The sequence below is a fragment of the Corvus moneduloides genome, chromosome 19, assembly GCF_009650955.1.
Source record: "Corvus moneduloides isolate bCorMon1 chromosome 19, bCorMon1.pri, whole genome shotgun sequence".
In the NCBI taxonomy this organism is placed as follows: Eukaryota; Metazoa; Chordata; class Aves; order Passeriformes; family Corvidae; genus Corvus; species Corvus moneduloides.
The window spans coordinates 7,057,716-7,279,818 of record NC_045494.1 but is presented as its reverse complement, the minus strand read 5'-3'; the positions used below and the strand labels follow the sequence as shown (position 1 = coordinate 7,279,818).

Here is a 222,103-nt window from a genome sequence, read left to right as displayed (position 1 = left end):
AGCTCTGCATTGTTTTCCCTGCAGATGCAGATAAGAATGTAACATTTTAGGAGTGTTCTCCATACTCCTTTGAGACAGTTTACTTTGACAGTGTCTGGATACACACAGTGCAGGATTCTACAGGTGTGATTTCAGCTCTTTTAAATACAATTTTAATGAGGATAATCAAGGCCACCAAATTCCTGGATTTCCTGAGCTTGTCACTCAGAATCAGATAACAAAAACCCCCACAACACCTGATGCTGAAAGTGGTTTTGGTGACTTAGAAGGAAGCAAAACGGCAGCTCTGGGGAATTGATGGTGTAATTTAGAGACAGTACAAGGAAGGAAAAGGAGATAAATGTCCTACTTCAATTGCAGTAACACAAAATCATGAGTTGTGCTTAGTGCTGCACAGGCATCTCATTAGTTCCTCTTTAGACTGTTCTACCCTAATAAAATCTACTTAATTAGTTGAAGGTTTTAAATAAAAGGTCAGAGTAAAGATACGTCTTGAACAGAGGTCTAGATTCTGGGTTATTTTGCCTCTGACATGAATTCCCTGCGGATCTTAAACAAGCCCCTAATAAACCCTGTTTTCACTCACAAGTATACTGTGTATAGAATTTCTGTCAGTGAAATGTGCACTTACAGGGGAGGCAGGCTGGAACTTTAACCTGTTGGTGCCTTTATTTCCTCCTTGGTAAACCTGATCTAACTGCTCACCTCAGGGACCTCGTGCTTGCAGAGTGTTGAGAATAAATGAGAAACATCAAAATGCATTGTTACAGGGGTGGTTGGAGGAGCAGAAACACTCCTGAATTGGCCAGTGTTTCTACAGATTCAGAAACAGGACAGGTATCCAAAGAGCACTTTTCCCATGTATTTTAGGAGTGGATGACAAAGGGAAACTTGAGGAAAATGCTGTGAAGCACTCAAGAGGCACTAAGCTGCTGTGATTTTTGGACCGGAGAACTTTGCTGTAAAGACCTGTTCCACAGGACAGTGCTCAAATCATCATCCTCTCTATTTTTTAATATTACAGAATTGTCAGTGAATGGTAAAGCTAGCTAATGTTAGCTCTGGGTGTTTATAGTAATGTAATATTTTGGTATGGCAAAAACCACAAATCAGTAGTCAATTTTGCCTGCAAATTAAGATCACTTCCCATACTTGCTTCTAAATAGCTATCAAAACTATTCCTGGAGTGCCTTTTTTCTCCACATCCTTGTATTTCTTGGAATTGTGTAAAGGCCTCCTGTATCATTTTGGAAAGTGAGCTTACAGAAATGAAACAATGCAAACCCATGTGGGTAGTCTGAAAAAGCTTCATTTCATGCTCTCCATGTCTCAGCGCAGGGATCTGCTGGCTCCTCCTGGGGCCACAACATATGGGCAGAGTCAGGGCTCAGTTTGCCGTGAGCTTCCGCCTGGAACAGCTCGTGGAGCCCAGCAGATCCACGGGAACTATCTGACCTCCCTGCATGTGCTTTTCAGTCGGTCCTCACCAGGGTGGCTGCTGCGGGTAGAGCAGACATGAGAATTTCAGTAGGACCACTTTAAAGCAGGTATTGTATGCAAAAAAACCCCAAACCTTTCTTTGCCTTTTTTTTTTTTAGTTAAGCTCTCTGACAAAGTGTTGAAGTTGCATTTTAATCAGTATTTGACAAGTAGAGTTTCTGAACAGTAGTGCAAAATAATTTAAATATAACTAAATCAGTGAGAAAATTTTGTATTGTTTAGAACAGGCAGTTGCTGTTTGTCTGATTCCCCCACCCCTTTGCATATTTCATGACAGATGCTAAGAAATGACTGTATTTATAATGTGTGTAATGGAAAAAGGAATTGAAAGGGGAAGATTGATACAAAAGCTGCCTGAGTCTTAAAAATTAAAAGGAGTAGTTGAGTTGACCACCACCTTTACCAAAGCTGAAGGGAAGGTATTTCATTTCAGCTGAATTACATTACTTCCCAGCTCCTCTGTATTGCTTAATAAATAAAGGACTTGCATGTAATTCAATGTCTAATTATAAAAAATAAAAGAGAGAGATTCTGCCTTTTTGTAATAAGCAGCATCTGCTTTGTTTTTCTCCAAACTGAGAGGTAATTGAACTGACAATTCCAGGCTGTCCTGAAAATGACAAATGACTGGATTGGGAGTAGGAAGAAAGCAGAAGTCCTTTTGTACTAAAGAAAGGGAGATGGCACACTATAGTTGGATCTGGTTCCCTTTTACAGATCTCTGGTTCCCTTTTACAGATCTCTTTCAGAGCTTAAGCAGCTCTGGGTGACCCTGGCCAACTGATTTTATTGTTTAATTTCTTAATGTCAGTGACAGCTATTGCAGGTCCCAGGTAGAACAGCCTTTCCTACATAGTCAGTTTTGTTAATCTTGTCATTTCTTCTTTGTGACCATAGAAACACAGGCAGTATGGAAAAGAATCTGCTTTTATTACATTCAGCTTGAGTGGAAGACTCATGGGTAGTTTTGGTTTGGACCTTTTTTCTTCTAGTTTTGAGGCTAAGTTAAGTTTTCTTGTCTCCTAGTTTATAAAAGTCAGAACAGCCCCTGTTTGTCTCACATGGTGATTAAGCTGCTTCACAAGTGCTCTTGGGATCTGTAATGAATAAAATTGTGAAGCTGTTCTGGCAGATCAGCTGTTCTGTCTGGGTCACAAGCACCAACACTTATTGATTGCACTTGGGCAGATTTAGAGAGACAGACAGTTGTGACAACAGTTCAGGCTGTGTGTGAGAAGTCAGAGCAGAGCATTAGGAAGGATTCAGCTGGCTCAGAAATTAAAAACTACCAATTCTGTTCCTAATGCTGCTGAACGCTGGCATTAGTTTATTGTATGGCTCTGGGCAAGCCCTCTATGCCTCTGTTCCCCTGTTTGCAGAATATGGATATTTACATGTTTATATGTGTACACATCTATTATCTGTTATCATACATCTTTTCTATCCCTTCGATATTGTTGCCTTTAGCACTAACCCGAAGCTGCAAATCAAAATGAGACCAACTCACCAATATACAGCAAAGTAGTTACCCAATTCATTCATTATCCTGCTCTCTAAAGAATAGGCACAGAAAACACATTTGGACAGGGTTTTTGCCTTAGCTTTGCTGTCTGATTCCCTAATTAGTCGGGTCACACAATGTTCCAAATATGGGCATGTGGGGAAATCCTATAGACCAGAAACCTAAAGCTTGAATTAAGGTTTTGGAGAAATTCTAGTAGTAGCAGTTAAGACTTGTAGAATCCCTCCTTGGTGTCCATTTTAATATGTGCTGACAAAGGAAGTGAATTTGTTGCCAGTTCTGTCTGTACATGGTTCCAGTTTTGTGTCTGTGGCCTGACTTTAGACTAGAACCTCAATGTTAGGTTTTCTCAAGGTATTCAGCATCTTCCTAGAGCAGGTCATATTTGTTGCTCTTCAGGTGCATCAGGCATGTTTCAAGCAACTTTGTTCCAAAGACAGACCCAAATATGTAGTAAATGGAATAGTTTTGGATTTTATGGCTAATGTCCCTGGTTTGATTATCCCATTGAGGCCAACATGGATTGATGTGAGAAGAAAAAGGCACGAAGGTAATATTAATGCAATAAATCTCAACAGCCCCATTCCCAGCATTCCCCATTCCCTCCGTGTTGTGCCTACATTCCTGTCATTCCCCCTGTGCCACACCCGCTGTATCCCTGCACATCTCAGACAGAGGTGCATTTCCAGGCAGTCCCTCCATAGCTGTCAGAACAGTCTTGTGGCAGTAAATTTTCAGCTTGGAAGAAAATTGATCAGGGTCTGTCTACATCTATTCCACATTCCCTGTGGCAGAATGTCTGATTTTTCCATGGGAGCAAGCTTTGTGTCCTGCTTCATACATCAGGCTGCTTAGATACAACTTATACACAATACATATAGTGTTACCCTATACAAACTGCAGCAGTACAATGCAGAATCACAGCCTGACATTTTGAGCATCTTCAGATGTGCTGAGCCAGTCAGGGGTTTGCTTTAAAAAAAAAAAAAAAACCACTACAATTCTTTGAAAGCAGGAAATGCGTCAGAGGAAGAAAGGTGCATATTATAAATGTATTTCATTACAATTATTGTGCCAGATGCCTTTAAAAAAAAACATTGCAACAAACACAAAGTTCCTTAAATTGTCAGTAGTGTATTATAGTTCATGATGATGACAGATCCTCATGTCTGAGGAGAACAGACTTAGGAACATGGCATTAATACGAGTATTCCAAGCAGCAATTTTAAACCTTGAGCGGCTGCTTGACCCATTTTGATAAATATTCCTCTGATCTATTGATAGCAAAACTCATACATTTATTTCCCCAGACTGCTCTGAGAAGTTTAAAAAGGTATCAAAAAGAAATGTCAGACACAAGAATTTTTCTTACCATCTTAAAATACTCAGAGCTAATCTTGGATTATATTTTATCACCATGAACTGTCATAGAAAATTCAAGCTATTCCTAGACTGCAAAAAAAAAAAAAAAATTGAAATGGAACCTTTAGCAAAACAATGTCTCTGTTGCCTTTTTCACCCTTGCTCACAGCTATGTCAGGATTTTGGCTTTTGCTGTAGCAAAGCTGCATAGTATTGCACAATAAATTGTGTGTTTCTATAAAGTATTAACTTGTTTGCAAGCTGGGGAACATTCTACATGGATTGGTTTGCAAGCAAGTACATCTCAGCAACTCCTCAGTCAGGAGTATCTCTCTGTAATGCTCTAATCTCTGCTATTTCTGAAATTTGTTGCTTGTTTGATTTTCTAGGACTGCCCTTTTACAGTCAGGCAGCTGCAGCCCCATAAAGAAGCTGTCATTCAACTGGCAGCTGTTGGCCATAGCTGGCTTTTCAACTCCAGCTAAAAGTAGCTCATATAACTTCTTTGAGATGTTATTTAACTTACAGAAACTTACTAAGAACTTCTGAATCCCCATCTTGAGGGCATACATGAAACCAGAGATTCTGTAGGACTGTTCTAGGAACAAGTACTGGGGACTTGAGGGATCTTGGAATCTAGCTCCAATTTCATCAATCTTTGTGTCACTCTAAATGAATCACTTCTGCATCCGCAGAAAGAATGTCTGAAACATTTGTAACATCTCAACTCCTGAAGCTCCTTTTCTCCACCCTGTCCAACTTTTTTAATGAAGTATGGGGAGAACTCACACCTTCCCCCAGTACCCAAATCTGGGAGTAAGTTAGAACCCCTTAAAGACAATGCTGTTAGGATGAGAAAATGATCCTGCCAAGGGCTTAAAGCACAAATTTCATCCAATCTTTATCAAGCTGCTTAAGCATTTATAATGACAATGTTAGCAGGCAATGTTTGCAGAACATGATTTGTAAGCCAGATTGTCTGAGACTGTGGTAAATATTCTGATGGTACTCCAGTCTTGGTATGGATGTAACCAGAACCCCCCTGCAGAGTCCAGCTGGGGAGAGCAACCAGTGTCATGGTTTATTATTAAAAAAAGGGTTTAATTGGAGGCTGAAAATGTGCATCTCTGTCATAAAACAAAATATCAGTTACCTGTGCCTAAATTGTAGACTTTGGTCTCCACAATAATCCTAAATTTACATGAGCCCAGCTGTGAGCTCTGCAGCTGATGTCTGCATGCTGTGGTTGTGCTGTGCTTCGACTGCCCACTTCCAGTCTTGGCATCTTTTTGCAGACAGGGAGTGGGGAGGGATAAACCCTGTAGTAGCTCATCCCTTCAGGGGGTAGGAATTAAGTCCTAGAAATCTTCTTGTTCAGAAACCACCTTTCCTCCCTAAAGCCAGAGGAAAGCTTTTTTATTTCCTTTATCGAAGGATTGAAGCCCGATGTTTACCTGAGCAACTGCTTTACCATATAATTAAGAGTATTTTCAAGCTAAAAGAATGTCAGGAGGGTCATCCATGCAAACCCGACATTAGTTGCCTGTGCAATCTGAATTTTGGCCTCTGTGGATGCTGTAATTGCCATGTATGATCAAACTGTTTGTTCCCATACCACAGGTGCCTTAATCACTGCTCAGGAGGGATGCCAGTTGTCAAGTAATGGCTCACCAGGTGTTCTTTGCTTTGAGCCTGGTGAGCAGCTCTGCACCCCTTGGTGTCCGCTCAAACACTGCTGGGACAAGCTGGGATGTATCTCTGGTAGTTAGAGAGCTTCTAAATCAATTCCTCCTTGATGGCTCCGTGGTGTGGTAGATGGCCCTGCCTTACACACAAGTGGAGACACTGACAAATTAGGCAAGTTATTTTGCAAAAAGCTGGTGTGGTTTCTCCTCCAGAAACCGGTAATCAGGGCCTCCTCCTTGGGGTGTTAATAGAGCCTCGATTGCAGAATCACAGAATCAATTTGGTTGGAAAAGACCTCTGAGACCAGCGAGGCCAACCTGTGATCCAACACCATGATGTCAACCAGACCATGGCACTGCGTGCCACATTCAGTCTTTCCTTAAACACCTGCAGGGACAGCGCCTCCACCACCTCCTGGGCAGCCCGTTGCAGTGGTTAATGACCATTTCAGCGGAAAAATTCTTCCTGATGTACAGCCAGAACCTCCCCTGGCGCAGCTTCATTGGTCCTCTTGTCCTATCCCTAGTTGCCTGGAAGACCCCAACCCCCGCCTGGCTACACCCTCCTTTCAGGTATGCCGCCCGGCCCGTGCTGCTGCGCTGCTCGGATGCTGCCGCTCCCCTTCCGCTCCCCGCTCGCTCCTACACGAGCCCCGCGGCTCCCGGTGGGCTCCCGGTGGGCTCCCGGTGGGCTCCCGGTGGGCTCCCGGGGCTGGGGCAGGGCAGGTCGATCGGGCACTGCGCATGCGCGGGGCGTGCCCGCGCTCCGGACGGGGAGGGGAGCGCGCAGGCGCCGCTCCCGCGGAGGGCGCTGACAGGGCGGCTCTCGCGAGAGTTGCGGCGGCACCGGCGGCGCGGCGGGCGGGGGGCCGGGCCGGGGCCGGAGCGGCGGCTGAGGCGGCGCTGGAGCGGCGGCCGGGCCGGGCCGCGCGGGGCCGGGCAGGCGGCGGGAGCGCCCAGCGCTGCGCGGTGAGTCCGGGCGTGTGGAGGGCCGCCGACCACCGTCAGCCCCCGCCCACCGCGGGCCGTGCCGGGGCGGGGACGGGGGGGGCCTCACACGCTGAGTCCCCGGTGCCGCGGCCTGGGCCCCGTGGTGCTCCGCTCTCCCCGGTGCGTTCCGGAGGACTCGCCTCGGTGCTGGCCCCGTATCCCACCGGCCCCAGGCCTGCCCGGGGCGCGGGGGGTGGAGGGGATGCGGGCTCTGGCGGTGGGGGGGGGGGGTGGTTGAAATAAGCTCTGGCTGTAGAGGCGTCATCTGCTCGGTGAGATTGCCGGCTCACGTACAGCCCTCCGTGCTGGGGAGCACCGGGCGGGGGTCGCTTTCCCCTCTGCTCCATGGCTAGGGAGTGCTGGCTAGTAGTGGTTCTTGGGGTTTATCTTTTGTGTTCCTTAAAAAGAGTTCCATAACTTCAGGTCGCTTCCAGAGGTTAAAAGGCTGCGAGTACCCTGTAGGCAGGATAACATCCCTACCGCACTGTCTCCAAACACCTTTGGGGTCGTGCTTCAAACGTGAGTTTCAATGATGGAGAAGGACGGTTTTCTCTTGTCCTTTTCCTTCTCTTCTGAACTTCCTGCTTGAGATCCAGTGCTGGTTTTGTGGGATAAGGTTTGACTTGCCAACGTAGTTTCAAATAATCTGTAGAAGACAAGGATGCAGCCTTGTTAACTCCCACAACATCTGACTCAGACACCTCTTTTATAACCTACAGTGCAAACTATTCTGTAGCACAGTTAATAACTGCAAGAGCAATTCACAGATACAGTGCTTAGGGAAGTTAATTCTTTGTTTCAAAAATTATTAAATACCTGGGGCCAAGGGACAAAATCTGAAGGACCACAGATGGTTAATCAATTTTTCAAACACGGTGTTGTTTGTAAACCGTTTCTGTGCAAACTTTGGATATTGAGAATTTGTGCCAAAAAAGACATTTCAGTTGCTATCATCTGTTACGTTGATTGTCATGCAGTGTTTTGAGTATTTCATAATACCGGCCAAGCTTGTAACATTTAAAGCAGTTTTAGACGGTTTAAGAAAAAAAAAAAGAACTGCCAGTAAATAAATTCTGGCAGAGGTGAAGTTTTCTGTTACCTGATAAAATGTTTTGATCTGATAAGTATTATCTGTGCTTTGTGCTGTAGCTTAGTTTTGTAAGTGATATCTTGAGTCTGGCGCTGAAGGAAGTTGAATCATTTTAAGCTGGTAGATCATGGGGATCATTTGTGATCCTGAATGTTCTGGGGTTTATATGTTGATAATTTAATTTCAATTTTACTTTGTTCCTTTATTATGTTATACTTCCTTATATGGCTAATTTGAATTAGTGTTCTGCCTCTATAATTTTTACTTTCTGTTCTTTTGTCTAGAGCCTGACACTCCATTTCTGCATGTCTTCCAGATGATGTATGCACACATTTTTCTTTCCACCACCGTCAGTAATGTTTTGTCCTAAAACAGCTGATGAAGTTTAGGATCCGATTCTTTCCAAAATCTCCCAATGAATCTATCTTCTATCTTGCCTCTCTTTGGCTTTTCTAAACTGTCTGTTGTTGTATTCCTGCCTGTATCACTTTCCAGAAGAGTAGTAAAACAGTGAAAAGAGAACAATGAGAAAGCTCTCTATTGTTTAAAAACGGTGCTGTTTCTAAGAGTAATGTAAAAAGCCCACCTTTGCCCGTGTGCTTTTTGAAATATCTGTTGAAGTGAACATGAGAATTGTTTCCTGTTGGCCACAACAGGGAGGTTTGTATTTATAATTACTTTTATTCCCTCCTGAACTGCAGCACTCCTGCTAATGAGCATTTACTGTTGGCTGCATCTGCTGCCTTTTCTTCCTCTCCCCCCTCCCAGTACTTTTAAGAGCAAAGGAAGTCTTACCCCAAGTCACAGTAAGGTGAGAGACATTGATATTTTGAGAAACCTTAGTCATTTCTCTAGCAAGGTAAGTTTTGTAACGTGTAATCATTGTATTCATATATTGACTGTTACTCGTTTATACCTCTCTTACTCCATTTGCAGTCTGTGGACTGGGTTCGCTACAGTAACGTGTCCTGTTGCACTGCTCTCTGCCTGAAGCAGATACAGCTATGCTTTTTTCCCTCCCCTGCACGCAGTTGATTTGTTAATATTTTAATAACTACATGGCTGAATGTCTGTAAGAACTTATTAAATAAGACTGTGAATAGCAAATGCTTCTTTAAGACACTGGAAGGAAATTATGCCTTGACTTCACCTTTCCTAACATTTGCTGCGTGAGTATCTTGGTTTAGTATTTTCAAAGCTTTTCTCTGTTTCAGGTGTAACTTTAGTGCCTAAACTTCAACTACAGTTTTGCCTAAAGTCAGGAAGGTTAAAGTTTTGTTCTACAGTGCAGCTGCTGTTAACATTGTTACCTGGAAACATCACTCCTTTGTATGTTGACAATATATCTGATGGTGGTAGTAATACTAATGCATGTTTAAAGAGTATTGCGTGATGAATCTCTTTCATCTTGAATTCTGCTGGAAAATTTCCCGACATTGTGCTGTTACTAAGCTCAGGGAAATACCAGTATAGTTCTTGGAAATGCTGCATCGGTTTCTCTAAGAAAGTTGTGTATTAACATCTTCAGTTAAAAAAATAAATTCATAGCTGGTAATGCAGTACTGGGTAGCAATACTTCTGTGCCCCCAAAAAAGGAACATTCACCAGTTGAAGTAGTTTCTTTCTTTAAATGTGTCTCAAGCCTTTAGTGTATTTAAGTTGTGCAACTTGGTGTTATATTCTTAGGTTTGGAACTTCAGGTTTTCAAGCTGTTGTGCGCCCATATAATCACATCTTCACATGTGGTGTGGTGTTAGAAATACCCAAAGACTGCTGCCAGTAAGAAGGACGGGAAATAGATGATGTTTACCATGAAAGATACGGGACAGGTAGACAACAAGCGTTGAGCAGTTTGCATTTTTCATTGCGTCGTACACTGTCAGTCATGTTACCCTTTAATGGTGCTATAATAGCAGAAAATTATCAGTACCATCAGTTGACAAACCCCAAGAGGCCAGGTTGGAAAGGTGAGGAGATAGTGAACACAACACAATAGAAGCAGCAAAGAGAAAATACTTCTGGTGAAGGGAAGCTATTGTTGTTGTTTGGATGAGTGTGCTGGTATGATGTGGAAGACTCACATCAGAAGGAAGCTTTTTCATCAGCCTTGAGACTAAAGTCTTTCAGAATGACCAAAATGTAGTTACGATGATCCACTTTACGGATTTAATTATGTGTGTTGGTCGAAGCTTGGATCCAGTACATTTATCTCCATCAGTCACGGCAGTACAGGGAGATTGTTCTGTTGGGATCTTTGTGGCAGGTGACTGTTTTCAGCCTTGCTGACATTTCAGTAGCGCTGTGTAGGAGGACCAGAGAAATCCCCAAGCTCTGTCCATGTGGGGACCCTGCTAAGCTGGCCTTTTTTTTTGATCAAGGTAAATCCTGTAAATAGCTCTTCTCATTCTGCCAGATTCATGTGATAGAATCTCGGTTCTGGTGTTTGCCTCAAGCTTCATTATTCTCTACAGGGAGCTGAAGGTTGGGCAAACATGGGGCTCATGGAATACAAGCATGTTAATTGCTGAACTGCATTTATGTAAGGCAGGTTTTTCTCTGAAATGAGAAATTGCTGTTGCCATCTGCTGCCTTTGCATGCAGCAGGGCTTTCTGGGCCACAACTACAGAGCCTGAATTAGCAGGTGCGTGGGTTCACCAGTGTTTGTCAGATCTCTTCTGTCTTGAATTGTCATTGACAAGTGCCAGCTCTCTGTTAGCTCTTCAAGGGGGTATTCATGGTGGGTTTTAACTTACAGATTGTCTTATTTGTGTTTTGGTGGTTTTTCTGATTATTTAGCTGCTCTGCTATCAAGTGTAGCTGGAGTTATAGTAAATCATTCCTATTCAAGCCTGAGAGCAAGATTTAAGCCTTTTCAGTGGTTTCAGTGTGTATTATATGATTTGCCAGGTTTGATTTAATGTCTTTTCTGAGCCCATAAGAGGCACAAACTTGCTGACTGTCGCACTGAATTACAAAGATTTTTTAACGTGTTCTGCTGCTCAAAGCACTGGAATTTCAGGATGGTTGCTTTTACTTAGAGTCAGCCCAAACTTTTGTTTCTGTCTCATATTATTTGAGGACACTTTTTGATAGGCATTTCAATTCCAAAAACTCAGCAGCACTCTCTGCTTTGTCTAGCTTGTATTTAAATCGACATGAGCTGCCTGAATGGCAGAACCCAAACCATCGGTGCGGGCATCTCCAGACGGGTCTTTCCCAGGGCAGCCGGTGGGGAGCGGAGCGTGTCCCCTATGGCGGGCTGTGCCGGTCCCGTGGTGCCGAGCCCGGGGCTCTCTCCCCGGGCCCTCGGGGGGCCGGCTGGCCACGTCCTCCCCCCGCTACATCGCTGTAATTACCGGTGCGAGGAGCGGGAGAGATTCCCGGGAGAGGCGGGAGCAGGGAGGGCCCGCCCGGCAGGGCTCCGCCGCGGGCAGCGGGACGCTGCGAGCCCCGGGGCGAGGGCCGGCGGTGGCTCCCGGCGGGCCGGTGGCGGTGGCGGCGCGGTGCCGCTCCCGCTCCCGCCCCCGGGAGTGCGGGGGCGGTCATTGGCCGCGGGACGCGTCACTCGGGCGAGCCGGGCCCGGGCGAGCGGCGGCGGGAGGAAGCGGCGGCCGCGCCGCGCCGGGCGGAGGGAGCGGCGCTGGGCGCGGCCCCGGCCATCGATCCGTGCCACTTCCCCTAATGGCCCGTCTCTTCCTCCTCCTCCCTCTCCTCCCCCTCCCCTAGGGCGGATCGTCCCCCGGCCTCCCTGTATGTGAGAGACGGGGCCGGCGTCTCGCACGGAGCCGGGAGCCGCTGCGGGAGGAGCGGAGGCTTCGGGGAGTGCTTCCTGCCCACCGCCCGCACCGCCGGGCGCGGCAGCCCCAGCATGGAAGCCATCGCCAAGTACGACTTCAAAGCCACCGCGGATGACGAGCTGAGCTTCAAACGGGGGGATATCCTTAAGGTAAGTAGAGGGGTCGGGCTCGGGAGTTCCCTCTTTACCCCTGGGCTGTTCAGTTTCTCGGTGAGTCTCTTCCTGTCCGTCTGACCTGACCCTCTTTTGGGTCCCCAGAGAACGTCATCTCCATATAATAGGGAGCCTCAAGATCTCCTAAACCCCAGTCACACCTCTCTGAGAGCAGGAGAGGCTGTTTTGTTTCAGTATTAAGCATCCATCCCAAAGTCTCTCAATTCTCTCTTCTGAGACTGGAATATTTGAAAACTTAGTCATAAACACGGCAGCAAATAAGCAGAAGTACAAGATAAAGGGGAATTCAGTGTAGAGATTATGAGAGGAAGCCCCATAAAGTAATCAAGATCAATTTGGTATTCCTTTTCTTTGCCTCCTGCCAAAGATTCTAATATCAAAGAACAGTGATTGGATTATTTCTCAGTAGATAATCTTTTAGCATCAGGCTGTCAAATATTGAAGCTGAGTTTTATCTTCAGTCCTGATGAACTCAAGTGATAAGCTTGTGGCTGAATATATAATGGATCTGTGCAGATGTAAGTGAATGCTGGAGTGCATTAGAGGAATTTTGGTCTATAGTTCTTTCAGTATATCAAAGGCTTTTTAGGCTTCGTCTTGGCTATATTACAGGAATTTAAAAAAACAGTTGAATTTCTACAACTGTAATAAAACTGGACACACAGAACAAGCCCAAAATTTTTTTTTTTTTTGGGGGGGGGGGAGGGGGAGTAAAATACAAAAATCCTTAGTGATTTGGCCTTGGTGAAGTGTAGCTCAGAGCTTTGTTGCTTCCAAGTAATAAGAGCCATATTGCAAAATGATTTAATGGAATTCATTCAGAGTATTTCCCCATAAAGGTGGTCTTTACCTTCCTAGTGTGATATTTTTGGTGTTAAGGTATTTTTAAGCTGCTTTTTTTCTAAAATGCTTGGAGTAGAAGCACTTTTGAGAGATGCCTTTTCTGCAGATATAAGGCTGTAACTGTGTGTATGCTGACAAATCAAGTCCTGCAGACCTCAGTGGGATTACTCATCTGCTCAACATTTTTGCCAGGGAAGGGCTTGATTTTAACTACTATTTTAAAATGAGCTGAAAAATATAACCTTTACATGTAAACCTAATATGTGTCTTTTATAGCTGATATTTCAACTGTGGCTTTGTTAAAAGTGTGATGCCATCAACAGATAAAGGTTGCAAAAGCATATGATGCTTTGAGATCTTAATTTATAAAATGATTGCATCTGTGTATGTTCTACACATCCCTGGCTCATAACTGGCCTAAACACTCCTGTTAGACCTGTACATTTCAGTGCCACTGTGTGTGTAAATTACCAGGATATTTCCTTGGGCTATTTTTAAATGTTTGAGACTGTCAGAATTTTGGAAACTTTTTGTGATAACCTTGCATTTATTTTTTTTTAACCTGAGCTGTATTCTTCTATTTTGGGCTACTACTAGCTGCCTCAACTTTTATAGTGTTGTTGAAGTAGAGCATAGCTGAAGTCAGCTTGTAGAAAATGCTGAACAGGAAGGAAAAATTAAGTATAATGAAATATAGTTTATTGTAAAGTGTATTCTCAGCTATTTTCATTTAGTTTGGGGTAGAAGTTTGCTTAAGTACATTAAAAAATACAGTAAAATTTGCATTTGTTTAAAAATATGTTCTTCTCTAAGAAGCAAAGGAAAAATAACTTTTTAAAGTGTTTTTAAAGTTTAGTCTGTGTTAAAAGTCTTACATCTGTGCACAGTGTCTGATAGTAAGATGTTGAGTCCTACCTACTTGATGTCATCCCATAGATAAAAATTTTGTCACACAAATAGAAACATGGTGGTATGTATGCTGTTACACTACATTAATAATTATATTTTTCCTAGAATACAAAGAGGGATTTTCCTACTTTACCCAAAACCTAGGCTGAACACTTCCTCAAAGCATTTATGAACAGTTCTTCAATCTGTATTTCCTTTCTTTTCAGCTCATATTCATATGAAAATGCTCACAAATTTCACATGTTTACTTCACTGATGTATAAACCAAGCCATAGAAATGGTAAATTGCTCAAGATTATCGCTAAAGTCAGTGGAAGCATCAGGAGTTTCAGGAATCCTTCAGCACATATTTGAGCTGAGTTCTGTGCAGCATGGTGAGATTCCATGGTGAGATTCACTGTGTAAAGCTGGTTCATTTCAGCAAATAAATGCAAACGAGTTAGAACTGTTCTAATTTACCCAAACTGACAAACTTCTGTGGCACTTTGTTGCTTTGAAAAATCTGTTTCACTTCGAATGTGTTTGAGGTTGTGGAAATTAATTTCCACCAGAAATGCCAGGTCTGTTTGTTAAAGCTGTGCTCATGACTGTGAAATCTCAGGGTATCCCAGTCATGTGCCCCGTGTGATGTCTCTCATTAACCAGGTCAGTCCTCCTGCCCTCAAAGGAGTTGGAAAGAGGAATAAACTTGTAACACGTTGAATGCACCTGCAGCCTGCGCTCTTTAGTGTCCCTGGCTGAGGGCCATGTGTCACTTCATGTGTGGTGAAGCCTTTTGGCTGTGAGACACCTGTGTTAATGCACTCCAGAGAACCACATCAGCCTGATGGCCATTTGAGGATGGCAGAGGATTGATTTGTAGCACAAAATGTGTCACACAAGGCAAGAACAAAATCTCTAACAGTTGAATTCCCAGTCCTTGGAAGTCCATGTTTCTCCCTGTGGGGAGAGAAGGCAGAGATGCCCAGTCTGGCTGCTCTGACCTCAGCAGATAACTTGCCTATGATGTCATGTGCCATTACTGCTGCCTACCCACAGATTCAGGACCTGATTGAATAGCACTTGAACTGGAGCCATTAAGCTGGTTGTTAGTAATCTTGTGGCTGGTTTCCAAAAGTGAGTGAAGATAGTTGACCTTTGGCTTGCAATTGTAAAACAGCTGAGTGAAGAGGAAAAGTGCTTGGCCTTTTTTTTTTTTTTTTTTTTTTTTTTTTGTGGGCACTAGGTGGTAAAAGCTGCTTCTATGATTTCTGTAACCCTGGCAGTACAGTGGGTCCCTTACCCTTCTGTCCAGTGGCTCTGTAGCAATGTGTGGTACTGCCACTCAGGAGATGCTCACTGGCAGCTTTCTCTAAACTTCAGGTACTCTAAATACTACTTGCTGAGCCTTTTCCTAAGAAAGGCAAGATTGCTGCTTCCTTCTGTGTCTTCTGACAGTGCTGCAGCTCTCGAGCTCCGTGCTTTTCCTGTTGCTTCACAGGAGCTTGTTGGTGACTGGGGTCCTGCTGGGAGGGGTGAAGATGGCCTGTCCTGTTACATAAAAAAGTAAAATAAGGAAGCTGAGGGATTCCTACTTGAAATCTTGATTTACTGTTTTTTCACTTGGAACAGTTGACAGTTGTCCTGATGCCTTTACAGTCTTCACCCCTTTCATTTGCTGTATATATTGAAGTTGGGAGGAGTTAAATTCAGCCTCTGTGTTTGTTATTCAAGCTTTATGTCCCCCAAAACTATATGCCTTCATGCTAAGTGGAAAATACCCAGATCTAAAGTGAGCTAATACTTGCTGACGGTTTGGCAGGAACCAGGAGGAGAAAAGAGAAGAAAAATCACCATTCTTTGTCATTGCATTGTAATTGCTTTTCTCTACTCCTAAATCTAATCAGAAGTGTAAAGTTAATGCCACAGTGCTCTGAGAACTGTTTCTGTGTGGTTAATGCAGAAGCAAAAACATGTTAACTAATATCTTAAATGTTAGAATTATTTTGTTTTTAAACTATAAACCACTGCTCCATTTCCTCTTTCTCCTTCTGTCATAGGGTTGGGGCATAGCTGGAAAGTGTTATTCTGAAGAAGTGAATAAGTTCCTGTTCCCAGTAGATGTCAGCATAATTAATTCAGGGGCGCTTAAAGATTGTTTTTATGACTCAAATTGTTCAGGTGATGTTTTAAGTAGACGGCCATCATCTTGAATTTTGAGGTGTTCGCTTTTGTGTGATGCACAAACCAGCTTCCTTATGTGCTAAAAGAAGGATTTCCTTGATAGGATTTTGATCACTTCACAGTTTTGTTCAGCAAAATCAAGATTATTTTTCACATTCTGATCACACACTTGACAGTGCCACAGGTTCTGTCCACATGAGTGTTTGTCACCACACTTATTTTCTTTGTCAGCCCTTAAGAGGATTGAGTGTTTGCAAACAGTTGATGCTGAGGTGGCATTTTCAGTTCCTGCATGAAAACCATTTTTCTGTGTCAGGATGCAAGTGGAACAGTTTCAAATAGAGGCAGGAATATGATAAATAAGGGGACCACTGTCTCCCTTCTGCTCTTTCCCCTCCCTTGTCTGTGACCTCACCTGCATTGGTTATGTTGTGATGTCTGTGCTAGAGAACAGAAATTCATGGCTTGCTGAAGAGACGTGCCAATATTTTTCCTGGTTTGGGTGAAACTGTCTTCTCATTCATCCTTCCTTTCCTTTCCTTACACACTCCTCCATCATTTCCCATCTGTTGTAAGGGGATGGACTCACTGTGGTCTTGATGATTTTAATATGTGAGAATTTTCTGAATTAATGATTCAGCCAAATTGCAAGCACTATGTGCTTTATAGTGAAATAGGTCAAATATTAGAACAGGTTGCCTAGAAAAGTTGTGGAATCCCCATCCTTGGAGATACCCAGACAAGTCCCTGAGCGCTCTGGTCTAATTAGACTTGCTTTGAGCAGGAGGGTGGATTGAGTGTCTTCCAGAGCCCTTCCAAGCTCCATTATTCTGTGGCTTAGCTGTGAGTGGCAGCTCTGCTGTGTGTGATGGTTGATTTGTAGAGGTGTGCTTAGGTCATGTTCTCTGGCTGGTGGCCTTGAATTAAGATGATAATTGCCATCAATATGTGATCAATATTGCAGTCTAAGATGGCAAAACTGTCAGAACATTACAGAGACATAAAATCAAGTACAATTATCTGAAATGTAGTTGATTTGGCAGCCTGGCAGTTGGAGATCTACGTCACAAAGAGATGCTTCTATAAGGGGCTGCGTTCTTCTGATCTACCAAAGTGTTCAAGGCCTGGTTGTAGTGCAAACTTCTCAATTATTGTTCGTCTTATGTATGAAAGTAATCTGAAGGTGTGTTATGTTCCATTAGCCAACTTCTGTGGGCATCAGGGTGAATGAAGTGTGTGGGAAGGAAATACCTAACCTTCGCAAAGTGTGTTCTGTATTTGTAGAAGAGCTTGGACCTGCTTAGACCAAGATTGTGTTGCTGAAAGTATTTCTGTGCAGGAGACATAAATATGGAGTATTCTAGTCTGAAGGTGTAAAGTGGTCTTTGCAAGCAAGGAGTAAACACATTCCTCCTTAAATATGGCATCTTTGTTTTTATTTAGAAGCTTTTTGTGATGATTATTTAAACTTGTCCCTGAAAGCTGAGAAAGGTGACCTCTGTGAGCTACCTGAAGGCTGCAGGAGTTCTGAATGTTGAACAAACACTGATTAAAGCTAGTGGTCAGCTCGGCTGATTTTGTGACACTGCCTTAGCATGTGTTGCATTCTGTGATAACCAGGGAGATGATGCTGATTTGAAGCTCAGCTGCCTTTGCCAGTTTAATGGAGGAGCTGTTACAGCCTCTCTGTGAGGTCCAGCTTGTGATATGCGGGGCGTGACAGGCAAGTGTTAGCACAGGCATAGCAGCAAATCACATTTTGGCTTGATAAGTTATTTATCTGCTTTGTTCAACCTGCTCGTCAAACTGCAACCTACGTGATGTGCTTTTGTTTTTATTTACTGGCAACAGAAAAATGCTGCCTCCCCTCTTTGGTTCGGTGATGTTTCTCTTGTGTTAATTACTGTGATTAAGGATTGTCTGAGAACTTCAGATCGATAAAACCTGTTATTCTTGGACATCCTGGGTGTTAATGAACTAACTTTGATTTAATTTATTGTTTTAAATTAAAACGGTAAAAGCTTGATCACAGCTTGAGGGAAGAAAAGAGGGATTATGATTTTTAGTGGCATGTATAAAGGATTAGGAGTGTGTTCATAGATTTCCATGTTTGTGTGCAGAGCCCTGCTAATTGCTGGAGGAGGGATCCTGTTTGTAGTGATATTCAGACTTTTTTGATTTGTCTCTATTATTAATAAGGATCCAACTAAGCAAGGGAAGATAAGGAATCCAGTTTGTCTGTGTAGAGCTCAGCCTAACATAAGCAATGAACTATATGACCCCTTGATAAAATCCCTTGTGCTTTAAAATTGCCAGGGGCTACATACCAAATCAATAACTAAAGCCTAAACCTCAGGGGAAAAAAGTGCTGGGCTAAACTAATTCTATTTTTTGAAAATGAAAGAAAATTAGGCATTAGTGTCCTAACAACACTGGAGCAAATAAATCTTATAATCTCAAATTGAGCAAAAAGGGATTGTAATGTACCAAACTTGATTAATTTTACAGTAGAAATCTAAACTAGAAGAACTACTGAAGATAATGTTTGGACATTTTCAGAATTGCTGTGAGACTGAAGTGTTGTATTATTTTAAGTTATTTTACTGAAGATGGCAGATTTCCATACTTGCTGTTTATCCCTGAATTAAAACCTTTGCTGAATTTTTAATAATTCTATTTATATGCATTTTAAAAGGTTTGAAGAATCAAAGCTAATTTTAGAACCATAACAACAAACAACTTGAAAAATCCAATAAACACACCTGCACACACACACACACACACCTCCCCAAAAAAAGCACATTTAAAGCCATTTACATAGTGGACATCAGCAAAGGATTCGACAGCAGATGGGACCTAGTGGAGATGAGTTTTGTTTGAGTTTTTCCCGTGTGTCTCTGTGGCATCACCTTTCTTCTGATCTGTGGTGTTGAATTGCAGAATGTCCTTTCCAGGATATTCCTCTGACAGCAGAGGGTTGTTGCAGCAGTGAGACCTGAGGTGTCTGTCAGGTCTGTGGGTTTGTCTGCGCTGTGTGGCCAAGAGAAGGGACTGGATCTTCTCTAGCTACAGCCAAGCTGACCTCGAGGTGGCTGGAGTAATGATAACCCCACTGTGGGATTCACTGTGAATTACAAAACTCACACAGGACTCTGGATGAATACTTTGCTGCGTTAGTTAATGTCTGAGCAGCTACTCTTAATTAACAAGGTGTAGCAAAGGGTAAGCTATCTTCCCTTCTTCCCGCTGCCCTCACTTGTTTCAGTGCTAGTGGGATGGGTCCTAGCCAGGGAGATGAAGCTGTGACTTGGGAATGGAATATTTAAATAGGAAAGTGATCAAGGGAATGTGTTTGTTCTTTCTCTGGTGCCCAGTCTTACAGGCTTAGAAATGGAGCATTTATGCAGTTATCTGTTTCACTGGGGCACTAGTGAACAGAGGCACTAGGTCCAAGTGTTTTATTTTTTACTTGCTTCATTTAGCATTTTTCTGGGAAAGCTGCCTTTGATCTCTATCATTTCCAGTTTTCTCTGAAAATTGTGTTAGATTCAAAATGCAAATGAGTAGGTGACTTCTGTGTGTTCTGCGTTTCGAGGCAGATCAGGGGACTGATAGTGCAGCAGTTTGATACGCGAGTTCTTATCTGCAGCTTTATCCCACAGCTCCTTCATTTCCTTTGCTGGCCCTGCAGTGTCAGTTAAGTTATCTCCCAGGCTGGGCAAGCACCAGTGACTGGAATAATTAATATACACTTGGAAATAAATGTGTTTTTTGAATGCTTTGGGCCTTGGGAGGGAAAATAGGATAGGAGAATACTTCCTATGATTTTGGGGGTGGTTTGGGTTTGTTTTCATTTTCTACATTGGGAAATGCTGGATAAAGTTGTTTCTTTCCCTCAAATAGCCAAATCTTTTTAGACAGACCAGCAGCATTGTCCATTTCAATCTGTCAAGCCTTGGGCTTGTCCTTGTTTGTCACTTTGAGGCTCCTGCCCTGTTGCTGAGTATTTAAAGCACTGTGTGAGTGGCACATGCCTTCAGCTTTGAAGACGTCTTGTAACACCTCCTAGGAGTAGGTGTTCAAATGGAACAGAAGATGTGAAGCAGAATGTCTGTGGTGGAGCCTGAACTTGTTCCCATGGCTTGTATGCATGATTGGTGCCACCATCTGACAACTCAAGTGAGAATTGGTTTAACAAACTTAAGAATGTGTTTTTTCATGATGACATGTGCTAAACACACGGGGTTATACAGCTGAGCTCTAATGGAGCAAAAAGTGAACTGACAGTCTCCAAAACTGCTCATGAAAGTTATTTTTAGGGTACTTATTATGTTCCTGAATCCCAGATGCTACTCTACAATACTTCCTGATTAGTTACTAGATGCATCTGAAATTTGCATTTTAAATGGTTGTGTTCATAATTTTCCTCAGCCTGTATTTCTCTCTTTAAGAAAAGTATGGTGTTTTTCTATAGATACTGACTAGAAACCCATTTTAAAAATGTCTTAAGTGTCTTGAAGAGCTTAAGAAGCTTTTTATCCCCTTCAGGAGTGATTGTTCACTTGAATTTCTGTACCTGATCTTGGATTCTTTTGTCTCCAACTGTTGGAGGTTGTGAAAAACAAATAGTCCTGGTCTTGGGGATTCATTAAATCAGTTGGGTTTTGATCCTGTGGTGGCAGGTCAGAAGAGTGACTGGAATAAGGCAAAAGCTATGAACAGCTATTTCTGTCTAGGAAGTAGATTGTCAGCCTCTGTAGAGTAATTAATTTAGAATGGTGATGTTCAAATGTTACTGCCCTTTATAAATAAAATATAAGAAGAGAATACTTAACAGAGTAGAATTATTCTGTTTGTACCTGCTGGATTTACTGCTTTGCATGAGTTCGTGTCAGCCTGCACGCCGTGTTGGGAGCTGCCTGTTGGCTCCACTGCAGCTGGACCTCATGCAGAGAGAGCAGAAAGCTTTTTTTTTTTTTTCCTCTTCAGCTGAACTGTAATTATACTGTTAGTCTCTAAAACCTCTTATTTAAATAATTTGTCTCTGGAATTCATGGTTTCTCTGTGGAGCCAACCTACTTCTTGCTCTAACTTGTACTAAAACTCTACAGGTTTACGGGGGATGGGGGGGGGGGGTGGAAGTGCTGCTCTTATGCAAAATTGTTTCCCTTGGGAGGAAAGGGGGGAATTCTTCATGAGTTATGTATGAGCCAGCAGGTTCCACTAAGCATAGCAGCTCTGCTAGTGCTGAAGACTTGTAGTATGAGCTAGTCAGCCCTCTGGTCTGTGAGAAATTGGCACAAAATCTTAAATTCTTGCAACTCTTGCTGAGCTTGAGTAGGTTTTGCCATTGTAAGTCCTTATGTACAGTCAAATTTTGAGTCTTCTTTTGTTACTTACACTTCTTTAGCATAAATATGAAAATGATATTTTAACCATTTGGTCTGGTTTTTACTTACTGCTGTTAACAATAGATGGTGGTCTGCTTGGAAAGAGCTATGCTTAGGTTCCTGGTCTAAGCGGATTTGTTCTAGAATAAATAGGATTTTAAGCTTCAGAAGTGTGCCTTTTGTGAGTACCTCTGGGAAATCTGCCACTTTTGTTTTAGAGGTATTTTCCTGAGCTCCTGTGCAGTTCAGGTCTTTGCTCTAATCTTTATTGCTTTTTGGGGCACAACTAATCAGGGAAATTCTTGGGAGGGGGAAGGCAAACAAGGGTTCAAAGTGCATTGTACAGTTGCAGAAGAAGGGAAGAACCAAATGCAAGGAGGAAAATGAGGAGAAAGTGGCAGCCAAGGACAGTGAACACTTTTAAAGGTGAAATTTGGCATTTAAAATGTTCTATTTCCCAACCTTGCCTTCGAACAATGCTTGAATTTTGGTGACATGAACATCAGCTTGACAGATTTGCCTTGTCCAGGCTGTATCAGGGGAACCTGCTGTGCACATATTTCACAGCTAAATTTTGTTTCTATAATGTTTTACATGTTCTCAAAGACTACTTACACAAGATGTATCCTTAACCCTGGAAGTGCTCAAGCATGGGCTGGCAGTTCAGCTCCCTGCTGACCACTGGAGTGGAGGAAGCAGAAGTTGCTTCTGCTTCTTCCTTGCCTTCACTTCTGTCCGTATTTCTTAAAATACATTTGCACTAATGCCTCTGTCATACCTCTCCTGAAACTATAATTTGTCAAAAACTCTGTGGATTTGTCTTTTGACTGTCTGTGCCAGGGTGTTAAACTTTCTTCCAGCATCAAGCTATCTTGATGCTTCCTTACTCTTTACTAAGAAGACATACATTCCTCATTTTTTTTCCCTGAAAATTGCATGTAAGGTTAAGATGTCACTTGCTCTCTGCTAGGATGGGCAACTGAAGACTCTTGTGACTCTCCCTAAAATCACTGAGTTGCCTAAGTTGGAAAAGACCCCTAAGTTCATCCGGTTCAACCTTCCTACCTAGAAAAATTCCGATTGAAACTAACAACTTTCTCTGCAGAGTCACAAAAAACAAAGATGACCAGAGTGATTGTAGTTGATCCACATTTCTTGACTTTCACCCTTCCCATTACAGCTTGTTGTGTTTGGAAATCTTGCAAGCTGTTACCTTTGCTCTTTTTAGGTAACATAAAAAGGAAGGGCCTAAGTAGAAAGGCTTTCAACATTTCTATAAACTCTGTTGAGCTTTCTTTCCTTTGAAAAGTTTCTGTTTCAGTCCACCTGTCTCTGTTTGGATTACAAACACCTGCATGATGTCACAGTAAGATTAGAGGCACTGTTGATGCTATTTGCATGATGAGTAATAAATTCCCCTTAAAGCTTGTTTGTTGAGAAGAAAATATTATTTTTAACTTTCTAAAAAGGCTAAAGTTACTAAACATAGGGCAATATGTTGATAAAAGAGCTGCTCTACAGGCTGGTCAGCTAGTGAAAATGATCCATGGGTGATTCACGTGTGCTGCAGGTTGAAATTCTGTGGAAGTGGCTGAACTACCCCCCAAAGGCATTTTTCTGAACCCTTTGGGGCTCCCTAGTTTAAAGTCCTCACAAAGAAAATAATGTTATGCAATCTTCTAAGTTTGCTTTGATGCTAACTGGATTTAGCTGTTCTTGGTCGGGATTGCAGTCAAGACTGAGAAGTCTGGCCGTACCTAATCAAAATCTTCTGAAAGCACTTGTTTTCCCTCACTCATGGTTCCCAAAACTCCCATTTACTAAATGGGAGGGAGAGGCCATCATTCAAATGGGTGAAAACTAACTCTCATGTCCTCATAGCAGGGATCAAGTAACACTCCTGGGGTGTGCTTGGGTTTGCCAAGGTTTTTTAGCCCCCACAGACAGACCTGAGCTGACCTTTCACATGGCCTTTGTACTGTGCTGCCAGCTACCTGTATTAGGAAAGTTTCACTCACTGTTGGTTGCCACAAATAATACTCAGTTTGTTGTACCTTTATAATGGATTATGCTTTAAACTTCTGTGGAAGTAAATTCTACTCTTCACAATGTTCTGGGAGCAGTTCCCATCTGAAGTGAATTATGCAGCTTTCACAAATAAAAGTAACTGAAAACTCTTTACACATCAATTGTTCCTCTGTTCTTCTGCGTACTCTGAATATTTGCCGTTCTGGACTGGGCTAGATGGACCCTTCCAGTGCTTACTGTATTGGTCAGATGTTTAGCCCTGGACATCATCATCTCCTTGTGTAAGGTTGGCTTCCTTCAGTCAGGCTGGAGTGACTCGCTCCGCTGGAGGCTGTGCCTGGGTATTGACGGCTACGCTTTCTGTGCATCTTTCTAAACCCATTTTGAATCCATCTGTACATTACAGCATGAAATCCTCATGATGTAAACATGTACTGTGTGGAATAAAGTCACTTTCTTCATTTGAAACATGCTACCTAGGAGTTTTACTGATTTTTCTCTTTTCCTCTTCTCTCCTCCTCCCCTTGCAAGAAACAATAGGAAAACATCTCCCTTGTACCTCTCATGGGAAGAACTGATTTGCAAATGTCTTCTTGTCTTTGTTGCTTTTTTGTTCTGAGAAGGAAATTGGGAGAGTCTGATACAGTCCAAAACCCATTCCACACTTTGTTTTATCTTGGTTCTTTTTGCAAGTCTTTTAGTTCATTTTAACCCATCTCAAAAAGTGCTAAATGTAAGTACTCAGAGTATGGAAGGGCTGACACAAATTTAGTGTCAAAATACTTGTTTTGTTTCGTTCTTAAGAGAAACAGGTAATGTTTCTAATTTCAGACTGCTGCCCCCTTGATTGTGTTAAAATTGCTGAGGAGTAATAGTTAAAAACCCTTAGCTTCATACAGTTACAGTTCTTTGGGGTTTTTGGTTATGTTTTTCCTCACACGTGTTATTTTGCATATCGTATTTAATCTGACATTTAGCCCTTGGCCTTTCAGTATTAAAAGTTATCAGTTTAACTGATGAATTTTGAGGTTTGAGTACATTTAATCACTCTCTTGATGAACTTTGCCACTTCACCCCTCTGTTACTTTCTTGGATCACTCCTGAAGCTGCAGCCAGTCCTGGGATCCTGTGGCACAGCTTCCCTCTGCTGCAGACAGTGACCCTTTGGTTTCCTTTTTAACCACCAAGGGTGGAGTTCTTGTGTTATTAATGAGCACATTTGTGGGGACAAGTAGCCAAAAGTGTGAGTTGTTGGGTTTTTAAATGAAGCAGCTCAAACAAACCCTAGAAAAGCCTTGTGACTATTCCAGTTTATCTCAATGAGTGATTCATCTGTCCTCTATACGGAGTTATATTTTTGTTCTCTCCTGCCACTGATTAAGTGGAGGTCTGAGGTGAAGATTGCTTTTGGCTTTTATAGCTTTGCCAGAAGAGCCCAGCCTCCAAACAGCTGCCTTAGTCACCTTAATTGGATATTCCGTGTACTTCCAGGGAGGTTTTATGGCTGTGGACTGGCAATATTGCTGCAAAGCAGCTGGGACCATCCAGCATCTGTCATCTCATCATATGTATTTTAAAATCTTTAGATAAGGCCTGGTCCTGAGTTGGCTTCCACACACTGAGGTCTTCCAGAGCTCCGCTTCCAGGAATGTTTCTGGATGCATCCACACTAATGCATGGTCTGAAAATCCCATTTTGTTGTGTAGGAAAAACTGACCCCTTGTCAGGGCCCTGGGGGGAGTTTTCTGCGGTCAAGGCATTGATCTCCTGATTGGAATCTCCCAGCAAGGGAGAGTTTTAATGCCTTAGCTTTTATTGAGGCTTACAATGGAGATACTGTGCTGCTGTAATGTACCTGGAAGCTTAAAATTAGTCTGTGGTCAAATAATACACCCTCGGGTGTCAGTGACCTGCATTGTGATATCCCTTCCAGGTTATTGCAACGGAGCCATAACGAGTTCTATTCTTGTTTTAATTTGTTCTTGACCTGGAACAATTCTTCTAATTTGAGACACTAATTAGGAGATGGTTTTAGTTATTTCTGATCTTTTCTATAAAGAATTTTGTGCCTCAGCTGTCTTGACTTTAAGATTCTGGAGCATGTTACTGCTTTTGGCATTTAGTATCTGCATTTCTGCATTATTCATATAAGGAGACTCTTTGATTTTTTTTTTTTTTCTTTTTGCCCACGAGCCAAGAGAGCAGCAATAGACTTTTATTGTAGTTATAGCTGGTGTTTCTAATAGTATGTTATATTTAAAAAAAAAAGGCAGCATTTATCACTTTGATATTTTCTGTTCCTCTGAGATATTGTAAGTACTGTCTCCTTCTAAATTAAATAAAAGTATTCCTGTATTAGGATACTGGTTTTCTTCCTGACCCTGAGTAACTCTGGACAACTGTTTCTTAGCCCAATCCATGTGATAGTAAGCTGCAAGAGACTAGTGTAGCCTCAGTCTGTTAGTGATACAAAGTTCTGTTCTAACTTTGTGTCGTTAAATTGTATTTAAATGCTTTATTTTCCTTTTACGGAGAGAATTGGACATGAACAAATACTATTTTACTAGTTCTGAAGTGAAAGAGGAACTTAATTACGCAAGGGGATTTTTTTAAGCATCACTTTGATGTGCAGATGTTGCCCCCTGTTTTTTTTCTTTATTCTTCTCATTTTCCCTTCTCCCCTCCCTTCCAGTGTGTAATTCAGCAGTTTACTTTCAGTAAGCCCCCGCAGCTGTGATTTTGGACTTTTTCTGAGGTAGAATGAAAGTTAAATTTGCTTTGGAGTTCTTGAGCCTTGTACTTTCCCAGTTGATGTCAGAGTAGGAAGTGTTTTGGCATGAGTGGATGTCACAGACCATCAGCAGCTCTGGCACACGTGTGGTCCTTGCTGTACAGTGTCATCTTTCCTCCTCCTTTCCAAAAGAGGAGATTATTGGTGTCTTTCCACTTTTTGCCATTCATAATTACTTCTGGCACTTCTTTTTGGGCTTACACGAAGGCCATTTAGCTCTGATAGCTTTTGTTGTTTTAAAGGAATGATCCTTCTCCTTTGCCATCTGATTCCGTGTCTGTGGTTCAGATGGCCTTTTCTCCTGCTCCTCTCTCCATCGGCAGTTATCAAAGCAGGTTCTTTTTTCAGTCTCCTGAGGAGTGTGGATTTTTACAGGCTCCAGTGGGAGGGTGTTTTTCTTTTCTCTTTGAGAAAAGGCTAAGCTTTCCTGTTTGGCCAGAAATTGTTGAGCTTTTTATGGTTAAATTGAGGCCACTGTGACTCCAGAATTTACTATTCCAAAGTTATGAGTACAGAATTGTGGGTGTTTCATTCTGTATCCTATTGGTTCTCCACTCATTGAACCTTCATTTAATGATGAGTTTGGAAAAGAAAGAAAAATGGATTAATGTTGGAATGAATCATCACTTTTTGACTCAGGCCTGTTGTTACACAAAAATAGGCTAAACTTAAATGTCATTAAAAGATTTCTGGAATATAATAGTTCATTATCCTGTAGCAGCCTGAAAACAATCATACATTCCTTCTGAAAGTTATCATGGATTGAAGATCAACATGAGATGTTGGTACACCAGCCCTACTTTGTTTTTAGAGAATTTGGTGTGTTTGCCCTATTGAGGCTTGCGTATGCTAAAGGCACAAGTAACTGGGAAAGCACTGAGGAGGCTTTGTGCTGGAGAGGGTGGAATATTGGCACTTGTGTAAAAGATTGGATTGATGGTGGATAAGTGGATTGTCCAAGTCTTCCTAATAAAATTACTTAAGGTACGATGTTAAGAATATTGACATACAAGTTCTATGCCTCATGATCAAAGACCTAAGGAAACCTGGAAAAGAAATTAAGGATTTATAACTGAAACAAGTTGTTTGGGAAACTATAGATTTTAGAAAGATCACTGAGCATAACCAGTTGGTGCAATTCGGTTTTGTTGACTTTTAAAACTGTTAGAATAATTGCTCAGAACAACCTGTGAAGCAAAGTTGTGATTAAATATCTTTTCAGAAAGCTTATTTAACTGCAAAATCCACTGAAATTCATTTTTCCTATATGGTTTTCTAATATGTATTGTATTTAATGTGTTTGCCTTGGTGACTGTTTTTTTTTTAATTTAAGGTTTGCTTCTTGCAGGCCTAGAAGTTTGAAGTCAGTGTCCCTCATGGCTTTGGTGAACAAAGATCTTTCAGTATATTTGTTATTTGAAATCTTTTTCTCTTAATAGAACCTGGCCAGGTGGAAATGATCAGAGTTGCATCTCTTAACAACCTTCAGAGTGGCGTGAACAGCCTGTAAGAATGGACTGTTTGAACTGTCTTTGAACTTCGGGTTATTAGTGCAACACTAGCATAATCCTGGTTGGGTTTTTGTTGTTGTTTTTAAACTAACCAGCTTGGGCTTTTTTGTTTGGTGTCTTTTAAAGTGTGACTGATGACCTGCACCCATCCATTGAAACATGGGGGCAAGGAAACAGCTGTGTTCTGTCTCAGGCCTTTAAAAGCAAGTCCCCTAAAAATCTTTTTGCATTAAGTGGCCTCTTTATTATTCTTTCTTTCTCCCCCATTCAGTGTTACATGAGCAGGGAAATCACTGGTGCTCATGTAATGTTGTACAGTAAAGCTTCATCTCTTTTCTCCTCGTTTGGTTCTGTTTGGTGAGATTGGAGACATCCTGTGAAATGTTTGTGAGTTTAGCGTTCTAGAGCCAGTGGTGCAAACTGCCCCTGGTGTGGTCCGATCTGTTCACTTACACTCAGAGAGGTTTGCAGGCTCTTGGGGTGCTTTGCATTATGCAAATGGGACAGAAATGAATCAGATGATGTTCAACATTCGGATCAGAAACCATTTGCAAGTGTCTTCCTCTTGTGTGTGCTTGTCCCACTAGCAGAAGGAAGTGGGAGCAGCTTCGCAGTTACAGGAAAACGAGGAGAGTTCCCTTTTCTCTTAAATATTCTCACTCTGAAGATCAGCCAGACTATGTACCTGTTCCTTTCCTCTTCAATTCAAGATGTTCCTAGATATAAGTCTGTAAAAACATTAAATAAACTTAATCAAAAATGCACTGATTAAAACCGTCACTCTGCAGGTGACAAATGTCTGATAAATATCATTGCAGTTCCTCAGTCGTAAATTAGTGGTTTAAATGCCTTAAACGGTGGTTTTTATATTGTAGAAAACTGAGCTCTTCTGTCACACTGAGCCAAAATTGGTTTGATTTGTACAGGGAAAAACCAGCTTCATTAATTTCTTTTTATTTTAGTCAATGCTGCTTTATAACTGAATTTCTAATCTAGTCATGAAAGTGTCTTTTTTTAAGCAAGGATTTGTTTACATGCAGTTGGATTAAGATTCTGATAGCAAAAATTCATCTCTGCCAGGAGGATAAAATTACACTATTGGTACTGCTGTTCTTTTTGCGAGGATGGGATTGTTGGTGCAGCCCTGCAGAACTGATGGGATTGGGTCTCCTCTTCTGGCTTTCTCCAGGGAGCCATCCCAAAATGAAATGGGTGATAAGTGCTTTTGGATCTGCATGTCTTCCCCACAAAGGAGAGTTAAATTTAACATTTTAAATGAGCAGATAAGAGGTGGGGCAGCAAGTTCTGCATATGTACAGACAGGGCTGAGGCAATAAAGAGCTTTGTGTGGAGACCGACCAAATTCCTAATTGTGGCTGTGTCTATATAATGCAATACAAAATCACGAGGGCTGTGAGACTGTGTGAGCAGGCTTTTTGTGGGCTGAACTAAGACATGTTGTAAAATCACTGGCCAAGAGCAGATGAATGGGAACTGTGCTCTGAGAGTTATGGAGTAATTAGTCTGAGCTGACAGGTGAACCTGCTCAGTAAGAGATTGGATCTTGTGGCACTTTTTTTTCCTTTCTCAGGTCTTTGCATAACTGTCTTAAAGTGCTGCTAAACCATCACATCGAAACTCAAAGGTGCTGTGTTGCAGGATCTGATTTAGAGAGACTGAGGCTTTTACTTTTACTTTTTCTGGGAAAAAGTTAGGATCTTTTAGCTGCTTGAACAGCAATTTTCCATTCATCTTACAGCCACCAGTCTGTTTTTAATTCCTTGGATGGTTTCTTGCTCACCTCGGTTTCCCTTAACAGTGTTACTTAATTCAAGGCATCATCCTCATCCTATTTAGTGCTAAAATCCAGCATGCTTTTCTTTTTTTCTTTTTTTTTTTCTTATGTTTCCCTATTGTTGGTTCTTAGCCAGCTTCCACCAAGATAGGACAGTAGCCACCATAACCGCTCTGTTGTGTATTTGAGGCTACTTCATAGCTCCCCTCTCCCCCCCTGCCTATATCCTGCAGAAAGAAGAGTTAAGGGATGGTTCCACGCTGCATCTCTTTAATACTCTGTCTTAAAGCGAGGTTAAAACGGTCCTTTCCTGTGCCTGCTTTCTGTCAGACTGACCACAGATGCAAATTGCTAGTTTGTGTTTATCCACCCTATAAGAAAAATCAATGAGCAGCCCCTGGTCATGCGCAGTTGTAAGATCTTTGTTTTTCAATGGTTAGCTCTTTGCTCGTTGCATTCCCAGTTAAAGCATCTGGGAATGGTACTGGCTGCAGTCTCAGTAAATTAGTCTTTAATATTCTGCAATATATTAAAATTACACTGATGTATCACTTACTGTTTATGTAGTATGGATTTAGAGATGCCTGATTGTCCCATCCAATATGTTATATTAGAATTGGTTAAATAGGTATAAATCTAGCAAAATATTGACTTACAGCTATGGTGAACCTTGTAAAGCGCCGATTCCAGGAAACTGGCCTCATGTTATCTCTGATTTCATGCTTTTTCCATCTGTCTGAAAATGAAGAGATTAGGGCTGATCCTAGCTATGTGTGTGAGGCAGATTATGGTAATCTTATTATTCTGATCTCATTACGCTTAATCTCTAGATTTGAAAATGTCCTGGCTTTAACCCTTTCTTCAACAGCTACAAAAAATGTAGTGAAAAAAGAAAGGTGGTTGAGATGTGTTCTGCAAACTTCAGATTAAATGCTTATTTTATCCTGAGATAGTAAAGCACTCAAAGACTTTGCTCCTTGGAGTCATACACTTTGTTGGTTGGGGGTTTTTTTTGGTTGGGTTTGTTGGGGGTATTTGTTTGGAGTTTTTTGTCTTAACAGACAGTCTAAAATGATGGGTAAATCAACTCTTTTCAGTAACAAAGGATGCAATTCACACATGACAACAAATTAGTACTGGCTATTACAGTTCAAAATTTTGGGAAATTCTTAGTTCCCGATAGGTCAGAATTATTTTATTTACTAGCTTTTCTGAAACAGAATAGGATTTTCCAGAGCTTTGTCTCAGTGTTTGACATACAAAAATATAAAACTTCATGGAATGTCTCCTCATTTTCTTACAAGAACACAGAAGTTAATGCAAGATGCTGGAAAGTGTGTAGCTGGGCAGTTTAAATGCAGAAGGGACAACTCAACTGGAGCACAAAATTCCCTGGTTTTTCCTTATCTACAGCTTCACTCTTGTTACTGGCAAATCGTTTCACTTTTAACTGAAGAGTTAACTGTAAAGGGTTAACTCTGTAGTCTGTAACAGAGAAGACACTTCTGCACTGGGCTAACATGTTTTACTGAACAAACATTGTCAGGTGGACTTTGAAGATTACAAGAGTTCTTTGTCTGAAACCTGGGGAGGAAGCCCTGTCCTTTCTACACAGTTTTGGACATCAACTGTGAAACAAGTGGTACTGCTTCTTCAGGCCTGGAAATGAAAAGAAAGCAAAAGGACAGCTGGTGATGGTGGGAGTTAAAAAGCAAACGTGATTCTCTGTCTTTAAGAGATTGGTATTTTATTGTAACTCCTGTTCGAACAGATTCATGGGATAATTGAGATTTTATTGTACTACACTGATGGAGTTCTAGATTAGATAGTGTAGGGAATTCTTTTAAAAGCATTTGGATATTGGTCTGACTATTCTGCTGGTCAGCTTTGAACATGGAGCATATTTGCCAGTTCCCATTCTGAAGCTACATTTCAGAATGTAGAAATGGAAAAAGGGGAAAATATGTGTTAGTGCTTTGAAGCTGGGATAGGAAGAAGCAAGTTCCTTCTCCTCCTGTGTCTGTTATTTTTATAGGTCATCTAAAGGGTGCCTTTCTGTACAGTGGTGTATATTGTTGCAGCTGGTTTTGAGAGAACCTGCAATGCTGGAACATCACTGAAGATGCTCCCTGGAACTCCCCCTGCCTGGGGTGTGTGACTCTAATCACACTTTATTGTTTTGTGCAGTACAGAGACCACTTGAGCTTCTCCTCTAGTTGTAATTCCTGTGCTCTGTGGATATAGAATTCACCCAAGTGACCGAGCTCCACTGGGACTGAGCAAGTTGGAAAAAACGGAGCCCTTGAAAATGACGTTTAATTTTTTTTCCTTCACCTTGTCCTGTCTTGACTAACTCCTCAAACACTTGGGCCGGCATAGCATGGGGGTGGAGAATAAGGGGTGAGAATGAATGGCTGGAGGGAAGAAAATACAGGGAGAAGCTGAACCTAGCTCTGTCACAAACTCCTCTTGTGGAATCAGTTATCTTGGGGTCATATCTGAGCTTTACAGACAGGACACTGTGTTGAGTGTCACTCATATTGTGGTAGCACAGACATTTGTAGAGTTGCACTGTGAACTGGACAAGGGTTTGGTGAGGTTTGGTTATGGTTTTGTGTTTTGGGGTTTTTTGTGTTTGGTGGCTTTTTTTTGTTTTGGCTTGGTTTTTTGGACTTGTGTGGGAGTTTACATATATATTTTTTTTTTCTTTTTTAAGCTAAGGTTGTCTTTGATTTGATACAAAGTAGTTGTGCTCAGTGTGCTCCCATCCAAGTTGGATGAGCCACCGCAAACTGAGGTGGATGGCAGTCTCCATTCCTGCCCTGGGGCTGTGCATTTGGCCAAGTCTCATGATGGCAAAGCAGCCCTTTATTTTTGTAACTTGAGTTATTTTTCTTGCAGTTCTCAAGAACTCCTTAAAAATTTGCCTTACCAAAAATGCTACTTCTATTGTGCATTCACACTGGGTGGTGATGGTTGTTTTGCTTTAAGTGCTGAGTTGCTGGCAATGTTTTAATATATTTTTAGATAACAGTGAAGTATTTGTTTTTCAAATGAGAGGTAGGAAATTGCAAAGAATAAAGAATTGCATGAGCTGGCTCAGTGATAGCAAGTCTGTTCCATTTGGGGTAGTGGAGGAGGAAGGGGGAATAGATGGTGAGGTAAGAGCTGTTGCTGTGACACTCCTCCAGTAATAACTTCAGTGAGGAGCTGTCAGGGGTGGAAGGAAAAATAAAGATGTTGAGAATTCGTTAACTTTGACACTTGATATGAATCATATCTCCTCTGTTGTAAGGGGAGGATCATTCAAATGAGCACAGTGAACCCTTCCTGTGGCAAACACAAAGCTTTTCTTCTTTTCTCCCTGAACTTGGTTCTTGGCAAAGCAGAGCATAGATTGCAGTCCCTTTGAGGCAGAGGTTGGCTCTGTAAACAAGATCTTTAAGACTCCTGCACAAAATTCTAGCAAACAGAGTTGTTGAAGCCCTGGATTGATGAGGCAAGTCTTTAATTTGTGGTGTCTGTGGTGTAAGGCAGCTGCAGTAAGCCTTGCATCTGAACGCCTCATATAGCGTGGAGATTGGATGATGATTTTTCATAACACAGTAGAAAAGTAATGAGGCTTTCTAGATTACTTTAAATACTATTTTCTGGTCTAACTATCACTAGTTATTCTTTTCCATTTTGTGTGTGAAGTCTGCTTAATAAAAATCTTTGTCTTTCCATCCCACAAGCATTTATATCATTTTGTTCTCCATCAATAAGCCTGGGAAATTTTATGGCCAAAGCTAAATTATGCTTTTTCAAAGGTGCAGGTGCAACTGCTGTTGCCCGTCCTAGCAACAATAGGAAAAAATATTTTTATATATTTAATTATATCTTTATTATATTGAAATATATTATATTGAATCATACGTATTTTATAGGTATGTATTTCAGTAGGCTTTTTTGCACAGACTGACAGTAGTTTGTGGAGGGGTTCTCAGACCCTGCCCAGGATCTCTTGGCATTGTTGCTTTGCAGCAATTGTTCAGAAAATCCTGTGTGGTCCTTTTAAAAGTAATTTTCATTTTTCATCTCAGAATTAGATTTCAACACCATTAATTTCACTCTCCTCAGCAGGATGGGGATTGAAATGCACGGATGGGGAGGTCAGGATGTATTTTGAAATGGGGGAAAATGCAGTTGAAATAGATGGTGGTAATACTATTCTTAGATCACTGAGGCTGTAAAACCTTTTTGGTGCTAAGAGGAAGTGGCAACTTGAGCTTCATTGGCCAGTGATGCCTTTGCAGCTGGGGCCTGACCTGGGTGGTGGTGACATTTGGGGCAGCTGTCTCAGGGTAGTGGAACATGCGCTGTTCCCTCTTCTGTACTTTCAAATGCAAATTGCAGAGTATGCCCCGGGGACTGGCAGAAAAGTCCATGTGGGTCTTAGGTGTGAAAGAAATTAGTAAATACTGATTGTCAAATTCTGATTGCTCAGTTGCTGCAGAGAGGTTATTGCAGTCAGCACTCTCTTGACATTCGATGTCCAAAAAGTTTGAGGTTTGTGCACTGGTATTAACATGTAATTTCAAACACCATAAAGCCCTGCTTTCTCCTGTGTGCAGTTTTGCAACGTGTAGTAGGATGGAAGGGATGACTTTTGCTCTGCACGTGGGTGATGTAACCTGTAAAGAATTAAACTTGTCAGAAGGACCAGCAGCTGTCACTGTTGACAGTACAGAGCACAGAAAGAGACTTGATGGATGAGCCCCCCAGCATTTCTTGTGTGTCCCTGAACTTTAGAGCCGTTTCATGCATGAAGTTTGAGTTTTTCCTGTCTATCTTCAGATGTGTCTTGCCAGGATTAGCTTAACCTGGTACGGCTGACCTGACTCTCCATCTTTATCCATTAAAAGTCCCAGCTTGTGTACAGTTTGAAAAAAATAGTCCTAACACTTGTCCAAATAAGACTGTCATCAGAAAACACAAATACATCTAGGTGTCAGCTAAGTTACTCACTCCAGCTTCCCCATTTCCCTTCCTCCCACTTGCAGTCAGTGAGTTCTGAATTTTTGTTGCCCCAGAGCAGGACTACTCACTTTCTCCTTCTTGAGCTCTTGTCCCTCTCTTCCCCTGATCTGCTGTGTTTAAATCTTAGAGCAAGTGGAACTGTTCTTGCATGTGTACATTTTGGGGTGGGTTGCTGCAAGAATTGGGGAGAATTTGTGTCCTTTGAAACTGGAACAAGGGTGTTTCCTTCATGGCAGTGCCCATTCCAGCAGTCCTGCCCTGTTCCTTTCCTTCCCGTCTCCTCTGTTGCTTCACACCCAGAGCTGTGCCCTGCACTTTCTGTGGAGCCAACCAGGCAGGTGAGAAATGCAGCACCTCCCTAAACTCTTCTGCACATCAATTCTCCAATGTTCAGTCCTCCAATGAGGAACTAAACAGGTGCCTGTTCCCACTTTGGGGAGCACAGGTGGGAGGGTGCAGCCACTGCATAAACCAGCTCACAGAGCTGCTGCCAAACTTGGAGCCACCCCAAACTGAGAGTGTGGCCTCTGAGTTTGTAGCTGGGTAGGAATTCCTGCTCAGAAGTGTGAATTCCCAAGTAAGGTGGTTAATTCCAAGGTCAAGATATGTGCAGTATCAGTATTAACAGTTTGATTGCTGACTGTGTTGAGAGATGCCTGCAAATATCCTTATTCCTGAATAAAGGCTTAAATCAACTAGATTTTGGCTTATAGCTCTGTGTTTAGTACACTAAGTTTTTGTGCCTTTCAAGGCATGACTTAGCTGTGGATTCTGAGGACCATCAGTAAGAGATGTACAAAAGTTCAGTAATATCAGAATAACTGCAGTGTTGCATAGTGCTTTTCAAATACATTTTTCAGTATGTCCTATCGGGGTGTAATTAACCTAGGAAACTTTGTCCTGTAGATAATTAGTTGTCAAATATCATTCCTGGAATCTTTCTTACAAAGGGCTGAGTAAGGCTGTTTCACATTCTGTAAAATTTACAATGCTATAATATTAATAATATATTAAGCAATCAATATTAAATAAGAATCTATGCTAGTAGAATCCTAAAGCTTTTGCATTTCAAAACCAGATGAAGCAAAGTTAAGGTTTTTATTGCTGTGTTAACTTGTCTGCAGTGTAAAATGAATGTGTACTGAATACTGTAATAAAACATTTTAAAGAAAACCGTGCATTTAGAGAAAAAAAAAGCGCCTTTTTTGACCCTCCTCTTATATTACTGTCATTAATAGCAGAAATGTGCCTGTTTTCATCTTTGGAAACATGTTGAACCCTTTGCTCATGTGTTTGCAATACCTTTTTCACTGGAAAAAACAGAGCAGCTGCAGCTCAAGTTAATTTGCTTCCTTTCGACACAAAAACTGAAAGTTGGTTCTTTGAACTCTTCTGAGTTTTTTTTTTTAAGGACTTTATGGGGTTGTATCTTTTCTTAGTGTGTTTTAAAATGCAGCAGATAATGTTTCTAATTGTATTTCCCACAGAAACATAATTGGGTTTTGGACAACCTTCACATTTTTTTCCTTCAGTTTTGCTTTGTAGCAGGCAGCGTTGGTATGTGGCTTGCTCCTCACCAAATTTCTGGTTGTCAGTGCAAGGCATGTACATTTTTTCTTTTAATTTTTTCCAGGTTTTCAAAGTACATCATGTTGTTAGTCACTCAGACTTACCAGTGCATCCTGGGTTATCAATCCTGTCATAGAGTCATAAAATGTCCTGAGTTGGAAGGAACCCACAAGGATCATCAAGTCCAGCTCCTGACCCTTCAGGGGACAACTCCAAGAGTCGAAGCATGTGCCTGAGGGCAGGGTCCAAATGCTTCTTGAACTCTGTCCACTGCCATTGTCAGTCTGTTTTACAAGCAGAGTGACCTCATTTAGGTGACACCTCTTGTCATGGTGGTTTGAAGAAATGTGAAAACAGGAAGATGTTCAACAAGGATCAATGAACTGTCAGAGGCCTAGGCAGAAATAATCAGCTGCACCAGTGCAGGACAGGGGATAACTCACTTACTTGGTATCAGTTCCTCTGGAAATACCTCAAACATTACAGTGGAAAATTGGTTGAAATCAAACTGATGTCACCTCATATTGAGCTGTACAGACAGAGCTGTAATTCCTGCCCATCATGCAAAGTAATTCTTCCACTCAGTGCATGTAAGGCTGTGGCTGGGGAGCACTGTAGTTTGATGTCCACAAGGCTGCTGCAAAACTGCCCTCTGGTCACATAACCTAAATTTCTGATCAAAGATTAAGTCCAGGTTGTCCCACTAATAGTCATTGTTCCTCCCACCGAGCTTTTCCAGTACTGGAGTCGAGGTGCCTTATGTGGTGTGATACTTTTGCAGGATGCTGAGTATTCCTAATTAGTTTGTCTCCCATAACACATCCTGTTGGACTTCAACCTGCTGTTACTTCTGTACATCACAGCACCTCTGTTGTGTATAAGCATTAGATGCTTGTGATGGAGAATGTCCTAGTGAAGCAGTTGCTGGATGTCACTCCACAAATAACTGTTCCTGTCTGATCAAAAGTGATAGGTCAGTTGTTGAGTTTGTGTGCTAGGAAAAGCAGTAATTAAGAGTGAAAGTACTGACATGGAGTGTTGGGTTTGGTGGTTTCTTGGGCAGCAAAGTGTAGCAGAGGTAATGGTACACACCCTCTATTTGGAACAGAAAGGACAACTGTCCTAATTTCAGCATTTTTTACCTTTCATTCTTGACAGAGGAATTTTTTGGAATTTTCTGTCCAAATTTTCTGTAGAGGTTTGGGGTAGCAAGCATGAGATGATCAAGGGCTGGTTGTTACTGGTGCACCATCCTGTGCTTCATACAAACCATCCTTTGTCCTCTAGTGAATGTTTTGGTCCCTGACTGTGGTGTGTTCAAAGGCACCATGTGGGACAGTCAGCCAAGAGCTCTGCCTTCTGGTCCTGCCTCTGCTGTACAATCAAAGGAATTGTCCCTGTCTCTGGGACAGGTGTATGTGCTTCCTCCTGAGATGGTGAGAAATTCATTCTCCAGCGGTGCATTTTAGTGAGAGATAGCAGGACAAAGTAGGACACATGCAAATATAGAAGTAGGAACTGCTGGGTATTCAAGTAAAATTGTTATGCAAAGCAGGTTACGAATGGATTTTGTAAGCAGTGAATGTCTGACCTATGGGCTGTCAGGCATGTGTATTTCCCTGGGGTATTTCCAATTTTACTGTGGTGACCAGCTTCATTTGTATTGTAAAGCTCTAAAAGGACAAGCACATGCTACGATTGCTTGTTCTTCATTACCTTTTTAGTTCTTGTTTGAGACACACTATCAAGTCCAGGCTTACAACAGAGCCAGCACAATGAGAGAAGTGCAGAAAGTGAGAAATGTATAATTTTGATATGCTTGCAAACTGCCACAAGCCCACTGCTGATATTTCTGCCGTTTCTCTGTTGAGCTCAAAAGCAGTTCTGAAACACTCTCATTGGAATGTTTGATAGCTCTTTTTTATTATTTTCTGTTAGTGACTTTCAACCATCATCCCTCAGAGCTTGTGCCAAGAGCTCTTACAAAAGCCTCACAATTTCATTAAATGCCTGAAAGGTTGTAGTTTGGTTGTACTTGGATAAATAGTCTAGAGCACATGATAACAGATGTTTTATGCTTGGTGTCCATGTTGCTAAACTTGAAGTTGCAGCTCGAAACAGCCCTTGTAAGATGGCCTGGAATTTATAGTGATGCCTTTTCCTGGTCTTAAAATCAAGAATCAAACACGGTTAGAAGGGAAAAAGGGATTTTATCTCTGTATTTATTTTAAGGATCCTTAGGTGCACCACACCCAGGTGGAATGTGCCAAAATGCACGCCGCAGTGCACACCCCTAATAGATCGGGTATATCATTATAGGTCTTACTAATTAGCAGATCTATCAAAGATTCCCCAGTGAGAGGCTCGAGTGAGCCCCCCTCCCCAAGGAACCTTCCCCTGGATGTTCTATCTTAGTTTACAGAATGTATTCTGGAGAGGACCTTGGTGTCTGGAGATTTCTGATCCCTAACTACGAGGCTCCTGAGATGTTTAGTCTCCTGGCTTGACAAACAAGTCTAAGAATGTAGGCTAAAAAACATTAAGAATACAAAAGGTATAAAAAGGTATATAAAAGGGATATAAAAAAAAAGGCAAAAAATCATCATGGCATCAATAGCACTAGTGTTAGCAGCAGATTACAGGAATAGAAACCAGGAGACCTTACTCTGACCAGCAGGTAAAAAGACTTCTTTCAAAATTTTTCTTCTCAAAATTGAGGGTTTATTTGGTGCTTAAGGCAATGTGTGCTCTGTTCTTTATGTAGACTTGTGCATATATGCATTTGGGTTATTTTGGGGTCTGGTTTTGAATTTTGAACCTTTCCCAGATAGAGCAGGTTTGTACTCAGAATTCAAGGCTGTTTTCTTTCCTCATTAAAAAAGAGGGAGGGTGGCATAGAGCTCTCTAGGCTTCCGCACGTGACCTGTTCTTCAGTTCGTGCTTCACCAATGGTGTTTTTTCTGGGACCCTGTTTAATCCTAAATTAAGCAGTGCTAAATAAAACCTCCGTGAATAGCTCATTTGCAAGCAAATGCCCATCCCTAGTAGTACCTGAGTGAAGTAATTCACACTGCACAACAGAAAGCCGACCAAATGCTGTGCTCTTCAGGGCTTCCAAATTTGGTCTGGATTGGGTTTGAGATTAAGGAAGGATGTTTTGTCTTCTGTTTCCGTGATAACATCCTGAGCACTACAGCTCGTTATAAAAGGCGGCTGATCCTGGTTTTTAGTCACTGTAAACTAACCCTTGGTCTGTTGGGGAAAAACAACACTCCCCTTCCTCTTTTTAAGAAACTGCTCTTGTGAATCCCTGAGCATTCTGCTCTCCACATGTTCAAGCCAAGCTGTGGGGCTCAGGCTGTGTTAACAAGCTTTTTACTGCTTTGCACTCCATTTTGATCAGGCACTGGAATGAGATTGTGCATTCCTTGCAGCATCAAATGCTGAAGTAGTCCTTACATTATGAAGTTTGTCAGAATTAGTGTTCATTTAAGTACCATTAAAGTTGCTGAACATAAAATGAATCTCACTTCTGAGAGTCCCTGCTGTTTTGGAAACACTTGGGGGTCTTTGAGATGTGGGAAGCCTAATTAGAATGTGAGCTGTAGCTACTTCAAGTTCTGTAAAGCTATTTTTGTTTGAATTGTAAAATCATGAATACTGATTTTTTGCTGCAGGCTGCCATGCTTTCTGTTTGGGAGATTTTCCATCAACCTTTTTGAAAATAGGCTATTTGTAGTATCTACAGCTTAACCTTTATACAGATGATAATAGTGGGAGGACTAATTTGAAGGGAATTCTGTAGTCACTGGGGCTGAGATCTCTCTATCCACCACAAGAATAGAAGCAGAACTGGCACATTTGCTATCATTTTACCTCCATGTGTTTGTGCTAGTGGAAACTTCCTACACAGAAGAAATGCAAGACCTGTGGCAAAGTTTCTTGAAATTTATTGGCTCCATCCAGCATCTCCATTAGACATTTTGGAGCTCTCTGCAGTATACTTTAAAATACTGGGGTTTTTCCTCCCATCTTTGTGCCACATGAACCAGAAAAGGTGAGCCATAGGGAAAGAGAATTGTTGTCTAGATTGTTCATTTTTTACTTCTCTTTTTCCTGTTATCTTAAATAAATAACTTCACAACTGAAGAGGGGACATGGTAGTACCAGACTGGCAAGGCCTGAGAGGCGGGGTGAGTTAGTCTGTACTGAGTTCTGCCCTGGTGGCTAGACTTTGATTGTGCCTCAGCTAACATAAAGTTGTTTCAAGTATTCTTGTGTTACCTACAAAAAAACATAAAAGGTGGCTTTGTAAAAGTTTGAATGCCAATTCCTTGCTCCAGTCCTCTCTTTGGACTTTTCTTTGTTACAACAGATTTTACTGTGCTGCCAGCCAGTGCAACTGTGGATTTCTTGACCACTTTAGCCAATGCTCCTATGGATTTGAGATTTTCCTAGTGAAATACTGCATGGAATTGTAGTGACTACTTGTCTTTATCTCATGCAGTTAAAAATAACATCATTTCCTTTAATCTTACCCAGCTACTTCTCCCCATCAACCCTCTCAGAAGTTTAGGGTAATCCTGGATTTATGTATAAATGTTTATATTGCACAAACCTCCCATGGTGAGTAGTTTTGTGCAGCAGATATGGAGGGCAATATTATTCAGGGTTTGGAAAGAGAAGTTTAGGTCCTAGAGTGGCCTTGTCCTGTGACTTTATTGTTGGTTTGTTGTCTCTCAGCTTTGTCATGTATTTTACTTTGGAGGAATTTCCAGGTTCCTTCAAGATGAATGGAAATAACTTGGACATAATTTCTTCTCAAAGAAACTAAAGACAGCAGTTGGTAACCCAGACATCAGCCTTCTGCTTTGAAAAGCTTCGAAATTTCCTCTTCTGGACTCCTGCTTCCAGCTGCTTGGCTGTTGTGGTAAAGGCTGTGGGTGTGCAAAGTCCGTGTGTGTTGAAGCAGCAGTGTCACTTCAGATAAGGCTTTTGACAAAAGCACCACTGAGGAATGGGGAAAAAAGAACCCTGGACTTTGTTGTGGTGGGGAGACTTTCTAAAATTACTTTCTTTTAAGTTTATATTTTGTGCTCCTCTTGTGCCTTTAAAAAGCTGTGGGTGGAAGAAGTGTTTCTATAGTGATAATGGGAATTGGGGCGCGTGAGAAGGAAAACCTGTATCCATAACACATTACTGCATTACAGTGCAATCTACATCCATTATTTAGGTATTATATTATAATACTTGGTAGTTGAGTGCAATTTAAGAAACAGTCTTTTCTCTGGCTGTTTTTGGTAATATTTGCTCAGTGGTTGTTAAGCATTTCCACAGCTTTTTATATCTACCTAGAGAACAAGTATGCACAGTCTTCTTAAAGCATGTCCAAACGTGGTACTTCAGGCTTTGTTCTGAAAAATGTGGATATTTTGCATTTCCTATGTGTTATCATGATAAATTGAATTTAAGGAAAAGGCTAAAATATTTTAGCAGTTACGTGTTCTTGAGTCACCCAAATTGTCCAATGTACCTTTTTGCATTGAAAGTTTGCAGTTAAAGTTAACTGTACTGTGTGTGATGAGTAAATCAAGAAAAGACAAGAAAATTTGATTTGGCCTGATCTGAGTCACAATGGCATTTTGATGTGCACATTTCCCCAGGTTTCCTTAAGATGCCATTCCTGCCCCACAGCCACCTTGGTGACATGCAGCCAGAGGGAGGAGGATAAGACAGGAGGTACAGGTGACCAGGCTATATCTTGGGTTGTCTTTGCAAAACCCTGAAGAGATGAATTTGAATATCCTGTGGTGCCATTTACAGTAAATTTGCAGAGAACAAAAATGCTTTATGTTGGGCTGTGGTGAACTTGCTTTGTTGAATCCAGACATAGTTTCCCTTGAAGCAGTTTCTACTTGCTGGTTTATAGCTAGTTTGTAACCCTCAGAGCAGAAAAGGAGCCATTTTTCTCTGAAATGTAAAGCTGTGTTAAAGCACCTCTGCTGTGGGTGAGCCCCCTTCTCCCAAAGGCCATTCCATCCTGGGACAAGTAATTTCCAGGCTTAGAAATTCAGTTGCAGAATTGCTGCCTTTGAAACATTTGCTCACTTAGTAAGTTTTAATTCCTGCCCTAGTTTGGGTGTCGTGGGTGCTTTCCTTGGATTCTTCAGACTATGGGAATGTTTTTAATCAACTGCATTGTTTTCCTTGTGGCATTGTCAATGTGACTTTGTGGAGGAGAAAAACCACATTGGCAATAACAGGTGCTACTGCAGCAGTTGTGTTATACTTTCTGTTTCAGTTAGCACAGCAAGAATCCCAAAACCTTGGAGTTCAGGGAAAAGAGGAGCTTCAGTCCAAACTCAGAGCCCTCTCTGAATATGTTTTTTGGGGTTTGTCTCTCCAAAACTGAAGGATGTTGATTAATTTGGCTAAACTCACAGCACGTAACATTTGAGGCATTATGTTTAGTTTCATGTTTGCAAATGGGTGTCAGCTTGAGAGCTGAGCCAGATCTGCTTGTTATGTTCCTGTTTGGTGCCCGTGTGTTCCTGAGGGTGATTTGGTTTTGAGAGGTTTGAGACTGGTGTACAGTTCCCAAGGGTGTGCTTGGAAATACTCGCTAGGTATGGAATTGAACATGGCTGGGGATGGTTGCTGTGTGTGAACTGTTCTAGCTAAAACTTGGGAGCTGCCTTGCTGTGCAACTCTTCCGAGGTTCCTCTTCTCCATTTCCATGGGAACAGATGGGGTTTTGTTGATAAGAGCTGTTATCAAACTGAGAAACTGCTGGATGCAGTTGAGCCACTCTTACTGTAAACCAGGGCTGACTGTGGGCTGAGGATATCACATGGCAGCATGGCTTCAAATGGAGGGGATAAAAATATACTTCCTTGTTCCTCCTCTCAGACAAAGGTGCCCCAGTGTGAATGGAAGAGTCACTCTGGCACAGACCTGATTAGATCTATGGCAGCCATGGGATTGGATGCAGAGGAACGCTTTAGGTTTTGACCTATCCAAAGAGCAGCAGTTTTGAACAGTTGAGCTAAAAAAGTGTTTCAGATTTTTTGCAGACCTTGAAGGCTGTTCAGTTTGGAGCAGTGAATCTTTAAAGTTTCATTTTGTTACTTAATTTATTTGTGTTTTCATTTTGGACTTGGCAAATTATTCAAAGCAAAATCCAGTGATGCATGCTGTAGTTAGATTAAATTTTGTGGCTTTGGTAAGTCCGGGGAAATCTTACTGTGGTTCAGTTAAGAATCATTCTTTTTCTTAGAGGCATAGCACTGTGTTTTAATATCCAGATGATAAATTTTAATATGATTTATTATCTGGAAATCACGTGGAGATATAGAATAGATGGATTTACTGGATGCTTTTCATGAAACGTTTTGCAGTAAAATGGTTTAATTACTTAAAGTTAGTTCTTTCATTTCAGTGGATTCATGATTTAAAATAAGAGAGCAGTGTCAGATGTAAACATCAAAGGCAGATACACCAATGCACAAAATTCCTATGTGTGTTCCTGACTTACTTTTTAGTTAGATTTCACTAAAGGATGTTAGTGACGTATTTTTTTTTGAAAGCTGAAATTTTACAGGACTATTCTGCAGTTTTCATTATAATAGCTTCATAACTTCATAGGAGTTACCAGAATTCCAGCCTTGTGCATGTGATTGCAAAGTTGTCCTGAATTTAAGGCACTTCAGTACAAGTCAATTTGCTTGGTGCTAAGCATTGGGAGCAGCACCAGGGGTGTCTGACACTGTCAGAAAAAATTATTCTGTAGATCTGTGTTGTGGAGATGACTCCTGCTGAAATAATACAGGAACATGGAGCTTTGGACAGAAAACAGTGTGTTCTGTTCTCTCTGAAGAGCCAGAAAGGGGAACCCAGGGGTGTTTACTGGGTGAGTGTGTGTGTATGAGCTCTCTGGTCCATAACACAGGGCATGGATCCTTGGCTGCCTGCCAGGGTGTGAATAGAGCTGTGACAGCTCGTTAAAATGATCCTAGAAAGGACAACGGGCTGCGAAGATAACGTCAGCCTGGGTGTGAGGCAGGAAAAGGTCCTGGGAGCAAACAAAGCCGCTGAGAGGGGAGGTGTGAAGGGCTCATCACTACAGCAGAAGTCCCCTGAAGAGGTTGGACGTGCAGGTATGTAGGCAGTTACCTTACCCTGCCTTTAATCAGCGATTTTTCACTCTGGTCACAAAACTTAATGCATCCTTCAGTACTGCTCCCTCGCCGGCATTTGGCTTCAGGCCAGGCATTAATGAGTACCTCAAGCCCAATGTGATTTGACTCCTCCAAATCTATTAGCATATCTTCAGAGCAAGATAAAACTCATTAAAATAATTTACATTTGGGCATTAGAATTTCTGATAATTTTTTGATACCTACTGCCAAACCCACAAAACTGTGGCAGTGTCCTTCAGATGAAACTACAATTTACCCATACTTTCTGGAAAAAGAACAGACTGCCAGATCCCTTAACTGCTCGCTGATGGTGATGAAACAAGTCTGTAGCACATGAGCTTGCCAAAGCTCATTGGGGGGGTACCTCTGATAAAGGTATGCACACCATTGTGTAAGATTTGGTTTATTAGAAATGGTATTAAAATGTGTTGTGTTTGAGTTGTGTTACATAATGCAGGACTCTAGTGAAGGCAGCTTGAGTTGCAGAACAGCCCCAAATTACTGGTTCTTGGAAGCCGTGTGCTGAAATCTTTATATGACTGAGTTATATATCTGGGTTTCAGCTTGTGCCCTCCCTGGTCTCTGTGCAGTTCACTTTTTTACACACCTGTTTTGGATCTCTGTCATTGCTGTTCAGTATCCCGGAGCTCCTGCTGGTGTCTCTCCCTGTATTTCATGCTGAGGAGGAATCAGTCCCTGCCCAGATCGCTGTCTCGAAGCTCAAAGGCAGTCCAGCAGACATCAGCTGATCCAGGGCAGCTCTCCCTGTGTGAGCTCTTACCTCAGAGCCTCTAACAGAGCCACGCTTGAACTGCTCCTGACCTGTGCTCAGATTATCCCAGCTAAATGACTGAACTCTGCTGTGCATGCTGGAACAGTGCTTGTAAATAAATGCATGGAAACCCAAAGTAGTAACTTCACAAAAGACAGCTTGAATGTTTTCATCCATATGAAAGTACTTGGGATCTTCTAAGTGTTAAAGCCTCTTCAGCTGAAAATATCCTGAAATGGGCCATAAAGATGGATATCTTTGCTCACCTAAAGTTCTGTAGATGTGGCCCTGCAGCTGTGCTAGCTCCCCAGTGGAAGTGCTGGCACCCGGGGAATGTACACCCCATCAGCCTCTTCCCTTGGGAGTTAAGGAACATCCAGGTAACTATTGCCCACTGTAATTGACTGAGGAGGTTCACATTTTACGCTCTCTTTCCTTTACCACATTTCTTTTCAGTAGGTTTTGTGGTTTTTCTCTGTCATACAGTCAGCAGTGAGACAGATTTAGGGTGTTGGTGTGTCACATATTTTTGAAAGGCAGCAAGCACTGATCTTTACAGTTTAATTTTCTGAAGCACTCCCATCAGCTGTAAGAATAAGACATGCACTTGCAAATTCTTGTCTGCTTTTACTTTCTGGGTTTTTTTTTTTAAATTTCCTCTCACCACCCTTGAAATAAAGAAACATAATGGCATAGCTAAAGAGTTTTAGTTTGAAGGTTTGGTGGATATCTTCACCATAACTCTGTGTGTGTAGTATGCGATCTCTGGATCTGCATTCATGTTTCTTTCTCTTTGCATTTCCTCATCTTCCTGCATTCAGGCAGTGCTAGTCATGTGATACTTTTGTGACTTGAGGCTTTAAGTTTTTATTTTTTTGACTCAGATCTAGCTTTTTATTGTATCCTCCTGAGAAGAAATGAAAGAGCTCCAGGAAAAGTGTAGTTGTGGTGTTTAATCTTAAAGGAAAGGGGGCAGGTTCTCTGGGGTGCTTACTTCCAACACAAAATAAAATCATCTTGAGGAGAGGTAGTTTCAAACACTAGCATGGTTTTAGTTACAGAACATAATACAATATTGGAGGGACTGCTTTCAGTGTACCAGGCTTGCCTATTGCACTGTACCAGTTGGCAGAAATTCAATGAAAAATAAAGCATCAAAGTTTTTTTTTTTGTAATTAGGCTTTGAAGTATCAATTTGTGCTTTTTAAAACTACTTTTTCATGTGGCTCCTCTCTTGTGACTCCTGATCTTTCATTCATGTTTAAAATGACAGCAAGAAAAGTATCCCCTTAAAAAATAAAAAGAAGGAACTTTGTTCATCTACATTTGCTGTTTGAATGTGTTTATTAAAACGGCTCAACACAAATGGGAGGAATTACCTCCATCAGTTTTGCTTGTATCTTGAATGTATCTCAAGTTTAATTTTTGTGTGCTTCCTTCCTTCAGGTTTTGAATGAAGAATGCGATCAGAATTGGTACAAGGCAGAACTCAATGGAAAAGACGGCTTCATTCCCAAGAACTACATAGAAATGAAACCCCATCCGTAAGTAGAGCTTTTGGGATAGACTCCCTTGATCTTACTCTGGGCATCCTCACAAGCAGAAGGATGGTTTTCTGCTAAAATTTTACCAGATCTACTCAAATGTAAGGACAGATAAAGGACGGCTGGTAAGTTGTGTGTCTCTGGCTGTAGTGTTTGCTTTAACTCCTTTCACAGTAGCTGCATGGCAGGGTGTTTTGGGAGGCTTTTCTGGTGCTTGCTCTGGTGTTTTTTAGGGTCAGATGGAGCAACCTTGGGGTTAGCAGCCATAAACCAGCAGAAAACCCTTTAGGAGAGAGTTGTCACTACCACTGCCCCAGGAAAAGTGTCTGTGTTCTTGTGACAATTCTCAATTTTACTTACTGAGCAGCTAAGAGTAAAAATCATGGCATTCACAGCTCAGCAAAAGGTGAAGGGTATTTGGAGCTGAACTTGTAGTATGTCTGTCACATCCTGAGTACAGAATCACAGAATTGTTAAGGTTGGACAGGACCTGTAAGAGTCATCTGGTCCAACACCTTCCTCACAAAACAGGCTGACCTCAAAGTGCTGTTACACAAGTACTGGTGCCTTGATCTGCTGCTCCAGAAACTGCTTTGAACCTTTCCCCCTAGGTGTAATAAACCCAGCATATGAAAACTGTAGCATTTCATGACTGGGTATTTTCTTTGTCAGTTCATGTGTTTCTGCTGTCTTCTGCTAAACTTTGGTTCTGCCAAACTTTGAGATCCTGCAATATCTGAACAAGAACAGCAAGCTCTGGGTAACAGATTCAAAGGAAGGTTTAGGAGGGAGCAGCAAAACCTGTAATCAGGGTTTTTACAAGGAGCTGTAGCATTTCATTTGCTCACAAAAACTGATGATTTATGTAAGTGTTGACTGTCATTATATAATGAAGATATAGCAGTTAAATGCAATCAAGAATTATTTTTTTAAGGGCTCTTTTGAAATAGCAGAAGGAAGCTTCTGAGGGACTGGGCCCCAAGAAGGGAGAAGAGGTGTCATGCTTCTAGTGCAGCCAAGTGGGAAGTGAAGCAAGGACCCACAAGAAAATTCTGAAATTGTTTAAAGCCTTGTTTTCTGTAGTAACATGTCTGGTTTGGCCTGATTTTGCCAGTCCACTGGGGATCACATTGCAATTTCTCTCACATTGATTTGATACTTGCACCTTCTCATGACAATTTTCCAGGCATTTGAGTTATCCTGCAGTGATGTCTCCTATGATAATCAGTTTATTCTGTGGTCCTCCATTGTGTTTTGTTTTAGAGGAATAGAGCTGTCAGTTTTTCACTTTTTTTTATATCAAAAGGGAATGAACAATATTCGAGCCTGCAAGTGGGCGAATTTGATCGTGGTTTTTAAAGCATAGTTAATTTGATCTTATCTGAAGATGTTTAAACTGCTGATGGCATCTGGATGGAGGCAGTGCCATGTGTCAGCAATGCTGGGAGTCTTAACTACTGCATTAACAACCCTGGGAAATTATGCAAAAGTTTTTATAGCATAATGTTGGCTTAGCTGTAGTGCAGAGCTCTCTAGTCATACAGGTCATACAAAAAGCAAACTGTAGGCAGCTGAGCAGAGAATGAGCTGAGAATGTTCTTTTCTCAGACTAGTATCAAATAATTTTCAAGAAATTTTGGAAAGAAAGCCACTGAAAATGACTTTAAATCCTGTCCTAGGATCCAAGACTTAAATTATCCAACTACACAGCTAGTATTAAATGCAGTGTTCCTCCTTACTTGTATTTTGCAAATCTTACAGATCACTTTGTAACTACCAGCAAATGAAACTGAAAGGAAAATGTGGCACCTCTCAGTGACCAGACTCACCTGGGGATTAATCTGAAGGGTTAATCTGAATTGCCACCTCAATTAACAAAGCAAAGAGTGAGCAGAACTAGGCAGGACAGAGAAGAGCTGCAGGAAGTTCTGGGCAGGGAGGTTCCTGTGAAGGCACAGCACACCTTGCTCTTGAAGGGGGCAGGGGAAGACTTTGCTGTTTATGAAACACATCATGGATCTGATCCAGGCTATCTCAGGTCTTTGTGTTTGTTATCAGCTTGTCCTGAGGGATATTGCTGAAGTCTCACTTTGCAGTATTGTAATTTCTATGGAGGAACTCGGCCAAGTGAAATGATTGTGCGAAGTGAAGCCGAAGGAATTGCCAAAGTGCCGACTGAGGGGAGGCTGGAAGCGATGAGAACCTGTGCTGTACAATCAGTGCAGCTCCCTCTGGCTGTGCAGCATCAGCAGGAATGCCTGCATTTGGTTCTGCAGTGCTGACAGGATGAGTTTCACCTGCATTACAGAGCTTGTTGGAGTCAAGCCTTATCAGGCTTAGCCCTTCAGAAGAAAAGTTGTGGGAATGTCGTGGTCACTTTGCCTAATTCTCCACTAATTATTTTGATGTACTGTGATGTTTGTTAATTTTTTTCAAACAAAGATACGTGCACAACACTTCTGCTGCTTTACAACTGTGTTCTTAAGTAGACAGTAGTCCTGCAAAATAACTTCATTTGTTTAATCTCTGGGGTTTTATTTTAGTTTTCTAATTCAGGTTCTTCTGCTCTGGCTAATGTGGTAGTGAAGCCATAAAACTGCAAGAAAGCTCAAGAATTGTGAAAGATTTTTAGTCTTTCTATTTCAAGTGCCTTAGAAGCAGCTGGCAGAAAACTTAAGTAGTTTGGCAATGTCACTTTGGAAGTGTTACTTCTTTTAAAAGAATAGTACACTTCTACTTTGTAGTGGTTCCGTAAAATTTGGGGGGGAAGACAGGTATACTGTTGAGGCTTCAGGAAGGATTCTATTAAGTTCTTTCAGGCTTTTCTTCTTACTTTACAGAGGAAGGTGAGGCTGTTTTTTAAGACGAGACTTTGTCACATGTGAGTAATTGAGAATTATTTGAGAACTAAACAGGATTAAGACACTTCGTAAACAAATATGGCGAGATATCTAAAATCGTAATATAAAGCTTGCTTTAAAGCAGCATTTGGCAGAGAGAAAATTCAAGGCTTCTTTGTCTATCTGACAATAGTGCCAGAAGCCCAAGAAATTAAATACTACCTTTGAATTCTGAAGTAGTTTCACTGCATGATTTCTCTTGGTTGATTTTTAAGGGCAGTGAGGGGCAGGTGGGTCTCCCATGGTGGTCTCCCACCACCTCAACTCAGGTACCAAGAAGCAGCACAGGTGCTAAGCCACCCAGAATGTACAAAATGCCGTGAAGTTCTTGATCACTGATAGGATGGTTGAGGGAGGAAGCTTTCCCTTTTCATTCCAGGTGATAAAAAACACACAATGAGAGTTTCAAGCAAGTAAAGCATGTTTGGCGATCAAGTAATTAGTCCTTCTTCAGCTCTAGAGGTAGTTTCCCCTTAGATCTGGTGACTTTGTGACGTCAGGAGAGCTCCAACTTCTCTGAAGAATGACTGTTTCAGGAAGGATTCTGCAACTCCTGCCTTGTTGCTGCAGCAAAACCTTCACTGCAGACAATGGGCTGTGTGAGTGGAGCTCTTGTTATGAAATGCTTTCCTCTAACAGAGGTCAGTCATCTGCGTGGGTGTGGGTGTGATAAGTGCTGCTGTCCTGTGTGATCTGTTCCTCAGAGCTGAAAGCTCCGCTTTTTAGTTGTGAAGATGCTTCTGCTTTTCTCATGCCTTGTGACCTACCACTCATCCCTTCTTTGCCTTTAATCTTGGATTAGTCTGGAAATGCAAATGTAAATGGGGGCAAGGATCCCGTGACCAGGCTGTTGGTCAGTGCTGACGATCTGGTGGCCTGGGGTAGGTTCAGCCTCGGTGTCATGGTCAGCCAGTGGCTGGTGAGAATTTTGCATGTGGTTTCCATGAGGCAGCTACTTCATGTGACTCTTTCTGTGAAAGCTGCTGGATTGTCCTGCCTGTGGGAGAAAGCAAGAAAAGAGGCTCCTGAAACAAGTGGCATCAGCATCTTTGCTGGAACGGAATCCATGCCTAGCTCAGCACTCCTCTGCAGTGGAGCAGAGAGACTTTGAAGGAATTTGGTCTATGTGTAACTGCAGTCCTGGCACCTGCCTCAGCTTTCTGACAGATGATACCTGTCTCGGACCATAGGACTCAGAGATTGGACTCTGGGCTGCTGGAGCTAACAGCTGCTGGATGAAGATACTGATTCTTTATACTGAAGTAGATGTGTCTTACCAACCTGATCTGAAAGAGACTAGAAATTGATTTGGATACAAAATGCACTTTTGACTTGTGCGGGATGGGGCAGTGCATAGACAGGATCTTGTTTCCAGAGCCATGATATTTCTGGCTCTTTCATGAAGGGATTAAAATTCTTAACTTCTCCTATTGTTTTCTTTTCCTCCCTTCACAGGTGGTTTTTTGGAAAGATTCCCCGAGCGAAGGCTGAAGAGATGTTGGGCAAACAGAGACATGATGGTGCCTTCCTCATCAGGGAGAGTGAGAGTGCTCCCGGGGACTTCTCCCTCTCAGTCAAGTAAGTCATGCCCAGGAGCAATTGTGTGCTAGTCAGGCATCTGCTGCTCCTTTGGGCTGGGGAGTAAAGGGCAGGTGATTGTCAATGCTGAGGAGCAGGAATAATCTCACAGATGCCTTACGGCATTCCTGTTCTTCTAGTGACGTTTATTCCCTCTCTATAGAGCAAATCTGTTTGCTCTGGTTTGCAGTGAGCCCACAGGACTGACCTGGTGGCACGTGGCTCACACAGGCCCAGATACTGTCTGGTGGCTTCTTTGTAGATCCCATTCCTCCCTCTTACAGTCACAAAGCACCCAGTGTGGACAACCTCCCATCCTCCTTCCTTCCTCCTCTGCAGTGCAAGTTATTACTTTATCTTCCCTCTCTGTAGTACATTATGTAGTACAAGTATGTTTTTCTCTGCTTGGCACATGCTTTGGTCATATTCCCATTGACCAGCACTGGGACATGGAGCTGAAACCAGAGGTCCATTGGAACCCTCACAAGTGCATTCCACATGGGTTAGGAAGAAATCCTTCTCTGTGAGGGTAGTGAGGCCATGGCACAAGTTGCCCAAAGAAGCTGTGGCTGTCCCATCCCTGGAAATGTTAAATGCTAGGTTGGACAGGGCTTGGAGCAGCCTGGTCTAGTGGAAGGTGTCCCTGCCCATGGGAGGAGGGTTGGAATGAGGTGATCCTTAGGTGATTCCCAACACAAACAGTTCTGTGATTCTCTGAAGTCAGTCAAATAGAGGTATTAGAAACTTGAAAAGGTATGTGAAGTAATTTAATGTATGATCAGGGTGGGAGGGAATCTGTCCTCAGCAGCTGGCTTTGGCATTTTCTTTAAAAATTATTTTCTGTAATCTTCCCCTTTCCTTCCATAAATAAACAAGATTTTCTTTAGAATCTTTACAACTTTTTTATTACTCATGTGCAATTCCAGCTGGCTCTGTTTTCTGTGGCTGTCAGTGATCTGTCTCAACAGGATTCGTTTCTTTTTTTCTGGTCATCTTTGGTCTGTAACCAAATTTTCGTCCTTCTGTACAGCAGCATTGAGTCATGCCAGCAAACTGGATTAAAGCCACTGATTTTAGAGATGTTTATATTTCTGTCTTGGATAGAGTCATCTGGGCTGGAATATCAGAAATGAATGGAAGCTTCAATTGCAGAAAGTGCATTCCTTCAAGAAACAGAAAGTTACAGTGGCATAGCTGGGCCTGCCTGTTCAGCCTGGTGTTGCCATCTGGTGGTAATGTCTCAGCTGGATGGTTTTTACTGTGTGTATAATTTAGGAAAGTCCTTTTCCTAAACAGTGGCCTGTAGGATTTGAAATAGTGAGAAGCTCCCGGGTTGAGGAAGGCAGAGCAGAGGCAGCACCCAGGAGTCGTTTCAAAGCAGTGTCTGCTTTCCCCACTGATGTATAGGAGCCGTGTATGCCAAGGGGGAACAGTTGTCTTCTGTTTTCAGTGTTTTAGGCTGAAATAAAAATACCAATGTGCCATTCATCTGGAAAATCCCAGTGGACCTCTCCAGAGTTCCTCTTTATTCAGAGTAAAACCGTTGGAAATGTAGCTTCAACTGAATGCCACCGTTTGTCGGAAAAAATTGTTAACACAGAATTGAAGTTGCTGGTTTATGTGTGCAGCAGCATCTTTGAACATTCTGGGGCTTGAGGGGGTTTTTTTTGTTAAATTTTATTTTGGGGTTTCTTTTTTTAAGGACCAGAGAGGTTCTTTTGTTTCGTAAGAGAGCCCTTTGCACAAGCCCATGCTGGTTGCCAGAAGAGCCAATCCTACGTTCCCCATGGCAGTGTTTTCCCAGGAATTTGCCTATAATGGGACTGGTGCTTATGCATTGCATTGTTGCACGTACCCAGTGGTGCTGTGGGAGGGAGGGACTGGGACTGTGAGAAGCAGAGAACCATGGCAAGAGTAGCACAGACTGAAAGTGGCTCAAGTCAGTTGTGGAACTGTTGGGTGTCAAGAGCTAAACCAAAGTGCTTGTGCTTGAGTGGCAACCTGTGTTTGGGGATGTAAAGTGGAAGGCACCATGGTGCAGCTGTGTTACTGTGACCTTGCAAAGGCCATGGCATTTGTCCTTGGGATTCTCTGCACCATCTTCAGCAACACAGGTGACAGCATATGTAACATACATTGAGAAGTACGTGTGATGCCAGCTGTGGGATTACATTTATGGTATCAATGTCATTGACAGTTTTCACTGTGCCCTGAAGGACCTTTTTGTTCTAAACTCTGTGCTGATGACCCCAAAAGGAGTTCTCCGTGGCTAACAATGTGCTCTTCTGTGTTCTTCATTCTTTCCACACAGGTTTGGAAATGATGTGCAGCACTTCAAGGTGCTTAGAGATGGGGCTGGCAAGTATTTCCTTTGGGTGGTGAAGTTCAATTCTTTGAACGAGCTGGTAGATTATCACAGATCCACATCTGTCTCCAGGAACCAGCAAATATTTCTCCGGGACATTGAGCAGGTGCCACAGGTAAGAGAAGTGTCCCTGCAGAGTGCCCTGTTCAGGCTATTGCAGCCACAGTCTGAAGTGGGATTGCATTTCAGAGTGAATGGATAGGGATGGAAAGAAGCTGACTGACATTTTTTTACCTTTGTAAGTGTATCTTTAGATCCTGCAGTCAAAATTATACTGGTAAATAAGCTGCATTCTTGTGCAAAGCCTGTCCACGCTCCTGGTCTCCCTTGAGTTGAGGCAAAATTATTGTTGCTGCTTGAACATTTGGCTTGTTGTAATGTTTGTGGATTCTGTTGCAGGAAGGTAATCTGATTGCTGTGAATTAAAAATGGATTATATGCCCTGTTACAGGGCACAGTCCGAAAGGATAGGAAAGTGCTGAGTTAATGGTTGGACTTGGTGATCTTAGAGGTCTTTTCAACCTAAACAATTCTGTGATGCTGTTCTGATTTATACCTGATCATAGCCAGAAGTGCAGCCCCCAGTGAGGCTTTGATACTGGCCTTTCCTGAAGAGGTGGTTACAGCATATGGAATATTTCTGGTTTGGATCTAGCCAGTGTGAAGAGACTCCAAAAACTGTTGTGAAGTGCCAGCAGAGTAGCTTTTGTATATCCAACTCTTTATTTTGTTCCATTTTCCAGGTCATTCAGAGTGTTGTATTTCATGTAACTGCATGTTTTGTCAGTTCTGGATAAATCCTTTTGCTTCCTCATACAGCATTCTGTTTCTAGCCTGAAGACAAGGGGTGTGGAATTGGTGCTGCTGCAGGTGCCACAGGCAACTTTGTCACAGTTTGTCTGCACTCAGCACCTGGCTCTGCACTGCCAGGTTGGGGATAAACAGAGTGAGAAAACAGCTGGCTGAAAAGGACAACCATGAAGAGACCTTCCTGGCCTCACAGTTTTAAGACTGCAAATGTATTTTAAATGAACTGTTAGCTTTTCCTTTAGAATGGAAGACTTGCTGACCAGGCAAAATGTTCTGTGACAGAAGAGTTAAGAAAAATGTGTAAAATACCAACATCCAGTTTTTAGGGGGAACTTTGTGTAGATCGGTAATATTTGTGCTGTCAGTTGGCGAAAACAGGACAAGTAAGCAGCAAGACTGTTGTATTGCAGTAGAGCACAGATTTACAGTAGGCCACAGAATGAAAAATACTAGAAAAACATCAGAATCATCTGCTCTATTTCAGCTCTTTCACAGAAGCTTGACTTTTTTCTGAGGTGTTCTATAGCCTGTGCTTTGCTGTTTTAGCACCTTGTTGCAGCTGTTGGCAGCTGGCTTGTAGGGAAAGGGAACAGCCCAAATGTTTATTGTTAAACTGTGGTGTAAGAGCAGCTCCTGCCTGCGGGAGCAGGTGCCTGGAGTGCCGTGGGTGATTCTCACTGTGTGTATGTTTCTCTTTCCCCTTTCAGCAACCAACATACGTTCAGGCTCTGTTTGATTTTGATCCCCAAGAGGAAGGAGAGCTGGGCTTCCATCGTGGAGACTTTATCCAAGTCCTTGACAATTCTGACCCCAACTGGTGGAAGGGAGCGTGCCGTGGACAGACGGGCATGTTCCCACGCAACTACGTGACCCCAGTGAACCGGAACATCTAGAGATAAATATTAGAGATTATTTAAGGAAACCAGAGAAACAGTAAATACACATACAGAGCCTAACTGCAGCCAGTGACCTAAAAATCACACGGCGGTAAAACCAGAGTCACCTTTCACCGTGAGGTGATCCTCCTTCCCTCAGTACGGAACTTCAGGGGCGGGGGGGAAGAGTTCAACTTACACACCAAAACTTATCTTAAAGAAAAAAAAAAAAGGAAATAAAAAAAGGAGAGAGAGAGAGAAAAAAATGAAAATAACGAATTTCCTCAGCTGCTCCTGGGTTATCCCCCTTTATTCACTCTTGTTGCAAATGAGTGTTTTAAGGTCACTTAAGGTCTCACCACCACAACTCTTCTTGTTTCCCCCTCCTCCTCTGTCCATCAGTGCATGAAGTTTTAATGCCATATAAAGTCCTAGCCATGCAGTTAAAGGAAAAGGGAGAAACTCTGCTGGTATTTTCTCTCTCTGCAAACGGTCTTCATTTGACATGAAGGGACATGAGAGAAGAACCAAATCTACAGTCCTGCCTTTAAAAAAAAACAAAAATCATCAGTCTCTGCTTTTGCCTTCAACATTCAGCATTTCTCGCCTGGGAAAGATGAGGTGTTAATCTAATTTTTATTGTCTCTTCTCCTTTGGCACTTTCTTCTGAAGCTCAGCAGCTTCCAAACAGAGGAAGGGAGAAGAGCTGTGTGGCTTTTTGTTCTGTTTTTTTCTTTTGAGTCACAGAGCTGCTTTGAGAAACTCCAACATACAGCTGAAGTCTATTAATGCTGTGCTGACAGCTTTTTTGTTTTTTCTTAAAGGTGTACGGTTGAGCACATTCTGTAATTTTTTCCATAGTGCCTTTCCCTTATTTTCTTTTTTATTATTTTTTAAGTTAAAAGGACAGTCCAGAGCTTTTCAGAGGGTTTTTTTTTTCTGCCTATGTGTAAATAAATACTTTGGGGGAAGGGGGCAAAGGAGGGTGGTTTTATCAATGGACACTTGAGAAAAATCTACAAACAGAGATGGAGCTTTAATCTTCAGATTTGTCTTATTGTTCAACTTCCCTTATTCCAAGGAAGATAAAATCAAGGCATTCAAGTGGCAACTTAGGCTGCTCAGAGGTGGAGAGCTGCAACCAGGAGCCTCAGAAGAAGTAACAGAAAGGGGAAAGTTATGGTCAGGGAAAATGAGGAAGAATATTTTGGGGAGGGAGGGTTAAGGGGGGAATTTGAGAAATAATAGGCCTGAGATGTCCTACAAAATGTACATTCCTTTGGTGGAAAACTTCATAATGCAGAGAAACCTCAAGAAATAGTGCTTGAAAAAAACTTTACGCTCTTAGTGAATGTTTCTACGTGATGCATGTGATCAGCCTGTCTCCTCGGCCTGGATAGGCAGTATTTGCAGTCGTTGCTCTTGAGAAGTGGAGTTGGCATCCCCGTTCTTCAGTCTCTCCTCCTTCCTCAGGTCAGTGTTCCTGTTGAAGTAGCTCCCCGCCCGCTCCCGTTCACAGCAGGCTGTGTGTGACTGTTCTCCCCACCCTGCACCCCCGGGGCGTTTCTGGTGGCCCTTTGCTCCTCGCCAGAGCAGTGTGACATTAAATTGGACAGAAGGAAAGCAATCAGCCCGCAGCGCTCTCTGTGCCAATCTTCAGTTGCGTTTTTTCCCTCGGTGGCCGTTTGGCTGGATCCCTTCACCCCACCAACGCATCCCAACCTGCAGCGGAGATCTCCTCCCGCCCTGCCTCAGCACGGGCAATCTTTTGTTGGAGGGTGCCTTTTTTTGTACTAAGTGTTACAAAAGTTTTACTCATGAGATGGACTCTGCCTTACACTTTAATTTTCCAGCAAATGAAAGAGAGAGCTACCCTGTAGAGTATTACTTTCTCCCCCTCTCCTTGCTAGCTGTCACTCACTTTCTTCCCACTTTGTAAAGTGATTGGAAAAGGAATCTATGGCATTCTACACCTGGACCATTTGATTGTTTCCTTATTTTGGAATTGGTGTATATCATGCAGCCTTGCAGACATATGTCTTGTGTGTGTATATATATTAAAAAAAAATTCCGTGTTTAAATAAAAAAAAAGGCCTATGTACTTAATCCTTTAACTCTGCAGCAGCATTTGGTAGATAGTAATTAACTGTGAATAATAAATATACATTGAATTCTTCACTTGAGCATCTGTCTGTTATTTTCAGTTAACTGACCGAGGTATGACTGAGCTTGTAGTTCAGACACTTCTGGAGCCTTTTGCTAAAAGGGAGAGGTGGATGTTGGGCTGATGTAAGCACAGCAGCCAGGCTCAGGCTGTTGTGGCTTTGGCTCTGCTCTATCAGGGCCCTGCAGATTGTTTTCACTTCTGTTACCGAAGGAAGAATGGCTCTGTTGTGCTAACAAGGTGTGTGGGCAGCTCTCTGCAGCTTTTCCCCAGCCTTTGTAAGTGGTCAGAAAGTGCCTGTGGGCGTGAATGTTACAGCCAATTTTAACATACAATAGGAAAAGGCCCACATGGGAGTTTTGAGTGGTTTTTTAACAGTTGCTCTTAGTTATTATGCTTAAATACTGATGATGTCATGGTGGAAATGCCTGGATATTCCTATGATTAGTTCTTTCTCTTTTTTTGTGCCAGAAGTCACTGGAAAATTCACGGTGTGGCTTGAAGCGCTCGACTTTTTTTGGAATGCTGTAGCAGAATATGTTGCTCGAAGTGGTGAATTACTGTACCTTGGGTTGCTTAGACTCTTGCTTCCCCTGTGCCATAGGGACAAGAGAAGGTTTGTTGGTCTGTGGTGGTGGTGGGAGCAGTGCTGAGGGCTGTGTGTGCCATGTGCTGACCTTCCCCTCTCACAGCCCTGGCTTGTGGGACCAGAGACGGGCAACAGAGCTGGGGAAGGGTCTGGATCACAAGTGTGATGAGGAGTGGCTGAGGGAGCTGGGGTTGTTTAACCTGGAGAAGGGAAGATCAAGGTGACCTTGCTCTCTACAACTCCCTGACAAGAGGGTGCAGCCAGGTGGGAGTCGGGCTCTTCTCCCAGGTAACAAGTGACAGGAGGACATAATCTTAAGATGCACCAGGGGAACTTTAGGTTGGAGATCAGGAGGAATTTCTTTATGGAAAGGGTGATTAGACATTGAAACGGGCGGCCCAGGGCGGTGTCACCGTCCCTGGAGGTGTCTGAGGAAAGACTGGATGTGGCACTCAGTGCCATGGTCTGGCTGGCAAGGTGGTGTTGGATCACAGGCTGGACTCCATGGGCTCGGGTCTTTTCCAGCCCCGTAGATCCCGTGGTTCTGTGAACGCCCCATCCTGCGCGTGGTGCGGATTCCGGGCGGGGCCGGCGCGGGCGCCGTTCCCGGGACTACATCTCCCAGCTGCCCCCGCGGCACGCAGGCGCAGTGCGGAGCTGGCGGCAGCGGGTGAGGCGGCGCGGCGCGGGGCGGCCCAGGGCTGGACACCCCCGGTCCCACCGGGCCCGGCTTGGACTCCCCGCCGGTGGCTGCCACGGGCGGGGCCGGCAGCTGCGGGGCAGAGGGAGTGGTGGAGAGGGGCGTCTGTGTGTCCCATGGGGTGAGGAGGGGGTTTGGAGTGAGGAGGGGGCTGTGGGCCTTGGCGTGAGGGGTCTGTGGGATGGGGGCTCTGTGAGGGGGGAGGGGCTGTCGGCTCGGTGTGGGGGGAATCACTGCCCCTGTGCCCCTGCCCAGGCTGAGGACAGCCGGCAGGCATGGTGGGTTACGACCCCGAAGCCAAGTGCGTGTCTACGGCGGAAGCGGCTGCAGCAGGATCAGCGTCTGGCTTGGTCACTCGGGTCCTTGTCAGCCCCTTGGATGTCCTCAAGATCCGCTTTCAGGTACCTCACTCGCGGCGTGCCCTGGGGCAAGGATGAATGAGCCTGTCAGGGAGCAGAGCTGATCGTGTCCTGGGTGAACAGGTCACTTGTGCAACCAGAGAGCACTAAATCCGCTCGTCAGCCTTCACCTACGTTGTGTACAGGTTATGCAAGGAATTAGGGCTATCCTGTGTCCACAACTTCTATTTATATAACTTAACTTGTGTGGGAATGGAATCTTGTGTTTCTCATAGTTCGCTCTCTTTCTCTGCTTTTGTGAATGACTTCCACTATCTGACTGAATTTCACCATCATCCCCTCCTGTTTCTTTGTGTTCATGGATGTTTTTATTCTTTTAGAACCCTTCATAAATAACATCCCAGTCAGATCTTGACTGTGATTCTGTGGGAGGGTAGAATGTCATCCCTTAGCATTGGCTGGCTGACAGGGTTGTGAATTCCTGAACTGGACGCTTGAACCAATGTTGAAGGGTGACATTGAAAATATTTTCTGCCGTTTCCTCCAGCTCCAGATCGAGCAGCTCTCCTCCAGAAACCCCGCGGCCAAGTACCACGGCATCCTGCAAGCTGTGCAGCGCATCTTCCGGGAGGAGGGCTTGACAGCCTTCTGGAAGGGCCATGTTCCCGCTCAGTTCCTTTCTGTTGGCTTTGGAGCCGTTCAGGTGAGGCGACCAGGCATCACCTGGGCAAAGTGTATGTACACAGGACACTGCTCTGCTCCCTCAGACCGGCTGTGTTCAGGAGTGGGAAGGATGTGTAGCTGTCTAAAACTGGTGTATAATTCCTAAGTTAATATTCCTGAGATTGCTGAACAGACTGGAGCACGGCGAGAGCAAACTGAGCTCTGTCTGTATCTGGTATCGTAGATAAACCTTCTCTGCTCCTGACACTTGGCTTAGCTGTTCATGCCCCAAGCCTGGGCAGTATTTTGCTTCTGGTCAGGGCTTGTTAGGAGAAAATCAGTGAAGCTGATGAGGGTGTTTTACACAGCATTGTTATGCTTAATTTGTAAACATTAACAACAGTTTTAGGAGCAGTGGCTGAAAGGGTAAAGGACTGCATATTTGTGACATGGTGAACACTCTTCTGGATACATAGAACATTAAAATGAGTTTTTCACGATTCTAAATGCAAGAATTATCAGAAGTGTTAGACACTAGAGTATCCCAAGCATTCCCCGCGCTGCTTAGTGATTTTTACACGTTGCAGGTTGGGGAGGACTTTTGAAGGACAGAGAAGGTGGTAACAAGTGGGGGGGGTGGAGCTCTTGGTGAAATGAAAGAGTGGGAGACCTCTGTGAGTCCTAAGGATCGGCTTCCTGACCAGTGTGCGTTTGTTTCTGCAAGTTCATGGTGTTTGAGAGCCTGACAGAGCTGGTGCACAACGTCACCTCCTTCAACGCCCGCGACTCCTTGGTGCACCTGGTGTGCGGGGGCCTGGCTGCCTGCACAGCCACGGTCGCAGTCCAGCCTGTGGACATGCTGCGCACCCGCTTTGCTGCCCAGGGTGAGCCAAAGGTGAGGCTTAGCATTCGTGTTGGAATTGTCATCCATAGCAGTGGCAATATTTCACGGGTCTGAAGATGCAGGAGGTTTGAAAGTACATGCAGCATGTGGGTTAAAATGAAGGAGCAGGTGCTGTTACAGGCAGTGTTTGCACTGTTGCCCAGTTATCCTCTGTGCTGTTGACACAGCTTTCCTAATTGTGTTTTGCTGCTTCTGATCCTGACAGGTGATCCAGAAAGGAGAAACCGTCCTTAACAGGATAACTCAGTTTTGCTTTCGCTGTTGACCTTTTATAGAACCCACTCCCCAGGGTGTTGAACATTGCATTTTTGAAACTTTCCACATGCAGAGAGTCATGTTTAGATAATGATGGGGATGATACTTGAAACCAGTCACCTTTCACCTGTGCTTCATGTTCTTATTTACACAAAAATTGGTCTCTGTGCTAAATAGGTCTGTAATAATGAGATCGATTTTTACCAGAGCCATTTCTGTACTTTGCCTGTATATGAACTGTGTTGCAGGAGTTAAGTGCTGTTAAAAGAAAAATAGTCATGTCTGTGATGTAGCTGGTCTCAGGACTCAGCTCTGTGCCTTGTTTCTTGTAAGTCACAAGGGCTTAGCACAGAACACTGAGGGTGTGGAAAATCACCTTGCTCATCACTTTGTGCTGAGGACAGTCAGTTGTATTTTGGGCAGTGGGAAATTCCTATACCCATTGCTGGGAAATGACCTGACCTTTGTTTTGCTGGTTTTAAGTTCACTGGAGAGTCACTCAGCCTCTTCCTTGTTGTCCAGATCTACCGCAACCTTCGCCATGCAGTGGTGACCATGTACCAGACAGAAGGGCCTCGGACTTTCTACAGAGGTTTGACCCCCACACTCGTTGCTATCTTCCCATATGCTGGTCTCCAGTTCTTCTTCTACAACATCCTGCAGCAGTTTTCCAAATGTGTGATTCCAGCTGAAGGAAAGAATGGAGGTAGGAACTTGGGACAGTGATGGCTGCAGTCAGGAGAGAAAGAGGATGAATGCTGGTTTGTGTGACTGATGTAAGCTCTGTTAGTCCTTTCACGTTTTTTGGTGCAACATCTGAAAAGTATCTCAATTTCCCACCTCTCATTCTTAGCCCTGCACCGAAATGCCACATTAAGTCCAATGGAGTTCACAAACAGCTTCCATTGTGGAATAACCGTGATGGAAGTGGGTGGATGGGAAAGTGAAGTGTCACAGGCCAGGTGCTCTTTCTTGAGCAGTGTCACGTTACTGATACTGTGGGAAGACAGTGCTGGCATAACCCTTCTCTGTTTCATTAGTGCTGTGGGGACAGGATTTCCTTAGTAAATCTGCCTGCAAATTCCAGCACAGCTATTAGAGAAGAGGATTTATTTAGTCTTCTTTAAAGCTGCTAGGCTCTTGATTTGATGTTTTTATGTTGGTTTCTAGCTCCATTGCAAGAGAACCTCATCCTGATGCAACCTGTCATCTTGGCAGTTCTAGATACCTGTGCCTCTTTGAGAGAGAGGGATGCAGCAGCAGCCTGGCTTTGTTCCTCAATGGAATCTCTTCAGCAGAGGAACTAGACTTTTCAATGTCGTGTCTGCATATTTAATTGTAGGTGGCAGAGGCTGATGGTGGTTTTGTGCTGGGGGCTCGTGTTTATCAGGAAAGAGTCTAATACAGAACTCCTTTCCCACAAGCCTCTGAAATCATCAGGCAGTGTCAGCTTGTGACATTCCAGTCCAGAATAAATCAGCCTGAGCAGTCAGGGGTGCAAGATTTCCAGTGATCAGGCTTTTACTGGGGCGGGGCATGAAAACTTTTCCATCCACTGTCAGCAAGTTGTCTGGTGACTGGAGATTGGGGTTTTTTGAGCAGAGCAAAACCATTAGTCAGTGTAATGGACCAAGAGGAGCTGGTCCTCTGATTCCAACAGACACTGCAACCCTGAAAAAATAGAGCTTGAGATTCTTTGGCCCAAACTATGCAGAAGAGGTGATGTAACTTCAAAGGACTTTTTTGACCTTACTTCTTGTGAAAAGTGATTTTTAACTTACCTTGTATGATCTTTAATCAGAATTCCCTGCTAATCCTCTCTTTTCCCTCATTGCTGTGCTTTTCCTTTTTTGCTTCTCAGGCAATGTTAAAAACCTTGTTTGTGGCAGCTGTGCTGGAGTCGTCAGCAAAACCCTCACGTACCCTTTGGATGTGGTCAAAAAGCGACTGCAAGTGGGTGGCTTTGAGGATGCTCGGGCAGCCTTTGGGCAGGTGAGAAATGTTGGAAGTGGTGGATTTTCCTGAGAATGGAGCTAGTCCAGTGCACTGGAATGCAGTGACAATCCACCAGTGGTACCTGTTGAGTTCATGTTGGGGTTGGGAGCTGCCACTGAGCATTGGTCTCGTTAATAATGTGAATTTATGCATGAACATACTGGGTTTATTTTATGACACTGTCCAACATACCTGTGCTCTGGCTTGTCATCCCTCTCCATCAACTATGTCTTGGAGCTGGGGGTGAGTCAGGCAGGCAAAGGGGGTTTTGATTTACTTTACTTTTCTAGTTGCAGCTTGGTATTTCTGATCCAGAACCAATTACTAGCAGAGGATGACACTGGCTCTGTGCTGGGGTCACTTGGCTGTCAGGCTCCTCTTCTGCAATTAATATTTTGGCGCAAGGAATAGGCACCAAGTGTTCAGCGTGTGTCTTTTGTATGAAAATGGCCTGAAATTCAAAGCTAATTAAATACTCTGGTGTTCTTTAGCACCATTGTTACCACCTTGAAATACACTTGAAGACAAATACAGATCTTTCAAGGAACTTTCTCTTTTTTTCCATGAAACGTGGAAATTTTCTCTTTTCCTTAAAATTCCTTGGATCTGAGAAGGAAATCAGTCTGTACCATAAGAAATTCTGGAATAGGATTTGGATGTCTCAGCCCATTGCATTGGATGCTTTTCCTCTTGCAGTGAGATACAGAATTTGTTCTTAGCATTGATGTGTCACAAGATGTTAAAACTGCACAGTGTAACACAACGACATGCAGACAGCTAATTTGGAAACTTCTAAGTGCTGTAACTGTGTTTTCTTTCTGTCAGAAAACTCAAAAATTGTCCCTTCTTAGAGAGTGAAGGGGATAGAAAACAGCAGCCGCACAATCTGAAATAATGACTTCACAAACCTGTGCCATAAATTTAAAGTCATGCTGTTGTTGCATGCAGAGGTTTTACAGCCATTCAATGAATGATGTGCATAAACCATTGCTGACCCTAAATGTGTACATTTCCTCTATCCTGCTCTCTCTAAACTGTCTCTGAAACTTTCAGTTAGTTTTAATATTATCCAGAAAGGCATCTCCAGGCTGCATGTCAAGATAATGTTTCTGTGGTATAGTTTGGAGATCTTTGTGGTTTTTTCCATTTGTCCTGAAGTTTTCTTGTTTAACCTTGTTGCCATTTCTCTCCCAGGTGCGGACGTACGGGGGTCTCCTGGACTGCATGAGGCAGATCATGCAAGAGGAGGGCCCAGGTGGGTTCTTCAAGGGCCTCTCTCCCAGCTTACTGAAGGCTGCCTTCTCCACTGGCCTCATCTTCTTTTGGTATGAGCTGTTCTGCGGCCTCCTGTGCGCCCTGAAGAGCCCCGAGAGCACAAGGAGGAAGGAAGGCTGAAAGGGATGTGTGTGGCTGCCTGCTGTTCTCCTCAGGAGGGGAGACTGATGGCCCTGCTCTGTCACGAGCGTGTTGGAAATGTCGGAGCTCCCCCATCCTGTGGGGAATCACCTCCTGGGACCAAGCAGAAGGAGAAGGCGACTGCAGTTCTGCTGGAGACACTGAGCTGCTTGGCTGGAAGCTGTTCAACAGAGCACTTTTCTTCTGTCTCCTCTCATATCAGTGCACATTCAGTGGGGAGAGGGGGAACCAACAGACCACTCCCTAGCAAGGCCTGTGCTCTGGAAAGGCACCCATAAAGCTGGTGAATCCCTGAGCTCGCCCTGGATCCCAGAGTGGGGATCCTGGCCCAGCCTAGTGCTGCTTAACCAGCCAAACACCACTTCCTAGCACTGCATCTGCACAGCTTTATTCCCTTGCTCTGTGCCTGCTGTTTGCACCAGATTCTTGTCTCAGTGTTGCACAGGTCACTCTGTCCTGCTGCTGTGAAGTCGGGTAAAGCCACGTTAGTACACAGACCCTCTGTTTTCCTTTCCTTTGCTGCCAGCTGCTGCTTCTTGGTCACCACTTGCTGGCTGTGCATTCTCTGTCATCTTAAACACAGCATCTTCTCTGATCATGCTGTGGACCAGACTTGTTCTTCCTTTAACTCCAGTCAGCTTGATTGTATCCTGAATTCCCATTTCACTTCCTGCGTGTGTGGCCATACATATCTTAGAGGTTTGCAGTGCCTCACTCACACTTTTTACAAGCAAACCTGCATATTAAGAGCCCCACTCTGATGGGATTCAATGCACAAACCCAATTCTTACTTCAGGGTTCTTTGCTTCAAAGCAGTGAGTAAACTAATGCTGTATAGAGTTAAGAAGTAATTACTCTAAATAATGAAGGGAAAGTCCTGTGGAAACTAGTAGTATTTTTATTATTATTTATTTAATATAGCACGTTTGAGCACGTTTGTGTCTAGCAAGTATTTCTGTATTTCAGAACCTCAGTCCCATACTGGTGCTAGCAGATGAAAATGTTTTGACAAGATTTGCTGAAGTGAAAGGAATGAACATCAAATGGGAATTGGTTGGCTGAGTGTGGTGTTTCACATGGGTGATTGAATTAGAGATGGAAAAGTGGTTTTTTTCTGGAGTTTCAAAGGTTTTATGAGAGGTTAAAAATCCCAACAAAACAACCTACCAACAACTCTGATTTATGTAACAGTGGAAAAGAGGAAAATTACTTTCTTCCTCCTCTTTTATTCTGTGTTTTTTCAAGCCTAGCAGGGTGTGGTTGGACTGTGTGGAAGGCAGAGTTCTGAACCCTGCCCACAAAAGCACGTTAGTCATCTGCGAGGGGTGGATAAGGCAGAGCACTGCAGTTATTTGGAGGATGGTTTGATGGTTCTTCTCTTAACACAGAGCTTTTCCCAGCTCTTTTGCAGTATTCAGGGTGTTAATCCCAAATGGTCTGGCCAAATTCCAGTGTGACCAATTCCATTCCGTTGACGCAACTTCTCCTGGCGATTTTGAGCATATCAGCATTGCTCACTTATCCTGAGCTATTGTGAGAGGCTGTTTTTAGAGAACAGCTGTTTCACTGGTGGCTGAGGTATCTGGAGAAATTCCTTGCAAATCCAGGCCAAATAACTTTGTGTCTGCTGTGGGTTTGAGATCTTGGAGTACAAAGTGGCCGTTTCACTGCAGGTGACTGAGCTGCGTAAAATTAAGTTCATTGAGCAGTGTTGGTGTCAGGCAGGAGGCCAATATGTGAGTCTTAAAGAGGCAGAGAGAGCTGCATGTACTCTAAAAATGGCTGTTTTGTTTAGAGGAGACAATGCAGAAAATGTGGAGTGAGTTTCTCCAAGCACCTCAATCCTGTTGGCATTTTCCTGTGTTATTTAGGCTGAGATTCCTCAAAATCTTCTTAACAATGTTTAGCCTTTGTTTATTGTTCACCTGTTGCTGTTGGAAAGACATCATAAGGAGTAATGAACTCAGCCTCATGACATCCTTCTGAGGGAGAGAAATGTGTCCTTTCAAAACAGACACAAACAGGTTGGGTTTGTTATTGTCTTTTGTTGCTGGTGAGAGGAATGTCGTCATGGTTAGCAGGGACAGGCCACAGCAGAAAATGTTCAGTGCTGACCTAGGCTTCCTTAGGAAATGGGGACTCATCCGTCCTGTCTAAACATTGCAAGACTTGTTTTCCACTTTATGTCAAAGAGCTGCTGTTAAACTGCACTAAATAGGGGGAAACTGGTTGGGAACTCAGCAGTGGGAAAGAACAGGAAGATCTGTGCTCTGCTAAGATGACGTTCCTCGAGGCTTCTGTGGAGTTTGGGGTGATGGGCATGGGCAGCTTGGCTGCTCCACAGAGAGGGTAGTGCTGGAGAGTATGGAGCAGCTTTTCCTCTCTGGGGTAGTTTTTTCCTCCACTCTGCATTAACTGAGCTTGCCTCCACCCAACAGATGGCACAGCCGGAGTTCAAGTTGTGTCTGTCTGGCCCAGGCTGTGGAAGAGACACTCTCTGGTCGCAGGACTTTGGGCTGCGAGTCACAAATATTGCAGGCCCATAAAGGCATCTGGGCTTCCAGTGAGAGGGAGAAAGACATGAAAACCTCAACAATATTAGGAGCTGCATCCAACAGTCACTTCATCATTCACCTCTGATCAGCTGCACCTGTCCCTCACAGATTTCTCATGTGCACTTTGCTGGGGAAAGCACTCTAAGAGGAATGTTGTTTTCTCTGCGGGATTGAGGCTGAATGAAGCACTAGGAGGACAGGTCTTATTTGTCATGCTGCTCTGCCGAAATGCACGCTGTTAGGAGCTAAATTTCTTAAAATTAGAGGAGCAGGAGAGGTGAGAGATCTGTGGTCACCTTGTTCTCCCATGTGCTGGCACAGATTTGCTCTTGGAAGCTGCGCCCTCCCATTTAGTGTGAAGTGACTCAACGCAGCAAGTGCCTCGCTGTGAGACTTGGCCAGTTTTGGCCATTGGGATTTCCTTCCAAGCTAATCCTATCACCAGGGATTTGCCTGCAGTTCACCTCACAAGCTGCTCAGCAGTTGCGTTTGTTTTCTTCTAGTGCCTTTTACCATCAGAACGTCCAAAAGCTCCTTAGCAGGCAGAGCACAGGCGAGGAGTTGTGCCGTGGTTGTTTGCAGCTCCACCACAGCACTGAGCCAGCCTCGTACGCACAAGATCTGCGAGGAACATGCTGCTTCCTGCAGCGATGGCTGCCTCACCGACTTCCTAGGACAGTCCCACTCTCAGGATGCTCATCCAGAGCTGCACAGCATCATTTTTGACAAGAAATTAATGTTTTACAGTCGGGACTGGAATGGATCGTATTTAATTTGGATTTAAGTTTCTCTTGTGATGTAGAAACTGTAACTGTGGCATTTTGCTGTGTTGCCTGAGTGGATATTTTGCAGCTGCTGTTTCCTGAAGGCGTCCGAGCACAACACGCACAGTGTGTGCCTACCTTTGAGACAAGGTACATTAAATATTTTGTTATGTACATGTCTGGCTGCAGTTGGTTTATTCCTATCCTCTTTGTGCCTATGCTGGACCCCGCAGGAACAGCGTGGCCTTCCTGAAGGGAAGGATAATCAGGGCCCAGAGCGTGGGGCAACAGGAGCCTTTTGGATTTCCCTTCCCACTGCCTGCTTGTGGATGCTCCTCAGCAGTAGGCAGAACGGTACCCTCTGTGTTGGGTATCGCTGTTGAGAACTGCACCAAAAGGGATCGGCCGAGGGGGATTTGTGCAGCCCAGTCCCACTGCTGTGTCCTGGAGGGGCTTTTGGAACTGTGGTGGCCAGTTCTGAGCCTCACACCCTCGGTGGGTGAGTTCAGGCTTTGTATTCAGCCAGGCCATGCAGTGCTAGCAAGAATGTTCCCAAACCGTTCTGTGTTCCCTCAGCCATTCTCTGGTTTCAGCAGCCTGGCTGCTCTGCTGTGAAGGCTTCACCCCCTGCGGGGTCTTCCCTCGTGAAATGGTTGAGATTTGAGAGGAAAAACGTGAAGTGTGTTATACCATACTCAGCTCTTGTTGCAATGCGTTGGTTTAGTGCATCTCCCCTTTCCTGACTTTTTTCTACTCAGTTTTTAATACCACTCGGCTGCAGCCTGCCCTGGCCCGGAGAGAAGGGCGGAATTCACGCCGTTATCACCCGTAGAGCGCCGGGACAGCCCCGCGGGGGACCAGGACAGAGGGGTGAGTGCTGCCCGCGACCTGCCGGGGGCGGGGGGAGAGTCGGAAAAGCAGCGGCTGTGCCCTGGGGGTGTCTGGGGAGGCACCCGGGAGCAGCCCCCTGTGCCTGGGGGTGTCCAGGGGAACGGGGGGCAGCCGGCCGTGCGCGGGAGGGTGTCTGGAGGGGCAGCCGCCCGTGCCCCCGGGAGTTTCCCGAGGAGCAGCCGGCCGTACCCGGGGCTCAGCCCGCCGTGCCCCGGCGCTCGCAGGCGGTGGCGCTGCCGCAGCTGCCGCCACTCCCCCGCCCGTCCCGGCCCGTCCCTCCCCCGGCTCGGGCGAGGAAATGACCTAAGAGGAAACCTGGGCCGTGCCGGGAGGGCGCGGGGCTCGGGAGGTGCCGGCGATGCCCCGGCGGCCGGAGGACACAGCGGGGGCGGCCGGCAGGTCGGTGGGGCTGCGCCCGGCTCCCCCTGCCCGGCCCGGGGCAGCGCGGGGGCTGCTTTCCCCGGGATCCGCCTGTCCCTCCGTCCGGTGGCCCTTGGGCTTGTGCCAGCCGCGGGGTTGGAGCGACGGGAGGCAGCGGCGGCGGTTCCTGGGGGCTCCGGTGGTCCAGCTGCCCCGGGCAAGAGGCGTCTCGGCGCTGGGAAGTTCCACGTGCGGCTCGGCGGGGATGGGATGGGAGTCCCGGGGGCTGGCAGAGCCCCTGGGGCAGATACTATGGGGTGGCAGAGGAGACTCTGCACTGCTCTCTCTCCTTGTAGTGGTCAGGACTTGTTCAGCCCATACGGCCAGGTGTGACCCCGCGGGTCATAGGTGCCCTGGCACTTGAGCTGATGGATCACCGGCACATTGAGGGTGCCTACTCCAACTGTGTCAGTCCCCGGGGCGGCTCGTTTAGCAGGGGCCAGTGGCAGAGGAGCAGTCGGTGCCTACAGGTGCCCCATGTCATCCACTGCTACCAGCCCTTCAGACGAGGAGGTGCTGGCAGCAGAGTCTCTAGTGCTGACGAGACCTGGCTGGCTCGGTGTTCACACGCTGTGGTTTGCTCTAGGCAGGGTTATTTGGCACAGCAGTTCAAAGCAGCCGTGGCCATCCCAGGGAGCCGTGGGGACGGAAGCTTCGGGAGAGGGGCTGGGCAGCGGCGGTACAGACGCTGCCAGACGGGCTCGGGCGCTTCCCGCTGTGCTGCGTGAGGCACTGAGCTCTCGCCAGGTTCCTTCTGCGTGGAGATGCTGCCGGTGGGACACGGGGCTGCTGGTGATCTCGGGCTGCTCCACTGGCAGTGCAGCATGGCATGAGTCCACATGCAGAGAGACGAGAGGTCGGCTAGCAACGTGTTTGCCAACTAGGCATGGCACGGAGGGCACCCAGCTGCTGGTGAATCCACCTGGGAAAGAAACCCGTGTGCCAGTCCCCGGGTAGGTGAGAGCTTTGAGTGCGAGAGCAGTGTCGGCAGGTGGTCACCCCCATGGCTGCTCTCTGCTGTGAGTAACTGTTGTGCTGTGTGTGAAGGGTCTGCCCACTGTACCTGTCCCATGCCCCTAAAGGCTCTTGGGCTTTGATCTGGGTAGGGACCTGTTTGCAGAGGGGGGTGAGTAATGGCCGAAGAATTTCGACGAGCTGGCAAAACTCATTTGGCTGATTGCCTTCTCGTGTTTGTGCTGTCGGTCTGGCCAGCCCTGCATTTCCATCCAGCAGATCCTGTGTGAGCAAGCCGTTTCTCTCTGTGCCGTGCGTACCCTCTTGCTGTCTTCATTGTGTCACGAAGCAGAAGAAAATCAATTTAGAGACTAGTTAGGAGCACTGTTGGTGCTGCAGAGCAGTGCTTGACTGCAGAGGAATGGGATGGGAGCTGTTGCTGTTGGGGATTTGGCTGCTGAGTTTGCTGTGCTGTGCTGGGAACTGAGGGAGCCTGGCTCTGGTGCAGGAGAGGTGCTCTGGTGAGCATGTGTTGGATGCTTTTGTGCTGGCTTTGATTCTTGCTAGATTTTTGTAAGAAAGCAGCTGAATTGGTGTTTCCAAGGCCCAAGGGAGCAGTGTGTGCTTCCCTGTGATACAGCCACAGGGAAATATTCTGAAGTGAGATAGGTATATTTTGGGTCTGCTTTGCCTGTAACATATATCAGAAAAATATAAAGACTCTGAAGATGAAGTTCTATCATCAGCTGGTAGGAAACAAGGCTTTATAAGATGTGGGAATGAGGATTTGCCTGGATCTAGGGCTGGAGTTGGTGCCCTAATAAAAGAGGAGTTTCCTTGGGGTGGGGAGCTGTCAGGAAACAGCCTGTGCTCCAGCACTACCTGGGATTTGTGGAATGGCAAATGGGTGAAGCTTTGCCTCTGTCCAACTAAGCTCTGTGTGCTCCCTCCCCAGGGACTGTCACTAGCTCATCCATTGCCCTGACTCTTGCCCTTGGAGGAAACCAGTCATGGGGGAAACAGGCAAAGAAGAGTACAAAATACAGTCCTTCGACTCCGAGACTCAGAAGCTGCTGAAAACAGCCCTCAAAGGTCAGCAGGTTTTTATGAGCTCCTCTGCCACGCACAGTTTCTGCACCATTTAACGTGACTGTACCGGGCCCTGCACAGACCTTGGTTGCTTTCCAGGTACCCCAGAGCAATCAGGGGCCAAAGAGGGCTGCGTCCTGACAGTATTTCTCTTCTCTGCAGACCCCAGTAACGTGGACCTGGAGAAAGTGGCCAACATTATAGTGGACCAGTCCCTCAAAGACTGTGTGTTCAGCAAGGAGGCTGGGCGCATCTGTTACACCATCATCCAGGTGAGAGCTCGTGTCTGGACAGCGAAACACCTGGGCTGTGTTGTGTGGGTTGTCCCTGGGCTGGGCCAGGAAGGGCTTTGCCCCAGCCACGTGCTCTGACCCCTTGGCCATCTCTCCTCTCCCTCTCCCTCTTCTCTCCTCTCTTCCCACTTGCCCCATGCAGTGGCAGCATCCAGAGGAGCAGTGGGCTGGCACAGGCAGCGAGTTGCAGCTTTTCTGCCTCTCCGGGAATCACAGCAGGGTATCTGTGTGGTTCTGCATCCCCCTGCCCCTCTGGCAGCCCTGTTTCATCCCTCCATCCTGCTTTTGTGGGCTCGTAGGCAGAGAGCAAACAAGTTGGCCAGAGCATCTTCCGGAGGAGCCTGCTGAACCGGCTGCAGCAGGAGTACAAGGACAGGGAGGAGCTGCGCACCCGCTCACTCCAGGCCTGGATCTGCTACGTCACCTTCATCTGCAACATCTTCGACTACCTGAGGGTGAGGAGCTGGAGCAGGAGCACCCAGCTGCTGCTGCCTGGAGTGCCAGAAGGGCCTGGGCATCCCAGGATACCAGGGCAGGAGTGTTGGGTGCGTGTTGTACAGAGCCCCAGGGCCATGGGGGCCAGAGCTGGTTCTCCGCACAAGGATGCTGTCAGGGCTCGTGCTACCTACAGGCTTGGAGAAGCAGAGGAAGTCTTCAGGAACAGTCACAAAGTCTCAGCTTCCTCATTTTGTACCTGGTGTTTGAAATCCCGATTTGCCAGCTCCCAGATGTCCCAGATTGCACTGGTTTAGTTGCTGTGGAGTTTGCTGACGGAGTTTGCCTTCAGGCCTTTGTGCAGTGTGTGAACTTTGAATTCCTGCTTGGAGTAGATGTAAAAATGATGCAAGTAGAGCTGCAGGCAGGAAAAATACTGTTGGAACAGGTGTATTTCCCACGACTACCTGCTTACATTTAAAAATAGATGTTTTTTACATCATTTGTTCAGCTCCTCTGCTTCCTAGAGACTCAAATGTCTGATCTCTGATGTAAATCCCACTAATACAGCACAGCTAAATCCTGCTCCATTCTCCTTTGGAGTGCAGCAAGGGAATAACTATTTAAAATAGCTGCAGACTCCTTTCTGGCTCCAGGCTGATGATGTTCCTTCTCCTTGCAGGTGAACAACATGCCCATGATGGCTCTGGTGAACCCTGTGTATGACTGCCTGTTCCGGCTGGCACAGCCCGACAGCCTGCAGAAGGAGGAGGAGGTGAGTGCAGGGAAGAGCTGCTGATGTGCCTGTTGTCCTGCCAAGGACCTGTAAAAAGCACAGCCCAGGGGGTGCAGAGGAGCCTCCATTGCTTTATGTTCAGCCATCTGCTCTTCCTTCTGAAGGTGGACTGCTTGGTCCTGCAGCTCCACCGCATCGGTGAGCAGCTGGAGAAGATGAATTCCCAGCGGATGGATGAGCTCTTCTCCCTCCTCCGAGATGGCTTCCTTCTGCAGGAGGGGCTCAGCTCCCTGTCCCAGCTCCTGCTGCTGGAGATCATCGAGTTCCGGGCTGCTGACTGGAAGATGACGGACGCTGCCCAGAAATATTATTACAGCGAAGTGACGGATTAACTCCCGCGGCAGAGAAGGGGAGTCCCCAGCACCTTCACCAGCAAGCTTCATACCAAGTTGGAATTTTTCACATTAATTTTTTAGCACTTCCTGTAAATAGGATTTATACTGGCTAGAGCCTCTGTACACCTACTGTCAGATGCAGCTGGTGCTGGTCTGACTTTGGAGGTTCAGAGCAGTGGAAAGTGCAGATTTAACCCACCAAGTTCTCCCACTGATTTTGTCTTAATACTGGGCTGCTGCCAGCCAAGGGCTTGGGAGGCTTCTAGCTCACACCAGCATTTTCTATGAGTGTTAAGGAAAGCACAGTTTAGGCTGAGAACATTTTGCTTCACCCCAAAGCCAGCAGAGCTGTGGGAGGCAGCGGAGAAATCTCCCAGCTCAGGTTGTACGTGGTTCTCTGTGACAGGTCACAGAACACATCATGGCCTCACAAACAACTCAACCAAGTGCTATTTTTCTCAGACTCCCTCCAGCATGCTGGCTGCACCTGCATGCACACAGCCTCTCTTACAGCCAGGAATACCTGCCATGGGGCAGCCTGTGACAGGAGAGGTCCCTGAGCACATGCAGGAATGGGATTTGTAAGTTTTATACAATAACTGTCACCTTTTTTTCAGAATTTTTCAAGTTTCAGCTACAGTATGTTTCTTATAAGAATAGGAGAGGAAGAAAGGAAACAGTCTATTGAAGGATTTTTTTCTAATAAAAGTTTTCCATTAATGTGTGCCCTGCTTTCTCCCTGTGCAGCTGCTGAGCTCTGAGCAATACTGAAGGGTTGCTCCTGCCTGAAGCCCTAAAGCTGTGATAACTCAGTTTCTGCTCCAGTGTAGGGCCTCAGGGCTTTACATAACCAGGGTGGCTGGAGCAACAGAGACAAAGGTCTGCAATCGGGAAACCTTTCCCATAAAACTGGTTTTATTAACATTCCCATCAAATCTGTGCAGACAATGTTGCTGATGACCAGAACCAAAAATCAAAAAGGGCCTTTTATTGCCTGTTGTACTAATCCCTCTAAGGCTGGTTATGGTGTGGAAGAGGATCCAGCTCTGCTCGTAGCTCTGTAGCCAAAAACATTGCTGATTTGAGGAGCAGAGATACTTTCAGATGCCCAGGAAACAGGTGAGTGAAAGGTGATTTTGTTTAGCATTGCTGTAAGAAAAACATCTAAGGCTTGTCTTCACAGGGAAGTGATTATGAAATAACTGGAGCATCCCTGCTGGGGCTGGTAACTCAGACCCCCCCTTTCCCCATCCAGACAAGCACAAAGAAAAAGAACCTCATGGGGATCGTGTGAGCTTTCCCTGGGTTAGATCAGAAGCTGCCTGCAAGGGATGTTCCACCTTTCCCTCTCCCAGGCTGGCAGCCCTGGGGCTCTGCTCTCCAGGCCGTGGCAGCGTGTCCCATGCAGGGTCCCTACCACCAGCGGAAGTGGGCATATGCCCGGTTGGCCTCTGCCATCTTGTGCAGGACGTGCTTCCTCTTGATGACGGGCCCCTCGTTGTTGAAGGCCAGGAGCAGCTCCTGGGAGAGCTTTTCTGGCATCATTGTCCGGCGGTGCTTGTTCTCCCTGCACTCGGTGATCAACCACTTCATGGCCAGGAAGCGCTTCCGATTGTCCGTCAGTGGGACGGGCACCTGGGCAAGGGTTAAACCACGGCAGTTATCAGCAACCTGCTCCTCCCCAGCAGCCACACAGCACCAGCTGGCACCTGCAGATGTTCACTGTGCTGCTCTCTGCAGCCAGACCCGCTCCCGACAGCTGAGCCCTGCCAGTTCTCCTGCTCTGTCCTTAGGAACTGGCCACTGCTACCAAAATGGAAATGCTGGCCTGTTTGGGAGCTGGATCCAGGCTGGTGTGTGTTAGCAGAGATGGGAGATGGTCACCCCATCCCTGCACTGAATACAGAGAAGTCACAGAATCAGAGTGGTTTGGGTTGGAAGAGACCTTAAAGATCATCTAATTCCAAATACCTCCACATCTCACCTCTCCTTCAGGTCCCAAGGGTTGCAGAGCCTGTACTCAGAGACAAGTTCTGCTTGTGTTTTAAATACCCACAGGATCTAGGTGACCCATTTTGCCACGCTGACCTACCCCAGGGCTGTGGGACCTCTCCCCAAGCAACATGGTGCAGTGGATAGGACTGGTAATCCAAGCACTACCAATTCTTTTGCTGCTGATCTCTGTCTCCTTGGAAAAGACTTGCTGTGTATTTCTCCTCGCATCTAGTCAGAGAACCAGAGACTGCTGCTGATTAATGGCTGGACTTGATTGATCTTAGAAGTCTTTTCCAACCTTAGTGATTCTGTGACAGGGGAATCACAATACTCATAGGTGGGGATCCTGATTCTGGACAGTTTCTAGGTGCTGGTTTATTCCAGATTGCGAAGGGGCTCTTTCAAGGAGAGAAGATCTTGAGCTGATGGGGTGGAAATCAGTTCATCTGCCTCCCTGCCTAATTTCTCCCAACCAGATGTGCTCCCAGCCCCCCTTTCACCTGGTAGGTTTTGCCTCCTTTGGTGATGTTGCTGAGCCCAATGATGGGCTGGCAGTTCTTGAGAGCCTGGTGGAAGATAACGTAGGGGTTGCATTCAATTGTCTCCTTCTCATTTTCTGGAGCTTTGTGGTACTTCTCCAGCTGCTTCCTCTTAATGGTCTCCAGAGTCTTGGAAGAAAGGCAAGAAAGAAGACATACAGAGCAGATGGATTCTCCCACTCCATGATGTTACATCACTTTTACAGGCACCCCGTTTTCACCTGAGCAGCTGGTCCTCCAGCCCCAGAGGCCAAAGACCCATTGGGAATTCTTTAACTCAAGTTTTACTTCACCTTCTTCCAGCTCTTCAGACTGTTTTATCAGACACTGCATTTGGGGTGAGGGGGACAAGCAGCACAAACCCGGGCCAGAAGCCAGGGAAGGGCAGGGACAAAGTGGAGGCTGGAATAGGGGTCTGTGCACTGAGCATCCTCCCCTGCAAAGCCTGGACTCCAGAGCCCAGAGCCCATGTGCTCTTCTGTAACAAGGAATCAGCAGTCAATTGGAAACATTTGGGTAAAATGTGTTCCCATTTCAAGGGATTTCAAGGGTGGAAGAGACCAGATGGGACCACCAGTTAATACCAATTGCTGTGGGTCAGAGCAGGCTCAAAGCTCTGTCATATAGGTGACACATTTGTGGGACTTCAAGGGCAAGTTATACAGAGGGTAAGGCATGACAGAGAGCTGGAAAGATGATGTTTAGAGAAAATGATGCTTTATGCAGTACAGAAGGACACAGGGATACTGAAGGATGGAAAGAGAAGGTTCTCCATGAAGCTCTTACCTGCTGGTCTGTGAGCCAACAAGGGTGGGGCAATGTACATTTTATCAAACAAACCATGGTTTATCAGAGGAATCATGCTGAGAGCAACGTGTGGCAGAGGGAAACACATCAAGACCACAGAGATGGACCACCCAAGTTCTGGTAATTTCCAATTCCAGTGAGTTTGACATCCTAGCCTTCCATTTTGTCTTGTTTTAACGTAACAGTGAGAAGAAACATGAATTCTTACCTGAGACATGAGGCTTCTGGCCAGCACTTTATTTCCACTCTTCATCATCATATTGGTGAATTTACTGTAAACACAAAGTCAAATGGGATCTGATATGAATTCTGATTTTATCACACACAGAAATAAGCCCCCCACCCCCATTCCTTTGTGTTGTTCCCATGGTTAAGTGTGGGTGCTGCCAGATCTGCTGTAATTATCTCTAATCACTGTAAGACAATGGACTGGTTGATGGGAAAAGATTAACCCAGAATATAGGGATTATGCTGTAACAAAAGGCAATATTCAGCCAGCAGGTGAAGGTCGAGGAGGGCAGCATAGCTCCCAGCCGTTTCTGAAGAGAGGAGTAGCTGCTGCTTTCTCTGACCTAATCATGGGGTCGCTGAACACGGAACTGGAGAGAGAGGGAGGAGCAGCTTTGATTAGTTGAACAGCCTTAAGCTCCATTTGTTCCCTTTCCTCCTCAGTCAGCTCCTCTAAAGGTTTCTGATACGATTCCTTTTTCACTTCTGGCTCCAGGTAGCTGGGGTTGTAGCGGCTCCATCTCACCGGCACCATCCTGCAAGGAACGGGAGAAGCGGGGCTGTAACCCAAGGCACGCGCTGTGTCGTGACAGGGATGCAGCTGGACAGACGTGGACAGATGTGGACACGCCTCAGAACGACATGTTAGATGTGAGAGGCATCAGTGGCAGTGGGGCGAGCAGCTCGGGCGGGGTTCTATCCCTTTTTTCACATTTTCGCATTGGAAGCGGCTGCCCAGGGAGGCGGTGGAGTCACCATCCCTGGCGCTGGGTGATGCGGTTCAGGGATTACAGTGGCAGTGCTGGGTGCACGGTCGGACTGCATGACCTTAAAGGTCTCTTCCAGCCTTGATAATTCTACGCCTGTATGAGCCCAGCAAAAACAGGCGGGCGACCTGTCCGTGTGCTCCCGGTGCGGCGCACACCGTCCCCGCACCCCTCGTGCGCTCCCGGTGAGCCGCCCCGCGGCCTCGCCCCGCGCTGCCCGTGTTCCCCCGGTGGGCCGCAGCCCCCAGTGCCGCCCGTGCGCCCCCGGGAAGCCCCTCGCCCCCTCTCCCCGCTCACCGGGGCAGCCAGGCCCGCAGCCGCCAACCCAGCCCCGCCGCGCTGGGCGCCGCCATCTTCCCTGCGCGCGCGGCCGCGCGGGGCGGGGCCACCCTGGCCGGGGGCGGGCCCGGAGTTGGCACCGCCCCCCTCGCGCGGCTCTCGCGCGGGCGGGGCGGGGCCCCGGGTCGCTCCGGCAACATGGCGGAGGCTGAGGGGGAGAGCCTGGAGTCGTGGCTGAGTGAGTACCGCGGGCGCGGGGGCACCGCCCGCCCCCCTCCGGCACCGTCCGACCCCAGGCCCCGCCGCCCCCCGGCCCCTCAGCCCCTTCCCATCACCTCCCTGCAGCCTTCGGTCGCCCGACTCCGCCGCCCCCCTCAGCCGGGCGGGCGTCCCGGGGAGGCCGGGGGGGTGTCAGCGCCTTAGGGACGGGTTGGCACAGCCCCCCCCCCGGGCGCGGGGGAGTTTCAGCACACCGGGCACCGGGGCTCAGCACGCCGGGGATGCGGCGTCCCGGAGGAAGAGCCGGGGCCGCCCCTCCCGGCGGTCACCTCGGTGCGGGGCGCGGCAGCGGGTGGGGGCCGGTAGCAGCTCCCCGTGGGAGATGCGGGCGGCTCTGCAGCTCGCCGTGCTCTGCACCTGCTTTTTCTTGTCCGTAAAGGGTCACGGTTCGTGTTTGTCCCTTCCGTCTCTTCCCTTGCCTGGGTTGTGGCCAGCCGAGTGTACAGCCTGAGTGCCGTTCCTGAGGTTCAGAACTGTGGGGTTTCCCAGATGAATTGTATTCATGTGTTACACAACTGTGATTTTCAAGCAGACGAATCCTTCTTTATGCCTGGCTGCAGTTTCACGGTAGTTGTGGACATCCATTCTGTACAAGCTGGAATATATCAAAACCCTTTGTCAGGATAAGGTATCTTAAAGGTTAGAGGGGACAAACCTCCGTTGTCTGTTGATGCCCAGCCCCTTCTGAGTGTCTTCTGTCTGTGTGTCTGTCCGTGCTGCCCATGGCATTTCAGCTCTGGCTATACAGAACACAGGGATGTGATTCCTGAATGAATCAGTCATAACTGTAACCGGTTTTTGTATATTCCACACACAGGAGCTCCTGCTGCTGTCCCTGGGAGGCCATCCTGCTCATCATAGCCTGTTGCCTTGATTTTCTTCTTTTTGTTTTAATAGTTATTTGTTTAATTATGGCAGGAAGTGAAGTTCCAAGTAGTCAGGCACTGGGCAAACAGCAGAAGATGGTCATTACCCCAAATACCTCAGAGTGCAAAACCTGTTACCCTTGGAGCTATCCTTCCATCAACAAGACTAGATAATTCTCCTTCTTTCTTGGTATTTTTATATAAAATTCAAACAGGTACATGCTGTCATGATCTGTTATACGAGTTACTGGCTGAAAGATGTTTTCAGCTCTTCTCATTTTAGCTCAATCCTTTCTGTCCCCTTACCGTTTTTGCTCCTCCTCTGAACTCCCACAATTTGTCAATATCTTTTGTTGTAGCCAGTGAGACACAAGAAGGAACACCCACATCCCTTCCTTGCAATCTTCCTCTGAGGAGAGCTGATTCACCCAGTTCAGTTTGTGTGTGAAAATATCTCTAGTAGGAAGGATATTTTGGGTTGTATAGCCTGGAATGTTTCTTGACTGCTTGTTTTGTGGGGATATTTCTTTAATTGAGGAAGTTAAGGGACAGGTGATCTGTCCTTGGCCAAGGGGTTAAAGGGAAGAGTTGCAAAGGCCTTACTCACTGTGAGAAGAATTGCAGCGAGCCTGATTGCAGAGGGGCACACGTTTTTCAAGGCTTGAGTGCTGCTCTCTGATTTAGGAGGATGCTTTTATGCCAGGTCACTGCTACAGTGATCGCTGCTGGTGCGGCTGTATCGCCCCTCCCATCGCAGGGAGCGCGGAGCCTTCCGTGCCCAGGAGTTACCGGCGGAGTCGGAAGGCCGGGCAGGCAGAGCTGGTGCAGCTCCCGGCTTTCACCTGCCTTCCCGAGGGTTTTTTTTCTGTGATCATCACAAAGCTGTGGCTAATGCCAGCCTTGACAGTGTGCCATGCTGTGCCCTTCCTAAAGAGAATGGCTCAGCAGCACAGCCAACTTCCCAGCCATGGGAAGATGGAGAATTTCTTACTGAAAATGTTGGGGTTTTTTCCTGCGGTGGTGTGCAGCCTCCTGCTGCCCTGCCTCTGGCATCAGGTGGAGTCACAGACCCGTGAAGTAACATCATCCTCGTGTCCAGCTGCTGCAGCAAGATCTGCGCCTCAGCCAGTGATGATCTGGCATCTGCATATCCTGCCTCATTCCAGGCAGCTGGGATGAGAGAAGGTGATCCTTCCTGTTCCCTCCTGGCTGGCAGGCTCTGCTTCTGCACTGAGATGAAACAGAAGAAGGTTAGGAGATAATGTCAGTTGTACAAACACAGCTGGAGCCTTTGACTCCAATGCTGCTTTTTCTGCTGCATCCAGAAGGAAGCTTCTTATATCCCACTCATGTCAGGCTAAGGCAGTGTTCCACTGTGGAACAGATACAAATGCATAAAATATTATAATTGTCTTAATTTCTTTTTTCCTTGGGTTTTCTGTCTCAGCATTCTTTTCTGCCCAGGGATGCAAACAGAGTCTGACTGTTAGACTGGACTTGCCCGGGCTGGGGATTCCCAATTCATAGGCTAAGCCTGACCTGGGGAAACTCTTTGTTGGGGTGGCTTTTGTCTCATTTCAGTAGAGAAGTGAACCCAGGAAAACAGGAGCATTCATTACCAGCCAGTTAATGGTCTGTGGTTCTCTTCATTCCAGCTGCTCTGTGGTTCTCTGCGTTCCAGCATCATTTCTCTCTAGAGAAAACGAACACCTTTGTTTCATATCTAATTATTAATCTGAATGTTGCCTCATTAGCATTTCAGTCTGGCAGAGCACCTGAGGGCTGAGTGGCTCTGATGCTCAGGGTGGGTGTGAAGCAGCTTTGTTTGTCCTGAGCACATTAAAAAAAAGCTGAAAACTGAGGCAAAAGTGCTAGCAGGACTGGGGTAGTGCCAATTGCTAATTTAGATTCATGTGGTTGCCAGTGTGAAATGGGATTTTCAGGAGGGGACCAGGTGGACAAGTGTCTCTGGAAGCAAATAACTGGTACCAAATGGGCCTTGGTTGGCAGTTTCAACGGAAAAGCCAAGGACTTGATATTCCAGAGCACCAACTCTTCATCCTGGAGTGAATCCTTTCACATAAGGGTTGAAGCATATTTATAAAGCAGCACAGATGAGCTGCTTGCCCACATTTTAAGCATTCTTCATAAAAATAGAGGATTTTAAGTCACAACTTGATAGACGTGACACAGCTTCCTGTGGGGCAGACCTGAAAAGGTGAAGTGAGGTGATTCTGCTCTGCTGGAATGCTGAGTTCATGTGGCTGTGCTGAGACTGGGAACAGGTATCCATACACCCTGTTGTGTTGTGTCATGCAAACACACCAATCTCCAGAGCCAGGGCAAGACTTGTGATCAAGCTCATTAACTTTTATGAACCAAGGCTTCACATGGAAGTTTTATGGATGTTGGAAATAGGGAGTTTCTTCATGTGGAACAGCACTTCCCTTTGGCAGTCACTCTCTCCTTCTGAGGCTTCACTGTCTTCGTGTGAGAGCTTTTGCAGAAAAAAACTTAGATGAGTCTGAGAGCATGGAATAATCCAGTGTCATTGGAAAAAATTTTTGGAGATACTTGGAACAGCTTTAAAATTAACACTTGGAGCATGGAAATGTTGGTTACATTTTCATGTTTGTACCACATCATTTTCCTAATTTCAGGCTGTGCAGCCAACAGAGTCCGTTTGGTTGTGTGTCCATATCTGTTTCTGCTCCTCCTGCATTTATTAAGTAAATTCCCTTAATTCCAGCCTGGAACTGAGTGTTTTTCTTCTGGGGCTGCCGAGCACAAGAGGTGCTTTGGAGCACCAAACCACCACGGTGCTGTTTGATTTGCATGAAGAGGCTTTAGATTGTTGTAAGTCATGGTTTCATGATGCTTCCAGGATGTTCAGCAGTTGGAAAGTGGTAATGAGGTTTAGGTGCCACATGTTTGGAACAGTTGTTTGGCTCTGCAGAAGTTGTCTTTTAAACTGAGCCTCCCTTGAATCTCTTGAGTTTAAGACCAGCCTGTAGCTGGTTCTTAGGATGTGATCCTGCAGTTATTCCTCCTTAGTTCTACAGGATGTGATCCTGCAGTTATTCCTCCCTGGCTGCTGTCTTTGCTTATCTAGGGTCACAGGAAGACCAGCAGCAGGCACAGATATTCACCTGTGGAATATTTTACATGCAATCCATGGAAAATTTACTTGCTCTACAAGTATCATTCAGTGAGGAGGAAAACCTGAGCAAACCTTGCAGTATGGGCACAGTAGGAGGGCTGAGGTGCACTGGGAAAGGGAGGGTTTGGAGTTTCAAAGCAGCTGGTTTTATCTGTCTCTGGAAAGGTAAAAGGATACATTTTAATGATGATAAAAAATGACACTTGGTAATGCAACATGTGTTTGTTTTGTTATACTTCCCTCTGAGATGAAAGTACAGGGATATGTGTGGGGCTTTTTCCTGCTCTTCATCCCTGCTCTGTACTATCTGACTAAGCAGTATTTTATTTTCTAAACCTCTTTCTGTTATGTTAAAAATTTGAGGAAGGTTTCTTAAATGCCAGCTCATAGATATACATAGATATTTAGGGATGGGTACAGTGCATTGTTTCTTCCCTTACAAGAAAAAAAAACCCATAATGTTTGGTCGTCTTGGCTTAAGATCTCCTGTAAATTCATTGCTGCATCAGGGTTAAGTAAAATATATGGAGAAGATGCATTCATAACCAAAGAGATGCTGATAGCCTCACTACTCTGCAATCAGTACAGTCAGTGAGGTCCTGCTGCTTAAGGGAGGATCCTTCAGGAGCCTGAAATAGCCCTGTCAGTAAAGCATCGATCTCTTGGCTTCAGCATGTAGGATTTGAGTTCCTGATCAGGTGCAGGCTGCAGTGTTTATTACTTGCAAGAAGAACTCAACATATAATAATAAATTTCAGTCATAAATCCCAGGAGAAATGCTAAGGCATCAATCAAATCAGCTGGCACTCCAAAAGCAAGTGCTAATGCTAAATGAGTGATATTAAACAGCTGATGTTCCAGCTCTTGCTTCTGCAAAATTCCCAGGGAATACAAAAATAATTTCATATGTAGAAAATGTGAGGGTTTAACCTTTAAAGAGTTTAATGTTACAGCCAAATAGAAAGAGACAGCATTTCAGGCAGAGGAAGCTGTGAGCTGAAATCTTTTATCTTGTGCTCTCATTGAGGATATGGGAATAGCCTGTTTCTAAATACTTGAGATTTGGCACCTGTTTTCTTTTGAAAGCGGTGGTTCTTACTGGATGTTTGGATGTCTCAACTTGGGCACACCCTTTTCCCTGAACAGACATACCATGTGTGAATTTCTTTCTCCTTTTTTAGAGCTGGCAATGGATGTCAGATGCTTTTCTCTAAGAAATGTGTGACCTTTTATACTGTTTCTTCTCTTGATTGGTAATATGTTCTCTTTTCCTTGCCAAAGATAAAGCCACCAACCCATCTAACAGGCAAGAAGACTGGGAATACATCATTGGATTCTGTGACCAGATCAACAAGGAACTTGAAGGGTGGGTGTTCCAAACTGCTCTAGACTTAATAAATTAACATTCACCGTTTAAAGTGTGAAATTCCATCATCAAACATTTACATTTTCTTTTATATATACTGATATCACAAGGCAGAGCTGGCTACAACAGAGAGAAGATGCTGCCTCTCCTGTGAAAGGCAGCGTGGCTAATCCAGACTGAGCACTGGGAAACTGGGAATTCTGAATCTGCTTCTAATTTCAGCTTCTGCAGCTCCAGGGTTCTCATCTGGCCAAAATTATTCCATTTGACAGTCTATAAAATTGGGTTATCACTGATAGTGCTGGTGGGGCTTCGCATCTTTAAAATCCTTATTGGACTTAACTGAGGAAACCTCCTGGCTCACAGCATTCGTGAGAGCTAAGGAAGAAGTGTTTTCTTCTGAAAAAAGGAAACAAATGCAAGAGTAATGATTTCCTGGGCTAGGGCCTGTACTGGCAATTGTTTGGTCCGTCCCAAGGAGGAATCTGGAATTGCTGGCTCAGACTACCAGCCCTCTCTTCCTTTCATGCATGCAAACAGCCAGGCTTACAAAGTTACCATGAACATTTTTTGTTAGCCTTTGTGATGGAAAAATAAAAGTATTTAATGGCATTTCCCTTTGATTATGTGGAAGACACTTTGTTTAAGCAGCAGAATTTGTGAAAGTGTGAAAATCCTTCCTGGTGTTTACCTGCTCTGTTTGTAACGGGGCTCTGCTCTGTTCCAGGCCACAGATAGCTGTGAGACTCCTGGCTCATAAAATCCAGTCACCACAGGAATGGGAGGCAGTCCAAGCCTTGACAGTAGGTAGTCCTTACCCCTCCTCTTAAATCCAGGCATGTATCCTATGGCATCACCTGTGTGGAGTAGGGGGGGCACAGGGAGTGTCCATGGGGTCAGCTGGGGGCTGAGTTCCCTGATCCCCGGGAGGGAGTGGGAAGTGGGAGGGAGCACAGTTCCGTCTCTAAAGTGTCCAGAAACAGCTCTGGTTTAGTTTGAGCTGCTTTCCTTTGTTATCTTCAGGCAAGATTTGTGTTCATTGTTAAGACCAAATATCAAGACCCAGATACACCTGGCTGAGGGTGGGACACCAGCCTGTCTTCATGTGTCGTCCCTAAAGATGGGAGATTGATGTCTGCATGGAGCAGGAATACTTGGCCCACTGACAGGGGCTCTTCACCTCCCCTCTAAGCAGAACACACACTGTTATTTTAGGGTTTTGCTGATTCAGCCCCTGTTTCTGTTCCTTGAATGCAGGTGCTGGAAGCTTGTATGAAGAATTGTGGGAGAAGATTTCATAATGAAGTTGGGAAGTTTCGCTTTTTAAACGAGTTAATAAAAGTTGTGTCTCCAAAGGTTAGTCCCTGAACCTTATGGCTGTAGCTACTTTTTGATCTCTGTAAGCTAAAGGCAGCATCCAAAATATTTGCAGTGTTCTGTCTGGCTCATTGCACTTATTAGTCTATATTCAAGAGCATTTATTAGCTAAGCTCTTGTTGTTTGGGGGTTTTTTATGCCTTACTAAATTTCTCAGGAAGTCGTACTTATGTGCCATCACTATGCAGTCTCTGGGCTGTTCCAATTCTTCAGGTAACTCAAGGGCTTCTAAAACTTTGGCTGTGTTGTTTTAAAAAACAGAACTCCAGTGGTGGTGGAAGAGAAGTGTGATGCAGAGGTTAAAACAAGAGGTTTGACAACACACCATGGAGTTCTAGTCCTCATTCTGCTGACTTGCTGTGTAAAGAGTGCTTGGCTAAGTCCCTCAACATTCATGATGAGTTTAATGTGCTGAAAATCTTCCCTATGGTGTGATTGATGCAGCAATGCATTCCTACATTCTCTCCCATAAGACAGGGGAGGGGGTGGTTCTCTGTATTGCTGTAATTTTTAAATAGCAAAATCTTGGAGCTAGCAGAATAGCTGCTTTTTCTTTTGCTGAAGATAATCACAAAGCTTCTCTTCACTGTTATTTCAAATCTATTAGAGGAGCAGTTTTTCCTCCTAGTGAGATGTACCTCAGGCCATCTTGGAACTTGGATCATACACCTTGTAATGTATATCACTGAGCTTCCACAAAGCTTTATTTTTAAAAAGGAATTAAGAACATGAAGAATTTGGATCCTTTTTTCCACCCTTAGTACCTGGGAGACCGAGTCTCAGAGAAGGTGAAGTCCAAAGTCATTGAATTGCTGTATAGCTGGACAGTGGCATTGCCAGAGGAATCCAAAATCAAGGATGCCTACTACATGCTGAAGAGACAAGGTAGGGAGTCAACTGCTCACTCATGCATTCTCTCCAGCCTTGGCTTTGAGCAAGAGCATCACAAAATCTACAGCTTCTAATTAAATGGGGTCAGCACAAACTCTGAGGGGAGATAGAACAAGGGAGAAATTCTCTGAAAAGCTTTTCATTATGTGTAAATGCCTTGGGCAGGGTTGGGCTGGCTCTGTTAACTAAATTAATGAGATACCTTGCAAATACTTTTGTTTTGGTTTGAAGGGCCTTTTTTAAGTTGAATTTTTTATTTGGTGGAAGTAGTTATTAAATTATTTGAACAAGTCTAGTTGAAAGTGAAATAAGAGCTTCCAAGCAGCCTTTTGTGTTCTTTCAAATGAATGGCTTTGCAGCTGTACCTTTAGTTCAGCTGACACACATTTCTTGTGTAGGCACAGTGAAAAAAACTCAGTAGCTTCATAAGAAAAATTGATTCCATGGAAGCTCTGGAAACCATCCTGTCCTATGAGGACATACAGATTGCAAGTCATAACTGTCCCTTGCAGCACTGTGGATGGATAAACTAAAGGCTAAATGGGGCTGAAAATGGTTCCTCCCCTTCAGAGGGATAGTTTTAGCTCATGTTGTGGGGTTGGGAGAACATCCAGGTGAAAGTCAGCTCAGGGATTTGGATGTATTGTTCACTGGAACAGCGTGGCAGTGTCAGGGGCAGATGTGTGTTGGCTTTGACAGCAGCCTGGGAGTACCTGTGTGCCCTGCCTGGTGTGAGGGTGTGTGCTGACCACAGGGGTTCCCGTTCTGCTTTCAGGGATTGTCATGTTTGATCCTGTGATTCCTGCAGACAGAACACTCATTCCTTCTCCACCACCTCGTCCCAAGAACCCGGTGTTTGATGATGAGGAGAAATCCAAGGTACAGTGAAGACTTGTGCCAAAATCACTAATGAAAAGTGATTACTCAGTGCACATTTGGAATAAGGAAGCAAAGTATAATAATGTGGCTTTTAGTTTTGGGAGGATGGTCTGTACTTTTGCAGAACTCACTGCTTTGTCCACCCACTTAACCCAAAGTTCCAGTTAAGACCTTGTCTGTTTTACCATTATGGGGTTACTCCTGTTAAAGTGCCATCCTGCTGAAGTACTGGAAAGCAGAGAATGTTTCACACACAGGAGGAAAAATAATGTATGGGAGGAATAGCTATCTGGTGTCAGAAGTCTCTGAGATTTCACAGAATATGTCCTGTGTAAAAGCAGGAATGCAGGAGCTCACATAGATAATAAACTCTAAATGACTCATGCTGGAGTCCTTGTAACTATGGAAGCTGTGTAAGCTTTGCAATACTGGGCTGTATCCCTTTTCCCCTGAATTGTTCACACAGATTCCTTTCCCTTTACCCAAGGGTCTTTATTTGTCTCCTGACTATCATCTTGTCTTTCAGCTTCTAGCCAAGCTGCTGAAAAGCAAAAACCCAGATGATTTACAAGAGGCCAACAAACTTATAAAATCCATGGTAAAAGAGGTAAGAAATTCCTGTAGGATTGGTTCAGGTCAGCAGTCTGCTTTCCAGGTTTTAAGCAATTTGACTTCAAATGGTGGAGAGCTTAGGATTTGGTCTCTAGCTTGTACCTGGGAGATGTTTGTGTCACAGAAGTGTCTACAGTTGGTGTCTCTGGTGGAGGATCGGACAGGAATTGAATATCCCTTGTTGTAATTACCAGATTCCCATCACTCAAGATGGGCTTTCATATCAAGGTTTGGTGGGAGCGTCGTGGTACCACCCCTGGATGCTGAGGACTGAGTCACTGGACTTTCTCACAAACAAGTTCATGGAAACACCTTCCTGTTTGTAGAGCTGTGCTGCATCCACCCATGACAGTCATTCCAATCTCTGGAGTCCAGGAAATGACTCACTGGGATTCTGGCAAATAAAAGGGTACCTTCTGGACTGTAGTGGTTGTATAGGTTACTAAAATATTTCCATTCAAGCTCCTCTTGTTCCCAGGGGAGACTCCTATGTCTTCAGTTGGAATCTCCAATCAGAGATGGGTGGACATTTTCCACCAGAGTGTGCATGTTGTTCCTAGTGAATTTTTTGCTTCAAACACATCTCTTTTGTTAAATGGCATCAAGTGAACAAAAAAAAAATCTTCTGAAAAGGTCAGAAAGGAATTTCTGGGAACTTTTTTAGCTGTGTAATTATACATTGAAGTCTATTTAATGAGACTTTTTCAAAATATGGGGTTGCCTGTAATTTCAGAATGGTGGTGAAAATAAAATATGCAAAGCTTCACATGAACAAAGAAGGGGTTTGTTTGCTTTTTTCCTAGCTTAGCCTTAAATAGCCATCACTTGACACATTTACAGGTAATATCTGTGGTTGTGTTACTGTGAACTTCTAGAGACAAACTCACCCTTTCTGTCTGTGCTTTCCACCCTGAAGGATGAGGCTCGGATCCAGAAGGTGACAAAGCGCATGCACACGCTGGAGGAGGTGAACAACAACGTGAAGCTGCTGAATGAGATGCTGGTTCATTACAGCAAAGAGGACTCATCAGAGGCCGACAGGGAGCTCATGAAGGTGGGTCTGAGCTGCTCCTTCTTCCCAGTAGTCCTGGAGTCAGTCCTTTCTTACAGACTTGAGTTTTGCAGAGAATTACAAACACTGCAGTAAAATGGAGAGCAGTGGTGAGAAACAGGAGCAGTTGCTGCAAACAGCAGGCAAGAAAATATCCATGGTTTTAGTGCCTTTTACCAAAAGACTGGGTGGGGAGTAGCTCAGTTTCACATATGCTTGAAGTGAGGTGCAATTGTTCTCCAAAGGTGCATCGTGGCAGAACCAAGAAGCTGCAGTTTGTAATTCTGGATCCTATAGGGACACACGGATTGCAGGTTATAACTGTCCCTTGCAGCACTGTGGATGAATAAACTAAAGGCTGACTGGGGCAGGAAATAGTCCCTCTCCTTCAGAGGAAGAGTTTTAACTTGTGTTACAGGGTTAGGAGAACATCAGGAAAGTAAAAATCAAAACAGCCACCAGGGATGACTTGGTAGGCCCAGAGCCTTTAAGAGTTGCACATTATCTAATTAAAAAAATTAAACCCACTTATTTTTAACAGCAAGATCCTTAAACAGTGGTAAGAAGCTTAAGAAACTGGTTTGTTTCTGTGAACCATTTTGTTACTGCCACTTTTCTGCCGTGTGGTTACAGACTCAGTAGTGGTTGCAGCACAACTGAAGCCTAATTGCTGAAACAATTTTCTGCTCTTCCTCAGGCTTTTAGGGACTACTATACAAGGAAGGAACATCTCTTTTAGACTAGAACTTGGCCATAAGTGCTGATGTGAGGGAGGACTGAGAGATGTGTTGGAAATGCAGGTTGTGTTTAGACCCCAGGCTCATGTAACGCTGCTCAGCACTGTGAGCTGGGCAGGGAGGGCCATCCTGGCTGTGCAGCCACACTGGCATGGTCAGCGCAGTAAGACTGGTCTGTTCTGGGGGTTGTTCTGTGCTGACTGGTGCTGCTGGCAGTGGCTCCTGCCACAAAGTGAAATCTTTGTCCTAACCTGTCTTCCAGGAGCTCTATGAAAGGTGTGAAACCAAACGACGGACACTGTTCAAGCTGGCCAGTGAGACAGAGGATAATGACAGCAGTTTGGGTAAACTAAGCTACACCTGTCCTTTTTTAATTGCTTTGTGCTCCTTGCCCATGCAAAGGTTCAGCTGTAAAGTCACCTCCTCACTGTGGGTTCCCGTTGCTTTGGTAAAGGACAATCCTTCTCTCTTTGTGCTTATCATTTCAGTTCAGGCAACGACTGGATAGTAAAGGTGGTTCAGGAGGATGGGAACAATAATGGGGGACAGCTGCTGCTTTGGGAGGGGAAGAGGGTTGCTGTGAGGAACAACCTTGGGCTCATTTTTTCCTTGTTACTGCAATGTGTGTGGAGCTAGAAGAGGTTAGGGTATTGCTTAGAGAAGTGTGGCACAGGCAGAGTGATGGAGCTCATAGCCAGATATTCATGGTTTTTCTTGCTGATTATTTAGCTGACAACTGAGCACTCTCAGCATTAGTGGGAACAAAGTGACTGAAGCCTTGGAGGTAATTTTTGTCTCTCTTGTAGGGGATATTCTGCAGGCCAGTGACAATTTATCCCGTGTGATAAATTCCTATAAAAAAATAATAGAGGGGCAAGTGATCAATGGTGAAGTGGATCTCCCTGGGATGTCTGTAGTGGAAGGTGAGTTCCTGGGAAGCCAATTGTTTAATTTTTGAATCCTGCAGTTCTAAGTCTTTTGAACAATGTTTCCTGTTTTGTTAAAGTAGCTTTTGGTGGTTCTTGTGGAGAACAGTTTGTGAATCAGAGGGGGACAAGAAGGCTCCTGAGCAGTGGATAAACAATTCTGGACAGGAGCAGCAGTGCTGCAGCTTTGCATTCTCCATTGCTCAGTCCATATTACTGAAACCTTTGTGACATCAGTAGCAAACCTGCATCTGAGCAGTTTTTGTGGCCGGAAGTTCTCATACATTTTCCTCCCCACATTTGTCCTGTTTCTTAATGGTGATGTGTAATAAAAAGATAATTTTATTAAAAACACAAGAGCTGGAGAGTAGGAGCTGGACCAGAGGTCCTTTTCCTGGTTTTGCCAGTAATTCCATTTGTGAATTCAGGCCAGTTGCCCACTTCACACTTCAGCTTCACCATTTAAAGCTCTGGACATGAGTGTGACAGAATTACCATTTGGGACTCAAACATTTGTGCTGCTGCCTGGCAGCATCTTACTGGGACAAGACTGTTTTAAATATGAAGTTTGAGATGGTATGAATTTCCCTCAGCTCTCCAGCTCTCTGGTAGCCTTTGTTTATTATAATGCTGTAGGATCTCCCAAAGCCTTATCTGAGTTCAAAAAATTTTGAAGGGATCATGAATTGTGAAGCGCTGGGGAAGGAGCAGTGGTTGCAGCAGGTTTTCACATGGAAATTCTTTAAGTATCTCTGTTGATTTACATAGTCTGGACAGCAAATACCCTTGCTCTGTTACAAAGAGCCACAAGCTATGCTGAGATGAGGATCTAAACCATCTCTCTGCTAATTTCTTCTGCACACTGGGTTTACTCTGAGCCTTTTGCCTTCTTTCCTAGTAGTGCTCTTCTCCTGTCCACTGCAGGGAGTAACTCCACCAGTAATCTCAACACCCTCATTGACCTTGCTGGACTGGACGTCACCAGCACCCCGCCACCTCCAATGCCACCCAGCAGCCTGGCACCAGCCCCCAGCACAGCCCCTGGCCCAGCTGAAATCCCCATCCTCCCTCCTCCTCCCCAGACATTGGCACCGCTGCGCAGCAGCTCCTCCGGCCAGGTGGAAACAGCACCCGCTCAGCAGGGCAGCACAACCAACTCCCTGTCCTTGCTGGATGAGGAGCTCCTGTGCTTGGGTAAGACACTGAGGGGTCTGCAAAAGGGCTGCTCAATCCATCCTAACAAAGGCTGCTTCTGTGTTCTCCATGTTCCTGGATTCCAGGGAATCCCTTGCATCATTCTGAATATTAGACCTCAGTGAGTCAGTATTAAAATCTCTTCCCAGAGCTGGCTGCAAGAAAGCAGCTGTTTAGTGCAATTGCTGTCTGATCTCCTGTTGGGTGATCCTGCTGGGTGTACAGGCTACACTAGTTTGGGACAGATTAAGCCCTGATTTTGTGGGTGTGCTAAAGGGAAGGTGCCTCAGAGAGGCTGTGCATGGGAGCCTGCAGGATGCCTGTTTGTAGAGCCCAGATGTGAGCAGCAGAAGGCAGTGCTAATCAGGATGGGTTAGAAGAGCTGGGTGCAGGGCATGACTGTTGGCTGCTGGTGCTGTCAGTCTCTTTTCCTCATCATAGCCTTGCAGCCCATCTCAGTGTTTCATCAGGTTCTTGGGCTCTGGCAGAGCTGAATCAAGTTTTGATGGTACTGAAACAGCAGCCAAGGAATGACTCTGAGTTCATTTTCTCCTCCTATTGTTTCTCCCTCCAGGCCTGAATGACCCAGCCCCTGCAGCAGGGAAGGAGACCTCGGAAAACAACCAATGGAGCATGTTTGAGGTACAAAGGAGAAGTCTCAGAGAAGGGGAGGGAGGGATTGACATTGTGGGAGGTCTCTGTCACCTTGGAGAAGCATGTGATCACACACACAGGCAGAGGGGCAGTCTGGCTTAGCCCTAAAATAGGGATAGATGTGTTTAAACAGAGTAGGTATCCCTGAACCTGGCTTTCTCAGTGTCCTATCTGTCCCCATGATGTTAGTCCTTCCTTTGCTTAAATTACAGATCAGAAGTAGCCCTGACTTAGGCCACAGACTTTGCTGCTTGTCACCCAGCACCTGTTTTTGTGGTAAACCTCTGTCCTTCTGTAATAGAGCAGTGCCATTTCTGCATCAGGGGCAGCAGTGAGTTAGAGCATCTATCTGTCCTCTCTTTCAGAATGAGCAGTTGGACCTGGATTTCTTTAATCCGAAGATGGTGACTGTTGCTTGCAACCCTGCAGGGAACCCTCTTCTCCATCACACATCACAGACCACGTGTGGGACATCAGCCACGCTGCCTTCTGCTTTCCCAGCTTCCCAGACTGCTCCCAGCATCCCAGCACCAAACTCAGCACCATTTGTATTTCCTGCTGTCCCAGCTGCCCCTGCAGGGCCTCCTAAGACTATTCCAGCTGCTCCTGGGTACTTCAGCTCGTCTGTGGGGAGCAACATGCCACATAAGATGGATGCATTGGGACAACTCCTTGAAGAAGCCAAAGGGTAACCAAAAGTCCTGACTTTGCTTTGGCTCTGCAGTTAGAAAGCCAGGCTTGCTGCAGTGCCAGGTTCTGAGGCTGACTTTCAACTCTCTGGTTTGGTAGAGATGTGGGATTGGGATTTTTCTTCTCAGAGGTTTCAGTTTAAAAACTAATACAAGTTTCCCACCTCTGGGAGGGAAATTCAGGCAGAGCACACAGCTGTACTGTTGCCTGATCCAAAGGTGTGGTGTGAAGGGGAATGAGCTGTTGAGGTACAGAGGCCTCATTTCCTTCTTGACTCAGAGAAGTGACCCCACCCCTACCACCACCCCTGTCCTTGTAGTTCTCCTCATGTGAGACTTGTGCAGAGTCACAGGCTCCAGCCTAGCTCCAAGCTGCTGCTTTGTCCTCGTGATGTGCTGTTATCTCTGTGTGTTGGAGAAATTCCTGCTTCACTTCCAGCTCCATTCGCCATGGCTTTTCTGTCTTGCAGGAGTGCCACCCAAGGCATGGCGACACCTGCAGTGTTCCCTGGGGTTACTTTGCCAACCACTGTCACCCCTGCCCCATTAGCAGCACCTGCAGGGCTGCCAGCCACTGCCTCTGGAGCCCCTCCAGCTCCCTTCCCAAGCAGCTGCACTGCTGGATCAGGAAGTCCTCTCTTCCAGCCGGCGTCATTCCAGCAGCAAGGCAGTCCCATGAAAGCACCTGAAATTTCTTTGGCCAACGTCCATGTTCCCTTGGAATCCATTAAACCCAGTAAGTATTTCAGGCTTTTCACCTTGCTCTGAACATTTTTTAAAGGCAAAGCTTCTTGGCAAAGCTCATGAAGTAGAGAGAAGGGATGAGCAGCTCCAGCTGAACATCCTGAACACCTGATGCTGCCTCAGCCCACCTGCTGCAGCACGAACCTGGATCCTCTCCCTTCTCTCTCTGTGGCAGGCAGTGCCCTGCCAGTGACAGCCTACGACAAGAACGGGTTCCGGATCCTGCTGCACTTTGCCAGGGAGTGCCCGCCAGGGCGCTCGGACGTGCTGGTCGTGGTGGTCTCCATGCTGAACACGGCGCCGCTGCCCGTGAGGAACATCGTGCTGCAGGCGGCCGTGCCCAAGGTAGGGACACACGGGACAGAGACTGCATCCAGGGAGGCCTGGCCATGGACTCAGGGACTGGGGACCTTGCCATAGGCTGTGCTGTGCCCCTTTCCAAAGCACAAAGGTTCTTGTCACGGGCAGAAAACACTGAACAGGATAAGCCAAGAACTGCCTGTTCCTATTGTGTTTTGCAAGCTGGGCTGGCTCTTGTTCCCTCATCCTCACTTGTGGGTTGATTCTCTTCCATTTGGATGTGTGCTGTTGTCCCCCCAGCCTGTGCATGCATCCTTCATTGTCCCCAAGGCAGGAGATCATCCCTGAGGTTCTGCTTTCTATTTCACTTGCAGTCCATGAAAGTGAAGCTACAGCCACCCTCTGGCACTGAGCTGTCTCCGTTCAATCCCATCCAGCCGCCAGCTGCCATCACTCAGGTCATGCTTCTGGCAAATCCTGCGAAGGTGAGAGGGACAGTGGGATTTATCCTGCCTTCCTCAGACACATTTGATACCAGCTGAACTCTCTGGAGGGGTAGGACCAAACATTTGAGCAGCTACAGCTGTTCGTTCCTAAAAGTTTGGACTTGATGATCTTGGAGGTCTTTTCCAACCTTAATTATCTGTGATTCTAATGTGCCCTCTGGAAGTGGTTACTATGGAATGTTGGTGTTTCAGTTCAGGGCTAGAGGAAGCTCTTCCCAGAAGTATTTGGCAAGGAGAGGTGTGAGAAGGGGCACTACACCTCTCACAGCAAAAGGAGCAAGGATCATGTCAGGCACAGCTTTAAAGGATAGCAAAGCTGCATCAGGAGTTTGACTCCCCTGACTCCACTGAACGTGCCTGGCTTTGCTGATAATTAGATCAATGCTAAATTAACTGGTGCTGTAGCAGTACTTTTGATGAACCAACAGACAAATGTCAGATCATGTCTGTTCCATCATTCTCTGAGGAAGTACCTGTGACCAGGGACACAACAGGGTTAACACTTTACTTTCTGCTGAGGATGCTGGGAGCAGCTGAGAAGCTGTTTTTGCTTGCTGTAGTCACTCATTCAGTCAGCCAGCTCTGAAAGTCCAAAGCTGAAGGACTTTCTAATTGTTTGACAAATCAGATGTTTCTACTTGAGAATTACAACAGTGTCCTTCAAGTATCAGCTGACGGCTCTGAGATAGAAAGATGGATGTCAGAGGGGTTTAGTGGATGTTTAAAAACTTTGTGAGGTACATGGAGGTGCCCTCATTGAAGAGCTGCTTCCATCTCTTGCTTACTGTATTGCAAGGCATTTTTCAGAGCAGGAACTGTTTTATCTTCCTCCACATAATGAGGAATTTAATTTTGAAAATTTTGAACTTTTCCAGCAGCAGTCTTTAGGCTCTCCGGAGAGCAGCTGAGCAGCTGGCCACATCTGTGCAGTGTCTGCTCACAGGTCATTTATGCTTTTCTCCTTCTGCTCCATGCTAAGCAGTAAAGGTTTTTTGGTATAAAAAATGTAAGGTGAATAACTCAGGTTTGTAAATAGCTGAACTTAATGAACTTAACCTGAGCCCTCCTGCCCCTGCTCTGTACCACAGAAGTCTTGTGCTCTCTGTAGAGCTGTAACAGTGAAGTGTTTTGTTCGGGGCTGTTGAGCTGGGGCTGTTGAGCTGGGGCTGTTCTCATGTTGCTTTTGGGTTTTGTCTTTCCTGCAGGAGAAGGTGAGGCTGAGGTACAGACTGACCTTCACCCTGGGAGATCAGCCCAGCACAGAAGTGGGCGAAGTGGATCAGTTTCCCCCGGTAGAGCAGTGGGGGAATCTATGACCTTAGGACACTGCCAGAGACTCTGACAGGACCAGGGCAGGATCCCACAGGACTGGAACGGATGTGCCGTGGGGAGGGACACACATGCTATCCACTGGTGATGTTCAGCTTTGTTTACATGTCCTGACCACTCTGCTTGTAGCTTTAGTCCAGAATGTTGTGCCCCACATTGAAGGGGCCCTGGAACACTTATGCCAAGCATGAACTGAGTGGCAGCCAGTGACAGGCAGTGCTGGCTGCTTTTACCTTGACCTCTGGGTGAATCTGGTTCTATCTTCCACTCTATTAAACTTGAAGTTATTGTATTTTGAGGGGAGACCTGTCAGCAGAAGGGGATGTAGTTGGCTTTTCCTGCACTGCTGTCCAGAGATCCCGACAGGCTGTGGGGTGATGATGCTGCGAGCTCAGCGCAGAGCCCTCCCTGGGACTGTGACCTCCTTGTGCCACACGGGCCTGTGAGCATGCTGAGCAATAATGCTGCTCCGTGAGGGAATGCTTCCTTTTTTACACTGAAATAGCACTTAGCTCCCTTCCCCCTCTCCTGCTTCATTCCCAAGGGCCCGTGTAAGCAGCCCCTCGCTCCGTGTGTGCCACACTGCTGTACCTTTACTTGCTGTATTTATTTTACACTGCTGGCTGCCGCCCGGGGGTATCCATTTGGGGCAGCTAGGGCTGAGTTTTGTCTGCAAATGGTTACACTGGTTATTTTTTTGCCTTCATTGCATTCCATAGTGTGGGGAAAAGAGGAAATGCGTAGTGAGGGGAAAAGAGGGATGGAAGGTATTGGTCAGTATTGGAGGAGGACAGCACCTGGAGCACAGAACTGTCTTTACAATCACTAATCTGGGGCAGTGACTGAATCCAGGGGTAAGGAGAGATGCCTCTCATGTCCCCTCATGCAGGCAGTATTATTAGTATAGTCAAATACTGTGTTTTATTGGGCTGAGTACAGTGACCTACAAGATGTAAATAATAGAGCTGTAGGATATTAGAACAAGCAGGCAGAGGAAGGAAGAGGTTCCCCTGGGGGAGCCCCTGGGTTAATGCCCCATCTTCTTTGTTCCCTGTATTAAGTGGCAAAGTGCAATTGTGCCCACAAAGGGGAAAGCAGTTTTGCTGGACATCAGTGTTCTGTGCTAACAGAAGAGCTGATCCCTTAGCTACACTCTCCTAGAAGTAAGGTTCAAATCAGCAAAACTTGGTTCCAGCAGCCCTGTCCTTCTTCTCAGTTTCCAGTCTCAAGCAGTGCCTCAGTGAGCTCTGAGACAGCCCATTGTAAATTAATGGGGGTTTCTAACCCATTGACACAAGCACAGAGAGGTGCTTGGACAGTCCTTGGACACTCAGCTCTGCATTTCCAGCAGGGCTGTCAAGCAACAGCTCTTCTCAAATGTGGGAGCAGGACAGAGAAAAGCAGTACACAGGAAGAGGCTCCTGCCTTTTAGGAAAACTCCACGGGACATGAATGGTGGCTGTAAAACCATTGCTGCAAACACAGCTTGGAGTAACTTGTAGTTGAATTTTCTCTACTGTGCTGCAGAGTAAAAATCCCTAGAGATGAAAAACGCAGGGGATTCACAAGCCTGAGGCCCTCATCAGAGGCACCAGGCAGCTGCAGGAGCCCCTGAAGGTGGAATCCAAGCTTGTCCTGGTCTGCAGCCTGTGGAGACCTCAGCCTTGTGAGCTTCCTGATGTAGAAGGCAGGCGAGAGGGATGGTTTGTTCGGATTCTAAAGAAAGCTATTTCAAATCGATGGACTGGGAGATAAGGGATGAGGAGAGAATTCTTTCTGCATCAGACATGTTCTTGCCAGCACTTTAGACACGGTAGGCATGGGGGCAGTGCCTGGGTGGTATGTCCTGAGGAGCAGGGTCACTGCTTGCCCTGCCTGCACGTGGATCTCACTGTGACTTGGAGGAAGGCAGGAGAGCACAGGTGCTTTCTGTGAACAGAAACAGCGGACACGGCCACGCACCCCGGTCCTGCTGCTTTGGAAATTAAATTATGAATGTTCCTTGTCTGTAGGGTGAGGTTCCTGCTTCATCCCCAGCAGTCCTACCTGTACATACATCTCCAATGCATTTGTGCTGCTGCATGTTGAATAAATCATTTTCCCTACCTGGCTCTGTGCTCGCCCTTTCTCGTGACAGCTTCTGCAATGTGGGGCTGCTTCTGGAAAGCCTCAAACTGAAACTCGACTCAAGACCTTCCTAAGCAAAAATGGAGAAGGTGCTGTTTCTGAAACCCCACTGGTTTAAGAGGTGGCCTTCATTTCAGTTCTGGGTGTTAGAGGCAAAGAAAACATAAAATCCAAGGAAAAGTTGTAGTGAGGGTCACTTCACAAGGGGAGGGCTGCCAGGCCAAGCTGGAACAAGCAGCTGTAACATTTTGATGCAGCTCCTTCACAGAAGTTAAAAAAACATCTATGTAAAGTTGTTTATGGAAGACAAGAACAAATGACCAAGCAATCTGCAAAACAAAACATTTAATCTTAGAAAAAGTCAGTTTATGTACAGCAAGCCCCAGAGGAAGAGGAACACCCTGCAGTCTTCAAGACCCTTCCACAGTGCCTTCTTTGACAATGACTCGTGCGAGGTTCCGTGCGAGAGCAAGTCTCAGCATTTCCACTTTGGTTGTCTCAACATCATCATCCTGGAAAGGAGCACAGCCTGGGTTAGGGGACTGCACACAGCAATGAGCTGGTGACAGGGTCTGTCTCTGGGTGTCGAAAGTAAAGATGCAGGTCAGTAAGAGGTAATTAATTACCTGTTACAGGGACCTCCTGAGAAGAGCAAAAGCTACATTTCCTACTTAATAGCTCAACCCAAGGCAGCATTGCCAAGCCTTTTCATTCCCTGGATGCTGCAAGGCTTTGTGTGTGCAGCAAACAGTTCCCTGTTCTGTGCCTGGAATGCTCAAGAGCCAGAGCTGCTGGATGGCAACAGCTAAGCTCTTCATTGCCCGTGTAATGTGCAATTATTTATCTTGGAAAAGCATCATGGTCCAGTGCAAACCATCAGAACATGAGGAGTAGAAGCACTCCTGCACTGGGTTTGTGAATACTTCAGTCTCTTGTTGATGCTTCATTTGGCTGCCCTGAACCCCCTGTGCCAGTCTCTGTGATTTGGGCTGTCCCTCTCTTAAGCCCTCACTAGGAATGTAAATGCAGAGCTTCCCTCCCTGACCCTTCCCATGGCCCCCCTCGATTCATTATCCAGTTGTCCTCAGAACTGGGGCTACCTGGAATTTCTGCTGATCTGGATTCCCTGCTGTCAGGTCTTCCAGGCATCGCATCAACTCATAAGTCTGCTCTGCTGAAAATATGACCTGTGGAAATCAAAGTATTTACTGAAAAACATCAAGTTGAAGGACATCACACAGGCTGAGAAGATAATGCAGTTGAAGAGAATGCTTTTACACTCCCACAGATCCATTCTGACCCTTCAAATCACAGGATCCAAGGATAATTCAGGCTGGATGTGACTTTGGGAGGTCTGCAGGAGGTGCCACCTCCTGCACCCAGCAGGCTCAGCTATGAGGTCAGAGTGGCTGCTCTGGGTCTGTAATTGCTGAATTGTCCTTGTCGTGATGGATCTTAACAGAAAAACTCTGCTTAGAAGAAGGAAGCACTGGAACAATCTTCAAGCCAAGTACCCAAAGGAGCTGGATGCAGTGTGTGCTTAAATTACCAGTGCAGATGAGTTCTACTGCTGTTGTGAAAGCAGGGAACCGAGGTCCCTGAGTGTTCCCACTGGTGGGACACTTGGAGCTGCCATGGACAGGTCCTGGCAGGAGCAGGAAGGGGATCACTCCTACTTTGAGCTCCCTTTTCAGGAAAAGAGAAGAGGCCCCCTGGGGGGTGTGAGCAGGACCTCACCTCCTTCTGTTCCAGCAGCGGCAGCGCGTCCGTGAGCAGCGTCATCCAGAAGGAGCAGGGGGCGATGTGAGCCGTCATCAGCGTCAGCAGCAGCCGCGCCGCCTCCGGGAACCGCTTCTCCCCGTACAGCCGGTGGAACTCCCGGTACTTCCCTGCCACGGGGGGAGGGAGCGAGGCATCAGGGGCTGCTGGGCCCTGGGAGATCCCTCTGCTCCCACAAAGCACGTGGCAGAACCACCCCCAACCAAAATGAGCCCAAAGCAGCCCGGTCTGGGGAATTGGGAATCTGGTGCATGAAGGGAAGTGACAGCAGAGCCTCCTGAAAGGGCAGCCAAACCCTGCTGCTGTTCTGGGTGAGCTTCAGGGTTTCCATCAGCCTGGTCAGTGGCTGCTGCTGCCTCATGCTGAGTGTCTGCAGGGGAGCAATGCCCCAGTGGCTTAGAGAGCAGAGAGAATGTCTTCTTTCAGGTCACAGAGTATCAGGAGGTCTGAAAGGCTGCACTGTCTTCCTGGTTGTTCAAATGGAAACGGGGATCTTTGTTAATAGGGAAAGTTCTGCTTTTGCTAAGCATTAGTGAGATCAATATCCAGCATGAGAGAAGTGGCTGAGGATGGAAGTGGGGTTCATTCTGTATCCACTAAACTGTCACAATACGGGAAGTTAATGATTCCCATTCAGATTCACCTTGACTAATGCTTGAGCTCAAGGCAGAGACATGGGAAAGTTGTCCAGCAAAAGTACACCTGATGTTCTAAAAAGCCCAAAAGAAAAACAGGCAGAAATATTTTCAGGCCTTTTAGGATTGTTTATAAAGAGCAGCAAGGGAAATGGCTTCTGTGAGGCTGACAGCATCACTAGATGATGCTGGGCATGCAGAGTTGAGGGATTACCAATTTGGTAAGTCATGTTCAGCTTCTAGACCTAACTCAGGATAAGCTTTAATGAAGGAAATTCAGCTCCAGTCTTGCAAGCTGGACCAAGGGGAAACAGATAAAACTCATGCTCATCCCTCCCTTGTAATGGTGGCATCAGGTAGGGAAGAGTCAGTCCAGTGCTGACAGCTATTCCAAATTCCTATCAGATTCTGGCCCCTGAAATGGAGCTTCCTAACTCACAGCATCAGACAAAGGGATATTTTATCTCGATTTCCTGTTTTGGTCCATGAATCAAAGGCCTCAGAGCAGCTGCAGGCAGAGGGGCAGGTTACCACAGCCTGCCTTGTGCCAGGCAGAAGGAAGCTGTGGTACCTGAAGGAAATGAGCTGGAGGCCCCCAGTGTCTCTTGGCACAAGTGCTCAGTGAGAGGGCAGGGAGGGCTCTTGTTCCAGTGAGCCTGACTGGCACACTGAACCCACACACTGGAGACTTTGGAGAACTTGGTAAAATTATAACACGGTCAACGTAACTTAAAGCAGTGGATTACTCTTCCAATGAACCCCCTAAGGCAGCATTGGTTAGTATTCCAGAGCCTGTTGACGCAGTGATACAGTCTGGAAAAAGCAAGGAAGGGGAAGTTCAGGAAGAGTGTCAGGATTTGAGCCTGTCCTGCTCAGAGTAGAGCAGGTACCTGGTGTGAGGGCAGTGGTAAATACCACCCCTGGTACAAGCTGCATCCCAAACCACATTCACCATTTGCTTTCCCCTCATCACTAAACCAGGAGATAGCCAGATGGAAGAAAGCATAAATCCAAGTAATTCCATGGAGTTCTCCATAACAGACCAGTATGGACACTGTAGGCAGCTCTCACCGAGGAATGTGAGCCGGTCACTGAGCAGCATGGACGGACCCAGATTGTCAATGAGGTCCAGGTCAGAGAAACACCCCCTTTCACAATAGTCCTTAAGGAATCTGGGGAGAAAGTTAAGGAAAAGCTTAGAGAGAAGGACATCATCCACATCCAGTCTGTACCTCCTCATCCCTTCCCAGAAAACTTGACTGTACAGCTCAGTTCCATCTTGATCGACCTCCCCGAGGGTTTCAGAAGTTGTCAAACATTCCCTGGAAGTGGCCAAGGAAGTGGTGTAAAGTACATTTAACAGACACTTTATTGATTCTTCACATTCTGTGGTAGTTGAGATCTATTCTTTAAAACGAGTAAGTGAAGGAAGGCAGGCAGGAAGCTGAGGCTGGTGGATGCATAAGTAACACTCCCAGATCATAACAAAAGCTCTGTTTTTCTGCTGTGTAAAAAAGTTGATAAGCAGCAGGAACAAAAACAATGCTAAAAGCTTTTCATCTGTTTTGTTACAGCCTCCATTATGCTGCTTTCTGCAGAGCTGCTTCCTGTGATGGTTTTTTTTCATCCTTCTGTTGAAGGAAATGTAACGATTCCCACTCCCTCTAATAAACGCAAAAACCCCCCAAAACCTCAGACCAGCAATCTCTTACCTCTCCTTTTTCCACTGCTGAAGACAGAGTGTTGCCTGGCCACCTACCCAGAGTGTAATTTCAAAATTATACTCTAACTATGCAGAGATTGGTCTCTGCCTATTTCCAATTAGCAAAACCCACACAACATGGATTGTTACAGATTAAAAAGCATAAAGAGTTGCCAGAGCTTTTGTTGAGGCCTGAGCCAAGTGCCAGCATTCTCCTCACTTTGATAACAACCCTCCCACCCCAGAAAAGGTCAGGAATTTTGAGAGTCTCATGCAAAGCCAGGGACATGATAAAACCACTCCTTGATGCTAATTTTTAGTAGAAACTGCGGCTTAAGTGACTGCCACTGACTTGTTTGGAGGTTGTGAACTTGATTATAAATAATCTGCTGAATAAAGCACAGGTGGGGATTATCCTCCACCCAAATCAGCCCCCTGGGTCACTGTCCAGCCCATCAAACAGCTGTCACAGCAAGTGAAGGGCAGAAAACAGAAGTTGTTAAAAGAAATGTTTATCCAAGCAAGGTCTAAGGGGGTTGGACTCTCAGATAAAGCTGTTCTGTCTCTAGATGTCAGGAAGGAAAACAACACAGAGAAGGCACAGCTGGGGGTACTGCAGGGGAGAGCACCCGAGGGTGTTGTTTTCTGGTCCAGAAGAAGGTGCCTGGCCCCACCTGCAGCAGTGGGAGCTTTCCTAGCCCTTGGCACAGCAGCCACCTTTCCCCTGTCCCCCCCCAGCCTGGGAGCTGCTGGCTCAGCCTCACCGGTCCGAGATGAGGGTGGCAAAGGCCGCGTCCTTGGCCCGGATGCTCCAGGACAGGGCAGAGCCCAGGCGGTTGTTCCGCAGCGCCTTCATAGCCATGATCTTACAGATGCTGCGCACTTGGGGGGAAAGGAGGGGAAGAATTAGTGTCAGAAGGTTCAGCTGGATCACTGCAAAACAGTGAGACTGAAAATGCACCACCTTGTTCGTGCATCTGCCTCTGCTCACAGATCCTCAGCACCTTGAGGGCCTTCTGCTCCGTGCTGAGCGGGATGCGCTCGATGTGCAGCTCCAGGTACACTCGGCCATACTCCGGGCAGTGGTCGAAGTAATCCACCCCCAGCTGCCACAGGCTGAGAGAGGGGAGAAATCACCACCATTCCAACCCTAGAAATCTTCAATGAGCACAACAGTAAAGCCCCAAGGAGAATCTGAGCCTGCATTAATAACTGTTAGCTCTGATTAACTCTGTATTCAGTCCTGAAATGGCTTTTCCTTTCTACCCCATGCCAGCTCCCTGTAACATAACTTTGGAATGCCACAACTTTGGAATACGTGCAGCTCGTAAGAGCTTCAGTGCAAGGCACTCTGCACAGTGGCAGGAGTGGCTGTGCCCAGGTCATGACGTGTGAAGGGCTCTAACAGCTTTTGTCTCCATTCAGGAAGGGAAATGTGCCCATCTTGTACAATCCCTTAGGGACACCTCTGCTGAAATTCTAACAGTGGCTGCTCTAAGTTTTGCCCTTTTACTTCATGAACATGCAGTTATTTGTTTTGGGTGCCTCAGTGTTAGTCTGTCCTATGAGTAATAAAACAAAAATTGGTACCTGTGATGGGAGAAGAGTCCTGAGGCGTACTCCAGCAGGAGGAATTCCCGCATATTTGAACCAAAACTGGGGGGGAAAGAGAGCAAATATCCAGATATTATTATTTGCATCTCACTGGAAAAACCTGCTGACTTTATTTCACAAGTGCTTTCAATTTCTGCAGCATGTTTTCTTTTGTTTCTTTTTCCTCTGGGCTATCTCAATCAGCTTTATTCAAATAAAGTAAATAAATACTTACTAGAGATTGTGAGACTGCAGGAGTTTGCAGTGATCCAACAGGTCAGTCAGATGAGCCACAAACCACCAGTTGCTCAGGACAATGCTGTGTTTGAAGCAAAAGAAAAAACTAAGCCTACCACTGCCAAGGCCTATGTCAGGTTTTCCACAGGCCTTTCTTACCAATACACAGCTCTGTTACAGTGCAAGGTCTGGCTGCAATGTCCCAGACCTAATGGAATACTTTTAGTTGCTGCCAGCTTCACATATTTTTGCTAAATTCCTTGCAAGGATGACCAAGGCTCTGTATCCATACCCCCCTGCCCCAAATACACAGAAGCAATCCTGTAGAACTAGAGAATCAAAAACCTTAAAACTCAACCTGCATTCCTTGATCACTTGATGCATCTCAAATTCAAAGGCTGCCATTAAAATCATGTCTAGAGGCTCAGGGCTGCTCTCTCCACCCAGGAACAGGTCCATACTAGACTGTGGAATGAGATGACAAGACATGATAAATGCAGAAGCAAGACATTTGTTTGCATGTAGCAGTTATTTTATGTGAAATAACAGGTCATGGAGGCTGAACACATTAACAAAATGGAATTTTCCTTATTTTAGCATAAGGGAACTGAGAAAACAATTTGCAGGAACAAGACTGGCAACATTAAGACACTGAAAAGTGGGTCTTCAATAATTATTTGTCAACTTTATCAGTCTCCCAGTCCTTTTACAAACTCCAGACAACATCTTACAGGGATGTAGTTGCTGTAAGATTTTTCCTTTCAGTGCAGTAACCCTTGTGTGCTTGCAACAGTAGAGAATATAAGAATAATTGTATTCCCTACCTGTGCATAGAACCGCAGCTCCAGCGGCTTCACCGTTGGGTGGGAATACAGGAGCCGGGTGACCAGGAAGTGATACCATGTCGTCATGAGCTCCTTCTTCTCCAGAATGGCATCCTCATCTCCCAGCAGGATCTAATGGGACAAAAACACAGCAGGAATGATGCAGAGTAAGCAATGGACACAGCTGCACTCCAGCTCTCCAGAGGCATTACTCCTGTTCTGCAAAGGTGAGGATTTAATCAAAATTACATAATAAAGATCCTTCTCACAGCCCAGTTTCCAAATCAGCCTTAGGGCCTTGAACAGGGAGAGAAACCCATGTGCCCAGGCTGGCAAACAGAGGATAGGAGACATACTAAAGTTACTTATGGCTACACTGGGTTCCTGAAATCCACAATGATGGATTCAATACTTTAGTCCAAAGTTTCCTTTGTTCCCAGCAAAAACACACCTTGCAGATGGACTCCATGTGGGGATTGGAAGCAAAAGTTCCATCCTGTAGATACCGCTGACACTCCTCGTGCCAGTGCTGCCACTTCAGCTCCAGCTCTGTCAGTGTCTGGGTGTTGCCAAGCTGAACAGAGGGAATAAAGGAAGACAGGGAATAAAGGAAACACCGAGTCAAATCACACCAGGTTCTGGGGCCAAACTCACAGTAACTCACTGATAAAAAGCTAAACATGAGGCTGCCTGTCATCTTTCTAGGTTGATTTGTCACCTAACATGCTTGTATCTGAACTGTTGCGTCTTTGGGCAATTCAAGAACACAAATATTGTTACTGTAAAGGAGTAAGACTGAGATGTTCTAAAGGGGAACAAATTGTTACACAAGGGGACACAAGACAGTGGATTTTCCCAACAAACTGCATGAAAAAACACACTTTGTACATACACTGGGCACAGGCATCTTCTTCATCAAGTCATCCAAGATTTTGTACATGTTCATGGATGTGGGATTGGCACTGGCTTCCTTGGAGAGCAGGTGCCGTGCTTCGTCCATCCGGCCTTGGAGCACAAAGACATCCACCTGCAAAAACCCCCTGTCCATGAGCTCCACGCTGGGCAAGGCTATGGAACACCCAGGAAAGGAATCAAAGGGGAATTTCAACCTCTGATTCAGGCAAGGGAAGTGGAATTAAAATGTTTACTCTGTAGGCACTGCTAATTCAAATAACAGTGTAAGGCTTGATCTCTATGGGTCATAAAGGATGATGATGGGAATGAGAATGGCTTCATCCTAAAGCCTACACAGGCAGACAGCAATGAAGTGTAGAGTCCAGCAGGGAAGAGGAAAGAAAGCCCAGACATGAATTCCCTTTGTTTAAGAACCTTCCAGGTGGTGATACTCACCACGTTCCAGAAGAGCTTGTGTTTGGATGGACTCTCGCTGCTCAGAACTTCCCGGACCATGCTGTCCACGTCACACACGTGGAGCCGCACCCAGTCCAGCAGGCGCAGCAGGAGGGGCCCAGCTGTGCAGACAAGATTTCCCTCTGTCAGCTCCCACGTGTTTGTTCCCAAACTGCTCTCACACACTTTGTAACAGTCTGACATCACACAATGAGATTTACTGACTGGATTTTCTACCTGCCACCCCCAAATTACAGAGTTCCTTAAGCAGAGAGGCCCTGGGAGCACCCGGCCTCTGACAGATTTTCCTGTGGCAACACGGTCCAGTAGAAAACCCAAACTTGAAGAAATAAGAAGTGAGTGATTCAGATCATAAATCTTGCAATGCCAAGAGACAAACAGAATATTTCTGTTTATTTTAGCATCATTTCATTATTACTAACTGAATATGAGGAAGAAATCTCGCACTAGGTGATTACTTTAGATTAAGTAACCTATAACTTGTGAATCTCTCCTGAATTCTGGGACTGTGTAAGTAGCACACTGGTTTGCATAATCTGATTTCCTTCAAAAATTATTTACTACTTTAAAATGCCAATGTAAACAGACTGACTTCAAAAATGGCAACCTAAAGTAAAAGGAGTTGTATCACAGCTGTGTAAATGTCAGCTGGCATCGACACATTTGATGCTCAAAGACATGTTTAAGCTTGTAAGTAAAAGAGATTGGCAACAACTTTTGATATCCCTCTTCTTCATAACCTTTCTGACAAAGAAACAATTTAAATCAGTGAGGGAGAAAAATAGAAGGCAAATTGAGTAGTTTGACATAATTCAATATAAAGAAGGCAATTAACTGAGGCAGAAAGGGTATTAAAAGACTTATTGACACTCTGCATATCTCTAAGACATTAAACTATGGCATAGTGAGTATGATATACATTTTAAACAAATAAATATGCAAAGAAGAAACCCTTCAGTCTTTACACCAGGATAGTTCACAGCTCACCTGCAGCTGCTTCAACAAACAGAATCTCACACAGGTTCCAGATCAGCTCCATCGCAGAGAGAATGGAAACCTGAAGGAAAGCAGGGCCAAGTTTCAGAGCTAGTCATTATTCCAGTTGGGTTTTTTAACCACACAAAGGCATCTGCTGTCCACAGCAATCAGTTTTTACAGAGAAATATCATACTGACAATTCAGAGATAAAAATTAAAAGACACAGGCCACAATTTCACACTTTTATCAGAAAACACTGACACTATGTACTGAAATGCAGCAATAATCTCTCACCAGTGAGCTATCTAACTGGTCTTATTTTCAGCCTTTCTGCACTTTTAAGACTCAATACAAACTTTAAAGGAAGAAAGGCCAGTGAAGCAACATCACTGCAGCTGATAGGACAAAACTGGTGTGAGCACTCTGCTCTTCCCAGAACACTCCCATGGATCTGACAGCTCACTATGAACACCCAGAGGTTGCTACGAGGCTCAGAGGCAGCTGATTGGAATCTGAGTGTTTGAGAGGTGAAACACCACACAGGCAAGTCTGAAACTTTTCTTGTCAGCTTTGGGATGACAAGAAAACATCACATCTACAACAGCAAATATGTTTAAGACATGGCAGTGAATTGAAGTGTTAGGCATCTTTACTGTTTTAGAAATACAGGAATTAGCTATTTATTTCCATTTATTCTTGGTCATGAACTGCATCTCATATATAAGGCAGAGTTAAATGTGAAGCACCTCATGCCACAATGGTGGCCTGGTGAATTCACCAGCCAGTTATCCACGCTCACCCTGACACGACTGCAGATTACCTGAGTGCTGTACTGGCCTTGCAGGGCAGGGTCCCGGGTCGAAACTGAGGGAAAAACAAGGAAAGTCAAAGAGCAACATATTTACCTTTGACAGTCCCTTCTGAGCTTTGAGAGCTTTCCATGTATCTGCCACATGAGATACAAAAAGGCTGCAAGTCCCCAGAAAATCAGTTACAATACAGTAGGAAGAAACAGTCTCTGACCAGATTTACAAACCAACTTGGAAATCTCCAGCATGGAAATGGAGTCTTGTTAATTACTGAAACCTACACATGCTATTGTACGGTAGTTGCAATAAGTTACCATTAAAATATTACTTTCATAATTGCAACTGGTGTTTCCTTTTCCTGCAGTAACAGAACAAACAAACAAACTTACCAGCTGCCTGGTGCATGTCCTCCATGCAGGCCCTTATCACTGACCGGTAGTTTTTACTCACTTGAACCAATCTGCCAAACACAGAAAAACTTTGGTTGGAGTGAGCTGTTAAGAGTGTTACTGTTATGCTCCCTAAATCCTTACAAGTTTCTCTGCAGCAGCAACTCCCAGTACCTGGGTGGATCCAGCTGGAATCAGTGAGACTGTGCCACACTCTACCAGCGTGATTATTGGAAGGATCCGAGCCCTGCTTTGTAAGATCCCCGCAAAATGGTCACTCTATCTGCCCCACTGCTGATTCCAGAGCTGGTCAAAGCAGTCTGGCCAGCGGCACTTGCCTCATCAGCCCTTGGCGTTGACCCGGCTGGAGAAGGGGCAGCGGGTGCCTCCCACCCACCCCATCCACTCACTGCGCCTTCCGCGACTTCCCCGCCAGCTCCTCCTCGCTCCGCTGCAGCCCCATGAAGATCCCGTGCGACTCGTTGAAGAGTTTCCGCAGCGTCTGGATGTAAATGTCCTGATCCCTGCGGACCACGAAGACGCGGGAGGAGCTCGGCGCTCCTTCCCCGGTACCTGCAATAGAGCCCGTCAGCACCCGGGCAGCAGTGCCCGCCCCTGCCCTCACCCCGGAACCGGGACGGGCACGGAGACCGGGACAGGCCCCGGGAGCGGGACCCACCTGCGCGGCCGAAGAGGGTCTCGCACACCAGCACCTCCGCGGGGCCCCAGGCGAAGCAAAGCTGCCGGGCCGATGGGTCCGCGCCCGGCACCACCTGTGGGAGGACAGTGTCCATTAGCGGCGCCCCGGCCCCGCACCGCTCATGTCCCCGCACCGCCCGCGGTCCCGCCCGCCCGTCCCGCACCACGAGCGGCGGCTCCGTGTCCAACTCGTCCATGGCGGCGGCCGCGCTGCTCCCGCTCCCGCCTGCCGGGGCTCCGGAGGCCCCTCCGGGCTGCCCGCGCCGCCGCCTGCGCGCCCCGAGCCCCGCGCCCGGCCCGGCCCGGCCGCTGCTGCCCCGGCGGAGCCGCCGCCCGCGCACGGGAGCGCACAGGGAGGGACCGCGGCTCTCCGCCGCTTCGGGGCAGGCGCCACCGCTCGCCCCGGAAGCGCCGCCCGCTCCCGAGGCCCCGCCGGGGCGGGACGGGCCCTGCTCCGCCCCTGCCCGAGCCGCCGTCCCCAAGGGCCGGGCCGGGCAGGGGCTGCTGCGAGCAGGCAGTGGGGGCTGATATGGATGGGATGCGATGCGATGCGATGCGATGCGATGCGATGCGATGCGATGCGATGCGATGCGATGCGATGCGATGCGATGCGATGCGATGCGATGCGATGCGATGCGATGGATGAAATGAATGGAGGCTGCCCCATCACAATCTGCCTCATTTTCTTGTCAGGACAGTTTCAGTGCTGGGTAGGAGCATTGCTGGCCCTGGGTGTGTAGTGCAGTGATGTAGCTGGCCAGTCAGCGTTCACAGATTCACAGAATGGGTCAAGCTGGAAGGACCACAAAGGGTCATCAGGTCCAAAAGCCCTGCTCCAGCAGGGTCATCCCAGAGCACACGGCATAGGATTGTGTCCCGCAATTCTGGAATATCTCCAGTGAGGGAAACTCCACACCCTGTCTGATCTCTATTCAAGTGCACAGTCACTCACACAGTGTTGTTTTCATGCTCAATTCATTGACTGATTGCTGTGTAACAACCAGTGTCTCCTACTTCCTTACGCATGTCAAACACGTGCGGGTAGAGGAGCCTCTGGGATGTTGAAGGTGATGCTCTCTGGAGCTCTTGGGCACTGATAAAGCTGACGAATCAAATTATGTGCTCTGACTTCAGTGAGTTGCCTGCAGCTTGGGGAAGGACTCGTCATGAAGCAGGATCGCAGCAGGAAGAACTCCCACTGTGCCTCATTCACTCACTCCCTCAGGGTCCAGGAGGAGATCGATATCCCCTGGATACTGGGCAGAGGAGCCTTCTGAGGCTGCTGGAGGCTCATCACCTTTCTGTTAATGCCAGGAGCTCACCTACCATGGCATTCAACTCAATAACCTGGTGCAATAAAACACTAATGGCACCCCACTCCTCCCCTTCTGCTCTCCTTCCCACTTCTGTGTACTCCTCCCTTTTTGCCGGTGCTGCCCAATAACCAAGTTCTTCAGCAATACACTTTTCAAGACAAGTATTAGCAGTGCTGCCTTGTTGGTCTTACAGCTGGAACCCACCAGTCCCTCTTAGGCTGATGCCTTCCCAAGACCCTCACTAAAAATTAACTTTTCAAGATAATGTAAATCATTTGCTGTCCTCGTATGACAAATGCTGCAACACTCCATGGCTAAATTGCCCTTTTTTACTTATCAGCTGCTGCATCCATCATTTCCAATAAAAATAAAGCCAGCAGTTATCTCTGGGAGGAGCATGTCATGTCACCAGTCATGCTGAGAAAAGGAAGTGGTGTCTGTTCAGGTCAGAAGGAATGAATTTTTGCAGGTAGAACAATTTAAATGCTCAGAAAGCTGCTTGAGAAACTGAAGACTCATCAGTTTAAAATCCCTCATTGTTTATTGTGGGTAAGGGTCTGTGTTTTGTTATTTGAGGATGTGCCTGTATTTGAATCTCTGCTGTACAAAGTCAAAATCACCTATTGTCTTACACAACGGTGCTGCTCTGTGCTGCAGACTTTCTGAGGATGTTAGTGGGCATTCCTAGATCCAAAATACCATTCCACGCATCACTAAAAGGCTCTAGAAGCAAATCAAAATCGCATGTCTGAAAACCCGGGAGTACGAGGCCTCCTGCCACTGTTCCTCAAGGCTAACGTGCTGCTTTTATAACTGCAGCAGTTTCTTGTGAGTGGCAGAACATCTTCAGAACATCCATGTAACACTGTGTAGGGAGCCACCATGTAGGAGGTGGGTCTAGGAGTGGGACAGTGTCCTCTGCTGCTCCCAGATCCATCTGTGTAAAGAGACACTGAAAGCTGGAACTCTTTGATCTTCTCCTGCTGTCTCTTGGCACACAGAGTCCACTTTGCTCACTCCCTAAAAGTGTCAGTGGCTTTTCATATCCGCAGCATCTGTTGTTCTTAAATGGATGATTCCTGGGGAAATCATCTTGGGAAAGGTGAGTTTTAGTATGAAATCTTGACATTTTTCAGTCCTCTTGAACACTGGCTGGAGCTCTGCATGTATCTAGAAGGGAAGCCTTCCTGTTCACCTCTCAAGGAGGCTTCTGTGCCTCTCCAGTCCATGTAAGTAAGCAAAACTGGGAGTGTCTGTGTCAGTGGAACTTCACATTGCTCAAAAAGGCTTTGGAGTACAGGCTGTGGGTCCAGCAAGGAAAGCAAAGAGAAATTGTGTGTTTTACAGTCAGGAGAAAAAGAAAAAAAAAAAAAGGTCTGACGAGGATAGGAGTTACTAACTTGTGAAATAGGAGGTTTGGAAGCTATTTGAGGAACAGAGGGAATGATTAGCATCATGAACAGGGAAGGCACAGCACAGGCAGGGCTGTAGGCTAAAGGTATTTTCTATTCCCAGGGCTAAGCCACAATTAATGAAGAGCAAAGCCTGAGTAAAGCACTCGGACCTGCAGGGTCTGAGCCAGTAACCCGACACACTCATTTACACCTCCAAATTACTGTTTGCTTTCTGTTCTTGCCTTGGACTCAGTGCAAAATAACATCCAGTTCTAAAGAGGCTGGAGTTGGTTTTGTAGGCTAGTGCTTGCTGATGTGCAGGAGCACACACCTTCTGCCTGTAGCTGTCTTGGTGTCAAAAAACGTAATGTTTTAAAATCCCAGAGTGAAGGGCATATATATGGAATGCCTGTGCTCCCAGCCCTCTTCATCGGAGGGTGGAGAATTAAGCCAAAGAGCTCAGACAGATCTAGATTTCTTCCTTATAAAACTGCAGTACAATAATGAAATAAAACAGGGAAATATTTTAAGAAACAACACGTGGAATTTTTTTCTCCCAGAGATGGAATTTCTCAGGAATTCTCACTGTGATGCTTCCCCATTCATTTCCCTTCAGCTCGGTGCACCGAAGAGGAGGAGCTCAGAGGGACAAAAAGCTTTGCTTTGCTCCCCTCTGCTGCAGCCCGGACCCTGCAGGAGCAAGGCCTTTGTAGTTCCCAGTGTGGCTTCTCCCCCCGCCGCTCGCTCCCAGTGCTGCCGTCTGGCCAGTTCCTTTGCAGGTTTTAGCAGTGATTATTGTGAGCTCCAGTTTCTCAGAGTTTCCTCTGTTGCTATGTAAAAAGAAAAGCCACACAGAGATGAGGTTTGTAGAAACCTGCTCTGTGATTTGGGATTTGTGATTGGTGGTGAGACCAGTGCTGGTGCAGCTGAAGCCGTTTTCAGCCTTTCTGAGCACGTCTAACTCCCATATGTTCTCATAAATTCTAGAGTATTTTCCTGTCTCTTTTAGCACATTTGTTCTATTTGTGATGCTGCCTTAACGTGTGTCTCACTTGATGCCAGTCCTGCCTTCAGCTCTTTCATGCCATGCTCAGGCCTTGGCCAGTTTCATCCCACCTCCCCAAAAATCCTCCTCCTGGGCCTGCAGCACAGGGATCTTCACGGAGGGAGGGGGGAGAAGTGACAAGAACAAAATACAACAGGATCATCAAGCCCCATGATGCCCTTCCTCACACTTCTCTGTGAGTGTGTAATATGTGAGTGTGAGGAAGGGCATCATCTCTAAAAATAGAACTTAAAGTCCATTGGGAATCGCCACTCGTCTTTTGTTCTGTGAAGTACCCCATGGGTTTGGAGTTTTGCTTTAAAAAGCCATGAATGAGGTAGAAGGGCGGGGATTAAGGTGCTTTGTTTCCTTGTTCTTACTAGTAGTTCTGCTTCTTAATGGTGGTGATGGACTTGAGAAGGCCCAAACCACGTTGCCCATTGTTTTTCAGAGCTCAAATGAAAGGAGAAGGGAGATCACAGGAGCCTGAGGCACCGTCACACATGAAGGGGGATTTGGGTAAAAGCACATGGTCTTCTCCAGCCACGGGTGCTTCTCACTTCCCATTACCTTAAACAAATAGAAAAATAATACCATGAGTAATTCAACACAGAGAAAACAGGCAGGATCAACTGATTGATCTTTTGATGATAAATCAAGTAAATTGACACAGGTAGGTGTGGAAAGCAGAGCTCAAAGGAGGATCTGTTTGAGTCGCAGTCACAATTTGAAACAACATCTGTTGCCTTCTCGGGTCAAACTGAACATTTCAGTGCCTGGGACTTTTTCAGAACTGACTCATAAAGACCCTTCAGGAGGAGTAAAATACTAAAACTAAAAGGTTCTATGAAATTTCAGGCTAAATTTTGGACTGCAACGGATGGTAAAAGACTTCATTGCCCACGTTTTGTGGAAGCTCAGGTGGCTGCCTGGGCCTCAGGTAGGGCCGTGGCTGTGCCATTTTCTCAACCGTGGACTCAGATAAAGGTTTGGTTTCAACTTCCTCTGCCCAGTGGGTGTTACTCTTCTGCAATTTCCAGAAAATTGCAGTAAAAATGCAATCTGTGCTCAGAAGGGAGGAGCTGGAATGTGAAGTAACATGACAAAGGCAGAGGAGAGGGACCAGAACTGACAGGGAAAAGCAAATCTGCAGCTCTGCCAGTAAGTGAAGTTTCTCTTCAGTCGACAATCCACTACGTGAGCAGTTTACTCTGGACAAGGAACATCTCTGAAATGGTACAGAAAGTTTTGTCCTGCCAGGAGCAGGGGGTGTGTGACCACACGGCCACCTCGGTGTCACAACCCAGCATGTTCCCACACAGAGCAGCACTGCTGTGGAATGATGTCCACCTGGAAAATCTATCCCTGAGGGATTGACAGGGATCATTTTTGTGGTGTTTCTTTTCCATCTGCGTGATATAGAGAAGCATTTGGCATATTATGGTGGCAGGCGTAATGCTGATGAAAAAAGACACAGGAACTGTTTTGTGTGAACCTGTGAGATCTCTGAAGTTACTGAGAATTGCCTCCTCCCTTCCATCGGAATGAACTTTAAGAAATCACATCATTGGTGGTATATCCTCTGATTTATGTAGTGTAATTTATGTAGTGTATTTGTTGGGGTGCTGCAGGAGCTCGGTTCCCTCACGGACATGGCATCTCTCCCAGAACAACCCCCTTCACAGGGACAGCCCACGGTCTCAGGGGGCTGCCACACCATCAGTGTCCTCCATAACACAGCGAGGGACACAAGCAGGAGGGAGAGATTTGATGACCCACAGACAAGGGTCATCACAGAACCACAGGATCAATGAGGTTGCAAAAGGCCTCTGAACTCAGGGAGTCCAACCTGTGCCCCAACACCACCTTGTCAGCCAGAGCATAGCACTGAGTGCCACGTCCACGCTTCCCCCAAATACCTCCAGGGACAGGGACTGCACCACCTCCCCGGGCAGCCCGTTCAGTCGGGCTGGGAGTGGTCGCGGGGAGGTGTGTGTGGAGAACCCCATGTGAGGCACTGACGAGGCACTGAGGGGGCTGTGGCAGGCGGCCCGGCAGCTTTGAGGAGATTTAAGATTTGAGGGGGCCAAGGATGCCGGGGATGGCCAGGGGAAGGTGCGTTCGGGAAGGGTGTGGAGTGAGGCGCGGTGCGGGGCACTGAGGGCGACCCGGCGGCCATTTTGCGAAGGACAATGCCCGCCGCGCGGGGCGGGGCGGGGGCGCGCGCACGCAGCGCGCGGGCAGCGTGGCCGCGGGCGCGCGCGCGCCCCTCCCCTCCCGCCGCCGCCGCGTTATGTAACGGCCGCGGGGCGGGCGCGCGCTCCCTCCGCCCCCCCTTTCCCCCTCCCTCCCGCCTCGCCCCCCCCCGCCCGGGCCTGGCTCCGCCCCCTCCCCGCGCGCCGGGGCCCAATGGGCGGCGGGAACGCGCCCGGGGGGGAGGGGGAAGCGCGGCGGGTGCGCGCACGCACGGGGCAAGGCGCGGCCCCGCGGCTGTGCGTGCGCGCTCCCGGCCCCCCCGCCTTCCCCTCTCTCTGTGTCCCTCTCTCTCCCTCTCTCCGCCGCGCTCGGCCGGCTCTGCCCCCCCTTTGTGCGCGCTCCGAGCCGCCCCCGCATCGCCGACTCGCCATGGCCGACGAGAAGCCCAAGGTGAGGCCGGCGCGCTCCGCAGTTCCCGCCGCCGCGCTCGGCCCCTCAGGCGGCGGCCCCGGCCCGCAGCCCCCGCGCCGCCTTTGCGCGCCATTTTCCTGCGCGGGTGGGGGGGGCCGAGGCCGCGGCTCCCGGGGCGGGCGGGGGATCCCCGGGGAGAGGGGGGGCGAGCCCGGGCCGCCTTCCCGCCCTCCGCGGGGAGAGAGGCAGGTCTGGAGGCGGTTGTTGCTGCCTTCCTCCTCCTCCTCCTCCGCGGCCGCAGCATCCCCGCCGGCCGCCTCGGCAGCCGCTGCCCTCACGGTCCCCTCACGGCTCCGGCCCCTTTGTGCCGCCTCTGGCCCCACTCGCGGCCGGGGGAGCCGCGGGGGCTCCGCTCCGCACGGCAGGAATTAACAGCGGCCGCCGCCGGGGGGTTGGATTTTTTTTTTTTTTTTTTTTTGGGGTAGATTTTTTTTTTTTTTTTTTCCTCCCTCCCCCTCCTTCCTTTTTTTGCCTCCCCCACACGATTTTTAAACCGAGTTCGAAGTGGCGGAGGGCGCGGGGCCGCGCGCGGGCTGACACATGGCGGGACCCGGCTCCCAGAAAAGAGGGAAAACAAAGCTGGGATGGGGGTGCCGGGCACCCCCGGAGCGGGACAGCCTCGATCCCCGTCCCTCTGCCCTGAGGCCGGCCAGAACACGAGGGACCGAGCTGGAAGTTGATCCTCCGCAGTTTTCCGCTCCGAGAGGGTCGGGCTGCTTGATGTGGGTTTTTTTTGAACGTTTTCTGAAGAAGACGACTTGGGCCGCTTCAGGTTTTATCACCATTTCAAATATAGCCCTTTAAAGTATCTGTAAAGTTTTTTTAATAAGTACGTCAAACGGTAGGAGAAAGTTTGAGATGCAATGAGAAAGAGCCTTGGTGCTGGTTGGGATCACAGTTATTATAATACAAATCAGATATAACAGATCATAGTTATAACATAAGTAACTTAATTCCTTTCCGAGGGAGCACTGGTGTTGCACATTGTTTTGCTTTTGATAGAAATAACTTTTTTTTTTTTTTTTTTTTTTTTTTTTAACATCTGTTTTGAACGCCTGGCCTGGTAATTCTTCATTGCTAAATTTCCAGTCTGTAGGATGACAGCTAATATCAGATTTTTTTTTTTTTGTATGTGGCTTTTTTCTTTAAATTTTCAACTGAAAAGTACTGACCTTTATTCCCTAATTCAAGGTTTCCAGTCAGTAAATAGCTATAATATCTTTATTTCCTCCTTATTAATAACCTGTTGCACTTTGGTAAAATGTTAACTTCTTGTTTCATACCTTTTTTTACAAAGTGTTGGTTATTTTTTTTTTCTTTTATTTCCTCCACAGGAAGGAGTGAAGACTGAAAACAATGACCACATTAATCTGAAGGTGGCAGGGCAAGATGGGTCTGTGGTGCAGTTTAAGATTAAGAGGCACACACCACTTAGTAAACTAATGAAAGCCTATTGTGAACGACAGGTATGATCTCAGGAAAACGGTGTCTGGGGGAGAACTGCTCTCCACAGGGATAGAGGGAGACAGTTAAAGTCTTAAAACTTAAGTAAATATGCAAAATGATAGACGTTGAACAGAAACTAATTGTGCTGTGGGAATTGTATTGTCCTTGGGGTTTGTTACAGGGAGGACTGAGAAGGTTGTGACAGGAAACGGGTGAAATAAAGATCTGTTGTCATGTGTGAAATCTGCATTTATAGGTGGAGGCTTCTGGGAGGTACCTGCAGCTCTACTGCTCAGAAATATTAGTGTGGAAAGGGTGGGTTTGGGATGAACTTAGGGGACAGAGAGTTGAGTGATAATCAGGGATTTTTACAGCTCTGAGTAACTCCCTGGACTGGTCATTGACTTCTGATTTATTAGCTTAATTGTAGTGAGATGAGAAGTTGCCTTGAGAAGGAGCTTGTACATTTAATGATGAGCTTTGTTTTTTCTCTTGTGGCCTGGTTGACAAATGAATCTTCTGAGAGACAAATCCCCTGTATTTGCTGATGTGGTGGCAGCTGCAGCCGGTCTGTGAGGCTGCAAGCAGCTATTGCAAGTTTTAAAACCACCTGTTTGAGTAGAGCTATGGAACTCTTCCTTCTGAAACATCTGATCAGGGAAATTTTGTCTTTCTTTTCCATGATTTTTTTTAATTACTGTCTGCCTTTAAAAAGTTCTAGCTCTACAAAAGTGTTTAGAATTCGTGAATTTTTAATTTTTTAAACACAAATATTCAGTTTTACTATTACTACAATAAAGTCAGTATAACATATTGGAGCAACTATTTCATTACCAGGAAAAAAACCCTGTAAATCACACAGAGAGTAGTAAAACCTCTTCAGTTTACTCTGTGCCACAACAGAATAGAAGTAAAGACAGGAAAAATCAGCTCTTACTGAACATATGAATATGTTCTTGTATGAGTGTTCGGAGGAGAAATTTGTGAGTGTTGGAAGCTGTGAGTTTGTTTTTCCTGCCTCAGTCATACAAACTCTTGTTACATTTTGCAAATCACTATGTTGCTTTTTCCAGTCATAGAGTGCAGTTATATCTGGCATTCAGGGAGTTTGAGGATTAGTTATTTGTCTATAAAGTCCTGGGAAATAAGATTTTTAAAAGTATCATTCATTTCTAGTTACTCTGAAACAAACAAAAATAACATACTAAGTTGTCTTAGATTGCCAAAATGTTTACTCTGCTTAAAGGAAAACAAAACCAAAGCCAGCAAAAACCCCCCAGATTGGAGGGGAAAAATCAGTAAATCTTGAGAATGGGAGACTTTTTTTCTGATCTCAGTTGTAAGCAGTAAGTATCCAAAGAATATTTTTATGGAGGTGGATTTGTCTTTAAATTTTATTTCTTAGGTGCTTACTTCTGAAATTTTGCTTAAAAACATTTGTATTGCATGTCTCTAAAAGTTAGATTTTATTCATGTATTTATTTACCTAACTAGGTACACCCCAGCTTAAATCCTTAAACTGTGGACTTTAGATTTAATTTTGGAGAGGTGGTAGAGAACTTAGCAGCTATAAAGGATGATAATCATCTGTTGTGTGTAGTAGATTTAAAAGGGAAGTAGCTAAACTTGAGTGATCTGTTGAGAAGATCAAGAGTATTTTGTGATTATTTTAAATGGTGAAAAAATCATCCATGGACCATACTTCATGTTTTGTGGACACTAAGCTCACCAAAGTACAGTTTTTCAGTATGTTTTCAACTAACATTTATTTAGTTCATAAAGTTGTCATGAACCTGGAAAAAACCAACACACTGGGAATAGGAAATACGTGTTTTAAGAAACACAGTGTCACAGAAAAGGGCTCAAACCAAATGTTGCTGTGCAGAAATGTGTTGCTGCCATGAGACTGAGCCACACAGTTTCCTTAGACCAGATGATGTTCTGAGTGAACACTGCAGTGTCTTGGTCATGCTGGAGAAGACATTTTGCTGTGAACTGTAAAGTTAATTAAAAAAAAAAAGTTTACTCACATTTATTAAAATATTTTTCCTGACAAATCTACTCCTCAGAAATAATTACTACATTGTTTTCTGTTGTGTGTGACATCCGCTCTTGCCAGGCTGAATGAAGGCTTCTCTTCTAACTCAGAGATGCCAAAGCACGACGCTGCAATCCATTGGATTGGCTTCAAAACCAGACTGGGCTTCTTGGCTATTTAGATACTCTGGAGAGAATGGATAGAACTGGAAAGGAAGTTTGTATCCCCAAATGTCACTGACATGCCCTTGCAGAATGTGGGGTGCTATAAAATACCTTGGAAAACTCACTGGTGATTTTGGAGCTGATGTTATCAGTCGGAGAGGTTGTTTGTTACTCCCAAGTTACTTTTTTCAGTCTGTTGGCTCAGGTGAGAATGAGAGATGTTCTTCTAGGGATGGAAGAGGCCAGCAAAATGAGTGTTGTGTGGTAGAAATGCTTATCTAGAATACTGCTGGGTAATTTTTGGAAGTAGAAAACTCCTTCATTTTTTCCCTCTGTGCACGGAAAAACTTTGATACATTGATTTCTTGATAATAGGAATTGGAGGTCAAAAAGTTCCCATTGCTTACTCTTTGCTACTGAAGACTTAATTTTGTTGTTGCATTTCTGGAAGAAATATTTCAGAATACCTTTTTCTTTGGAGAAGATCAAAAAGAAGTATTGAGTGTCACTGTTCATGTTACCTAGTTTTTAAGTGAATTACTCAAAAGCACAATAAACCTGCTGGCCTTTGGAGTGTAGCAGAAATGGCTTTATTTTAACTCAGTCAGTGGGGGCACTGTTGCTTCTCACGAGTTGTTGGACACAATGCAATGTTTAATACAAAACAGATTGCAGGGATTTGGAGTGAAATGCCTAAAAGTCAGGGCGTGAGGGGAGAACAGAATCTCTGTCCTGCATAATGGTGGCTTTTAATGATGGTGCTGCAATTCAGTGACAAAAGTTCAAGAGTAAACTACTGAGTACTTTGACACCAGATTTATTTCCCTTTGTGTTGCTTCTCTTTGTCCAGGGGTTGTCAATGAGGCAAATCAGATTCCGGTTCGATGGGCAGCCAATTAATGAAACAGACACACCTGCACAGGTAAACAGCACAAGCAAGGCTAAAGAACTACTTGAAATTCACTGCAGGAGTTGATGCTTCTGTTTCCTATCAAATACTTATGTAAATGTGTATATTACTGATAGAACTGGATTTTTTTAATCATTATTTTGGTGTAACTAGTTTGGGATTATTAGAAATAGAATCCAGGACTTTATTTAGGGTTTTGAATAATAAATCTGTATCACTGTAGTAATAAAACAAAAAAATTAAGTACAGTGTACAGATGGTGAGTCCTGTAAAACTTTCACTTTATTAGGTCATGGCTCTGAGATAAGGATGGTAAGTTAAGAATTGAGTTTTTCTTGAAGCAATGGCTTTATTTTTTATATAAAAGCTTGCCAGGATGTTATCAGAGATCCTGTTTGCAAGCTTGCATTTGTAGTACAAAAGTACTTTTCTGTTTGTAATTTGAAGCTGTTTCAGCAGCATAAAATTAATGAATATGGTGAAGTTTGGGTTGTCTGTAAGTAGTTGAATGAAGGCCATTCCAAGAACAGAATGGTTCCCTGTGGCTGTGGAGCATTTTTCTGTCCTGCTCCATGGAGCTGTGTTTAATCAGCTTGACCAAGTGATAGTTTTATCTGCTCTTCAGAACCACTTGTTATGAAATAATGGACTTTAGTTTTTAGTTCTGAATTTTCTAAGCTGTTGCTTCAAAGATTGTGTGTCTTATGGCCCCAATCTGTGTAACTTTTTAACTTGGAAAACTGATAGTTGAGGCAACAGGATGATTTTTCTCTCCAGCCATGTTTTGCTGAAGCTCAGATCAGTCTGTTTATATCTGTGGTCAATGGCATAGACCAGTTTGATTTCCTGAGCAGCAGCTGAGTCTGTTTAGAAATATAACTTGCATTAGTTACAGCAGTTCCTTCAGTTTTGGTACAGATTTTGTCAGTAGGTGCCATTAACATCCCAGGAATATCAACTGTAAAAATTAGGGTGAAAAAAGAGAATTATATTAATGAAGTATTCTGCTCCTCACTGGCAGTTTGTTACATGGCTACATGCAAAGTGTTTTTAATTTTTTTGTGCTTGACGATTCTTGGTTTTACTGCCTGGTTGGGCAGAGGCCTTAATTCCAGTCTGCTTCCCCAGGGCTGTAGCCATTTGAGCAGCAGCAGCCAAGTGGAATTGTGGCAATGTTCTAAGGTAAACGGAGGGAGTAAATAGGAGAACAAAGGTGCAATGGCAAAGCAGGCAACAGAAATGAAATATTATAAATCTATTTCTTAGGAGTCACACAGTGTACCCTGAAGTTAGTACTAGAATTTGTTCTAGGTCAACAGTTATCAATTGGCATTTTTTTTCTGTGATGTTTCTTTGCTTTTGAGTTAGTGGGTTTTGTTAAATGTACAAAGGGATGGTGGTGGAGGGGAGTGGGGCTGCTCTAGTTAAGTTGCATAGCAAGTAAACATAAAAAGTCAGGAACTGTAAGAACAACCCAGGCTGCTGTAGAGATGTGAGAAGAGTTGAAAGCCCTTTTTTCTTTTTTCTGCTGTAGTTGGAAATGGAGGATGAAGATACAATTGATGTGTTCCAGCAGCAAACAGGAGGAGTTTACTAAAACAAACACACAAAAAAGATCCTGCTACTTTCCTCTCCAGAACTGTGCTACCACAGGCGACACTTCACAATTAGAAAAATGAGACTTGGTTCAGCCACATCCTGACTACTGCAGTATAGTTTTCTCTCTTCTCTCTGATTTTTTTTCCTATTCCTTTTATTGTACATAAAGTAACTGGTGATGTGCACAGACATAATGCATATTTTTTTTTAACTAAATGGCCAATGGTATGTTTTGATCAACATTTAATGGAGATGGGGTGGGAAAACAAACTGGTTCTGTGAAAATGCCCCTCTCTCCGTTAGTGGCATGCTCCTTCTACTTTTACAGAATCACAGAATAAGCCGAGTTATCTTTATATTCCAGTAAGTTATTTTGCTCTCACTGTTCAAAACAAAAACCTTGCATACCTTGTTTGATTGGATAATTTCAATGTTTTTCTTTTATCATTGTAAAACCAAGGGCAATTTTATAACTTTTTTGTACGTAGCTGTTACATGTAGAGCAATCTCTGTCTAAGTAGGGGTAAATTACTCTTTAAAAAAAAAAAGGCAAAAAAAAATCCTAGATAGTTTTCCCTTCAAGTAAAACGTCTTGTTGTTTAAATAAACTTCTTGTTTAAAATAACCAGCTTTCTTTCTTTTTCTGCGGAGTAATAGTACTCAGCACCTGTATTTCTTTCTCTGCAGCACTTTATGCCTCTCAAATCTCAGCTTTCTCTGTGGTAAGTAAGCATAATCCCCCTTGTCTAGGCAGAAGACTGTTGGAAAATGAAAGGCTTCCTTGAGACCTGTCAGTCAGCAGTTGAACTGGAAATAGAAGTCAATTTTCTCTTACTTTGATTTCTTTTTTTTTTTCTTTTCTTTTCTTTTTTTTTTTTTGGTGAATGCTCTGCTAAGCCAAAACTGTTTGATTAGGCAAACTGCAAAATACTGAACTACTTAGTAATGCCTTTGGGTTGAGCTCTTTTTGTCAGTCTTTAATACAAGCATCAATATTGTTGTTGCAGTAAGACTCTGTATTTGAATGCTTATTGATGTAAACATTAAGTTAAAGAGAGCAAATAATTTCATTAACCATTCAGTTTACCATGGTATCAAATGGGAGATGCTTGGAAATGTAAAGCAAAAATAAAAAATTGAGTTCTGTTTTTGGGTGTATTTAGCTATGGTGGTGGAGGTTCCAAGCTCTGCTTTATCCCACTCTGCTGTTCTGCTTGGAAGAGGGGAAGAGGCTGGAAGTACTGAAGGGAGATACAGTGATGGCGGTGTTTTTCACAAGTCTTTTCCACAGTTCTCGAGTTCTTGGGGAACTTCTTGGGGGAAGTTTAGAGGTTGCAGTGAAATCCATGGACGTTCGTGGAAGATTATACACCTGTCAAACCCACAGCCCATGTTATTCTCTGATGTCCTAGGAATGTTCTGATATTTTGTAGTGTTTGCAGTAAGTTAATGCTCTTTTAGGTATTAATTTGTTAGAAGAGGCCACACTTTGGTGGTATTTTTTGTAACAGTTAATTCAAGGAATGATTATTACATGTGGGGCCTGCTTGAGCTGAAAGTTCTGTGGCAGAATGATGGGTGTGTGCATTTAGCTGATGAGTTGTGATCTGTTTGTCTTCTGTCAGGAATAACACATTTGATGCTACATTAGTTACATCTAATGGAGATACAGGGAAAATTAACATCTGTTTTTGCAGTTGCTTTTGACTCTGTAGCTGAAGAATGTAATCTACTGTGCCTCTGTTTTGATTCAAGGAAATGCTACTGCTAAGCAGATTACTTCTCATTCTGGGATGTATCTTGTAGACTTCTGTGGTGTTTTGCAGGATTGAAATTCCCTCTTGTGAACAAATGTATGCATAGCCAAACTCTAAAAGGCCTAGAAAAAACTACTTTGAAGAAAAAAAGAGGGCGGTGGGGGAATATATTTCAACATATTTCCTAGGTTACACATGGAATACATTGCTCTTTGGCTTTAGGATCTCTGGCTTTTAAGATGGCTAAACTTCTGATATCAGTGTATAAAATTCTTTCAACTTGATGTCATGCCAAGACTTTTTTCAGGAGAAAGCTATCTTTATCTTGTTTGGCCCAAAAAGGTGTTTGTACTTGCTTTAGTTTCTGAAGAAAGGGTGAGGTCTCCTTAAATACAATTTTTTTTTCAGCTCAACTTAAGATTGTGAAGCTCAAAGCTCCCTGTTGTATCTTGCCTTTTACTTTTTATTTCCTGAGGCAACAGAAGTCAAGTGACAGGTACTGAAGAGCTTTTAAAAGCAATGTCTTCATTTCCTGAATTAGTCAAGTGTTACTTCATCTGTCATGAACTTATGTGCAGCATTCACCTACATTCCTCCATTTTTCACATCTTTTGCTGTTACCTGGGCTTGCGCATGTTCCTGAAATGATTCTTCTAACAATGCTGAATGGTGTTTGTTATGTTAGGTGGTGACTGCAGCCAAAAACTGATAAAATGGTCTTTTCTGAGACAGTTTCTTGGTTTTTTAATCTAATCATGAAAACATCTCAAAGAACTTCAGGGATGTAGTTCCTCAAGAGCCTCAGAAGCTGAATTTCTGTTAGTGTAGCAAACTGAAGTGGGCTGATTTCTGATTCTGGTTCTGATGCATAACACATTTGTGTAACAGTAATGCAGAAATACTGTCCTTAAAAAAAAAAAAAAAAAATTAGCACTCTTCCTCCATGGTCATGCAAATACTCTCTTTATGTCAGAACTTGTTTTTGTCTGTACTCCTCTGGTGCTACAGATTCACCTGTGGATTCCTGATTGCTGGACCCCTCAGTGGTTTTACTGTGACTACCTCTTAGCTAAGGAAGCTGCTGCTGGGGGTGAGAATTTGGAAGTGGTATGGAGTACAGGGATATGGACAATTTGGATCAACTTATTTGGAGTTCCCTTTGCTGCTTGGCTTGGTTTGTGGCAGTTCCCAGGTTTACAGTGGTAGCCACATGGACTTCTGGGAGTCCACGTGTCGGAGGACAACCGGGCAAAGAGATCTTGTCAGGCTAGTTGGGAGGTAAGTTCTTCATGCTTTGTTAAGCAGCTGGGATCTTTCAAGAGCCTGGGAAAATTATATTATTATCCACAATTTTCAAATAATGTGTTCTAAAGTGATTGCCATGCAATTTAGTTAATATTTCTCCCATGGTTTTTAAATGAAAAAAGATGGAGTAAGTCATAATTGGATCCAGTTCCCGGTGAGTTCTGGGAGATGGCTGGACCCTGCCTTCAGCCTGTGCTGGGGTTTTAGTCCCTCAAATTAGTTATGGACATGACCAGTTACTTAAAAATAGGTAACCAAAATTGTGTCAGATACCTTAAGTAAGGCATTTTTATTCATGTGCAGGGGAGATAATGACAGATTGAAATCACAGCTGCTTTGGGTGGCTGACACCTGAAAACCAGTGCCTTGGTTTATCTGCACAGTGGGGATCACACCCACCCCAGGGGGCTCTTGTGGGGGTCAGTGTTAACTGGCCTGAGGTGCTGGTTGAACAGGGGTTCAGCAGTGCAAGGCTGCTCTGACATGGAATCTTCCAAGCTGCCAGGACTGTAAGGAAATACTCCAAGTGGTAACATGAGAGAGATTCTTGTACTGGCGTATGGAGGTGTTTTTAACAAAAGAAAAATCCCTCAAGTTAACACTAAGATAATTGTTGCTTCAAGATAACTGCAATATCAGAACAGAGACACCATCTCTGCAAGGGTTAAGGTCAAAGGGAGATGATTTTTCAGCAGGAATTTTCCTTTCTAGTACCTTCACTTCATTACTTCCGAGTCAATGTAACTAAGTGCTGTCATTTGCCTGGTGGATGCTGGTTCTATTGTGTCTCTTACTGCAACATTAATGAAAAGGCATAATGTGACCCGCTCAAAGAGAGGAGACTTCCTAGGCTTCAGCCAGCTGGAAATAACTGAATTTCTAAGGAATAGCAATTTGTTTTCAAAGCTAAAAATGACAAGATGCCTCCTTGGTCGTCATGTGAAAAATAAATCTGAGTATTTTTCTTAGAATTCTAGGTAGTGGCCTCTTCTCATTACATGTGTGTCAGCTGCTGTGATGGACTCTTACAGAGTACTAATCTAAAAAATTTAAATAACTTGGATTATTATTAATTATATTACCATCATAATGCATTTAACTCACTGGTTTATTGAGGTTTGTTCATTCTGCCTGCAATGAGTTTCCAAACAATGTGTTCTGGTAGGGAATAATCAATCCTGTAGTTTGTCTTGCTTTTTAGTACTTAGGGGCAGAAGGAATTGGTGGTACAGCACTTTTCCTGGGTGATTGGGATGTAGGAGTATGAGGATAAGTGGAAGATGGAATTTTGATCCCTGTTCTCAGTTTTTGATTGACTTCCAAGATGCTTAATTACTGGGGTTTCCTGGTTTCTCCCCTAGCAGCATGGGATGGTGATCTTACTGTAACATGGAGGTGCCGGGAGCCCCACCTGGTGTTCATACAATGGTTGAAGTCCCTTTAAGGGAAGAGTTTTCCCTAATCCCAGAAGGATTTCAGTTTACATGGGAGGGGTGAGGTGGGGTGGTGGTGCTGTGAAAGGACTGGCTGGGTGTCAGCAGAGATCCCAGGAGGGAAGGTCAGCAGGTGCTGGAGAAGGACAAGGGATGTGTGTGAGTCAGTGAGGAGCTGCAGTGGGAATGGGCACTGTGGGAAGAGCTGTAGGTTTAAACAATCCCAGTATGAGGATGACTTTGGAGCACTGGGGAAAGGCTAAGGTTGTGGAAGCCCAACTAGCAAATAGAGTTTCTCCTTTGGAAAGGGATATTCTTCAGGGAAACATGGATGCAAGGGATACCCTTTGTGGTGAATTTTGTGCTGGTTTTGGTGGCTTAGATCTCCCCCTTCCAGCACCCAGTCCATGGATCCCATCAAAGCACATCCGATGCCCTGCAAAGGCTCTTGAAGGATCAAGACTTGAATCCCACTTCAGTAAGAAAACTTCCCACTTGAATAAGAAAACCTCACTGTTTAAGAAAACTGAAACAAAACAAAAATGGGACACTGACTTCCCCTTCCAGCAATCCCTGCTTTTTCCCACTAAGGAGGAACACTTTGACCACGACCAGGCTTGGTGGTGTTGGATGCCCAGACAGGAACAGCAGTGTGAGTTGGCCACTCTGCTTTTCGTGTTGTTCAGAGCTACATCTGCAGCTCTGAGAGGAGTCCTGGCACTGTGGTGCAATCCCCTTCCTCAAGCAGTGACAGACTGTTGGGAACGTTTCCTGAAGATGTTGAGAGGTACCAGAGCAACTTTTACAACTCTTGCAAACAACAGCATCAGCTCTGTAGGACAAACCATTGGATCTGTAGGATACCACGTTCCACTGAACCTCCTCTGTGCATCACTCCAGATGCAAAAATCTGACAGCGGCAAATCCAGCTGTGGCAAGGATTGTTTATTAGCTGGCACTTTATCTTCAGCTGTGAGTGAAACAGGTCAAGAGAAGACTGAGTCAAACCCTCTTTTTTGTGCCATGTGCTTGGAATAAAGAAGGAATGCTCTCTGTGACAGCCGTAAGTAGCAGAGACTGGAATGAAGAAACCCGTGGTCACAGAATGATGACCAAGCTGAGGCTTTTCTCAAACCAATGGTATCTCTCCTTGCCTAACCCTTGCATTTCCTGGAGTCTTGTTCAGACTTCCAGATGCTTTGTGCATTCCTTGCTGGTGGAATTTCAACAACAGGTGGAATTGTTTGGTGTCTGAGTCTTCCAGACAGCTGCTGAGAATTGTTCTAGTCAAATGTCATCTTCCTGAGATGGATCGTAAGCCCAGTTTCTGTAGCCGTCTTCATAAACCCCTTCATCTTACAATGGATGAATAGTCAGAAAAGCAGCTTTTATTTAAGGGCCACCCTGCAGCCAGGCCTGTGAGAGATCAGTGGGGCCCCTTGGAAACACAGTTTAGAATTCTAAAGCTCCATGTTAAAACTGGCTTTGTCATAGGGAATGGGTTTTTCGTCATCTTGACTTTAAAAAATGGCTCTGTGTGTGTCTCAGGGGTACAAATTAAAGAGTCAAATCCTGTGGGTTTGAATAAGAAGCATCTAGATTACAAAATACTTCTGCAAGTTCCTGAGAGAGCAGATGGTTACCTGTGTGCAGGTAGGCATCATTTGACTTCTTAATGCCCAAGCCTAAGGGATAATAGAATTAAAACAACTGTGTCATGTTACTTAAAAATTCCCTTTAATCTGCCACTAAAAAGATGTGATGCAACAGAGAATTCCCTGGGGATCTAAATAGTGGTTGGAGCTTTTTAAATTAAAAAAAAACCCAGGATTTTTTTTTTTAATGGATCCTAGATTAGCAAAAATAAAACACTGGTCCTCTTTGTGTATATTTAACAGTTCTTCTCTTTCATGATCTGTGTTAATTTTAAGGCTGGTGTTAATTCAGATGCTGGACAACTCATGTTGTGCATAGAGGGATGTAACACAGACCAAAAAGAAATACCTTTATCTAGAAAGTGTTTTGGGGCTGTTGTTGGTGGAAACTGGGAGGGGTGGCTGGCACAGATGGGTTTTCTTTCCCCTTTCTTCCTACTTTACGCAAGTGCTAATTGCAATAATGTTGCTGATGCATAGGTTTTAGAGTAAAAGTTGTGATCAGGGAAGCATCTGTGTCTGTGGAAGTTGCAGGGAAGCTCCCAGTCACCAAATCAAAGGTGGATGTGACAGACAGGTCAGCAGCCAACATGTGATTTAAACCCAGTGCTGTGAGTTTTGTGCTGGTCTTGGTGGGAGATGCACAACCCAAAATGTGCAGCCTTGTGCTTTTGACAGCCAGGTGAGCAGCGTCGCTGGGCCTTGTACTCCAGCTACAATAGCCGTGCTGGAACTCAATTTTCATGCAATAATCCAAAATAATACACCGATATTGCAAATTATTTTATTCTGCCGTGATTTTTGAGTTGTTGGGCGTTCCTCACCAGGCCTGTGGCCCTGCAGGCCCTTGGCTGTGTCTCAGCCCTCGTCGGATCCAACCTCCAAGGCCACAGCAGCCTTGTGCCAACACCTCCCGCACCGCGATGGCCTCGGTGCGGTTCATCCCCGTACCTTGGAGCTGCTCCGTGACACCTCTGAGGCACCTGCAGGGCTTGCACAGGCCGGGCATGGCAATGAGTGTGAGGGAGCCGGGCCTTGCGCGGCCAAGGGGATGCCAGGAGTGGGTTTGGTGGCACCATGGCCGCTTTGGTGGTGTGCCCTGAGCGGTGTCTGTGGGGACAGGAGCCATGCAGGGGGTCACGGAGCCAGCGATGGGGCGGCACAGCCTCCCGCACAGCCTCCCGCACGGCCCGGCCCCTCCCGGGGCCCCTCAGAGTGGGAGCGCCGCGGGGACTTTTGTCTGGCCTCAGGTGCGCCTGAGCCAATCACAGCTCGCCGGCGGTGAGCGACAGCGCTCCCGCCAATCAGCAGCAAGGGGCGGCACCGCCCACAGCCAGTCACCGCAGAGCAGACGTAGTGCTTCACCAATGGGCTCCCAGCGGTGAGGCAAAGGCGCCTCGGAATAGACAGCGAGGCGGGGCAAGTGGGAGAGTGGCAGGGCGCTGTCCAATAGGATCTCGCGACTTCATTTGAACCGGCCAATGAGGAGGCCGGAGGTGGGATGGGCTTGCGGTGCGTATAAAAGGCGCGGGGGTGCGGGCGGCGGCTGCAGTTGTCACCGGTAGCGGTAAGGTCCGGTAGCGGGAGCAGTTCCGTCCCTCGGGTCCTCACTGTACAGAGCCCTTCCCTCGGTCCGGCCCCTCCGCCATGACCACCACGGCCACGTTCTCGGGCATGGACCCCAATGGCAGGAACAGCTCCAGGTCTGCGGGGCTCTAGAGGGCCGCTGGGACCCAGAGGGCGGTGGGTCTGGGGGTCCCGGGGAGGGCATGTCCGGAGCGGTGCTGGGGCGTGGTGCTGGGGCGGAGGCTCCGGCCGGGCCGGGGCTGTGGGTGTGCGGTTCCTCCCGGCCTCTCCCGGGCGGGTCGGCCGGGGGCGGGGGCGGCCGCGCCCACCCGGATGGGCTACGGGGGCATCCTGGGGCCGCGCCGTGCCCGGGGGAGGAAGGTGCGGGAGCTGCCGAGACCCGCCCGGGCCGCTCGGTGCGGCCCCGCCGCCGGCGCCGAACAAAGAAGGGAGGCGACTCCCCGCCTCGCCGCGCAGCCACGGCGCGGGGGCGGGGGGCACCGCGCCCCTCCGCCTGCCTGCCTTCCCCACGTCGCCGCGGCCCCCGCGCCCCTCGGCCCCGCGGAGCCGCCGCGGGCTGGGTGGGGCCGGGCGAGCTCCATTGTCTGCGCTGCTCGCCCCCCCCGCCCGCCCCGCGCCGCTCTGCCCGGGGGGGCCCGTTCGGTCCGTGAGCTGCCGGTGCTCGAACCGGGGTCGCCCCTTCCCCGGGCCGCGGCCCCGCTCCCGAGGGCGACCCAGGGCTGGAAGGGGCGTGGGGGGGGGGGGCGGGGGGCGAGAAGCGGAGCCTGTCTGGAAACAAAGAAAACTTGGCAGGTTGGTCTGGAGGAGATGCACAGCGCTGGGTCGGGCACCCGCGGTCTCGGGAGTCACAGCTGGAGAGGATCGTGTCGTTTTCCACACTGTCGTGGCTTTTTTCTCTAAGGTTGTGGCCTGACAAAGCGGATGCTTCCTGTTCCCTTTTGGTTTTTCAGAGTGTATTTTAAAGCAGAAAAAAAAAAAAAAAACCCAACCCTTTACAAAGCTTGTTTTTAAACCTTTCACCTGAGCTCTTCCTGGAGCTGTGGGTGGATTTTCGGTGGACATCACTGGGCATGAGGTGGAATTTTAACAGCATGTCATTGCTTGTAGTTTAAACGTGGCTTTCATAAAGCAGGTTACAGCATTTGATGCTGTGAGAGGCTTCTAATAAAATCTGTCAGCATTTACCTGAGGTTGGTAAAAGCGATTATTCCTTTCTAACAGTTTGAGTGATGGATTTTTTTCCCCCCTTCAGTTGCCTTTTCTGTTAATGTCATTAAGTCTGTCAGTGGAAACTGTTGTGCCCTTAAGAGAGTACTGGTTTCACTGCTCTGGTAAAAAGAGGTGATCTAAGGTTTGGGAACAAGCCCTGCTTTGAACAGACTGTTCTTCAGATTAGTAACTGCAACACCTATAACTAAGAAAATAAACCTTCTATACGTTTCCTCACAGAAAAAAAAGATAAAGGAGTGATTCAAGACCATTACACCACATCTTGATTCAGAAAGGAGACAAAACAAGTCATAATAAAACACATTCTCCAGTCTCCTGGGATCCTCCCATTAGCGGCTGAGCATTAGTAATTCTTAGTAAGAGAATTTGTTAGGAAAAGTATTTTTCTGGTTAAGAAAATATCCATGTCACACACCTTTAGGAATTTCCCTTGCCATTGGGGTCTTTGAGCTCTGTAGCATGGAGAAGCGTTTTTGTGTTGCAGCTGGAATGTAACAGGCACAAGTTCTCCAAAGATGTGAATTGTACAATTTGACACACTCTTTGTGTTGAATTCCCAGGTTTGGAGCATTAACAAGCTGGGTGCTGTTTCCTGTTCTAATTTTGATTGATTAAGTTGCTAAGAAGAGGAAGTGTGCGCCATCCTTAGTTTGTCCTGGTGTTCATTTTGGAGCCCTGGAGGTCTTTAAAGACCAGGAAGCCCCAGGTTCTGTTGATGTCCTCACATCTCTCTGGGAGTTTTGAAAGTTCTCACACACAGTTTTATTCTCCTGGCTTTTGTCTGGCTTCTCCAGCTAACCCAGAATCTCTTGCTTATGAAAATAAGATCAGGAGGAGTTTATGTTTCAAGATTTGTTCTGCTGCAGCTGTTCATTTTGGTTGGGTTCTGCAGGTTGGAAAGCAGACTGCAATCAAGCTCTTGAAGTACTGAGCAGGCTTCTTTTGTGTCTGTCTAAGAGCAGATTGTTAGATTTAGGTTACATATCTGGAGCTTTGTACACGTGTCTCTCCTAATAATAGTCAACTGCAAGCTGTTTAATTTCACTTTTTACTTCTAGACCAGCAGCATGCTGCAGATTTGAGGGTTTTTTCCTGAGGAAACAAATCTAAATAAAGGCTGCAGCCCCCAGCCATCAGTGGTGCAACCAGTCCTTTGATTCAAACTTCAGTCTTTGCTGTGCAGCCAGTTTGAAAATGAATATTAACCTTCCCCGGGTACTCTTAAAAAAGCTGGAATTTGACATGCCCACATAGTTATTTTTATTTTTTATTTGGCTCAGATTGATGGGAGCAGCCCTTGCTGTGACACCGGGTGGAACAAGGGCACAAGTAGAGCGCGGGAGCATTTTATTTTTGTAAGTGCCACTGAAGAGCAGTGGAGATAAGAGTGCCAGGATGGAATTCTGGCTGGAGCTTACCTGGGTAGTTGAAGTGATGTGCTGGAGCCTCTGTTTGACGTGCTGGGAGTGCAGCTGGGGGCTGGCACAGGGTGTAAAGCTGCCTCTCTCTGCAGAGTGCTGCGTCCTCCCGGCGGCGGCTCCAACTTCTCCCTGGGCTTTGACGAGCCCAAAGAACAACCCGTGAGGAGGAACAAAATGGCATCCAGCATCTTTGGAACTCCTGAGGAGAACCCACCTTCCTGGGCTAAAGCATCAGGTAAGGCTGTAGTGCTTTGTTTCCACATCTGCTGACGGGTATTGATTCATTTTGTGGCTTAGCCTGATGCTGCTGGTGGCTGTGTGGAAACCAGAGTTCCCTTCCTGCTTGGTACTTTGGGGCTATAAATCATGTCTGCTTGCAGGGGATTGTTTATTTCTCATTAATTTCTTCCAGGAGGGTTTATTTTATTCAAGTGTTGGGCATGTTACAAGCAGAGAATTGTATTTTGGATGCAATTTCTCCAAGTCACACAAGTGGACTTGTGTCTTACTGTTTGGAGTAGCACTAATTGGTCTTGATTATTCAGAGGAGGTTTATCCTCGTGTTTTCACAGCTGGGATTAAGCTTCCCTTTCTGCAGAACACTGCCAGTATGGGTGGCCTTGGGATCCCAAACTCCATCTGTTTAAATGACACCCTCACTGCATGGGGTGCTGCTGTAAGACAGTAATTTGTGAGTTATTATCTAAAGGACCAGGACTCTTTAGAATGGCAAAGCTGTAATTTAAAAGAAAAACCTCTCCCAGTGTACCCAAATCTATGACTGTTTATGATCTGCTTTCACATCAAGTTTATCTTGCAAACTGGTTAGAATCAATCTCTGCTTGTAGGGGCTAAGCCAGGTGAAACCAGAGACAGCTGTGAATCGTCTGGACCACAAAGAACAAACTCAACTGAGGCAAACTGTGGAGACTTTGTAGATCCCAAGGTCAGTACTTGACTACAAAGAGCCTGATAATGGACAATTCACACTCTGTGTGGGATTAATTTATCACGGATGTTCACACAGTTGGAAGCATTGTAGGATTTGAAGCCTTTCTCTCAAATCTGTTTTTTCCTGAAGGTTCCCCTTTCCATCTGGTACTCTTCCAGTATGCTGAGGAAGGAAGGGCTGGATTTTTCACAAGGACCACTTTGTAGAGCTCTTTACCCATCTCATTGCTGAGACAGTAATGAAGTGGTGTGAAATCTGATTTCAGCTCTGTGTGTAATTGTGGGTTTAAACATCTCACAAACAATAGTTACTACAGCAAACTCTGTGTGGGTCTGACAAAGAACTTGGTTTCACATCCCAGCAAATTCTTACCTCAGTAGCATCAATGCCTGTTTTGTTTTAATAATACCATCAGGTGTGTTATTTTCTATATAAACTCCTTACTTAGTGGCAATATGGAGCATGATTTGTAGTGTTAATGGTGTTAATTAAGTGAAATTTGCTAGATGTGTGACTACCTTTAATGGGAAAAACAGGGTTCTTTTGAAACACAGTAAATTCAGTAAAAAACCAGTAATTCCTCTGAACTTAGGTCCCTAGGAATGTATGATAGCCTGTGTTTGCATGAACAAAGTGGAAAAAAGAAATCTTGTTGTTTAAAACTCTCCAGCTGTAGGTTTTCTGAAAAGAACTGGGTAGGTAAGTAATTGATCTCAAATGTTGTAGCAGACACCTTTCATCATAGGTTTTATTTTGGTAATTGGCATCAAGCACCACAGCCCATTTTTGTTATTAATTGTAGCTTTAAGTCACAAAACTGTTATTTGTTACGAAAAATGTCTTGTTTCAATTTAGCAAATATAAGTGAGTTTATTTTCTGTGGTATATTTTCTGCTATAAATTTAACTGTTTAGTCTAATTCTACTTTCTGCTAAATTGTTTTGAATACTGTGGTTCTCAGCTTTGCAAACAGATTCTTCCCATGTGGAATACTTTACTTTTATGCAGTAATTCAGCTGCAAACAGCCTGAGACTTAAGGTGATACATTTGTGTCAGTTTCTGTGCTTTTTTTAATCCAAATTTCTGCAGTTTCACTGTGTAGTTAGCAATGTTAAATCTATAAAAGCTGATAAGCCTGATGCCATTGAGGAGCCTTGGCTGCTGCTGGGAAACTCCCTATTTTTGTGTCAAGCTGCAGCCTGTGAACAGATTCAGTATGCAAAGAATGTTTAACTGTTTATGTAGTGAAGGAAGCTTCATCAGGAACAAAAAAGCTGATCTGTATTTCACAAATGAAGTTAAATACCCTGGGCAGAACAAATGCTCTTGGCCTTGCCAACAGATAAATGTTCAGTGTTGCAAAGAGTTGCTCAGTAGAAAGCAGAGGACACTCAACTCTTGCTTGTTGCTGTCATAGTAATTTTTTTGCCCTTCCTGCTGGGCAGTGGGAATGTTCTGGATCCTGTCAGTGCTGCCTGATGTGGGATGCTCTGTACAATAAAGTGTTCATACCCACCTGTGTCCTTCACTGTGGGAATAACAAATGTGCCATGTGTCATCAGGATTACTCCAATATCTGTTTCAACTTTTGGAAGTATGTTAGGTAAAGAAAGAGTTGGTTAAGTTATAAGTCAATCTGTCAGAAATGGTGCTTACAAACCCATGATTTCAGTCTGCAGATTATGAGTGCAGACCCCACTGTGCCACTCTGGGTTCTGTCCCTCTCTTGGAACCCAGAGCCCATTGCTGCTGTAAAAGTGCCTCCCTGCATCTGTGGTGCCACATAGAGCAGTGTGCCCAGTCACACCATGTGCCAGTGGTCACACCATGCAGGAGTATCCACTCCATGGAATAGGAAAATGCTTTGTGAGACATGAGGTGTAACATGTTCCTTTCTCTTTTCTAGGGAGGAGATGTTGGTGGTGACATTTTTGGTGAGTAACTCCCTTGGACTCCTCTAGTAAAAGCCTTTTGCAGGTCACTTTGCAGTAGAAGAGGATGTAGGATCTATAAATGGTCATTTATTAGGAAAGAGGAAGCCTGGGATTGTCACTGGAATCCATCAAAACAACGTGACCAACTGCTTCAGTGGAGTGTGGGCTTGGAGGGAAATGGTGTAGTGCTGTTGCTCATCAGGGTAAAAAGGAGAACAGTCCTGTTGGTTTATTTTGCCAGCAGCTGCTGGTGTCAAGACGTGTCTGAGTACTAGAAGGTAAGATGGAGACTGTTTTGCAAAGAGTTCAGTGATTGAAAGGCCAGACTGCTGTTAGGGTTGCTTGTAATTAAATAAGACAGTCAAAATAATTGATTTTAGTTTAGCAGTTTCCTTCTTTCCCACAGTCTTCTCATACAGCAAACTCCACATTGACAGAAAGAATCAAACCCAGCTACTGCTTCTGGAAGTAGCTGCATTAACCAGCTCTTAACTTCCTATTGCTTTTAAAATGCTGATTTCTGCCAAGGAAGTTGATCTGCATACTGCAAATCGCTTGTAAACAGAGGCATTTCCCCTTCAAGTACTTTTTCTAGCTCTGAGGCTGGAAATGTCTCCTTTGCAAGATTCACTTTAGGAATAGCTGACTTCCTGATGACAGGAGTGTGTGTGTTGACTGCTGCTTTCCAAGTGCTACTTTCAACACCTAAGAGTGGTGGGACATCCCTGAGGCCATTAGCACCTCCGTGTCCTGAAAAGACTTTTGCTGGGAGGGGGGGAAGCTTTTCCAGAACTTCTGCACTACCTCTGAGTGGTATCTGTATGCAAAATAAGGGTTGCCTCTCTAGCAGGCTGCTTCTAATGCAACTGTACAGGCTCTAGGATTTCTTTCCCATGTCTGTCTGATCTTAATTAGCACTGTAGGCATCTAGAGTTTATGCCTTGAGTAGGAGGATGTGGTTTGCTAATAGAAGAAAACTGCTCTAAGGGCTGCTGCTTTGCCTGTTGCTTGTTTAAGCCAGCTCCCCACAGGGCAGAGGAGATCCCACAAACAGCAGGGAGGTGACAAGGACTGGGATGCCAGGAAGCAGAAATAGGGCTGCCTGGCCTCAGGACAGCTGGCTGAAACTTGGAGTGCAGAGTGGTATTCCTGACTTTTTAAAAAAGTTCACATTTCTACAGGTGTTGTATTTGTCTTTTGGTTTGTTTCTGGCAAGTGACAGTGAAGGAAGTTCTTATCAAGGGTCAGGTAAATCTGTGCTGGGAGGTGGTTAAAAAACAAATGTTATGGAAAGTAACTGGGGTTGTTTCCTGTTGTGGCCATGACTGAATATTAAATTTTTGAAGGTGGCCAAGCTGAAATAAAAATAGCAGGCAAAGGTTTGAATGTTAAACTTTCACTGATGGTACTCAGGAAGGAGTAGAAATCAATGCCTCCTGCAGAAGTTGTCTGTGGTAGATACCTAAACGTCCTGATGGATTGTTAAATTGATTCCTACCGTTGACAGCTTTGGGTGTTGTAGCTCAATGGAGCCCAGTCTCACTCATCTGGCTGTGTCACTCCTCCATGTGTCAGGTGGAATTGTATATTTATTAATCAAGCCTGTCTAGGGTAAAAAACCCATTTCTTTTACAGCAGGGCTCTTGTTTCCTCTTTGGGAGCTGTAGTTCCTTTCTGGGCATCAGAGTTCCCAGTGGCTTGCAGTGCACTCAGCAGGGAGCTGCTTCAGGCATTAGACCCTTTCTGAGAAGGGAAGAGCTTTGATATTTTATCTGATCCTGTTGGGTTTACCACGTCACTCATCAGGTTGGCAAACTTACTTTGACTATGTGGGAAGTGCTAATGTCTATCAGCTACACAGGGAGCTACAGAAACTTCCCCCAAAGCCTCCTGTGCTGGTAATTCTTGTTTCTTCTGTGATTCAGGGACAGTGTGAGCTGAATGAATGTGAGCAGCTAAGGAGAATTAGGCAGTGCCCGATTGAGTGTCAGCAGTGCCTGACTGTACATGACCCACAGGAAGGTGGAGCCTGGATCTTGCACAGTGCTGGGACTGTCCCCAGGCAGGGACATTCAGCACTTGCTGTGTCAGCAGACACTGAGCCACAGCAGCTACAGGAGCTTCAGGCTTAAAACGTGGTGTTAAGTGTTTGTTTCAGCTACGCTGGGTTAGTGAGCGCAGCAGAGAATCCGTAGTGATTATTCCTGATTGCATGCAGACTATGCTCAGATGCTGGAGTTCTTTGAGATTATAATAAGCATGAATATGGGGAGGTTCAGTGGACACAAGTGGGGTTTTGGTGTTTCTGATAACATTTTGCATTGGAAAAAATAAACTGAGTTGACACAGGATGTAAGACAAGCTGCTGCTGGGGGTAGGAGGAATAGGAGGCAAAGGGTAGGACTTAGTAATTGCCTTTCAGGTTGGAAAAATGAGCTAGGGAAGGTGATGCTGGGGGTGGTTTTATTCAGTGCCTTCGTCTGTGACCTGGAAAAGGTAATGAACAGTGAAGTCTCCAATTTTGTTGATGATATTACCTCTTTGAAGTAGTCAAATTGTGCTGATGGTGGGAAAATCTCACCGTCAGAAGGACTCAGCTAAATGAGGTAGGCAGGATAATCCCTGTGTAAGCAAGTGTAAAGTAATGAATCTAGGAGGGGAGAAAACCCCAAAAACTAAACCATGGCAGCCTTATGTTCAGCTCTGTGCTGTGGTGCTCCCAGGATCTGCCTCAACTCCTTCTCCTTGAAATTCTTTGAGGTGTTTGGAGGTGCCAGCAAAATACTGAATTTCATCAGGGAGAGGATGGAAAATGACATCATTTTTTTCTGTAAACAATGGTAATACCTTGAATTGTGTGCAGTCCTTGACACGTGAAGAGCAGGGGGTTGTAGTGGAGGTGACAGGGAAGAGGATGGGGTGCAGTGGCTGCTCTGTGAGGGGAGATTGGAATAGTTGTGCCTGTTCAGTTTGAAGAGAAGGCTAGGGGAGGCAATTTGATCAAGATCTACTAAATCATGAAGCTTAAGGTGAATGTGCAGCAGTTTCCTGAATTCTCCCAACCCAGAATTAGTGAGCATGAGATAAAACAAAAGGGTCTGTTGAAAACAGGTGAGGTTCATCTTCACCCTCAATATCAGGGGCTACTTGGTGCTGATTTGGGCCTTTGGCTCAGAACTGGTCGTGCTAACCTGTAAAAATGTGAGATGCTGATGTACTTCCTGTACTCAATTGTCAAAGCAGATACATTAGTTTGCTCAAGTATCTAAAGTGCTTCCTGTGAAGAATTCCTTCTGTGCCCTGTCTTTGCTGTGGTTGCTCAGAAGGATTTAAGATAAAACTCTCACGTGCTCTCCAGGGAGTGTACAATCAGAGCCTCCCCATGCATGGCTGCTCCCTGGTGTGTCCTGTGTGAAGCCTCAGAAGTGTGTCAGATCCTCTTCCCTCCAGTTAGGAAATTGGGGATGCAGTTTGAGCTCCTGCTGGTGCTGCTGTGACTCCCAGCACCTGCTCAAACTCGAGTGACAATGCCAGAGTCACAACGCTGACTAATTATATGTACAAGACTTAAACCTTAAGCTGCTTGTCATTAACAAAGATGAATTGCTGGTGTCCCCTAATAACAGCTGGGTGAATGTGGCTCTTGCTGAACGCCTGAGACTGAGCTGTAAGGCCTCAGATTTGATCTGAGAAACACTTCTGAGGGCTGAGTCTGCCCTGCCAGTGGTTGATAGCATTGGAGTGTGTCTGTACCCCTGGACAAAACTGACAGGAGCTGAGCTTCCATCTGAGCCAGCCGAACATCTGGCTCTCATCATCCACATCAAACACTTTAAAAGCTTCTTTTCTTCTAGAAAACACTGAGGCTGATGTAGAAGCTGCCCCAGGTCAGAGTGAAGAAAAGTCCCTGCCTGCTGCACCTGTTCCTAGCCCAGTAGCACCAGCACCTGCACCCTCCAGGAGAAATCCACCCGGTGGCAAGTCCAGCCTAGTCCTCGGTTAAACCTTTCCCTTCCTGACTGTTTTGAACTCGTGTCTGTTTTCTTTCCCCCATGCTTGTGAACTGCACAACTTGAGCCTGACTGTACATCTCAAATTTCTTTCATTAAAGAGAAGCACTTTATGTACTCCATCTTTTTTTGAAATCAAGGGTTTTTTTCCACTTCTGTCCTGTGTTTCCCCCAGATCTACTGGAAGTGACATGAGTGTTTTCTAGTGATAGACTTGAGGGAAAGCTTTATGAAGTATTGTAATGTAATTCAAAGGAGAGTAGCTTGGTTCTAAGTGTGCTTAGAAGGTTTTTGTACTGAGAATTTTTTTTTTTTTTTTTTTAGAACCCCTTAGCTTTACAAGGGTCTAGAATCCTGGTTAACCAGGCCAGCAAACAATCAGCAAGAGCAGTCCCTTCCTCCTCCACATGTGGGATTTAGGGATCTAAAAGGCTTCATTGACTGCATGTGGTAAATGCCTTGTGCCCTGCTGTGCCATATAAATCATTAAGTGGTTAATGTACACCATGCTGCCTTTAAAAACAAAATAAATCTTGATACTGGACTACTATGACACAGGGTCTGTGCCAAATAGAGGGCTGATGACCAGAGCCACCTGGCCTAGTGCTGGGAAGGGGCTGATTCAGACTTTATTCAGTAAAGGTGGAGTGGATTATATAACTAAGAATTACAGGGCATTTTTTTTTTTTTACAACTGACTCAATGCTGTGCATGATCATGCTGGTGCTTGACCATGAGGTGAAAATCTCATCCTTTAAAGTGTGTGTTGTAATTTCACGAAGCTGGATTGTTGCTTAAAAGTAAATAATATAGAAATTTTGAAGCAGTGTTTCCTGTGTGGGTTTTATTTCATGGTTTTGGTTTTGCTTTGTTCTCAGTTGTCCTTGTCTCAGCCAACCTGCCCTGTTCTAACAGAGGAGAGTTCTTAAACCTGGCTCGAGGTCATCAACATATGCCATCTTCTCCTGAAGAGAGATCTGACTTCTCTCTTCATTTTTGTCTTCTAGATCAGAAAACTGTGGAATATGGCTTGATATATATAATCTGTTTTATCCAAAATACTGTTTTTTCTCAAAATTGAGGAAAGTGTATTTTCCTCACTAAAAAGAAAAGAGAGGAGGACCCTAAAAAGGGAGGGGGTGGAATTGAGACCAAACCATGACGTTCTTTGCTGTCCTGGCAGGGCTCTGCTGCCCAATAAGCCACAGCAGAGGCTCTGTATGGAGCTCCCGTGTCTGCTGGTGCCTCTTCCAGCCTTCTGGAAGAACCGGTGCCTGAAAGCACCCTGGCTTTCCAGATCCCTGCTGGAGAAGCCCTGCCCTGGGGTGCTGAACCTACCGAACTGGATTTGCTCTGCCGTACTCCTCCTCTCCTCCATCTGGGGGGGCTTCCCTGTAGCTGATGTGCTCCGTGCCCTGCACCAGCTGCATCGAGAGCATGGGGAATTACCCAGAAATTAATATATCCTTTGCAAGCGCCATGCCCAGGGGAACTTGTTAATGCTCCTTGATGGCTGCTGAGGCTCCACTGCGCTTCTTTCTCCTCGGGGGGGACGTGGCAGCCGCATCCCGGCCACCGCGGGGTCCCCAGGAGTGCCGGGATCGGCTTTTGTGGGCTTTTTCTCTATTCCTGCTGTGGACCCCACCCTGTTCCCACGCGGGGCTGCCCTCCAGGCGCCCCGCCCCGCCCCTTCATGCATATTCATGTGGCTAATACATATGCATGCGCGCTCTCGCGTGTGCCGGAGCCGGGGGCGCTGCGCCCGCGTGTGCCGGGAGCGGAGAGCCGGGATCCGGGATCCGGGATCGGGATGGGCAGCGCGGCCGCGCCGCTGCGGGTGCTGGTGGACATGGACGGGGTCCTGGCCGACTTCGAGGGCGCGGTGCTGCGGGAATTCCGCGCCCGCTTCCCGGCGGAGCCGCGCGTGGAGCTGGAGGAGCGCAGGGGCTTCTCGGTGCGGGAGCAGTACCGCAGCCTGCGGGAGGACCTGGCGGTGAGTGCGGCTGCGGGGCCAACACACCCTCCCCATCCCGCTGGGAAACCTCTCCCTGCCCGCCAGGCTGGGCACAACTCAGCGTGGGACCAGTGGTTTTTAAAATCCCCTTAAGTTATCTGCAGGTTTTTTTGTTCATGTATACCTAAATGGGATTCGTTTAAGGGATACTCACGTAAACAAGGCCGTGTTTGTTTATGTAAGATAATAACCAAAATCATGGCTATTCACTATATGTACAGGTTCCTAGTTCCAGGAACTTGGGACCATCAATTGCCATCGATCAGAGCTCTGGCAGTTTGGAGCCTGTGGGAATGCTGACTGGATCTACACTCCTGTCTATCAGCCAGTGGCAGGAGCCACTCTATGGGACAGGAGGGAAATGAAATTGTCATTTCTTAGTAACAAACCCCCAGGCTCAGTAAAGGATCTTAAAATGAGCAATGGACTTTTCAGGGAATGTGTACAACACAGCCCAGATCAGCATCTGTTCCATTTCCTGACAGAGCCCTCGACTGTCCTGTGGTGACCAGAAGGAAGGGTGAAGTCTGGATTTACAGTATTTGTAATTTTGCTTTGCAAACCTCTCTGTTACTCATTCAGCCATCAGCAAACATTCAAAATGGCAGCAGTTTGCATGGATGGAGGGTGTTCCACCAGCCTTCTCCTGCTGTTCCTGATCTCTTACCTGCCATGCACTCAGCTTGTCAGGGCATGCAGAGGGAATATGGATGCAGGATTTCATTCTGTACAAACCCAGATATAACATTTATAGTTCTTGTCTTGCTGTGGAGCCGTGTGAGCATGTGCAGAGTGCTCAGGGAGCTTTGGGTAAATTACTGTTCTGCTGCACAGCAAGAGCAAGAACATGAGTAGGTAAAGAGCAAGCATCTTCAGATGGTTCAGTGAATGGTTTGATGACAAAACTCCCACACACACATCCCTCTGTAAAGGGTTGGTGATCCTCCTGGAAGAAGTCACTGATTATCACTGCACAAATTAAGGCTGCATGAAACACAGAATTAGAAATACTGTGAATCCAGGCTTCACCCTTCCTTCTGGTCACCACAGGACAGTCAAGGACTCGGTAAAGAAACCACTGATCTGGGTTGTGCTGAACACCGTCCCTGAGAAGTTCATTGCTCATTTTAAAAACCTGTACTGAGCCTGGCGGGTTTTACTGCTAAGAAACGACAATTCACATTAATTTCACTGCTGTTCCATAGTGAGGTAAAGGCTCCTGCACCAGAATAAGGGGCTGGAGTGCTGGATCCAGTCAGCATTTCCACAGGCTCCAAACTGCCTGCGTTCTAATCGATGACTATTGATGGTAAGAAGCTCCTGGAACCAGAAGCCTGTAAATATAGTCAGCAGACATAAATTTGGCTATTATTTTGCAGAAACAAACATGATTTATTGTTTAAATGACTAGTCCTTGAGTGAATCTCATGGACGAAAAAAAAGTTGCAGGAAATTTAAGGGGTCATGACTTTTTATTTGTTCTTTTTTGGAAGGTCTTACAGTCTGATCTATCCAGAAAATTGCATTTTGTTCTATTTCTGGAAACCCCATTCCCTAATTTGGTTCATGCTCATTTCATTGCCAGACCTTAGGTGTGGCAATGAAATAACCAGACAACTGGTTTGAATCCCACGCACACCAGCAGTGGCTAAAAGCTCTTATCTTGCTGTTCTAGCCTGGCTTCCTAAGGAAATTAGCTTTATGGAGCTGTGCTGTGTGTCTGTCTCCTTCAGTAATCTCTGGAGCTTTGGGCTGGTTTAGGTATGTTTGGCAGAACAGTGAAGTTATAGTTTTGAAGATTTGAGGCTCCTTTGGGTTTTATGTAAATACCATACATTATTTTAAAAACAGAGCCCTTGTTTGTTCTGCTGTGGCTGTATAGGGTGTCTGTGGGGCAGGAGAATCCCCATGGAAAGTCTGTCCTTGGCACAAGCTGCAGGGAAAGCTTTGGCAGGAACCAGCAGCCCACACAGGGCAGTTTGTGGGGCCACGTGTCCATGCAGGGAAACTGAGCCTGCAATTTGTCAGTGCTGAAAGGAGGGGATCAGCTGGACACCAGGGGGTTAGCTGGACACCAGGGGATCAGCTGGAGAACAGGGGATCAGCTGGACACCAGGGGGTTAGCTGGACACCAGGGGATCAGCTGGACACCAGGGGGTGAGCTGGACACCAGGGGATCAGCTGGACACCAGGGGGTCAGCTGGAGAACAGGGGGTGAGCTGGACACCAGGGGGTTAGCTGGACACCAGGGGGTCAGCTGGAGACCAGGGGATCAGCTGGACACCAGGGGGTCAGCTGGACACCAGGGGGTTAGCTGGACACCAGGGGGTCAGCTGGAGACCAGGGGGTGAGCTGGAGAACAGGGGGTGAGCTGGACACCAGGGGGTGAGCCTGGATACCAGGGGGTTAGCTGGACACCAGGGGGTTAGCTGGACACCAGGGGGTGAGCCTGGATACCAGGGGGTCAGCTGGACACCAGGGGGTCAGCTGGACACCAGGGGATCAGCTGGACACCAGGCTCTTTGTGGCAGCTGTTGGCTGTGTCTGTCCATGAACTTCCAGGGTGTGGGATATTCTCGTGACATGGGCTGGGAAGTGCTGTGGTGATGATTTATGCATCACCTCTTCCTGAGTGGTGTTCATGCTTAATTGGTGCTGAGCAGCTGCCGCTTGAAACTTGAGCCATTACTTCATTTCTGTTTCTGTTTTGATTGCAAGTTGATCATTAATTTCACACTGTAAATCCATTTTATTTAGAAGGACTTCTAATCCATTTTATTTTGTTCAAGTTTTTTGCACTGCACTTGCCTCTCTGCCCTCCTGTGTCTGTGGTCAATTTGTTGGTGGGGATTTATCTCCATGTTTCCTGGCCCCAGACAGCTTCAAGAAAAGGATTCAACATCCCTACCAGTGGTAAAAATTTCTAGAATTATTTTTAAGTCCTGTAAATGGGAAAGCTTAGGGACAGATGTAGTCCTTCCAGTTTTGTATCCAAATTGTTATCTTACTAATGGAGGTTAAAAGGAAGTGTTCAGCATTGGTAGCATGAAAATGAGGAAAGAAAATGGTTTTACTTTCTATTTCTAGTCACTTTTTTTATGAGAGGAAATGGCTTTTGGTTCCAGGAGTCATCAAATCAAATTTCTTTCTCCAACAAAGCCAGACTTTTTTGTGATGTGGTGGAAACTTGCCAGTTTCTGGTGTCTTGCTGTAGGATAAAAGAGCTTTCAGACACGAGCCCCAAGTCTGTAATTCAATCTCCTTGGGAAGAGCTCCAGGGAATTGTTGCTGGGATCACAGAGGCTTTGCATGGAAACAGAGATCTGGGCAGATCTGATTGCCATGTCTGCACCTAGACAGGCTCCTTAACCTCTTCTGATCTGCGTGTGAAATCAGACAGTGCTTCCAACTTTCTGGCTGTTGATTTATGAGTATTTGTAGGTGGTGATAACTGAGTGAGCTTCAGGATCTGAGAGTCTGGTTTGACTCCTCACTGCTGCTTGATTGAAATGGGTTTTATGTTGATGTTCCACTGGTGATACAGAGCAAGGAGACCTTCGGCTGGACTCTTTAGAGCTGGACTCTTCTAAGCAAAGGCTGCAGCCTGCCTTTGAAGAACACTTAACAAGAATTAAGTTTTCCAAACTGTTCAGTGGCATGGCAATGTATGACTTTAATGCTTGTGGAAAAATGCTGCTTTGACACCTCTGAACTTCACTACGTGACCCCAAGGAAGTTAAGATTTGTGTGTCTCAGGGTAAAGAGAGACTGGAAGCTTAATCTCTCTGTCTTAGGGTGAAACTTAGGCCTGGAAGGGGCCTCAGCCCTCGGTGCTGCTGTGGGTCCTTTGCCATGATGGGATGTGGGATAAGGAAGGGGAAAACCCATCAGCTGTGACCCACTCTGAAACACTCATTTAACACAGGCCACTGAACAGTCACCAGGGAGCAATCCTTAAAATTAACTAACCAGAGCTGGATTCAAAGCAGTAAATTTCCTAATAATAAAAGGTGTGAAAATGTCTTACCAGTAAATTAAGAAGAAAAAGGACTGGAAGGACAGTCCTACCTGGAAATTGCCCTGGAAATACTGCTCTTCCTTTTAGAGATTAAAGATGCATTGTACTGTATCATATTAAATATCTTTTTGTCCCATTTTTGGCTATGTTAGCTTGGGATAACATTGTTTCTCCAGTAATCTTGTTTCTTTCCTATTTACACTCACTTAAAAATGATTCTGCCTTTAGGGCTAACCTCCTTCCCCACTTGTTTATCATTAATTTCCTCTCTGGTTCACGTGGCATCTCACATGCCTGTATGGAAGGTGGGTTTATACTGAGAGCAGGTGCAGACACAAAAGGGATAAAGGCCTTAATTGCAGAGCTCAGCCCAGTGCTGAGCCAGGCGAGGAGAGCACCCTCAAACCCAGCCCAGATGGGGCTCATGGGGTGCACAGGTCACCTCACGGAGCCAAAGGTTCTTGGGGAAGCACAGGGATCACCTCTGAACTTCCTGCTGCAGTCTCAGACTCTTTGGAGCAGACTTTGCACCAGCCCATTACCTCAGGGTAACCTCAGGGTTACCTCCATCCGGGCTGGAGCCAAGGTCTGCTCCTTCAACAATATTTTAAGTGGGTGACTGAAAATCATAAAAAGCAGCAAAGACACGGAGCTTTCCCAGCGCTCTCATCCTTCCCTCTTGCTGAAGGGATTCCCCCCAGGTGTGTGGCAGTGCTGGCCTGGCCATTGGCACGGTCACCACCGTGCCCTGTCTGCTCTAAAGGAAAAGGGGGCTGATGGGCAGCACCTGCATCTGCCCACCCATCCCCGGTGAATTCCTGAGCCCTCAGCAAACTCAGCCAAATGTGACAGAGGAGGAGAAGCCTCCAACTTGTTCCTTTGGTTTTCACCACAGTCAGTTGAAAGAGACCTGCTGGGAAGAGGTGGGATGGGAGCTCTGTCTCCCTCAGCCCCCAGAGACTCCAGTGGGTCAGGGCTGATTGTAGGAGCAAAGTCAGGCCAGGGGCATCTCTGCCTCCTCATGAACCACCAGAAAGTGACTTCTCCTTCTTGTCTGCCCAAACTGGACCTTTCCCAGAAGTGAAAGGTGAGAAATTTTATAATTCACTCCTGGGGGGAAGCACTGGGGTGTCACACAGGGGGTGACTGGAGAGTGCTGTGACAGAGCACAGCCGCTGCTCATCGTCCTCTGTCTCCTGCAGGCCAAGGTAGCCAGTGTCTATGAGTCGCCTGGCTTCTTCCTAGACTTGGATCCAATTCCAGGAGCCCTGGAAGCTGTGCAGGAGATGCTCCACATGCAGGAGTAAGGACACTTCGCACCCTGCAGCCCTTTTCCAGGACCTTACACACTTTCCCCTCACTGCTAACAAAGGCTGTTTCTTTTCAGCACTGAAGTCTTCATTTGCACGAGCCCTCTCCGGAAATACGAGCACTGCATTGTGGAAAAGGTGGGAGGGAATTGTTTTTATTGGGTTTAATGCTGCTTTTGCAAGGCCTTGCTGTTTCATACTACCCAAGTTGGAGCTATTCCTTTCTAAAGACAGTAGCTGCTCCAGCTGCCAGGCTTCCCTCAATCCCTGTCTGAGGGACAGCTTCCCACACACAGAGCAGTAACTCAGGACAGGGAATCTCCAAGTGCCACATGGTGCCAGAATTACTGTGGAGCATGTGATCCCTGGGCTTTTGGAGCTGGGCTGGGACCAGCTGTGTCAGCAGGTGACAGCAAAGGAACTGTTACAGTGCGGCCCACAGGGATGGGATATTCCCAGGGGATTCCACTCTGGAGAACCATCAACCAACAAAACTTACTTCAGTCTGAATCTGGAGCCTGAGATGTCCCAAAAGAGGCCAGTGCTGTGTTCAGGAGGCTGTAGTGTTGGAATAAATCCTTCTTGTCAGTGGCATGAGAATGGAAGGGGTAATTTGGTCACTGGAATGACTTAGATGGGTACAACCCACATGCTCTGGGCAAGCAGCCAGTGCTTCTCACAAACTCAACAGTTGGGCATGGCCAGGGCAGTGCTGAGTGGCAGCTGTCACACAGACAGGTTTAATCAGCATCCTGGGCCACAGCCAGGCTTCATGTGGGGATTCCTAGACACAGGTGAAGGTTTACAGGGGGAAAAAATTACTCTATTAGGGCTGGTCTGACATAAGTGGTGTGCAAACCGAGAGCACAGCGGGATTTTCTCCTATTCCTTGTCTCTGCAGTATAAGTGGGTAGAGAAACACTTGGGACCCGAGTTTGTGGAGCGGATTATTCTGACCCGAGACAAGACCGTGGTGGCTGCTGACCTGCTGTTTGATGACAAGGACACCATCCAAGGTTTGAACAGCGTTTCCATGGCTGGCTGTTGGCTGGGGAGCCATCCCCAGCTGATTCCAGCTTTTCCCCCCCTTCCCACAGGCGCAGAGCCCAACCCGAGCTGGGAGCACATCCTGTTCACCTGCTGCCACAACAGGCACGTCCAGCTACCGGCCCCGCACCGGCGCCTGCGCTCCTGGGCTGACGACTGGAAGGCCATCCTGGAAAGCAAGCGGAGGAAGTAGTGCAGGAAGGGGATGCTGCATTCTTCCCACTGCCAGGGAACAACCAGCCCATCTCCTCCCATGGCCAGGAGGCACTGTCACTGCAGGGGTCAGTCACAGTAAATGAGCTGCTCCTGTCACACAGTGCTCTTGGGTTTCTGGAAGATTGCTCTGCACTCAGTTAATCTCTGTAGCGTTTTGGATGTTTGCTGTAGGAGAAGAGAAATTATAAACTACAAGCAGCTGTGGTTGGATTTTTGTGTGTGTTTAACCTCACTCCTGTTTGGTTTGTGCTGTCTGGGGGCAGAGGGGAGGGAAAAAGAGGAAGGAGGAAGGCTCTGAAAGGTAAGCAGATCCAGTGTGGGTGTCTGTCAGGGAGCACTGGGCTCAAGTCAAACCTTATAAATGTTATGTGTTTAGCCACCCTGGCTCTTGGGTTTTCTCTTGCCTCATTGGCTGATAATGAAAAGAGACTAAGCTGGCTTCGGTTTCTGGCCCGTGTGCTTCAGTAAGAGTGGGCAAAGGCTGCAAGTGCTGGAGAAAAACATTCATGAGCTCACACAGAACTGATTACACAGCATTTAAGTTAATGTTTTATTAAGAGAAGCTTTTACAAGACAGCTGTTCTTATGAGGCAGACTGCCATGAGCCCCCTTTTTTTTTTTGACTTCACCTTTCTCACCAGTGGTAATGAAAGAAAAACTTACCACTTCTTCATTTGTAGGGTAGCTACAGCCTGTCCTATGCAGTGATTCCCTAGCTGGCTGCCTGTGCCATGATTGGAGGATGGCATAACTAGTGCCACAGGGATGCAGAGATTGTGAACTGCCAGGGCAGGGAAACTCTTTTCTCTGCAAGAGAAATAAATTTCTGTGACATTTCAGTCACTTGAGTTGACACTTAGCGTTCCTTGTCACTGACACTGAAGGGGAGAGCTGCAGCACAACTATCCAGGAACCAGAGGGGACATAATTCTGCCCAATAACCCAAGCAGAAAACCCCTCATTGCTGGGAAGGGTTACTTGAGCAAGCTGGGTGCTGAGCTGCACTTGGCAAAGTACTCTCCAATGTGCAGCCATGACCTGCTTTATTTTAAATATTTGCTTGCAGGCTTGGCTGTGTGCTTGGCCCAGCTGCCATGGTAGTGCTGTTCCATCCTCTTTGTTAACTAAACCCCAGCACTGGTGGGACCAACCCCCCCGTCTTTAATGCTGCTCTTGACCTGCTGAGCAGAAAGCGAGAACAGCAGGAGGTTCCCCTCTCCACAGCCCCGCGCTCAGTCCTTGGGCAGAGGAATCCCCACTGCCGTGTGCCTGCTGAGGTTCCTGGCCTCCTCCACCTGCGGAGGGCTGCAGTAATCCTGCAGGAAGATGGATGCCAGGTTGCTGAGGCGCGTGTTGGCCGAGAGCGAGAAGCGGAGCATGCACTCCACCACGGGCAGTGCCGTGGTCTGCACACGCGAGCGCGGCGTCGTCAGGAACATCAGCGTGGTCACGGCCGACACCACGGTCTCCTCGTTGGAGCTGGACAAGCAGTTGATGATGGGCTCCACCCCGTTGGCCTCCAGGATGTACTCTTTGTTTGTTTTATCCAAGCACAGGTTGCAAAGACCACCTGGAACGGCAAAAGAAAAGCATCTGTCCAAATTCACTGCTCATCCTGTTTCTAACATCCAGATCTTCTGTTTGGACGGAAAATTCTTAACGGTTCCCTAGGCCATGTTTTGTTGATTCTTTCCCGAGATTTTCCACCAGCACACTCCTCCTCCTGTGTGTCATTAGAGGGCACTGTTACTGCTGCACATAACTGCTTCCACAGAATGATTCCAGGATCACTCATCCCTAGTGGAAGACACAAGCCAGCAGTTTATTGCAGGTGCTACAGGAAGCCAGAGAATGGAGATAACCAGAGTAAGTAGCCAAGAACCACAGAATGTTTGAAATATGAAACTTTGAGATGCAGCCACAAACCTTAAAAATCAAATACGTTTAATATCATCTCATAGAGCTGCTCACAGGATCTGCCCCCTTAGCTTACATTCAGACCATGAAAAATCACGGTAAGGCAGTTCCTCAGAGGATTTATTAAAAATGTCAGGTAGTATTCTAGAAGACCAGTTGCCAACAGCAGAATGGTTACATGGATCTGTACAACAGACCTGGCAAAATCTATGTATTAATGACTGCTTCTCTATAGAAGAGATGTCAGTAAAAAGTTAATCAGGTATTGTTTAGAAAAGAAACAAACAACCCAAAATCCTTTCCAGATAGTGCCTTTATTAAGCCCTGTGAGGACATGGAGGGTCATGCCCGCCTCTGACCTCTCTCCTATTCTGCACTAAAGGAGGCTTTACCAGCACAGTGTGGGTTTGTTTTTGGAGCCCTGCGTGAATTTGGGGAGGATTAACGACCGAACCGAGCGCAGGGCCGGGTGTTCCCTGACCAGGCGTCAGCTGAGGAGCAGCCCTTACCCATGGCAAACTCCACGAGGGTCTCGTTCTCCTCGGTGAGCATATCGAGGAACAGGTCCAGCACCTGGAGCTGCCGCAGGTACTCGTAGTTGCTGGGATCGTAGGCGAAGTTGGCCAGGTTCGCCAGCACCTGCTCCTTGGCCTCTGCAAGGAAAAAGGGTCGGGTGTGTGAGGAAACGCTCGACACGGAGAGGACGAGCGAGCAGCGCCGTTTGTTACCTGTGCTGTCCGTCACCTGGAACTCGGTGACGAGCGCCTGCAGGTATTCCAGCCGACCCAGTTCCATCGCGGCACACACACACCCCCGGGGCTGCCCGTTCCCCCGGGGCAGCGTCGGCTCAAGGACCGGGTGTACCGAGGGATGGGGAGGAAGCGGCTGTCTCAGGGCGGAACGCAAGGCCCACACGCCGCCATTTTGTGGGCGGTGCACGGCGGGGCCAGCTCCCTCAGGCGGGGCGGGGCGGCCGCCATTTTGTGGGCGGTGCACGGCGGGGCCAGCTCCCTCAGGCGGGGCGGGGCGGCCGCCATTTTGTGGGCGGAGGGCGGGCCCACTCCTTTGAGGAGGAGCGGTGGTGCCTGTCCCTCCTCTCTCTCCCTAAATGTATTGTATATAATTATATCAAAATATAAATAAATATATCAAATATCTCAAGATAAATGAACCTGCGTCGAGGTATTTGACTGTCTCGTTATATGGCAAAGCTTTGCTGTTTAAACGCTTTGTTCTGCAAACCAGCTGACCTTTCCCCACTGATTACTTAAAAGAATTTTCACCTCTGTATGTGTTTTGCTGCTCCATCCCAGTGCTGCTGCCCTTGTGGTAGTGCTGCTCCTGGATCAGTTCCAGTCTAAATAACGGGATTGCAACTCACGAAGCTGAGGGAGAAAAGGTAAAAACATATGTGCAGAGTGAGGTAAATTACCTGGGAAAGAAAATGAAACAAACCCAAGGAGTGAATCAAAAGAGCAGCAGGTGATTCCACCTTGGCTGTACAAAGGTTTGGGCACAGAGCAGAGCAATTCCCTTGTCTTGAACTAACACAGCTCAGTGAAACCACCGCAGTTTTACGTGCTGCAAGAGGGTTCAATTATGGTTCATGTCGTGCAAATAAACAAGGTAAAGGTTAATAAAGATCGTAAATTGTGGGAGTGGACTCTGCAGAAATTTGTATTGCTTTTATTGAAGCAATTACATGCATGGATGTTCTCTGTGGATAAGGCAAGGAACAGGCCGTGAGAACATGTTGTCTTTTGTGTTATCTCAAATACAATTGATTTTCATATCAAGCAAATTAGTCATGGACTGATCCACATGGCACCAGTGACAAGAGTGGTGGGCTGATAACCCACACAGCTGGGGCCACTAAAATTATCTGCCCATGACTACATTAAATAGAAGGATGAGCAAAGAAAGCTTCACTGAATGCAGTAATGCTAAATATTTTAACATTGTAATGGTGTGGGAAGACACAGAACATGAAAGGGAAGGTATTTATTTCTACCTGGTACAAAAGTTTAAGCCAGACTAAGCACTAGCAACTTCAGCTCTTAGCATAATTATCAACTGAAGTCAGTATGTATTTATGTATATGTCTAAATATATATATGTATTTTTATGTGCATATTTGAGTATATATATGTTAAGATGATCAGCAAAGGTGCTACAGACTATGTCTATATTAGAATGTTTTGCTACTGTACTAAGAAATCTCTTCTTATGTGTGCCTTTGTAAGTGGTAAGTGTTGATACACTTTAAAGCTTCATCTGTCATTAAATAGAAGGTAAATGAGCAATGTGGGAAAGCAGGAGCAGAGAAAGCAAACACCGGGAGCTAGTCCATACAAACAGAGCACTACTGGGATTGACTAATAAGGGGGGGGAAACTGTGTTTAAAAAGGAAAAATGCTATTTCTTCTGTTTGTAAGAACTGCATTTACTCACCCAATATTGGCTGTATAGTTTAATGGTCTGAGTGCTCCAAGCACTTGCTGTTTGCCAGAGCAGTTCCCAGAGCAGGGACTGGGCTAGCTGGGGTAGTCACAGCTCCAGGGGCTATTCTGGTGACTTCCATGGCATATTGAAGCCAGAATTCAGGAAATTTTAATTTCTAGTAGTTGTTTCTTTTCTTATAGCTACTAGCCATGTCTGCAAACAGCAAGCCAAGCTCTTAAATTAAGTGATTTTGAACTTCTGAGGTGTCTTAGAGTGTGTTAGATTGCTGTAACCTTTATTTGGGGTTTATTGCTATTAAATATAAATAAATAATCATAAACTTTCCCAATTATTACCCCGGCAGAGAACCTTAGGCTTTAAAGGATCATGATCTTGCAATACTTCAGTGTGAGCTTCCCAGTGAATGTTTAATTTCAGCGAGTAAAGGTGCTTCTTGCCAAAATGCTTATCTTGCAAGAGTCAGAGTATCTTCAGTGATAAAGGGAGCAGGGGAGGGGCAAGAGGGGACCCGGGGAGAAAGGAACATTTAATTCTGGTCAGTTTTTGTTGCTCTGCTGTTTCTCAGAGATTTGTAACCTGGCTGAGTTATTAGTGTTTGTCCCGAATTAAAGCCAGGGTTATTTTACTGTCTGCTGGTGTTAAAGAAACTGCTTCAGTTGGGCTGTGGTTGCCTTGCATAAAGGGCTGACCTTAAACTAATGAGGGGAACTTTTATTGCTTTCTTTTCCTTCTGGTCCCCAAGATTCCTAAGGACTGAGTGTTGCTGCACCTGTAGGATCCCTCTGAGGGGGAACATTTATTATTCTGTAGCATGCTCAGGTCCCTCCTGTTATCCTTTGCCAAGCTCCTGCTCAAGGCAGCTTGGAGTTCAGGTTTGAAACACACACGGGAGAAGAGATCTGCGGAAAGGAGTTACGGGAACTCAGACATCTTATTCACCTGTGGAAACACAGCATAAAATGTTACTTCTTGTCTGCCGAGGATTTGCTTCAAACCTATGGGTTGTGGATTACTTTTAAAGGGTCTGTGGAAAGTAACCAGGGGAGACAGCTCTGTTTTCAGGCTTGAGTTCTGTAAGGCTGTTAGAAAGGTTTCAGTCAGCAAGTTGAGAAATGTTAAAACAACAGGTTTGTGAATTGGTTGTTTTTCTTCCCAGAAACACTCCCTGTGCCTGCGAATAAGTCCCAGTGACCCCAGTGATGAGTCTGGGAATATCAAAAAGCAGTTCTGGAAAGCACTCTCCCTGCTTTCCATCCTAAATTATCTTGCGCTGCTGTGCACAATCAAGAAATGATCAAAACAGGTTTCTTTGCCTTGGTGTAGGAGGAGCTGATCTCTGTGTCAGCTTCAGTTGGTGAAGATTTTTTGGTTTTGTCCTGTATATTTCCTTTCTTATGAAGCAGCCAGGGCAAAAGCATTACAGGCGGAGCAGTTGGCTCCACACAAGAGCCATTCCATTGCTCCTTCACCTAACCTTTGTTTCATGTGAGAAATTTTAGTGGGTTGTAGCTTACACCATATCTTGCCTGGTTTGCCCAGGTAATTTGTAGCAGTGGGAGGATCTGGAGCAACACAACCTCATATTTCCATAAGAAAACAGAAAGGGAATGTAGAAAGGTGAACAGAATTTAAAATATAAGAATTACACACAGAGAAAATAGCAGTCTGTTCGGATGCTTAGCTGTTTATTTGCAATAGCTAGAAGAGATTTGGGACTTAATCCCTTTTCACTGCTTTTTTGAGAAAGCACCCTCATTTTCCTAGGAATGTACACTGGTCTGTTTTGATGAGAAGCACCAGCCCCTGTTTGCTTCATAGTTATGGACTATGTAAGCATTACATAAGTTAATAAACACATGTGATGAGAGATTAGATATGTATATCTCCCACTAATAATCTTATTTAAGTATAGGTTTGATCAGACAATGCAAATCCTCCTGGGTCCGTAATCCCAGGGCAGTACTAGAGAAGATACTGAGCTGCGGGAGCAGGAACCCTTCTGAAGGGCTGATGCCTTTTCTGTGTAAAAGCCAGCTGTGAAAGCCATCGTAGTCTCTGAAGACCTTGGAGTCAGTTTTCCAGTGGTTTCATCCAGAGTGGGGTTTTTTTTGTTGGTTGGTTTGTTTTGTCTGAGGAGCTCTAATGAAAACTGTGGGTTTATCACTAGGAATCTGATAGGACAGTTTTCCAGATAAGCACTGCAGTTGAGTTTGATATAACAGTTCTTAGACAGGTGCTGGAGTTCCATTGAAAGCTGTTACTTCTTCCATTTCACTCCCATTTTGTACTTCCATCTCTTTGATTGTTCTGATGTGTTGGGTTATCTTCATCCGTGTGCTTCATGAGCTGTTATCCACATCTGTTGGATCAGGAATGATACAGAACACGAACAGTTTGCATCTTGAGCTGATGCTGAGGGTGCTGCAGCCATCATCTGAGCAGTGACAAGCCTAAATCCCGGGAATGTGGCAGAAAAAAGCCACTTACAGTCAAGGCTGCATGGCTAGAAAGTCAGCAACACTGGTTTTTCTCAGTATGCTTTCTCCACAGATTTCTTTGTAAGTTCTGCTTGTACTTATAAGAAGTATAAGTTATGTTTGTACAAAGTTCTCTATACTGAGAATGCTGGTGTAATTAAGTTCAGAAGTCTAAGACTAAAGAGCTGAATTGATCTCCACAAAGAGGACATACAGTTGCTTTGAATTTTGCCCTATAAAATAATGCATATCCTTATTCTTAGGTCTAATACCACCCTCCCTGCCCCAAATGAGTTCCAGTTAATGCTGTTTACATGAACCACGAATCCTCTTTTATGTTACATTAAACAGCACTTGAGATATCAGTAGTTATACAAAGCAGGCACTCCAAGCCTTGGTGGGTGGGTTGGTTTTTTTTTTTTGTTGAGGCTCTGGAGCTGAATTTTGAGGCTTTGAAACTGTCCTTGGCATGAAGAACTCCTGTATATGTTTCATAGGATAAAATAGTTGATCTTACTAGAGACTTGTTTGAGTTCTACAACCCACACAGCTGCTTCTGTATAATATTTAGAGATGTGGAAAATAATAACACACGTCCTGTAGAAAGTGTTTGTCTTGCCACCCCCAACATGGGAAGTAACCAGGAAGCCTGTGCACCAAAACTGCATATTCAGATGAGGCAAAAATACTTCTTTGTGAAGAACTACCCATTAATACGTGTTAGCCAGCACTTCCAACTGGAACGTGCTTGTGAAATTCCGTTGACTTCTTAAAGTCAATTAACCCAGTTGAACTGACACAGCTTTTGTCTCCTGGCGCTGGGTTCTGTGGCTGTTATCCCATGGTTTGATTTAGGAGAGCTCAGATCTCTTTGTGCATTGTCTCCTTGGCTGGCGCTGGGTTCTGGGCTGGGCCCGTGGTCTGAATGGCTGTCTTGGAGTCTGCCATGGACCTGTGGAGTGGAAGTGCAAAAGGAAGATGACAGTTGTGGAAAGCAGACTGGTTTTTTCTCATCTGCTGCCAGTGTTGGGCCATGTGTTGCTTTGTACAGACCACTTCATTGTGTTGCTCTTTCTTCCCCTTCTTTATTTTCATACACTTGTGATGTACTCAACTGCTGGAGGGGATTGATTTTCAGCCTTTGGTTCTGTTGATGTTTCACTGTATTGATATCTGGAGGGATTGTCCAAATATGCTTTGGAAGCCTCTCTCAGTTTGTTTTTTTTTTTCCAGAGCACAGAAGCTGAGTCCCATAAATAATGCAGCTGATATGAGGAAGAAGCTGGAATTGTAGAAGACGTAGTGGAAATCACTGGTTACGTCTACCAGGAGACCTGAAGTAGAAGCCATAGCTTAGCCAAAGAGAAGAAGCACACTAAAGGTATACATTTACCTGAATGTTAAACCTGCATCATTCAGCAAACTGCCATATACAAAAGACAAGCATTCTCTGATGAGTTAAGTTCTCTCCTCTTCTCTAGATTCTAGGGATTGTTTACTTTTTTATTTATAGTCTCAAGTCAGGTGATACTTCTGTAGAAAGTATTTCTCAATATACAGAGAAATCAGGAAAGAAAGGAAATTGCAATTTTTCCTCAACCTGCTGCTACATTTCATTTGCTCAGCAGAGGACACTGGTGCCACTGCCACTCAGTGGCTTTTGGAATGAGTGACCCTATTACATCCTAGGGCAGAAAATAGAACAACTAGAGAGAGAAATAGCTCAGAAATTTACATACTAGGGTCTCTAAACTGAACATTTGTCTCTAATCCTGTGTAATGAGGGATAAGGAAATTCGCAGCACAACAAGATTATGACTAACATTAAATGACCTCAATATAAACCGTTTAGAAGCATGAGATATCAAGGGAGTAATTTAACACTAATGTTAGAGATGGAAAAGTGATGCTTGGGCCAAATACATGATGCTTTCCATAGGCTGCTTATCAATGCGGAAATACTGGAATAATGTTTATTTGCTTGTATTTTTCAGTCAAGATTAGTGATGTTTCTTTCCACAGTGCACTTTTCCGTAGCAGATTTTAGGACTACAAACAGAAATGGAGCTGCTTTTACTGTGCTTTGTTTTGCCCATCTGCTGCTCCTGTCAGAGATGTCCAAGAAAGGACCTTTTTTGCTCTTTGAGAAAAGTGACTGACACACTAATGCCAGGGAGTACCATGAAGCATGGTGCATGTTGCCATCACATTATTGAACCAGACATAATTTTCCTGCTGAATAGCCACAATTCATTGTCTGGAGAAGAGAACTAAAGCCTGAACTGAGGTTGACATGCTCAGGTTGACATTTGTTGTTTGTTAGTCTTTTGAATTTACTGCTGTACTGCGGGAGCAGGTGTGTCTTGGACAGGTCACTTAGTGACATTTGGAGTGAACTGTGAATAATTTATTGGACTGAGAGTCATAACTAGCTCCTTTCTTGTCTCCAGAGAAAAATTAATACACTCCAGAACTTGGAGAGAAAGACTGAACAGAAGCTTTTACCACGGGGCTTTTGAATAATGTAGGACTGGTAATAACTCTGAACAGTTAATTTTTTTAATGGGATGTTCACAATTCCTTGAGACTTCATGGATAAAACAATGCAAACTGGCAAAATGGTGAAAGAGTTCACAGTAATTCCTGTCTGCTTCTTGCCACTCACTGGAAAAAAGCTCTCATTGCTCCCATACCTATCAGATCCCTTACCGAGTCATATTTTCAGTCTGCTCTTGATGCAGCTGCAGAAATGACCTTCCAACTGTCAGAAAAGGCTGGTCATTCCTTTCCCACCCTGTCCTTTATATTGCTCCCTTTGCATAACTCACCTACACCATGGGTCTGGAAACTCCTTTATTCCTCTTCTTGATGCTCCCAAACACTTGTCACCAGTTTCCAAACCACCACCTTTCCCCCAGCCAGCTTTCATAGCCTCTCTCACCTGTAAGCGGGGGCCCGATGAGGAGGGTGATGCTCTCCAGGATGGTGAAGAGCCCTAGAGCACTGGAGAACCTGTCCATCTCTACCACATCCATCAGCACCTGGAAAGTGAGCGCCCCGATGCCACTCATGGCTATGCTGAGGATGACACAGTAGAGGATGAGCACACTGAACTCAGCTGAGATGACACAGATGAAATTGCTGAGCCCATAGAGGAGCATGGCCAGGCTGAACAGGTAGATGCGTCTCCCTGTGAAGACTCTGTGTCCTGAGAGCAGCCCTGTGAGAGGGCGGATGAAGATATTGATGAACCCGATGATGGAGATGAGAAGGGCTGCCTTGTGTTCCTCCACCCCGTTGTGGATGGCATAAGGCACAAGGTAGACATGAGGTAAGGCAAACCCCATCATCATCCAGGTCACTCCAATAGTGTAAATCTGGTAACCTTTGTTTTGACAGAAGATGTCAAAAGCCAGGTACTTCTGCAACACCTGGAAGCATTTTGTCCTTCTGGTGTGCTGCTGGAGCATGGGGTGGTGAGGAGATGCTCCATTGGACAGCTGTGCCTCTTGTGCTCTGTTCCCTGGCTCTTCTTCAGGCTTGGCAGACTGTGAGAGTGACCCTGATGCCAGCTGAATGGGTCTCATGATGGCTCCACAAACACAGCAGTTCAGTAGTATTCCTCCGAAGATGAGGAAGGTGTTTCTCCAACCCATCTCATCCAGCAAGTATTGAGACAGCAGTGGCCACACCGTGAAACCGAGCGAGACGCCAGTGGAGGCTACGGCATTGGCCAGTGTTTGCCACCGTACAAAGTAGTAGCCCAGCACAGTCACTCCTGCCTGGAAGCTGAAACATGATCCCAGACCTAAAAGTGAGAATAAAAGAGTAAATGATCCTTCTATGTTGTCTTAAAGGGCGAAAATTCAGGGTGTACCCACAGATGACTTCATCTGCCACTGAAGCATTTTCTGACCTGCCAGGCCACACATCCCCCAGGGACTGATTAATACTCAGAAACCTCACATCAGGGATGAAGAAGGATGTTGTGTGTAAATTAAACTATTTGTGTTCTTGAGTATAGTAATATACTCATCTAAACGGACATTTTTCTGGGACACACCGCAATTCCTAAAGTTGTTATGGAATTGTTCATTAAAAACTTGGGTGTAACACCACATGCAACAAGCACTGCTGCTTTCCTGATGCTTTCATCAGGGCTTAGGGAGTTGCTTGTTTTTCTCTCTATGCAGTGGCCACTGCTTAACTTGCAAGATCCACCAGGATTGGTCCCAGAGTGGGGAATTAATTTCTCTTGCGTTATTAAAAACCAAGAGTTGAATGTCCGTTACATAGGAGAAATATTTGGAAAGGAAAAGTTCCCATCTGTTACTTCTGTTCAAAACCAACATGGTCTTTTGTTAGAAAAAGATGTCTCCATTCTCCCCCTGATTGGGAGTGGTGAAATACAAGCCCAGGGAACCTGGGAAGGACATTATCCCAACACATTATGTTCAAAGATTGGAAAAACAGCAAAAAACCCTCCCTTCTTGAAAGACAAAAGGCTGAGAAGCTACTAAAAAGAACAGACATCCTTTTTCTCCATTTTACCCTCTGGAGACCTGTAGCTTTTTCCAGAGAAACACTTCCCAGCGAGCTTGAGTGGGTGAGGTGTGTGCTAAAGGGGTGTGAAGGCCAAGTCTAGTGGCTGTAGGATTCCTGCTGTGCTGGGAGGCTGTTGAGTTCTCCTATTTCACAGATGAGTGGAAAAATGTGACCACTTAGTTGGGGCTCTCCCATTTCCCATCTCCAGCACAGCAGCTGAGTTTCCCTGCTCTCTGGTACGTACCAGTGATGAGGCCGGCCGTGAGGTACAGCTGGCTGATGGACTTGCAGAAGGAGCTGGACACCATTCCCAGCCCGCTGAGCAGCCCACCCAGCATCACCACAAACCTGCAGCCAAACCGCTTCACCAGGATGCTGCAGAGGGGCCCTGGAAGCAGAGAAGAAAAAGGGGAAGCAGTTAGGGAGGAAGGAAGTATTTTGTATGTGCTGGATTGCTGCAATTATCGAATGATGTAGTCTAAAGACCCCAAGGGTTGTCCCAGCAGCTTAATGTAGTGGGGGAGACAGGAAGAGAAAATCTGTTCTGTGATCCTCCCAAGTGCTTGGCCAGCTTGTTGGCTGAGGGGAAGTCTGTGATCTGCTGGGATTTTGACCATCAAGTAGGATGTGATGGATTTTCATTAAAACCCTTGGAAATGGACTTCTGGTGAATTCCATGATATTGTGATAAATTACTGGTTTGTTAATGACATTTAACATCCTTCATTTTGGGGCAGGGAAAGATTAGTTCCCACCTGCAGTCCATCAGTGGGAAGGTGCTTCTCTCTGCATGTTCTGGCAGAAGAGGATCTGAAGGTAGAGTTTCTTTTCCTGTTCCTTTGAGGATCCTCAAGGTTTTCCAGGTTTTATTAACTTTTTTCCCCAATTCTGAACATTTAAGGTTATGCAAGCAAATGCAAAATTACTGTAAGCTGCAGAATTAGGAGTCAGTCAGTGTAGGAAATATAACCTGTGGCGTATTTGTGAACTAAATCAATGTCTGGTTTGAAATAAAATCCACACAGTCAAGTGAACAGTGGAACATTATTAAAATTACGAGTGCAGCTGTCTGTATTTTGATCTGCTTGGGAAATTTTCGCTTCAGACTTCACTGGCCTTTGAAAAACTGTCCAGCAAATGTGATTGGATTATTTTTCCTCCTGCTAAAGACATTAAGGATGGTACTGCTGTTTAACTAGCCCAAGAAGGCATACATTGAACACTACAAAATAATGAGATTGGCTCTAAAAACCATCAGAGTTTTTCATTATTAGTTCCTGGTTGCTTGTTGTCTGGATTTCAAATGTTATTTCTCACTTGCCTGGGGCTTTTGTGGTTTCTTTTGCAAGAATAGTATCAACTAAAGTGCTGCATTTGTATGAGTTAGTCCAGAGTTTCTGTGTGCATGGATATCTAGGAGCAGGAACCTGTAAGGGCCTGAAATTCCCTTTTGGAGACAGATGTAGGACCCTGAGATCTCTCAAATTATCTTATAACAAAATAATCGTTAATGGCTTTTACCTAGGAACACAGCACCAATAATGGGATATGTTTGGTTGAGTTATGAGCCATTGTTTGCCCTGTGCCCTTCCCCGTTTCCTTCCATAGCTCTCCTGCATCGAACCTTCTCCCAGGACTGACTGCTCTGAGAACAGGCTGCTCTGCCCATTTTCCTTTCTCTTCCAATTTTTGCAACAAATAATTTTTTCCCCCCCTTCAGTTCCTCTGAATTAAAAAGAATAAAGGTGAAGAAAAGAGAGAGGCACTTCTAAGAGATACTGGTGACAGCGGAATGCAATTTTGGGAAAGATTTAAGTGCTGAAATGATGAATGTAACTGGAGAACCTGAATCAAGTAGAGCCTGGCCCCTTGCAAAGGACGTCAGAAGTTGCAGCAAAAGCCATATGTGCTTGGCCTGAGAGGGAGGCTTTGATCTCTGCTTATTTTGTTGATTTTTCCTTCTGGTTTATGTTACTGCTGCCTAGTGCTACTGGGGGACAAGAACAAGCCCCCCTGTGCTGTAACACCCTGCAAGAGGAGACATAACTGGCAAGAAAAGTACAACTTTCTGGCTGTGCCCTGACAAATTCTATTGTGAATATCATTAATGTGAGGCTATTCTTTCTTTATCTGTTGCAGTGGGGATCCTGCAACACGCATATATCAAACCAGGAGTCCCGTGGAAAGGAAATATATATGGACAGACAGATTCTTGATAGCTGTTTCAGAGAGATGTTTATTTCTCCAGCCGCATGGCCGGGGCTCAGCGGAGGAACTGTTCCAGTCACGGGACCAAGGGTCCTTCTGCCCGCGCAGGGAACACAAACCAACCCATGGGAACGAGGCTGAGCAGGGGCAGGGAAACCCCGTGTCTGTGCCCTCAGGGCCCCTCTCCCAGGGCTACACGGCGGGGGAGAGACCCCAACACCTCACCCGTTTTATTTTAATAAAAGGAGTATGAAAACAACTGGATAAACATAACAAGAACAGTTTCAGAACAAAACAAGCCACCCTCCTGAGTCTTTAAATGTCCAAACAGATTCTCTGGAACATCTTAGGGCTGACAGAAGGGAGACAGAATTCTCTGAGCATGCTTTGTGGGGAAACTGAGGCAGGAGAGGGTTTAACTTCTTCCCTCCCCCTTTTCATCCCCCACTCGGCATTGGAAAGGGATTTTTGGGGAAACAATTGGCAAAAGCATGGTTTTGTGAGGGAAACCATGGATGAAAAAACGGATTGGGAATACACTGGGGGTAATAGGACATAGGGTAAAAGGGAAAGGTGGGATTAGGAAAGGGAGACTGTAGGGGGGACTTACAATAGAGATACTGTCTAACATGACTACGATTTTTTGCATATATACTGCCTTTTACAGGAACACCATCAGGCCCAGTGACCTGCGATGCTTGTAACCCTTTTCTACCTCGTATAATTTTGAATTGCACCACCTCTCCATCTCCCAAGCTTGGGATGCATTTTTCAGGGTTATTCTTTTTAATAGCAGTTCTATGCACGAATATGTCTTGCTGGTTGTCACACCTTGTTATAAAACCATAATTTTGCTTAACATTATACCATTTTACTATCCCTAAGATCTTAGTTTCTATGATCTTTTCCTTTTTCCGAGTGGCTGCTGTTTTCTGTCTCGCTGCGTCTTTGCTCTCTCCTTCGGTCGCTCCCGTGTTGGAATTGTCGGGGCTGCTGGTGCCTGCGCGCTCTTCCCGGGGTCGCGTTCGGGGCTGCGCGGGCCGGGCCGGGCCACGCCGCTCAGTTCTCCGTGCGTCGCCTCCTCTGGTCGCAGCTTCGCTGCCAATGCCGGGCGCTGCATCCACGTCTCGGCCGGGCCCCCGAGCGACGACCCCCCCGCGCCCTGCTCCAGCGCGTGTTTCGGTTCGGCGCGGCTCCGTTCCACCGCCGCTGCCGCCAGCCGCCGCCCGCGCGCCGCCCCTCTCGGTCGGGCGTTCCCGGGGCTCGCTCCACCACGCGCTGCGCAGGGCCGGACAGACACTGCCGGGTCCCGCCGCTCCCGCCGCTCCTCGCTCCGCCGCCGACACTGCGGCTCGCGTGGCTCCGCCCGCACGCAGGAACTGCCTCGCTGCTGCTCGCAGAGCACACGGTGCACGTGGCCTGGGCCGCACAGTCCCTGCACCAGGCTTCCCTTCGCCAGGACACAGCTGACATTGCTCAACAGTCTCAGTAACTAAATAATATTCACGAAAATATTCTTCCATCGGCATATATTTTGACTCCAGTATTAACTGTGTCCAAACGGTTTTCCAAAAGCCCTTGGTAAGAATTAAATCCCAAGAAACATAGAAAAAGTTCTTAAACAACCATGCCAGGAAGTGTTTCAGTTCTTTTTGAGCTTGAATCAAGCTAAAATTTACAAATCGTTGTTCAAGAATCGTTTTAAGTTTAAGATAAATGTCCATATGCGGCTCGGAGAGCCAAGAGTCTTCCCACGGTTCCTCCATAGTTTAGATATGGAATAGCAAAGCAAAACCAAGAAGAGGAATCCAAAGTTTCCAGGGTTTACTCACACAAATCAGTCGCTTAGGGATCGGGGATCGTTCTGCTCACAAATCTCCACCATTTGTTGCAGTGGGGATCCTGCAACACGCATATATCAAACCAGGAGTCCCGTGGAAAGGAAATATATATGGACAGACAGATTCTTGATAGCTGTTTCAGAGATGTTTATCTCTCCAGCCGCATGGCCGGGGCTCTGCTGAGGAACTGTTCCAGTCACGGGACCAAGGGTCCTTCTGCCCGCGCAGGGAACACAAACCAACCAACGGGAACGAGGCTGAGCAGGGACAGGGAAACCCCGTGTCTGTGCCCTCAGGGCCCCTCTCCCAGGGCTACACGGCGGGGGAGGGACCCCAACATTTATCTAATTTATAACTTTTGGATCTTTGTATTACCTTTTACTGTGGTTCCAGCCTCCTACACAAAAATTACTTCATTAAAGATGACAGGATAATTGACATTCTTGTAGATACTGCCAGAATTGTCCTTCCTGGACATGCTGGGACCAAGCTGCTTCTGAGACCATTTCCTAGAGCCAGCAGGTCCCAGTTGGATCCTTCCCACTAATCACAGAAGGATCACAGGGGCTGGAAGGCAGGATGGGGAATGCCCAACAGCTTCCAAATTCCAAGCCCCAAGGATACTGCTCTATTTCTGCTGACTCTCAGTGGTGATTCCTCCCCTTATCGCTTCCCTCGACACCTCTTTCAATCTGCACCTTGATATTCTGGACCCAGCTGTTTCTGCTAAGGTGTAAACTCTCAGTTTCATGCAGGTGGCTGCCAGCCATGTCCTACCACAGCCTTCACATCAGTGTGACTCAGGGCTCTGGGGTTGTTTTTTTTTTCCTTTATCACGTAGTGTCAACTTTCACCAGCATTAGAAGGGAGCAGGTATGAACTCAGGGAGAAGCTTGGATACATGGGCAACCCTGGGAACTCTCCCTCTGTTGCCTGGTAGGGTTTGGGTTGTCTGTTTATCGAGTAAGCACAGGATTTGTATGGGGCACAAAGCACAGGCCACTCTTTGGGAAGCCCTCAAGCTGCTGGGGATTTGGTTTTCTCTCTGCAGAAATAGAAAAGCATCCCTGCATCTGCGTGTGGAATCTGGGACCACTGTCCTGTGTTACTCCCACATTTTATTTTGAGGGGAAAACCAGTGAGTCACTCTACTATCCACAGAGCACAATGCTCCTTCCACCCCTGCAGCCGGAGGGTGCTGCCTGACCCACATTCTGCACTGATCCAGCCCTGCGCATGTCCACCCTGATGCCTGCGTGGGTGTGCGCTCCGTGCCACTACCCAAGGAGCTGCTTTTAAGGCTTTGCCTCAGCTGGCAGCTTGGAGGAGCTCAGCTTTTGGCATCTCTTCAGCCACAAAGAACAGAGCTGTCATGTGGCACTTGGAAGGAGATGTGCTCTTGTGGACAAGATAAACCAAGAAAGTAGCAGAGCTCCAGCACTGTGTGCTGGCTTATTCAAAGAGCTTATGTGAGAAATAACTATGTTCTTGCTGATCTGAAAAACTGGGCTGAGAAAGGGATTTGCCTTCTTTGACCAAGGGTCTTGGCTGACTCTGAGAGTGACAAAAGGGACCATAGAATCTGTGGACACTTAGCTTTGGACTGTGGGATCCAAGTGGCTTGAAGATGCTGTGTACTGCCAAACAGCTACTCTGCTTGGACCTCCCAATCCCTTCCACCGCCCGCCTTAATTAAATGGTGGAAGTATCCTCATTACATCCCTCCACCAGCAGCACAAGGGCAGGAGGTGGAGGAGGCCATTCCCTGCTGTCACTCACCCCCTCCATGCAGCACGGCCACCATGATGGACGGGAACCACGATGTCTGGCTGTTGCTGGCCTGGAACTCGTGCTGGAGGTCCGTGAAGAAGACACCGATGCAGCAGGGGAAGCCCAGCGTCAGCCCTTGCAGCAGCACTGCAGCCAGCAGGACCATCCATGCCCATCCTCGGTCCTGGGGTTTGGCAGTGCCGTGTCCTGCTGCTTCTCCTTGGGACATGATAGCTCCTTTCTCCTCTAAGCCAGCCTGCCGGGGAAGGGAGTGCAGCTACCATGCAGCCCTCAGCCCAGCAAACAGGCCTTCAGGGAAGAGCGTGATGGTGTTCCTGAGGCTCAGAGCACCGGTCTCCCACACCTTTCCCAGCTGACACTCTTGACTTCTTGCTCTGCATTTCTTCCAGCACCTCCCTTCCTTCTCACTACAGGATCCTGGCACCAGATTGCTTAAGAAACCACTGCCTTCTTTTATATTTCACAAGACTGCTACCACAGCCAGGTAGAGGACAGGACCACACCTCCTCTGAGGTATGAATTGGCTTTACCTAGCTCCACCCTTATTTTCTCTTTCACCTGCTTTCGTCATATGGAGTCCCCTTGCTGGCAATTGCTAAGGTCACTCAGTCCCCATGCCAAGAAGAGGAAGAAAAACTGCAAATGCCAAGTAAAATAGAAACCTATAAAGGTTGCATGTCACAGCAGAGCTCAGTGCGAACCTTTCAGGAAAACTACACCTACCTACAAAGTGGTGGTGATAAAAAAACATTTTTAAAGCCATTAATTAATTAGAATCCAGTGATGGCAGATAGGCTTTTGCTTTACCTCTCTAGGTCTAGAGCTGCTTCTGAGAGATCCCAGTTTGGATTTCTCTGAGACTGGCAGCTTGGAAGGTATAGCAATAGCATTCCCCATCCTCTCCACATGAATAAACATGCATAAAATAATAATCTCTGGCAGCTGGATGAGCTCAGAAAAAGTGCCCATAAGGTCACTGCACAGCGCAATATTTACTTAGCACTCAAATGGTGTTTTTTCCCTGACACAACAGCTGCATATAGGTTTTGTGTGCAGCTTTAGAGATGAATAACAGTTTGATTTTGCTCATTATTTCAAATATGCCCTGGTGGCAGAAAGTTAGTTTCGTACCTCAGGCTGAGACCAGAACTGGTCAAACGAAGGGCGGCGCCGCGTGGCTGCGGCTCATCCCCTGTGTGCGCAGCCCGGTCAGCTCATGGCCCGCGGTCAGACCCTTCTGCTTCAGTAGCGACTACAGGCTTTGATGAAGTCTTTGCAATATTAACCTAGGCATCATTTCTGTAAACAGGGCTCTTATGCTGGCTGGCTCACAGCCAGAAAACAAAAAAAAAAAAAAAAGGCTGGGAGCAGAAGGGGCCCGTGGGAAGGGGCTCTGAGATGCAAATCACGGTGGTGGTGCTCAGCACACTTTAATCCTTTGTCCACTTTAGCTGGGCGCAGATAATGCAACTAATTCAAGTGCTTGTCTCTGTGGTGTGAATTAGCTGGATGACAGCCTAAAACCTCTCCCCGGCAACAGCAAACCTGCAAAAAAAGGCAGAAGCACAGCTCCTCTCTGTTCCCAGCTGCCCTGTCCAACTCTTGAGTTTGTCCAGCAGATTCCTGGCTCCCCTCACATCTCCCTGGGCGCCTGCTCACAGGGGAGGACTCTCCAGTGGGGCTGCAGACCCCATGGCTTTCATCCACTTTCTGCCCCTGGCTGCAGGACACCTTTGCTCCTGGGCAGCCCGACCTGCACAGTCGCTGCAAGGACCCTGGGGATGTGCTGCCAGGTGCCACACGACCTCCTCGCTGCCTCCTGCCTGCATGTAGGTAAAGGAACAAGTTTGTTCCAGCTCTGGCTTAGCCGGCTGTGCCACACCGAGCAACAGCAGCGCAGCAAACCCTCGGATTAACCCTTCCAAGGTATCCAGATAGGATGGACTGTGTGAAAGTGGAAGGCTGGTGTGTGTTGTCCTGCTCCTACGGGCTTGATGCTCTCAGGCAACCTGCTCCTGGTGTTGAGCAATGAACGTGACAGCACCGGGACACCTGTGAAACACGGGCAGATTTTCACACACACGTGATCATCCCACGTTAGTAGGGTTGGGAATAGGATTGGAGTTCACAGCAATAGCCACATCTGGGTGCCTACTGCAAACAGTGTGCTTTTGTTGGGAGCAGGTGAACGGTGCAAAGGTGCTTCTCTCTACCAGCCTGTGGAGCACCTCAGGACATGTGAGTGCCCTGGATGGGACACAGGGAATAACTGCCTGTTTCAGTCTTTCTCTCCAGCCACTCTCTGGCAGTCACTGTCTGCCCTGATAAGCTAATCCTCTCCTGTTGATGGCTGAATGTTGTTTCTTCTTGCAGTGATCCCCAAGACATCAGCATTCAAACCTTGGACTTCCCTAGGTGTTGTGGAGTAGCCCTGGTAGCTGTTGCTTACGGCAGCAGACCAGGAATGCTCACACAGTGACTCTCCCTTCTTCTTCTGTACCTCAGTTTCCCTTAGCTCCGATAGGGGACAAACAGCTGCTGGCATAAGGGCTCCTGGCTGCTCCCTGCAAGGAGATGCAGCCCTTTGTGCCAAGAGACACAAGGGCCTGGGGCATTTATGTAGCTCACCTTGAAGGAAGAGGTTTATATTTTGCAAATTCAGGTTTATGTTATGCAAATAAGGATATTTATAGTGTTCAGTAAGAACTTGTAGCTGGTGGCACCTCTGTAGGGAGATGAGCAGCCCACTTCTTCTCTGGAGCTGCTGAGGAGGGACACCCAGCCACAGGATGCAGCAGGGAAGTAGTGAGTGTGGCTGGGGGGAGGCAGAACCACTGCCCAAAGCAATGGGGCTTGGAAGGGTGTTCAGAGACTGGACAATGCCTGTGGCTTGGGAACAGGAATGGGAATGGAGAAGAAGGTTTCTTGCACCCTCCTGCCATTGAGCTCAGCCCTGGTATGCGCTGGACACATATTTTATGAATGTGTAAAATAATCTGCCTGTACAGAATCGAGATGTTTACTGTAAACTGAGCGGGGCAGTAAACTGCTTTTTGGGGTCGCTAAGTGTCTGTTGAGGGTAGGAAAGCAAAGCACTTTGTCTTGGTAAATACCTTTATAAGTGACTTTTTAAGTACATTTTCATTCTGAGACCGTGTCTCGCTTTGCCATCCTCTCCCATGTAGCTTATATTATATCCCAGCTGACTTTTCCAAGGTCACCCAGTGAGGTGACAGCAGAGAATCCAGATTTAGCTCTGATTAAAGCATCAGCCCAAGTGGTGCAGCCTGGCCCAGTGCTACGGGCTTGTCTCTGCTGGATGTCACTTGTCAGCCGTTGGTTGCAGCCCTCAGGGGACAGGCTGTGCCTGGGGCACGGTGGAGGTGGCTGCAAGTCCCCTGCTCTCTGCCTGTCCTTACCAGCACATTACAGCTTGGTAAACCAGCCCCGTGCTCCGGAGCCTCAGCAGCAGCTTTCGGGCAGGCCATGTCTTAAGGACATGGTTTAGTGGTGGCCTTGGCAATGCTGGGTTAACTGTTGGACTCAATGATCTTAAAGGTGCTTTCCAACCCAAATGGTTCTGTGATTCTTTGTGGCTGGAAACCAAAGTGGAAACGCCTCAGAGCTTGCAAATCACACTTGAGAAAGACCAGTTGAATTTGTTCCAGAGATCCAGATTAGCAAATCCTCTGGCAGATTGATTCTTGCAGAGGAAGTGCAGGGGGTTGTTTGGTTTTGGGTTTTGTTTTTTGTCTAAAGCAAGGGAAATGAAGTGACATTTCAGCTGTGGGATTGCAGAGCGCTTTGTGGCAGGGAGCTGCTCCTGCCCCAGCTTCAGTCACAAATCAAACTCCTGCTCTGATCCATCCCTGGAATGTAGACAGACCCAAGAGAAACCAAGCTCTCAGAGCACCTCAAAACAGATTCCTGAGGACAGGAATCTGAACAACCCTGGCAAAACCCCTTCAGACCAGCTCTGCTGGTACTGAGAAAATGGTGCTGTGCCAAGGATGGAGGAAGTGCTGGTTTATCCTGAGTTTCCCAAGCAGTTCCCATAGCATCACTCCCACATCCTCCCCCTGCAAAAGGGATCAGGGTCCTGCCTGCAGTAATTGGTCTTAATTAGCCTGACCAGCCTCATCTGTGTCCTCCTCCCACACCCCCTCCACCCTGTTTGTTCCCCAGCTGCATTTAAGTCCAGATCCTTGCCTGGCTTGCTTTTTGCTCAGTTTCACCGCTGCTTTCTGCTCTCTTGGGTTGACTTTGGGTCTGTCTGGCTGCTTTGTACTCATTAATCACTGACAATGTGGGTATAAGACCAGGTGAGAAGTGCCCCTTTTGGGATTAGGTTTAATGGCTATCAGCCAGTGCTGGGATAACACAGCTTAGCCTGGAGATGGGAAATGGGAGCTGAGGAGGCAGCTGGCACCAGAGCATGCACTGACAGCTCCCACTAGCCTGCAGGAATTCAGCAAGATGTGGCTTGTCCCTGCTATTTATCCCGGTGGTAGATCTCTGGCTGTGGGTGACTGCAGATGGTTTGTGTGCATGCTGGTCCTTGCCCTCCTGACTGCTACCAGAGCCTGTGCTTTGTGTAGAAGTGTGGTGCCAAGAAGGACAGCATTCCCTGAGGCAATGGGGATCTGGAGATGAGTCTGAAGAGGATGTTGCGTAAACTCACGCTGGAGGTGTCTTTGGAAGCGGGTCTGGCTCGTGCTGTGTGGCACTCTAACCTGCCACACTGCCCTGGCCTGCCCTGGGAGTGGGCAGAGGGCGGGACTGATGGTGGCATGGAGTATCTAAACACATGGAGGTCCTTGCTAGGAGCCTGGCTGAGGTTGCTGAGGATATCTGGAAGCTGCTGGTGCTTTTCTTCCAGCAATTGCCTGCGTTTGTGAAGATGAGGAGAGGGGTGTGTTCCTGGGAAAATGAGGCTTTTCAAGAAATGAAGTTACCTTGTCATTAGGAATTAGGAAAATTCCTGCAGTAGGTGAGATGTGGCAGAGGAAAGGGGCAGTGGGATACGATGCAGCTGTGGGTACAGTCTAACCCTGCTGCAGGGCATCTCTTTCACAGATTGACATTTTGAGCCTGAGCTGTGGCTGAAGGTTCCCTCTAACAAGCTCTTAATTATAATTATAATTGGCTTTTATTAATGAGGAATAAGGGACTCAGTGGGAGTAGGATCAAGAGAAGTGTTTCCTTGTGGCTGACTGCTGGGTCGATGGAGGAGGTTGTGGGGGGTTGAAGGTGCTCAGTCAGAAATTTTGGAGCATGGTTTTTAGGAAGCCAGCTGGTTTTTGGGCTTCAGCTATTCAGCTTGGCTTTTTATCTCTCAGCGGATGCTCTGCCACCCCAGCCAGGCCCTGCTCAGATCTCCTGTCCAAGGAAGATGTCCTGCTCTGAGAAAGGTATAGGTGATGCTTAGAGGTCACAACAGGGTAGGAGAGAAGATCCAGCAACTTAGTGCTGACACTTAGGCTCTTCCTGCCCATATCCAGAGTGATCATAATGCTCAATTTTGTGGTTTCTGGAAGAGGAAAGGCAGGAGCTTGTTATCCCAGTGGGAAGTGCAGATCCCTGTACACCTTAGGGTCATATTGTCGGGGGGGTATGGAAACAGTAAAATGTGGCTTTGACCCTGTGTTTCATGGGCAAATCCCCTTTGGTTTGGCAAATATGACCATCCCCTTCTTACTTTTTACATGTTTCTTTGTATTAAAATTTTAGGGACATTAGATTGAGGATGACCATTTATTAGGTGTTTTCTATCCCTGTCTAATCTGCCTGCTTTTCTAAAACATCTTGAACTCAGTGCTCAGGTTAAAGGCCTGTCTCCTTGCTTGGTTGCCCAAATGGTTTTCCTCATTTTTAGGCGCTGTCATTTGAATTCATCAGGATCACTGGTGCATGTTTTCCTGGCTGTGGTAAAGGACCTGCTGCCCAGACTGTCCTGAGCTCAAGGATTTTCTTGGTGACACAGAGACCAGTGGAGCTCTCAGCTCACTGAGGGACAGTTTCATGTGTCTCACACTTGAGTACTCTCTGCACTTCAGACTGCTGATGGACTTGGGTCACATTCCCATCTGCTAAAGTCTGGGAAACACCTAGGAGAGCTCCAATAGGAAATATTGCCAGAAGGTCAATTATCTTTTGAGATAAGCCTTTTCTCATCTGTTACACCACAATCTGAAGGTAATTACTGGGGCATTGCAGCTCTTTGTTTACCGTGGTATGGAGTAACCAATGTGTTTCTCCAGCCTGGGAAGCAAGAGGGTATGTGGTGGTTATTTACCCATGTGAAAGTTGGGTTAAACCTTCAATAACTGCCTCAAAACCAGATCTAGGTGGAAGGACATGGCCAAGGTCCTTGTTTCCCAAACAAGTTACTAAGCTGGGTTGAAAATATCTGCAGGCTTCCTGTCTGCAGACAGATCTGGCTTGATTACTTTGTTCCGGGTGAGGGTGGGCGGGTAAGTGACAAATTGACCTTTGCCAGTGTGCGAGAGCCTGAGGCAGAGCAGAACAGCGTGTGGAGGGGTTGTGCAAGATGCATGTATGGCTGTAGCAGGACCTCTGCACCTCTGGGTTTCACCCTCCCGCATGTGCAGAGGGGAAATGCAGCCGCAGTTTCCACTGCATTTTGCTGGAGCCCCAGGCCAAGCAGTTGGATGCTGATAGGTGCCTGACACTGCTGAAACCCTTTCCTATCTTTAATGTCAATTACTGTTTCCTCTTTGTCCACAGACACAAGCAGGCAGGCCAGAAAAACAAATTAATTGTGTTCCAGGCAAAACTGTTGGGCAAGGTGAGCTGCCAGCTGGGGTGACTAGTGGGAATGTTGTGGGGAGGTGAGCACCAGCCCCAGGGAGTCAGGTGGGCTCTGGACACAGCCTGGGGGACAAGAGGGAGCCTGAGCCTCTCTTTCCAGAGGAGGATGTGGAATTGCTCCTTTCATGTGCTTTCCAGTGTAGAAAAGTCTGATGATGGGGTTTTCAAGTCCCTCTCTCATAGCTTGGTGCATGCACTACCTACTGACTTTACCCTGGCTATCAGAAAATCTGTGATGTTTTGTTAGTCATCTTTCCCCCAAGCACTTGGCAAAGCCACCTGGAGAATTTTTTCCCCCTACTTGTCTCTGGGGGTAGGAGGGATCAAGTCCTGCTATGGGCAGGTACTAAATCCCTTGGGTGTTTTTGTGGTGCCATTTACCTCCTGCCTTGGTGGTGGCACAGCCCCATGGACAGAGCCCCTCGCTCACAGGAGCCGCTTGTCCCTGGGGATGTCCCTTCACTGGGTATCTCACATCTTCTTGGGGCAACAGCATTTGGAGGTAGCCTGGGGTGCTCTGACCAACTCAGACAAGAGTCAGGGCCGTAACCCTCAGCTGAGGCCAGTTCTGCTGCAAACCATCCCCCTTTCATTCTCTGCTGCTGCAGCAGCTCTAGAGCAGCCTGGGTTTGGTAACAGCGAGAGCTGAGCTCTGGGCTAGCTCCTGGCAGCAGCAGGACCAGCACATTAAGAGCTGGTGTACAGGGTTCATTTTTATTTTGGCTAAGTTAACACACACTGCCAATCCCACACAACCTCTCGTCGCTTGGTAATGCTGAGGCATCACCTGTTTCCTGCAGCAAGTAAATAAATAAATTTTTAAAGGAGTTAATGGATTGCACAGCCTTGGATGGGAAAGTGAGGGATGGTGCAAAGACCTGGCAGCTCCAGCTTGTGGTTTCCGTAGGAACCACTGAGTGATGCTTGTGTCTCCTGCATGGTGATGTGGCATTGTGTTAGAGGAACCGCCTGCCTGACAGACCTGGAGCTGGTTAAAGGTCCTGCACAAAGGCTTTTCCAGCTGATGTGGCCTTATAGGACAGCCCTAAGGTGGGGTAGCAGGGAGGTTATGGCATTATGGAAATTGCTGGCTGTAACCTGAATTTCTGCTGACAAGCCCTCCCTGAAAACAAATACATGTGTGGTGTCAGCAGTGCCAGCCCTGCAGTTTCCACCTCTGCCCAAGACTCTGCTGGCACTTGAAGTGTGGCTTTGCTTTGGGCAAATTCACTGGCAGTGCAGACCTCAAGTCAGGTCTAGGATAGAGAGATGGGTCAAGAGGTTTGAAAATACTGTCTTAAATCAACTCATGCTATGTGGTGACTTGGCTCAGCCATGGTTTCTGGTGAGCTCCCTGTGTACAGAGTCTCATCCTCTTCCACTGTGCTGGTGTTAAACCCTGGTTTGGGGATGTGTCAACCCATCCCTGCTCTGTGGCTTTGAGGGTTGGGTGGCAGTGAGGATGGAGACAGGCAGCTTTCAGAGCACCCAGAGGAGGCAACAGCCACTTGGAATCAAAAGCAGGATTAAATCAATCCAGGATTTCCCATTCTTCACTTGTGTCCTTGCTCCTCTTTTTCACTGTGTTTGGCCTGAATCGCCAACTTCTGGCAGCACCAAAGCTGCAACAGTCAAGACCCTTCTTCTGTGTGGTCCAGTGTCAAGCAGGGGTTTAGCAAGTGACAGCTGACAAAAAAACCCCTCTTCCTTTTTTAGCTACTTACATTTAGTGGCTGTATTAATGTTCTACTTGCTTGTAGTTGTCAGTGGAAATGGTTAAGATAAATGTGGAATTTGAGATTATTTTATAGAAGAAAACAGAAACAAGCTTCAGTTGTACCTTTATCCTGGAAAGCAGCCTAGGACTCCAGAATCTCATTAGATTCTCCTTTTAGCAAATGATTGTTATAAATGAAATGAAGCCAGAAGCAAGCGCCCAATCTGCACATTTCTTCCCCCATAATGCAGTATCTGTGTGGTGCAGGGAAAGCAGCAGGCTGCATACCACCCTTCCAACTTTTCAAACCCATTTCAGAATCTTTATTGGGAAAAAAAAATTAATCACAGCATCTCAACTGTTATTCAAACACATTTAATAAACAAAGAGAAACAGTAGCAAAGGGCACTGACATGTGACAAACTGTACAAAACCTCCAGGTAGGAGCCCATGGCCCGGCTGCTCCAGCCCCCACCCTGCAGCCAACCAGGCCCCCTTCGCCTCAGCCCACTCAGTCACCCCTGAGAAAAATCAGTTTTTAAAAATGTGCAGAAACAAAGACACTTCAAGAGGTTATTTCCAGTTTTGCCATAATGGAACAATTTAGGCCACTGGGAAAGTTTTTAAAAAAAACCAAAGTGTCATACGCTCCATTCCCAGGATTAATGCTTTAAAGTGAACCTTCCCAAGAGGCACAAGCACTCTTGGACAGCCAGTAGATCTACCCCTGCTCTCCTACTCTACTCATTGCAACATGCTACACTTTTTTAGAGAGGATGGGACACATTTCATCCTAATTCAGCACTAATTTTGATATAGTTGTGACTGAGTGAAAGGCAATGGAAGGAAAAGCCCTGTTTGAGCACAGAAGGGATGCAACTGGTGCATAATGTTGAGACCAGCCCTGTCTCAGGCTAAAGGTGACCTAGCACAGTCAGGGAAGGAGGAATCCTTCACTGGGAATGTACTTGCTCTGGATGGACTTCATGCCTGGTCCTAAATATCACCCAAAAGCTTGAGCATCCAGTACCAATGATTAGTTTTCTACCACACACTTCTGTGGAACTTCAAAGGACCCTGCAATTGAACCCAAAGAGCCTGTGGTCCTCTGGCACCTCCTCACTGCCAAAAGCAGCACAGAAGGGAAAACCAAGACACAACTCTGATCTTTCTTGTGCTCATCAGTTAAACAGCTCTGCCATTCACCTGCTAATGGTCACTTTTAGGTGCTCTGTGGCTCCAAGGGGAGAGCAATGGCATCAGTGCATCAGGCAACCCTCCAGTGGGCTTCACCATGTGTGGCGTTTTTGGTGACACAAAAAAGCTAGGGAGGTGTTTGTTATTCTTATCTACTTGAGCTGTACTGGACAGAAAGTCTCCCTCTGCAGCCAGCATTGCTTTGAGCTCCATGGTTGAACAAGGTGCTCAGCTGGCATCAATGTGACAAACACAGCCTGACCAGTTCCTGTTGCCTTTAGTTTGGTATTTCTTGACCAGTTCCCAGAAACTCCCTCCTCTGAGGAAGGTGAATAAGACAAATGAGAATGTGAAAGGGCTTTTTACGCTGCTAACTTGCATACATGTGCTTCTTGATTTCTTAGCTGTGAGCACAGACAGTGACTGAGGCTACAGGATACGGACAGAGGAGGGAGATCTGTACACATCACAGTGTTGTTCAGGCCCAGCCAAGGTGTGTGGTCTGATCACACCAACACCAGCTCACCATGGTATAAACAGGGCAGACAGAGGGAAGCAGAGCTGGGTTTTTCAGTGTGATGGAAAGCCAGCTGTGATTCAACAGCCTGTCACTGACACAACGTGAATTCAAAGACATTTGGCACAGTCTGTTGTTACCAGGACTAATCTAGCCCAGACATTAACCAGTCTGTCTTAAGAATGAGGCAAAGGCTCCACCGGAGGAGGTACACTGGCAAAGCAGGACGGGGAGGACAGGCAAGAGGACGTGAAAAGGACTGGAGAGAGGCAGAGCACAGTGGTGCCACTCAGTGTCTTTGCTGCACGTCTTGGTCACTGAACTGGTTGTTGGACTGTTGGTAGGACCCTCTCAGCAACAAGTGGTTAAGATGGGAAACCTGCCCAATTCTATGTCAAAACTTTAAGCAGAACATGGGTAGCTGAAGCCCTCCAGAAAGGAGCCCAACTCCTCAGTCCAGGTGAGGAATTTTCTGGTAGCTTATTGAGAAACATCTGCTCTGAGCTTTTCAGTGTCTGAATTCCAGCATCTCTGAAGCTTTGCTGTAATGTCAGTTTGGGACTTGACTGAAAATGACCCAAGTGCCAGGACACTTGGGCTACAAAGAACAAAGCCAGGATGAAAGGGGAAAAACATGCAGCAAATTCCTATGAAATTCCATTTACCAGACTAGGAGGGACATGCCCTTGGTTAGGGGTGGCACAGAGTAACAGAGGGGAACCAGTGACTGCAGTTTGGCTAAGATTAGAATTCAAGAGAGGCACAAACGAACATTTTGCACATCCATCCAAGGCATTCCAAAAAAAAAAAAAAAAAAAAGGAAAGTCACAAAAGTTGACACATCACTTTGGACAAGAAACATTACAACAGTTTGGCAACTTTTCACCAAACCCCCCCCCCCCCCACCCCAGCTCCGTGATGTCCCTCTGTAATTTGAGGTGATCTCTTAAAGGTGGGGACATGAGGGGGTTGCAGGTAAATCACTGTGTGTAAATAGGGGATCTCCTCCGCAAAGGATCTCGTGAGGTCAGGCAAACCTACCTGCTTGGTACAGTACAAAAGAAATTCTGCCTGGAGCCCTCCCTGGTGAGGGAAGGAGACAGAGCCCACACTGCTGGAGACAAACAAGGCAAAGCTGAACTTGGCAGCAGCAAGTCCCTAAACCTTGTGACTTTGCACCAGGCTACGACATGGCCATGGCAGGGTACTGGACAGGAAGATGTCACCACTCTTCCTCTGTGGAGAAGTGTGAAGGACAGGACTATCACTCTATCGCTATTTTGGGTGAACACAGGCCTCTTTGTTTATGCATGCAAAGTAATGGGCTTTGGAAAATACCAGGAGCCCATGTGTAATAGTGTTAACAGTGAGACCTGTGTCAGATGGATACACAACTCCCCTCCCCTCAGATCTAAACTCAGCTCTTAGGAATTGAACAAGGAACAAATACAAAGCAAGGATGGAAAAGGTTTGTGTGGGTTTTTTAGGAGTGGTTGTTTTGTTCCTCCTTTTAAAGCCCTGTTCTTTGGACTGGGGGGGAAGGGGGGAGCATTGCAAGGTTGCTGCGCTTTTTTGGTGGCAGACCTGGGTGCAAGAAATGGCACAGCTCAAAATACAGACCTTCTCACCCACAGCAGCCTGTGGAAGGTGGGATTGATTACAAGGGCCTGAGGACCTGAGTAACCTTCACAAAGGTTCCAACTGGGAATCCGGCCCAGCCATTGTTGGAAAAATTCAATACAGCGCTGGCCAAGAAAATAAAACAAATACTTGTGGAAAGGACTATCCAAATGGAAGAGTCTTTTCCTTCCTCGGTTTCCAGGGTAAGAGAAAAGCCTTTGGTTATGACCAGAATTATTTGCCATTGGCAGGACAGGCTCGGCTTTGCTTTGCATTAGCTTGGTTACTGTACAAGGGCCGGGTTGCTCTGCGGAGAGATGCTCTTCCCAGCTGGACTGCCCTGTGACATCTGGGAGTTTAATGGAGTGGACACTTGAATTACATCCGGGATCCTCGTTCCTGAAGAATCTGAAACAGAAGAGACCTTCTATGAAAACCTCTGACAAGTTTAAATGCAAAAGTTCCTGTTCAGGGTCCTTGTTTTTTGCAGAGAAAGGAAACACAGACTAATGTGAGATCAGCTTGCAGGCTTTTATGCCACCACAACAACTGACAGGCTGGTTAAGGGTGAGTGAGCCCCTTCTCTAGAAATACTGCTCAGCTGCTTGCCAGGAGGTAAGGATGTTGCCTTTTGTTTCTATTCTGGGGAAAAAAAAAAGGTGGATTCATAAATGGTTTGGTTCAGAAGGCACCTTAAAGCTTATCTTGTTCAACCCCTCTGCCGTGGGCAGGGACACCTTCCACTAGACCAAGTTGCTCAGAGCCCCATCCAACCTGGCCTTGAACACTTCCAGGGATGGGGATGGTTGAAAGAGAACAAAAATCTTGTTTCTCCCTGCAACATCCTTCAACCACAAAACCTGACTAACCTCAAAGGTCCTTGCTACTCTGTTCTCCTTCTTCAAGTTACTCTTTTCATTTAGTATTTTGGTCTCAATTTGAAGTGCACAAAGAGCCTTAGCTCTTGTCCTACAGTAAAACAAGAAATCCTCCAAGAAGGGATGATAGAGAAGGCAATGGGAAAGCTGATCCACAAAACTGCTGCAGCAGCTTGGTGCAGGGAAGGTTTTTCTTTCCTAGGGGAATCCAAATTGATACATCTGAGCAAGTGCCTTACCTTGGCCTTCTCGCTTGGCTCCTTGACAATGCCATTGGTAGAATTGTTGAGCTCCCTGGACACAACACAGAGGAATTCTGCCTGGTCTTCGTTTCCATAGTTATAGGAAGATCCAATGCTGATCAACTGTGCAACAGGAGACAACCAAGGTAACTATCAAGAAGTCTTGATTTGATTCCTACAGTTGCTGTGAGATAGGACTGTCCCGGGAGATCTGTCCTGGACCCGAAGTGTCCCCTGCAGCCTCCGGTGTGCGTGTGTGTGTAAGGCACAGACACAGCCGAGCTCCACAGCCCTCTAGTGGCTGCTGGAGCCCCAGGAAGGAATTCCAGCCTGAAACTAATGCTGAACACAGCAGAACATTGCCCAGTTTCTGAGGGTGGAAAAAGGGAAAACAGATTGTGCAATATATAATATCCAGTTCACTCAGACGTGGGCAGGCACTGCAAATTGCCTGGTCCTTGCTGAACTCAGCTCCCAACCTGCCCTGTGACTGATGTGGAAATGGGAATTCTTTACCCCAGGCAGATGTTGGATTAACTGGGGACATGTGGCAAACAGACACTGTCCTTTATGTGGATGCTGCCAAGATGAAATCTGGTATCTGTGTAAACGGGATTATATTCTATTACTGTTGTGTTGAGGAGGTCTGGAGTCAATCCAAGAAATCCCATCTGTCTCATTTATCATTATTACATTAAAGGGACATCCTGGAGTGCAGAGCTAATTTGTCATTTACAACTCAGTTCTGCTTTCCAGAAAATAAATCCAAGTCATCTGAAGAAAGCATTGTGACTCTTATCAACTGTGTGTATCCAGGAAACCTTAATGTGCAGCATGCACCTTAACTTCCATGTCCTAATGGATTTTAGAAGAGCCAGCTCCATATTTATGTATGATAGATTTGAAAACAAAGATTAGGAAAGATCTAAGGGTGCAGGTTCCCATGAAAGGCACTGCCTGTAGCCTCAAGGTTTTGGGGATGTAGATATGGATGTGTGAAAGGCAGATTCTGTGACCTGTTGGACAGCAAAACATGGGAGTTGGAGAACTGCACTTCCATGGAGCAGTGAGTGGTTCTTGGTCACAAGATTTCACTATTTCCTCACAGGGGCAAGTTTTTGGCCGCCTCTCCACTCTGAGATAGTTTTCAGGTGTTACAAAACACATCCATAGGAACAAATGATGGGAATTGCTGTTCCTAATCCTCTGCCTCACTTTGTGTCAGCACATTTCCCACAGCATCCATTTGTACTGAAGCTGGACCAACTGGGAAGACACTGCTGTAAACCACAGAGCCCATTCTGTACTTTCTTAATATAACATAACACACAGGCCAGCTGGCTCCAGTTCTCCCTCCTCAGAAATAAGGGAACTGTGTTTGATCCCAGAAACCAAACCTGGAACTAATGCCATATGCAACTGCAGTGACACCCAGCCCTGGAACCAGCTGCACTGCAAAGACATCTGCACAAAGTTCTCATATCACTCAGTGCCTCTTTAGCAAATGCAGTAGTTGTGGCTTTGAGGTTCCAAGAAAGTCGTGCTGTTTCTTCATGACTCTGGTTAATTTTCCTGGATACTGCTGGTGGATAGAACTGTTATACTGTGGCCTGGTGTATGTGAGGAAATGCAGGAGAAGGGAAGAATTGCTCTGGGATTTGACAAGGAGACAAGATGTCCTGAGAGAAAATGAAATCTCTCTGGCAGCTGGAGTGACTTCTGCTCTCCCCCATCAGTAACTGGACACAAGTGGATTGCTGCTCAGGTCAGGCTGCTTACTCAGAAGAGCAGAGCAGTGTGAAGTGCAACTCAACAGGAAACTCTGCTTATTTCATATTCAGCTTTTAAAGGAATTCTGCCATTCTTTGGTAATGGTACCTGTTCAAATTTCCATCCGTCGGACATGGTGGACACCATCTGTGTGAGCTCTTCCTCTTGGCACTGCAGCACTCTGTACACGTGTTTCACAGGTCCCTGGAGCACAGAGAAGAATTGTTGTAGTTTAGTAATTCCTGTCTAGTATCACTCTAGAAAATTAATAAGCCTCTCCTGCTCTTGTCTTAGGAAGTCAGAGCCCCACAGGCTTTCTAAGGGTTTTTTCATCCACCTGATTCCAAAACAGAACCATATGCCTGGCACTCTTCTCTTAAAAGCTTTCCAGGTGTCTAAGGTATAGTGACAGCAAAACTTCTTTAGCTTTCAAAGCCATTTGCTGCTTTTTGAAAATGTTTCTGAAATTGCATCTACTGGGTGTGCTGATACAAGCTGAGCATCAATGGGAAAAATGCCACAGAGAGACAAAGGGAAGACAATGGTTTAGAGAAGGAAGAGTTTGAGCTATTCTTTACCAAAGCAGTATGTTTTGCTTTATAACCACCCATTTCTGCTCCTGGCCCCTCTCCTGTAAGTGCCCCTTGCCTTTCTCTGCAGTGCTGTGATGACTCAGTGGTCTGTGCTTTATAGAGCCACACTGGAGACTCGTTCCTAGCCACACCCTGCATCCACCTCACAGCATTTATTCCCCTGTTACTGCTGAACCAAAGAAATGCTACTGCAAGGGTCTGCAGCCATGCCTGTCCTTTCTGTGGCACAGAACTGACTCCATAACCCAGAGGTGCATTACTTGAGAGGTTCTGTTCTCGTTGTCCCGTATCCGCTCCTTCACCAGCCGCACGAGGGACGCGATGTTGTAAAACTCAGCTTCTTCCAGCACCCCTGAGAGAGGAACCCAAAGTACAAATTCTGTTACTTTGCACAGGGTAGAGTGAAGATGATTCTGCCACAAGGATGCAACACCTGCTCCTGACTCCAAATCTAGCCCAAATGTCAGAATTCCAAATGTGCCACCCACCTCCTGCTCCCAGGCTAGGAGAAAATGCCTGACTAGCTGTCACCTCCTTTTGTGACTTAAGAAGATCTTTAAGAAAGATTGTTCCCCGTTCCCTGGGATAATCAGAAATCTCCAGGTACAGTGTCTATTTCTTCACCCAGCCCCATCAAGGGAAAGCCCTCAGAGCTGCCTGTTTGGGGAGAACCATGGTCTGTGAGGGGCAGATGGGCTGTAACAGACCTTGGGCTCAGCAGAACAGTGACAAGGTGTGCTGTGAGCTGCAGCCTCTGCTTTCAGGAAGACACAGAACCTGATGACTTAATCCCCGTTAATGAGCAATTAACAGTACTAACAGCACTCCTGGGAAACTTGCTCACACCCTCACACCAGTCTCTGATAAGGGCTCCTGGATGTGCTATCAAACAGCACTTACAGCATTTCCTGGTGTTTTTCTCTTACCTTCCTCTGCTAGCTCCTTGTTTATGATGAGCTTCCCGTGCCGGAGGTAGTTCAGTATCGGACCGAAGTACGTGGGGTCTCTGTCAATGAGATAGGCCCCTGTCTCATCCTGAGAACAAAACAGGCATGGTTCAGTGGTATAAGGGAAAAATAATTTCAACCTAACATAATAAATTGAAAAGTTTCTCTTTGATAACCTGGATTCATTTGCCTGTGGGAGGTGTACAAATGCCACATTTAAACCATTTTTGTTTTTCAGTATCTGATCCACGAACGTTGCAGCCCAGTAACGCTGGCAGATGCCTTATATGAAGTACTTGTACACACAGTTTATGGACCTGGAAAAAAAATCTGGGCTTAGGAGGGTTTTTTCACTGCAATAAGAATGAAAACCTGGCAGCTGTGTTCTGGTTAAGCCTGATCTCCAGACTAGTTTAACTAGGAGGCTCTGGAGGAAAATGGGATCTCCAGTTCTAACTAAGGGCACCTGACCTGAGCCAAAATAGCTCATTTTTTTTCCCCTTTCCACTACTGCAAACACACATTGCAGTGCTCCAGCCATGTGTCCAGCAATGCAACAACTATTGGCATTAAATAACCAACAATTCGCAGCCAAAAGCACCTCTTGAGCAGCTTTGAAGCACTGACAAACCCTCTGCAGAACTCTCACATCCCTCTCCTAATGACTTCAAAGCATTGTTTCTCCTGCCAATCGACTCTAAAGCAGTAAGAAACTGTGCAAACCCACTGGGAATATCTCCTCACTGACACTGCTGACTGATATTTCGATCACAACCAGGATTTACCTTGTGATTAAACCCTGAATGGAGCAGCAACAGACCTGGCTAATTGTGGCTGACCCCCTCACAACACATTGACAACACCTTGTGCAGCCCATCCTTTGGAAAATCTGCTGTTGCAAGAATAATTGTCTGCAAAATCCTTATAATAAACTGCAGTGACTTCAAAACTGTCCAGCCATGCAAGGAATGTGCACCGTGATCTTTGTTGAGAGCGAAGTGAAATATATTAAAAAACCAAAACAACAACAAACACGCTCAGGGTGAGAAATTGTAACAATCCTGTTTGTCGGAGTTTCCTTCCCTGCTGTCACTGCTACGGCAGGGTGGGTTGCTCCTTGAGCGGAGTCTTGTCATCGTGGGAGGTGGAGGGATCAGAGCCTGCGGCATCTGGGTGTCACAGGCACGAGGGCAGACCCCAACTCCCGTTCCTGGGGATGCCGCCGCCTCCCCGGCCGCGGGACACGGGGGACAAGGCGATGATGTGTCAGAGTAACGCGCCCCTGCACCGTGGGAGATCGGCCCGTCCACACCCCGGGGCCGCAGAGGAGGCTCGGGGCCACCGGCAGCCGGGGGTGCCAGCCCGCCCGTGGGACGGGTGCTGGTGACACCGGCTGCCGTGGCGGCTCAGGGAGGGGCTGTCCCGGTGTGCGTGGGGGCCCGGCCCCGCCGCGGCCTCACCTTGTCGGAGCCGAGCTCGGGCCCGTCCTGGCAGCAGAGACGGCACAGGAAGGACTTGGGCTCCCGGCACAGCGTCTGCCGGGTGCTCACGAAGTACGTGCCGCCCACGTTCAGCCGCACCCACTTGGAGGCGGCGGCGGGCGGGGACAGAGCCCCGGCGGACCCCGCCGCCGATCCGGCTGCGCGGGGGCTGGGCGGCCCCGGTGCCCCTCCGGGGCTCGGGCTGGGCGTGCGGCCCCTCGGCGGCCCCTCGGCCATGGCGGAGCCTCAGTGCCCGCCCGCCGCCATCGCCGCCCGCGCCGCTTCCGGCCCGCGCCGCTTCCGGGAGGATGACTTCCGGTGGGGACGCGTTCTGATTGGGCGACGGGGCAGAGGGGGCGGAGCTTCCGGCGGCAGGGACGGCGGTGTCGGTCAGTGAAGGTGAGCGGGGGCCCGGGAGCGGGAGCGGGTCCGGAAAGGGGTCCCGGGGACGGAGAGCGGCCGGGGAGCCGGGAACGGGGATCTGGAATCCTGCGACTGCGGGACAGAACAGGCTGGGGAGGTCCTCGGCGTTAGGAGGCTGGTGGGAGAGGACGGGGGCCAGCGCGAGGTCGCGGCGGGGCTCAGGAGCGGCCCCTGTGTCCCGATCCCGCAGTGTCCGCATTCTCTCCGTGTCCCTGTCCCCGTCCCGTGTCCCCGTCCCGTCCCGTGTCCCCGTGTCCCGCCCTATCCCGCCCCCTCGGTGCCGCGTTCCCAGCCGGAGCCGCCTCTCCGGCCCCGCTGCCCGGTCCCGCCGGCGCTGTGACCCACCGCTGTCTCCGGGCCAGGCGGTGCCATGGCGGGACGCAGAGCTGCCCTTAAGGCCGTGGACTGGGCGGCCTTCGCCGAGCGGGTGCCCCCGAACCAGCGAGCCATGTTCAACGCGCTGAAGACCCGCAGCGATGCGCTGACCACCCGGTGAGTGCCCGCCCGAGTGCCCGCCCCGCTCCGGCAGGGCCCGCTCAGCCCTCGCCCAGCCACCCAGCTGTGAGTGCTGGTGTCTGTCGCTGTCTGTGGTCCCGCAGGAGTGTCCTCACAGGTATTAAAGCAGGTCACCTTGAGGCAGCTGGTGGCTTTTTTTGGCAAGTCACCTTTAGTTAATCTTCCCCAGAGTAAACCCCGTACCTGCGGTTCTGTGAATGCACTTTGCTTTGGCACAAACTGTCACTCTGTTAAATGCTCTACAAATTCCTGTACAGTTCTCAAATCGTTTAGCATCCTCTGCCTGATACAAGTGCTGGCTGTTGCAGGAATGTTGCTGATTGATTGCCTCTGGCTCAGTGTTGTAGAACAGCCTCACCCTTCCTTAGGGGTGCACCCAGAGGGGCTGAGTGAAGCAGGGCTGAGCTGCAGGCTGAGCTCTGCCTGTCTGTCCAGAGGAGCCTGTTCCAAGGCCAGAGGGATTTGTTTCAAACCTGAAAACACTTAAACTAAACACAGCAGGCTGTGCTGATGCTCAGGTTGCTGCTCATGTCTGCTGTGCTCCATCCCTTCAGGTTGGCCGCGCTGCCAGAGAAGCCCCCGGCCATTGACTGGGCTTTCTACAAAGCTAATGTTGCCAAAGCTGGAATGGTGGATGAGTTCCAGAAGAAGGTCAGTCTCCTTGCCAGCTGGGTATTGCTCTTTGGAGTTTAACTGGGAAATTGAGAGGAAAACACCAGGCTTGGCAGAGGAGGTTGGTTGTGTCACTATGAAAATTTGCCTCCCAAGACTGGGGGTACCTGCTGAGCTCAGATGGGTCTGGGAGCTTTGTGCTGGGGGCAATAACTCTGTGATAGGGTAAGTCTGGGGTGTGGGACCTTCCTGCTTCGTTACAGTGCTGGAGGAACGGGTGGTGCTGTGTGTCCTGGGGGTGGTGGGCGGGACAGAGGAGATGGCTGGAAGCTCCTGGGTGAGCAAGTACTGCTTGGGAGGGACAGAGGACAGCTGCACTGATCACTTTCAGCTCATTAACTTACATGTCTGTGAGCAAATCCTATGAAGAAAGGAGGGAATGCTCTCCTGCTGCTAGAGAAGATGACCTTGATGTGAAGGATTGTTTCAGTCAAACAAACCTTACAAAAATTTGTCTTTCAATTTACAGTTCAGTGCACTAAAGGTTCCTGAGCCAGTGGATACAGAAACTGCCAAGATTGATGCCCAGGAGAAGGAAGCTGTAAGTGAACCATTCCCTACTGCTGGGGTTGTCCCTGCCTTCTGTGGGGATGGGAAGGAGTGAGAGGCAGGGGATGTTCTGGCTGTGCCCCTGCACGGGCAGCGCAGCCTGAGCCAGGGCACAGCTGTGCCCTTCACACGTGTCCCTGGCTTTCTGAGCAAGGGGATCCCTGCACAGGGAAGGGTTGGGCTGTTTGGGATCTGCTGGAAATTCCATCACTTACCCAGTGTAACAATGATGGATTTTAATGCCAATTTAAAGCGTGGAGGGGGGTGTGTGTGCAGGTTCACTCTGGGTCAGTGTCTTTATCATAACCACACTGCCCACATCCTCTGCTCTCCCCAGGCCAAGAGCACTGCTGAGTACATCCAGGCTTCCAAAGCCCGCATCGCCCAGTACGAGCAGCAGGTGAGGCTGGGCTTTGCTTAGGGAATGTTCTCTGGACCCCCCTGGCACACCCCTTGTTCTCCTGGGTGTGCTTTGCTCCTTCCTGCTGACCACTGACTTGTGATGTGTCTGTGCCTGCTTCCACAGCTCCAGAAGCTCAAGAACATGATTCCCTTTGAACAGATGACGTTTGAAGACTTGAGTGAAGCTTTCCCTGAAACCAAATTGGACAAGGAGAAGTATCCATACTGGCCCCACAAGCCAATTGCTGATCTGTAAACTGGTCTGGAAGCAGTTTAATGACTGTCAGACTCCATGATCTTATAAATAAAGAGCTTTCTCTCTCTGTGGCTTACGTCTTAGACATGAGTTCTGAGTAGTGTGGAGCAATACGGTAACTTGCAAACATCCCACTTTTCCTGGATTTGGTGTTTTCTACCCATGAGCTTGTTTTTGTAGCAAGGACCAAGCTCCCAGCCTGACCTGCTGATCAAACTGAGCCCTGTGAAATGCAAATAAACCCCCTGTCCCTCTCTGTAAGCACAAGGTGCAGGGGATGGAGTTCTCCTGCCCTTACAGGCAGACAGTTGCTCAGAAGTTGAACGTGTGAAGCCCTTTGAGATGCTGGAGTGTATGTGGCAGTGATTTGTGTGTGTCTGGAGTGTCTCAGGACTTCTACAGGCAGAAGTCTGGGGCTGTTTTCTGGGCTGGTTGTGATTGTTTAGGAGAAGCCAATTGCAAAAGTTGTTGAAGAAGTGTTGGTGTGTTGAGATACATATTTAAAAAGGGGGTTTTTTTTTAGTTATTTTTAAAAATATTTAATTCTAGTGATCCTATTCTCTTCTCTGCCCTGGATTTCTGAATGCTGGAACTCACAGAAACAGTAGTACAGACTTGCATTGTTTTATATAATAATCTGAGGTGTAATTCTTAAAAACCTTCCCTCAAGGTGGAGACTTCTCTAAGAGAAGGGAATCAACTCCCTTTTGCCTAGGGCATGTTTGAGGTCAGAATTACAGATACGTACAATGAAGGTGTCATCCCCAGAGTTTACAGCTGTTTTATTCAAATACCTTAGTAGCCCCCAGAATACTTCAAGAACATCTGTAGTTCTACTGAACCAGAGTACAAAGCACTATGCATACAGATCTCAGGTCCTGTGGCTTTGGATTTTATGTTAATTTTATTTTATTCAGGCAACTGAAACAAGTGCAGCTCTATGAGTTGAGCAGGAGCAAACTACAGCAGAGGGTCAGAAGCAACACAGTGGAGAACAACTGAGCTGGCACTGGGCAGAGCTGATCTTCAGCTGCTCCATTTTACAGAAATCACAGCAAAAAAAAAACAGGGACAGGAAGAGGTGGCTGTAAAGAAGCACCTTCTCCAGAACTGGCAGAAACGGGTCCAGCTCCTGCAGCTGCCAGAGGTGCTTGGTTGGCTGCCCTTGTCCCTGGGCCTTCCTGGGAGGGTGCAGCAGTTGGGGGCTCCCCTTGGCCAGGTTGCCTGGGGGTCTCTTGGGCAGCTCGTGTGGGTCTACAGAGGGCAAAGGGCAGTGCCACCACGGCTCACACTGCCTGGGGCACTGTTTGCCCTGAGGAAACCCATCCTGACTCCAACAAACATGCAGGAAAATGCCCCAAACCTGCTTTGTTAAAGGTGTTACGGGTTGTTTTACCTTGCTGGAAGCTTCTGAGGACCTTGTCCAAGCGCAGGGATTTGCGCTGCTGGTACAACAGGAAGAAGGTGTCTAACGCAGCCATGATCATGAGCAGGAAGGTGCCCAGGAAGAACACCACTGCAGAACAACAGGAAAACAGAGAAAGCTCTGGATAAGTGGCATTTTCTTACATTCCATTGCCTGGTGGGGAACAGGAAAAGTTCAACTCCAGCAAGCTGATCAAACTTAGCTGTTCATGACTTCAGTGTTCATGAACGTGTCTGTAAACAACCAAAGACCTTCCTTAGGGCTGGTACCTGGGTGAAAATCAGGATTTATTCAATAAAGGTGGGTACAGGTACCTATGATGGGTGGTTTGTTGGAAGAAGTTGGGAGGCTGTTGTTGAGAATCACAGCCAGCATGGAGCTGCCGAGGATGATGGCGATCTGGAAGTTGATTTTCTCCTCGAGAGAGCTGGGTCCAAGCAACACAGCCATGTCCAGCAAGTACAGGGCACATGTTGGGAGGATCAGGTTCAGAACGTAGAGAGTCGGTCGTCTCTCCATGGAAATCTGTTGAAGAAGATGGGCAGAATTTAGGTGAGCAGGAGATGACTCAGTGTATTGGCAAATGTTGGTCCCCTAATGTAAAAGATCCTCTTGTTTTATACAGGGTTTTTTTGGTGCCAAATCAGTGCAATATAATATGGAAGTGCCACCATACCACATAGGTGACCAGAGAAAATCCTCTGTCATCCATCATTTCCGTGTATTCAACGATGCTCAGGTTGGTGAACTTCCATTCTCCATCAGTCAGGAAGAAACTCTGGCTGTCTTTCATCATCTCAGCTGGTGTCCGTCTTGTCTTCATGACAAAGTCTGTTACTGCTTGGGCAGGAGGCAGAGGGGGGAGGGAAATTGAAGGAAGAATTTAGGAATTTGTTAGTGGTCAGTTATTCCTCTCCCTTTCCCACACAGCTGAGGGTGTGCAGACAGGGAAGGGGAAGGTTTCACGCACTGCTCGGGTTTCTCAGCCCATGAGGGAAAAATTAAAGAGGCTTAGCTGGACCTCTGGGAATGTGGATCAGAGGGGAAACATTTGGTGAATTAGGGCAGTTGTTCTTTGTGGATGGGCCTCGGAAGATTTTGTGTCACCTCTGCTTATATTTCAGCCCTACCTCTTGGGATGAACTCTGACTGCAGTTTGAATCCTTGAAACTGTCCTGTTAATGGCTGGATTTGATGCCCTTGGAAATCTTTCCCAGCCTCAGGATTCTATGATTAATTTCCTCCCATTTCCATGGCTTTCAGGTGTGTTTAAAGATCAGTCCTGCAAAATTCTTTGTGAACAAGTAGCGGTTTTGCAGGAAGCCTCTTGTTTTGGGTCTCTCGGTTTGTAGAAACTGGTCCTGGGAGGGACTTGCCACAGAACATCCGGATTGTTCCAGAGGTGTTGCTGGGAAATGTGCCAGGACAGAATGGCAGCATTTTAACTCATTTTCCCTGGTCTCACATGACCTCAACCCCACTGTGAGCGTGTGGTGCTGCTCGGGAGCCCAGGAATTACCAGGGCCCATCTCATCTATTCCTCCTTCTCCAAATTCAGCCCAGAGGTGGTAAAGCCCAGCCTGCAGCTGTACCTGGGTAGAGGAATGAAGCTATAGTCAAGTTGCACATCTGGGTGTCAAAGGGGAACTTGAGGATTATCAAACTGCACGTCAGGGTGACCTGGAAGGGCCGGGTGGAGTTGAAGCTGCCGTTGTGCATGAGGACCATGTAATTCAGCTCCGGGTTTTGCCCGTTCACTCTGGAGGGAACAGAAGGGGAGAGTAACTGAGCCTGAGATGCTGCCTGTCCCATAAAACCAGGCTGTGGACACCCTGTTGGCTCTGAGCCACCACCCAGCCATGGGACACAGCAGGAGGAGAGGAAACCAGGGCTGGGAGAAGGGCTCATGAGTCCTTTGGGACCAGGATTTGCTGTAGCTCCGCATCTCCTGAGCACCTCCTGCCTCTCTGCCCTCTGCTTCCTGCCCTCACCAGGGCAGGGGCTCACTCCTGGCTCTGCCTCCAACTCCTTTCTCCCTCTGGAGAGCTGGTGGAGGTGCCCATCCCTCTGTCAGACTCTCAATACCTTTCCATACACTACTAAAGGTCACTTTATTCCACAGCAGTGCTGGTTTCTGCTGCTTCCTCAGCTTTAGCTACAGCCCAGATGGGATATTTCAGGAGCTGTTACAGTATTACAGAGCCACTAAGTGCTTTGTATAAACTGTGGTCACCAATAATCTAAATGAGGAGGCTCTCAGTTACAGAGAGGTCAAGGGAACAACTTTTAGCTGTCTGAGTTTATCCCATTTCCTACAGTAAAACCAACAGTTTGCATCCATTGGATTTCTCTTAAGCCAGTGCATAAAAATGAAAGGGGAACCTACCGCTCTAAGATGAAGATGGGGGGAGACCAATACGTATCCATGGGCAGGACAATTTCGGAAATGTTACAGAAATCCCGTGGGTCCCAGGTTGCAAAAGGGTTTTGCCATTCCTGAGGGAAGAAGTTGCCGGAGAGAGATGAGCTCTGGGCTGGGCACCAGGCATTGTGTTGAGCAAGAGGAGAGAAATGCTCTTGAGGGACCTACCAGGTTCAGGACAAAGTAAAAACTGACTGTCTGGAGCTTTTCCACCTGGAGAAACAAAGATATTTAGCTGATTTTCTTAGATGTATCCAGGGCATCCAGTGCAGAACCCAGAAGCTCTTCCCTGAGCACAGATTGCAGGAACTTGGCTGGGGAGGAGAGCTCATGGCTCTTGCTCCTACAGCTGAAGAGTGGGAGCACACGGTCCGAGGAAAAACTAACAGATTATTGTTAACATTTCCATGGCAGTGTCCTGGAAATGCACTGCCCAGTTCAGGCACTCTGCAGGGTTTTTGGAGCCTTCTACAAAGGCTGCTCATCTGGATGCGACTTCTGGAAGGAGTGGGAGAAAATACTCCAGATCTTCCAAAAGTGCTTTCAAACAGCAGAAAGCTGAAGTGGAAGGGGCTGATTCTCACCCCTGTGGCCTTGCTGGCAGAAGACTTAAATTAAACCCTAGCCTAGTAATAGCCCAGTTTCCTATTGTAAAGACATTTTGAGTGCTTACCACAGAGAGAATTGCCACCAGCAAGAAATCCATCTTCACTTCCACAGGCTCCTTTAGGTTTGTCTTGGGCAGAATGTACGTGTGCAGCTTGTCGTGAGAGGAGATGTTCAGGTAGTCAACAATGTCATAGTAGGTGCAGAGGTACTTTGGAGCAGCCCCTGCTAGAAAGAGAATTCCACTTGAAACACAAGAACATCAGGTAAGACCTCACCCTGTGAGAGATGCACCAAAAGAGAAGGGGTGTGGAGCTGTGGATGTGAAAATCATCATTAACACACAAACATTCCTTCTCACACAGATGAGAACAGAATTCCTTGAAGGTTTTCTATCCCCCTTGCACTTACCTGTCCCAAGAGAAAAGGCGAGGATGGCTACAAAAACTCCCTCCATCATCTCCTGCTTCCAAATAAGGAGGAGGATGGTACCGTGTGTCTTATGAACGGGTCCAGGACACGTCATTTGTTATGTAGAAGTTGATTTGATATTTATTAATGAGGGATGGATTTTTGTAAACAGACATGTTATCTGTTGGAAGGAAGAATTTGCTAATGGTTTGATGCACTCAGCCAGCTCTTGGGAGCAGCCTTTAGTGTGGTCAAGGAAAAGTAAGTCATTAAAAAAAAAATCCAACCATTTGAGGGAGAGGAAAAGAAAGGGCCCATTCCCACAAAGAAAAGGCAAACAGCCAGAGCTACTCAGTAGCAAATTTGGTCTCATTTACAGGGCTGAGAGTTTGCTGCAACCCCACTGAAATGGATCAGGAATTAGTGCCTGTGTGACTCAGGGCTGTGGGGGAGGCTGCTCTCCTTTGAGCCCTGTCCTGCTCCCCCGCAGACCACACCGTGTCCTCATTTCCCACTGAGCCTTCCATGCACCCATGGATTTTCTGGTTTTGCCTCCTTGCTGGTCTCCCATGCTCCCGATGTTCTTTTCCAAGTCCTCACAGTTAAGATGAAAGGCTCAGAGACTTCTGGGTTTCTTATCTGTCTGTGTTTTCCTCTGCTGCCTTCCTCTCCATCTCTGCCTTTTTTTTCTGCTGTCACCTCAGTGATCCCTGTGGGTCCCTCCCAACCCAGGATATTCCAGGATTCTGTGATTCTATGAATGGCTCCAGGGCAGCAATTGCAGTCAGCAAGTCCCACACTTGATTCCCCCTCTGGCAGCAAAAACCCCCACGGCAGCAGACGGTCCTTCCCCAGCTGTGTCTCCTTCCATCCCCCCTGTCCCCGTGTTCCCCAGAGACTTCTGTGTCCCCCACAGACCCCCCTGTCCCCCGCGGACCCCCGTGTTCCCCAGAGACTTCTGTGTCCCCCACAGACCCCCCTGTCCCCCGCGGACCCCCGCGTCCCCCCCTGTCCCCGTGTTCCCGGCGCGGCCGCTGCCCGGCGGCTCCGGGGGTACCCGGGAGGGGCGGGGGGCGATGCCGGGGGTTGCCAGCATCACTAAGGGGGCTGCAACGCAGCGACCGCGTGGCCTAATGGATAAGGCGTCTGACTTCGGATCAGAAGATTGAGGGTTCGAGTCCCTTCGTGGTCGGCCTTTTTTTCCCGCCCCACCCGCCTTTAAAATCATCTTTTCCCGTTTCTCCCCTCGCATCTCTGCCCCTCCGGGGGGGTGCAGGGAAAACGCGAGCCCGGACTGGGTCCCGGCGCTGCCGGTGCGGCCCCGCCCCAGCCCCGGCCCCGTCTCGCGGGTGGTCCCGGGACGCCCCCACGGGGTCGGGGCCGTTCCCGCGGGCCGGGGCGCGCGTCCTGCGCAGCCCCAGTGGCCTAATGGATAAGGCACTGGCCTCCTAAGCCAGGGATTGTGGGTTCGAGTCCCATCTGGGGTGAGCGTCCCTCTTTTGCCTCGGCTCAGCCCCGTTTCCATGCTCTTTCTCCCCGTTTCAGTGCTTCCGGGCCTTGGCCTTCTCCTTCTCCTTCTCCTCCTCCGAGTTTAGCAGTGCTCTCACTTCCGCTTTCCAGCTGTATCTCCTCAGGGGCTGATGTGCCGGCAGAATCCAGAAGTGTGGACAAACCAGCGCACCTGTCTGAGCGCGGCACTGGAGACAGACCCTGATGAGGGGAAGACCAAAGCAGGAGGTTGGGGTGGTCCATGATGTGTTTTGGGACAGCGAGGTCCCCATGGCAGCTCCAGGCTCTCTCCCTGTGCCAAGAGCCACTGATGATGGGATGATGTGTCTGTCTGCTCCCGGCCAGTGGTCCCTGTTTAGTTTTCATGGAAAAGAGAAACAACGAGGAGCAGCTACAAACTGCCCAAGGCTTATGTGCAAAGGTGGATGTTTTGTCCAGCAAGGTGTGTGGTCCCAGGGCTCAGGTGAGGCTGTGATCAAGGGGGTAACAACCAGCTTTGCTTTGGGACCTGTGGATGAGAGGAGAGGTGTTAATGAAAAGCTGATTTTTGGAGGGATGTTAGTGAAAGCATGGCCAGGTTACAGACATCCTTCAAGGTGTCCCAGAAGGTGCTGAAGCAGAGCAGCTGCAGTTGTTTAATTATCTTTGTCTGGGCAGAGCTGGGTTTTTCTAGGGTCAGGGCTGAGCAGGGAATTTCAGCTGCATTTTTTCCCCCTCTGGGTGCTTCCTGTATCATCAGCTGCATCTGAACCCCAACAAGAAGCCCATTAATGCTGGTTCATGTCTACCTTGCATGGGGGACCTCTTCCCAGAGCAGGGCAAGCTGATGGGCAGGAAGCTTTACTCCACCAGAAACCACGTCTCCATGAGGGGCTGGTCAGTGGGGTCACAGAGTTTGGCTGTGGTGCCCTGGGACCAAAATCCTCCCCATAAGTGCCTTTGGGATAACGCCCTCTCAGATTTGTTGCATTAAAAAGCTGCCTGGAGGGTCTTTTCCTGCGGAGTTAATGGATTTTAAAAGGCAGCTGTGGTCAGGGTGATGCCACACCAGTAAAACACAAAGTGAAGTTTCTTCTTAAGTAGTTTTTCTCTCTTAGGTGTGGGAGGAAATGGCTCTGCTGCCTGGAAAGCAACGAACCTGCCCAAGCCCTGGGCACTGGACCACTGATTAAAATACCTTCCTGGGACGGGCTTTGGGAAACTGTCCTTGGGATTAGATGAGAAACACAGGTTTTGGGGAGAGTGGCTGCAGCGGGAGGAGAACGAACAGGAGATTAATGAGGCCGTGGTGTTTTTCCAGTGGTGTTATGGCGTTCTGCTGGTGGCACGGTGACTGTCACATCTACAGTGACCGAGTAGCACACGGGGTCCCAGGGGAGGGGGCACCTCCATCACCAGGGTTGGGTTGGAAAAGCCACCCACACTTCCAGGAGGGATGGAGAGTGGGGGATGCTCTGGGGGTGTCTGGGGTGAATGCGGAGGATGCCCTGGGGATGCCCAGGGGGTGTCTGGGGTGAATGCGGGGGATGCCCAGGGGGTGTCTGGGGTGAATGCGGGGGATGCCCTGGGGGTATCGGGGGCACCCGGGGACCCCCCAGTGTGCGACACTGCCCGGTGGCACTCCTGTGGGTGACCACGTGGCCTAATGGATAAGGCGTCTGACTTCGGATCAGAAGATTGAGGGTTCGAGTCCCTTCGTGGTTGTTTTAAAGCCACGAGAGGTGCTCGAGGCGTTCAATCTCCTCGCGCCCGGGGTGGGCGGGGGATCCCTGCGGGTGACATCGGCAAAGACTCGGGGAACGTGCCGGTGCTGGGGGCGCATTCAGCGCATTCAGGATGGGATTTGCCCCGCGGCTCCCTTGCCAAGGAGGGGCAATTCCCGCTCCCCGGCGGGGCAGCGCTCAGGGACCGGGAATTGGGGGAGCCGAAAGCGGCGGCGGGCGGGGCTGAGCCCCAGCTTGGGCCGGTTCGTGGGAAAAGGAGAGGGCGGAGCCAGATTTGAGCGGGGTTTCCCTTCCGGCCAGGAGCGCCGGGTGAGTTACCGGGGAGCCGGGGCAAAGTTTGGTTTGGTCAGTCCTGGGGGGGAATATCAACCCAGTGCCCCTTCTGTGTGCGGGGCGCCGCCGGATGTGGATGTAGCCGGAGTAGGGGGAGTTCAAGACTTTCACACCCTAAGTGGGACTCGAACCTCTGAATGCTGTGTTAGGGGTCCAGAGTTTTATCCACTCGGCCACCGGGGCCGCACAGGAACCGCCCTGCGCCCCAGGCCCCCCGCGCTCCCTCCGAGCGCCCCGTTCCGGGGACGGTTCGGGCCCTCATTGCACCCAAAACCGGCACCGGCAGCTCCCGGTGGGGCCGAGCGGGCGGAGGGCGCTGCGCGGGGATCTCCATTCCCCTCCACACACATCCCCACTTCACCTTGGCGTTTCTGAGCTGCACCGGGGCGGTTTGGGAGATGGAGGGGGGCAGGAGAGCGGGGCCTCGCTCTGGGGATTGTTCAGACCGGGGCGGTCCCGGAGGTAACGAACGGGACCCCCCCATCCTTGCCCACGGTAGCCAAACTCCCGTCTGGCTAGAGGAGAGTTAAGTTAGGGCGCCTAAAATACGTGAGTACGCAGCCCCAGTGGCCTAATGGATAAGGCACTGGCCTCCTAAGCCAGGGATTGTGGGTTCGAGTCCCATCTGGGGTGATTCTTTTCCGTGCCGGGGTGTCCCCGAGGAGGTCCGGGATCGTTCGCCGCGCTGCGGGGGAGAACGCGGGGCGCCCCCTCCTGCAGCCCCTGCCGGCGCCCCGGTCTGCGTCTCGCACGTCCCGGCACGGGTCAGGCGTTTTTCGTGGTACTAAACCAGGCGGAACCTCGGAATCTGCTTTTAATCCCTGAAATTCCCGGCTCCTCCGCGCCCCGGTGTCAGGGCTTGTCCAGGGCTTTACGCCTTTGCTTGAACCAAGGTTTTGCAAATCTGGGGGAAAGAAGCCCTGAGCAGCGGGTGATCCTGGCAGCGAGGTCTCCTGGGGATGGGGAGGCTCAGCTGAGGCTGTTGCTGTCCTGGATGATGATGGCGGGATGACGTTCAGTGTCACAAAAACGTCGGAAGCAGCGACATCCCCCTGTTTGTAAAGGCCAGGGCACGGCACCGAGCTTCAGACACCTGTGCCTGTGAGAGGGGTGCTGGCAGGGACCCCCCTCCCATGCCTAGGGAAGAAGGGGATTCACCGTCCCTGGAAGCGTTCAAAACGTGTGTGCATGTGGCATTTGGGGACTTGGTTTGATGGTGAACCTGGCAGTGCTTGATAAATCTTAGAGGTCTTTTCCACCCTGGATGATTCAGTGATTCCATGCAGAGAAGCTTTCGGTGGGGGAAAATGTGAAATGTGGTGTCTGCTCCTGGTGCTGAGCAGGCAGTGCAGAGGTGGAGGTGATGAGGCCGGGGCAGGGCTTCCCGGGATGTCAGGATGCATTGGTGTGGTCCTGCATCCCCCCAGCATTCCATTCCGGGGAGGATCTGGGTTCTGAACTCTCTTTGCAGATGCAAACATTGTCAGGGGAGAGCTGAAAGCTCCCCCTCCAAAGGGGATGCAGCAAAGCCCTGACACCTCCCTGTACCCCAAACAAACCCCAGGGATGACTTCCCTTTCTATTTGGGGTTTTCCAAAAGCAGGACCACCTCTCCCCACCCCAGGTGGGACTCGAACCCACAATCCCTGACTTAGAAGGCCAGTGCCTTATCCATTAGGCCACTGGGGCCCTGCCAAGCATCAAAAAAAGGCTCATTTTGGTTTCTTTGAGCCTCCCACAGTGGAGTGGTGAAACACATCACACCACAGAGCTTCATTCTCATTAAACAGGGTCCATGAACGAGCCTGGAACACTCATCCAAAGGACTCTGGTGTCCCACTTCAAAGGCCAGAAGCCTCCTGTACTCACAGGGTGCGTTCTGTCTCCTAGTGCTGACATTTCTGCCAAATTCCTGATGTGGCTTTAGCTTAACCAAATGATGTGCTTTGTTTGGTTAGATAAAAATCAGTAAAAGGAATAAAGCTGAAAGGAAGGAAATAGAAGGAAAGAAACAGTGGATACTCTAAGGGATGGACTTGATGATCCTTGTGGTCTTTTCCAACCTTAATGCTTTAAGATTCTATTTTCTACTTAGATATGTTGTTGAGACTGCTTTTTCTCTTCCCTTTCTTTCCCTAAAAATCTGCTGTAGCTTTGTGTTCAGCAGCAGACGGTGCTCTGATGGAGCACAGGCTGCTTGAGGAACACAAAAAACATTAAAAAAACAAGAGAGTGGCTGACAAAAATCAGAATTTTTAGTTCCTCTCAAATGTGAACGATAATTATTCTGGAAAATGATTGACAGGCCATCACAGTGTATCAATGGCTACAAAAGAAGATGTTAAATATTTTTATTTACACTTTCAGGCTATTTTTATTCAATACAGCTCATGAGTTTAGCATCATCTACAGCTGCCAACACCACTTCTTTAGGGAGATGGAATGCCAAAGACTTGGATCTCTGCTGTTCTCAGTCGAAATCTGCCTTCCTGCTCTGTTTTATAGTTGAGTGTATTTTTTTCTGTCGTAGCCGTTCACGGTTCATTTTTTCCACCCTAAAACAAAATCAAAAGATCCCTCAGTGTACAAAGAAAACATTTAAATATTCAGCTTCTGAGATCTGATGAACCAACAAACATCCTCAGATAGCAAAAACCCAGTCCCTGTTCTGGGGATATTAACCAGGAAAGCAGTTAAAATCAAATGGATCAGTGATAGTCTTTAAAAAAGGTAATTTAAATGAGTATGAACAAGATTGTTTAAAAATGCTGCAAACTGAATTGTGTAACGTGATAGCCTGAACCCAAATAGAGACCATTTTAATGAAGATACCTCTCTATGAGCTTCTGTGTTGTCTCCTTAGACACCTCCTTGGGTTTCTCGATGGCCTCCGTGATCATGGTCCGGATTTTTTCCAGACAAATCGCCAGATTCCTCATTTGGTAGCGACTCTCCTCCGAGGTCACAATCAGTTCACCAGCCCGGTTTATCTTATTCCTGTGCTGAAAGGATGGGAAAACGTGATGTGACCACTGAAACCTCACTGGAACTGTCCTGTTCTGACACTAAGACATTGAAACTATGGTTGGAAGGGGAGGGTTGGTACCATCAGAGCCATTTTTTCTCTCACAGCTTCGGGAATCCAGTCGGCCGATGCCAGGTGGAACCGAACCTCCGCCTTGGAATTCACTGGGAGGAAAAACAGGGTCTTTGTTTCCATGTCACAGCCTGCCTTGCTCAGATTTATGGGGTAATTCAGCCTGATCTCTGCTGGCTTTCAACATGGGATGATTCCATGATGAATTTCCTGAAAGGTCACAATTCTTTTCTTGCTGTATTTTTACACACCACTCTACAAGACAAACGTGTACCTGTCGTGGTATTTGCCTTTCTAGACACTACAGAATTTATTGCCAGCCACTGCCTACCTCATTTTTAATGGCAGAACAGGCAGTATTTTAGGTTTATTTGAATTAAGCTGAGAATTTATTGCACAGTGAACCTTCAGAATCCAGCTGGCTCTATTATATTTGATGTATGGATAGAGCTGGTGCTCCATGTGGCACCTGTAGCAGGAATGATCCCTCTAAGTGTTCCTAGGAGCATCAAACGTGCTACCACTGGTCTCCAGCACCACGAAGACTCAGAAGTTGTGTTAAAATGCAGGGTGACGACAATGAAGAATAAGTATCCAGCAGCACGAAGACGCTGTTTAACTTCAAGTTCTCAACATTTGCCACACGGTACAGAAAACCAACCGGAAACGGTGATTTTTTTCCAAGGGAGGAGCTGTTCCTCACCTTTATTAACATTCTGCCCGCCGGGCCCGCTGCTCCGGCTGTAGGACACGGTCAGGCGAGCTGGAAGAGAGGGGCAGTGGCTGAGCCGGGACGGGGCCGAGCTCGGTGCCCGGGGGCGCTGCCCGGCCCCCGGCACGGGTGTGCTGGGGTGGGAGGGGGCTCACCCATGGGGATGTCGAGGGCGGGCGGCTGCAGCTCCTCCTGGAAGACACATCGGGGGCGGTGTCGGGGGGTCCCGGGGGGGTTCCCGGGGTCTTGGGGGGCTCCCGGGGTCCCTCCGGCCCCGCCCACCCGCGATGCCCCCGCCATGCCCCCGCCCCTTCCGCAGAGCCACGCCCACCCACGGTACCAAGCCCCGCCCCCTCAGTGTGGCCCCGCCCACCCGCTCACGCCCCCCGTGCTAACCCCGCCCACCCCAGCAACTCCGTGCGCTAAAACCCCGCCCACCCGCTGTCAATCAAACAAATAACCCCCGCCCAAACTCCGCCTCGTCTTCCTTTTCCCCCCCGCCCCTCTGACCGTGGTGCGGGCGGCGGGTCCGTCCTGTCGTGGCGGGTACAGCTTGTCCAGGCTGTGGGAGCTCCGGTACTCGGTGCCGGCGGCGGCTCTCTGCGAGAACCGGGCGCACAGGAGCGCCAGCCCCGGCCGCTGCCGGCACAGGCCCCGCAGCGTGTGCGCCGCCATGTTGGCCCCTGCCGTGCGCCACCGCCAGGCGTCCCCGCGGAAACGGCGACCGCGCGCCGCGTTCCGGGGCGGGGCGGAAGGAGCAGGGGGGCGATTTCGGGGGATAAAGGGGCTCTTTTGGGGCCGTGCGGATGGATCTTGAGCGTGGTCTCCGGGCTGGGGGGGCCTGTAGGCCGGGGAGGTGTCTGCAGCACTAATAGGAGGTGTATGGGGGGTATATGGGGTCTGTGGGCTGCCAAGAGAGGCGGATGTGGGACGTCTTGGGGGCACATGGGGCTTGTGGGGCAGCGCGGGGGCATGAGGGGGGTCAGGAGTGGTTATGGTGTCTGTGCACCCCAGACCTTCGTGGTGGCCGGTGCTGAAAATGAAAATACATCCAGCCTTTTTTATATATTGCTTAGTTTTTGCACCGGGGGTGCTTCAGTTTTCACATTTTTATCCTCTCTAGAGCACTAAAGAGTTACATACAAACACACACACACACATACATACAGAATTATTTCTTTGAATAATAAAGCAGCACAAGATGCCGAGATGGATGTGGGATGCAGGGGAATGAGGCAGTTGTGGAAATCCTTCAGCTTTTGCTCCTGTTGGAGCTGTCAGGCTGGCTTGACAAGAAGGGTGTGCGTTCCACAGGGGCAGGGATTGCTATTCCTGGCAGCAGGAAAATGCACAGGCAGGGATGGGCTGTCATTTGCTCTGGTGTTTTGACAGGAGCTGACAATCTCGTTTAAAACTGTGGATGAAGCCAAAATGGGTGTTCAGAAGCCAATACAGAGACTGTGTGACTGAGGATCTGAGCTGAGTCCCACCCAGATAATCCATTTAAAGTCAGGGAACTCAGTCCTAGGGAGGGAGCAAGTCCTGAACATGGATGGTTTTCTGCCCTGGCTGCAGCTGAGCAGCTCAGGGCCACAGAGGGCTCCTCACTTTGTTTGAATCGAACCTCTGAGTCCTGGGGTTCTGCTCCACTGCCCTTGTCCAAACTCAGCTGAAAACAAAATGCTCTAAGGAAAAAACACAGAGCTGTCAGAGGCAAACCGTGCCATCTGGTGACCTTAATTTCTAACAGGGAACAGGTAAATGTTTGTGATTTGTAGCCAGAGGGATGGGTAAAATACTCAAAGCAGGATGACTCATTTACCAGCTGTTGTCAAACATGTCTGGTGGTTGTTGTGCAGGAACATCCTCCAAGGACAGTGCCACAGAAGGGCTGGGAAAGGAGTTGGAAGGTCACACAGGTGAAGCCAGACCAGTCTAAAAGGACATTTGTGTGGTTTTGCTTCATTCCCACCCTGTGTTGGTCCACAGAACCTTGGTAAAAAGCTGGGTGATCTCTGTTGGATGGTTGGAAACTGCTCTCCCTCTCAGGCAGGGCTTGGGATGGCAAGGTCTGACTTTGGTGTGAGCCAAAGAGAGCCAAACCTTTGGCATTCCACCTGGAAAAATGAACTGCTTTGTCACTGGTCCTGGCTGAGGAAGCCACCTCAGCCTGTTTGGTGGTCACTGGTGAGCAACAGCTGTCAAGAGCCATCCCAAAAACCCGAGGGAAAGGCTGAGGTGTCCAAGGATCTGGTCACTCCTTGTGTGAGTGAGGGCACAGGCTGTTAATGTAGGAGCAAACAGGGCTTTGAGAGACCTCCCAGAAGGTCTCAGCTGCTGTAAGAGAGGGAAGATGCTGAATCATTCCTGTGGGGGCTTGAGCTCTGTAAATCCCTTGAATTTTTGCTTCAAGTGGCCCCTCCTGGTTTATAACAACAGGTGCCCTTCTGAAGGGTTATTCCAGCTGGTGGTACAGTGACTGATGGAACTGCACGTATCTAAATGGCAGCTTTCAAATTCAGCATGAAACCAGATTGTTGACAAGCTGCGCCCTTGTTGATCTTAATGCTGTGAGCTGAATAGGGTCACTGATTTTGCCAAATCTGAAATTAAGAATTATTTCCTGTGACATCATACTTTTCCTCATCCCTTTTAATTGCATGCAGCAATTTTCCTTTTTGTCCTGAACCATGGGGGTGTGCTGTTAAGTAGCTGCTGCTCTCTGCTACACCAGTTTCTCTGGCAGAGTGGTTGCTCAGCACTATCTTGTTCCCTCTTAGTGGAGTTGTGTAGCTTTCCTTGGTGTTCCAAAAGCAATTGGAAAAGTTTAGATCAAAGGTGGCACCAGAGGCCAGAAGATGCTTATTTTCTCCTCCTTTGATCACTGAAAGCCTCACTTAAGGCAGGAATCAAGTGACTCTGACTCACACAGTCAATCAGGACATGTATATATGGCCACTAATATTTTTGGATGCAGAAAAAACTTGCCCTCAGCACTTTGCTGAACATGCTGCTGATACACGGCAGCTGTGCCTTTGTCAAGCCAAGTACTAATATCGTGTTACTTACATCAGTCATTTTTGGATTTGTGGTTTGCAAAAAAGGCCGAAAAAAATTAGGATTTGAATTGGGAGCTTAGAAATTGTGTGGTTTTACAGAGACTTCCGAGCTGACAAAAGAGGGGTTTTATCGCGTGGCAGTGTTGGCAGTCCAAGTGCACAAAAATGTGTGTTATATAAATAATGTAGCAGAATAGTTCAGCATATTCTCTTTCCTTTCTGCAAGGGTGCCTGAAGCACTTTCTTGACCCAAATTGTACATGAAAATCAAAGAATTAACTCTTGTGTTGTTCTTAAAAGTAAAAAGAGCTGTAAGAGCTGTGAGAAAATTGGTGTTTCTTTGTATTCAAGAGGAGAATAGAGCATTTAAAAATATATTTAATGTGTTGTGCAATTAACTGTGATGCTGATCCACATGGGATTGTTTAAAACAGAAGGTGAGGGTGATTCCCTTCCCACACCTTTGCAGCATCAGCTGACTGCAGGGCAAACACTGCCTGGCTTAAACCAACACTGCTACAAGTGCCAAGTCAACGGGTGGTGAACGCTCCCAGGAAATCAACAACGCTTCTCTTGCTGTTGTTGTTCATTTTTATTTATTTTATTTTATTAGACAACTGCTTTCTATTATAAATAAATAAGGCATGAAGGTTCTCCATACTGTTGCAGAGCTGGTAGCCACAGCCGTGTGTGCAGCTCCTGATGTGTCGGGAGCCATGGGGCACCTGGAAATGCAGAGCGTGGAAGAGCGGAGCAGTTGGTGGTTTTGAGGAGGAGAACTCTGGAGCAGGGGTGGTTTGCACATCACACTCCTGCCAGCTTACCTCTGTGGTACTCAGCTCAACAAAACAGGGTGGTTTTGGGGGGTTTTCTGCATTAATTCCATGGGGAGTGAAAGAAAAGTCGCTCCTTGTAGCATCAAAGCCCTGGACTTGAGGGATAATTCCATTTGAACAGTCTTCCCCTTCCAAAGCCACATTCTCATTTATTTATCTCAATGTTGCAGAAGTCCCAGCCGTTGACCCAAGATTTTGGGATGTAAGCTGGTGAAACGAGAATCCAGATGTAGCTGATGGTTGCTCCAGGCGGGTACAGAGTAGGTTGCTTACACTGAACTGCTGGGTTTTGTGGCTCAATGCTCAGGGTGTTGCCTAAGCTGTAATGAGATGCTGCTTCTCTGCCTAAAACATGTCTGACCGTACTAGGTCATCATCTAGTTCGTGGAAATTGGACACTGGTGATTCCTGAGACTGCACTGGCCTTTTGGCTGTGTGTTTGCATGTCTGTGGAAGCAAAAGTGAGGAGATTTCAGTGCTGGAAAGGGAACTGGAACATGAGAGGCGACAGTGTCTCAGCCAAGAAAGATTATTTTCAGCAGGAAGCTGAAATCTGTCCTTGTGGCTGGGGAGATGTTTGGAGCAGGAGTGAGGGGTGATGTGTGATCCGTGCTACTGCCAGGGCCAGACTCCTGACCCGGGAGATGCTGCATCCCCTGGCTTGTGTGCGAGTCCCTGGGAGTCAGTTTTGTAAGCCCATGCAAGCTGTTTTTAAGGAATTTGCTATGATGGGACAATGACAACCTCTTGAAGAGAGCTGGTACCCAGACCATGAGATGAGAGTGTGTCTCTGATATTGTAATAGCACTTCTTGTCTCGCTATGGGAAAGCCCTGGGCACCGAGTTCCTACCAGGCACGGTGCTTCACCTGGGTTGAAATACCAGGGCAGATTTAAAGCGAGTAAATCCCATATGCCTGCAAGGTCTGGAGAGTGTGAACTGAAACACTGAGTGACGCTGACAGAGATGGAACAATCAGTTTTATGTTTCTCTTCAAGTTTTTCCAGTTGCAATGAGCTTGCATTGTAAAGAGCTGAAAAACCTGACTGATTAGAGAATGGCTTAAATAGCAAGACCGTACTGCCCTTTGGGGAAGGCAGAGATAGACGTCTCTTGGGTTCAAGCGTAGGTTCTTAGCCATAAAACCAAACTGGAGGACTGGGCTACAGTGCTGGGGCAGCCCCTAAAGTTCTGATGGCTTTTTGTGTTACTTTGAGACGCTGTACTCCAGCTGTGGCAGGACACTGGAGGACATCCAGGCTTTTGCTTGCAGATAATTGGGCTGTAGGACAAGCTGAAAAAGGGTGGAGGGGGAGATTGGTTTCTTTTTTATCATGGTGGGGTTGACATTGCTGTTGTGATGTCTGGCAGCGGCAGTAACTCATGCAGAGATCCGTCATGTGGTTTCTGAAATCCTCTAACTACAATGTACAATTGTCCCAACAGGCTGTCCAGAGCCCAAGCTTAAAAAAGTGAGTTGGGTCCCTGTGACATTCTCTCGCTTGCAGACCTCTCGAACCTTCAAAGCAGAGGGGCCACGTGGCGTTTCCTGGGGCTCAAGAGAAGACGTGGCCATTGCAATTGCACGTGGGAGCAGTGGAGAGCGAGGACTCATTTGCTGCTCTTGTTTTTCACCTTTGTGGCATTGATGTCCGCTTTCGTTTTCTGGATGCGGGAGAAGATCTCCTTAAAAAGAGCCTTGTACTCGGGCTGGCTCTGCTCCAGCCGCTTGTCCACGGCGTCCACGTGTTTGCTGATGGTCTTCTCCATGGTTTTCCGCTCTTCCAGCTCGTGCCCCTCTCCTCGGAAGTCCCTGAAGGAGCTGTCGCGGGAGATGGGCCGGGAGGTCTGGACGCCCGTGTGGCGCACGCTGTCCTTGTGCTGCCGGCACTTGCTGAGCAGCTCCTCGTACTTCTCCAGCAGGGCGTGGTACTGCTCGTCCACCTCGCGCAGGATGGACATGCCCCGCTTGCGCACGTTGTTGGCGTGCAGGGTGTAATTGCCCTCGTGCCGGCTCACGGCGTCCTTGGTCACGATGGCGTTCAGGGCCGTGTCGCTGCAGCTTTTCCGCACGGGGTGGTTTGGGGAAGGGGTCATGGATGTCCCGTGGCTTTTCCCTCCCTCCTCCTCGGACAGGTCGATGTAATCTGCTTCCGGGGCGTTGTTCAGCGGCTCAAGGAGGGCTTCGGACAGGTTGTCCTCTCTGCTGAGCAGGTACTTCTTGACTTGTTTCATCTGCTGCAGCTCCAGGAGCTCTGCCTCCAGCTCCTTGATGCGCAGTTTGCAGTTCTCCATCTCGCACACCCGCTGCTCCAGGTCCGAGTACTCCTGGATAACCGAGGTGTACTCGCGTTCCACCCTCTCCTTCCGCTGCTTCTCCTGGTTCACCTGGGATCTCAGCGAGTTCACCATGGCTTGGAGACGCTCGTTCTCCCTCTCCAGCGGCTTCTGGTTGAATTCTGTGGAATAGCTGTGGACTTGGAACGCATCCTCATACCTGAAAGAGGAGAAGGATGCTTGAGCGAGTCTGACCAAGCGATACTCTGGTGAGGGATTTGTGTTTTATTGTTATGTAAGTAACTCCACTGATGTCCAAAAAGGACATGAGTTCATGGAGTGAGATGTGCCTTCTCCATGTGCCAGGAGACCACAAGGTGTGGCTGGGGGTCTTCTGGACACAGAGACAAACCTCTGTCCCACAGAACTTGCAGTTTTATTGGACAGCAGTAATAAAAGACAGGAGGGAAATGAGACCCTAAAAGGTAAAAGACACATCTGATTAACAGACAAGCCACCAGCATTGCAGTGAAGCAAGAATGAGTGTTCAAGTGCTACCAGTCTGAGCTGAAAGTAGGTGGCTTTGGGTTTTTCCTAGTGGGAGTCCATCAGCTGCTCTCTGCCCCATGGGTTCACCAACTACCCACTGCATACGGTGACAACCCCAGACCCACCCAGCCATGTGTGCTTCTGCCTGTGCAGCCCTGTGATTGGGAGCTGCTCTGGAGGGAGTGAGGGAAGATTTACATGGCAAGGCAGACAGATTTTTGATAGAGGTGCCCCTTCTTCATTGCCTGGGAAGTGATAACAAGCACTTCCCCCTTCCCTTCGGGAATTTGGGTTTTTCTCCTCAGTGAAGTACCCATGGCACCCTGTTTGTTTAGAGCAGATTGGAACAGTGCAAGCTCCATGGCTTCCCCTGGGAGGCACGGCTGTGGGGGGGGGTATTGAACGGATTTCAAGGCACTGAAGGGCAGCCTGACCTTCAGAGCCAACTGTGGAGCTGCAAGGGGACCCGAGGTCCTGTGGTATGGGGGGAGATTGGGACTGGGGGGAAAAGAACAACAGAGACATAAGTGGATTTTGCTGGGGGTCAGGTTTTGGCCTGATTAACATCCCCATTGCTGCTGCAGTGAAAATGTCTTTGGTTCATACCCTCTGGCAGAGGATGCTTTCAGTAACAAAGTTTATTGATTGCTTATCTATTTAAAGATCCCTCTTTTGTGGACAAAGCTGAGCAAGAAGTGCCCTCATGAGGTCAGTGAATTAACACAGTGGCCGGGTTTTGAGGAGGATTAAGGCTGCAGTAGTGCTGGAGGTGTTTGTACAGCACTTGGCAGCACGTGGTGTATCCGGCTGTGCGACTGGTGTTCCTGGGGAGTTCTGGAGTCACACAGCACAAAATGCACCATCTCAACTGCCTTTGGGGAGCCAGAGGTGCTGGTGCTGTGCTAGTTGGGGAAGGGAAGTATCACTGTGCTGGGATCATGAAGGCTCTGCTTTGCCAACACCACCTTAGGCAGGTGGGTTGGTGAGAGGAACATTCCCCCCTTCAGCTCCAGCCATGAATTTCAGGCTCTGATGCCCAACCTCGATGTCTGAGGGCTTTCTGTGCACCCCCAGAGCGGCTCACCCACCGCCTCCCCTGTTTGTTTGTTTGTTTGGATCAGTTTGGAGGGGTGGCTGAAGCCAAGGCTCCGTACCTGGGGCTGGAGCACAGCTCCTTAAGGCAGGGGAAGGTGTGGATGGTTCGGCGCCGCTCCCTCTTCTCCCGCCGGATGCGGAGCTGCTCCAAGCTCCGCATTTCTTCCACCTGCTTCTGCAGCTCCTCCACCTGGTTCTGCAGCCCCTCGATCGTTTCTGTCAAGCTGCAGAGAGAGGAGGGAGCACAGGTGAGCAGTCAGGTGCTACAGGTTCCTAAAAGATGGTTTTTTCCTATAGAGAAAGCCAATCTAGGGAAGGTGCTTCCAGTTTCTAGTGTGTCCCCTAGGATCATGACAGCACTTGATTGTTTTTTTTTTTTTTGGTCTTTCTCTGTGTGGTCACTCTTGAGTGGGGTTGGTTATAAAAAAGGGCAGGGGGATTGATTTGAGTCCTTCTGTCCTCAAATCAGTTGGCTGAAAGAGTCACCTCTGGGACATAAGCACTATCCTGGAATATCTCTGCACTTAAAACAAGTATCTATTCCTTTTGTTTATCTTACAGAGAAATACAGAGACTGGGCAGAGATTTTGTTTTGTTCTGTCTGTGGATAGTTTGTAAAACACTCTGCTCAGAAACTCCCTCTCCACAGAGTTGTTTGCAAATGACGATGCATTGCAAGGACATGGCTTAGGCTGGTGTTTCTAGGGATGACCTTGATCATGGGTTTGTTTCAGGAAAGAAATATTAGTGATAAACTGGTGTTTCAGCGTGGACTAGCCAGGGTTTCATGAGTTGCTGGATCTGTGCCTGGTGTTTCTGCTGGGCTGTGTGCTGGGGATCTCCCTGATAGGATTATGTACCTCTTCTTCAAGGAAACTGATCTGAGGAGAGGCTGCTGTGCCTCTCTCTCAGTTTCAGATACTCCTTTATCCAGCCCTCATCCCAGGGATGTCTGTGCTGTGGCTGACCCCTGCTAACCAGCATTACTGCAACACACTTGTGTTCTAAATAGCTGCAAAACTGGGCTGATACGACAAGAGACTGGCTTAAATAGCAAGGACAGCCTGCACCTTGGGGCAGGGGAAAGGTGAGCTGAAGGCTCTTGCATCTTGAGGATCCAGGGGAGGCCGTACCAGTGGATCTTCTGTTGGGATGTCTTGCTTTCCAGCACGAGCTTCTGGTTAGCCAGCTCCAGGTCCCGTGCTGTCAGGTCCAGCTGCTCGTAGACTTTTGCATGCTGTTCGTTCATCTGCCGCAGCATCTCCAGTTGCTTGGTCAGGTACTGCAAGGAAAAGTCAAGCATGAGCACTCCACGTCCAAAATTCAGGTTGTTTCACAAGCAGAAAATTCCTGCAGCCTTTGCTTCCTCTGACAATGTGCTCTGTGGCTCTGCCTGGTTGAAGCCTCTTCCACAGATGAAATATTCATCCCCTTGCCCACTGTAAATAGTTTGAACTTGTAAATATGATTGAGCTTCCCCTGCCCTCTATGAAGGGCAGTAACCTCAATGTCTCTCTATTCAGCTGCTTTTTTTATTCCCAGTACTAAAGAAAGTTGATATCCCTGGGACTGAAAGTTGACTGAAATTGGCTGGTTGGTTACTGGATCCTCTGACAGATCGATTGCAGAAGCTGTGTTTCCTTGGGAATTCAGGCTAAAACTCTTAGTCCGTGAAATATGAGGAGACCTGCAGTTCCTGTGGATTTCCACACCCTTTCCTGTAAGTCTGCCATTGCAAAATTTTATCCTGGGTAGACTGGGAGGGGAGCATCTACTCTGGTGCTCACTCTCAGCTGGTGCCAGATTCCAAATCCTATGGTGGACGTGCTTCTGACAGGCTGCTGAAGGGGGGATGGCTAAATCCATCCACTTGTTCCCTCAAACATCGGTTGTCTGATCCCTGCAGCATCATGTGCTGCTCTTGTGAACTTGCAGCCCTCCTCTGCCCTGTGTCCTTTTAAATCAGAGGTGTCCAATCTTTTTTAACTCACAGATCCCTAGAAGGTTTCCAGTGGATGAAAACCCTCCCAGGCACAGCAGGTTTAAGCCTCTAAGATCAGTTCTGCGAGCTCGTAGAAATACTGCCCTGACCTCACAGGATGCTTGAAATGGGGGTTTAGATTGCAGCTCTTGGAGAAAGAGCTATTTAATGCCTCTAACAAAGGGGGCTGTGTTATGGGGGTGCTGAGAGGCCAGCTGGGAACAAACGCGATTCTGAGTCTCTGGGATCAAGGGAAAGCTGCAGCAGAGCAGAGAGAAATGAGTGTGAAGGCTGGCGGATGTGCAGGGGAAGGACAAACGTGACCCAGATGCAGCCTGATGCCAAAATCTGGTGCCAAAATCTGGCATGCACATCTGGGCAGGGAGCGAGGATGTGAGAAAAGGGAAAATGCCAGTTAGTGGGGGAAAGAGACCCTCCTCAGGGCTGGGATGAGCTTGAACAGACTTTAATCCATCCTGCTTCAGGCACTTACAGAAGATACTTCAACTTCCATGCCCCATGGCACATCCCTGCCTTACTGCTGGCATCTGAGCTGCTGGCACTGGTGGAAGTGCCCCTTTCCCACCTTCACCCTTAGTGACAGTGGTGGCCAAGCAGCCCCCGTCCCCACCCCTGTCCCGACTGTGTCCCTACCTACCTCGATCTCCTGCACTTGTTCCTCGTTGGTGGCATACATCTGCTGCAGGGAGTCCTCCAGCTCTTTGTTTCGCTCCAGCAGTGTCTTCCCCAGCTCTGCAGCCAAGTGCAAGTCTGAAAAGCAGAGGGACAAAGCTGCTGTAGTTCCCACAGCTCCAGGGCTGGGTGTGGTGGGATCTCCCCCTGCCGCCACCAGAAATGACCCCACACCGAGCACAGCAGCACCTTTTTCATGGCACTGGTTTTACTGGCATGTTTTGACCTGGATGCATGCTCTCAGAACATACAGGTTCTGGCCTCTTGTCTTGCTGGGCTGCAGGAGTGAGGGGAGGCTGAGCTCAGGGCTCTGCAGCTCCTCCATGCAATGAAGATTTGGTGCTTTGCTGGCTGCAAAACCCTTCTGCACTCCCTGCACACTGTAACCAGGATCAGCACAGAATCTGGGCTGTGGCAGGTGCTCAGCACCTCCATCCCCTATTGCTGAGAAGGGCTCAGCACCCATCAGAATAGAGCAAAGGGTTGGTAAAGACCTGCAGGGCCTTGGGGATGCTCTGTAAATTATATTATTATCTCTAACGAAGGGAGTGCCTTGCCTTCCCTGTCAGCCTCCATCCATCACCTGCTAATAGACTGACAGGAGTAATAAAACCCCACGTGGCCCGAGGGGACTGGAGGCATCTCCCAGATGTGCCACCCTGGCAGCACTGCAGTGGCTGAATCCAAGGCTCTTTCCCTGGGGCAGCTCCAGGGAAAGGACAAACTGCTTTGTGTTCACTCTCCGCCACCTCTAAACGCCCGCAGGAAGCTACAGAAATAGTTGGACTTCAGGAGAAGTGCAGGGAAAAGTAGATGTTGCCAGTGTGGTCAGTTTAAAATACTGTTTTTGCTGCTGGGAAAAGAAAAAGCCTCCAAGCCCTGTGAATCTTGTTGTTGGCCAAAGCTTGAGCACACAGGTGATGCTGTTTGTGGGGCTGGGACAGCACAGCTGGCTCTGAGAACAGCCCTTTGCTTTTACAGGAGTTGGTTGTCTTCTTAAAGCCTGACTATGAGCACATGGGTTTCATTTTTCCTGATGCTTCTAGAGGTAACAGCTCTTAGGGTGGCAGAGTGCAAATCTGACTTTAAACCTTCCACGAGGAAGGAAACAAGTCCTGGTGTGTGTTACTGCTCTTTGTCTCTCTGGTGTGGTTATCATGCAGCTGTAGGTAATTAAGGAGTGACAATCCTGCAGCATATGAGGGGACCTGCCCTGGCATTTTCTTAGCCTGTGTAATGCTCCTCTCTAGTCTGCATCTAATGATGTGTTTTGTAAAGGCTCTGCCAGGGCTGAGAGCAGCTGTAATTTTCTCTAGTACTTCATTTGGCCATGGAGTTGATTGAGAAAGAGAGATACTTGGTCACTAAGACAAGAAGAAGGGGAGCCAGGACTCCTGGGATGTATTCTGTGCCTGGGAAAGCCCTGACCTCTCACACATGACAAAATGAGGCTCACGCTGACCTTGGACACAAGTGCTTGCCAGTGGGTGAGCTACAGCACTGTCAGTGCCTGGGATGGGGCTTTCCTGATGGATAATGCTGTGCTGTGGGATGTGCTGATATGTTATTAGTTTGTGTGTTACTCGTGTTTCTTTCTGCTGGCTCCCCAGATGTGGTGCTGCCAACAGCTGCTCAGTGTGTCCTCGAATCTCCCCTTTCCATGGGAATGTGCTCTCCGGCTGTGCCCTGCATTGCAGGGTGTTATTATTAAAAGGGCTCTGACCTTTTTAATTATAATCCTCATCATTGCACAGTGACTCAGTCTGAGAGCTGCAGTTGCAGCTCTCCCTGCAATCAAGTTATTGGCATGTTTCCCCATGGACAGACCTCCTCCACCTATTTGGTTTTTTCCAAGCACCAAATTTCCCTAGTTTATAAAGTGCCCTTGGGAGACCCGAGTGTTTGCTATACCAGCTGGGGCTGGGGGAACAGCCAGATGCCAGCAGAGATGAAGGATAATTTGTGCCTTTAAGCTGCTTGGGGCTGTGTTTAATGTCAGCATCACCTTGCTACAGCCAGTGTTGTTGCTGGAGAGTGGCACCTTGGAAACCACATGTCTGGCAGCAAGCAGGGCCTCGAGGTGGAGGTGTGTAGTGAGAGGGCTCTGTGCTGTGCTCCAGGTAATGAGTCAAGTGTGTCCCCGTCCCTGCGGATTACACCAGTGCTCTCCCACCATATGGCATCCAATTTAATCAGCTGGGGTTGAGTTAAGTGGATTAGGCAGTGCAAGACCCTGCATTGTAATTTAAAGGGCTCTGTCAGCGATAATTTAATGGGGGGAAATGGGCAGCATTTGGGGATGAGTGGGAAAGATGAATGGGGCTCAGCTCTGAGGAGGAAATTGAGTCTTCATTTCCATTTTGAGCATAAGGGCCTGGGAGACTCCAAGCTTGAAGGACATGGGGGAATTGATTCTTTTAGTGTCTTTTAAGTGCCTCAGTCGTTGTCATACACACTCCCTCACTCTCTGCCCGCCAGCCAAAGCATCCTTGGTAATCCTGTCTCATCCACCCCCTTGTGCCCGAGTCCTCTTCCCCACCTGTTGGTCCCCCCAGCCTGTGGAGAGGGAGGGGATGCTGTGTAGAAGTGCTTTAATGTCGTCTTTAGACCAGATCCCTCTTGATCTTTGTACTAATTGTGGCTCTGCTTGGGCTGAGGGAGCACACAGCTCCTCTCCTCAGAGACCTCGGAAACCTGAGGCTGAATTTGAAATTTCACCAAGTTGTTTGGGGGAGAAAAAGAACTGTTTAGGAATTCAGGAATCCTTTCTACATAGTACTGAGGTTTCCCCACATTTTTCGTATTCTTCTTTGCTTCTCCACTGTCAGATCAGCCAGCCAGTGCTGAAGGACTTGCCCTAATTTAGCAGATATGCTGATGCCTCCCTTCCCCCTCCCCTCTGGATGCAGGAGGAGAAATAAAGTGCTGTGTGTCCGCTCGATGTGCCCCATCCCTCCACATCCTGCCTGTGCTGGCCAGTCCTGGCTGTGAAATGGCCAATGTTCATCTTCAAAAATGGGGTCTCGATGCTGCCAAATCCTATCAGGAGAAAACTGTGGAAGCAAACTGTCCCGGGCAGCACCAGCCTGGCACCCTGTATTGCAAGCACTGACGTGACCCTTCTAATTAACACCAGCCAAGGAGCCAGGCTGTGTCCCCAAACAAAGGGCTGTGCCTATGGAACCCTGGAGGGGAGGGATGGAGGCTGCATTTCCCTGAAAGCTTCCATGGGAAAGGCCTCTGAGCAAGGAGGGTGGGGATGAGAAGAGAGACATATGGCAGGAAGGAAGCGGGAGCTGACTCCAAGCAGTGCTTGGTACAGGGGAGCAGGGCTGGGCAGAACATCAAGGAGGCACTGTCCTGGAGCCGCAGCAGCAGGAGATCAGCAGCAGCAGCCCAGCTATAATTCTGCTGCCTCTGTGCCATTGAGGAAACTTGAAAAAACCCCATCCTGATGCAAAAGCTGTAGCAGGTTGCCTTTGATGGAAGGAGGCTGAGGGACAAACTGCAGGGTATTCCCTCACGGCAGCATCGTGTGGCAGTGCTGGCACAGACGGATGTTCCCTGCATGGGGCTGCGGCAGAGCTGGGCGCTTCCCCAGCCTTGCAACGAGGCTCAGAGAGGATTCGGAGCTGTTTCTGCCTTCCCAGTGCTGGCCTGCATCTGTTTGGGCACAGCACTCTGCCACAGCCCGCCCTCTGGAGGGGTTTCTTCCCTCCAGCACGTCCTGGCTGCGGCTTTGGGAGAGCGTAAGCCTGGTGCCGTACAGGTTTCGGCTGTTCTTGGCACGATGATGATCTGGTAGCTGTTCAGATGCTCTTCGTAAATGCGGCTTTCTGGAGGAAGCCACCATCTGGTGCAGCTGCTTTGGACTTTCCCCTGTCATCTCTCTTGCAGCGAGGGATTCTCATGTTTAGGCTGTGAGAGAACACACTGGGGATGCTGCACTTGGCTCCTCACCTTTAATAAACCAATCCTGTCCCTGTCCTGCAAAGCCAGCAGCTTGCAGGGGGCACAGAAGTCCTTTGCTATGTGGTGCAGATGAGCAGGGGCTTGTGGATTTGCAGGTCCCTTTCAGCTGAGCATCTATAAAGGAATTACTTGTGGCTCCTTCCTAAATGTGGGGCTGTGGAAAGGGCTGCTCCTGCCCTGTGCTGCACACGGGGAATGCATCCGCTGAAGAGCAGGGAGGAGGGTGTGGAGGTCTCTGGAGGAAGCTCAGGGTGCTTGTAAGCTGATGGATGGGGTACATTGAGAGTTAAGAACTGATGTTTAATGCTGTTGACGTTTAATTTAATGGCATTTGCTGTCTGCTCCATTACACACGGGTACTTAAAGTCAAGGGTGGGTGCAATTATTCCTTTCAAAGTCTAAATGAATGATGCTATGCTGGTTTACCCTGGGGTAGGGTATACTTGCTACTCATTTATTTTCCTTCTTAGTTGCAAGGGATTGTGCTGTCTGGATATATTACAATGAAGATCAGCTTTTGTGTATCACTTACTGCTGCTCCATGGCAGGTGATGGAAGCAATCTCTGTACTTGGCCTGTATAAGGCATTACAATGGAACTTGCTGGGGTGCAGGGAAGCAAATGCCATCTGGCAACATCTTAAAAACAACCTGAAAAAACCTTTTCAACATGCCCCTTCCACAGAAGATCGTGTTTCCCAAGGCCAGGCAGAGCTTCCAGAGAGTCACCAGTGTTGCTGCTGGGACATGGATTCCCCATCCCTTTTACACAGGTGTAACTCAGACATTGCTGCTCAGTTCAGCTTTGTACTTGGTGTTCTGTGTGTTTTTTGGCAGGATCTGCTACTTTGGTGTAATGTGGTGTTCCACAAAGGCAGGGCTTGCTTTGTAAAACAGCCCCAATGAAGCAGGTGGGGAAAAGCCGCTGTTGGGCTGGGTGAGAGCAAATGGGGTGTGTAAGCCCTTGGCAGTACAGCTGCCTCCTCCTCTTCCTTCTCCCCCTTTCAAGCTGTGGCTCTCGCTGGGCTGAGCTGATGTTGGTCACACTGGCATTTTCGTTACCCTAATGAGATTTGCTGGATTTCCTGCTTGGTTTTTTTCTTCCTTTTCTTTCTCTTGTGTAATCTGTTACGTGCTCCTGTGCTGCCTTTGGCTTTGCAAGTGTCCCTGGTGGGGAGCCTCAGGTGGTGGCAGAAGGGTATTTGGCAGGGGGTCAAGGCAACCCCAGTGCACTGAGAACAGCTCCTTCCATGCTATCTTGAGCCCCCTGAGCAAAAGTGGCATCACCAAGGAGTGGAAATCCCTGACAAGGTGCTCAGGGACACACTGTCTGTGCTGTGCTGCAGAGAAGCCCTCCAGCTCCCTCAGCCCCTGCTGCTCCCTTCCTTGCCTTCTGTATTTTTCAGTTCTATTCGGTGTTTTCTTTATCTGCTTTCCTTTATTCTTCTCAGATGCTCACCAGACATTTCAGATTTAATTTATACCTTCTCTGTCTTCTCTCTTATCATCCTGCACCCCAAATTCTCCCCTCTATATCAATGCTTGAGACCCAGGATGGTCACCTCTGCTTACAAGCTGTGTCTCTACAAACACACACAGAGCAGTCCCATCCCTGTGCCCACAGCAATCGCTGTGCCTTTTGCCAAGCTGTTAGAGCGTGAGAACACAGAGGATGTTATTAGACCATGGCTGAGGCCCCATCTGCATCTTTTCCTGCTGTTCTCTTATCTAAACAGCCTCAGTGCCTGTGTTTGCCTTATAGGCTAAAATGGTTTGAAAGAGCTTGGTGACTGGTGGCTGTGGGGCTCTGATAGTGCACCTGGATCAGAATGTCCTAAATAAATATATACAAGTGGGGCTGTTGAAGAGAAGGAGCAAAGAAAGAGGAGGGAAAAAGGCAGCCAGAGCTTTCCTGCATGCGCTCCTCCCCCGGGCAGCAAATCTCCAACTAATTAATTGTGTTGGGTTGCAGAAAACCGTGAATAAAGGCTTCTACTCTTTTAAAGCTGAAGACACAGGCATGTGGATGGCTGCCACGTGGCAGAACTCCTCTCCCCTGTGTGTTTTGGGGGCAGGAGGTTGTAAGTGACACAGGATGGACAAGGAGGATGAGCACCAGGGTGCTCAGCACAGTGCTGTGCATGTGCAGAGCCCCGAGCAAAGGCACCCTGTGAAGGACAGGTCACTGTGCTCACGTGGCAGGGACGGTGCCCACAGCACCGGGCTGCCACAACCGTGTCACTTCTCCTGCCCTGCTCCTGATCACACAACATATTCCCCTACTCTGAGCCATTCCCAGCCAACTTGGATGCCCTTGTTCCCCTCTTGCTGGAGGGAGGCAGGTGGAACCACTGATCCTGAGTGATTTGGACACTCGGGGAGCAAACATTCCAGCACAAATGTCACTTTGCAGCTGTAGCAGCCCCCAAGACCCCTGCCAACACTGCCACTGCTGGTTACTTCTGTCTGCTACCTCTCATGTCCAGAGGCATATAGGTACAGAGACCTTTCTTCCACAGCCACGTGTTACAGCTAAATGCAGAAACAGCCTGACCCTCTGCAGCAACACCAAAAACCTGCCCACCTCTTATCTAGCAGCCCTGTTTCTTGACTTTGGAGAAAAGTGTATCATCTTGCAGGGTGCTGCCCCACTACTGCTCCCGGGGAGGTTAGGAAGCCCTGTTCCTCCAGGCACTCAGCTCACAGCCCAGCTGCCTTGTGCCTGGCTATTGGCACAGGCTGGAGATGCTGCCCATGTGGAAAGAGATCCTGACCTCAGATGAGTGATCAGTGCTGTTTGTGCAGCTGCACAGGAAGAGCACAGGGCTGTAACCTTCCAGTCTGAGTTTCCAGGGAAAGGGAGTCATGGAATACTTGATGTACTCTCCAAATGGTGTTATGTCCATCACTAGTCCTGAACAGGATGCAGAGCAGTACTTCTTTTGGGGGCCCAACACCAAAACCAGTGTCCCTGACACAGTTCTGCTGCAAAGACTGATGCTCATGGGATGTGCTGTGCTGCTCCTTGCTCTGCCTCCTCCTGCAGGCACCAGTGCTTGGTCACCACCTCCCAGTTCAGGTGCCTTCCCGGGACTCAACACTTGCTCATAGACCAAGAAAACTTGGAGGATGGCATGATCATGTCCTTGCTCCAACTGCTGCATATTTGGAAGAGGCCAACATGGACCTGGATATTACACACTCAAAGGTCTGAATTCTTCAGGGAGGAGGCAAATTAACTGAGCAGGGCCAGGGCAGCTGCACAACACATGGGGTAGACTACAGTGACTTCCCAGAAAGCTGCAGAGGAACAGGCTGTTTAAACCATTAGAACTGTCTCTTGGAGAGATGGTTTATAACTGTTTGTAAAATACACATGGAAAAAAAGGAAAAATAAACTGTAACATAAAATCCCTTTGAAATTCCCAGCTGTGCAAAAAGCAGCAGTTGTGTAACATCTGGTCTCCTTCCTTTGGGGTGTTTTGTATTTGAGATATTTTCCTAAATTCTTGGCTCATGTACCTGTTTTGGGTAGATTAAGTAGAAGCTTTGGAAGTCCTGAAGATATGTTTAGTGTGAGCGCATAGATCTGTTGGAGTGAGATGAGGTGGGAATTTAGCACTGTGCTGCTCTGGGAAAGCCTTTTGGGAGAGGAGATGGAGTGTGTGAGTGTGGGAGTGAGCGAGCCGTGCGTTATCCTGAGTGCTGGCACTGCTTTTAGCAGGAGCAGGATGGGACCCTGGTGCTCTCACTGCTCTAAGTGGTTCCTGCCTGTCACACTGAGTCAGTGCATCTGCCCTGTCACCAGCCAGCACTGGCTGGTACAGGAGCAAAGAAAGAGGATTGGAAAATGCTGGGGTGGGGGGACAGGCTCCACGTGCAGCGTGTTAGTGGCCGGTGCCTTGGCTCCCAGTCCCTCAGGCTCAGAGCCGCTGGAGGAAAATGTCCTTCAGGATTCAGACCATAAATCCTTCATACACGGCCTTGCCAAGGAGAATTGCCACTGTTAGCTGATTGTTGCAGGATACAAGATACGGAAAACTCTGATTTTGGTGTGGTTTGTTTTTTGTTTGGTTGGTTTTTTGTGGGGTTTTTCTTTGGTTTTGTTTGTTTGCCTTTTTTCTTTCCAGAGGTTCCTCTAATTCTCCTCCCTCCCACAGCTGGAAGTATGTGCCTGGGTTCAGCAGAGAGGAGCTTCTGGTCTCTCACTGAGAGCTGCTGTGTGGGGCTTTCTTGTGTCCCTTTTTCTTGCTGTCTTCATGTAACAGGGGAATTTTCACTCTAGGAAAATACATCTATATATATTCTTTTTTCCCCCCCCTCATATTTGGAGCCTCTCATCCCTTCCTTAGACTAACCTGTCATCTTATTTCCCTTTCTCCTGTGACTTTTCTAGTCCCTCTTGTCATTCCTAAGCAGCTCAGCAATTAGTCACTGAAAACTTTCCACTTCCATAAGCTACCTGCTGTACTGTACTGCTAAATAAATAAGTGGCTCAGCTACTGCAGGCAAAGCTCTGTCCTTCTGGCTTGCCTCTGGGGAGGGAGGGAGGGGAGTTAACTGCTGTGCTCCTGGAGGACAGGCAAGGTGTGTGCCTTGTCCCTGGACTGCTGGGATAACTGCATCATGAGGGGCAGAATATGGAGTTTCAGCAGCTCCCCCGTGCAGTGAATCCTTTGGGGAAGCTGATAATGGATTGCAGTGCTCTGGACCACCTGGGTGGTGCAGGTAAGGGTGCTAGTGGGTGCCAGGACAGATCCCCTGGGCTCACCCTAATGCCAGGATCTGGCCACTGGAGCACTGGTGACCCTGTGTCTTTACACGGATGAGTTGGAAGTGGTGCAAGCTCAGCACCTTGTGTCATTTTCCTTCTTAGCACGCAAGCAATCAGATGCTTGGCAAGAGGAGGAGGACTTTAAAAAGATCCTTAAATCTGGAGACCTTTAGAGGTTACAGCTGTAACATCCTAAGCCTGCATTGCAGATGGTTTGGCCCAAAAGTTTCTGTGGCTGCCCAGGACAATTGGTCTCACAGGGGCAATGAGGTGATGTGCTGGTTCTTGCACTTCCTCTGGCCCTGCTGCCTATCTCAGAGCAGTGAGAGGCTGTTTATTGACATGGGAGGAATCACCCCACACTTATAGAATCCCACAATATGCTTAGTTGGAAAGGACCCATCAGGATCATCAGGTCCAACTCCTGGCCCTGTGCAGGACACCCCAAGAATCCCCCCATGTGCCTTAGGCTATGGTTAGGTCCAGAGATCATAAGGGTGGCTTTGAGGGGCCTCCTCTTGGGCTGCACTCTGCTCAGTGCAGACCTGAATGCTGGCAGGGGGATAGGGAGGCTGGGAAGATCAGGGAATGCAGTGGGATGACTGCAAGGACTCATCTTGGGAGATTGCTGCGGGGGAGATGATGGCTGGAAGTGGCTGGCAGAGCTGCTGGGTCTGTTTGGATCCAGATGCAATTGAGTTGGCACACAGCCCTCCCAAACACAAACACTCCTGATGAACAGGAAAGGTGCCCCCACTTATCCGCAGCTCAGACTCTCTAATTTTAGCTCATTCATTCTCTTGGGGTCTGGCTGCACGTAGGCCCTGTGCGCAGGGTGTGATGCAACTGTAGCCACATCATCAGTTCTCAACAGCTGGAAAAAGCTTCACCAGAATTGTATTCTGGTTTTAACACTTAGAGGCACAGATTCCCCAGCCCATGGAAGGTGGCTGGACCAAAGCAGCACTGATATCTGTTCATGCTTACAAAGCAATCAGCTAAGTCGTGGTACCAGGGAATTGCAGCTCCATTTTTACCACTTTCCTCAAATCAGAAAGCCTTCCCAGAGGGAACATCATTACAAAGGAAACCTCACAGGACACCACTGCTGTTACCACGTCATTGCTGCGGGTCCTGGCTGAGATTTGAGTCTCTGCTTCTATGTAATAAGGCATCTTGGTATAATGCCTTGAGCCACAGAGTGTTACAGTTTGCAGGAAACAGGTAAAGGAATCTGAAAGGCACTGGCTTAATCTGAAGGAGGCTGGAAGGGCCTTGGTACTGGGGACCAGATCTTGCTGCTTCCAAAGCATGTGGTGGATGCAGCCAGTTGCTGTGGACACTTTAGGGGAAAGAAAGAGTGATTGGGATTTATTCTTTTGAAAAAATCAGTTACTTTGGCAAGGTGAAGCTCATGGAGGATGAGGAGGAAAGTAACAGGTGCTTGGTGTGGAGCTGGAGGCATGATTTCCACTCTGGTGCTAAAATGGTTAATTAACATAATCATCGCAGAGCTCCCAGTTAAGCCATCTGTTGCTTAGCAAACAGTTTTGGATGTAAATGTAATAAATATTTGATGATGCTGTGAAATGACGATAAAGGCCCAGCAACCAACTGGTTCACAGAAGAACCTTCTCTGCTCTCCTAGCTTGGATTGTTTCCTGTTTCTCCCACCGCTCGCTCCTAAGGAACGGTCTTTAAGCCTCTGCTTTTGTCCTCTGCCCTGCCGGCGCTGCTGCCAGGCGTGGGTTTCTGTGCGACCCTGGGCTCTTGGCATGCCAATCCTCTTAGTAACGCCTCTAATCATGCCACGCTGGATGTCTTGTGCTGCGCTTCCACCCCCCATTCCCAAACCAACAGCTCCACGGCTGTGCCGCCACCAAAGACCTCTCGGTGTCCTGCAAAGGCGCAGTGTATGTGGACAAAGTCTAGCACTGTCCTTCGTGATGCTTTGTGCATCAGGCAAATTAATTACGGTTGTAATTACCCCGTAGGACCTTTCCACTTGGCTGATTCCAGTTAAAGCCTTCCCACATCTCTCCTTCTGAGTTTGTGCAAGCCTGTGCAGCCCCTATTCATAAACAGGAGGCTGCAAGCCCACAGCTGGGCTTTGTTTTGGGTTTGTGTTTTCCTCCAGTTCTGTATGTGCTCAAAAGTGGGGCCTGTCCCCAGCATCAATCCATCATCTGGAGACAGTCATTCTCTATTTAGGCTGCTGGGGCAGAGCTGGGAACGTGGCCTGCAGTGGGAAGGTGCTTTTATTGTTGTGAGCCAGTTGTACAGTGCCAGTGCTGACTCATGAACCTGACACCAGGGACAGCGTTAGGCTAAAAATCAATTGGTCCCACGTTGTTCAACACTCCCTATATTCATCCCTAGTTCTGCTGTTTCTCAGCCTGCATCCTGCCCCTGGACCAGTGCCCAGGCCCCTTGTGAGCCATGGGAAGACGTCACCCAGAAATGTGAATTTCTGAGCATTCAAAGGCTGCACTGTTTATCCAGCTGATAGCTCCATCTCCGTGCTTTTGGCTTCGTTTGAGTGTTGTGTTTCAAAGAACAGAGCCCAGTATCCCACTACTTCCTGCTAATTGAGAAATCGGGGTTAAAGCCCAGCTGTGACAACCCCTGGGGGGCTGGTTATCATTCCTTGCTGGGCCCCTGTCCTGCAGCTGAAGTTGTATAAACTTCAAATCATGACATAATGTACTGGAGCAATGGTGGGCTGAGGCACTGCAGCTGGACTGCACATCCCTGCTGACAGTCAGCTGGGAAAAGCGAATGTAAAACTGTACCTATAGTGCAACATGCTGGAGGGGAACTGTGTTTAGGTAGGAATGATTTTTTGCTATGCATTGGCAAATCAGTTCAGTTCATTCCTGGGCCACTGGCCTGAAATGGGACTTCTTCCAGTTATTTACTTACTGCGTGTTGAATCAAAATATTAAGATAAGAAAAATAATATTTAAAAAAGCCCCAAATACTCACAGGCACCAACTGTCCAGCCTTAGGATAAATATTCCATTGAACTAGGTACAGTTACTTCAAAGCAAACTACACAAGTGAACGTTTATCTTCTAACACGGCTATTTTTGCTGTTTGAAACTTGGCCTTGATTTTTTCTTCTCTTCCTCTATTTTTCCTGGTTTTATGGCTGACTGGAAAAATCTCCAGAAGTAATTAGGTGACTAAGAAGCTGAAGATCCCTCTGGATTTGGGCTTGGATAGCAAAAGCTTTTGAGAGACTTTCAGCATCCTCAGCAATACATTATTTCCCATGTATTAATTTCTAACTAATGTGCCTGGTAACTCTACCTTGGACTGCTCTGAAATAAAAGCAGTGTCATAACTACTCCTGCTTGATTCTGCCTGCAGCAAGTTTTTTGTGGAACCAGCTTTCTTGGAGATGTAACACAACAAATTATTTACTGCCCTGGTGCTCAGGACAGCTCTGGGCTCCTACCTCTATCCATCGGCTTTAAACTTTCCTTGGCCAGGACAGTGGTTTGGAGCAGCAGAGCCGAGATTTGCCGTTGCAGGATGAGGTGCTGGCTTTGCCAGCCAAACAGCAGACCAGAGAGAAGGTATCCCACCCTCCCATCCCCGGGGTTTGCCCGTTTTCTTGCCCGCGCATCCCCTGGCCCACCATCCCTGGCAGCTTGCGGCGTGCCCCCATCCTTACCCTGCTCCAGGTCCTGCTGGTCGTACCAGGGCTCCTCTTCCTCGCTCTGAAACTCCTCCATCCTGTCGGCGCTCAGCATTTAGCACCAGCGGCCCGGGGAGACGCGCAGCATCCGCCGAAGGAGGCCCCGCCGCCTCCGAACCGCGGAGCGGGATGGATGCGGGGATACGGGCAGGGATGCGGGCGGGGATGCGGCCTCGGTGCCCCGGCCGGGCCGGGAAGGAGGAGGTGGCACGACGTGGCAGCCGGTGCCTGGCCGCTGCCCCGGCTCTGCGTGTCCGGAGGGGCGGCTTCCTCCTGCCTCCAGGGCCGGGGGGGCTCCGGAGGGGGGGATGCGGCGGGGACGTGGCGGCCGGGGCGGGGGGCACGGCTTGCACAGGGCTGGGGGATGCACAAAGGAAGGAAGAGGGCCCGGCGCAGCCAGGCAGATCCTCGTTCCGCAGCTCGGTGGGGACCTCTAGCATGGAAATGCTGCAAAGAAAACCGGCGAGAGGGAAGGGGGAGGCGAGGCGAGACCGGCCTCCTTCGCCTCCTTCTTCTCCGCCTCTGCCTCCTCCTCTCCGCCCAGCCCTGCCGCGGACAGCGGGGCGGGCGCGGGGCTGCGGGGAGAGGAGCGTGGGGCGTCGGGGTGGGGCTCACTCGGGCTGCGAGGACGGGGAGCTGTCCCGCAGTGCTCCTGCTCTGTCCCTCCCGGCTGGGAGGTCTGCCAGGAGCAGGGCTTGCGGTTGGAATGCCGTGTCCTGGCCTTGCCATGGGCTTCACGGTGGCTTGGGACAATTATCGGGACCTCTCAGTGGAGGTGTCAGGGTCTTCTCTGCCTTGCTGGGATTGTGTGGGTTGTTCTTCAATAAGATCATCCACCCTCCCTTAGCTGGGGCTGCAAAAGGGGACACCCCATACAAACAGCCCCACAGCATCACCTCAGTGTGGTGTCTTCCTCCAACCCTGTTTTGCACTCTGATGGGAAATCAGTGCCTCTGATGCAGGTTCCTCTTTAATTTCTCTTACCTTGCTGAAGGATGGAGTGAGCTTAAAATTCAGGGAAATGAGGATTGATACAGTTCTGAGGAGGAAATGTGTCTGTTACATATAAGTAAATTCAGCAAAAATCTTGGGATTTTGGTACTTGCTTTTCACCTTAATAGAATAAGGGTTAGAGATGGTGGTCTTTCTCCTAGATGGAGTTTGGTCCAAGGGATTTTATTTGTGCTTGTCAGCCCTGGAATCTATCAGAGATTCTAAGGTCCAAGTCAACTCCTGTGACAGTAACCCTGGGTTTAGACGATTTTTTTTTTTTTTTTTTGGCCTTCTGTGTGATGGAACTCCATGGATTTATATTTGATTGCATTACCTTGCAGTGATGCCTACAGAAAAGGCAATATAAAGTGTCTATGCAAGAGCAGCAGACTGTGCATCCAGAAAAGATGGGATTTGTGTCAGAAAACTCTATCCAATCCAGCAGTGACAGGCAGCTGGGAGCTCCTGGATGATTAAAGCGAGGGCTAGTACTCAGCTCTTGCGTACAGCAGCAGAGGAGGGGGATAAAGCTGGGAATAACAGAGGAATTATAGACTATTCCTCTCTCCTTTTCTCCTCATAGACCTCTCCATGACACATACACATTCTGAAAATTCAGTGGCTGCCTGGAAATTCATCTGCCTTAATACAGTCACAGACCAGAATCAAGGATTCTTTTTAACTTGGCATTTATAACTCAGCAAACATAATCAAGCATTTCTGGTGCATCTGGGAGAAGGCCATCTCTAGGTACTAGATCTTTTTCTAAGCAATTTTAATACAGAAATGGGAAAATCTTAACTTTCTCACACCTATTGAAGAGTCATGTGGACAATGCCCTTAATGACATGCTTCAACTTTTGGTCAGCCCTGACGTGGTCAGGCAGTTGGACTAGAGTTCTTCTATTATTTGTGAGAAATAATTGCTTTTGGAAAGTATTCTGTTCCTAACAATAAATTCATATAATTTATCTGTATATTGTAGCCATATTGAGTGCTTGGATGCAAAGTCCTAGGCTGTTGGGCAGCAAAAGCCAGATTACACGATTTTGTGAAAATATTTTTTTCCTGTAGGTTTTACGAGAATGTCTCAGATCTGATATGCCACTCAATCGAACAAAAAACCACTCCTGTACAGGTTATATGCCAACAAATGAGAATTCCCACAGTCTGCCCCAGCTGGAGAGTCAGCACATTGCTTTCTTTTGCAGAACGATTGGAATTACCTCATTTCCTCTGAAGAAAAGAGGTTCGCAGAGCTGAGCATGTGAAATGTAACTCAGGGACACCAAAAAGACCTGCTTGCAGTTCACAGAGCTGCTCGGAGCAGAAAACTGCGACGATGGCTTCAAAGGCAACACTGAATGCCCTCAAACAGCTGCTTTGAGGTGTTCAGTGAGTGCCAAATCCTGAATTCCCAGCACCCAGGGTTATAAAACATCCTCTCCTTCTGTGTGGGTGGAATTTCATTAGGGTTAATGGGCCACCACATGCAATGAGCTCCTCATAAGGTGCTCAAACAGGGTCTGTGGTAC

At 47.0% G+C, this 222,103-nt stretch overlaps 15 protein-coding genes, 2 long non-coding RNA genes and 5 other non-coding genes across 25 annotated transcripts; 13 read left to right on the top strand and 9 right to left on the bottom strand.

Annotated features, from left to right (window-relative positions):
- The first annotated feature begins 6,888 nt into the window (after positions 1-6,888).
- On the top strand, positions 6,889-57,363 carry GRB2 (growth factor receptor bound protein 2). The gene is made up of 6 exons (XM_032128810.1): positions 6,889-7,038; positions 11,877-12,096; positions 46,555-46,652; positions 51,008-51,130; positions 53,442-53,610; positions 55,013-57,363. Exons 2-6 carry the CDS (start codon positions 12,019-12,021, stop codon positions 55,196-55,198), a joined length of 654 nt encoding a protein of 217 aa, XP_031984701.1. The 5' UTR covers positions 6,889-7,038; positions 11,877-12,018; the 3' UTR covers positions 55,199-57,363.
- A 1,152-nt stretch (positions 57,364-58,515) lies between these two features.
- SLC25A19 (solute carrier family 25 member 19) lies at positions 58,516-70,833 on the top strand. Of its 3 annotated transcripts, none has more exons than XR_004243907.1 (9): positions 58,516-58,603; positions 58,889-59,034; positions 59,540-59,695; positions 60,380-60,550; positions 61,337-61,520; positions 62,676-62,806; positions 64,004-67,694; positions 68,303-68,414; positions 70,765-70,833. XR_004243907.1 is itself a non-coding variant. In XM_032129399.1 (7 exons), exons 2-7 carry the CDS (start codon positions 58,909-58,911, stop codon positions 64,202-64,204), a joined length of 969 nt encoding a protein of 322 aa, XP_031985290.1. In that variant the 5' UTR covers positions 58,615-58,754; positions 58,889-58,908; the 3' UTR covers positions 64,205-67,720. The 3 variants fall into 3 exon arrangements, 1 of the variants encoding a protein (XP_031985290.1); XR_004243906.1 differs by lacking the exon at positions 58,516-58,603 and adding an exon at positions 58,615-58,754; XM_032129399.1 differs by lacking the exons at positions 58,516-58,603; positions 68,303-68,414; positions 70,765-70,833 and adding an exon at positions 58,615-58,754 and having other exon boundaries at positions 64,004-67,720.
- On the top strand, positions 68,728-73,482 carry MIF4GD (MIF4G domain containing). Its single transcript, XM_032129401.1, has 6 exons — positions 68,728-68,834; positions 70,765-70,901; positions 71,061-71,170; positions 71,491-71,646; positions 72,309-72,401; positions 72,527-73,482. Exons 2-6 carry the CDS (start codon positions 70,820-70,822, stop codon positions 72,752-72,754), a joined length of 669 nt encoding a protein of 222 aa, XP_031985292.1. The 5' UTR covers positions 68,728-68,834; positions 70,765-70,819; the 3' UTR covers positions 72,755-73,482.
- Positions 73,483-73,639: 157 nt separating this feature from the next.
- Positions 73,640-77,472, bottom strand: MRPS7 (mitochondrial ribosomal protein S7). Its single transcript, XM_032129400.1, has 5 exons — positions 77,391-77,472; positions 76,671-76,862; positions 76,307-76,370; positions 75,253-75,420; positions 73,640-74,392 (listed from the first exon to the last, which is right to left on the bottom strand). The coding sequence occupies exons 1-5, from the start codon at positions 77,444-77,446 to the stop codon at positions 74,171-74,173; spliced, it is 702 nt and encodes a 233-aa protein (XP_031985291.1). The 5' UTR covers positions 77,447-77,472; the 3' UTR covers positions 73,640-74,170.
- Positions 77,473-77,510: 38 nt separating this feature from the next.
- Positions 77,511-97,037, top strand: GGA3 (golgi associated, gamma adaptin ear containing, ARF binding protein 3). Its single transcript, XM_032129397.1, has 17 exons — positions 77,511-77,610; positions 82,959-83,043; positions 83,771-83,846; positions 84,301-84,399; positions 85,182-85,305; positions 86,087-86,190; positions 86,717-86,797; positions 87,719-87,856; positions 88,853-88,934; positions 89,397-89,513; positions 90,441-90,710; positions 91,285-91,352; positions 91,730-92,052; positions 92,524-92,789; positions 92,973-93,142; positions 93,472-93,582; positions 94,809-97,037. Exons 1-17 carry the CDS (start codon positions 77,571-77,573, stop codon positions 94,917-94,919), a joined length of 2,265 nt encoding a protein of 754 aa, XP_031985288.1. The 5' UTR covers positions 77,511-77,570; the 3' UTR covers positions 94,920-97,037.
- A 350-nt stretch (positions 97,038-97,387) lies between these two features.
- On the bottom strand, positions 97,388-108,349 carry NUP85 (nucleoporin 85). The gene is made up of 19 exons (XM_032129398.1): positions 108,240-108,349; positions 108,056-108,149; positions 107,787-107,949; positions 107,377-107,447; positions 106,999-107,042; positions 106,188-106,257; positions 105,180-105,301; positions 104,722-104,856; positions 104,281-104,403; positions 103,830-103,961; positions 103,364-103,470; positions 103,004-103,087; positions 102,766-102,831; positions 102,140-102,291; positions 101,940-102,057; positions 100,545-100,645; positions 98,797-98,948; positions 98,160-98,246; positions 97,388-97,571 (listed from the first exon to the last, which is right to left on the bottom strand). Exons 1-19 carry the CDS (start codon positions 108,270-108,272, stop codon positions 97,470-97,472), a joined length of 1,956 nt encoding a protein of 651 aa, XP_031985289.1. The 5' UTR covers positions 108,273-108,349; the 3' UTR covers positions 97,388-97,469.
- A 1,349-nt stretch (positions 108,350-109,698) lies between these two features.
- Positions 109,699-114,038, bottom strand: LOC116453659. The gene is made up of 2 exons (XR_004243886.1): positions 112,211-114,038; positions 109,699-110,692 (listed from the first exon to the last, which is right to left on the bottom strand). It is a non-coding gene; the product is annotated as an uncharacterized LOC116453659 (long non-coding RNA).
- A 245-nt stretch (positions 114,039-114,283) lies between these two features.
- Positions 114,284-121,802, top strand: SUMO2 (small ubiquitin like modifier 2). Its single transcript, XM_032129111.1, has 4 exons — positions 114,284-114,476; positions 115,832-115,963; positions 118,996-119,067; positions 120,590-121,802. The coding sequence occupies exons 1-4, from the start codon at positions 114,456-114,458 to the stop codon at positions 120,650-120,652; spliced, it is 288 nt and encodes a 95-aa protein (XP_031985002.1). The 5' UTR covers positions 114,284-114,455; the 3' UTR covers positions 120,653-121,802.
- Positions 121,803-128,333: 6,531 nt separating this feature from the next.
- On the top strand, positions 128,334-138,768 carry JPT1 (Jupiter microtubule associated homolog 1). The gene is made up of 5 exons (XM_032129322.1): positions 128,334-128,507; positions 131,135-131,277; positions 131,891-131,988; positions 133,902-133,929; positions 137,784-138,768. The coding sequence occupies exons 1-5, from the start codon at positions 128,452-128,454 to the stop codon at positions 137,930-137,932; spliced, it is 474 nt and encodes a 157-aa protein (XP_031985213.1). The 5' UTR covers positions 128,334-128,451; the 3' UTR covers positions 137,933-138,768.
- Positions 138,769-139,417: 649 nt separating this feature from the next.
- On the top strand, positions 139,418-146,754 carry NT5C (5', 3'-nucleotidase, cytosolic). Of its 2 annotated transcripts, XM_032129317.1 has the most exons (5): positions 139,639-139,932; positions 145,174-145,274; positions 145,359-145,419; positions 146,183-146,297; positions 146,379-146,754. In XM_032129317.1, exons 1-5 carry the CDS (start codon positions 139,750-139,752, stop codon positions 146,519-146,521), a joined length of 603 nt encoding a protein of 200 aa, XP_031985208.1. In that variant the 5' UTR covers positions 139,639-139,749; the 3' UTR covers positions 146,522-146,754. The 2 variants fall into 2 exon arrangements, with proteins under 2 accessions (XP_031985209.1, XP_031985208.1); XM_032129318.1 differs by lacking the exons at positions 145,174-145,274; positions 145,359-145,419 and having other exon boundaries at positions 139,418-139,932.
- A 316-nt stretch (positions 146,755-147,070) lies between these two features.
- On the bottom strand, positions 147,071-149,389 carry ARMC7 (armadillo repeat containing 7). The gene is made up of 3 exons (XM_032129320.1): positions 149,190-149,389; positions 148,971-149,114; positions 147,071-148,114 (listed from the first exon to the last, which is right to left on the bottom strand). The coding sequence occupies exons 1-3, from the start codon at positions 149,254-149,256 to the stop codon at positions 147,777-147,779; spliced, it is 549 nt and encodes a 182-aa protein (XP_031985211.1). The 5' UTR covers positions 149,257-149,389; the 3' UTR covers positions 147,071-147,776.
- Positions 149,390-149,471: 82 nt separating this feature from the next.
- LOC116453648 lies at positions 149,472-154,782 on the top strand. Its single transcript, XR_004243874.1, has 2 exons — positions 149,472-149,860; positions 154,635-154,782. It is a non-coding gene; the product is annotated as an uncharacterized LOC116453648 (long non-coding RNA).
- SLC16A5 (solute carrier family 16 member 5) lies at positions 153,326-165,052 on the bottom strand. The gene is given in 5 exon segments (XM_032129316.1): positions 153,326-154,627; positions 154,629-154,735; positions 156,343-157,209; positions 158,191-158,334; positions 163,775-165,052. Coding segments are annotated over 5 exon segments (1,473 nt in total). The 5' UTR covers positions 163,995-165,052; the 3' UTR covers positions 153,326-154,492.
- Positions 165,053-172,688: 7,636 nt separating this feature from the next.
- Positions 172,689-181,860, bottom strand: KCTD2 (potassium channel tetramerization domain containing 2). The gene is made up of 6 exons (XM_032129319.1): positions 181,559-181,860; positions 180,078-180,186; positions 179,412-179,503; positions 178,667-178,762; positions 176,786-176,911; positions 172,689-176,076 (listed from the first exon to the last, which is right to left on the bottom strand). Exons 1-6 carry the CDS (start codon positions 181,814-181,816, stop codon positions 176,047-176,049), a joined length of 711 nt encoding a protein of 236 aa, XP_031985210.1. The 5' UTR covers positions 181,817-181,860; the 3' UTR covers positions 172,689-176,046.
- A 25-nt stretch (positions 181,861-181,885) lies between these two features.
- On the top strand, positions 181,886-184,480 carry ATP5PD (ATP synthase peripheral stalk subunit d). The gene is made up of 6 exons (XM_032129321.1): positions 181,886-181,978; positions 182,365-182,494; positions 183,073-183,169; positions 183,660-183,731; positions 184,077-184,139; positions 184,266-184,480. The coding sequence occupies exons 2-6, from the start codon at positions 182,373-182,375 to the stop codon at positions 184,395-184,397; spliced, it is 486 nt and encodes a 161-aa protein (XP_031985212.1). The 5' UTR covers positions 181,886-181,978; positions 182,365-182,372; the 3' UTR covers positions 184,398-184,480.
- A 5,901-nt stretch (positions 184,481-190,381) lies between these two features.
- On the top strand, positions 190,382-190,454 carry TRNAR-UCG. The gene has a single exon. It is a non-coding gene; the product is annotated as a tRNA-Arg (tRNA).
- A 222-nt stretch (positions 190,455-190,676) lies between these two features.
- Positions 190,677-190,749, top strand: TRNAR-CCU. The gene has a single exon. It is a non-coding gene; the product is annotated as a tRNA-Arg (tRNA).
- Positions 190,750-192,402: 1,653 nt separating this feature from the next.
- TRNAR-UCG lies at positions 192,403-192,475 on the top strand. The gene has a single exon. It is a non-coding gene; the product is annotated as a tRNA-Arg (tRNA).
- Positions 192,476-193,388: 913 nt separating this feature from the next.
- TRNAR-CCU lies at positions 193,389-193,461 on the top strand. Its single transcript has one exon. It is a non-coding gene; the product is annotated as a tRNA-Arg (tRNA).
- Positions 193,462-194,444: 983 nt separating this feature from the next.
- On the bottom strand, positions 194,445-194,517 carry TRNAR-UCU. The gene has a single exon. It is a non-coding gene; the product is annotated as a tRNA-Arg (tRNA).
- Positions 194,518-195,147: 630 nt separating this feature from the next.
- MRPL58 (mitochondrial ribosomal protein L58) lies at positions 195,148-197,348 on the bottom strand. The gene is made up of 6 exons (XM_032129361.1): positions 197,148-197,348; positions 196,793-196,829; positions 196,629-196,688; positions 195,935-196,017; positions 195,661-195,830; positions 195,148-195,383 (listed from the first exon to the last, which is right to left on the bottom strand). Exons 1-6 carry the CDS (start codon positions 197,310-197,312, stop codon positions 195,299-195,301), a joined length of 600 nt encoding a protein of 199 aa, XP_031985252.1. The 5' UTR covers positions 197,313-197,348; the 3' UTR covers positions 195,148-195,298.
- A 2,921-nt stretch (positions 197,349-200,269) lies between these two features.
- CDR2L (cerebellar degeneration related protein 2 like) lies at positions 200,270-220,064 on the bottom strand. Its single transcript, XM_032129270.1, has 5 exons — positions 219,552-220,064; positions 207,093-207,205; positions 205,587-205,735; positions 204,513-204,677; positions 200,270-203,029 (listed from the first exon to the last, which is right to left on the bottom strand). Exons 1-5 carry the CDS (start codon positions 219,628-219,630, stop codon positions 202,144-202,146), a joined length of 1,392 nt encoding a protein of 463 aa, XP_031985161.1. The 5' UTR covers positions 219,631-220,064; the 3' UTR covers positions 200,270-202,143.
- Positions 220,065-222,103: the final 2,039 nt, after the last annotated feature.

Coding starts and splice junctions, on each gene's coding strand:
- GRB2 (XM_032128810.1), top strand. CDS start 12,019: ATGGAAGCCATCGCCAAGTACGACTTCAAAGCCACCGCGGATGACGAG. Junction 46,653..51,007: donor ATAGAAATGAAACCCCATCC/GTAAGTAGAGCT, acceptor CTCCCTTCACAG/GTGGTTTTTTGGAAAGATTC. Junction 51,131..53,441: donor GACTTCTCCCTCTCAGTCAA/GTAAGTCATGCC, acceptor CTTTCCACACAG/GTTTGGAAATGATGTGCAGC.
- SLC25A19 (XM_032129399.1), top strand. CDS start 58,909: ATGGTGGGTTACGACCCCGAAGCCAAGTGCGTGTCTACGGCGGAAGCG. Junction 61,521..62,675: donor AGCTGAAGGAAAGAATGGAG/GTAGGAACTTGG, acceptor TTTGCTTCTCAG/GCAATGTTAAAAACCTTGTT. Junction 62,807..64,003: donor CTCGGGCAGCCTTTGGGCAG/GTGAGAAATGTT, acceptor TTTCTCTCCCAG/GTGCGGACGTACGGGGGTCT.
- MIF4GD (XM_032129401.1), top strand. CDS start 70,820: ATGGGGGAAACAGGCAAAGAAGAGTACAAAATACAGTCCTTCGACTCC. Junction 71,171..71,490: donor TCTGTTACACCATCATCCAG/GTGAGAGCTCGT, acceptor GTGGGCTCGTAG/GCAGAGAGCAAACAAGTTGG. Junction 71,647..72,308: donor ACATCTTCGACTACCTGAGG/GTGAGGAGCTGG, acceptor TTCTCCTTGCAG/GTGAACAACATGCCCATGAT.
- MRPS7 (XM_032129400.1), bottom strand. CDS start 77,446: ATGGCGGCGCCCAGCGCGGCGGGGCTGGGTTGGCGGCTGCGGGCCTGG. Junction 76,863..77,390: donor CTGCGGGCCTGGCTGCCCCG/GTGAGCGGGGAG, acceptor CGTTCCTTGCAG/GATGGTGCCGGTGAGATGGA. Junction 75,421..76,306: donor CCAGAAGCCTCATGTCTCAG/GTAAGAATTCAT, acceptor CTTTCTTCCAAG/ACTCTGGAGACCATTAAGAG.
- GGA3 (XM_032129397.1), top strand. CDS start 77,571: ATGGCGGAGGCTGAGGGGGAGAGCCTGGAGTCGTGGCTGA. Junction 83,044..83,770: donor ATCAACAAGGAACTTGAAGG/GTGGGTGTTCCA, acceptor GCTCTGTTCCAG/GCCACAGATAGCTGTGAGAC. Junction 86,798..87,718: donor TAAAATCCATGGTAAAAGAG/GTAAGAAATTCC, acceptor TCCACCCTGAAG/GATGAGGCTCGGATCCAGAA.
- NUP85 (XM_032129398.1), bottom strand. CDS start 108,272: ATGGACGAGTTGGACACGGAGCCGCCGCTCGTG. Junction 108,150..108,239: donor ACACGGAGCCGCCGCTCGTG/GTGCGGGACGGG, acceptor GTCCTCCCACAG/GTGGTGCCGGGCGCGGACCC. Junction 106,258..106,998: donor AAGGCCAGTACAGCACTCAG/GTAATCTGCAGT, acceptor GCTTTCCTTCAG/GTTTCCATTCTCTCTGCGAT.
- SUMO2 (XM_032129111.1), top strand. CDS start 114,456: ATGGCCGACGAGAAGCCCAAG. Junction 114,477..115,831: donor TGGCCGACGAGAAGCCCAAG/GTGAGGCCGGCG, acceptor TTTCCTCCACAG/GAAGGAGTGAAGACTGAAAA. Junction 119,068..120,589: donor AAACAGACACACCTGCACAG/GTAAACAGCACA, acceptor TTTCTGCTGTAG/TTGGAAATGGAGGATGAAGA.
- JPT1 (XM_032129322.1), top strand. CDS start 128,452: ATGACCACCACGGCCACGTTCTCGGGCATGGACCCCAATGGCAGGAAC. Junction 128,508..131,134: donor AATGGCAGGAACAGCTCCAG/GTCTGCGGGGCT, acceptor CTCTCTCTGCAG/AGTGCTGCGTCCTCCCGGCG. Junction 133,930..137,783: donor TGTTGGTGGTGACATTTTTG/GTGAGTAACTCC, acceptor CTTTTCTTCTAG/AAAACACTGAGGCTGATGTA.
- NT5C (XM_032129317.1), top strand. CDS start 139,750: ATGGGCAGCGCGGCCGCGCCGCTGCGGGTGCTGGTGGACATGGACGGG. Junction 139,933..145,173: donor GCCTGCGGGAGGACCTGGCG/GTGAGTGCGGCT, acceptor TGTCTCCTGCAG/GCCAAGGTAGCCAGTGTCTA. Junction 145,275..145,358: donor GAGATGCTCCACATGCAGGA/GTAAGGACACTT, acceptor GTTTCTTTTCAG/CACTGAAGTCTTCATTTGCA.
- ARMC7 (XM_032129320.1), bottom strand. CDS start 149,256: ATGGAACTGGGTCGGCTGGAATACCTGCAGGCGCTCGTCACCGAGTTC. Junction 149,115..149,189: donor CCAGGTGACGGACAGCACAG/GTAACAAACGGC, acceptor TTTTCCTTGCAG/AGGCCAAGGAGCAGGTGCTG. Junction 148,115..148,970: donor CCTCGTGGAGTTTGCCATGG/GTAAGGGCTGCT, acceptor TTGCCGTTCCAG/GTGGTCTTTGCAACCTGTGC.
- KCTD2 (XM_032129319.1), bottom strand. CDS start 181,816: ATGGCCGAGGGGCCGCCGAGGGGCCGCACGCCCAGCCCGAGCCCCGGA. Junction 176,912..178,666: donor ACGGATGGAAATTTGAACAG/GTACCATTACCA, acceptor CCTGTTGCACAG/TTGATCAGCATTGGATCTTC. Junction 176,077..176,785: donor AGCCAAGCGAGAAGGCCAAG/GTAAGGCACTTG, acceptor CTTCTGTTTCAG/ATTCTTCAGGAACGAGGATC.
- ATP5PD (XM_032129321.1), top strand. CDS start 182,373: ATGGCGGGACGCAGAGCTGCCCTTAAGGCCGTGGACTGGGCGGCCTTC. Junction 182,495..183,072: donor AGCGATGCGCTGACCACCCG/GTGAGTGCCCGC, acceptor CCATCCCTTCAG/GTTGGCCGCGCTGCCAGAGA. Junction 183,732..184,076: donor ATGCCCAGGAGAAGGAAGCT/GTAAGTGAACCA, acceptor TGCTCTCCCCAG/GCCAAGAGCACTGCTGAGTA.
- MRPL58 (XM_032129361.1), bottom strand. CDS start 197,312: ATGGCGGCGCACACGCTGCGGGGCCTGTGCCGGCAGCGGCCGGGGCTG. Junction 196,018..196,628: donor CGGGCAGAATGTTAATAAAG/GTGAGGAACAGC, acceptor TTTTCCTCCCAG/TGAATTCCAAGGCGGAGGTT. Junction 195,384..195,660: donor ACACAGAAGCTCATAGAGAG/GTATCTTCATTA, acceptor ATTTTGTTTTAG/GGTGGAAAAAATGAACCGTG.
- CDR2L (XM_032129270.1), bottom strand. CDS start 219,630: ATGCTGAGCGCCGACAGGATGGAGGAGTTTCAGAGCGAGGAAGAGGAG. Junction 205,736..207,092: donor AACAAGTGCAGGAGATCGAG/GTAGGTAGGGAC, acceptor TTTTCCTTGCAG/TACCTGACCAAGCAACTGGA. Junction 203,030..204,512: donor GAGCTGTGCTCCAGCCCCAG/GTACGGAGCCTT, acceptor CTCCTCTTTCAG/GTATGAGGATGCGTTCCAAG.